General features: G+C 49.6%; 2 protein-coding genes and 1 long non-coding RNA gene across 4 annotated transcripts; 1 reads left to right on the forward strand and 2 right to left on the reverse strand.

Annotated features, from left to right (window-relative positions):
- Window positions 1-8,884: 8,884 nt before the first annotated feature.
- Window positions 8,885-62,673, reverse strand: MPO (myeloperoxidase). The gene is made up of 13 exons (XM_067537658.1): window positions 62,598-62,673; window positions 58,362-58,455; window positions 55,102-55,277; window positions 54,245-54,368; window positions 53,251-53,380; window positions 45,542-45,748; window positions 38,748-39,063; window positions 34,859-35,019; window positions 27,120-27,366; window positions 25,143-25,313; window positions 20,787-21,024; window positions 12,542-12,753; window positions 8,885-10,883 (listed from the first exon to the last, which is right to left on the reverse strand). The coding sequence occupies exons 1-13, from the start codon at window positions 62,671-62,673 to the stop codon at window positions 10,858-10,860; spliced, it is 2,178 nt and encodes a 725-aa protein (XP_067393759.1). The 3' UTR covers window positions 8,885-10,857.
- Window positions 62,674-87,151: 24,478 nt separating this feature from the next.
- On the reverse strand, window positions 87,152-242,476 carry TSPOAP1 (TSPO associated protein 1). 2 transcript variants are annotated; one of them, XM_067537720.1, is made up of 30 exons: window positions 242,120-242,476; window positions 225,881-225,988; window positions 223,087-223,215; window positions 216,301-216,477; window positions 202,622-202,891; window positions 181,684-181,791; window positions 180,524-180,607; window positions 176,730-176,819; window positions 173,947-174,069; window positions 172,960-173,064; window positions 172,533-172,583; window positions 161,063-161,255; window positions 156,460-156,698; window positions 144,425-144,534; window positions 143,020-143,129; window positions 140,166-140,981; window positions 139,209-139,360; window positions 133,066-133,611; window positions 129,606-129,902; window positions 129,160-129,348; window positions 119,550-120,653; window positions 118,808-118,934; window positions 118,462-118,613; window positions 118,107-118,275; window positions 116,501-116,572; window positions 116,057-116,095; window positions 112,695-112,798; window positions 105,022-105,093; window positions 100,853-100,981; window positions 87,152-88,100 (listed from the first exon to the last, which is right to left on the reverse strand). In XM_067537720.1, exons 1-30 carry the CDS (start codon window positions 242,474-242,476, stop codon window positions 87,885-87,887), a joined length of 6,438 nt encoding a protein of 2,145 aa, XP_067393821.1. In that variant the 3' UTR covers window positions 87,152-87,884. The 2 variants fall into 2 exon arrangements, with proteins under 2 accessions (XP_067393821.1, XP_067393819.1); XM_067537718.1 differs by lacking the exons at window positions 202,622-202,891; window positions 216,301-216,477; window positions 223,087-223,215; window positions 225,881-225,988; window positions 242,120-242,476 and adding an exon at window positions 197,192-197,339 and having other exon boundaries at window positions 116,057-116,092.
- LOC137146402 (uncharacterized) lies at window positions 233,273-234,602 on the forward strand. Its single transcript, XR_010917921.1, has 2 exons — window positions 233,273-233,648; window positions 234,405-234,602. It is a non-coding gene; the product is annotated as an uncharacterized lncRNA (long non-coding RNA).
- Window positions 242,477-254,764: the final 12,288 nt, after the last annotated feature.

Consider the following 254,764-nt stretch of genomic DNA (forward strand, 5'->3'; position numbering starts at 1 on the left):
ACCCACTGCGAGCCACAGCTCAGCTGCACCACAGTCAGCGTCCCTGGGCTCCTTCCTCCCGCCCTATGTCTAAAGTACCTGGGCCTCGTCACCTTCCTCTGGGGTGCTGGGTTCGAGGGCATGCAGGAGTCCCGCGAATCCTTCCCCATCAATCGGCGGCTGCTCCGGAAACTGCGCAGGGTGTGTCCTCTGCGGAGGGCAGTTCCTCCAAGTCCTCAGGATCCCCGGCAGTGGGTAGCTCCAGCAGGTTCTCCAGGTCCCAGGCAGCCAGCAGCTCAGGCAGGCCTTCCTCCAGGTCCCAGGCAGCTGGCAGCTCTTCTGAGTCGGCAGGGCTCCACGCCATGGGTAGGTCTAGCAGCTTCCCCTCTGAGTGGGCCTCTGGTGCGGCCCTAGGCTCGAGCCCCAAGGCAGAGGCGTCATTCTCACTTGGCCACCGGGGCCTGACTGAGCTCGCAGGCCTGGGTTTTAAAGGCCTGGCCCCACCCACCTGCATCCTGTCAGGTGGTGTCCTTCCGGCTCAAACCCCCAGGGTGAGTTTGGCTCTCCCCTGAGTCAATCTCAGGGGGAGGCCACACCTCCCGGCTACAGGACCATTATGATCATCTAGTCTGACCTCCTGCACAACACAGGACACAGAACTTCACGCACCCACCCACTCCTGTCAGAGACCCCTGACTGAAGACTGAGTTATTGAAGTCTCAACCCTTTTGCTGAGTTACTGACCTTCTCTGAGGAATCTCTCCCCTCTGCAGCCCACCACGATCTACCTGTGTGGGGAACCCGTGGGGCTCAGGACACCAAGCTGAGCCCTCTCAGAGCTCTACTAACCCTTCTTGAGTTAGTCCCCCTCTCCACGGGAGTGTAGCCAGACCTTCTGTGAGACCCTCCGGCTCCCTGTTCCTGAAACATCCTGTCACCATTCCCAGATCTCCCTCCGTGAGAACCCCCTCTCCCACTGTCACCTTGACAACCACCCAGGTGTCACCAGCCACAACACTTCCTTCACAGTCCTGCTGGGAGCAGCTGATGGGGCATGTGAGCAACAAGCCCAGGGTCTCACAGCAAATAGGCAGTATCAGGTGCTGCAAATAGGTCAAGGTTTCACTCTTATCCCCTCCTCCGTGTCCCCCAGGCAAGATGCCTCCCCTGCACCTGGCAGATGGTTCTCAGAACGACACTCACATTTTCCCATAGCACTGCATTGGGAGGAAGCAATGGGGAGTCGGTTTCTTCTGTGCTAGGGCTTTCCAAAGCAAGAACTCCTGCCTCTCTCTGTTCCTAGTGGGAATGGACTGGTTTGTTTGCTCCTCTCAGCAGCTGACCTGCTAGTGCCCACACAGTGACAAGACCAGACCACTGGGCAGTGACTGGGCCTGGGAAAGTTCAGCAGAAAGTTCTGGGAGTTCCTGCCCCTCAGCTCAGCCCCTGCTGCCCTGGTGCACCAAGGGACAGGGGTTTTATTCACTAACATTGGGAATAAAATCATTAGCTGGAACTTTCTTCATTCCTCAAACTATCCACCCTCTAGCAGTGTTTGAGATTGAATGGCGGTGGGGGAGGGTTACAATCAAAGGTAGAATTATTCTCCACTTCTGCAGCATCTCCAAGACCTTCTTGCCTACCGTAAAGAATCTGCACAGGCAGCTGCAGAACTGTCCAGGAGGTGCTCCAGGCTCTGTGGGGTAAGTGGGGTCAGCAAAGTGACAGTCTCCTATTGAAATGGGAGCTAGAAACATGCAACCCAGATAAGAAACTATCCCAAAGGTGTGTTGCCTAAAACCATTGCTAGCAATTGGCACAAGATATCTGGATTCTGTTCCCAGCTCTCCCATGTGTCTGTGCTGGGACCTTGAGTAAGTCACTTGCCCTCTCTGGGCTCCTTTCCTCATTCTTTTCTTGTTTTGTATACTTAGAGGGGAAGCGTTTCACTGCAGAGGCTGTCTCTTAATGCAGCACCCAGCACATTGGAACCCTGACCTCACCTGGAGCCTCTAGACTTTATTGCCATGTAAGCAATAATAATAATAATAATAATAATAAATCCTCAGGGCCTTCCTATCCCAGAAAACATGATCTCAGCAGAGACTAGACCATAGCAAAACACCACGCAGCTGACAGCACTGAAGGGACTGCATAGCAAATGGACAGCCTGGTGCTGCAGTATTGCTGACACTCAGAAGTCACAAATCATCGCTCAGACCTCAAACAATCACGATATTGAGTTACAAATCATAAGATGAAATAGAAAAATAAATGTAGGTTTTTTTTCTTTGCTTCCTAGTTTATGAACCTTCAGGGTGTTTTTCTCTGTAACCATAAGGTTCGCGAAATTTTACTTAACTTAAAATTTGCAAAAGAAAGAAAGAAAGACAGACAGACAGACAGACAAACAGAAAGCAAGCTGAGATTCCAACTAACAAGGAGCCTCCAGGAGCTACAACGATAAAGACAAAATCTCATGGGACTGACAATCAATGGCAAGACCTGGCAGCACTGTGGAGCCGGTGGGTGAGGAGGCACTATCATCACTGTGTCGGAGAGAGGCCATCCAGCGGGTGGGAGTCCATCACCAGTGGCTGCACTGGGGACCTGGAGAGAAACCAGCGGTGTGAAGCAGAACAACCCCAGCCAGCCCCTTGGAGAGAGTCATGCAGCAAAGTGTCAGGGCAGCAGGAGTGTCTGGATCCCCCCAGCTGACACAGCTTCCCCCACTAGTGGCAGGAATGACAATGAGACCCCCCCAGCTCAGTCTCCGAGAGATGGGAGACGGTGCTTCTCCATTGTACCTGCAGTGGGATTTGGTGGCCCTTTGCACTGAGGCGACATCATTGCTTCCCCGTGAGGTCAGTCCTTTCCCTGTGGTTCTGTGGGGCGCTGTCATAGCAACAGGAGAGAAACGGATGTAAGGCGGAGATGCAACGTCGTGCCTCCTCTCCACGGGTTGACGAGTCCCTTGAAGAGTCTCATCAACAAGACATCTGCTTTCTGCTCTGTGCCTGGAGCAGGTGGTGCGGGGTTGCAGGGTATTTCGGGGGCTAACCTAGTGAAACAATCTCACCAGTGGGAGCTTGTTGCATCTCTTCCTCCCTGCACATCCTGCCGGTAGCTCAGAGCTCGTTGCAGCACCAGCTCCCACCCCACATGGCCTCAGGATGTTCATGAAGAGTTTCTCGTGCCCATGTAATCACACACCACCATAATGAGGTGCTATATGCTCAGCGGTCTGCCAGAATACACCGGCGTCCCCTCCTCTCTCTGTCCTCCCCACTGAAGTGCAAGTGGAAGATGCAATAGGGAGGCGTCTGGCTGACTTTAAAATGGCAGCAGGTACCACGGGGATGAGCCTTGTTGGTGGCAGATGTTGGCTTCATAGACTGGTCTAGTTTAAAGCTGTAGCTGGTGACCTCTCCCCTTCAGCCGTCCTTCTCCCCAAAGAGTCTGCTCCATTTTTGTTCCCTCTATCAAAATGTATTAGCTGCTGAATGGAAATACTGGGCCCCTCAGCTTCCAGAGCCTCACAAAGCTGTCTCGTCTCTCCTCTCCTCAGATCCCCATTTCCTTCAGTTAGGGGTGGAGGCTGGGTCCCTTGGATGATATCCCCATGGATCACTCCCGATGTCTCCTGGGAGGTGGCAAGCATGGATCCTGGCTGTGCTCTGTGAACTCAAAGGCAGTGTCTGCATTCAGACACAACGTCTCCAGCTTTGGCAGGATCCAAATGGTGTATCTCCCGGGCGGGGAGGCGAGGACATGCAGACTGATAGGCAGAAAAAATTAGAAAGAAAAGGAAGGATGGTGAAGAAGCAGAGGAATGAATGGGGGAGGGAGAAAGACTTAATATCTGTGTCAAACCAGAACCCAAAATATCACAGAGGGAAAAAAACTCCCACCTGCCCACTCCTGACAGCTGTGGAGCCCATGAACCCTCTCCCATCTTGACACAACATCTGAGGTAGAGACCTAATCCACTCCCTAACCACCCACAAAGCCACACTGCCAGATTCTACCCGCCCGTACACATGCAACCCCATGCAAACAGGTGATCTCTCCAAAAAACTCTTAACCCCTCAAGAACCCAGCATGTCCAATCCACTAACCCACACACAGTCCCTCAACAAACGCGATCCTCTGAACACTTTCAGATTAGTTTTCAATTTTGCCCATAACGTCTCATTCTCTCCCTTAAGATCTTGATTCTCTCGTTTCAACACTCCCAGTGACACCTGGTCAGTCTCTCTATTCACACCTCTATCTCTAGTTCCTCCATGGCCTCTCCAGCTCTGGCCACAGCCTCAGGTAGAGTAGCCCGGTTCCTCTGGTTTACATTGCTGCAACTGGGTTGGCAATTCATTGACAGGAATCTCTTCCTGTTGCTTTACAGCCATATCAACTTTTTCAATCTATTCAAACCACGGCATCTCTCTCCCTTCAGTCACCCGCCAGGCATTCATGCATTCTGCCACTCCCAGAGGTGGCGCTTGTAACACAAACTGTTTTAAATCTTCCAGATGTATAGTTCCGTCTGTTAATATAACAGATGTTTGTATTCTATCAGCCAGTTTAGCAGGAGCTGCTCCTGACATTCTTGTAATTCCTTTCAAAGCTGCTGAACCACAAGACAACTTGAAATGTTTCTGAGCCACATGTTTAACCAGTTGTACAACTTCATCATCAAAACCAATAGTGTGGTAACTCAGTGGTCCTAGCAAGTTTGCACTAGCATGACCTCCTGTGCCATATTAATCCCTACTGCTTTTAGTGATTGTGTACATTTGTGTAACCATGGTAGACATTCATTGAACGTTTCAGGGAGGGGGACACACACTCCAACCAAAGCAGTTAGTTCATTAATTTTCAAAGCATCGAGTCTGGCTATCTCAATGCGGGTGGGCTGTATAGTGACCCTCCTGTGGGGTAATGTTTTCCCTTCTATTACAGGCACCATGCGCCCATGGTTGTTTCAGATTTTCCTCTCTTTTCTGAGTGGTGCGTTCTATGTCTCTCAGTCGCTTCAATCCACTGTGGGTTATTGCTGGGGTGTTTCAAGGGTGAATCGGGGTGATTTGTAAGGTGCTGTTTTCAATGTCCAATTCTGAGCCCCCCTCCTCTTCTTCACCCACTGCTCCCGTTCTCACAGGAACTGATCCAGGTTTTGGTTTGGGCTTTTCCAAAACCTGGTTCTCATCACAAGGGGGTGGCTGCAATGCGGTGGCCCCTGCCCACAGGTTTTTGGATGATGGCTGACTCAGAGCATTCCACATGGCCCCGGTACAGAGCCCATTCCAATTAGCACATGTTCCAGCTTTCAACTTGGCTAGGGTCACCTATTTCCATTTCTGTCCCCATCCTTCAGGTGCTAAAAAAGCACCCGAAGTCTGCTGTCATGTAACTGAGGACGGCACCTCTTTCTTTTGTAGGTATTCTACAGCTCTTTCCAGGTTCTTATTCTCTTGCTTAATTTGTTCAATCATATCATGTGTCTGGACTGCTGTTGTCCAGCTAAAAGTGTCTGCGCCTTCCAGTGCTTGACAGCCTGAGTTACTTCATCTAGACTCTGAATTAACTCTTCAATTTCCCTGTTTTTTTCTATTACTTGCCTGGCCAATATTGTCACATGTTGTTTGAGCCATCTTAGAGCCATGGCCACTAACTGCAATATTCTACATTTCTTATTCTTATTATTCTTCAAAGATTCAGTTTCTGCTATTGCTTTACATATTCCGGTCCACGTCTCCCCACTTTCTTTTTTAAATTCATATGGGCCTCCTTTGCTGGCTACCCCGTGTGTTCACATCTCATCAAATTCTGTGGGGATTTGCAGGGCAGGGATAAGTGAGTTCCCTAGCTCATGGTTTTCTGCCATGTTAGATTGCAATTCCTACAGAGGACAGCTCGTTTACTTATCAGATCAGTGGTTGGAGACACCAGTGTTGTTATTTGTTAGCTGGGTGTGCGTTGTCCCAGTGTGTATGATGTCCCAGCTCTGTGCAGCTAACCAATTTAGCAAGCCATGAGTGGGTTACCCAATAAAACCAGGGATCCGTTTCAGTAAGATGGCACCGGGCCAGGTTTATTGCCAACAAAGCATGGTAAAAAGTGTCTCATACATGTGACAAGTACACTTAATACATGTATGACCATGACCATAAATGGCTCAATAAACAGCAGGACTTTCCATTCCTCACTCGGCCAGACAAAGATGCTCCCTTTAAGACCCTCTTTTATACACTGATACAAACAAGCTGTGTATTGCCTGTCTGAGGTGGTAGGATACCACCCTTTACCTTGTACCGGGTGGTTCAATCAAAACATCTCTATCCATCATATTGTCATCCTGACTTTATCTTTAAGAGGGGTGAGTGTGTCTTCGTTATCTTTGAGACGCGAGCTTGTGCCATTTCTGTTATTGGGATGTTCTGGTACCATCTTTCTAGAACGTACTTGCTGAGTGTTGTGCCGAGCGCTTCTTTAGGAATGTGTGTTTTTGCAATACCAGCTCTGTTCTTACCAGATTCTGTGAATCTGCGTGCAGGTTCACAGCCTGACTTCTGCTCACTTTGCTTTATAACAGCAGGACTTCACTATTACCATGAGGCTCAAGGCCTCATATCTGGCCTGTTATTCTAGGCCTCAGGTCTCAGGCTGTCAATTGCTATTACATCACCCTACATTAGAACAGTCTAACGTTTGCAGGAACATGTCACTTGGGGTGTGTGGGCCGGTGGTCCTGTCTGGCCTGGGCGGTGCAGTTCTTTCTCGGGCCCAGGCTCTGAGGAAGGCCACAGTGCCTTCCTACAAGGGGAATAAGTTGGTGCCTATGCACCAGTCTTAGCCCCGGCCCTCGGGCAGGGCGAGGCAGGCAAGCAGTCTGTGGTCTCCAACCCCTGGTGGGGTGAGACAGGGAAGCAGCCTGTAGCCTCTGGCCCTTAGGCAGCGCGAGGCAGGTCTCAGTGGATCTGCTGTCTGCAGCGGCAAGGGAGAGCACGTTCTCCTGGGGCGGTTAGGGAAGGGGGAGGGGGATGCAGGCCCACCCGTCTCCACTGTGTCCCAGCCCAGGGCCCCAGCAGCACACCGACGGGGGTCTTGCCCCTGAATAAGCCACTGGCTATGGCTGTCCCTGGGCCATTTCCTTCCCCTGGTCCCCAGGTACCTGTGTCCTCCAGGTCCTCGGGGTCGCTGGGGTATTCAGCACACAGCAGGCTCACCAGTCCCTCTTTGTCAACCAGCAGCAAGTCGAGGAGCTCCTCTGCAGAGGGCAGCTCCTCCAGGTCACAGGGCTCTGGGGCTCAGTGTCAGGCAGCTCCTCCAGGTCAGGGCCGGCCTCAGGGGGTATCTCCCACCCATGGGCCTCGGGGGGCTCGGTCTAGTCACTGGGGTCCAGAGGCCCTACCCAGTCCTTGAGGCTCAGTAGCCCAGTCCAGTCACTGGGGCCTGGAGGCCTTACCCAGTCCCTGTGGCTTGGTAAGTCGGGCAGCTTCAGGTGCCTCGGCTCTGGGAGGCGGTTGCTCGGGACGGCTGCCCAGCTGGGGTCAGGCCTACGCTGCAGCTGGCAGGACAGCACATCTCCCTTCAGCAGCAGCCTGTCTCCTACTGAGCGGCGGGGCCTGCCTTTTATACTTCTTTCCTCTGCGGAAGCTCCACCCCTCTGTTGCCAGGCAGACTGGCCTGCCGGCCCTATCACTGTCCAGCTCCTTGGTTGCCGGGCAGACTGGCTTGCCGGACCTATTCCTGTCCGGCCTGGGCGATGCGGTCCTTCCTCGGGCCCAGGCTCTGAGGAAGGCCAGAGCGCCTTCCTACAGGGTGACATACAACCAGTCAAACCCCAGCTTCTCATTCAAACTCCATGAACAGAATGGAAGTGGGTGGGAGCGTGACATTGCACAACATGCTGCTCAAGACCAAAGCTTCAGGTCAGGGAAAGGCACGTCCCAGCTTCTTCAGAACCATCTAACAGTTGCAGAGATGTGTCACTTGGGTTGACCTGAGGCTTATTTTGTCACGTACAGCCAGTCAAAACCTAGTTCCTTATTCAAACTCCATGTACAAAATGGAACTGGGGGCCTGACATCTCATAGGATATTTCTTGAGACTAAAACTTCAGGTCAGGAAGTGGCATGTCCCAGCTAGAAGATGCATTTTGTCAGCTGCAGCAGACTATGCCCAGTTCCATTCAAGCATCCTTTGCAATATGGAAGTGGTGGTGGGGAGATCTGGCAGCTTTGGGTCAGGGAGGGACTTGTTCCAGCTTCTTCAGAACAATCTGATGGTCATGAGGATGGGGTCACATTTTGTCATGCCCAGCCAGTCAAAACCCAACTCCTTCTTTGATTATTTCATTAATAATTAACTAATTGCTAATTTAAATGTTTATCATATTCAATCACATTTATTTGATGACATTTCTAACAAATAATTGTACATTGTTGTATTTGTAAATAATTTTGCCCTTTGAATAAAGAACTGGGAATAAGGAACCAATTTCAGCCTCGTGGGCATCGGTCCCTCCTTTCCACCATCCTTACTCAGGGCTCAGCTGGTATGTCCTAGCACCTCTCCGGTAGGGTTGCGGGATTTTGTTCTCAGCTTTTAGTCGGAGAGGCTGTTGTTGATTTGGCCCATGCCCGTTGCAGTTCCCCTCCCTGGGGTTTCTTTTGCAGCATCACGTGCCCCACAAAGTAAGAGAGCCTCTGCTGCACAGGGACTCTGCAGAGCAATTTCTTTTCAGCATTCCCTACTTTGGCTAGTGCTGCAAGAGACACATGCCTGCTGAGTCCTTGCACAATACCTGTCCTCCCCCGTGTCTCCTCACTACTTACTGCACTCATTGCGTTGCTCAAGGGAAAGGAAAGTCAGCCTCTGCTCCACAAAGTATTTTATTGGGCGATGCGTTACACAGACAGTGGTTATACTGCAGGCATAGCAATTAAAGGTGCGTTTCAGGAGAGAAGAAGTCGTCAGTGGGATAGGCACGGAATGAGACTATTTGAACTAGATATGCTCTAATTCAAAGAGGAATTAATTCAGGGAAGTTATACAAAAAGTTAGTGTAGAGGATCACTCTAGTCCCTTTTAGCATTATAATTAATGAACCATTTCAGGTATTATTTCATTTCCAGTGAAAGAACGCTGATTTACATAGAAAGGCTCAAAGAAGAGTCACTGCCACCTTTATTGTGCCCAGCTTCCCACATAATTGACCTGGCTGTAATAAACAGGTTTCCTGCCACCCGGGGATGGTATCATGCTTCTGCTGCTTAGACCCAGAATCAGACAATTTTGATGACAGCAGAGTTCCAACAGAGAATGAGTTTCTGCTTCCGCTTTGCATATTCTAGTTCCGGTGAGATGCAGGGGCTATGCAGTAACTGAGAGAGGACATCATGCTCTGAGCAGAAGGGATGAAAGTCTTTAAGATTTAAAAATCAGAAGAGTCCCCTCTTGTGTAATGCTGAAGATCAACACTGAGGCTTGTGCCTATCCCTAACAATTACTGTTCACGTCCCAAGCACTCAGCTTTCACACAGATTCTATGCACTTATGCATGAGTTAATTAAATTAACTGAGGAATAAATGAAAGTGCCAGAGGAACAACACACTGGCTTTCCAAGTTCATATGGCCTATGTACTGGATAGCTAGGCACCAAATCACCTGCACATAGGGCTACTTTGCACAGTTCTAGCCACTTTAACTGGGCAAAGCAGCTCTAAAGCCAGTGGAGCCTGCCCCAGAGAGCTAAACAATTGTCAATTCACCAATTGCTGGGGGATTCCCCCTGCCTAAGAGAATCCTAGGGTGGAATGGAGGCTGTGTAATGTCTCCTATACCTCAGCTGCCAGAATGGGGATGGAGCCAGGCAAAAAGGGAGCATGGTTAAGACATCCTTCATTCCACTGGTCTTCCTCTTCCAGCTTCTCTAATTTTCAACCAGGACCTGTCCCATCACCCAGGTTTAGGGTGCAAAGACTCATGGCAAGTGCTTCTTCCCCAGGCCAGAGAACTGGGGCTATTGTGCCAATTTCCTTTCCTTTATGGTGCTAACACTAAAAGAGTGTTCTTGTTCTTTTGTGACTCCCATGGAATTTTACACAGTCTGTGCAATGACTAGGAATTAATGAGTTAATGTCTTATTTCTTAAATATAGACAATTTGCTGACTCACCATTCCAGGAAAAACAGAATGAGACGCATCTTTATTAGAAAGAAACCAGAGAACAATAATTAAATGGCATCATATGGCTGACAATCACTACTGTCTCATTCAAATGCACTCTTGGAAAATTAGCAAACCTTGTTTGTCTTAAAGGAAAAAATCTAGTGATTTGTTATAATAACTCAGACAGCAAAGCAGATTCTTAATAAATAAGAGATATGTTAAAAGTTCATTTCAGAGAAATTCCAGTGCATCAGTTGGACTGCCTTTGTATGCATGAACTGGAAACTCACAATAGCATCTCCCAGGAGAGACCCACTAGAATTATGGAAAATCTGACCAAAAGAAATGGTTCTGAAGGCAAAGCTGATTTAGGCCCAATTTGTGTGTGTGTTTCATAAGAGAGCAGCTTCCTGTCTGATTGTGAATTCTTTTGGTGTCATCTTAAAAAGACATTTTAGTGCTGTTCTCTGCACTGCAATGTGATGTTTTGAACATTTTCTATGTTGCACTGGAATGTCTTTTAACAATGCTCACTTTAATTTGGTTGCATCTCACTGAAAAGGCCTCATGCAAAAGAAAATCAAGCTAAACGATAGCAGTTATACCCAGGTACTCCAGGCAGCAAAAGTGTTAGACTGAATGTGGTGAAGAATCCTTGCCAGCAACATCCAGAATCCAGACCTCCAGAGAACCCTCAACATCCATCAGAAAGAGTCACCAGATGCTTCTTCTGTGGGGTGAAATGAGCAAGGTGTTAATAAAGCAGCAAAGGACACTGGGAGGCTGGGATTGCTCCCTGGGCAGGAGACGTTGTGTGTTTTATCTCTATGGGTTAAACCGGAACAGAGGGACAAGTGGAGATGCAGTAGGCTAAGGGGAGAGAGGCAATATATCTGCCAGTCGATGCCCTCATGCTCTGTGGAAGGTGCTCACCCTGCCCAGCTGAAGTCCTTCTCCAATTAACCTAGGCCAGTACTACAGAGTAGGACTCCCTCAGACTAAGTACAGGAGCCAACAGGTGGTCAAAGAACCCTTTGGAAGTGTGACTTTTAAGTCCGAGACATCTATCAATGAGAACTTTTGACACATGTACCGTGTCCCTCATTCTCCTGACATTTTAAACAGTAGAACCAAAGCATGCGAATCTACTGGACAGGAAGAGTGACAATTGGTTGGATGTCACAATGGCTCCTTGAGCAAGTACCTGGTTTGGTCTATAATCATAACCATTAGATAAACAGTAATGAATATGCAATCCCTTTGGGGTTTAGAGAGCATGACCCCTTTAAATCTTTGCCCTGAGTGGGGAGATGCTGATGGTTCCAGTAGGAGGAAACGCAGTTTGTGGGGGGGAGCAGAGAGAGAAGGACAGAGCGACAGGGTGTGTGTGTCTGGAGCTCCAGACAGAAGGGCTACAGCCAGCAGGCCCTCACAAAGTGAAGCAGCCAAGAACCTGCCCAAAGCCTGGGAGAGACAGAGCAGCTGATCGAGGACACCCTAGGACAGGAGCCAGGAGGAGCACTATGCCAGGGAGGAATCACCCGAGAAATACTTAGACCATAGAAAGGTCTGACAAGTGCTAAGTTTCTTAGAGGATCCACTTTAACATTAATTGTAACTCAGAATAATCAGCAGATTTACTTGTAAACTCTCAATAAATTTGTTCATGCACTCAGAGTAAGTGCTGAAGTCTGAGGAGGATATGGCAGATTTTCATCCTTGCTTTAAGTGCAGAACGCAGCTCAGTAGTAATAGTTCTACGTTGGCTGTGCAGAGCAGAGCCGGCTGTTAGCACATGGGCTCCAATTAGATACAGCTTAGAAAGAATCCTTTGGTGCCTAGCTCTTTTCAAAGGTCCCTTCTGGCCTTGGAATCAATGAAACTAGGAGAGTCAGGGCCAAATGGGCGCTGGTCAGCTCCTTCTTCCCAGCTTTGGCTGCCAGGCAGTGTGGGTAGTTTGGGGGACAGTGGCTGCCTGGGTGTGGTGCTCAATTTCTCTCCCACTATCCACTCCCCCAAGCAACATCAGCTCTAGCCTGCAGCAGATCTGTCTGGCAGGGAAGGAGACTGTCTGGGGTTTGTGGAGGCTTTTGAAGAAAAGGAGCTATGTAGCTCAGTTGAGAACCTGAGGGAGCTAGGTGCCTAATTTACATTGATTTTCTAGGCAGTTAAAGTATCTTAATCTGTTTAGGCGCTTTTGACATTCCAACTAGCCCTTATTTACATCTTTAAGCACCTAAAGGCCTTTGAAAATATGCCCCATAAGTATTTATCTAGGCTCCTAAATGCAGATGCAGACATGCACCTTTGAGTATCCTACTTGAAAATTGGGTTCCCCATGTTACAGAAGTCATTGAGTGCAAGCCAGCCAATTCTCTCTGTACCTACCTTCCCCATCATCTTTTGATCTCCAAGCTGAGAGGTCCAGCTTCTGTATCTGATTGCAGTTCACAAAGTCTCCAGGGTATCTATTGGCCTGGAAAATGTTCCTGGGGACCTCAGTAATGCGGGTGTTATCACAGATTACACGTGGCAAGCTGGTCCTTCTCAGGGCACCTCGCTGCTGGGGAGTGAAAATCCCAGGATTCTCCCACCAGAATCTGCCCAAAACAGGAAAACAGCAGCAATAGATTGTATCCTGTGGGGCTTTATAAACTCAGGACTATCGGCATGTCATCTCTGATGAAACACTGAGCACAAGCAAACCTTTCTGTTTGTGAGTTTTGTCACGAATAGAGCTTAAATTCCAGTGGCTAACTCGGAATGAGGAATCTACCCACCAGATAACTGGGATAGCTCAGCTTGCCTTGGCCATGCATTAAGAATACCATCAAACCACTGGGTCGACGCAGGTGCCAGCACCCTCCTCTCTGAAGCAGAAGATCAGCATGAGTTCAAGCCCTAGACCAGACTCAGAATTGACCCTATAATGCAGTAATAGGGGGTTTGCAACTGCAGAAGCTGATCCTTAGCCAGACAAAAGTTAAAGATACCATGTCACTTTCCAAAAGAGAGTCTTAGTCTGTGATTCCTCTTTCAATAAGACAGGTTCTTATCTCCCAGGCTCATGACAGCTAGTGCTAAGTGCACGACAGCTTCTGTGTTTGCCTGCAAGCTAATTGGCCAGATTATTGGCCCATCTTAACTCCCCTTTGGGTTGCCAGTGGGACAAAGATGTAGAAGGCAGAAGGAGAGGAGACCCCACAGCATGGGTTTTCACCCTGGGGGTCACAGCCCCCTTTTCCTTCCTATATTGCTAAACAGATAAGGGGCCTCAGTATGAAAATGGTTAAGAATCATGCCCGAGTGAAAGGGAAACCTCAGTTATCATATGGCATATTGATACTGGACGCTTAGTGATCAGTATGGATACCAGTGAGACACTGTATGCCCAATATGCACATCAATAAGGTTTAATGTGCAAGGTTTTTTATAAATATACTAGTTAAAACAAAGCTTAAAATTAACTACAATATATTACACTTACTCAACCTTATTGATCTGCAGATTGGGCGTACTATGTCTCACTGGTATCCACACTGATTACTAAGTAGCCAGTATCAACAATTGGCATCCCTGGGTGGGCTTGATCAGCTGTGAGTGGGACGGTCTTTGAGGTGAACGGTACAAGGGTTTCTCTCACTGCGTGTCAACAGGGTAGCAACCTGCCTGGCACGGTTCTCTGCAAAGCTGTATCTGGCTTCAGGAGGAGGGCATTATGTCCTTTATAGGCATATGTTCTGAATCAGGTGGTCAAGAGGTTGCCATTCCCACCTTCCTTTCACTAGAACCAGTCTCAGATATGGATGCTTTTGTAGATGACCTGGGAAAGAACCCATGGTCTGAAGGAGCATTTAAGGTTAAAACGGCATATACAGAATTAATGCTGCAGTGGGAACAATTTGTAGAGACAAAGCCTGTCCCTAACCATAAAAATAAACATTTGGCTGCTTTGCATGGACTTGAATCATTTTGTAAATCCCTTAATAAGGAGTTGGGGAAGTTGAGCAAAGAAAACAATGATCAGCATGAACAGCTGACGGCATGCCAAGGTCAAATACAGAAAGGGAAGACGCCATATGATTCTGCAGTTTCTTACTGTTTAACCCTGGCCACTTTGCTTTCTACCTCTCAGTGCAATGTAGAAATGTACAAAAAGGAGGTTAGACGGTTAGCTCATATCTGGGAAACGAAATGTAAGGATGCGCAAGCTATGGAACACATTGTCCTGGAGAAGAAAAAGAGGGACATAGTGAGACTGGCGGCCAGTCCCGTGCAGTCTGTTGGTAACAGTTGTCTCAGTGTACACAGCAATTGGCTGCTGCTCAGGGAATTATTGTTGCCATGCAGGCAGACAGAAATCTTGGTGGTGCAGAGAGTGTTGAGACACAGGGCTTTGTTTTGTCTGCCCTCTGTTGTGCAGAGGCTGTATGGAATAAGATCATGTCAGATCAGAGCATAAGACGTCCTTCTCTCTATGCTCCTGTCAGGCAGATAGTAAAACAGCTGGATGAGAATAATGTGCCGCGGACTAGTGCACCCATGGCTCCTGTGATTGTAGAGATAAAAACAAAGACTACTAAAAATAAAAATGAGAAGAAGAAGAAGAAAAGCATCACTCGCATCACCATCGCAGTAAATAAGATACTGAAACCTGAGCAAGTGCAGGCACTAAAAAAAGCCTTAGAGAATATTGCCCCTAACAATATGGTTACCTAGTTTGCACAGCTTATCACAGTGCCTCAGTTAACTTATAGTGATTATCACAGAATCATAAAAGATTAGAGTTGGAAGGGACCTCAGGAGGTATCTAGTCCAACCCCCTGCTCAAAGCAGGACTAACCTCAGCTAAATAATCCTAGCCAGGACTTTGTCAAGCCGCAGCTTAAAAACCTCTAAAGATGGAGATTCCACCATCTCCCTACGTAACCCATTCCAGTGCTTCACCACCCTCCTAGTGCAAAAATTTTTCCTAATATCCAATTACTCCTTGTTCTCTTATCTACTAACATTGAGAACAGCCTAGCTCCATTCTCCCTGGAACTCCCTTTCAGAAAGTTAAAGGCTGCTATCAAATCCCCCCTCATTCTTCTCTTCTGCAGACTAAACAAGCCTAGTTCCCTCAGCCTCTCTTCATAAGTCTTGTGCTCCAGCCCCCTAATCATTTTTGTTGCCCTCCGCTGGGCTCTCTCCAACTTCTCCACATCCTTTCTGTAGTGGGGGGGCCAAAACTGGACACAATACTCCAAATGAGGCCTCACCAATGCCGAATAGAGGGGAATAATCACTTCCCTCGATCTGCTGGCAATGCTCCCACTAATGCAGCCCAATATGCTATTAGCCTTCTTGGCAACCAGGGCACACTGCTGACTCATATCCACCTTCTTATCCACTGTTACCCCCAGGTCCTTTTCTACAGAACTACTGCCTAGCCAGTCAGTCCAAAGTCTGTAGCTGTGCATGGGATTCTTCCGTCCTTAGTGCAGGACTCTGCACTTGTCCTTGTTGAACCCCATCAGATTTATTTTGGCTCACTCATCCAATTTGTCTAGGTCACTCTGTATCCTATCCCTACCTTCCAGGGTATCTACCACTCCCCACAGCTTAGTGTCATCTGCAAACTTGCTGAGGGTGCAATCTACCCCATCCTCCAGATCATTAATGAAGATGTTGAACAAAACTGGCCCCAGGACCGACCCCTGGGGCACTCCGCTTGTGACCGGCTTCCAGCTAGACATGGAGCCATCAATCACTACCCGTTGAGCTGGATGCTCTAGTCAGCTCTCTATCCATTTTATGGTCCATTCATCCAACCCATACTTCTTTAACTTGCTGATAAGAATTCTGTGGGAGACCGTATCAAAAGCTTTACTAAAGTCAAGGCATATCACATCCACCGCTTTGCCCACATCCACAGAGCCAGTCACCTCTTCATAGAAAGCAATCAGGTTGGTCAGGTGTGACTTGCCCTTGGTGAATCCATGTGACTGTTCCTGATCACCTTCCTCTCTTCCAAGTGCCTTAAAATGGATTCCTTGAGGACCTGCTCCATGATTTTTCCAGGGATTGAGGTGAGGCTGGCCGGTCTGTAGTTCCCTGGATCCTCTTTCCTCCCTTTCTTGAAGATGGGCACTATATTTGCCTTTTTCCAATCATCAGGGACCTCCCCCAATTGCCATGAGCTTTCAAAGATAATAGCCAATCAAGCCTTGCTTTTAAAAAAATGTCTCCCATTACACACCTTCTTGGAATGTCCAGTAAATAGACACATACAAAAAATGAAGCAAAAATGGATACCTTTATAAAAATGTTATTGACGTAGTAGACCCTGGTAATCATACTGAGGTGAGCTTTCATCTGGAGTGGCAAGCCCTAGGGGAATACCCTAATGCCTATTTACAGCATAAAAAAATCCTATGGCAAGCTATGAGGTATAAGGCCCTTATGAACACAGCCTTTCATCTCATTTCGTAAAAGGGCTACATCTGCAAGTAAAAGTTGCGTTAGGTACTCTTCATTTACCAGCTATGACATGGAAAGCACTGTTACAAAAGGTCCGGCAAGTTCATTGACTAGTGAGCCAAGCCTTCCCTAATGAGCATCAAAAAAAAGGCTGCTGCTCAGACAGCAGAAAAAGTGGCTGCCAGATCACCTTTCAGAATCAAGGGAGTAAGAAAGATGATTCAGTCCCCAAGGAAGTTAACAGACGGTGCAGCCAAGGGCGAGGCCATGGGAGAATCGATCCCCTGCGCTGGGTACTTTGGAATCGAGCTCTCCAATATGCCCCTAAAGCCCTAATCAATGGCAAATCGAATAAGCATCTGGCTGACCTGATTTGCCAGACAAAAAGGGAGCCTCGTACTCCAAAAACATGTGCTGATGAGGGTCAATGGCTGACCCCACCTCCTGAGGAGAAGCCCTCGGAGGCATAGGGAAGCCAGGCATCCCTGAGTCCCCTGATACATACGTCACCTTTAACATCTAATAAATGGGGATGACCCACTATTTGGGTGGGTTTTGAAGAAGGGAACATGTTAATGATGGGGCCAGGGCACAATGTGTGTTACAGTGATTCTCGCTTGCAGAGCAACCCCTTGAGGTACCTTATCCACTGGTGCAAGTTAGAGAGGCCCCGAGTCTGCTTTAACTTGTGCCAGGATGCAGTTTGGCCCTTGGTAGCTCCAAGAATTGGAGTGGAGGGGAGAGATGGTGAAAAGCCACCTAGAACCCCGTCTGCAGGGCTTAGACATCAAACTAAAGAAGAGGAAGAAGAGAAAATAGACGCAACTGAGTAGACTAGACATCGAAGGAGAAAATATGGAAAGACTTGGAGTGGAAGAGATTACAGTCAGAGCATAAAGGTGTGGGGGGTGGTGCATAGTTCACCTGTAACTCCACCACTCCTGAGTTATGCAAGTCACCCCATCACCACACAAATAAATCCTTTCATGGATACAGTGGGGATGTAAAGATACATCATTATATGCATATATAAACACAGGGGGTAACATTTTCAAAGACGCCAAAGGGCAAAATAGAAGTTGGAGGCCTAACTCACTTTGGCACTTTTGAGAATTGTGCCTATAACCATTGACGGATGCCCCACAAATATTGTGGGGGCCTGCCCACTTGGCTCCAGGGGATGGAGTTAACCCATTCTGGACCTCAGTTTTCGCATCTTTGGAGTTGCTCCAAGAAAATCACCTTTTCTCTTGCTGAGACTCAGGCCACAGATTACAGCAGTTTTTAAAATTTTCCCTGTATTCAGTTGAACTGCTGTTCGAGCACAATCCACTAATGCTTGCATAACCATATAAAAATAGTTCTTTCTGTTGATGTACTCTGTGGCAGGATCAGCTGGTGTCAAAATAAGGATATGCGTATTATCTATCATCCTTCCACAGTTTGGGTACCCCATTGATGCAAACCCATCGACTATGTCCTGCACATTACCAAGAGTCACAGTCCTGTGTAGCTGGAGACGGTTAATGGCTCTTCACGTTTGCATGTCAACAGCCTCCACTGTGGGTTTTCCAAGTCCAAAATGATTTCCCACTGACCAGTAGCAATCTGTCATTGCAAGCTTCCACAGAGCAATCACCACTCGTTTCTCAACTGTCAGTGCAACTCTCATTCTGGTCTCCAATGGCACCAAATCCAGGAATGTGGCCTTTCACATCTGAAAGTTCTGCAGCTGCTGCTCATCATCCCAAACCTGTATTACGATGTAATCCCACCAGTCGGGGCTTGTTTCTTGGGCCCAGAAGCAGCACTCCCCTGTCTGCAGCTGCTCCATGAGCACCATCAACAACGTTGAACTGATTTTCGCTATGTTCCACAGCCATCATTCCTCCATAAATTGTCATGTCCCCACTAATATAGTTCTACCTTTGGCTCTGCCAATACTAGAGGAGCGTTGATGCTCATGACAATGGTGCAGAGCTGTGTGGCCTCCATGCTTCTGGCAAAGACGGTGAACAGTGAGAAGTGCTGTGTTGCTTGTGGGATTTTTTAAAAAGGTGCAAAAATTATGGGATATGGATAGCATTATGGGATGCAGAAAGTTGCATGATAGGAACTTGACCCCTTGCTCCCAGTCACTCCTGCATGACTTGTTTCTGCCCCACCATGCATTGACAAAATTTCCCAAAAGATAGTGCCAGACAATGTTGAGTTGCACACTGGGATACTTACCCATAGTGCATTGACACAAGCACTCCTGGCAAGTACAACAGAGGTGACACAGGAAACCCAAGTATGTACACGCACGAGCAATATGCTAGCTGTGATGCCTTTCTGACACATAACTTGTGTCAACCAAAGTTGTAGTGTAGACATGGTCTTAATTTTTTAACTTTAAACTTTCAGACCAGCCATGGGCCATCAGTGAGGAGAACCACCATAAAAGAAATCTGGTAGAAATCTGATTTGCAAATAAAGTCATAAGCAACTGAACAGACAGAAAATGAAAGAGTTTGCATGGCCCCAGATGGGGAAAGGCAGTTCCAAAAGTGCACAAATGCCAGCTAGCCAAATGCCTTCAATAGTGGCTATTGATTTGGGGAGCCCAACCTCAGACCCTCACAGGCCTGTTTTTCAAAGGTGCTGAGAATTCAAAACTCCAGTTAACGTCAATGGGAGGTGAGAAAGCCCAGGCCAAAGGTGTCTCAAATTGGGATCAGTTGGGATTATTGGACCTAAACATTAACCATAAACTCAACTGTGAAAAGCATGTGAAAGTTCATAGGATGCCACAATAACCTATGATTTGTTGCCTGTCAGAAAATTAACCATGAAAAACAGTTCAAGTTGTTTCCAATAAATGAATGTTATGGACAGGTGCAAGAAACCCAGACAGAAAAATTGAATTAGTCCAAACATAAATGACCTACTGATGTAAGTCAAAGACTGTGGGGAGATCATACTTAGTAAACAAAGAAATGTGGGAACAAAGTTATCTATGCTAAGTTTGGCCTTGTGAATGTAGAGTTAATTGGTGGACCCAATAATGAGGATAAAATATGCCACCTACTTTTACTTCTTTTTCGGGTTCTTAAAAAGAAACTTTGAAAAAAAGGAATCATCTTCCACCAGCTCATGTCCTGACTGGCCAGCATCGCAACCCGTCTAGACTCATCTCATGGCAGCTTCCTTGACGGCTAAGGGACTTTCTTCCCAAGAGAAAACCTGGCTGGCCAGTGGCCTCACTCTGGTTAAAGGAACTTTGTTTTCCCCATCAGTGCTCAGAGTCACCACGTTGTCATGCTGAGTTGCCTTCTTCCTCCCTTCCCCATCTTTCTTCCTATTCTATCTTTCATTCTCTTGGCTTTTCATTGAATCCTGAAATCTGCAATACTGCATTCATCCAAGCCTGCCTTGGCTAAGGAGGAAAAATCCAAGCAGAAAGTGAACCAGGGTCCAACCAGCACGTGTCATGGTTGACTTGCCAGCCAAAGCATCCACTGTTCCAAAAACATCAACAAAAGCCATATGTCACCCATCTTTTCTATCCTGTCTCTCCTCCACCTTGGTCTGTCAGCAACAGGATAAGTGAGTGTCCTTCACATGTCAGGACTGACAGTAAAATTAACCCTTACCTTTTCATCAAGGAAAGGTTATTAATGAAAAAAGAGACTCAATTTTGAGTCCAAAAGGAGAGAGACTTTGATAGGGTCTGACTGAGTTTGTTTTGCATAATCACTCAACCACAGTTTCAATATAAATGCTTGTTTTAATTCCTTGGTTTTTCATGAGGGTGGGGAGGGTTGGGGGATGTAAGATAGAGAAAGTATCAATAAACTTTCAGCTTGAATGAATGCTTTGGGGCATTTTCCAAGTAACCAAGTAAAACCAAGGCCTCTGTGAAAATTGAATGTTGAACAGTGAAAGAATTTATAGACACCTTTAACGCTTTAGGCCTTTGAGAGCAATATCAATACAACAGATCCCCAAAATGGAGGTACCAGAATCCTTTTTAAAATGCTGTCCTAAGTGAATATGTACATTCCCAGGAAGGAAGAAAACTTTTGGAAAGTGATGAACCAAACCACAGCTGGAGCTCACATTCAGCCTCCCCCAAAACCAGCCTTCTGCCCTTAATCACTGGGAGTCCTGTCTTTGTATGATCTCTTACCTGTCCCCATCTCGCAGGTTCCTGAACTGAGATCCAATGATGCAAGCCAGGAGAGGCCCCACTCTGCCATTGGGAACAAATGGCTCCGCGAGGGCCCCGATCCAGATGTCGATATTCTCTGGGGTCCCGTACAGGTCTATGAACTTCCCGGCCAGCTCAGAATTCCTCAGCACTGCAGAGAGCTCAGCTAAGTTGCTAGGTTGTGAGAGCCCACAAAACCGTCTCCAGGCGTTATACCCTGCAGAACCAGAGCAGAGCAGTCAATACCTCCATCTGCCTCCCATCTGTGCTAGCAAGTTACTCTTCTCTTGCCGGGGTGACCCAGTCACATGTTGTTTCTTGTTTCTAGTGTATTTGAAGACTTTTCTAAATCTCTCCACTTAATGTCCCTGTTCTTTGTGTCAACTCTTTGCCACTTTAGTTCCAGTTTGTACCTTACCTGGCATGGTCTGTATAGTTCAGGCAGGACGTCCATTCTTTAGATAACGCTGTTTTAGCCATAATCCTTTCTTACCGGGCACCTTTTACTCTTTGTTTGTTTTTCTGAATAATTGTGTCTCTCTATGGATGCTTCAGTTACTTCAGGCTCCCTTTACAATTTAAAATTCTAATATATTCTTCTACCCGCCATTAACCAGAACAATCTTTGGATGTACAGACAGGGGAATATTGAGCGTGACTAGTGAGGTGCTGCCATCTCTGAATACATCACTGCTGAAACACTGTATCCAACGCTAGTCTCCACACTTCAAAAAGGATATTGAAAAATTGGGCAGGGTTCAGAGAAGAGCTACCAGAATCATCTGAAGTCTGGAAAGCACAGTTTACACAAAGAGATTTAAGGACCTCAATGTATTTTACTTATCAAAACAAAGATTAAAAGACTCTGTAATCTTGGTCTATAATTTCCTATTTAGAGAACATACCTGACATTCGGGAGCTTTTTGTTCTAGTGGATAAAGGCAAGACAAGATCCAGTGACTGGAAGTTGAAGTTAGACAAATTCAGATTAGGAATAAGTTGCAGTTTTTAACAGTGAGAATGAGTAATGGACCATAGCTACAGATTAGCCAGGGAGGGAGTATATCATCATCAGTGAGAGGGTTTAAATTGGGTGTCTTTCCAAATGTTCTGTTTTAGTTCAGCGACCTGTTACTGAGTCCAAGAGTGTTTCCTTACATAGCAGGGAAGAATTATTCCCTCAGTTGCAGGAATGACAGGGTGATGTTATATGGACTGTGTTATGTTGGTCAGATTAGATCCGAGAGGTTCCTTCTCAACTTGAAAACTATGAATTTATCTTCACTTTCCTCATAATTTTGAAGTCTGTCCTAACAAAATGCTACCCTAGCAAAGTCACTTACACTGACAATGTCAGCCTCCTTGGCCAGTGATCACTGTTAGCCCAGGAAGGTCCTACACTCCATTGTAATGTTATTAACTCCTGTCTGTTACTGAAGACTAAGGGCTCATCTGCACTTAAAACACTGCAGCTCTGCCCCGGTGGCACTTCAGTGAAGATGCTAGCTACACCGACAGGAGGGCATCTCCTGTCAGCATAGGTGTTCCACTTCCCCAAGAGGAGGTAGCTAGGTCTACACCAGGGGTTAGGTTGGTTTAACTATGCCGCTCAGAGGTGTGAATTATTCACTTTCCTTTGTGACATCATTATACTGACCTAATTTCCTGGTGTAGAACAAGTCTGAATGAGAATTGCTTCTTTTGTAGGCACCTAAACAGGCTGATCTAAAAAGGTATGAAATTGCTTCTCCAAATCATTCATAGATTCACAGAGTGTAACACCAGAAGAGACTATTAACTCATCTAGTCTGACTCCTCCGTAACACAGGACAGAAATTTTAATCCAGTTTCTCGTGTGTTGAGCCCCACAATTTGTGTCTGACTAAAGCATCACAGCCAGAAAGGCATCTGGTCTTGATTGGAAGACTTCAAGAGGTGGAGAATCGACTACTTTCATTGGCAGCTTGTTCCAATGGTTAATCAACCTCTATTAAAAACTTGCGCCTTATTTCCTATTTGATTTATCTGGCCTCAGCTTCCAGCCATAGGTTCTTGTTCTGCCTTTCTCCACTACATTAAAGAGCCCGTTGGCACTCAGTGTTTTCTCTCCATGAAGATACTTATAGAATCATAGAATCATAGAATCTTAGAGTTGGAAGGGACCTCAGGAGGTCATCTAGTCCAACCCCCTGCTCAAAGCAGGACTAACCTCAGCTATATCATCCCAACCAGGGCTTTGTCAAGCCTCAGCTTAAAAACCTGTAAGGATGGAGATTCCACCACCTCCCTAGGTAACCCATTCCAATGCTTCACCACCCTCCTAGTAAAAAACTTTTTCCTAATGTCCAACCTAGACCTCCCCCCTGCAACTTGAGACCATTGCTCCTTGTTCTGTCATCTGCCACCACCGAGAACAGCCTAGCCCCATCCTCCCTAGAACCCCCTTTCAGGTAGTTAAAAGCCGCTATCAAATCCCCCTCACTCTTCTCTTTTGCAGACTAAACAAGCCCAGTTCCCTCAGCCTCTCCTCATAAGTCCTGTGCTCCAGCCCCTAATCATTTTGGTTGCCCTCCGCTGCACTCTCTCCAAATTGTCCACATCTTTTTTGTAGTGGGGGGCCCAAAACTGGACACAGTATTCTAAATGCGGCCTCACCAATGCCGAATAGTAGTGTAATCCAGCCACCTCTATGGCATCGTTCTGATCAGCTATACAGATTGAGCTTTTAAGTCTTCACTGTAAGCAGGAGTGCTGGAATAATTTGTATGGTGGGGGCGGTGGCTGAGAGTCATTGAATCAAACTGTAAACCCTGTATTTGATGGAAACCACTTCAAGCTGGGGGTGTCTCCACACCCCCAGCACCACTAGTTCCATTTTTGTGGCACTTCTCTGTACCATCTACAATTTTTCATCATTCTTTTTTCAGTGGGGACACTGGAACTGAACGCAGCATTCCAATATCGGTCCTGTCAGTGCCATATGCAGAGGTAGAACCACCTCTTTACTCCCACTCACCAGGATCTAGTGAAGGGTAGGGGAGTTAAAGGCATCCACTCTCATTTTTGTACCTGCTTCTTTACTTTATGAGTCCTCTACTTCTGCGCTCTTAGCTGGGAGGTAAAATGCAAAAGAATAAATGGACACAAATCAGACATCAAGAATGATAACATTCAAAAACCAGTAGGAGAGCACTTCAATCTCCCTGGACGCTCAGTAACAGACTTGAAAGTTGCCAGACTTCAACAAAAAAACTTCAAAAACAAACTCCAGCGCAAAACTGCAGAGCTGGAACTTAAATGCAAATTTGACACTATCAGACTAGGTCTGAATAGAGACTGGGAGTGGCTAGCCCACTACAAAAAATAATGTTCCCACTTTTGGCATTCACACCTTCTCATCAACTGTTGTGAATGGGTCTCATCCACCCTGATTGAATTAATCTCATTAACACTTGCCCTCCTCACTGTGATGTAACTCACCCATCCTTGCATGTCTGTATATACCTACCTAAGTGAAGTTTCCACTTCATGCATCTGACAAAGAGGGTTTCTGCCCACGAAAGCTTATGCCCAAATAAATTTGTTAGTCTTTAAGGTGCCACAGAACTCTCGTTGTTAGCTGTGAGGTGTTCCTATTAGTCCCTTAGGGCACTGACCTGCTCACATCAAGGCATATATACCCCCAAAAAGGAGGAACACACAGGACATGTGAGAAGACAAACTGGGATTCCCGTCATGAGTGATTTGTTGCTTCAACCAGACAGCATGGTTCAGGGCCAGGGCACAGAATTAGAATGCTGCACCACCTGAATTCTAGTCGTCGCTCTGCAATGACACTTGCAAAGAAGTCATTAGCTTCCATGCAAGTGTCACCATTTATCAATTGAAGATAATATGATTGACAGAGAAGAGTTAATTGCTGAATGTTTGCACATTCTGTGCAATGTGAAATGAATGCAAAGGAATAACTGATGGACATCTAACTCCAGTCAGCTCCTAGCTGCACCCAGGTCGCTAACTCAGTGGGTAATTTTCTACCTACTGGTTTATTGTGGTGTAGTAAAGCAGGTAGGACCAAGAACAGATCCCTGAGAGAGCCCAGGCAACAATGGGCTGTTAATATTTACTCTCTCTGTCAGACTTTTTTGACCCAGGCTATGTGGATGACTTAAGGTCGACTATATTTCTCTCTATTCCATCATGGCACTGTCTGGTTTTCTCCCTTCATTTCTAGAGTATACCATAATTTACATTTTTTCCTGTGATATTTAGCATTTTGGTTTTTCCATTTCCCCTGAAATTTTGTTTCTGAGCTGGTGCCAGCTGTATCCTCACCTGCGAGACCTTTATCTCTGCCACGCTGCATGTTAAGTGCCGCTAAATCCAGTCCAATCCTCATGACCTGTTCAAACAGCCGATCCCGGATTTCATCCACCATCATTTGGCTCTGTGTCATCAGTTTCGCCTGAGTAGCCATCAAGCCACGGAGAATAGGGTCAATGCCACCTGCAGTAATTAAACAGCTACTAGTAAACTGTCTTCCACATCCAACTCCTTCAGGGATGGACATGCATTTGAAACAGAGGCCCCAGCTGGGATGAACTCAGCTTTTGTTCACACATCTATGGGTGCAGTAGGTGACTTGGGACCTTAGCTTTTGAATTTCCGGATGTCTGGGAAAGGGTTCCTTCTAAATAGAAGGGTGGTCCAACATTCACATGCTGAGCTGGGACTCACGAGATCTGGGTTTTATTCCCTGTACCACCACAGACTTCCTGTGAGGCCTTGGGCAAATCACTCAGGCCTCAATCTGAAAAAGGTACATGGCCATTGTAAAGATTCCCTTTTCAATGCCTGGAAAACTAGTGGGACCCACAAAGCCTGAGGTAGACACCAGTGTGTGGGGAGAGAGAGGCACCTGGGAAAGCTCCATGAAAGCTAGGCGGGGAGCCCCCTGACCTAGTCAACTGGGGGTGCAGATCAGAGGGGTGTGCTCCAAGCCCCACCCCAGCCCCAGAGTTCAGCACCCAAGTCCAGGCTGCAGGAAGGAGCAATCCACAGCCAGGAACCCTCTGCTGGAACAACGAGGAATCAGCCTCCCTTAGAACCTTCAGCGCACTGGTTAGGGCACTTGCCAGGACATGGGAGGCCAGGTTCAATTCCCCCTCTGCCTGCTGAGGAGAAGGGATCTGAACAAGGCTCTTCCACTGCTCAGCTGAACACTCTGACCACGGGACCCTGTTATATTCGGATCACAGGTGCTTGCAGTCTCTCTTGTTGAAGCCGTTCCACTCTAATTCAATATTGATTGGGCCAGAGAAAGCATGGGAATCTCTCTGTAGTCCAGTGGTCTAGGCATTCAGCTGGAGGTGGGAAAGCCCTCTTCAAACCCCTTCTCCTCATCAGGAAGAGGAGGAAATTAAACTGGGGTCTCCCCCATCCTGGGTAAATGCCCTGACCACTGGGTTAAAGTCTATAAGACAGGCCACCGCTGCCTCCTTCTCCCTCCCTGCCGGGCTGTTCTGTGCAGTCAGGCATGCTCTGAGCACGCCCACTGCTCGGGGCCCGCAGGAAGATAGGTAGGAGAACATGGTCAGGGCAGAAACATAGACCTCGAGGAGTATTTACAGCAACAATGTAGACACTGAGTGAGTTTAGGCACCTGTATGGTTAAGTGGCCACTGAGTGGGGGTTTTGTGGCCCGCAGTGCAACCTAAACAGGGATTTAGTGCCCTAAATCTGGTGTTCAGGCACCTAAACCCCTTTGTGGATCTCTCCCTCATTCTCTCTGGGCCACTGCAACTGGGGACAGTCAGAACATACGAACGGCCATCCTGGGTCATCCAGGTCCATCCAGCCCAGTCTCCAGTCTCTGACTGTGGCCAGTGCCAGATGTCTGCCCTATCTCACAGGGGTGTTGTGAGGATAAATACCTTACAGATTGTGAGGCAGTGATGGGGGTCACCTAAGTACCTCAGATAGAGTCAAACTTCCTGCATTAAGGTCTTTTTTTCCCTTTTCAATTCTAGGGTAATTTTATCTTCAGTGATGTTATCAGCAGTTATAAACATTTAACCAACCAGCCGTGAGTTCCCCGAAGAGGCCAGTTTCCACATTGAGCACGCAGAGGAGCTGTGTGGGACAGCAAGCTGCTTTGGCCACTGCTGAATGGCAGGATCTCACTGGTGGGTTTGAGACAATGATCCATGTTTGGATTAAATCTGTTAAGTCTGGCCACAGTGGAAGGCGGGAAGGATGGTGAATGGAACGGGTGGTGGGGCAGGAGAGCTTAGGACTGCAGGAAGGTTTCACCTTGTGTCACAATTTTCCACGAAGCAAAGAATTCTTTGCTGAGCGGGCTTTTAGGGCCTACGGGCTGGTACTGACGATCTAACCGGAACACAAAAGGCTGAATTGAAGCATGAGCAAAGCGGAAAGCAATGGTGAAGATGTTGGATATTCGGGGATCCATGGAGTCATTGTACCCCCGGTAGGAAGGAATTGCTCTCCAGATTTTACTTCCCAGCAGAAGAGGCAAGTACTCTCTGTAGGTTGTTATCTGGGGGAAAACAAAGAGAGGGTGAGCCATTCATTGCACCAACCCTCAACTCCCTGGGAGCTAGGTGAGGACTCTGCTCTTCTCCCCACCTCGAAAGAGTCATTATATTTAACTGTTTCAAAAACTCACAATAAAAGGGCAAGTGCTTTCCCAAAATGGGGGCCCAGAGCATGCGCAGCACAGGGGCTAATTGACAATCATCTCTTTGCTGACTCGGCCAGACACTCTTTTCATCCAGACACACTTTAGTCCCTGGTACCTGGTTTTAACTTACTTCCTAGCTTTCTGGCACTGATTCATGTTTTTTTCAACACCTGGCCATTTTATCACGTGGTCAGTAATGCATCCTTGGACAGGTCAGACTTGGGTGTCAGCACAGTAGTCCCCTGCCTATGACTGCAGCTTTCCAGCCATGTGATGGTTTCAGAATCTCAGCTTTCATGAAAAATAACAATGTTTCTACCCCTCCAAGCATAATCGCTGCACCAACATCTGCCTGAGCCTGCAGGCAGCCTCCAGCAAGCTACTGTGAGCATGTCACACCCGTCCTCCACTCCCTATACTGGCTTACCATAGAATTGCAAATTCAGGTCCAGGTCTCAGCCCTTGTCTTCCAAGCACTCCACTGCCTGGTCCCAGGGTAGCTAACAGACTACCTAACACCAGCTCTGCTCCCCTGGCACAACAGAACTCTCAGCAGTAAGAGTGAAGCTCATCGGTGTGGGAGACAGGACTTTTTGCTGTCCAAGACGTGCACTGAAATCCCCCAAGAACTAAGGACCATCCCAAACCTCCTCAACTTCCACTCCAGTTGAAGGCACATTTCTTTGTTCTTGCCAGTCGAAGTTATACTAAAGGCTCCACATCAAGGTATTCTGATGCAGAGGAAAGATAAGAAGTGCCCCAGGAAGCCAAGGTGGCTGCACAAGAAGCTTTTTAGTTATCTCAGAACCAAAGGGGGACATCCAGGGAACGGAAGGAGCGGCATGTCACCAAGGAAGTGGGCATGGGAATAGCGCGGGACAGTAGTGTAGGCACAAAATCAGGAAAGCCAAGGCAGAGTGAGTTACAGCTGGCAAGAAATGGTACAGACAAGAAGAATGTTCTTCAAATACCTCAGACAAAAAACAAAGACCAGGGACAGTGTGGGTCAGCTGCTCAGTGGAGGTGGTGAGCTGGGGATGGAAGATGACAGGAAGGCAGAGCTGCTCAATGCCTACTTTGCTTCAGTCCTCCCACAAAGAATAGCATGTGACTGGCCGACTAGCGACGTTACCATAGACAATAAAGGGGAAGGGAGGCAGATCGGGATAAGTACAGAACACGTCAGATCTTCTGACCAGTTTGAATGAATTCAAATCAGGGGGCTGGATGCTATTCACCCGAGGGTACTGATGGAATCAGCTGAAGAAATCTCAGAGCCACTGGCAATAATATTTGCAAACTCATGGATGACAGAAGAGGTCCCCGAAGACTAGAGAAGGGCTAACATAATGCCCTTCTTTAACCAGGGGGTAAAGGAGGAGCAGGGAACTATAAACTAGTCCACCTCACCTCTATACCTGGGAAGCTACTAGAGCAATGTATAAAACATTCCATTTGCGAATACCTGGAGGGGCAGATCACTAGCCGCCAGCATGGCTGCATTTACCAAGAACAAATCATGTCAAGCCAGCTTGATTTCCTTCTTTGACAAGGTAGCTGGTTTGGTGGATGGGGAAACATGGTGGACATAATGTACCTGGACTTCAGCAAGGATTTTGACACTATCCCACATGACATTCAGAAAAGTAAGCTGGAGAAATGGGGCTTGGCAGAACTACCATTAAGTGGATACCTAATAGGTTGAAAAATCACAAAAAAAAGAGTAACTGTTAATGGAACAATGTCAGTTTGGAGGGAGGTCTCAAGGGGGGTTCCACAGGGATCTGTTCTGGGTCTGAGGCTGTTTAACGTTTTTATTAATGACCTGGATGTAGGTGTAGAGAGCAGACTGATCAACTCTGCAGATGACACAAAGCTGAGGGAGGGGTTTGCAAACACTCTGGGAGAGAGAGCTAAAATTCAGCAGGATCTTGATGAATTGGAGAACTGGGCCCCAGACAACAAAATGAAATTCAACAAAGACAAATGTAAGGTGCTGCACTTAGGGAAGAAAAACCAAATGCACAAATACAGAACGGGGATAACTGGCTTGGCAGCAGCACTGCTGAGAAGGATCTGGGAGTTGTGGTGGATCACAGCCTCAACAGGAGCCAGCAATGCGATGCTGCTGTAAAACAAGCAAATGCAATTTTAGGTTGCATTAACAGAGGCATAGCATGCAAGTCCTGGGAGGGGATAGCATAGGCATAGTTCGACTGCTATATTTGGGGGAGAGCAAAGCACAGCACGCACGCGCACGCACACACACACACACAACATGTGCACACTGAAGGCAGTTAGCTTGGCTCACTGGCTCTCTCCTCTCACCTGGAGTGGTACCTGGGCTGCCGGTGCAGGGGGTGGGATGGTCCGGCTTAATGGGGGAGCCCCAGCTGCTTTGCCATGCCGCTGTTTGGGGAGGCAATGGACCCCTCCCCCCCCCCACACCAACCCAAATGACGCCCATGGGCGATAGCACCACTCGACTCGAGGCTGGTTAGGCCTTCGCTGGAGCACTGTGCCCAGTTTTGGTCCCCACTGTGCAGAAAGGATGTGGATGTAGCCCCCAGGAGATGCCCTGGATCCCTGGGGCTCTGTGTGCCCGTAGCTCAGGGAGGGGGAATCGAGGCAGACTCAGAGTCAGCCTGGCACCCAATAGGGATGAAGATGCCCCTCCCAGGGAGCTCAGGAGAGGCCATTTTGGGAGCAGTCTGTCTGGAGCCGGGGGGGGGAGAGGGGCAGGACTGGCTGTGTGGGGAGCTGGTGAGCCCAAGCCTGCATCTAGGGGTCCCCCTGAGAACTGGCCTCTGGGGACCAGAAAGCCAGATCCCTCTGCTTGAGCCCTTCCCACTCCAAGGTGTCTCCCAGCTTCTAGTGCGTTGGTGGGAAAAGCTTCCCCCCCCCGAGGCTGAGTTAGCCCCCGGCTCCCTAGGAGGGAGAGGCAGGGCATGGCAAGCTCTGCTCGGGCTGCTAGGCTAGGGCCGTGGCCTGCTGTGAGTGTGCCGGGCGCTGGGTGGGAGACTGGCTGATTTGTGGTGTCGTTTGTAATCTGCAGCTGGAGCCCTGCACCCCTTGGTGTCGAGGGGAAATCCTGGGGCCAGAAGCAGCCTGACGCCTGCATGAAGAGGATCCCTGCCAGCAGAGACCAGCCCCTCTGCAGGGACTGAGGAGTCCGGAGACGTCTCTGACCCTGAGGATCATTCCCGGGGCGTGTGAGTGCACCGTCTGTTCGTTAGTTAGTCAGGGACAGTGTTTGGGGAACCCCTACGCCCTGCACGGCGTCCTCAAGCCAGGGAGTGAGGATTTGGGGATTTTGATCATCTGCTGCCTATTGAACCTGCAGAGGGACTGGCCACCTTATCCCAGTTGTGAGCCTTTTGAGCTGTGCTGAACCCAGTCAGCCACGTGCTAAACCGCTGCCCAGAAGAGATTGTGGCCACAGGTCATCAAGGGTCCCATCAACGTCCGTACCAACGGGACAGTAATTTTACAATTGTTACTTCAGGTCATGTGACTGGTGAGCCTAAGAATAGCGTTTTACCCTGTTATGTGATATTTCTCTCCTGTCTAATACGATGGCTGTGTGGAATATATTGGATGTGTTTGCATTACTTCTTGGGAGTCTCCAGCTATCTGGCAAGTAAGTAGGAGTTATCCTGTGTTAGCATTTTCTTCCCAAGCTGCTCTGGTGACCCTGCCAGGAAGGAGCGAGGGGGGTGGAGGCACCAACAATTAAATACATAGGGGGAAAAAATAAAGCAGATACACCCTGCTGAGCGGGGTGAACATAAGGACCCAGGCCTGTCCATCAAAACCTAAACACAGATTGTCAGTAAAGAAGGTAACAGGGTGGAGAGGGGCGTTACATGAAGAAACTGGAAAGGATCCAGAGGTGAGCGACAAAGATGATCCAAGGGAGGAATGCAAACCACATGAGCAAAGACTGAGAAACTGGGTATGTTTAGTGTGGAAAAGAGGAGATTAAGGGGAACATGATAGCGATCTTCAGACACTTGAAAGGCTGCCGTAAAAAAATGGAGGAAATTTGTTCTCTCTTGACCCAGAGGGCAGGACAAGAGGCAATGGGTTCAAACTACAGCAGATTTAGATGAAACCTCAGGAAAAACCTGCTAACTGTGAGAACAGTCGGACAACGGAAGAGATTGCCTCAGGAGGTTTTCAAAAGGAGGCTGGGTAGCCATCTGTCCTGGATGGTTTAGACACAGCAAATCCTGCCCCTTGGCAGAGGGCTAGACTAGATGAACCTTGCAGTTCCTTCTAACCCTGTGATTCACTAACATCCACACACAGTAACAGATAGATTTATAAAAAAGGAAAAAGCCTACAAACCAAGGAACTCCACGGCACCTGGAGAGAAGAGGAGAGACCGAAGCGCAGGTATCAGGCATGTTGACGCATTGCCCAGTGTATGACAGGACGGTGCTCCCAGGCAGTGCTGGTGAGCAGTGTAAACCCGACAGACTAGGACAGACAGCAGGAGGAAAAACAGCCACTACAACCAGGGCCCTGACTCGTCTCTGCCGCTCCGGGTTGGAAGCTGGCTGACTGGGGACTCTGATGCCTCACTAGCCTCCCCTTTGGTGGGGCTCAAATGCCCCTGAGCTCTGCTTTGGGGTCCACAGGTCAGAGGAGGGCAGAAAGTGGTGGTGTCTTCCAAACACCATCCACTTGTGGCTCCAATGGGAGATGCTTCTCCCAGCCACTTGTGCAGATCTGCGCCATCCCATCCCCTCTTTCTTACACACTGTAACCCCTGCAGGCTGTTGACATTTTTTACCATCATTGAGCATCTGCATTTGCGACCTGAAAGCAATGAATGGGGCAGTTCACACATCTCAGAGCTATTGTTTCACACTCTCTGCAGATTCCGGCAGGCATCACACTCATTTCACATTTGCAAGGTTTTCTCTTCAACTATAAAAGCTAGAGACAGAGCTTGTTAAAATCCAGGAATTTCCTTCTTGTGGGAAATTCCAATATTTCAACATTTCCGTCCAACCCTAATCAGAACGAAAAGTTGAAATATCAGCAATGTTTGCAGAACAAAACAGTACCAAAAAATTTGATTCGGAAATGCCAAAATCACAGAATCATAGAAATGTAGGGCTGGAAGGGACCTTCAGAGGGCATCTAGTCCAGCCCCTTGCACCAAGGCAGGACTAAGTAAACCTAGACAGGTGTTTCTCCAACCTGTTCTTAAAAACCTTCAGTGATGGGGATTCCACAGCCTCCTTGGGTAACCTGTTCCAGTACTTAACTAACCTTTTTTAGAAAGTGTTTCCTAATATCTAAATTACATTTTCCTTGCTGCAGATTAAACCCTTATTTCTTGTCCTATATTCAGTAGACGCAGAGAACACCTGACCATCATCCTCTTTATAACAGCCCTACACGTATTTGAAGACTATCAGGCCGCCCCTCAGTCTTTTTTTCTCCAGACTAAACATGCCCCATTTATATCCTCATAGGTCAGGTTTTCTAAACCTTTTACCATTTTTGTAGTTATCCTCTGGACTCTTTCCAATTTGTCCACATCTTTCCTGAAGTGTGCCACCCAGAACTGGACACAGTACTGCTGCTGAGGCCTCACTTGTTCTGATGAGCACGAAACAATTACCTCTAGTGTCTTATATATGACACTCCTGTTAATACACCCCAGAATGATATTAACCTTTCTCACAGCTGTGTCACACTGCTGACTCAGATTCAATCTGTGACCCATGGTAATCCCAGATCCTGTTCAGCAGTGCTATCACCTAGCCGTGATTCCCCGTTTTGTAGTGGTGCATTTGATTTTTCCTTCCTAAGTGTAGTACTTTGCACTTGTCTTTATTGAATTTCATCTTGATGAAATCAGACCAATTCTCCAATTGGCCTCCTGAATTCTATTCCTGCCCTCCAAAGTGCATGCATCCCATCCTGTTGCCATCTCCAAATTTTATAAGCATATTCTCCACTCCATTATCCAAGTCGTTAATGAAAATAGCCAATAGTACCAGACCCAGGACAAACCCTCATGAGACACCACTAGATACAGCCTCCCAGTTTGAGAGCAAACCACTGATAACTACTACTTGAGTGCTGTCTTTCAACCAGTTAGACACCCACCTTATATTAATTTAATCTAGGCCCTATTTCTCTAGCTTGCTTACAAGAACGTCATATGGAACTGTGTCAAAAGACTTAGTAAATGCAAATGCTGAAACTTTATTTTCCATCGGAAAATCATTCCAAAAGTGAGAATCTGAAGAAGCAGAGCATAAGAAAAGTGCTGGTTCACCAGCACAGTGTTTCCTGGTCTAATAAAGCCCAGCAGATAGTGGAGTTGGCTGGATGTGCCGTTGGTGCAGGGTGAAGGAGTGGGGAATATGCTGTGCACCGATAAGAGTTGTAGGAGCTTTTCTTCCCCATCACAACAGGGGACCATCAGAGTAATGGTGACCCCTTGTGTGCCTCCCCAGTGTGAACTACCACTGAGCAAGCCCTCATTCAGGGCATAGTCTAGCAGCCAGAGCAAGTGTAACCCAATGCCCATCCAGTATTTGTACATTTAAACCTATAACAGTTACAGAATGTTACTCAGGCATATTTTCCTCCTATTTTCTGTCCCCATATTCCTCAGGGCAGCCTAGGCAGAAAGTCTGAAAAGACAGCCACAGCTGCCCCACTCCCCACAGTGAAAAGTGACTCCCCCACCTGCAGCACTCAGAAGTGGCCATTATGCTCTTGTGTTCGCTGTGGGGCTGGCACCACTCATCTGAGTGCTCAGCCAAACGGGAACATTTTCAGAAAGTTCTAAGCCACTGACAAGAGGGTGTTGAAGAAGAACGCCCTTCTCAGCATCACTCAGCTACTGCCACGGCCTACATGCATATGACGCCTTTCATCCCAAATGCTTCAAACCAGATCTACCATATCATTTCACCCACCATCTCTTGCATGGAACATACAGCTACTTAAGACCTATTATATCCAGGGGAATGTAGGTATGTCAGGTGTAATTACCCAATTGGAATTTGGCCAAGCCTAACACCTACTCCCCTCTGAAAAGTGCCAAGGACTATCTATTGACCTGATGAGGTCGTAGCCTTGGTTTCAGACAGAATCTCCAGGAGCACAGTTCCCCCGGCACCACACTGGGGCATTGGGTCAGTACAGACCCAGAAGGAAGAGCACCACCCCCCTGAGCCCTTTTACCTCTTCCTGTGAGAACATAGATTTCCCTTGAAGGTCCCATTTTCAAGTATTGAACCCTGGCCATACATCACTTGTAAGATCACAGCCCAAGGCAGAATGGCTGCGGGCAACCAGTCATTACAATTGGTACCTGAATCACAGCTCCTATGATCTTCCGGGCCTCCTGATAGAGCCTCTCTCCGTCCCAGTGTGGATTTAATCTCCGCAGCTCTGTGGCCAAGCGATTGTGCTCCCGCACAAAGAGCGTGTGCAGGGCTGTCAGCTCTGGCATTTCATTGGCTCGAGTGTCACCTGTGGAAATCAAAACCATTTGTTTCAGTGCCCAGCCACTGTTCTATACATGGACCAGACTGCACGAGGCTATTTCATATTCATTTAATTACAGCAAAAGTTCACATCTCCTTCCCCTCTACTTCCTACCACTCCTTCCACTCAGCAGGTCCAGGTTCCCTCTCCAGAACCCCAGAATACCCCAGGCTCCCATGCACCACCCAACTTACCCTCACCTTCCCCATTAGCCACACCCTTTCAGGAATTGGTGAATGATTTCATGTTTTACCAGCGCATTGATAAAAACGTTAAATAGCGCAGGGCCAAGAACTGGTCCCAGTGGAACCGCTCGAGAAACTGACCTGCTCAGTGACGATTCCTCATTTACTCTTACATCTGAGAGCTGTCAGTTAGCCAGCTTTTCACCCATTGAATGGCACGTTTTATTATCTGTCTAGTTTTTTAAACAAAATGTCACCTGGCACCAAGTCAAACGCCGTACAGAAGTCTAAGTATATTACATCACCAATATGATCTTTATCAACCAAACTTTATCACCAAAGAAAAAAGAGATCAGATCAATTTGACAGGACCTATTTTCCATAAATGCTTGATGATTGGCATTCATTATATTAGCTTCCTTTAATTCTTTATTAATTGGGTCTCACAGGCGCTCTTACAATATTTTTCCTGGGATTGATGCCAGACTGACAGGAAAGAGACCTAATAGGATATTGTTTTCTGCCTCTCTGAACGCCATGGTCATCAGACTAAGCGTACTTTGCTCTCACTGGCCTGGTTAGATCCCATCAGGTTTGGCCACCCTGTCTGCAGAAAGATATATAATCTGGTGAGATGGCAATGGAACAAAAAGCCTGAGATATGAAAGGCGGAGAAATAAGGGTCATTAAGTGAGCGAGGGCAGGTATGTGGTGAGAAGAGTGAAATATTTAAACCAGTGGCATGTCCACACTAAAAACTTAAATCCACCTATGTTATGTCAACTTACAGCCACCCCAGTAATTACCCTCCTTCTGTCAGTGGTGTGCATACTGACCAAGAGTGCTTCCACCAACATAAGAGGGGCAGTGTGGAGAGCTGAGAACCCAGGCTCTCCAACCAGGAGCCTGGCTGTCCCCCGGGCTTTCAGCTGCCTGCCCCCTGCCAGGAGCACGGCAGCTACTGGGGGCAGCCAGGTGCTAGCTGGAGCCCCCCACCCACCTGGCTTTCTTGTCAATTTCAGGGCTCCATGACAGCCAATGTAAGTAACAGCAGTGTCTATATGGACACTGAGTCGCTCTAACTACACCAGCATAAGCCCTACACCTCCCATGAAGGTGGAGTTATGATGGATATCAGTGTGGTAGGGCACGTACATCAGCGGGAGCAAGGCTGCAGTGAAGACACAGACATAATTAGGGCGACGTAAGCTCCCGTACGTCAATCTAACATCGTGGGGTAGACCAGGCCCAGCTCAGCGTAATTGGAATGGAAGCTTTATGATCCACACTAAGGTTTTGCACGTCCCCGATGCAAGATCCCAATCCCAAAGTCCACTGGGGTCAAAGGAACAGACCACAGAGGGGCCGCTAGGCAGGAGAGGGTACAGCTGAGCGTGATCTGATCCTTTGCACTTCCCTGCAGGTGTGCCTGACAGACATGGTTTCGGAGCTCTAGTCCAGAAGGACCCCAGGATGGGAGGCTTGTGGGAGCCCCAAACAGGCTCTTTGCCCTGCTTTCTTTTTCCTCCTTTGGTGGGCAGTCTGAAACCTAGCTGGATCAGACACCCCAAGCAGAGAAGAGAAGGTGTAACATCCTCCCACCCCCAAAATAAGCAGTTAAACCAACTGCTTGCCTTCTATGTTATTTGACTGTAGGCGTAAACCGGGTAAGATCTATTATGAAAGGTTGCAGGGCACTGAATTTAGTGGCAATGAGGAGCGATGGATACAGCTTATGGTTCTGAATGGACGTATGTGTATATAGAGGAAATTGTCATTGTAACTGCGATGCGACTTCGGCATCCCCGCCCAAGGCGGATGGGGAAGACATCGAGTAGGGAGGCGCTGCCTTCCCAGCCAGCCAAGCCCAGCCCCTGTCCAGCTCAGGAAAAAACATGGGGAACCATCAAAGCAGATGGGAACAGCATGAAACTGAAAAGAAAATCCCAGTCTTTGGAAACTAAGAAAAGAGGGAATTTTCCCCATTTTGAGTATTTTTGTAAATGGAAGGGGTTTGCCTGAAGTTCACCCAGAACTTGGGAGACCAGCTCACGTTGGTAGCTGCCCATGAATGCAGGATCCCTCCTATGGCAAGAGAAATGCTGGGAACCTGTTTGAAGGCGATCGGTAACTCTTACTAGAAAAGGGATTGTATCTCATATGAAAGTGTAAAGCCTGAGCTTGTGTCTCTATGTTTATTTTCTGTGTAACTCCTGTCTGTTTGCCATCCACTCACTAATCCAGCTTGGAATCTGTGGGTTCTCTACAAAATAAACTTTCTGTTTATTTTTATCCCAAGCAGGTCTCTGGTGTACGGACAGGGCGGAGTGTGTTTGCCAAAGTGAGTCAATAACAGGGGAGCCAGTTTCACAGCTATGGGGGGAGGAAAACATAAAGAAACAGTCCGAGCGTCTGACAGTTACAAACCCAGGCAGACGTCTTTGAGGGGACTGTGACTGGAAGGGCTATTGCTTGGTGTCACCCTGCAGAGAGTCACTCAGCTGGTAAGAGCCAGGGAGTGGCCTGTGCTTGTGGGCTGGCTCCTGTGCCAGGGAACAGAGCCAGAGCCGCACAGAACAAATGCCCCCAAAGCTGCAGGGCAGGCAGTGACAGAACCCCGCCCTGTCTGGGTGGACCCCAAAACCTCGCACCCGCTCAGTATTATATCAGCACTGAAGCAACCTTGTGCCAACAGTGGAAACAGCTTCATTGCAGCCTGCAAAGAACAAGCCAGAGTAAGCCAGGCAGCTGCACTCCCAGCCTACAGATGTGGAGAGCGTGTGCCAGGGCTGAACGCAACTTGAGGAAATATTCAAAGAGTCAGAGAAAAGACCCTCCCGCTCCCATCCTCCCTTGCTCCTGGGGGCCTTTATTTAAGGGAATCCAGCTGCCCTGGCTGTGTCTCGTTTACGGCCCTTTCTGCGGTCATCCTCCATGTCGTGGTGCAGGCAGGAGGACGTGTGGCAGCGACAGAGGTGAGCTTTTCATTAGTGGTGAAGCAGGCTGACATGGGCGAGTCTGTACCAGCTCCACCAGCAGTGACATGTTCAATATCACCACTGAGGTGCATTCAAGCCCCACGGCTTTGGATTGAACCTGCTGCACTAACCTGGCTGTGCTTTCTTCCAGAAGCCTGGCCCTTGGCACGACAGGCCCACTCCACGCCCTCACACCCTCAGTATCGTAGAGCATCTGCTGGGCCCTGCTTGAGCTTTTGTGAGCAGAGCTCTGCAGCCTGAAGCCAGTGCTAGTTTGGGGTTGTTGGGCAGGAGATACTACATCAAAGGAAAGCTAGAGAAAGAGAGAGATTGCTCCTTCTCACCTCTAGAGAGAGAGTTCCTTCCCATCTCTTACCCCTTGTCTATTACAGCCTGATCTGATCTTTGGAGATTTCTGCTCTGCCGTTTTCTCCACTGATTTAATTGTTTGGAATTTTTAAAAAACCAAGAAATAGACTAGAACCAATGGAATCCTTCCCTGTATGCCTCACTATCAGAGAATGAACTGGGCTGCAGACACATGACTTACCTGTAAGAAAACATCGGATTTGAGCTGCTGGATTGGTGAGAAGACAGGGGTCTTTCTCCAAGTTACCGAACGGCAGGAATGCCAATCCCTCATCAGTAAATTGCTGGTTAACAGCCATCAAGCCCAACTGATCGGTGTGATTCCTTAGTTTGCTAGCCAAAGGTACTTCACTACTATACACCATGCTGCCATCGAGGAAGGCTGTGAGTGCGTTGAGCTGGTTTCGAATGGCTCTGCCTGAGGTGCATGCGGGGGCTGAGCGGGTGAATGGAATGCAGTCACTTTGGTTTTTAATTCGTGGATCATTGGGTGGAATCTGCAGCAAGAGATGAGTGGGATTAATTACCACCACAGGAGCGTAGAAGCCCTTCTCCCTCGGGGAGCAGCATTTCCTGCCCTGCCCTATATGGGAACCCCCTCAGTTTCCAGTAAGATTTAAGCTGTGGATGCACATAGGGGACTTTGCTAATCCAGCCGCAAGGTACAGAGGCCTGGGTCACTGTGACAAAGAGAGAAATGGTCACAATCATACAGGGAGGTGCAGAGAGGGAAACATCTTCCTGGTCACTGCTCCTGTGTGACCATTCAACAGCCAGACAGGGAGAATAATGAAGACTTCCATCGAGTATGGCCGTTCCTATGTTCTTACAGAGACCTATCAATTTCTCCCAATCAAATCATGTGTCCCTGTGACAACAGAATAGACAGAGAAGCAATACACCTCCTCCCACAATGCACTGAGGGAGAGTACGCAGACCCCCTCTCTCTGTTATACCCCTGGGTCTTCAACTCGGAATCCTCCACTGACCACCGTTATGCAGTGTGTCAAGGGGAGAGGGGTTTCTGATACAACCTGATGCCAGGTGTTGTTGGCAGCAACAAGGGTTGGGCACAATTTCTAGGGGTTCCTTTCACGTTATGAGAAGGAGTAAATAACACTTCCTTATTTACTTTCTCCACATCGGTCAGGATTCTATAGACCTCCGTCATATCCCCCCATATTCCCCCCAAATATCAACCCTGCGTTGCATTAAAGAAAACGAAGTCTTTCTCAATCAAAGACATGATTTGCTACTGCAGGCACAGTGTGAGGAAGATTCAGAGAAGGCAGTGCAGGGGAAACTGAAGAACGGGGAAGAAAATTGGCATCATGTGACCTCCTGAAGAAAAAGAACCTACATGCCCAGCATGCAGATAGAGGTAAGGAATCGTTTTCAGGCTCTCTGCACAGATACTACGGCGGAGAACCATTTGGAAGACTCATCTGAGGGAATGGATCAGAAGGAGACCCTGTTGATCAGAAGGCAAGGGATGCCTTGTCCTAGGGATGGGGGTTCCACGACCACCACTCCCAAGAGGAAGAGAAGGGTGGTGGTGGTGGTCAGGGACTCCCTCCTAAGGGGGACGGAGTCATCCATCTGCCGTCCGGACCAGGAAACTAGAGAAGTGTGCTGCTTGCCTGGAGCTAGGATTACGGATGTGACGGAGAGACTGCCGAGACTTATCAAGTTCTCAGATCACAACCCCTTCCTACTTCTCCATGTGGGCACCAATGACACTGCCAAGAACGACCTTGAGCGGATCACTGCAGACTATGTGGCTGTGGGAAGAAGGATAAAGGAGTTTGAAGCACAAGAGGTGTTCTCATCCATCCTCCCTGTTGAACGAAAAGGCCCAGGTAGGAACCGATGCATTGCGGAAGTAAATGCATGGTTACGCAGGTGGTGTCGGAGACAGGACTTTGGATTCTTCGATCATGGGATGTTGTTCCAGGAAGAAGGATTAGTAGGAAGAGACGGGATTCACCTAATGAAGAGAGGGAGGAGTATCTTCGCTGACAGGCTGGCTAACGTAGTGAGGAGAGCTTTAAACTAGGTTCAATGGGGGACAGAGACCTAAGCCCGGAGGTAAGTGGGATACCAAGAGGAAGCAGAAGGAGGAGGGTGCAACAGGGGAGGCCTCCCGATTCATACTGTGAAAGTAGGGCAATCGGCTAGTTATCTTAAGTGCCTGTACACAAACGCAAGAAGCCTGGGAAAGAAGCAGGAGGAATTGGAAGTCCTGGCAGAGTCAAGAAACTATGACATGATTGGAACAACAGACTTGGTGGAGTAACTCACACAACAGGAGCACTGTCATAGATCGGTATAAACTGTTCAGGAAGGACAGGCAGGGGCGAAAGGGGGGAGGAGTTGCACTGTATGTAAGAGAGCACTATGATTGCTCTGAGCTCCAGTACGAAATTGGAGATAAGTCAGTTGAGTGTCTCTGGGTTAAGCTTAGAAGCAAGAACAATAAGGATGATGTCGTGGTGGGTGTCTGTTATAGACCACCAGACCAGGAGGACGAGATAGATAAGGCTTTCTTCAGTCAACTAGGGAAAGTTTCCAGTTCACAGGACCTGATTCTCATGGGGGACTTCAATCACCCTGACATCTGCTGGAAGAGCAATACAGCAGAGCACAAACAATCCAGGAAGTTTTTGGAGAGTGTCGCTGACAATTTCCTGGTGCAAGTGCTGGAGCAATCAACTAGGGGCCGTGCTTCTCTTGACCGCTGCTCACAAAAAGGGAAGATTTTGTAGTGGAAGTAGAAGTGGGTGGCAACTTAGGCAGCAGTGACCATGAGATGGTTGAGTTCAGGATCCGGACAAAAGGAAGAAAGGAGAACAGCAGGATACGCACCCTGGACTTCAGAAAAGCAGACTTTGACTCCCTCAGGGAGCTGATGGGCAGGATCCCCTGGGAAGCTAATATGAGGGGGAAAGGAATCCAAGAGAGCTGGCTGTATTTCAAAGAAACCTTATTGAGGGCACAGGAACAAACCATCCCGATGTGCAGAAAGAATAGCAAATATGGTAGGCGTCCAGCATGGCTTAACAAAGAAGTCTTTGGTGAACTTAAACGCAAAAAAGAAGCTTACAAGAAGTGGAAGCTTGGTCAGATAACTAGGGAGGATTATAAAAATACTACTCGAACATGCAGCAATGAAATCAGGAAGGCCAAAGCACAATTGGAGTTGCAGCTAGCAAGGGATGTGAAGGGGAACAAGAAGGGTTTCTACAGGTATGTTACCAACAAGAGGAAGATTAGGGCCCCTTTCAGAATGGGGGAGGCAACCTAGTGACAGAGGACATAGAGAAAGCTGAGGTACTCAATGCCTTTTTTGCCTCTGTCTTCATAGACAAGGTCAGCTCCCAGACTACTGTACTGGACGGCACAGAATGGGAAGGAGATGAACATCCCACAGTGCTGAAGGAACAGGTCCGAGACTATTTAGAAAGATTGGACATACACAAGTCCATGGGGCGAGATGCAATGCACCAGAGGGTGCTGAGGGAATTGGCTGAGGTGATTTCAGAGCCATTGGCTATTATCTTTGAAAGTGCGTGGAAATTGGGGGAGGTCCCTCATGACTGGAAAAAGGCAAATATAGTGCCCATCTTCAAGAAAGGGAGGAAAGAGGATCCAGGGAACTACAGACTGGTCAGCCTCACCTCAATCCCTGGAAAAATCATGGAGCAGGTCCTCAAGGAATCCATTTTAAGGCACTTGGAAGAGAGGAAGGTGATCAGGAACAGTCAACACGGATTCACCAAGGGAAAGTCATGCCTGACCAACCTGATTGCTTTCTATGAAGAGGTGACTGGCTTTGTGGATGTGGGGAAAGCGGTGGATGTGATATATCTTGACTTTAGCAAAGCTTTTGATACGGTCTCTCACAGTATTCTTATCAGCAAGTTAAAGAAGTATGGGTTGGACGAACGGACTATAAAATGGATGGAGAACTGGCTAGAGCATAGGGCTCAGTGAGTAATGATCAATGGCTCCATGTCTAGCTTCCAGCCGGTCACAAGTGGAGTGCCCCAGGGGTTGGTCCTGGGGCCAGTTTTGTTCAACATCTTCATTAATGATCTGGAAGATGGGGTAGATTGCACCCTCAGCAAGTTTGCAGATGACACTAAGCTGGGGGGAGTGGTAGATACCCTGGAAGGAAGGGATAGAATACAGAAGGACATAAACAAACTGGAGGATTGGGCCAAAAGAAATCTGATGAGGTTCAACAAGGACAAGTGCAGAGTCCTCCACTTAGGACGGAAGAATCCCATGCACAGCTACAGACTGGGGACCGATGGGCTAGGCAGCAGTTCTGCAGAAAATCTGGGGGTTACAGTGGAGAAGAAACTGGATATGAGTCAACCGTGTGCCCTTAGTGCCAAGAAAAGTAAAGGCATATTGGGCTGCATTAGTAGGAGCATTGCCAGCAGATCGCGGAAAGTGATTATTCCCCTCTATTCGGCATTGGTGAGGCCACATTTGGAGTATTGTGTCCAGTTTTGGGCCCCCCACTACAAAAAGGATGTGGAGAAGTTAGAGAGAGTCCAGTGGAGGGCAACAAAAATGATTAGGAGGCTGGAGCACAAGACTTATGAGGAGAGGCTGAGGGAACTAGGTTTGTTTAGTCTACAGAAGAGAAGAATGAGGGGGGATTTGATAGCAGCCTTTAACTACCTGAAAGAGAGTTCTAGGGAGGATGGAGCTAGGCTGTTCTCAGTGGTGGCAGATGACAGAACAAGGAGCAACGGTCTCAAGTTGCAGGGCGGGAGGTCTAGGTTGGACAGTAGGAAAAAGTTTTTTACTAGGAGAGTGGTGAAGCACTGGAATGGGTAACCTAGGGAGGTGGTGGAATCTCCATCTTTAGAGGTTTTTAAGCTGCGGCTTGACAAAACCCTCGCTAGGATTATTTAGCTGAGGTTAGTCCTGCTTTGAGCAGGGGGTTGGACTAGATGACCTCCTGAGGTCCCTTCCAACTCTAATAGTCTATGATTCTATGATTGTTTACCCCTTTTTCTTTGCTTAAAAGCCTTTGGTGAGGGATCTTCTTCAAAGACTTTCTGAAAATTTAAGTGCACTATATACATTGGATCACCCTTGTCCGTGTGCTTGTTGACCCCCCCTCAGAGAATTCTAGTAGATTGGTAAGGCATGATTTCCTTTTCCAAAAAATCATGTTGACTCTTCCCCAATCAACTGGTTTCAATTATGTGTCTGATAATTCTATTCTTTACTATAGTTTCAACTAGTTTGCCTGGTACTGCAGTTAGGCTTACCTATATTTGCAAGGATTGCCTCTGGAGCCTTTTTAAAAAATTGGTGTCACATTAGCTATCCTCTAGTCATCTGGTGCAGAGGCTGATTTAAGTGATAGGTTACATACCACAGTTAGTAGTTCTGCAATTTCATATCTGATTTCTTTCAGCATTCTTGGGTGGATACTGATACCATCTGTCCTGGTGACTTACTACTATTTAATTTGTTGATTTGTTCCAAAACCTCCTCTACTGACTCAGTGTGGGACAATTCCTCAGATTTGTCACCTAAAAAGAATGGCTCAGGGTTGAGAATCTCCCTCACATCCTCTGCAGTGAAAACCAATGCAAGGTATTAATTTAGCTTCTCCATAATAGCCTTATCTTCCTTGAGTGCTCCTTTAGCAAGTCAATCTTTCAGTAGCCCCACTGTTTGTTTGGCAGACTTCCTGCTTCTCATACACTTTAAAAAAAATTGCTGTTAATTTCTGAGTCTTGTGTTAGTTGCTCTTCACATTCTTTTTTGGCCTGCCTCATTATACTTTGACACTTGATTTGCCAGAGTTTATGCTCCTTTCTATTTTCCTCAGTGGGATTTGATTTCCAATTTTTAAACGATGCCTTTTTGCCTTTAACTGCCTCTTTTATTTTGTTGTTTAGACTTTTTGGTCTTTGGATTATGTTTTTGAATTTGGGGAATACATTTAATTTGAGCCTCTATTGCGGTGTTTTTTTAACAGGTTATTTTTAAAGACAGTCAAGTACTCCCAGAGCATTAGACCAGTGCTCATTTTTGTAGTTGGGAAAACATCCAAATAATTAAATATATTGTATGAATCATCACAAGGCTACCAGGGGACTATGACATTCCAGACCAAATATTAAGATAAAATTAATATTGCAAAATAAGTCACTCAAAAGTTGGGAAATTCCAAATTTAAGGTAGATTCTGCCCAATTTGAATGTATCTGACACAGTCTTTACCTATGTGATCATAAATTATTATTACCCTAATGCCAGGTCACACATCTAGGAACAGAGTGTGTAGGGTATAATTGCAAGGTGAGGCTGTGTTCTGGAAATAAATGATAATGGACAGGAGTTAGGGTTCCTGGTGGAAACCAGCTGAACATGAGCTCCCAGTGCAATGCTGTGGCTGAGATGGCTAATGCAACATTTGCATTAGTGAGACCATTACTGAATACTGACTTCAGTTTGGGTGTCCACCTATTAAAAAAGGAAATTGACAGATTGGAAAGGGTTCAGAGAAGAGCTAAAAGAATGATTTGATCTCTGGGAAACTTGCCTCCTGGGAAGAGATTTAAGGAGAGAAGAGAAAGCTAAGAGGTGAGTTGATCACAGTCTATAAGAACCAATATGAGGAGAAGATTTCTGAGAGCAGGGGGCTCTTTAATCTAGCAGACAAAGCAAAATGAGATCCATTGGCTGGAAGCTGGAGTTCTCTGGCCCGTGTTATTCAGAATGGCAGGCTAGGGAATCACAATGTTCCCTTCTGGCCTTAAAATCTAAGAAACAACATCTCTTTCCTCCTCTTAGTCATCCCATCATGCCCCTTGGGAGGAAGACCCACGTGGAGGTACCTGCCCATGGACTCTGACAAACCCAGCCCTAGGGGTATCGATCCAGGGGAAGGTGAGGTGCTTCCTCACGCTTCTGTTCCCTCCAGGAGAAATCCTGACAGTACCTTGATGGGGAAGCAAGGCTCTTCTTTGGCACAGCTGGTCTCACAGTCCACAGCACTGCTGAAGGTGGCTATTGTTGGAGTCTGAGGGCCAAAGTCCATGTCATGGTCAACAAACTGTCCCCACTGCATGAAGATGAGCGCCCTCTGCTGATCCAAGGTGAGTTGCTCAGTGGGAAAGCGAGTAATCTGGTTTGACACATCTCGGACCTGAAGGGATTAGAGCAGAGAGGGTGTATGTGTGTGAGTAATATGATGGGCCTAGGAACACATATCTTGCACCAGATGGAGGAGAGGGGGTTAATTCCCAGGGCCATCCCCAGAGGTCTAAGTGAGATAGCAGCTGCTCAGATCTCCTTTTTGAAAATACCAGCATTGAAAATGTGAATTCTTTGTTTGCTTTCCACACAGGCACCATCCTAGCCTGCTTTACTAGAGAACTCTATCTCTTCATTTGCCATCTCTAGTCAAGTCTGTTAAGCACTGAACACACACTTTACAATACCCCACACATAGTGCTCCTTCGTTCATGAACTCAAAGAGCCTCACCAGTGCTTAACTGGTAATGAAAAGGGTGTCGGGGATCAAGCAATTTTTGTACTTTCATATCTGATGTGCCAAGTCCAGAGGTGCTGGAGCTTAGCTCTGGCAAGCCCTGGCACAAATGAAGCCCGAAGACTCCCAAAGGTGGACATGCATTATCAACCCTTCACGGATTGGAAATTGAAGAACACAAAGATTAAAGCCCCTGCTCTGAAATGGGAGTGTCATAAATGAGTTAGCTGCTGAACGCCTTTGAGAATCAGGTGCCTCACTTCAGGCACAAACATTTGAAAACACTGACCTTCACCCCTCTCGCCTCTGTTATCATTTCTGTGAAAAGCAGGGTATGTTATTCCTTCCCACATGGACGGTGGAGTCAGGCCTACCTGCCTACATAAGTCTGCGCAAAGGAAGAGAGTATTAAGGCCAGGCAGCTGAAACACTGGCCTCTTCGTTTTTAATGGAATTTCTTAGATTTTATTTTAAAAGGAAAAAAACGGAACTATCCTGTCCTGCAGAGCACACATTGAATGAGACAAGGACTTCAATAAACCCCTTCCCTTATTTAATGTGCACTTTGGAAGATCCACATGTTCACTACACAGCTAAATTAGCTGAAGGCCTTGTCTAGACTAAGATTTAAAGTGTGATGTTAGCACCTTTTAGCTATTATGCAAATTATTATGCAAATTAAAACCCTAATGTAGACAAGGCTCAGACAGCCTTTACCACTAAGGGGAAGCCAGTTTAACACATTTTTAATTATAAATTAGACTTTGAGAACATGTTAGAACATGTAACTTTCATCCCTAAAAGCCTTGCTTTTAGTAACTGTTTAGCTAGGAAGGATCAGAAATCTTACAACTCATTACCAAGCAAGCACCAAAAATGCAATATTTACAAATACAAAAGTGTGCATGTTTTTGCTCAGAGAGAAATGAACCATTGAGCAGGGTATCGGCATAGCAGACGGTGAGCCTCCTTATTCCAGCCAGACCCGTGCAGCATGTGTCTGGCTGGAATTACCTCAACAGTAATGCAAAAGTAATATTAGCAAAATAGCAGTTTCTTCTTTGGGTTTTTATAAACTTATTTGCACCTTTATTAAATATTGAAATATAGTTATAAGAATGTTATAGCAAAAATGGTAAAATGTATAACAATATATACTATGTCTGGTTATCTTGCAAAAATGTTAAAGCTAACCAAACAATTTCAACAGGTTTCCACCTTTGTTTCCCCAAATACAACTAAGCATTATAAAAGATTAATACCCTCAAAGTATTTGCATAAACCTGTATTTAAAATGGATTTTGATTTCATTTTGATTTAATTTAATTTAATTTTAATTTAACTTTTCTCTTATGATAGGTTAAAGGGAAGTCGTGCTGCTAACCAGTTAAAAGTCAAATTCTGTTACGAACTCTTTTGCACGCACAGAGTACTCAGTAGGAAAAAGCAGTACACCTTGTCATGGAAGATTGTGCGTATCTATTTTAGCAAGTAAGCATTATATTTAGTACAAAATATTAGCAATGCACACACCTCAAGTAAAAATGAATGTCTGTACAACAATTGCAAAAGTATAGCTTGTGTTATAAAAGCCTTGGTCTCTATTGCATTGTAAACAAACTAACAATCTGTGTATTTAAGTTTTGGTTACTGAAAACAAAAGAAATGTAAAACAAACATGCAAAAATATTATATTAACTAATTTAAGGTTGCATTCCACAGACCAAAGACACTAGAAGATATCACACCCCGAACAGTGTAAAGATATCAGTGCACAGTGACAAAAACCCCAGGCATCAAGAAAACAATAATGAAGTACTTTATAAATAACAGACTGGTCTGGTATACACCTCAGTATACCACATATGGACAATTAAGTTGGCAATCAACTAGAAAACCACCACCAGGTTAATCGGTCGTTTAATTTGAATTTGGCTACTGTGTAAAAGCAAGTATATTATTCTTGTATTATTTTGCTGCATTGCTGTATTATTGCTGTACACCATTTACAATGTGCATGGCATTGTTCAATTGTTTCACCAACACACAGGTAAAAATTAATAAACCAATGGCAGCAAACAACATAAAGGCAAGGAAAAAACTAACAAACAAACACCATTAAGTTACATAGTAACTACAAATTGTGTAAACAAACCCCGTTAGTACTAGTCACAATTTGGGGTCAGTGACACTGCATCTTAACTGAGGCACATGTTACTCAAAACAATCTTGTTCAGGATCTGGATACCAATATTAAATCCTGACCCTGCAATTTAATAAACTGCTTACTGTCCGTTCAGTTGGCTATGTGGAAGACAGCATCTATAAGAAACAACTGGATCTATGTCAACCACTGGGGTCGCACAAAGCAATACAACCAATGAAACAGAGAAGCTAGCTGTTCCTGTTTCTGCCCACCAAAGCTTATCATGGTGATAGCCATGATAACATGGATGGCCAGTACAGTGTAGTAACTAATCATAAGGAATTCATTGTAATGTCACTACTCCAAATTTCTGTTTTACTTCTTATGTACATAGCACTGTAGTACACACTGTAATAATGCCTATCCCAGAACTTCAAAAACACTGAGCCTACTACGAATAATAATACAGATAGCAACTGTAATTGCCCTAGTAGACGTATGTTGCTATCCATGGTACCAAAGTGGAAGAGCCAAACTATAACACCAGATTGAAAAAGGAAATATAAGGTGGTGTTATATGTAACATATATGCCCATATATACTACACACACATACATATCTACACACCAGATCCAAATTATCACATACATTCATTATTTGAAAGGGCTCAGTCATGAACTACATTCCATAGTCCAAGTCCTGGACCCGACCATTCCGAGGCCCACCATAAAGGACCAAAAATAAGTGGGAAATAAATAAAATCTGTCCATCAGTTGTATGAGGGAATGTGCAGACTAAGGGACAGATGGGACATGAGTGTATGGATGTCAATACAAGGTGGCCATATAACAGTGTTTGCCCACTGGGTCACCTTCAGTCCATGCATTATGCTTTTCTGGGACAACGGGTCAACATCCTCCCCTTAAAAAGACAAAAAGAGGGGGACTGTAGTAGAAAGTAAGAGTCCGAGACATGAGGCCTAGCATAACAGTCCAGATATGAGACCTGAGCTGAAGTCAGGTATAAAGCAAAGTTAGCAGGTGTTCTGCTGTGAACATCGGCAGGCTCACGGTAACTGGTAAGAACAGAGCTGGTAGAACAAACACACATCCCAAAGAAGTGATAGGCACAAGCACATTCCAGAAAGGTACCAGGACATCCCAATACCCCAGAAATAACGAGGGCTCGCTGACCTCCTCAGACAACACTAGAATGGGTAGAAATGTCTTGTTAATGTGATGAATAGAGATGTTTTGACCAAACCATGCAGCACAAGGTAGAGGGTGGTACCTTAGCACATCAGGAGATGGCAACTACACATGTCAGAGGGGTAATACGAAACTTGTTTGTGTCAATGTACAAAAGAGGGTCTTCAGGGAAAACGTATTTGGCCAGCCAAGGGGGAAATGGAAAGTCCTGCTGTTTACTGTTCTGGTCCATTGGACTCATGACAATCACCTCCTTGTCTGTCATTGTGGGCACCACTACGGAGGTTCTGCCCGTGTACCTCAGGGCTCCCACTGGCAGCTCAGACATCTCCTTCTTAGTGCTCTCAATTCTCCTATAGGCTTTATGGACCGACAGGGTGTTTGGCTATTAGTCCCCAGCTTGCTGTCCACAGTAATCAGTGAGTACCTTGAAGAGGCTGGAGTTGGTCCCTATCCACAGAGACACGTCAGAGATACCTTTAGGATCGGGGCACATTGAGGAAGCGGTGTCCGCCTCTTCTCTTACCCCGGCAACCTCCTCTGGAAACTCCAGGTGCACCATGACATACCCTTGATAGGGGGATTCCTCCATGCTGAGACCACCAGGCCAAGCCCTGGCAGGGGCTGTATAGGCAGGTGTTTAAGCATCTGGTGGTAAAAAGACTGAAATACGAGCGTCATTTGAGATCCCGTGTCAAGCACTGCTCTGCATTCTGTCCCTTCAATCCTCACAGGGACCTCTGCTCAAGGCCCTATCAGTCCTGGTAGATCCCCGCTGGACAGTGTTTTCCAGGGGAGCCTTCAAGTCCTGTGGGCCTGGGTAGCTCCCTTCCCAAGGTCCTTTGGCAGTTCCTCGACCCCTCCCAACTGCTCCTTAGCTTTCCATACACTACAGAGGGATTTTCTTCATTTCAACACTTGGCAGCACTGCGTCCATCCTGGCCGCACCAGTAGCAGAAGGATTGTCCCTTCCCCCTCCACGCGGGTGGGAGGGTGGCTCTAAATGCTGATTTCTGCATCATCACAGCCAGAGGCTCCTTATGGTGGGTGTCTTAGCTTGGTCCATGGTACTACGTAGCTCAGTTATCTGCTGTCAGGACCTGCACTTGTTGGGCAAGTTTTTCTCTGCTGCTCCCCATCAGTACGCTGGCCGTTCGCAGGAGCGCTGTGCTGGCTGGCTCAGATGGTTGGGCTTCCCACAGCTCACTGGGGGCCTGCCTTTCTTCCTCCTCTCTCATTTCATCAGCTGGGAGTAACGCGGGAGACTCTCCTGTCGTCCCCTGAACCGGAGATGAAGTAGAACCGGGTTCTGATATGAGTGCCTCCTAAAATTTGAGTCAGTCTGATCTGACCCATTTGCTCAGCAGTCACAGCTCCCCTCTTGCCAGATTTCTGAAGCAGTTTCTCCAGTCTCTGTATATAAGCTGAAACTTTCTCGCCCCTTTGCTGACGGGAATTAAGGAACTCACAATAAATGTCCTTCGAGCCCTCTGCGCTCCCAAAGGTGTGACTAAGGGCCTCCAGGCAGCCCTTCACACTGATCCCAGGTTAGTCAACTTCAAGGTGCGAATCACGTCTAATGCTGGGCCCCTGAGGCTCCCTCCTCGACGTCTTCGCTCTCCTGCATCTGGTGCTGCCCACGCCTGCAGCATTTCAGTGGTGTGTTCCAACCCGGCTTTAAACTCCCCTTCTGCAGGGACTGGGCTGGGATCCCCCGCAAACAACCTTCACTCATGATGGGAGCTTGGCGTAGAATGGGACAGCACCGCCTTTTCCAACACTTGCCCCAGGGCCTTGGCCCACTCATCCACTGGCAGGCTTCGGGCTGCTGAGTCCAGACCCAACAAACCCGGCATATCAGCCAGCATCCAAACGGCGATTTCCTCAAAATATAACAACACGCCTTTCCCAACCCAATGGCTCACTCAAGAGGTGCTTGCGACGGGCACTGACCAAGGGATCCTGGACGAGCCCCAAAAGTGTAACCCTTCCGCCGGTCACAGGTGGCAGCAACAAGGTTCAATTCAATATCTAGGGGTTCCTTCAACAGTACAATGCCAAACCGACTCAAGCCTTCACCCAGTCACCTGGGACAATCACACATCATGCCTTGGCTGCCTCTTGAGGCAACGCAAGCACAGAGGCTGAGTGTATAAAAGAAACATTTAACGAAAGGGGGAAAGTAACCCAGCATTGACTTGGGAAAACACCGCAAGCAGGATTCACAAGCATAAAATCATGAGTAAAACACCCACCCCCCGAGAACATTGGACTCTGAGGCAGAGGCAAGCCTCAAGGAAGGAATACCTGTCCCCGACCCCTTTCTCTTCCACAAGTGTTTGGCATCCGATCCCTCTGCTTATTGAGTTCAGTTCAGCTGACGGTGGCCCGCTCAGACAGGACAGACTGAGCACACTTCTGCTGCCCTTTGCTCATACAAATGGTAACTTTTCATTACCCCTGTATTCCAGTGAAATGAATTTGTAAAGTGTCCTTGTGTAATTCCAGACACTCAAGTTCACTGTGACACTCTGTACCTCAAAGTAGCGCCCTGGAAGCCCATAGTCACCGCTGTGATAGGGTTATGATATGTTTTGTACTAAGGGTACCTCGTGAGGTATCATTTTAAAAGTCTGTTGAACATTAATATCCTCTTGGATTGTCTGTGTTATCACTGTATGTGAAGTGATGAAGTATCCCAGACTGCATGTAGGGCCCATGAAGAAAGAACCCACTATCCCAGAGATACGGGCTGGGCTACACTGGAGAGTTTTGTCTGCAGAAGTCAGTCTGGGGTGCAGACTGAGATGCTCCTCCCACTGAGGTAACTCCCCTGCTATGGCAACACAATAAAACCACCTGAATGAGACGCGTAGGGCTCATGGCGATTTAGTTAGGACAAGGCACGGTCAATGTAGACATTGTGTCCCTTACATCCACTGTGGGGCTCTCGTTCTTGTCAATTTCCCCACCCCCAGGATAGCTGAGCAGCTGGTCTCCCCTCCCAGCTGCCGTTCTGGGTGCGGCTGTCATTACGTCCCACTTAGCAGCGACAGACGCCCAGCCACACACACTCTCCTTGCTGGGTATTTTTAAATATTTTTCTTGGGGTTCTTCATCCTCTGGAACTTTGCACTCTGGTTTTTGGCAGGGTTAAGAGTTCTCATACCCAAGAGTCCAAAAATGATGTGCCAAACCCCCACAACTCGTGAGACTGGCTGTACAACCAGGAGAACTTTGAAAATAGTAATTTGGGTCTTTTTTGCCCTCCGGGGTTCAGACCATTAGGGCTCAGGTTTCTTAGCTCTTCCTGCCCCCATGAGAGCTAGAAACTCTTTGTTAAACAATGAAAGCCGAGAGACCCATGGAATCGCATGACTTCAGGAAGGGGGGATTTCAGACAAACACCCAGTACGACGACTCTCCTGCTAGGATCATGTGAGTTGGCCCCGCTGGCTGAGATGCTAGGCATGTACTCGTGGCAGCTACTTCCTCCCTCCACTTGCACCATGGGGGCGACAGTTCTCTTTTTAGCCTGCTTGCTCGCTCAGACCTAGCCCAGGTACATCTCCTCATGCTGGGAATTACTCCCCCAGCTGGCAGCACAGACCTACTGGCCTGCCGTTTCTTTCATTTCTCTCGTTGATCAGTATGTGACCAGGCAAGAGCTGGTACAGGGGCTACTGATGGTGGAGGATGTGTGCCATGGGGCCTTGACCCATCCACCCTCCAGCAAAACTCTGAGCTCCCTGTCTACTATTTTAATTGAAATAATGTATTTTAAATGAATTGACGATCCTTACCAATGGGAGAGGAAATCCAGAATAAAGCTTTCCTTCTGTCCAGCCACGAGGGAGTGAAACGCCATCCTCGTACTCTGGAGGCAGCCATTGGACATAGGGTCTGTTTGCAGCCCCTAACGTAGGGTTTCTCCTGGGAGATGGAACAAAAGAATCTGATTTACAGTACAGCAAATTATATCATCATCATCATCATCATCCTAGATCCTAGGAACCCCAGTCACGGGCCAGAGCATTGTGTGAGGCACTGCACAAGCAGAACAAAAAGACAGGCCCTACCCAAGGAGATGACAATCCAAGACAAGAGACACCCCGTGGACACAGACCGACCAACAGGGGAGCACGAGAAAACAAAGTCGGTCAACATGACAAGTCGTGGCCTCAGCACACCAGCTGCCTAACCGGGGTGTCAAGGAGGAATTGGGAGGAGGGAAATGCAGTGGCATTGCCAATGCTTTTGGGAGCTCCTGCCCGGGGTGACGGGCAGAAGCGCCCGGGAGCTGGTTGGAGAACGTAACGGGAGGGCAATGAAGGATGAGCTAGCTGCCAGATGAAGGCAGGAGTCGAGAGTGTGCAAACCACCGAGCAAAACCATTGCCAATGTTTCAATGACACCCTGACACAGCCTGCCTGAGAACAGACTCTAACAGGAGCTGAAATCTGCCCTCTGCTTTGGCTGGGGTCGTGCCTTTCACTCGAGGGATTTCACAGAAACCAGCCCGAGAGCGAGGCCTGAGCCAGCCAGCCAGGAGCAGAAGAGGAGGAGCTTCCTGCCACTGAGCCAAAGCCGGCACAGAGCCAGCGGTGTAAAGGGCTCTTCAGTGAGCTGAACTACCAGGAGTGTGCAGACTCCAGTGTATGGCCAGGATCTCCTCTCCTGGCAGGAATGTTCCCCTGTGTGCCCTGGGAGATTACACTGGGACAGTCCTGGCGAGTGAATTGGGAAGTTACTCGAATATGGGAGGACCTGCTATCCTCCCTTGACAGCTAGCATCACCTGTTGTTGCATTCCCCTGTGATCGTTCGGTACGGGCTTTCTTCATCACATTCTATTTCCATATTTTGTTGGGCACATCCAGTAGCCTTGGAAATCAAGGTCAGCTGCGCTGGGGTCAGCACGTCTGCAAGAGAACGCAAAGGAGGTAAAGCAGCTCGGCTGTGCTGGGACGGGTGCACCGGAAATGGGGTGAGGACAAAGAAGTCCTGGAGGCCCCCTCTGACCTGTGTCAAACCACTTCCCCAGCTCACTTCTGCACTCAACAGGAAAGGCACAAACGGGCCTGGGGCTTTAGAACCGTCCTGGCAGCCTGCACTGCTCAGAGTCTGCCTGGACTCCCAGGAAACCAGAGATTGACGCAGCTGGGCACCTGCAGCAGGAGGAGGGAGGCGGGTGGCACCAGGGAAGAGTCCCAGCCAACAGCTGGGCAGTGGTCGTGCTTGACCCACATTCCAGAAGAAAGCGGAGGAGGAGGGGGGAAGGTGGGCTTTGCCCTCGCACACCGAGGAGCCAAAGGAGCTGAGTTCCTGACAGAATCTTGAATACAACCCCTCCTCCGACGTCTAGTCTCACCCGGGGCTTGTCCCCCAGGCGTAGCTGTCCCAGTGCTGGATGGGGAGCTGTTAGCTCTGCAGGGCGCTGCCTGAGAGAGAGAGAGAGAGTGTGTGTGTGTGTGTGTGTGTGTGTTCATCCTGCCGCCGTGTTTCATGGCCTGCCACTGCCTGGCAACAGACACTTGCAGCCACTCAGCCTCGGTAGGGGCTCCGTCCTGCTAGACTGACGTCCGTGCGAGTACAGCTCAGCCCCACGACACTGCGCAGGGACGGGCTCGAGGAGGGAAAGCTCCGCTGACGTACCTGTGACATTAAACTTCTCCTTCACAGTCCGCTGCAACTTCTCCTTCAGAAGCCTCAGGGTGGTTTCCATGTAATCGGCAGCTCGGATCGCGGACCTGGCTCCGGCCACTGGCTGCTTGAAATAGCCCAGGAAGTCGGCAGGGGTGAAGGTGTTACGCCTCAGTTTCTCTTTTATACTGAAAGAAAAAAAGTCTGGCTGCAGCTCTGGAGCAGAAACAATCCTAAAAGCTGCCCAGGGGCCTCTCTGCCGTCTGTCCCTCAGCTCACGGCACGGGTGCAGCAGTGACTATCCTGGCTCCCGTGTGCGGAGCAGGGCTACCACAACAGGTGTGCAGGCCAGAGCTGAGCAGCAGGTTATTGCAGACTGTATGCTACCAGCGGGTCTCCAGAATCTAGGCTTCCGTTTACAAACCAGATACGTTTCTACCAGCCGGGCTTGCAGACAGGGAAAACGACACCCTGGATGAAATTGTGTTTGGTGCCCCAGACCCCCACTGATGCCCTGGGCATGCCTCATTGCCCCCCAACTCCCACAGCCCCCCCAAGTCCCCAACCCTTCATGGTCCCCAGCCCTGCTGCCTCCCCCAGTGCTGAATTTGTAATGGAAGAGGGGCCAGGGCACAAAGGAAGCATGGGCCGGGTGGCCGGAGAGCAGCCGCCACCCTCACTTCTCTGCTGCTGCTGGTGGCGATGCTGCCATCAGAGCTGGGCGCCCAGCCCGCAGCCGCTGCTCTCCGACTGCCCGGGCCAAGCTGCACGGGGAGGAGTTTCTGATCCAGGGCCTCCCCCGCCATACACCCCCGACCACCATACCCACAGGAAGGGGGGACCCGGGGGCTGGTCTACTGCCCCAGGCTGGCAGCTCCAGGTGGCATCGCCCACTCCCCGCCTGCCGGCCAGGGGCTCCAGCCCCAGGCTCGCCCGCACTCACCCCCGCTGCGGCAGCCCAGGCCCGCCAGCTTGCGGCACTCGGACAGTCCTCCCAACCATGGCACCGCCCACACGGCCCACACCTAAAGCCGGCCCTGGCTATGGACATAACCTTCCCAAAGTGCCTGAAGGGGAACCGAGGCAGCGATGCCTGCCCAAGCCTGCACAGAGCCTGACGGTGCGGCTGCGAGAGATGCTCGCCCTGTTCCTCTCACTGAGCTGTAAGTGCCAGCGATGAGATGGCCACGTCAGCCATAACTGCTTTGCTACGGACCATTGCAGTGGTTGGATGGGAAGCAGGGGGAGGGAGTGACGGGGCGCGGGAGGGCAGCAATTGGCTGTGGCTGGAGGGAAGGTAACGCAGAGCAAACACAGAAGAATCACAGGTTGGCGAGGGAGAGAAACAGAGGAAGCCGGGAGGGAAAGGAAGAGAAGCAAAGGGCAGGAACAGCAGAGGCCTAAAGAAGCAGATTCTCTCAGTGCCTGGTGGAGATGAACAAATACAGACACCACCACCAAGTGGCCGTTTTGGGCCAGCTTGTTACAGGTATCGAGGTGCTGCACTCGTGTTGATTTCAATGTGTATAAATAACTCGACCCTCACTGGGCCAGGGAGAGGCACAGAGCAGAAGGGAGCATTGGATTATCCAGGCTGCCCCCTGCATACTACAGGCCACCCCCACCTGGTACCTGCACACTAACCCCACCAATGGCCTGCACAAGACTGACTCCGCAGCCCAGTGAGGCGGCCTGTCCTGAGGAGGGGGGGCAGACAGGGCCCTGTCAGTATTTAATTAGTTACACAAAGTGGAAACGTTACAGCATGAGAGACAAAGCACCTGTCCCACAATACCCTGCTGGCTAAGGCACTCTCCTGGGCAACAGGAAACTCAAAGTAAGCCCTGAGGCAGAGGAGGAATTGAATTGAATTGAACCTCACTTCCCTACATCCTGGGCTAGTGTAATAACCACTGCGCCAAAGGGACCCCACACCCCTCAGCCCTGCCCATCTGGCGTTGGTGCGATATGTTCAGCGTGCATCTCGCACATAGGCAAGGGAATCCCTCATTTGTGAACCCCCCTGAGTGTGAGGCGTCAGTTGGGCGCGGAGCAGCTGCACAGTGTGAGGAGGTGCCTAGCTGCCAAAACGTTGTACCTTGTGGACTTTATTGGCAGAAACTTGGTGGCCTATGGACTAAGGCACTGACATTAGGTTTTTAAGGTGCGGCTTGACAAAGCCCTGGCTGGCATAATTTAGTTGGGGTTGGTCCTGCTTTGAGCAAGGGGTTGGACTAGATACCTCCTGAGGTCCCTTCCAACCCTCATCTGCTGTGATTCTCTGATAACCCAGAGACTATAATTGTATGGCTAGTGCCCATCACTACTGGCCACTCCCAAAACCTTGTCACGTTTGGATTTCTTTTAAGCACAACTTTAGTTCTGAATTTCTTGGCCCGGGAATGCTGGAGATAGACTCCCATCAGCCCTGCAATGTTTTTTCCCCTGGACTACTGGTACATATTCTCAATCTCTGCTATATTTGAACAATGCTGCTAGTAACTTTGCATTATGACCTAATTTTTCCAGATGTGCCTTTTCCCAGAGTTTTCAGTATGTGTTAAACATGTGGAAAGTTTGAAGGCTTGGCATAAGTTGTTTGGCAGCTAAAGGGGCTCAGGATGACCTGTGACTCAAAAAAAGTGTTTTATTAAATGCTTGTTTTAATTAATTTGCCTAATTAACTAATTAACATTTAGCTGCAAATCCTGAAGAGATTCAGTCTTTGCTCCCAGATTAAGTGTTGTAAATTGGGAAGATGCATTGAATTCATAGGTGAAAAACTGAACCCAACCTTAACTACAGAGTAGCTGCTCACAGTTCCATAACTCTTATGTCAGAGCACAGGTAGCCATGAGGCTCCTGGGCAGGTCTTGTATATACGGCAGGCCCATGGGAACAGACTGTCTCTGTCCCTCCATCTCTTTTACTTGTCATTTTCGACCAAGGACTGCGTTGAATGCCACCTTAGTGACACCTCTTCTGTGGCCCTGCTAGAGAACATCATCATGCACAGCATAGGGCTCAGACATTGTCCTACGTGCAGCTTGGAGTAGGAGAGAGCCTCTGACGAGGGTAAGATATTGGATTTCAGCATATTACACACACAGAATTACCGTGGGCCAGATTTTTGGCACGGGTACTCAAGATGAGTTGCAGTTTATGCTGCAGGTAGTGACACTAAAAACAATGGAGCTACCTACGCACGGAGCAGGATGCTATTCACCATGGTAAGGGTATCAGAGGCTGCCCCCTGTAAATAGGGAACTCACCGGTCCCGGGTGTACTTGTATGCTGCATCCACCAGCTGTTTTGCTTCATCAACACTACTCAGAAGGGACGGAGCTGACAGCATCGCTGAGATATCTAGCCAAAGAGAAGAAGGGGCAGGACATGAGGACAATTCCTTCTCACCAGCTCACTGCACAGATCAGGGTTTGCTGTGTAACATAGACACATCCTTACAACTATTCAATACCCACAGAGGTTGGAAATTCAAAGGTCAGGTTCCCTTTGTACTATTCTCTATCCCACATAGTATATATTGCATCAAATTCTACCCTAAATGACTGACGTGCTCTGAAATTTGATTCCAGTTTAATGTAGTTTTTGTCCAAGAATTGCCTTGTTCCTTTCACGCTATTATCTACAGTACCTATTGGGGCAGGTTCTGCTTAGTTTTTGCTCTATGCCCTAGTCAAACTGAAGAAGAGCTCTGTGTAGCTCGAAAGCTTGTCTCTTTCACCAACAGATGTTGCTCCAGTAAAAGACATTATCCCACCCATCTTGTCTCTCTAGCTGAAATTGGCATTTCTAGGCCTGAATGTGTTTGGATTTCTTTTAAGTTTAATCTTTACTCTGAATTTCCTGGGTTCATAACAATTGTTTACGGGATTGTTACAACATCCCTGTAACGTTTGTTGTCCTAAATTATTGAGACATGCTCTGAAACTTGATTCCAGTTTAATGTGGTTTTTGTCTGAGAATTGCCACGTTTTTTTAAAAAAAAGAATTTCATACATGAACAGTAAATAAGAAACCCAACAAGACTGCCACTATGTGATATTACTAGCCATTTGAAGAAGCAGTATCAATCTTTTATTTTCATTTGCTTTTAATTTGTATGGCCAGATCTACTGGTACACGCTGCTTTTTGCCCCTCTGTAGCAGCGCAAAGCAGCCAGAGGGTACTGGCCATGGAAGCTGGGTTTACAGCTGTTTTGCAACGCCACAGGATAGCAAAGCAGTGGGTATACACCTCAGCTTCCCGCTCTTTCCTGTGCACATTCCCCTGCATACACATTCTGGTTTCCTCTCCTTCCTGCCATACCCTGTGTACCATTACACACCCTCCCTTCTCCCGCCGAATAAGACTGGAGCACTGGGTAGTTTCTGAAATGTAAGATGCAGAGCTAATAGTCTCTTTCCCATCATTCTTCATAGCAGAAAGTCTGGAAGAATAAGGAGAGAAGACAGACCTTTTGGAAAAGGGCAATTCACAGTGAGTTTCTCTGAAGGAAATTATTATTCTTCAGCCTCTGCCAAAGAAGAAACTTTCAGTTATGAAGAAAAATGAAGAAATCATAATTTATGCTAAAAATTATTGTACAAAGCTATTTAGCGAGATCTATTCCAAATTTACCTCTCTGTCAATTATTGTGTAAACTGACAATGCCTGAGCTGAGATCATTTCAGAAAAAAAGGTCTGAGACTAGGTGCTAAATCACTTAAAAGACTCATTTAAAATTAATTTTCACTTATAAGCTAATTAGCAGATTTACTTGTAAAGCCTCATGATATTCGTTCCATGCTCAAAGAGTAAGTGCTATAACTTAGGGGGAACAAGCTGCATTTTTCATCCCTGTGGCAGGATGGCTGGTCCCTTTAAGGACAGTGGGCACAGCTATCATGTGACCAAAGAGGTGCCCCCTTTCTCCCCCCCAGCTGGACTGATTATGAAGGTCAGGTGGCATTTGGGGCCAATAAAGGAAGAAGGAAATTAGGACTAGAGAGAAAAGCAAAAGCCTGGGGGTTGGAAAAGGCTGGAGGCAGGGGAGACTTGCCTGCTGCCCTCTGGATGGCAAGAAAGCCAGGGGCAGAAGAAGGCTGAGGGCCAGGGGAGCAGCAAGGGGATTGCCTGCTGACTTGTCCAAGGCTGAGGACAGACGGCATGAGAGAGTGTTGGAGCCTCTCCTGTGGGCGAAAGGACTCCAGGGAGGAAGAGTCGGGAAGGCTTCCCGCTAGAAAGGCCTGTGGGGGGAGGGGGTCCTGGATAAAACGCAGACTAGGACTGGAGAAGAGCCCGGGGCTGGTGGAAGGTGTTGGAGCTGAACAGGTGCTGTGCGCCTGGGATGTAGTTAGGGACTTTGAGACCTGTGTGAATTGTTGTCATTAATAAACCAGCCCCGAGCAGGGATATTTTCAGGGCCAGATTTAGGGGCAGGCGACCCAGGAGACCGCCTGGGGCACGGGGCTTGGGGGGGTGCCAGGCTCAGGGGCTGTTTTTGTTGTTAGTGACAAAGGGGAAAAGGAAATGTTTGAAGTTAAACGTTTCAGGTATTCCACAGGTGGACTCGTTTTACACGAGCCTCCCCGGATGTTCTGGACCTTTGTAGAATCTCATGGAACCTTCCAGACTTTCTGAGAACAACATTTTCCTCCAACCTCCTCGAATGCTGTGAGCCCGGCCCTCGGGGTATGTGCCACTCAGTCAGTGAGAGAGAAGAACCAACGGACGTGACGTAAGAGCCCAGCTGCGATATTGTGAACCTTGTGTTCCTGTGCGAGTGCACTTGTGTTTTCAGACTTCACGGCTGCAAGTAGAGACTAAGAAGGGACGTTTTCAATGAGACGCCAGAGATCTCTGTCAAACCCCTAGCGATGCAACAGTATAAAAGAAACACCGTTACTTCTTCAGCCATGCTTCACACGGAATGTGTGATGGCTTCCTAAGAGAGCGGAACAGAGACTTTTGCTCTCCCTCATCCTGTCTGTTTTCCAACACAGAAAATAAAAGAGGCCCCTGAAGAAGCCTTCAGGAGCTCAGAATTGGGAGCGAAAAGCTCAGTTGCAATCTAGTTTGCAGCAAGCGGCAAATCTGATGGGACAATGTCTGAAACAGAACAACATAGCAATCATCCCAGTGCAGAAGAAACTGAGGAGCGAAGCGTCAATGATGGAATCCCTATTACTAAGGACTTAGCAGATTTACCTGAAGATAAGGAATGGACACGTGAGGAAAGTGATGAAGAATCCTGGCAGCGTAAAGGCGAGTGATGATAAAGAAGAATGTGGCTCACATGAAAAGGAGAGTAATGCCAAAGAAAACGCTGGTTACATGGAAAGGAAAGAAATGATAAAGAATCAGCATTGCATGATGACAGAAACAGCAATGAGAAAAATTGGACACCACAAATGGATACATCAGATGCTGCTTTATGGCCGGCAATCCTAAATGCTGCCCATATTAACTGTACAATTTTGAACGGGCCGGACAAAATTGGGGATATGATGTTCCCAGTAAATGGGCAGAATAAATACAGATTTACAGATCCTAGCATGTAAATGTATCATCGTATATGACAGGACTAAATCCTGCATGCAGATTGTGCATCGAAGTCATGAAATGGGCTACAAATGCAATAACAAATAAGATATTCAGAAGTTTAACAAATGGGGGGAGAGGGTGCCAAAGACATGCCTTGCCTGGGATGCCATTTGGTCTAAGGCCAGCCCTGGGTATTCTTGCCCACAAGAAAGCCTCTGGCGAAGATCCTGAGGAGAAGAAGCTGAGACAGGGTCCCTGCAAATATCATGCCTTCCACAAGGAAGCAATCCAGGAATAAAGAGAATCCGTCTGAGGAATTGTGGCTCTGCGGCTAAGCCTGAGCTGAGCTCTGCACTTAAACAAAGTGTTCGAATCGCTGCTCTAAGAACAAACCTCAGACCCATCTGACCGGCAGAGCCACAAGTGCTGCCGCCATAAATAAATGCGGAAGAATTCGTGCTAACGCAATGATGGAGCCCTCACCGTCACAGTTCTGTAGGTAAGGCTGAGTTTTCCACTTAAAGCAGGGATTCCGTCTTTGTTAGGTGTGCAGAATGCAGCATCTCCTGCCCGGCATTCACTCTCTGAGTGCTGAATGAATACAAATAAACCCCATAACGTCTCCCTTCAATGTGGGCTGAACATCACCAGGAAACTAACTGTTGGAAACTTGCTGTCCTCTAGAATGCCCAGTGCAGCAGAGGGAAAGGGTCTAAGTGCCGCAGAAAAGGCAAACGATCAGCTACTAGACAGGCTCTCTGCTTTGTTTTCCTGAGCAAGCTGTTGATTTATTTTGGGGGTCAGCGTATCTCTGTGTAGGATGGCTGTGCAGATGAAAGGGTTAATTTCTGGTGCCTTTGTCATTTTGCACTTTTTCCGTCTCAAAATAGAAAACACTTTTTAAAAAATCTGTTACAAACTGATTAGCGCGAGCAGGAGGGGCAGGAGAAGGGGCTGATACCTTTCAAGGAAGATCCAGATCCCTGGCACAGGCTCAGGGTCACCAGGAATCCGAAGAGGAGGAGCCTTGGCTTCATCCCTGGAAAGAGACACAAACACACACAGGTTATTAGCAATAAAGGCTGCAAGGGATTCACAGATTTCATCCACCCAGCCAAAGAGATCACCTCACCCAGCTCTGACTCCCCCTCTCTTCAGCAAGCTGCAAGCCTAGACCTCAGACTCCTCCCTTTGGATATCGAGGGGCACAGAAGTGAGGGGTGATTTTAAACCCAGAAGAGGGCATTGCATTGGCACACTGCAGCCTAGCTGCTCTCATTCATAGCAGTGCCAGTCCAGAGTAATTCCACGGAATCACATTGCTACCCCACCACTGCAGAAAAGGACCTGTGGGTTACAGGGGATAAGAAGCTGGATATGAGTCAGCAGTGTGCTCTGGTTGCCAAGAAGGCTAACAGCATATTGGGCTGCATTAGTAGGAGCATTGCCAACAGATCGCGGGAAGTGATTATTCCCCTCTATTCCGCACTGGTGAGGCTGCATTTAGAGTATTGTGTCCAGTTTTGGGCCCCCACTACAGAAAAGATGTGGACAAGTTGGAGAGAGTCCAGCGGAAGGCAACAAAAATGATTAGGGGGCTGGAGCACATGACTTATGAGGAGAGGCTGAGGGAACTGGGCTTGTTTAGCCTGCAGAAGAGAAGAGTGAGGGGGGATTTGACAACAGCCTTCATCTACCTGAAGGGGAGTTCCAGGGAGGATGGAGCTAGGCTGATCTCAGTGGCAGTAAATGACAGAACAAGGAACAATGGTCTCAAGTTGCAGTGGGGGAGGTCTAGGTTGGTTATTAGGAAAAACCTTTTCACTAGGAGGGTGGTGAAGCACTGGAATGGGTTACCTAGGGAGGTGGTGGAATCTCCATTCTTAGATATTTTTAATGTGCAGCTTGACAAAACCCTGGCTGGGATGATTTAGCTGAGGTTGGTCCTGTTTTGAGCAGGTGGTTGGACTAGATACCTCCTGAGGTCCCTTCCAACTCTAATATTCTATGATTCCAAATTTCTGTCCTGTGGGCAATTCTGACATTTCAACATTTGTTTTCAACCTGAAATGGGACAAGTTGAAATTTCAAAAAATTGGGGGCAACAAATCTACTGAAACATTTTGATTTGGAAATGTTGAAAAGTTTCATTTGGATGTTTCATAGAATCACAGAATCATAGAGTTGGAAGGGATCTCAGGACGTATCTAGTCCAACCCTCTGCTCAAAGCAGGACTAACCTCAGCTAAATCATCTCAGCCAGGGCTTTGTCAAGCCGCAGCTTAAAAACCTCAAAGGATGGAGATTCCATCACCTCTCTAGGTAACCCATTCCAGTGCTTCACCACCCTCTTAGTGAAAAACCTTTTCCTAATATCCAACCTAGACCTCCCCCACCGCAACTTGAGACCATTGCTCCTTGTTCTGTCATCTGCCACCACTGAGAAAAGCCTAGCTCCATCCTCCCTGGATCCGCCTTTCAGGTAGTTAAAGGCTGCTATCAAATCCCCCCTCATTCTTCTCTTTTCCAAACTAAACAAGCCCAGTTCCCTCAGCCTCTCGTCATAAGTCTTGTGCTCCAGCCCCCTAATCATTTTTGTTGCCTTCCGCTGGACTCTCTCCAACTTGTCTACATCCTTTCTGTAGTGGGGGGACCAAAACTGGACACAGTACTCCAAATGCGGCCTCACCAATGCCGAATAGAGGGGAATAATCACTTCCCGTGACCTGCTGGCAATGCCCCTCCTAATGCAGCCCAATATGCTGTTAGCCTTCTTGACAACCAGAGCACACTGCTGACTCATATCCAGCTTCTTATCCACTGTAACCCCCAGGTTCTTTTCTACAGAACTGCTGCCTAGCTCGTCAGTCCCCAGTCTGTAGCTGTGCATGGGATTCTTCCATCCTAAGTGCAGGACTCTGCACTTGTCCTTGTTGAACCTCATCAGATTTCTTTTGGCCCAATTCTCCAATTTGTCTAGGTGTTTGATCCTAATGAAACATTTCAACATTCTTGATATTGAAAAGTTTGATTTTATTTTGTTGAATTGACCTGAAATGCTTCCTTTAGACTCATAGCAGCCTTACGTTGCATTTTCCTAGAGCAGTGCCTCATGGGAGTTGTGGTTGAGGTCCCCCTTGTCTCCTATGCGCTGGGCTCCCTGGAGGACTACACAGTTCAGTGTGAACCCAGCTGACCAACATTTGTGAGTTATGTAGTCCCCAAAGGACTCAGAAGATACAGCTAGGGTCCAAACTGCATCTCCCATAAGCCAGTGCACTAGGGACATGCAGTTTAATGGGGTTTTTAACGGATTTGAAAAAAAACGTTTCAGGTCAATTCAATAAAATGAAATAATCTGATTCGTGTTAAACTGCCCCAAAATGAAAGATTATAGTTTGATTTTCCTAATAAAACATTGAAAGTTTATGGCAAAATTGAACTATTCCCAAGGAAAATTTTAATTTTTGCAGACGCTATTTTCTGTCAGAAGATTGTTCTGCTGCGTACTTCCCAGCCATAGCTCTGGGAACTGTGGTAAGGGCTTTAAAGTGTGCAGAGCTGCTGGCATGGGGAAAGCAGGATTTCCACAGTGGGACTAATTCACAAGTTTTCCTAGAGTAGCTTAAAGCAGAGGCTAGAATTCCCAGAACCCACAAGAGCCCCACAGGCTGCTGATCCAGTACCACCCACCTGGGCCTGGGCTCCTGTCCCTAGCTCAAAGTTACAGCAGCCAGTTCAAGTCAGGAGCACACAGGGGTGGCCACCTCACCCAAAAGGGGCTGCTGGCTACTGGCTAGTGCCACGCTGCGCTGGTTCTGGGGATCAAAGGTCACTGAGCACCACTTTGTGCCTCACAGACTGTGGAGGTGGCTGGGGACCAGGGAGATCAGAGAATCATAGACGATGAGGGTTGGCAGGGACCTCAGGAAGTATCTAGTCCCACCCCCTGCTCAAAGCAGGACCAACCTCAGCTAAATCATCCCAGCCAGGGCTTTGTCGAGCTGCACCTCATAAACCTCTAAGGATGGAGATTCCAGCACCTCCCTACGTAGATCCCCAGTGGTTGCTCTAATTTATGTTGTGCTGCAACTGCTTCCTATGGAGCCATCCAGCAGCAGAGACTAGCTGGAGCAGTGTGCTCTGGTCGTACCTCGTATCACCCCCCAGCAGGCCCTGCGCCAGGAGCTGACCCAGGAGAGGCAAGAGACTGTTCCAGCCTCCTGGCGCCAGGCTACAGCCCAGGTCGGTGGTGCATTTCCTGCAAAGGTGGAGGCCAGATCAGCTCAGTGATGGTGCCACACAAGCAGTGTACGCGCTATGGTTGAAAGCCGTGTGGGACCCGGGGTTGGCACCTTGCATGGTATTTGTGGCTTTTCCTAGCCCGCAGCTCCTGACTCATCTGTTCATTTGAGACTCTCAATGGCCATAGGGGGGAGAAAGAGTGGAAATGACTAGTCTGAGTGTTGCAGAGAAAAGCTTGAAGGCGTGCCAAGAGTGCAGCACAAAGCTCCGGAACCAGAAGGCAAAGGCAAAGCACCCTAAGTGTGTTCTGACTTTAAGCCAATCTCATGATTTCTGCATGTTCTGGCTGGCAGCTCTGGCGCTGATCATTGGAACCAGTCAGGAATTTTTTGATGAAACATTTTTTTCACCCCAAAATGCTGATTTGTTGAAACTGAAACTGTTCGCAAAACAGCTCCAAGTTTGACAAACAGCTGACCAGAAAAAAAAATTGATTAAAAAAAACGTTCTGAGAGTGTCAGAATGTGTCAGTTTTTTGACTCAAAATGACTTTTCATTTTAAAATGTTAGGCAGCGTACACTAAAAACGTTTTTTTTTTAAAAAGGAAAGTGTCCAAATCAAGACAAAATGTTCCCAAATGATGAAGCTAAAAGCTCTCTGTTGACCAAACCCACGGGTTTTTTTCTTATTTATGCTTTTTTAAAATGTCCAAGACTTCGATTTTGGTCACAGATCAGGCCAGGAAAAAAGTTCAAAATATTGAAAATTCTCATGTGGTGAGAAAACCGTTTCCCGCCCAGCCCTAGTCCCACAGCTGCTGCTCCAGATGGCCGAGACAATTCCAGCACACCCCTGTGCTGGGAGACAGGGCTTGGCAGCCTCTCTCGCACAGCAGAGGAGGAAAGGAAACCATAACCAAGCAGCTCAGACCCCTGGATGCTTCTCTTTGTCCATCCCCGGCAATGAAACAGGAGCTCCTTGTCCTTGTGCCTGGTGTAGATGAACCCCCGCTGCCCAGACAGGCACGCATTAATAGCAGGCAGAGCCTGCCGGGCACACAGCAGAGACAGGGCAGATAGCACAGTGGCTGTCACACAGACAATGCTACACACCAGTAGTAGGGATTTAACCCAGCTTGCCACAAGCAGCTCCCTGCACATCCCCCGAACAAGCCGGCTATTGCAGCATCAGCTCTGCTCAAGCACAAAGAAGCATCTCACCTGCCATCTTCTGTTCCTCTTCCCATGGCAGTCAGGACATCTGCGCTTTTATCCCCAGGCCGGGGCAGCTCCTGCTGGGCTGGACCAGGCCAGGCTGGGGAAACGCCCAGTAGACATGAATTGGGCAGGGCCAAGAAAAGGCGACCCCCACTCTTGTCACCTCCCTACTCCTCCTCCTGACAGGCACCAGCCTATGGGCAGTGGGACTGGTGCACCTGGCTGCTCAGGATCGTCAGTCTTGGCTGGATGTATTCCTGGAGGTTTCACCACTTGCATCAAATCAATCTTTGATTAACGATTCATCTTGAATTGCTGGAGACTCCAGGGTTGGCAACCCTGTGCTGCTGGGTGTCACCAGAGAAGGTGGAGCAGCCACAGCAGACCAGTGAGTGGGGCTGTGCAGCCTCCCTCCGCCCCCTGGGCCTGGCTGGAGGGAGCCCAGTGCTAAAGCAGCGATTCTATCAGTTTCTCAGGGAGAAAGGGCCTGTGGCTGGGGCTAGGGGAGGAGCTGAGGGGCTGGAAAGACCCCTCGGGCTGTCTAGCATTTGCTTCCCCATTATCTGTGTTAATCCCTCACCACTCTTCCTGACTCTCTGCAGCAGCTGCCTTGCCACCGTCCCTGGGCATCATGCCATTGTCCAAAGCTTCATCCTGCTACCGGGTACCAAAGACCCGACTGCCCCTGTGACATAGCACAATCCAAGCCAGTGAGTAGCTGGGCCACCCCTGCCCTCTAACCTGGGGTGCCTTTTACAATGCCCTGCTCCTGGAGCCTCCAGCCTGCACTGCTCACAACCAGCCTCCAGCAGTAAGTCACTCCCAGCTGTGTCTGTGTGTGGCACAGCCACCCCTTGGCTCTTCCGGGTTATGCTGCAAGGTGACCCCAACATCTCCCCCCCCAAAATATACGTCCTGTACTGCCCAGCTCTCTCCTGCACAGCACGAGCATGTGAAGTCTGTTACTTCTTTAATATGCACACAGCATGTGACCCCCGAATGGAGTTACCCAGACACTTCAACTTGAACACACGGGATTCGATGAAACAGTAACTCAAGTTGATTAACTCCAAAGAGGGAGATTTGAAGTGAGTGCAGGCAATGGGGCATAGAAGTCAGAAATGGTTACAGAACAATAAGGAGAAAATGCTCACTCGTGCCTATTTTAACAAACGGTACAGCTACAAAGCAACGTTTTCTCACCACATGCTTTCAGCAGTCTTACTGACCAAACTCTTTAGGCCAGGACTTCTTCTGCAGAGACAAGTGGCTGCTTCCTTTGTCTCTTCAGGTGCAGTGAATGCGATGGGCAGGGAGTGAAAAGGGTCCTTGGGGTGTTTGTTCCTCCTTTTTATAGTTTCAATCCCCCCCTTGAAAAACAATTTCCAGCTGAGGCCCAGGCGACAAAGAGTCCATGTGGAAGGATGTTCCCTGCTGGGTTTTTCACCTGGTTGAACTTCCTTTGTTTTCCCTCCCTGTCTGATGACTCTGATTGCTGCTTACATGCAAATTAATGCAAATACACATTCCTTCCTTTGTTTGGACAGACCTGACTTCAGCCTGGGCAGGGCTGTAGGGTTTGGACCATGTTTTAGTAATATTGTACAGGGGAATCCTATCACTTCACATACAGTGTTGCCACACGTATTTTATCAGGCCAATTCTTACCAGAATGTTTCCAAATGATACCTAACATACAGAGGCATAATTTGTGCAAAGATTATTACAAAGTGTGTAGGATGCAAACACAAGAGTGTATTCTGTGACACCCGCCGACACCTGTCCAAGTGTCCCAGCTGCTCAGCGCTCCAGTGCCTGGTCTTATAGCTGCTGCAGATCGGTGACACATTGCCAGTGTAAGGATCTGCCACAAGCCAAAAACGTGTGGGAACGAGGTGCAAAATGAATCCAATTTAAAACCTTCAGGTGCTGGATGCGTTACCCATTTCCAGATGTGTCACTGCCACTTCCCTTGCTGTTCTTACCCAAAGCTGTTGCAGAATTTCCAGCTTGCCTTAGAATTCATCAAAGTGCAGCCAAAGCCGGGGCCTGGCCAAAGACGTTGGGGCTAGTTCCTTTGCTGTGCAGTACATGGGACTTGACCCCCTGAGCCCTCTCCCCTTCCAAGCCGGTTAAGCCATTACAGATAACCACATGTGACAAGCTCATGACCTGCCTCTCCACCCAGAATCCCCAGGCTCCAGGGCAAGCCAGTGATTGCATGCCCTCACCTGCATCCTAGTGCCATGTGTCACGCCTACAGTACCTCTTAGCGCCCAGCTGGCCTTCAATCCTCATTCCCATGAGAAGTTTACAACATGCCTCCCCTCGCAGAAGCCACAGGTACCCTGCACGCTATCCCACAGTGACATCTCTTTGGAGCCTGTACTGGGGCGATATCCACGTTAGCGATGGCAGGACTCTTTTCTTGCCTAGGAAAACAATACGTTTCGATTCTGCCTGTCTTAAAGCTCTGGCATGTCACAAAAGTGCTAATGTTGCAGGCAATGGTACACCATTTCCTGTTAGCATAAGAAGCCCCAGGAACTGGATGGTTCAATGAGCTTGAACAAACGTCCCAGAAAACAGACACTAGATGAATTCTCCCTTTGATGGTTCTTTGTAGTTTATTTAACTGCATACTCTTGCTAAACACACCTCTAATGTTTTAATAGGAGTCCAAATGATGGCCACAGCAATGCTGGGCTCGCTCGCTTCACAGCTTCCAAGGCCAGAATGGACCATTGTGATGATGTAGTCTGACTTCCTCTATAACACAGGCCAGAGAACTCCCCAGAAGAATTCCTAGAGCAGAGTTTTAGAAAAACAACCCGTCTTGACTTAAAAAATTCTCAGTGATGGAGAATCCACCATGACCCTTGGTACACTGCTTCAATGGCTAATTGCCAGTTAAAGATTTTCAGCTTTGTTCTAGTGGCTGGATCTCCTTTGGTTGTTACTTTCCAGGGGTAATTTAGATGAATTTGCATGTTTTTAACACCCTTCTCCATGTTCCAAGAAGTACTGGTGTGACCGTTTCTCTAACGCTGGACAAGTTTCACAGGGGTTCCTTCCTACTAATATAATGTATTATTCCTGTATTAGCCTAAACCATTCTTCATCTTCTCACAGGAGGAGTTAGACCAGGTGGTGTAGCAAAATCCCCAGGACAATCAGGTCATGACAAGATAGAGCCTGAATTTCCCTGTGTGTTACCACAGCTGCTTTGCATAACAATTACCGTTCTTGTGCAACCCAGCAGAGCAGTTATCTGGTCATTTGCTTTGCTGTCTCATGCTACTTGCCCTTGGTAATTAAGCTTTAAGACATGCCACTGGAAAGTGTCATTGCACCGTTGTGCAGAGATGTGTGTGTTACATAACGAAGAACTTCTTCTTTTGCTGGCATTTGAAAAGCAACAGGATGGAACAATAACTAATGTGTGAGAGTCAAAACCCATTCTAATGCCTCTGGTCTAGCTAGGGGGAGCCGCCCTGTGCCACCACTGTAAGCATGAATGGCTTATTAAAGGCCTCTAAAAACCAGTGTAACTGGATCTTTAAGTGTGACTTATTAAACCCCACTATAAATCAGTGTAACTGGATCTTCTGGGGGAGATTTTGTCTCTTGAAAGCTGATGTCCAGGTGCATTGTGGGCTTCTCCAGAATAACACTGCAGGCACAGGCATCTGAGACCCACTTCGTGCTTCGGGGCACCTATTTGCCAAGCATCACTGTAAGCCCCAGAGCCCTCGCTGCTGCCATTTCCACCAGTGTGGAATAGCAACATGCAGGACTGATGCAGGCTGAGACGACACCAGGGATGTGGCTATGAAGGAGCAATGCTCCCACAGCAGAGACTTCTTGCCTAGCACTCAGGGGACTGCCTGCTCTCATGAGCTGAAGTGATGCCCATAGGAACAACAGGTTTTAAACGTTGGAGTTGGATACCCCGACAGAGCCTCAAAGCAGTTGGGAAAACACAATGGTCTTGCTATTTGGGGTCTCAGTGTTTCCCTTGGTGACTGAGGTTAGCCAGGCTGCAAGATCCTCCAGGATGGGAGGAGGCGGAGGAGGAGGAGAGCACTGATGGACTGGCCTGTGCCTCTGCTTCATCATCCTTTCTGTGCCCAGCCATGCACTAAAACACAGAACAAGCTCATCACGGCAAGGGGCCTGCAACTGCTCTTTGCTGACCAACACCACACAACAACCATCTGTCACCCGTGCTCTGTGGTGCTGAGTCCCACACTGCACCTGTCCTGCACCCAGCTGCTCTCGAGTGAGCGCTGAAGGCTCTGGAGACCATCCCTGTTGAAGAGACGTGAGCACTGTCAAATATGCCAAGAGACAAGTTTCTAAGCATTAAAAGGTGATTTCAGAACCCACGGGTGGGGTGGGGAGCAGAGAAGCCCTCGGTGTGGGAGTGTGTCATAGATGTAAAGGCTGGACAGGACCATTCCAATCATCCAATCGCAGCTCCTGCATTGCACCAAGCACGGCCTGTCAGCCGGGGACCCTGCAGTGTGTGGGGGACTGAGAGCAGACCTAACGCTCGGGATGACAGATTTCGCCCAAGTACAATTATTTATTATTGCTTCTTCAGCACCCACAGTGCACAAGGCCCAGTAGAAACTGGCAAGACGACATGGTCCCTGCCCCAAGGAGCTTACAGTCTACGCAAGCTCCAGACAGACACAGAGCCACCAAGCTTCGTGCAGCACCGTGCCGGACATCTGGTGCAATTTTTTCAATCTAATTTGTATATTTCCAAATAATTTGCATAACACATTAAACTTCAGCTTCAAAGGACGTGGGGGTTTAGTGTTGGTGAAAAGTGCAGCCCTGGTGAACCAAGTCTTCTGTTTACCTACCGGGCACCAGCAGAGCAATGTCAGCTGCTTTCCCTTGATGCTTCAAGAGTCCCAGAGGTCGGCTGGCTCTCAGCTGAGGCTGCTACATATGGTCCAGCTGCTGGTGAGTTTGTGCGTTTCACCCAGTGCTGCTTGTTCTGGCCTTGCTGCCACACCCTGCAGGGTCTGCACAGCAAAGAAACACCCGCGGCCGGCCCATGCCAGCCAACTCAGGCTGAGGGGCTGTTTTGTTGCTGTGGAGACTTCCAGGATGGGAGGATCCCACAGCTTGGGCGGAAGCCATGCAGCCGAAGCCCCATGAGCCCTAGACGGCTGGCACGGGCCAGCTGCGGGAGTGTCTTTGCTGTGTAGCCAGGCCCTGAGTGGCCTATTTGCCCTGCCCATGCTCTGCCCTGGGGTCTCACGTTAGCAGCCCACGCTGGCTATCGCTGTCTGGAGCGGCTCACAGATGCAAGTGCCGACCACAGGGCAGACCGGCAGACCTGTGCAGACACCCCAGACTGGGGGTGAGTTCCATAATTCGATCTCACAAAGCCAGTGACACAGGTGAACTCTGGGATCACTCTACAGCCCTGCCATGGAGTCACAGTGTGACACTCTGCATCCCCCGTTTCATCCCTCTAGTGTGACTGTGCACTGTTTAATGCAAGGTATGTCGTGTGAGATGTGTCTGGAATGCTCGTGGCACACTGAACATTATTGTTCCAGGGATGTGGTTGTTGCCGTGTCATGTGTATGGTTATGAGGCTTTGCTATGGGCTCTTCCCAAGGATGTGTCTCATGGCTTGAGGCAGATCTCGACAAAACTCTGCACAGCTGGAGGGCTATTCACACCTCACTAAGACTTGTAGAGAACAGCCCAGCTCAGCATTCCAAGAACAAAGGACTAGCCCAGACATCAACAAGCAAATCCACAAAGGACCACAGTGTCTCAGGATGTGAAGAAAAATATGCACAGATACTGACCCTGTCACCTGACCCTGAAAGGGGGAGTGAGGTTCTGGCGGGGGCGAAGGAACATGTTAAAGAGGGAGACATTTTGGCTGCTACATCACTCTTCCACTCCCATCTACAAACAAGATCAAGCAACTGAAGCGTTGACCACAGGGGGAGGGCCTGGCTGGAGGCAGACCAGCCAGCCTGTGGTGAGACTCATCTAAGACTGTAAGCTTGCTGGAAGTGTTAAGCTTAGTTTAAACGGCGGTTAGACTTTTATTTACTTCTAAGCAAATCTGCCCTGCTTTATAATCACTCATGATCTTTCTGTACGTAATAAATGTGTCTGTTTTATCTAAAGCCGTGCATGTGGTAGGAGTGTGTAGAAGCTTCATTTGAAGTAACAAGGCTGGAGCATATCAATGTCTTTGATAAATTGACAAATCAATGAGCTCGCAAGATTCAGTGGGCAGCACTGAACATTGTAAAATGATAGTTCCTAGGGGGATGCATCTGGGATTGGGGATATTCACTGTGGGTCAAACCATTGCATAATCCCAGGAGTGGCTGGCTAGAGGCACTCGCTCACTGAGTCGGGGGGCAACTTCCTTGCTGGTGGCTGTGCGTGAGCTACCCAGGAGTGGGGGTTCACTCAGCAAAGCAGAGTGAGATGCACTCCAGGAGTGGGGGATTGGAGTGACACAGAGATAAACCAGGCCAGATTGCAGAGGGGAACGTCACACACAGACCGGCCCCTGAGCCTTTCCAGTCTATCTTGCCACCCCAACAAACTGGACTTAGTGAAAAATGGTCACAAACACCAAAAATCACATGACATACCGGTTACTTCCAGTCCCATGAGACCAGTAGGATATGGATCTGGCTGGGTGACAGCATTTAACTTGCTGTAATCCACACAACATCTCATGGTTTTGACCTTTTTAGGTACCATGACAACAGGAATTCCCAGGGGCTTTTTGACTTGTAAATTACTTTCATTTCCACCATGGGTTCCATCTCCTCCGGGCTTTGTTTCCACATTTCCTCTTTAGCCCCACGGTTTCAATGGAGTGTACAATCGGGTCAGTTAAACCTGCATGGCTGGAAAATATCTGTTTGTGATGCCTTAAAACGGCCAGCATTTCCTGCTTTTGTACGTAAACCCTCCCCGAATCCGTGCTTTCCAGGGGATTCTAGAACGCAGATTCACTGCCATCTCCCTGCATGGTCAATTTGTAATCTAGTGATATGCACAGTTTGCAGAGCTCCTCTGCCACTGATCTTCCTTGCATTGCCTCAAAAGGTCCTTCCCAATAATCCCGCATTTTGGTTTTCCTCACTGGGAGCAGCACTAGCACTCAAAGCAAATGAGCTCTCTCCAGTGTGCCAGTCAGACCAAAGCTTCTGCGTTCCCTGACTTTTTTGCACGGTTCTGTTGCAGTAAATTCATTATAACCTGTTAATTCTCCTTAAAACAAGTGACCTACGCCCCTACAGGCTGGCCTGTCTCCTCTGCACTGCCCTCCCAAGAGCCTCAAACCAAATCTAGGGATCCCGTAACCTGCCTCTCATGCAGGAGATCAAAGGGGGGGGGGCAAAGCCAGTAGATTCTTGGGAGACACTTCTATACACATACAGCAAATAACGAAGTAACTCGTCCCAGTTATTCTCATGCTGGAGATGCGCACTCTTAGCATAGCTTTTGAAGATCCATTAAATCTTTCCACAAGCCCACGAGTTTCTGGGCGCTAGGGAGCAGCCTTTATATGCTTTACTCCAAAAAAACTCCCATCACTTTTCCAAGATTACAGACAGAGAATTTGCACCATGGTCTGTCAAGATTTCTCTGGCATATGCCTCTTTAATAATGGGCAAAGGCTGCAGTGGTGCTTTGCTGAGTCCTTTTCATCCCTTATGCTTCTGACATAAATCGCAACACTTACAATAATTTCTGCCTGTCTCACACATCTGAAACCAACAGAACTTCTGTCTCAGTCTGTCACAGGGTTTTTCCATTCCTAAATGGCCTGCAAACGGACAGTCATGGACCATGTGGAGCAATTCTCTCCTGTATTTCTCAGGCACAACCACCTGCTTGCAAACCTCACCAATACACCTCCTTTTCCCTGTAGGAGACTTCCTGTACAACAAACCTTCCTGCATAAAACCTCTACCTCTTCCTTCCCCGGCCAGGGCATCATTCTGAGCGGCAACCCGCCCTCGGGCCACAGGAGGGGCAGCTTGCTGGGCCGTCACAAAACCCAGAGCAGATTCTGCCACAACACAAGAATGTCAAATTCCTCCTCAGAAGGCAAGCTACTATGGCAGGCATTTCCCTCCCCTTCACAGCCTTCCCTGCTGGCCACAGACAAAGCTGGTGCATCAGAGCCATACGTTCTCTGGGACCTGGTAATAACATTAATATGCCTAGGCATGGCTCAAATGTTATTACCTATTAAAATATGAGCGGGCAGCAAATTTCTGATGCCTGTGACAACATCACCGTTAAAATCCTCCAGGGGGACTTTAGCCAGGGGCACGGTCTGAGAAAATTCAGCCAAAACTAAAATATTTAGACTTTTGCCAGAAGTCTCCCCTTAGCAAGCGTTCCTTAGCCAAAGTGACTTGGGATGCAATGTCTCTCCACTGTCCAGTCCATGCCCGTCACTCCAGCACGCTTCCGAAACTCTTGCCCACTTTGCCAAGACTCATTTGATGAGGCCATGCTCCTCCTCTACAATTTCCTCCGGGATCACAGTGGTAATATTACCACGCATGGTGGTGGCTGTGGGTGCAGATTGTGGGGCAACCTTTGGGCAATTTGGTTTGGCGGACAACCTGCCTTCCCTTAGGGTAAGAGGGTTTAAAATCTGGCCTCCCTTGGGGTTTTTTTTTTTTTTAACAAAGTTGGTTTATTTCTAGCCCCCTCATTCCTCTTGACTGGGGGAACAGAAAGGTTACCATTCCCTTGAGCTTTGTGCTGCCCTTGGCTCAATATATTCATCAGAAATTTCTGCTGCCTCCAAAACTGTGGAGGGTTTTGTCCCAGATGGCCACTTTGATCTCATCCGTGACTGGCCACAATAACTGTTCTTGTGCCACTGAATCAAACAGTTTTTCATAGTTACCGTTAGCCCCTGCCCCTACTACTCATTGCTTCATATAATTACACATCTTATGCACATATTCCACAGGAGTTACATTGTCAAACAGGTTCAGATTTCTGTACTTCAACCACTAGGCCTTAGGGGTGATCTTAAATCTTTTCAATACCATTTCTTTAAATTCCTTATGCCTTAGCATCACCCGCCTCCATATTATTAAAAAACTTGTCTGGCTTTCCCAGTCAACCCGCTTAAGAGGATGGCATCCATTTATCCTCTGAGATCTTATGGATCCCACAGTCTATCAAGGGTGGAGAGGGACGCCTCAGGGCAGCCAGTCTCTTGATAAATTGGGCAGGCTTTATCCCACTCCATGCTATTGAGAGGGGATGTACTCCTAATCTGAGGTTGTTGCTTTTGCTGCTCCAGGACTTCGAGTTGCATTACATAAATTCTCTCCTCAGCTTCTGGTTGTTCCATGTGTCTTCAGTGAGCTTCCTCCCCAGTTTCAGCAGTGGCTTTGCACCTCTCTCCCCAGCCTCCTCAGTTTCTTTCCTCTCTTCGATCCACAGTTCCACCAACAATATCTGGTGCTCACGTTCTTTCTGGACTTCCAGGAGCTTCAGCCAAACCCTTTCTGCTGCAACCATCTTTTGCATCTGGGGCACGGGGTGCTCAGACCCTGCTTCTTGGGCAAGCTAGGATCCAAGATCTCAGTTCCTCATCTGAGGCTTTCTTTTTATTTTTACATAATTTTTTTTTACATAATTTTCCAAGATCTGTTGTGCCAAGACCCTCCTGTGACTGTGATTCATGCTTTGTGACTTAAAATTTCTCAATATCAAATGTAAAGGTTTAACAGCTTTGGGTTTTGATCATTAAGCCCAGTTGACCTGGTCATGTGAATCCTGCCAAGACTACACCAATTGTCACACTACCTAGTGTGGCTCACAGCTGTAAGCCCCTACCTCAAGGCAGCCTGTCAGAAACGGGACAGACACCCTGGACACGGGGGGGGGGTCTATAATTAGATTTCACCAAACCAGTAACAAATGGGAACTCCTGCATACCAGTCTTACCGTGGAGTCACAGACAGGCCCTTTAGCCTCCCCAGCCTATCTTGCCACCAGACAAACTGGATCTAGTGAAAAATGGTTACTTACGCCAAAAATTACACCACATTCAAGTTGCTTCAAGTCCCATGAGACCAGTCACTTACCCCAGGTCAGCTGGTACCCTAAATCCTACACCAAAGACAATGCCTGTAGCCAGTCCTGTAAGAAACCATCTAAAGGTGTATTAACTAAGAAAGAGGAATAAGAGACTTAATTACAGGTTAAAGCAAACAAACATATACAAGCAAATGAGCTACCATTTACCAGTTACCATAAACCCTAAGAGTGACAGAGGTGTAGTGATCTGTCTGTTCAATGTATCTTTCAGTGGAGACCCAGGAGGCTGCCCCTGGGAATCTCTAGCTTCAGTTCAGAGTCTCTGGCCCTTCAGAGTTCAAGCAGCCACAAAGATGCAGTTTCTTCTTTTCAGGGATTTTTATCCCTTCCCCCAGAGTTCAAGATGATGGGACGAATTCACATGCCCCTCTCCTATTCATGAGTGTAGGGGAAGCAGTGTCCTCTGATGTAACACATTGGTTTGTCTGGTGTCTATGGGTTTTCTTTTGTTGGGTGGCAAACTAATATTTAACACTTGGTAATGGTTCTCTCCTGACTGGAGGCATTTACAGTTTCAGAGCAATCACAAATGCTACCTTATTAAATGGGTTATAGATACGATAAGTGAGAATAATACATGCAGTAGCAAACACGCATTTCATAGAATCTAAAGCCTACAGACATTCTCATAAGACTAATATCTAGTTAGAGCAAAACTAACACACAGATGACCGGTCTGGTCTCCAGCTACAAAGTTTTCAGTTCTTAGTTAATGCCTGCAGCCGTGGCAAGAGCTGGCATCTGGCCTGCTAGCATTGCACTGGGCCAGGCTGGCTGCAGTGCTAAACATAGCAATGTAGCTATTCCCTGCAAGCTGGGGCTCAGGCTCTGAGCCCACCTGCCCCCTCCAGCGCCCAGGCTCCAGCCCAAGTGGAAACAGTGACACTACAGTGCGTGTCTACCTCACGGCCATGCTGGGGTTATTGGTTGGGGTTGGGGTTACCTCTACACTACCTCACGGCCATGCTGGGGTTATTGGTTGGCTGGTTTTTGGCCATGTAGACCCGGCCATGCTGGGGTTATTGGTCGGCTGGTTTTTGGCAGTGTAGATCTAGTCCCTGCTGCCCGAGCATAACAAAGCAGAACGGACCAGCCCAGTAAGTGCCCTCGCTAGGAAGAAGTTAACGACAATTGCAACATTGGTCAGTTTTTTTCAAAAGACCTTAAACAACCTGCTTGAGAAACAACAGCCTGTATATTCAGTTACAACTGCTACCCAACTTCCTGGAGGGCTGCGGGCGATTGATAAGAATGATTGCACTGCGTGGCAGCAGAGTTTCTGGAGGGTTGCCAGAACTGGAACTGTCCTGCCCAGCTACTGATACGCAGACTACAGGTTTTGAAAAAAAATCCAGCTTCACGCACAAGTTCCCTTGTGCTGCAGCGAGTTTAAATCCATCCATTTCCATTGCCAGCCCATTGGTGAGTTCAGTTCTCAGCTTAACTCGAGACGCTTTGAGAATTGTTTCTTCTCAGCATTCTGGAGTAAACCATCCCCACATGAACTGTGCTGCTCCTGAGCGTTATCATCTTTGCACAACGTGTGCATTTGAAAACATGATTCACGGGGCAAGTATATCATGGTGCAATGTGTGTGGCATCATTCCATGTAACGTCAGTAAACACGGCATTGGCAGGGCAGGTTCAATCTCACATAGCAACACTTAGGCCAAAAATGGGTCAAGCAGATCTTGAGCCAAAGGATGTGTGTCCACCTCAGCTGTCCATATAGCCTGTAACAAAGATCTCAGCCAAGGCAAGGGGGAAGAGGCAAAGGACAATGGAGAGCTGCATTTCAGCAAACCAGGGCGAGACAACACATCATGGGAGAAAACCCAGCTGGCTCTCAGCTGCAAAGAACTTTTACCTACAACTCGCTCTCAAGAGCTTGCATTTCAAAGGGGGAAATGAACTATAAACATGAGGGGCGAACACCCCAAGTGCCTCCCCCATGCCCATCTCTCTCTCTGTGCACCCAAGAAGAGAAAAGAAACAGCTGTCGGATTGGGGAGCAGGGTTCTGATCAAAGAGGTTGGCCAGTAATGCTGATAGGAGCGTGTGGTAAGAATTTTGCACCAGAAAATCTAGCTTTATTTTGCTTGTAACAATTTCTAATGGCAATGCCTGTACTTGGATTAACCAAAAACCCAATATTCTTGTTTCGTTGTTCAATTGAATCCAGTGTGTTTAAGTTAAAGTGCTTGGGTCACTCCAGTGAAGGTGGTTAGCTGTGGTGTGTTGTACCTTTAGAGGGATAATGGGCCTACTACATCTGGGCTGCTCAGAAGAGGGTTGGACAGTGCAGAATGCACATTTTGGGGGGAAAAACTCAGGACTGGGAGTGTGTTAGAGTCACCCTGCAAATAGTAACCCAGGCTCATGAGAGCCAGGGTGGGGCTGGTGTTTGCTGACAGGCTGATGGAGTCAGAGATTCTGCAGCAGGGCGGTGGCTGCACCAGGCACTCAGGGCGTGAATTACATGCTGGAGGCTGTTTGTGAGCAACTCGAGGAAGAGCTACCCCACAGCGTTGTGATTCTGGCCAGGGCTCTGAGCCAGGAGATTTCTGCTCCAAGCCTAAACTGGTTTGACTCTTTCCTCCTGAGCTACGCCTGGCAATGGTAGCCAAGGCTTGCACTGAGATGGTACAGCACCTGGCACCTGTTACGTTTTCTTCTCCAGAATCTCAGCCTTCATTAGAAGAAGTCAGTCTCGAGCTCTTATGGCAGTGAAGAAAAACCGGAAACCCCTGAGCTACGCGTGACCCATGCAGAGATGTCTGTGGGAGACCCAGTGTGCACATTGCTCAGGGGTGTGGAAACGCCGCCCCCTGAGTAGCACAGGGAAGCCAACCTAGCTCCCGGTGTAGACAGCAGAAGAATGCTTCCCTGGGCCTCGCTGCCACTGCTCTAGGAACTGGAGCCCTCCCGTCGGAACAGGCAGTGTCTGCTCTGAAGTGCAGTTGTGCTGCTGTCGCAGTTGAAGTGTAGACAACCCCCGAGCCTGCAGAGTGCCTAGACGTGCTGGAAGAGCAGCTCTGAGAGGTGTGAACTGCCCCAGGTATCTCAGAGAGGAGCTCGCTCACAAGAGCCGTGTCACCATCGTTAACAACAAGATTCCCCAGGCGAGAAAGGGAAAGGCGGGTCCCACATCTGCACAACGCTCCAGGAATGATGGCTTGCTTGGCACTGACGGGGGTGGCTCCGCCACTTACGTTTTCCTGCATTCAAAGGAGGCCAGACGAAGGTGCCCAGCAGGGCCCATGGGCGTACTGACGCCTCGACTGGGAGCCAACCTGAAGGAACCCAGAGAGAGGCAGAATCATATTCTGAACCTCTGCACAGTCTATCCAGGGGGTGGCCAAACTTACTCAGCCTCTGAGCCGCATACAACAATCTTCAGCAGTCCGAGAGCCGGGGCAGGATGGCAGGATGGTGGGGCTAGGGGCTTCTGCCCTACAGGAAAGTGGGGCTCGGGGTTTCAGCCCCATAGGAGGCACTTGCCAGGGCTTGGGGCTTCAACTCCGTGAGGCACGTCTACCGGGGCTTCAGCCCCACTCCTGCTGAAGCCCCGAAGCCCAGCAGAAGCGCCCTGAAGGAAGTTCCGAGACCCCACTGGGCAGAAGCCCCAAGCTCTCCCCCCCCCCGCATCTGGTAGGTGGAGAATGGTAGGTGGGGGCTCCATGCCGCTCGCAAGCCGCAGTTTGGCCACTCCAGTCTATGGTGAGTGGTGACTTATGTGGGCAGAGCTTGGAAGTTCACCACCTGCTGTGATTCCTGATTCAACCTTTGGAACCAGGGAGAAATAAGCTGGGGATGGAAAATGACAGAGGAGGGGAGGGGTAATAGGAACCCCAGGCATTGCACCGGCTCTAGCCACACTCACAGACTGTAAGGTCAGAAGGGACCAATATGACCATCTAGGCTGACCTGCACAAGGCAGGCCACAAAGCCTCACCCACCCATTCCTGTCATAGATCCCCCCTGACCTACGGCTGAGTTATTAAAGTCCTCAACTCATGGTTTAAAGACTTTGAGGTACAGAGAATCCACCAGCCAGTGAGCCGTGCCCCAGGCTACAGAGGAAGGCAAAAAATCCTCTGCCAATCTGCCTGGGGGAAAATTCCTTCCAGACCCCTATTATGGCGATCAGCTAAACCCTGAGCATGTGGGCAAGACTCACCAGCCAGACACCCAAGAAAGAATTCTCTGTAATAAGTCAGAACCCACCACATGTAACATCCCTTCACAGGCCATTGGCGTATCTACCACCAGTAGTCAGTTAATTACCAAACAAGGCTGTCCCATCATACCATCCCCTCCATAAATGCATCAAGCTCAGTTTTGAAGCCAGCCAGGTTTTTTTGCCCCCACTGCTCCCCGTGGAAGGCTATTCCGGAACTTCACTCCTCTGATGGTTGGAAACCTGCGTCTAATTTCAAGTCTAAATTTCCTGATGGCCAGTTTATATCCATTAGTTCTTGTGTCCACATTGGCGTTGAACTTAAATAATTCCTCTCCCTCTCTGGTATTTATCGCTCTGATGTATTTATAGAGAGCAATCATATCTCCCCTCAGCCTTCTTTTGGTTAGGCTAAACAAGCCAAGCTCTTTGAGTCTCCTCTCATAAGGCAGGTTTTCCATTCCTCAGATCATCCTAGTAGCCCTTCTCTGCACCTGTTCCAGTCTGAATTCATCTTTCTTAAACGTGGGAGACCAGAACTGCACACACAGTATTCCAGATGAGGTCTCACCAGTGCCTTGATTAACGGTACTAACACCTCCCTGCCTCTACGGGAAATACCTCGCCTGATGCATCCTAGGACCGCATTCGCTTTTTTCACAGCCACATCACATTGGCGGTGCATAGTCATCCTGTGATCGACCAACTCAGTAGGGAGGTGATGTCATCTGGTCCCTCGCCTTGGCCAGTCTGGTTGGGACATCGGTCAGGCTTAGGGGACCAGAGGTCCAACACTGTGTGACGCGGTGTCCACCCCACACGCTCAGAAAGGGTTCGCGTGGCTCAGAAGGGGCTAAGGACCCTGACAGGCCACACGCAGAGGAGAAGTAGGCTGATCGGAAACCACGGCTTGGATGGAGGCAGCTGGAGAGGAGCAGGCAGGGCTGGTGTGAGGCAGGATGTTTGCGGCAGAAAGGGTCTGCAGTGTGGAGGCCTACAGTCACTTCCTAGGTTTAGCGAGCAAGGAGAGACCTGGGATCCTGGCCCGGAGGGAAGGGCCTGCCCAGAGAGGAGGGGGAAGGAAGCCTGATCGAGGCAAACTAGGAAGCAGAGCAGGGAAGGAGCAGCAGCGTTTGGTCAGTGCAGGCCTGACTGCTGGGTGCAGGGTCTGGAACCCGCAGTAGTGGGCGGCCCAGGTTCCCCTACCAGACACTGCAAGTGCCCGGCCTGGGCACTAGGACAACGACTGCGGAGCCAGCGTGTCGTGAGACGCTGTTAGCCCAGCAGGGGTGGCCAAGCCGCCAAGCCAGAGAGCGCACCTGAGGGCGAAGTCCTGCAAGGTTGGCGGGGAAGAGGGGACTGACTCCATGTGACTGGGACGGGTGGGAGGAGGTGGCGCTATTTCCCAGCTGCACCCGGTGGTGAACAGACTCGGTGACACTGTGATCAGGTCCTGGCTCCCCCTGGGGGTGAGGGTTGCAGTGGCCAGGAAATAGACATAGCTGCGCTGCGGTAATACGGCATTTCTCCTTGCCCCTCTTACACCTTTCCTCTAGCACCCCCGCCTCCTTGTAGCAAACGCTAAGTGATCTCCAGGAAAGCAGTGTGCTGCGGGGTGGGGTCGGTATTCCATGAGTCCTGGGCTCAGCGTGCTAAGGGCTGGATTGCCAGGGTCTGAGGTGCCAAGGGAACTGTGTTCCTGGGCGAGCACCAGCATGGTGGGGAGCAGGGACTTGTGGGCCAGGAATGTGGGGATCTTGGAAGGTGGGGTGCGTGGGGTGGTGCTTGAGTGTGTTTCCAGGGGTTGGGGTGCCAGGTGCTAGAAGGGTGTGTGTGTGTCAGGGTTGTTGAGGGGTGAGCCCCAGAAGAATAGGGGTTCCTTTGAGGTAGTTTGTTTGGGGAGGAAAAGGAGGCAATGGAGGGTCATGTTCCTGGCAGGCACAATGACCTGCTTTAGAGTCACTGATAACTCAGATACGCGGGAGTTTGAATGCATATGGCTCAATGTGCTCAGGAGGGGTTAGTGGTGCAGGTCTGTTACAGACACCAAACCAAAGCAGAAAGCAGGATGAGTGAGCCCCTGGCTGGAATATGTGGGAAGGAAAAAGGGGATTTTTAGGAGACATGCTGGCAGTCTACTGCAGCCAATGGTAACACATCATTAGACCTTCTGAACATGGGAGATGATAATTTTCTAAGGCAAAAGGCAATGCAGCCAGAGTGAGGTAACTCTGTTTTAGACCTCACTCTGCTGGATAAAGATGAACTGATCATTGGCCTGGAAGCTGGTGAGTTCCTAGGGACCAGTGATCATGAATTGTTTACATTCAATCTCAGCAAATAGAGGACAGTCCCGATCAGCAATACATACAGTTGGTGCTTCAAAGGGGATAATTTCTCAAAGATGAGCGAAATTAAGAGCATAATTGATTGGGAGGAAAAATGTAAATAGAAAAACATGAATGAAAATTGGGATTTCTTGAAGAAGAGTTTATTAGATTGCCAAAAAGCTACAATTCCATAATCAAGATAGGGACCAAAGCCCATCCTGGTTCAGTGATGAAATGAAAATAGCAATTAGAAATAAAAAAGCAATACATAACACATGGAAAAGGGGGAAATAGATAAGAAAATTGATATAATTTATTTGGCATGAAGCAGAGAAAATTGATAAGGGAAGCTAAAGGGATCAGGAAAAAATCTATGTCTGGCAGGGCTAAGGACACTAAGAGGGAGGTTTTCTTTTTTAAAGTATTTTAGGAACAAAAGAAATCTCATCAATGGTATAGGCCCATTACTAGATGGGGACGGTAAATTTGTTATTGATGCAAAAAACTCAGAAGAGTTGAGTAAGTATTTCTGTTCTGAAAAAGAAGCAGGGTGAAATACCTGTAGTATCTGAGGATGATGAAATACTTTCCAGTCCATTAGTAACTTAGGAGGCTGTTAGTCAGTACCTGCTAGGGATAAACATTTTTAAATCTGCAGTGCTGGATGTCTTGCACCCATGAGCCTGAAAAGAGTTGGCTGAGGAACTCTCTGTCCTGCTAATGTCAATTTTTAATAACCCTTGGCATAGCAGGGGAAATTGGAAGAGTGCTTAAGTTGTGCTAATGTTAAAAAATGTCAAACAACATAACCTAGGTAATTACAGGCTCATTAGCCTGACATCAGTCCCAGACAAAATAATGGAAAAGCTGAATGCAATTGATACAAAATTCAAGGGTGGGAGTATATTTAATGCCAGTTAACATGGTTTTAAACAAAACAAGTCTTGCCAAACAAACCTGATTTCATTCTTTGAAGAGATTACAAGTTTGGTTGATAAAGGCAATTGCAGGGATGAAATATGCTTAGACTTTTGTAAGGCATTTGACTTAGTATGGTATGACATTCTGAGTTTAAAAAATAGCACTGTACAACATCAATCAGCAACAATCGTTAAATGGATTATGAACTGGCTCACTCACAGATCTCAAAAAGTAATCGTCACTGGGGCCTCACAATCAAATCGGGTGTTTATAGTGCGGTTCTCCGGAGAGCTGTACTAGACCTGATGTTTTTCAACGTTTTCAGACTCATAGAGCCCGAGTTAGATGGGACCACAAGGGTCACCTAATCCAACCCTCTGCAGGGATGCAGGATTTGTTGTTCCATCACTGATTTAGAAGTGAATATAAAATCACTCTGATAAATTTGTGGCTGATACAAAGATTGTAGAAGTGGCAAATAACGATAAGGACAGGGCATTCATACAGCAGGACCTGGACCGCTTGGTTAGCTGGGTTCTTCAAACAATGTGCTTTTTAATACAGCCAAATGCAAGACCATACATCTAGGAACACTGGCCAGACCTACAGAATGGGCATCTATGCTCTGGGTGGCCCTAAACCTCTGACTGCCAGTAGCTGGGAGTGGATGACAGGGGCTGGATCACTCAAAATAGCCCTGCTGTGCTCACTCCCTCTGAAGCACCTGGCATTGGCCACGGTCTGAAAGGCAGGATACTGGGCTAGATGGACCATTGGTCTGACCCAGCATGGCCGTTCCGATGAGTGTATCCTGGAAAGCAGTGCCTCTAAAAAGGATTTAGGGGTATAGTGGAGAAGTAAGTCGACGTGCACAGCCAGTGCGATGCTGTGGCAGAAAGGAGTCGACTGTTATGGCTCTTCGGTAGAGAAGGAACAGAGGGAGTTGGGTCGCACGTGCTGAAAAGGGCACCAATGGGGTTGCAAGACAGGGACGGCGCATGCACAACCCGGATGGGCACTGCTGATAAACTCTCTGATCAAGGTTATGAGGACGCGCTAACACCCGGAGTGGAGCACCCACAGGGACACTACTCAAAGAAGAACCATTGAACCCCGTCTCACCCTTTTCAGAATTCACCTACCCTCTTCCCTAGCACTGAGTTCGATCCTTGCACACCCCCAAAGTGCCCTGGAACCGCCACACGGCGCCCTTGTTTCTTGTCTCTTCACACCTCCACCTGCCAATCCATGACGTCAACCTCAGGTCCCCTGGTCATCTATGCTCACACAAACATCTTCATGCTTTCTCCACAGTGCGCCCCAGCTACAGCTGGGCCACAAGACTCCACCCCGCCTTCATTCAAGTCCCCCTTCAAACCCACTGCTGCTGTGATACCTACATGAACTCGCCAGAAAACTAAAGAACGGCCCCCTCCCCCACGCCAGACACCTGGCCATGCTGAGTGTTGCATGCAGCGACTGATCCCGGGCATCGTTATCCTGCCCCACCTACTGCTGTCTTAGCCCCTTGCAGCATCAGGTCCAACTCAGCATCTCCTCTCCTCAGGGCAGGGCCTGTTGGCCTGGTTTGGGGGTGGCAAGTGCCCCTTCCTCTGAGCAGCCAATGTCTCTTGTTTTGGAAGGCGAAGGTGGGGGGCTGGGTGGAAAAATGAGCAGTAATAAATTTACCCTTTTTTGTAGACACAGTGTATTTTGTGAAAATAGATTTTATTATAATAAAATTTGATTTTAAATACAAACATACTGTACCACCAACACCCGGGGCCACAGCCTGAGCGTCATTCAAATACCAGACATAACTGCCTTGCTCAACACAAATACCCACCTGGAACATGCAAAGGAACCGATGCTGCCATAAACGGACAGAACCATGTCATACAAAACTCTCCTTGGCTTTAGAGGGGAGGCATTCTCAGTGCAAGGAACAGGGCCTGCAAACGCTCTGGCGGGGTTTTGCTCCCAGCTCCGCTCTCCAGACACATGCGCGCACAGTCAGGGTCACACAAACATCGAACCAATCCAGCCAACGTAGTTAAATAAGCAGACAAGCCACATAAGGCGGAAACCCCAGCAACTGTGCTTGCCACGCCTCCACTGCAAATGCCGGGAACGTTACTCCAGCAGACTTCCGCTGAGCCCTGCCAGCTGCCCCGCCGAGATGCAAAGCTACTGAATGCATCCAGCACTGCAGAATGCTTTGGGGGCATTGACTGTTGGAACCAGGGGGATGGGGCATTAGTACCATCACAATGGAAACATGGTGGTGGTGCCACCTGGTGTAAACTTGTGTATGCCGGAGTGGGCGGGGAGATGAGAGTGGGACCCAGAAGGGCTGGAATGGGCCTGGGAGTAGGCAGGAGCCCCCAGGACCTTCCCCTTCCCTGCCAAGTCTCAATACAACCCCTCACTCCCCCTCCTATCACTATTCCCCCCCCCCCCCCGTTTGCCAGAAGCTTCTGCCCGCCCCCCAGTTTACTCCTTCCTTCTCGGTGAACTCTGGCAGTGCAGCGTGACGGAGAGAGGAAGGATGCTCCGAGGCACAGCTGCAGGTTTACAGTACAAGTGTCAAACTCATCGGCCCAGAGGCAGCACAGGGGCTTGCCGGGGAGAGCATCAAGTGCAAACACTCATTTCCGGAAGTGAAGGCGTTGCCAGCAGCCCAATCTGAACAGCACAGAGAAATGCCAGGGCATGCTAGTCAAAGAAGTCCAGGCTTACAACGAAGGAGTGCTTCCAAGGGGCTGGGGCCTTAGTGGGAACAGCCGGTTAGCTAAATTACAGCCAGAATGTCTTCTTTCAAATGACAATATATACAAGAAGTTGGTGCTGTCGAGAGCTGGTTGGGTCTGGGCACAGGACTGCAGAAGTACCTGCATCCTAGCTGCAAGTTCCCTTTCTGAGACACCTGCATCCTGTCGCCTAGCCCCTTTCAGCACTCCCCCAGCTGCTGGAGCATTACCTATGCCCAGATTTTTGCTACACAGAGCATGCAGCCCCAGAGCAGCAGGTCTCTACGTGAAGACAAGGTGAAGGAGGCCTAGGGCTGGAGCCACTGCAAGTCTTTAATAGTCAAAGTTCACTTTTCCTATGACAATACTCTGATGGTCAGTTTGCTGCTGAGGGTGTGGCCCTAAATCTCCCACCTGGGCTCCGCAGACAGGCCTACAGGGCCCAGCAACATCCCTTTCTAGTTCTTCTTACTGGACCCTAGTTTCTTGAAGAGCTTTTTCCCCCTGCAGAAGAAGCTTCCCTTCTTTTTACTCTGCGTGGACACGTCACTTGATTCAAGAGTCTGCAGTGATGTTCGTTCTGGACCTGGGTCACAAACGACCGTGCAGGAAGGTGGCACTTCAGAAACGTTGGGCCGGGGGTCCCTCTGTTCACCAGGTCCGTCTGAATTCAGCTAACGGGAAACGACAGAACAAAAGGCAGAGAAGAGTTTAGACCCCAGCAGTGACACCATCTCCATAGAGCGCCCGTATGAGATGGGACCCTGGCCGCCCATGCCTACAGCTGACTCCCTCTTCTGGCAAAGGCCACCTCTCCAGCAGACTCAGCCTGGCCATTTCGAGTGGCTTTAAAATGCTCCCCAGTCCCGCCCAGCCCAGGCAGGAGATCAGGGCTGGCACAGCCTTGGGAAATACTGGGCTACAAAAGGAGAGGCTGGGGCACTCCTGGGTTCTGCTGCTTGACAGCTAGAGACAATGCAGACCAGTGGCCTACAGGTGACAGGAGCTGGACTGAGGGTGGAGGGGTGGGAAGCAGACCTTCCAGACTGTGCCCTAAAGATCCCGATCGTGGGGTCAGCCTGTAAATACTTCCACAGTGGGCATGCCACTAGGCCTCCTCTTGGGCCGGGGAGTCCCGGCCTGTTAGGAAGGGGTTGTGAGGCCTGCGCAGGGGCAAATTGCTTAGCCAGGCATGCCACAGCTGGAACACTCCTGTAACAGCGGCTGCACGTCTTCCTGCTGGGCCAAACCTGAGCTCTGAGTCTCTGCATGGTCCCTCGGCACCAACCACACCCCAACGATGGCAGATAGAAACGAAGGCAAGCAGCGTGTGACTTGGCGGGTTAATGCTGACGGGCAGGGAGCAGTTAATCATGGACCTGGACATGGAGGGATCTGTGCAGCAAGTGACCGCAAAGCAACTCAATTCGAACCGTAAGGACTGAGCAAGCACAAAGGGGCGCCCAGCTCCATGCAGGCCCGTCGGGAAGTGGCAGCTGTGCGCGTAGCATGCGCCGCAAGGGGCCCAGCTTCTGGGCAGTACTGCGCTGTACTGAACCATAACAAACATTTGGGGCAACCCTGGTTCCTGGAGCCTCTCCCCAAGAGCAAGACCTCTGCAGGCCTGGATTCCCCTCCCTTCGAGCAGGAAGCGAAAGTCCTTCATGCAACGTGAGATCCTGGGGGTAACATTTCAAAAACAGCTCCATGGCTTAGCAACCCAAGTCTCACCGTAAGTCACGGCTTCCAAAACCCCCACAGGGCTTTTGACAATGGGACTTGGGCTCCTAACTCACTTGGGTACAATGTCCCACTGCGAATTACGAAACTCCCATTGACCCTGGATGTGCCTGAACTGTTGGCGCCTATGTCTGAGGTGAAACGTTCCCTCACTGCCTGGCTTCTGCCTCTCGCAGGTGTTCGGTGCCTACGCCGCATGCAGGAGCCGGGGTGTGCGTACAGGCTGCCTACCAGCTCAGCCCCTCCGGAGTCACACAAACCGGGGGTGGGACAAAGGGAGGGCAAGGCTGAGGCCCTCGCCGCTCTTACCCCAGTGGTTCAGCTACTCACCTGGGACATGGAAACTCCTGTTCAAGTCCCTGCCTGCCACCTGATGAGAAGAGATTTGAACGGAAACCTGCCACCTCTCACGAGGGCTTTACCCGCTGGGCGATGGGATGGGGGGCCTCTCTCAGCCTCTCTTGTTCCAGCTGTTTTCTCTTTGGCTCGATAATTAAAGAGCAAGAGAGCAGGGGAACATGCCTGGGTCTCGCCGCTCCTGGGACCGAACTAAGCACGAGGCTGCTCAGCCCTGCTCGCGCCTGCTCTCTCGCTCGCCCAAATGACTCCAGTGATTTAGTCCCCAGTGGAACAGCTTGAAGAGAAGCGGCTGTGGGGCCCCGCCTCAGAAAATCGCCTGGGTTAGTCGCTGGCTCGTTGCCCTCAGTGGGGACGGAGCCCCGTTTAAATCTCTTCCTCTTCTTCTCAGGTGGGAAGGACTCGAACTGGGGTCTCCCAAAGCCCAGGTAGTAACTGAAGCACAGGCATGAACATTACGAGAGGTCGCCCTCCCCTCCCCCCACGCTTCCTGCAAAGATCCTTGCCGGCGCTTAACTCCAAAGAGGGGTCTCAGCTGTGAATCACTAGCAGAGACAGGTTCTGGCTCCATGAGAGGCTGGGCACAGCACACACCACTCTCACAGCCTCTCCTCACACATTGGCTTTTGTGAACCGGTGTCAGTGCACGTCTACACAGCAGTGTCAGCCCAGCATTAAGGGGACTGGACTCAGCGGACTCCAGGGCTCGAGTGGCTGCACTGATTACCAATCCTAGGTTAAGCACCTTTAACCTGGGCTGAACGAAGGGCTCTAGCATCCCCTCTACAAGACGCAGACCTGGGTCCATCCAGCTGCAGCCCAGACTTCCACGTGGCCGCTCTAGACCAGGGTGCAGTGTGGGAAAACGTGACTGTCCACACGTCTGAACAGCCGCCAACACGGCCTGCAGAGCTGTCATCTGGCCTGTGCACTACCAGTAACACGCAGACGGCATCATCTGAAGTTTCTCGCTTGCACTTTCACTTCTGTCTCAGGAAACAGGTGGAGCTTTCAGTGCTGTGTTCTGAGCCATTGGAGGCACTGGACAGAGTTCATGATGGAGGAGGAAGATATGGACAGGGAGGTCTCGAATGAGCAGATGCTGCTCATGACACACAGTACAGGCACTGATGTCCCTTTTATAGACCGGCACTTCTGGAGCAGGGCCACAAGCACCGACTGGTGGCACCACATTGCCTTGCAGACCTAGGAGGCCCAGCAGTGGGCCCAGAATGCTCCCATGAAGGAAACTACTTTTCTGGAGCTCTGTGAGCAGCTTGACCCAACCCTCCAGTGAAAAGATGCACGCATGAGGGCGGCCACCCTCACCCAGAAGCAGGCTGCTATAACCGTCTGGCTACCCCAGCCTGCTCTAGGTCTATTGCAACCAGCGTGGTGTAGGAAAGTCAATTGTGGGTAAAGTGGTGGCAGAGGTGTCTGAGCCAATCAGGAGTGTGCTCTACCCCAAGGTGGCAGGAATTGGAAATATTCCTGAAGTAACTGCTGGCTTTGAGAGACGGGTCCCTCCTCAAGGAGCACATGAGCACATAACCCACCAAGGGCACCACCCCATGGTTATGCAGGCCCTCGTGGACCACAGAGGCTGATTTATGAGTGGCAACATGGGTTGCACTGGGAAAGTTCACGATGCCAGGGTTTTTTTTGCCAATCGGGAGTCTACATTCATGGACAGGCTGGGACACTATTCCCCCCCAAATGACATTGTCATAAACCGAGTGACTGTCCCCATCGGTATTCTGGGGGACCCTGTATATCCCCTTTTGCCTTGGCTTATGAAGCAATACCCTGATTTCAGAGGCCTGGCAAAAGACGGTTTAATTACACTCTCAGCAGGTGTAGAACAGTTGCTAAATGTGCGTACGGCAGACTGAAAGCCCGTTGAGGATGTCTACAGACCCGTTTGGAGTCAAGTGTCATCAGTGCAGTGTGCTTTACAGTAGCTGCTGTGCTCTTCACAACCGTCGTGAAGCCAAAGGTGAGCCATTTCCCCCGAATGGCCTCTGACAGCGACGGGCCGCTGAGATGGTACGCTCAGCCAGAGAGTGCAGCTACCACAGCTGGAGCTGGATGCACCCGGCACCACAAGTTAGGGATGCTGTGTGATCCCACATTATGGACTTGACTGGCCCAACGGAAGAAGAATAAGCACCTCTCTGGATGTTCTTGTGCAGGGGGAAGTTGATTGCTTGGGGGGGAGATTCTGGGGGGTTGATCGCCATGCAATGTACTGATGACTGACCTGAGGATCAAATGGGGGTGGGGGATCTTTGTAAGGTGAATGACATGTGGATCAACATAAGGTGACCGACGTGTGGATCATTGTAAGGTGACTGATGAGTGGATTGATTTAGCTAACTGTATTGAGAAAGTGTTTGCATAAAAATTCCCAATTGTCTCTGATTATGTGTTACTTTTACTATTTGAAATACACATGATGTGGTGTGTTGCATTGAGAGCAATAAACGTTTCTTAATAAAATAAAAAGTTTTATTTATAAACCTGGCCCAGTTGCCATTAGCACACCAAACCACCAGTAACAACAAAAACTTTACAACAATAGAACAAAGTGCATGAACAAATGCAAACAGTGAAACCATGTACAAGACAGAAATCCCTACCATTGCATGTCCCCTGCCCTACAGTACTCCTTTCCCTTCCTTCCACATGTGCTGCACGCTTGGCACTGCGGGTGGAGGTGTCCATGGAGGTCAATATGGAGGACAGCATGTGCCTCAGTTGCCCTGGCCAGCTGCTCATAGGGCCCAATTACATGGATCATCCAGCCACGGCACTGTCCATGCTGACTCTGGACTACAGCTGTGCCTTTCCTCTAGTTGCAGGTCCCTCTGCCCTTGGTTCTGGAGCTGCTGGTTGCTTCTGTCCAGAGCTTCAGCCATCAGTTCATCACAGAAACGCTTCCTCTTGGAACAGTCCGTGGAAGCGCTGGCCCAGGCTCCTGCTGCACTGTGGGTGAGCAGTGGTGGTGCTGCAGGGGCCTGGAACAGGGCAAGACACAGAGGGTTATTGTCTCAAGCAGCTCAGCGCAGGACCACAGGACAAATCCTTGTGGAATCTCAAGGACAGAAAATGTTACTTTTCCAAACTGAACTTCAGAAGCTGCCTGGACACAGCCTGGTTAATCACAGCGAAAGAAGGGCAGAGCCAATAGTAAGTTAAAAATCACATCTGCTTTTTGTTCCTAAAAATTACAGAATGACTCAGGTTGGCAGGGGACGTCAGTGGCCATCTCACAAAAGCTTTTTCTATCATTTTCCACATTTTGGAAGATGTAACAGTTCATGCAGTGCCAATTGGCAGCAAATGGGAATTCTGCCGTGTATGCCACCACAGTATCCAAGTGAACAGTGACAGAAGAGCATGTCTACGGGTGAACTGGGCGGCTCAGCTACTGATGTGGCCCAGGAAAATATGCTGCTTCATGAGGGAATCAACAGGATGCTGCATTAGCTTCCACAAGGTTCAGCCTGTTATGGCTCCAGGCAAACACACCCTCACTCCACTGCCATCCCACTCCCTGGACAAAGTGCAAACCCCAGCACAGCTGGGACAAATGATTTCAGTGCCCCAGGACAGCATGGACTGCCTCAAACTGAAACGGACCAGGCTTGTGGTGGAACACATTCCACACTCCTCGCCCTTCGCTGCTTTCGGGCGGCTCATTACACCGCTGAGTGGTCACAGGGCCGCGCACGGACAGGGCTGGCAATCCAAGCGCTGTTTTCAACAAGCAGGAACGCCCTAGCACAAACGGGCAGAAACTCACGTCTCAGTCTGCACTTTGCGGTTTCCATTCTGAATTCCACATGGTGGAGCACGGCGGGCATTGCTGGGGCAAACAAGCTGACATTAGTGGTACACGCTGCTAGGTGGGGCTGGTAATAATTGTCGCACTAATTGATAGAATGGGAACCCTCCTATTCCCATATTAACAGACATAAAATGGAGCCAGATGCTTACCAAGCTCCAGGGTGGCTCCTGCCTCTTCTGTTTCTGATACAGGGTCCACAGTGGGCGGTTTGCCCAGGGGCATCAAGCAGCTCCTCTGAGCATGCTCAGGATGTGCTACAGCTGCTCTTACTCCAAAGCCTCCTCTGAGACCGGTGTCGCTTTGGTGGGCTCACTTGATGCCTGTCGCTGGCTGCCATCAGTCCCCAGGCTGCAATCTGAGGCCAGCAGCTCGCTATCCTGGCTGAGCAGATCATCATGCACCGCATTGGCTCCATGCTTGGCGCAGCACCCAGCACTCGGTCAAACTTGTCCTAAAATGGGCACGATGTTGGCGAGTTGCTTAATGTGGGTTCTGGTCTCTGGTTTCCCTGTCCTCAATCATGATCTCCTTGCACTGGTCACTAGTGTGGTAAATTTCCAATGCTGCCACCTTCTTCGCTGTTTGCTGGTATTACGTTATTCCTGGTTCTCTTACCAAAATCCACTGGTTTGCTGGCCTTGCACCAGAGATGTACCAAAACCCAGCTGTGCTCCCACAGCCAGGAAGCAGCTTGCTTTGCAAAGGACGCTTCTGCTCAGTGTCCATTTCAAACCCAGCAGGCTCTCCAGAGGTGTTTGCAGCTTGGCGGCCAGAATACAATGGAAGGGTCACACACTGACTTCCCGAGCTGCTGTAATACAACAAGGGGGCTTGCTTCCATTTCCCTGGAGTCGACTGGAAATTCTTGGGAGAGACAGAACAAAGGAAATTGACCCATAGGACTATGGAATACTTTTGGAAGACTCCCAGAACCCGAGTCTAGAGGTGGGGGGGTGAGCTTGAACCCTGGGTCCTGGCTTGACTCAGGCTTGAACTCTCCACCCTCTTGGGGTCCTCGGATCCTGGGTCTGAGCCTGAGTCCAAGACATTGGTGTGTAGATGGAAGGGGAACTTGGGCTCACGTCTGAGTCTGAGCCCGGGGTTGCTGCAGTGTAGACATGACCTAATGCTCCAATCTCTGCCAAGCATCACAGAGGGAGCTTCACTCAGGCTTTGTGACTCTCAGTGTCTGCCAATCATCCCTGCGATGCTGAGTATCATAGCACCCAGGCCCCCTTGTGGAGCTGGGCCTTGGGCCCTTTTGAAAATATTACCGCTGGTCTCTTCCGGCCTCCGCAGGCTCCTGATGCCCACTGTTCCCTGCTTCCCCAGGAGCGCCCCAAACTAGCTTTGGGAACCTAAACATCCCTGCAGGTCTCTGCTCTCCCTCGGCAGCAGCCTGGCTACTAACCTACTCCCCTCCGCAGCGGCCGCAGCTGCTGAGCTCCTTTTCCTTCCAGCTGCTCCAGGCCGGGTTTCAGAGGAGCTAATGAAGCTCAGCTGCCCAGAATTTAGCTCTGGTTTCCCCAGCTGGAGCTGTCTAGCTCACCATGACCTTAGCCATCCTGGGCTGCTAATGCACAGAGGACCCTGGCACACGAAACAGCCTTTTCCCTCCTCTGCCCTTTCTCTGGCTCCTGAATAGGTTTTACACATCGACACGGACTCGCCAGGGCTGAGAACTGTCCTTCCAGCTTCTAGTTACAATCCCCCAAAGAGCAGCTTCCAGGCAGCGGCAGAGAGGTGGATGATCACCAGCAAAATAGTCTGCCCGGGTGGGTCTGAAGGAGCATCACTAGAAGGTCAGGTCAGGTCAGGTCAGGAAAGCACACGCGTCTGAGCTTGGGTCCCCGAGGAGTCAATGGGAGTTGAGCACATGTGTAAGTGGCTTCATGAATCGGGGGCTACAAGTGCCCAGCTAACAGAAAGCTCTGCCTGGGACGAGGACAAGCCAGTGATATAGACAGTGGGATGTTCTGCCTACTGAGGGGTATCAGCAAAGAGCACAGAGGCCGTCTCTGGAGACAAGCAGAGGAAATGCCACTAGAAGGCTGTGTCAGTATCATGCTGCTGTCGCCAGGAGCATGTTACAAAGAAAGGCTGCAGCTGCTGCATAAATCTGGCAGCCTGGAGTGCGTTTCAGTGTCCTGTGCCCAGTAACAGACTGAGCACCGCTGCTGAACTGCTCTGTGCCATCCGGGGCAGTTAACCACAGGAAAGGCAGCTGTCCAGAGACTCTTTTTCCTTAGAGGTAAATTCACCTCCAGCTACTCCAGACACTTCATTCATTTACAGGAAGAACAAAGTATAGGTATACTCTGATCTGAAACACCACGTCCAGGGCTGCACCATCTTGCAGGATGGGGTGCGTCATAGAGGAGGAGCCAGTGTTTAGGAGGAGGTGTAATACAAGTGGAGTCGGTATTCACCAAAGAGCTATAGGAACCTCTCAGAGAGATCTGCTTTGGTATTGATGCAAAAGCATTTCTGCTCCCAAATCCAGTGAGTTACCAGCCAGTGTGGTGACTACAGTGATGCTTTCCAGCATCACAGATCACTTGGGTTTTGTTGATCATAGATTTAATAGATTTTAAGGCCACAAGGGATCATTATTATATGAATTTAGTGTGATCTCCTGTGTAACACAGGCCATAGGATTCTCCCTGTCAAGCCCATCACATCTGGTTGAACTACAGCATATTTTTTAGAAAAACATCCAGGCTTCACTGAAAGACTCCAAATGATGGACAATCCACCTCATCCCTAGGGACCTTGTTCCAGCAGTTCCCTGCTCTCAGTGTAAACAAATGGCATCTTACTCCCAACCTGAATTTGGCTAACTTCAGCTTTCAACCATTAGATCTTATTCTGCCCTTGTCTGTTAAATTAAAGAGCCCTCTGCTGTTGGAAATGCAAGTTCAGGACAGTTCTCCAAGAAAAGAAATGAAGAAAAATTACTTTGGAAAGATCTTGGTAAATAATGTTAGTGTTGCAAAAATGAACAATCATGAGAGTTTTTTCTCTTCTCTGTTACTCATGAGTTTTTCTCTGAAATGATAAATCAAATGTTAAAAAGGAAAAACACAGAAAATCTGCTCCCCCTGCACCCTTCAAATCACAGAGTGCAGGAAGTCACACCCCACAGCCGCCTGGATGCAATCCTTTCTGTGAGTGCTGTCAAACAGAACAATTATCCACCTGGGTTCATTTTAGGGACTGACACCACCCCAGGCCTCTTTAGTCAGCTGTTCGGCTTTGGATTGTTTCCGGTAGGCCCAGGGAGCCCAGTGAGGAGGGATCAAATTGAACAAAGGAAAATGTAAGCTGAATATGGGAAACCATTAGCCTGCAGGCTGAGGGTGGCGCCCCATCGCACGGGACAGCGACACCCGGTCCAGATAAAGCACCATAAACTCCCGTGCAGAGGAGAACCTTGCCCTAGCTGGGGGATGGTCTGAAGGACAAAGCAGGTTTTTCTCTCTCTTATTTCTAAGAAATCTAGCATCATATCACAGTCCCCAAAACCACCAGATAATTGTTCCAAACAATTGCACTTCACAGCATGGCTTTCTTTGGTAATGAGCCTCAGCCAGCCACTCTACCACAGGGGAAGGAGAAAACTCTGGCTGTAGGGCAGTCTAGGGCACTGGGCCAAGCAGGGGATTGAGGAGATCTTCTCCCACACACTTACATGGTTGCTCTCTCTCTATGTATCATTCTTATCTATCACTGGACTCTTCTCTTCCTCATTCTCTGAAGAATATAACCGCCAGGGGTGCATAATATGGGCAGAAATAAATAGATGAAATCAGTTAGAAGGAACACTTTCTACAGGTGCTTTACAAACGTCAGTCTTTGATAGAATCTGAATATTACCAATGCAAAGTACACCCGTTGGAGCAGTTGCTTGATAGCAACAACCATCATTAATGTTACCGTCGGATTTTCACTGTCACATCCTGTTTTCACATGCTCACGACCTCTCGGATCGTTTCCCTTTGAAGTTGAGCTTTTCGGTGCTTAGTCTGTGTCCAGAAGTGACTTTTGTTTGGGCGCTTACGCAAAATCCCTTCATCTTTTTCAGTTAGTGGAGAGTTCAAAATATCCCACTGCTTCCCAGAATTGTCAGAATAGTTTAGTCACCAGTAATTCACATAACTCATCCTCCTTCCTCTACTCTGTAGGAAAATCTGCCTCATTGAGGGCCTGGGCCCCTGCTTGGTGTGTGGGGAAAAGCTTAATCCAAAATGATACAGGCAACTGAAAAATCATTTCTGAGAGAGCGCCTGGTAAGGTCTGAGCAGGGCCTAATGAAGCTCAAAGCTTTGTTGTGATGCACATTGTCCCTTGGCCATGCCCAGGCAGGCAGCAAATCTCAAGGCTGCAGCTAGGAAATTTGGCAGAGGAATCTCATCGCACAATCACCAAAAGATTCGAAGATGCTTCTCTTGCTGCTGCCATCTATCTGTTGCTTTTTCAGCTCTGCTGCTGTTGCTCCGCTAACCCAGCCAAACAGAGGGAGCAGCAAAGGTGAGAACTCCACCCTCCCCAACACCTCTCCCTGGCCAGCTGTGTTTAAGCCATTCCAGCTAACACGTCTTAGCCATCACATTGTTAAACACTAGCCTGTGGAAATGTGCTACCTGGCTGTGCTCAATCCTCAGCTCCCCCAGATATAGCTGGACTGATGTCAATGAAACTATGTCAATTCACACCAGCTGAAGACTGGGCTCACAGGATACGTGCAATGTAGGCAACTCAATGCTACCATGAGAACCTTCACTTCTGCCTTTTGGTGCTTGGTATTTCATTATAATGACGCCGTGCCATGAGGGGAAGGGGCCTGGGGAGGCTGTACGAATGCAGCTCATGGGTCCTGGACTGAGACTTTAATGTTATATTTCTTCTGGTCATTTAGGGGAAAGTGTAAAGACATTCACGGCCAGGAGCTCCCCAGCAGTGCGCTTCCGATACGGCCTCACGCTGCTTTGCTGAGGACAAATTCTGAGTTTAGTGAGAGCTGGGCACTCTGCAGAAACAAGGCGAAGGGAACACGAGGGTAGTGAGACAAATCCCGTCACCTCACACTTCCCAGCCAGCAACGGCTCCAGTGGCATTAATCCATCAGGGTCTGCAGGCACACTCGTGCCAAACGTCCTCTTTCCTCATTGGTGAGCTTTCTAATTAGCTCCTCCTCCAGTGGCATCTCTACCATGCACAGCTGCCTGTCTCAGACATCACTGAACGTGGCAGGGAGCCAACAGCAGCTGCCAGATTCAAGTTCTCAACCACCAAGAGCCAGACTTTTGTTCTACAGGCCTTTGTCTTCATACCCCACGTTGTGTCTCTCCAGGGCCTTTCAATGGAAGAGCTTGGTGCAATTCAAATACATTCATTCCTCAGCCTCATAAGACACTGGGGAGCTCTGGGAGGAAGGTGGTCATTTCTATCTTACCTATCTAGGCATTTACGCCACGATCAGAATTTATACCCACAGATGGGGAAACTGAGGCTTATAGAGGTGAAGGACCAGAACCAGGTCACAGGGAATCAGTAGCAGAGCCAAGAACAGAATTCAGTGTCCTGTTCCTGGTCCCCCTGTGTAAACACTCAGTCAATCTATAAAATGTGTGACAAAAATTCAAATAAGAAACACCAGGAAAACATAAACTCTTCAGGATAGGAGCCTTCTCTTTGTGTATTTACAGACACTGCTTAGCACAAGGGGCTCTGTTCTTGAAAGGGGTCATTGGGTACCACCACAAGAAAAACGTTAATCAACACAGCAGGGAACTGGGGAGGATGTTGGGGTAACTTTCCCAAAACATATGGAGCTTTACATAGAAAGGGAACTGACATCAGCTCTTGTGGGAACAATGGTCAGTATTGGCCCATTTGGGAGACACGTCCCTATATATCAGGGAGGCGGTGGGACGGGTGGACATGGGAGGTACGTCCAGGTACAGCAGGGAGGCGCTCTGACTGACAGGGCAGCCTATTAGCAGTTAAATCTTGCTGAAATGGAATTAACTCAATCACTAACAATGGACAGTCACCAAATACACAGCCTCTACCTACCCCAGCCTTGGAATCATGTGCGAAGCCACACAGACCCAGAGTCATTAGTCGGACCTTAATTGGGATTCAGATTCTTTTACGCACATGGACATCCGTTTAAGGGAGACTGCAGACCCCCTACATTTGGAATGCGGAGACGAAGGGTTCGTCTACACAGGAAACCTGCCGGGTGAATTTAAACGGCTCTCGTTATCTGATGGGACCCCCTTGTGGACACACTTATTCCAGTTTTCAGTTCACTTTTTGTCACTCTGGTAGCGGTTTAAACGAAACTGAAAAAAAAGCCACGATTATTCTGGAAAAAGAGTGTCCACAAAGGGAGTTATAACTATCTCTTTAACTAGGCCTGGGGAACTAAACTGTTATAACTGGTAAAAGTTTCCAAAGTAGACAAGCCCTTCAGATCCGGGTCGAAGGAACCTGACTCTTCCTATTCACCTTACCAGCTCAGGGGACCCAGCTTTCGGCTGGGTTTAGAGGAGCATTCAGAAGACGGGACAATTAGGCTAATTTTATTTGAATGATCTGCAAACCAGGCCCGGCACTGCCCCTGTATCCGGAGGAAATCAAGGCACTGGAGCAGACGTTTCATTGTAGAACATGAAGTCATCAGAAAGGAAGGAGATGGAGCAGTGACTGGGGAGGTGGTGACGACTCACCCACTCCCCGCCCGGGCCTGGCTGTCAGGCATAGGAGCTGAGCAAGCCAGAGACCTCCCTCCCGGCACATGTCCAGCTCGCTTGGCCCCTGCACACAGCAGCTGGGCCTGGGTGGGGTATGCAGGGGGTGGGCTGCCGCCACCTCCCCAGCCAGGCTGTCTCAGGCAGCCACCACGCTGCACAGAGGCAGTGCCCTGGAGCAATCACCCTCAGCTTGCATGAGAAGCGGCTCCATGCCGCAGCCTGGCTGCCGGGGGGAGGCGCAGCGGAAAAGGACAGAGCCGGCCCCATGCCCCACACAGGTAACTCTGGTGCGGCAAGGAAAGCACGGGCTCCCCAGGCTGGGGGCAGGGCAGGGGGTCCCCAGGCTGGGGGCAGGGCAGGGGGTCACTGGGAGGGTGTCGGGAGTAGGTTTCCTGGTATCTGCTCAGCGGGAGGTAGGGGCATTGCCCAGGCCCCACGCTTCCCTTGCTGAGGTGTCCATGAGCTCCGGGAGACAGGGGTGCTGTGTGCCCCCACAGGCCAGGGCTGGGCCCAGAGGCACGTGCTCCCCTCTCCTGTGACCCCAGTTCCCCAGGAGCAGGTGAGATTGGCTGCCCTGGCCCAGAGAGGAGGGGCTGGAAGCTCCTTCCAGAGGTGACATGTGCAGTGCTCACATGCCCCCTTTACATTGTGCCCCCCCCATGAGGAGGCAGGAGTCGCCCATGGTCCTCGGCCCTGATCAGCCCCCATGTCACATTACCTGACTCGCAGCGCTCACAGCACAGGTGTCGTCGTCTTTCCAATGAAGCCCCTCCGTCGCGCCTCCATCCAGAGAGACGGCTGCCAGGAAATTAGACGGGACAAGGCCCCTCCGTCTGTTTAACTCCCCCTGCAAGGCCAATGGAGCAGTTCTTAGCTACGCCAATAAGGAAGAGTGACTGGAGAAATGTAGCAGCCAAGCTCATTGCACAGGGCTGGCCAGGCTGCAGCCTGTGGGCTAAGCCCAGTGAGGGGCCTTGGGAAATGTGGCCTGGCTTGTTCTCAGAGGCAATGGGGTCTAGGTGACAGAGCTCGGATTCTGTTCCCAGCTCCAGCCTGCTCGGTGATCTTAGGCAAGTCACGTCCCCTCCCTGTGCCTCAGCTTTTCCATCTCTACAATGGGGATAATGATCCTGCCCTCCATTGTAAAGTGCTTGGAGAGCTAACTCTGTGGGGCTGGGACTGTCTCTTTGTTCTGGGTTTGTCCTGGGAGTAGGGGGGGCTCCCCGTAATACAAGTGACGGTGATGATGGAAAGCGCTGTGTGAGAGCTAGGGATTACTGTTACTGCCATTGTGCTGGGGTCAGATCTGCCGACACCTGTTCCACTTTCACTACAAGACCAGGTCAGTGTGAGAAGCAGAGTGAAGGGACAAACGATGGAGCCAGATGGACAAATGGACACTGATCACCATGAAACTACAGAGCACATTTACACCAGATGAACTCTAGGTAAATAGCAACTGACTTCAGAGAAACAAAGGGAAATGATTTGCCTGCTTGGCTGACTTTCTAAAGCCTTTTGATTGTATTTGGTATCAAGGGGTTTAACTAAAGCTTCTCTGAACGCTAACAGGTGGAAAGATACTTTAGCCAACAGGATCCCAGAAATACAGAGCCATAGGAAGTGGAGTGCAGAACTAAACGTGAAACCAGAATCTTGTAGGCAAGACAGGGATCTTGGCCCAATGCTGTGTAACATAAATGTCCAATTCCTTGCAAACTCCCTGGAAGATTCCTGAACACCTGCCATAGCCCTGGGAAAGAATCACATTCAGTGTGTCTTTTATGCAGGAACTTTCCTTTCTCACCAACAAGAGAGTTTGCATTTCGTAGAGACACTGCTGCTACAGCGAAACGTCGCCAAAACCAGGATGTCTTTCCGACCCCATCGTAAACCCCCTTCTAGCTCAGTGCTGTGACGTGAGAGCAGATGTGCTGCTACGGCTCTCTGCGCTTGTGGAGAGATTTCCTTTCCCTTGTCACCCCCACTTTAGAATCTGCAATGTTGCCTTCGACATCCAGTTACGCCCAGGCACTCTGCGGCCAGCAGGGAATGTGCTGTCCAAATCCGAGGCAATTCAGACACCCCGTTTCTGAGATGTGGGTCCATATTATACAGGGAAGCTTGGTTAATGTCACTCCTGCTGTGCCCGTGCCCAGGGAGCCGCTGTAAGAAGAAGACCCCAGAAGACAGGATGGTGGAATATAAAGAGTACCAGCTCCTATGGGGGAGGGGAGCAAAGGAAACCGCGTCTTACTGACCCATTTGAGTTCTTTAGATGTGTCAATAAAGTAATTGATAAAAGAAAACCAATGATATCATTTAAAGAGGCTTTCAAAAGGCCTTTGGCAAAGTCTTTCCCAGGTGTCTGGCTGGTGAGTCTTGCCCACATGCTCTGGGTTTAGCTGATTGCCACATTTGGGGTCGGGAAGGAATTTTCCCCCAGGGCAGATTGGCAGAGGCCCTGGGGGGTTTTCACCTTCCTCTGTAGCATGGGGCACAGGTCACTTGCTGATGGATTCGCTGTACCCAACCATGATCTGAGGACATCAGTAACTCGGTCAGAAATTAGGGTCTATTTCAGGAGTGGGTGGGTGAGGTTCTGCGGCCTGCGTTGGGCGGGAGGTCAGACGAGATGGTTATAATGGTCCCTTCTGACCTTGGAGTCTTTGCAAGAAGCTGCTAAAGAAACTAAGCAGACATGGGATGAGAGGGAAAATATTGTCTGGGATCAAAAACAGGCCAAAACCAAAGAGCAGGACTCAATAGTCAGTTTTAGGGTGCGTCTACATCTGGGGGGGGGGGGGGGGGGTAATTCCTAGCTGTGCTGGCTGTGTTCAAGGTAACGCACTAAAAACAGAGTGTGGACATGGCAGGGGGATGGCGGGAGGAGCTACCAGCCCCAATAGCTACCTGGCTGACCCACAGACACATACTTGGGACAGCTAGCCTCTCCTTGAGCTGATAAACCCACCCGCAGCTCCATGTGGGACATAACCTACACCAGGACAAAAGCTGGCATGCCAAGGTTCTGCCCTAGGCCCACATCGGGTAGTATATTTATTGACGAACTGGGGAAGGAGGTCAATAGTGAGGTGGCAAAACATGCAGGTAACACAAAATTATTCATTAGTCAACTCAAGAGAGGACTGTGAGAAACGTCAGGAAGTTTCACTGAGCGAGGTTAGGGGGCAAGACTATAATAAATGCAATTCAAGGGTGGTAAATGCAAAGTAACGCACAGTGAAGGGGGAAAACTGTACTTGTATACATCACACGGCTCTAAATTAACTCAATGATCTCAGAAAAAGGATCTGAGGATCATCGTGGATGGTTCAATGAAGGCCTCAGCAAAATAAGCAGCTGCAGTCAAAATTAAAGAAGGAATGGGCTGGGAATAATGCTGGACAGAATATAATGCTGTTCTATAAATCACTCATTTTCTCTCATCTGGATACTGAGGGGTGCACAGGTCACCACACCTCCAAAACAATGTCGCAGAATTGGAGAGGGTCAGAGAAGGGTGACAAAAGTGACTGGGGGCCTGAGAAACTTTCATCTGAGGAGAGATTAAAAAGACCTTAGAGAGGAGACACGATACAGGCACGAAAAGTAACGAATGGGACAGAGAATGTAGATTGAGAACGTCTATTCTCCCTGACTCATAACACAACAAGAAGGGGCCATTTAATGCCTCGGAAAGGTGACCAATTTAAAAGGACTAATGCCTTCCCACCCAGTGCATAGTTAAACTGTAGACCTGGCTGCTATACGACATGGTTGAGGCCAGTAATTTAGCTAGATTCATGGAAGATTTGAACATTTGTTGGATATCCAGGATACCCAGAGTTATGATTGTAAAAACCAAGAGAGAGCACTGGCAGATACACAGAACTCATGCTTCAGGGCTTAACTATAACGGGTTAGTAAGTGACTTTCTCAGAGCAGCAGGGGAGAATAACCCATAACTGCTAAATGTGGGGTTTCTGGCAGCTTCCTCTGACCACTGAGAGGGACAGGAGCCTCGGGTCTGCTCCAGTCTGGTAATTCCCATGTAAATGGTATCACAGCCAGTAATCTGCTGGCACTTAGTATCCTTAACTGAAATGAATGCTTTGGTTTTGTGCCAAGGACAGACTTGTAACACCCAGAGCTGTCTGCACCACTGAACAGCCGGCTGCTGGGGATGCAACGTCTCTCCTCTGCCTAGAGCAACACACTGGGGCAGCCCCAGCTCAATCTCCTCAGCTTCCTCAACTGCAGGAGCCATCCCTGCCTCCCAGAGGGGAACCTCGCCTCCACAGCACATTCAGTTCTGACTCCCTGTTCAGACCATTAGTGGAAAGGGATGTGCTCTACCTGGGAACTGGACTGAAATAATCAGTTCATTCCACACAGGCCACTAAAGAACCTGCAGATGTTCCCAGCTTTCCATCTCCGCCAACCTAACTGGATCTGAGCCCGGCCCCCACCTCTCTCCCGAGCCCTCCAGTCTCCCTGCAAATGTATCACCTGCAAGTAAACTATGTCGTGAGAGATGTAAAGAAAACAACAACCAGGCAGCGAAAGCTGGCGTCGCTCGCTGAGCACAGGCCGTGTGCACACTGTGCACAGAACATCGGTCCTAGGCTGGCAATGGCTGTGTTCGCGTTATGATGAAAGGAATGAGGACAATGGGGGGAAGGGGCTGGAGAGAGAGAATGGCTTAAAGGGAAAATGCAGGAAAACGACCCCAGCTGCAATAGGTAGAAGTGGGTTTGTTTATTTAAGAAATTCGTTGGGCTTGGGACAGTCCCTGCTGACAACCCTCCACTTTGCTTCCCAGTCTCTTCTCTTTGGCAGTGGATTAGGAGTAACCGTGCAAGCGGCGTGTCCCTGAGGACTTACATAATAGAATCCGTCATCATCCATGGACCCAAACACTGTGATAATGTCCCCAGCGCTAAATGGCAGCTCAGCCTAAAACGAAGCACAGGAAGGACAGGTGGTTAGGAGAGGCGCACAGCTCCGGGAAGGATATGGTTAGTCGCAAACAATGCTCTGTGGCCTACCTCTCACAGGCCTCGGCACCCCTTTTCCATTGCCATTTTAGAAATGATCTGGGAGGTCTAATGGCCCCTAAACCCTGCTGGTGAAGACCCTGCTAGGAACGACCGCCTATGCCAATATCTAAAGGCATCATGAATATTGGCTCCTATACAAACACGGACTGACCTGTGTGTGTCTGGGCCCAGCCTGTGGGCAATGGCCGGGAACGCTCTAGCACAAGCGCTGTCTACCAATAACTATGTTTGACCGGGCCTGCTTCCCACACTGAGTGGCCAAACTCTACTGTGGACTTACTGGAAGGCAGACGGTAGAACGTCGGTAGAAATAAGATGACATCTTAGCTGCTTTTGAGTCGTCGCTGATTTCAGCTCTTCCCATTTACTAATGACCTATTTTCTCTAGTATTTCTCTGACGTATTTATAAAGGGTCCTTCTTACTATAGGTGTGGCAGGTAGCTGGGCAAGGAGACAGGCACTGGGAAACATGTGGCAACTGGGAACCAGTGGGGTGGGAGGAGACTGAGAGTGGGGAAGGACCTGGAGGGAGAGACTGAGACTTGTTGGGCAAGGCCCCTGGGACTGGCAACCAGTGGGACAGGGAGAAGGAGGTGGTGGGACAAGGGAACACAAGTCTGAAGCACAACCAGGGAGCAGGAGAAAAACTACTGACTGGCGGGGCAAAGCTCTGGGACAGGATCAGTCACTGAGACTGAACAAGGAGCCTGAGGAGGCAGCCTGGGACTGGGAGCTGTCAGAACACAGAACGTGGGGCTGGGACGACTGGAGGCCGGGGGAGAGACAGGTCAGCCATGAACTCAGGAGGGGAAACCAGGACAAGGAAACGGGGGGAGATTGGGAATGGCTGGGCAAGCAGACCGGCCAGGAACAGACCGAAGAGTGCAGCTGGGGACGGTTCGGGCAAGGACACTGGAATTGGACGGAGAAGCGTGAAGAGTGGAGAGCGGCACTGGCCAGCAGGCGCGCTGGAACAATGTGTACAGTGGGGGTGCTTAGGGCCATTGAACCAGACTTAAATCCTCCGAGCCGTACTGTTCAAGCACCTATGCCGGCTAGGTTTGAAACATGGAACTGGGAGGAAATGGGCAGGTGTGGAAAAGACAGGTCTGGGACAGGGGCAGGCAGTGGGGGGAGGGGAGTAGGGACAGAAGAGTCAGTCTTGGGAAATAGGCAGAGTGGTCCGTCCCCAGTACAGTTCACTCCCTTCCACAGCATGGAACGGACCCCCAGATCCCCAAATCTCACCATCCCAGGATGTCAACAAGCTTCTATGAAACCCTCTGGCAAAGTGTCTCCTCCCACTCCAGGATTACAAACTGAAACTGCTACCAGTCACTCCATTAGCTCAGTTCTGGGACCGCCTGACAGCTGAGTGCTTGACTCTGCAACCTGACAAATGCTGTTTGAACAGCGTTCTTTTGTGTAACGTTCCAGAGGGGTTGCAGCCCACAAAAGCTAATGCCGCAGAAATGTGTTAGTCTTTAAGGTGCTGCAGGACTCCCGTTTCTTTTGTGGGTAATTATCCTACATGTAAGATATGCTCTAGCTCAACCAGAAGTTATTGAGCTCCCTGCAGAATGATATTTTCTGGCCTGTGTCATGCAGAGGTTAGATTGGATGAGCATAATGGTTGGGCCCTTCTGGCCTTAAAATCTAGGGCTGCATTAACTCATTTTACTATCTTTGCTGTGCTTCTGTCTTCCCTGCATCCTAACTGCCACTGAACACGCTGCCCCGACCCAACACACATTCTTCCCCTAGCGTATCTGAGGGGCTGCCCGAGAACTTTCGGGCGCTGTGCTAGACTGGGACAGCAACATTTAAGCATGTGTTCAAAATATGCTCTAGGAAACGCAGTTTTCCACAAAAACTGAACTTTTCCACGGGAAAATTTTGCAGAAGTGCATAGATTTCAAGGCCAGAAGGGACCATTGTGATCATACAGCTGACCTCCTGTGAACACAGGCCAGAGAATTTCCCCAAAATAATTCCCACAGCAAATCTTTCAGAAATACATTCCAAGTTCATTTGCAAATTGCCAGTGATGGATTCCCCATGACCCTTGGTAAATTGTTCCAATGGTTAATTACTCTCACTGTCAAAAATGTACAAATTATGTCCAGTGTGGATTTGTCTAGCTCCAGCCTCCAGCCATTGCAATGTATTAGACTTTTCTCTGCTAGACTAAAGAACCCACGATCAAAGAATTAATTTCCCATGGAGGTACTTACACTGTAATCAAGTCACCCCTTAACCTAAACAGATCGAGCTCCTGGGGTCTATCATGATAAGGCAGGTTTTCCAGTCCTTTCAACAGGCTCGTGATTCTTTGCTGAACTCTCTCCAATTTATCAACGTTCTTCTTGTATGGTGGGCTCCAAAACTGGACATAGGATTCCAGCAGTGGTCGCACCAGTGCCAAGTACAGAAGTAAAATAACCTCTCTGCTCCTACTCGAGATTCTCCTCTTTATGCACCCCAGGATCGCATTAGTGCTTTTGGCCACAGTGTCACACTGGGAGCTCATGTTCAGCTGATTATCTACCATGGCCCCCAGATCTGTTTCAGAGTCACTGCTTCCCAGGACAGAGTCCCCCGGCCTGTAAATATGGCCGGCATTCTTTGTTCCTAGATGTACATTTACATTTAGCTGTATTAAAACACGTTGTTTGCATCTAGCTTACCAAGTGATCCAGATCACTTTTTATCAGTGACCCGTCCTCTTCATTATTTACCACTCCCCCAATTTTTGGGTCATCTGCACATTTTATCAGTGGAGATTTCATGTTTTCTTCAAGATCACTGATAAAATACTAAATAGCATAAGGCGAAGAACCAACCTTTGCAGGACCTCATTAGAAACACACCCACTCAATGATGATTCTCCATTTACAATTCTATTTTGAGCTGTATCACTTAGCCTGTTTTTAATCTATTTAATGTGTAACTTGTTAATTTTATATCATTTTAGGATTTTAATCAAGATGTCATGTGGTATCAAGTCAAATGCCTTATAGAAATCTAAGTCTATTACACCAGCACTATTACTTTATCAATTAAACTTGTAATTTCATCAAACAAAGATATTAAGTTCATAGAATCATAGATTCCAAGGCCAGGAGGGACCATTGTGACCATCTAGTTCGACCTCCTGTGTAACACAGGCCACAGAGCTTCCCCAAGAGAATTCCTACAGCAGGTCTTTTAGAAAAACATCCAATCTTGCTTTGGAAATTATCAGTGATGGACAAGACACCACGTTCCTAAATTACTCTAAGGGTTAATTTATCTCACTGTTAAAAGTTTATTTAGAATGATCCTTCGGCCCTTAAACATCTATGAAGAACAGGTTCAGTATTGAAGCCAATATGTATAATTTTATATGTGAGCCTCTAATCAGAAAACACTTTGTCCAAGCCTCTATGAGGGTGAAACTTTACATGTGAGCCCTTGTGGCAGAGAAAACACAGTGGGCAAAATTTTCAAACGTGTGGAATTGCGAGCACAACCTAGGGCAGCAGAGAACATGGCGTAGAAAGAAGATTTTTACACTTCGGTTCTTTGGGAACATACAGCTGCATAACTAGCAAACTGCAGGAGAGATGTGGGCAGGATGAATGGGCTATAAGATGGACAGAGAGCTGGCGAGATCATCGGGCTCAACGGGTAGTGATCAATGGCTCCATGTCTAGCTGGCAGCTGGTCACAAGCAGAGTGTCCCAGGGATGGGTGCTGGGCCCAACTTTGTTCAACATCCTCATTAATCTGGAAGATGGGGTGGATTGCACCCTCAGCAAGTTTGCAGATGACACTAAGCTGGGGGGAGTGGTAGATACGATGTAGGGCAGAGATAGGATACAGAGTGACCTAGACAAATTGGAGGATTGGGCCAAAAGAAATCTGATGAGATTCAACAAGGACAAGTGCAGAGTCCTGCACTTAGGAAGGAAGAATCCCATGCACAGCTATGGACTGGGGACCGATGAGCTAGGCAGGAGTTCAGCAGAAAAGGACCTGGGAATAACAGTGGACAAGAAGCTGGATAGGAGTCAGCAGTGTGCCCTGGTTGCCAAGAAGGGGTATGGCATATAGGGCTGCATTAGTGGGAGCATTACCAGCAGATGGAGGGAAGTGATTATTCCCCTCTATTCAGCATTGGTGAGGCTGCATTTGGAGTATTGTGTCCAGTTTTGGGACCTCCACTACAGAAAGGATGTGGACAAATTGGACAGAGCCCAGCGGAGGGCAACAAAAATGGTTAGGGGGCTGGAGCACAAGACTTATGAGGAGAGGCTGAGGGAACTAGGCTTATTTAGTTTGCAGAAGAGAAGAATGAGGGGGGATTTGATAGCAGCCTTTAACTACCGGAAAGGGGGTTCCAGGGAGGATGGAGCTAGGCTGTTCTCAGCGGTGGCAGATGACAGAACAAGGAGCAATGGTCTCAAGTTGCAGTGGGGGAGGTCTAGGTTGGATATTAGGAGAAAGTTTTTCACTAGGAGGTGGTGAAGCACTGGAATGGGTTACCTAGGGAGGTGGTGGAATCTCCATCCTTAGAGGTTTTTAAGGCCTGGCTTGAGAAAGCCCTGGTTGGGATGGTTTTAGTTGGGGTTGGTCCTGCTTTGAGCAGGGGCTTGGACTAGATACCTCCTGAAGTCCCTTCCAACCTTAATCTTCTATGATTCTATGTGAGAAATATTTTTACAATTGGGTCTAAAGCAAATACTTTATAATGTGACTGAGGGGAAGCAAAAGCTGAGCTCAATTTAATTTGCTGAGAGCACAATTGTTGATGCATGCAAAATGCACAAGTAATTTCTCATCAGGACTCTTGACCATTCCCATTGTGCCCAAAGTTGCGTCTCCTATTTATCCCATTTCCTCAGGAAAAGGAAGAGATTTGCCAGGGCAAAAAGATCATTATTCTCTCCCCAGAGGAGAAGTGCATTCTGGTAGGCTGCTGCGCCGTATTATGAATTCCCTTTGAGTGCGATATACCAAATGTCAGAATAATTCAAGTCACCGTAAGGGCCGTCACTTTGTAACATGCTGCCCTGGTGGGTCATTGGCATCAGGGACTGCACCTGGGACCTCTGGATCTAAAAGCAGAAGCCTTTGCTGCCTGGAAGGAGGGAACAGACTCATGGACTAGACACTAGAAGGGGGACAGAGAGCCCCATGCTGTTTATGTAGGTTACGCACAGACATTTATGCACTGAAATTCAGCACTTTATTTTATGCTCCTACACTTTACACAATGAAGGACTGAGTTCATTTATTAAAGATTGTATCAGAGAACCTGCAGGCTATTGAAATCATCATATCACTAAAACTTATTTCTATCCTTTTTAATTTTCTTCTTAAAAGTCTTTTTTGATTTAACCCTTTATATGTCTGACCTGTGTCACTGCTAGTGTTGATCTTTTCCCTTGCTGGTACCTTAACTTTAACTTAACGAAGTTCTTGTCTGGAAACAGGCGTCAGTGTCCTATCACAGCACAATCTACTCTCCTGCCATAGATCTAACCCATGGCATGACCCATTGATAGCACACTCTGTAACAGCACTTGTCTAATAGCACCTTAAAGAAGAAACCACGGACGGCAGAGAGATGCCTTGCAGAGGAGAGAAGGAGAAAGCATCCGTTTTCAGCCACGCTAGTGTCTTACGTCTTTTTATTTCTCTTTTACTTCTGTTCTTCTCTCCTGTGCCCCCACTAACTCCTTCACCCCACACTCAGCATGGTCCCTCCCTCTCGTGGGCACTTTTAGCCTGAGTAGCAGGGAAAGCAGAGATAGTTCATGTGGAGCCAGGGGGAGAGAACTGAACAAGGAAAAGGCAAAAAGCAAAGCGAAGAACGGAGACACGGTGGGAGAGGTGATATCTTTTACTGGACCAATTTCTGTTGGTGAGAGAGAGAAGCTTCCAAGCGCCACTGAGCTCTTCTCCAGAGATCTGAAAGCTTGTCTCTCACCAGCAGAAGTTGGTCCAATAACAGATATTCCCTCCTCCACCTTGTCTCTCTAATAGCCGGGGACCCACATGGCTATACCAACACTGCACACAACCAACAGAAGAAGAAAGGCCCAGCTACAGGCACTAGTCTCGCTCCCAGCAACAGAACAGGGAAAAGCCCTGCTCTGTCCTCTCTAAGACTAAGCTTTTCTTCTTCCTTCTGTTCTCTCTCTCTCCTCTGCAAACCTCACCCTCCAACACTCCCTTCTCAGGCTGTCTCCTGTGAGCTGTGGCTTCTGGCTATTATTCACCTCGAAGAGAGACTCAAGGTCTGTCTCCTTTGCATTGTTAGCGCAAGATGTGACTCGAGTTTTGCTTCTAACCCAACTCCCATCCACACACAAATCTCTAGCTCAGGTTAAGTGGTGCTTTAAACCTGAGCTAACGAGCGAGTCAGGGGAGAGTGGGTTGAATGGGTCGAAGCTCCAGTGTTGTTCCACAAGGTGACTGGTCTCACCTGAGTGCATTAACTTAAGTTCAGCCTGTTTAGCTTCCCAAAGAGAAGGCTAAGAAGTAACTTCACCACGGTCTATCGGTATCTACATAGGGAGAACATTTCTGATAGTAGAGGCTGTTTGATATAACCATAAAAATAATAATCTCTAGCTCTTCTCTAGCATTTTCATCAGTAGATCTCAGGGTAATTTACAGATCGGGAAACTGAGGCACTCAGCCTGAAGTGACTTGCCCACGTCACCCCGTAGGCCACTGTGCAAGATGAGAATAGAATCCAGGTCTCGTAAATCCAAGTCCATTGCTCAGGGCTCGAAGCTGAAGGTAAATGTATTCAGGCTGGAAATAAGACACACGTCTGAATAGTGATGGTAATGAACAATTCTACCTGGGCTGTGCTGGATGCTCTATGTGCTCTAGCTCAACCATAAGGTATAGGGCTTGATACAGAAATTCCTCCTCATACATAGCAGGTCAGACTAGGTGATCATAATGGTCCCTTCTGGCCTTAAAAATCTATGAAGGCTACGGAGCATTTCAGTTTTAAAACCCCATTTCAAATGGCTCCCATGTGAGTAGTGGCTAAAAGTTCCCGTCTGATGGCTCCTCAATGAAGGAAACTGGTGGCATAGTCCAGTGTCTAGTGGCCTAGGGTCCACATTAAAAAAAAAAAAAAAAAAGACTTACTGGACATCTCAGAGGAGAAACCACACACCACAGAGCCCTAGAACTACTAGTGGCAGCAGGGAGGTACCGTCCCCCCGGCCAGCACAGGACTGTTCTTTGTGGTATGTCACTGAACAGCGCAGAGCCTGGACTTGGGCTTCACACCCCACCAGGGTACGGGACGTCTGCATGTCAAGTACCATGCCCCACTTCTGTCTCCAAGGCTATTATTCCAGCACTTCACAAGCATGCAGAGAAAGGATGATGCGGGGTCAGACAGAAGGTGCCCAACGTAAGACGGTAAAACAGAGGGGAGAGACAGAGACGTAAGACTCAGGCAGGAAGTGACTGTTGCTGGTTACCTCCACGTCCACATTGGGCGAGCTCTCCCTGGGGTTGTAGTCAAAAACAGCCACCATGGTCCTAGGCGTGAGCGGTTCAGCCCCGAGGCCCTGCCAGCTGCCCCCTGCGGGACAGAAACGAAACAGACGTTTGTGCGACCGAAGACCCGGGATGAAACCCCGAATCAGAGCAGCGTCTCCGCTGGGCCTGGCACAGACGCAAGCACCAGGCCTCGTGGGTAATTTAAATGGGGGGAGGGCATTTGTAGGGGCAACTCAGCTGAACCTGCTGAGAAGGTGTCACCCTTTCTCTGCCTCCCACCCCCTCGTATATCCAGGGTTTCCTCACCAGCTCTTTCTGGCCGGGTCTCCTGTCAGACCCCGGTGGGACTCTCCCTCTCTCACTGACCTGCTGGCCCTCCCAGGAACCATCCAGGCCAGCACCTGCCTCTTGCAGCCAGCCTTGGGCGCTGCGGAGCCGCAGAGCCATTTGGCGGGTGCGCAGCTCCTGCCCTGCTGCTCTGCCCCTCGTGGCAGGGTCAGTGTGACGCGGCTGCGGGCTAGGGGAACGGGAAGATGGCGCAGGCGGGGAATGTGTTTGCTCCCAGCCAGCTTTGCTGTCTAAGATCAAGGCTTGCTCCTTCCTTTGTTGAAAGTCGGAGGCAAAGCAGTTCAGCCCCGGGCGGGAAGGGAGGCAGTAACAAGGTCCCCCGCCCCCCTTAGGACAGCGTTCCTGCTTGGAGGCGGAGAGCTGACATGTGGCACCCTTGGCAGGCTGGAAAAGGACCTTCCAGAGCCCCCCGGAAATCCCATTTGGCCTGGGCCAAGTCAGAACAGCTTGAAAAGCTCAGAGGACATTTGTAACAGCAAGAGCCCGCCCTGCAGGTGTGCACAGCTGTGGCGAATTTCTCGTGAAGGTGCAGCAGGAGCAGTGAAAGAGGAGCAGTCAGGGCCAGAGGGAGCAGCTTGCTCTGCAGCCTGTCCCAGGCAGAGCGCCAAGTTCTGCTTAAACCTGCAAGTGTGTAAAAGCAGAGCTTGGCGCGCCGGGAGATGTGAACTCTCCCATCGCTGGCTGCTGGCTCCTGGGCCACCCCAGTGCCTCCGGGGTCTAAGCCTTCCTCCAGTCACTGCTCCCCCTGCACGGGTTCAGCACAGGCCAGGGTGCTGGAAAGGGAAGGAGGCAGTGGATGTGAGGAGATCAGCAGCAGCTCATTTAGGAAGGTGCACAGGAAATGCAAGAGGGCTCCGGGGCCTTTCCTAGCCCGTTAGTTAGAGCTGAGACTCCCAGCGTCACTCTCTTGAGACAGATCTTTTCTAATGAACGTTAGACCCTTTGCAAGCACCACAATGGGCAGCACCCAGGCACTAGTACAAAAGCTAAAGCAAATATTGCTAATGGCCAGACAAGATGGCCACAAAAATCGTTCCTCTGCAGACGGAACTGACACAACTCCTGCCTGGCAGTAACAGCAATCGAAGAGATACAATCCCACACTCCTCTTGGGCCAGAAAGACCAATGATAAGCATAATTCCCTGATGCAGGCAGCAGCCCCATCCTTCCTCCAGATGTTTCCCCTGTCCAGCATTTCCTCTGCCTCATCTAAACTGAGATTTTATCCAGGATCTTAGCTTGGCCACGTTGGGAAAGCAAAGAGACGGCTGCTTCCGATATGAAGAGAAGGAAATGGAAATCAGGGCAGGAGGGATGATCTTGTGGTTAAGGCATTCATAGAATCCTAGCAGATGAGGGTTGGAAGGGACCTCAGGAGGTATCTAGTCCAACCCTCTGCTCAAAGCAGGACTAACCTCAGCTAAATCATCTCAGCCAGGGCTTTGACAAGCTGCAGTTTAAAAACCTCTAAGGATGGAGATTCCAGCACCTGCCTAGGTAACCCATTCCAGTGCTTCACCACCTCCTAGTGAAAAAACTTTTTCCTAATATCCAACCTAGACCTCCCCCACTGCAACTTGAGACCGTTGCTCCTTGTTCTGTCATCTGCCACTGCTGAGAACAGCCTAGCTCCATCCTCCCTGGAACCCCCTTTCCGCTAGTTAAAGGCTGCTATCAAATCCCCCCTCATTCTTCTCTTCTGCAGACTAAACAAGCCTAGTTCCCTCAGCCTCTCCTCATAAGTCTTGTGCTCCAGCCCTCTAATCATTTTTGTTGCCCTCCGCTGGACTCTCTCCAGTTTGTCCACATCCTTCCTGTAGTGGGGGGCCCAACACTGGACACAATACTCCAGATGTGGTCTCCCCAGTGCTTGTTTCAAGCAGCCCAGAATCTTGTCCTGTAAATGGAAGTCACTAAGAAGCCTCCATAACAGACTCAAGCTCCTCACACTGATTTCCACTAGTTGCGAGTACCAAGAATCCATCTCCATCCTGAGCTGCCCCCAGCACATCCAAAACCTCTTTCAGGAAATCCAGATCAAATGCTGAGCCCTACCCCTGCAGGTTCAGCCCCTCCCAGGCCAACGTTAGTGCCTGGAACCAGACAGACTGCCATGGATCTAAGCACCCAGCCCGACAGGCGGTTGGAAGTTCCTGCACAGCAAGAAGCCTTCCCTTCCTCTCTAGCTGCGGCACTGTAAGCCCCATGGGGCGGGAACTCTGCACAGGCTCTACCACAAGGGGGTCCTGACCTGTGACGGGGGTTCCTAGGCACTCCGGGAATACAAATACGTCATCATCAGCTCCCCACCCACTGCCAGAGCCCCACTGTGTATCCAGACAATGGGGACACACTCCCGTTCCTGGTACCCACTGCCATCCGAATCCTCCTGTCCCCAGTGCCCTCTCCTGAGCTGGGACATTTCATCTCCGTATGGATGGATATTGCACGTCCCCCTGTCCTCCAAACAGAGATCCTACACTCACTGCAACCCCTCCAGGGTCACAACATGCTTTCCAAACGGCCCAGCGGTAGGAGTGATTCCTCAAACCTCCCCCCTTCCCCTCATTCTTGTCACCCCATTCGGACCATGCACACCTGCATGACAAGCAGCCCAAGCCTGGACTCCTATCGAGTGCGCCCTTCCGCCAGCAGCCAGCCATTCCCTACGCTCGCCTCACCACCATCCATGCCCTCAACAGCCACATCCAATCTGAGCCCCGGGCCACACTGCTCCCTGGTTCAGCTCCCTGCTCCTTCTCAGCCAGACCCTAGCCAGCATTCAGACATCACTAGCAGGGCTCTGCTCCCAAGGGTCACACGGAAAAGGTTCAGCAAGGGGCAGGGAGAGAACGCCGCTCACAGGGCGGGGCACTGAAGGCCTCTCCTGAGGACGTGATGTGGCTGCTCACAGATGTGCTGTTGAAAAGCATCTATCACTTTTATGGGTTCCACCCCATAGTATCTGAGCATGGAAAGAGCAATCCTCACCTGGACGAGCTGCACGGGTTTCCTGTTTATCCAGCTCTGCTGTGGAAGAAAAGATGGCATGAGTCTGTGTTCGGCTTTCAACACTGACAAACCACAGCAAGAAGTTCCTCACGAAGAACAAAGACCAAGGCAAGGACAAGAAACAAAACACGCCACGAGCAAACTGTACATCCTGTTCATGCAGCTCCCAGACAGTGGCAGGGACACTGGGGCATCGCTGGAGGCAGAGGACAAGCTCCAGACAAACAAAGAGCTAACGTCCTTGAGAACACACAACAGCGAGGCCAGGTCCCAGCGTGGCGTGCTTTCAAGTGGTGCCAAACTGGAAGGAAAGGGTGCTCTGTCCACTCGCTATTTCAAGATCCTGAAAGGAGGTAGCCAAAACTCAGGGCAGTTTGCAACCCAAATGCCAAAAGCAAAGTGCAAACAGCAGGTGTGACAGACCTTTCTTGGCGCGTCGCGGTTTCAGAGGAGGGACGGTGAGGCGGCGTGGAGGTGGAGTAAATGTACCGTTTCCTTAATAAAATCCAAGAAAAAAAGCAAACAGACAGACAAGAGAACGGTAAGACAGTGAATGCAAGTGAAAAGCACCTTGGAGTGTGAGCGAGCAGCAGAGCAGCGTGAAGAAACTTCCCCTGAGAAGCGGACGCTGGGGTTTATATACCTAAAGCGAGACTAACTGCTGCGGCAGCCACACAGGGACCCACACACTGCACAACCCACACACAGAGACATCATCAAGAGTACAACACAGCATGCCCTGCACGTCCATGCCTCCCTGCCCGGGGCTGCACGCTACCTTCCAGGAACATCGGCGTCACAACCCCTGCAACGGGACAACCCCGAAGAAGGGAACGTGAGGCTGCACTCCTCACACAAGCATCCAAGCCACACTGAGAAAGGCAGCTCCCTTCTTCCACACACTGCAGGGGGCTGATTGCAAAAGGGCACCAAATGTCAGGATGGGGGAGTGGGAGAGAGCAGAGGCTTTCAGGGGCTGGCAGAGATCAGGGCCCTTCCACCCCTCTCCTGAGGACCAGCCCTGGCCCTTGTGAGGCTTTCCAGGGGAACTGCTCCTTTCCGCTGACAAGGTGCCAGCCGGGCCCGGCTGGGATCCCGTGGCTCACTAAGGCTGTGAGAAGCAAGAGGCATTCTTGCCTTTCTCATGCTCAGCTCTATGCACGTGAGACGCAGGAGCAGAAAGCCATCCGCTGGGCACACACCCGCTGGGCGCACACCCGCTGGGCACACAGCGCTAAGGCCTCGTGCTTCAGGGACTCACTGGCACGGGCCAGGGGCCCCCGCGCCACAGCTGATCGGCATCTCCGTGCTCCAGTGTTGCTACTCGGCATTCATTTGGAAGCCACTCGGCGAGCCCAAGTCAGAGCAGCGTTGCTAATGGCAAAACTCGCCTCTCCTCTCCCCATTCTCGCCTTCCAGATTCTCTTTCCTCCGTTCTTCTCTCTCTCCTTTCCATCAAGCTCGCTCCTCACTGCTCCCCTCTCTGCCCTGCCTCCGTCTCTCTGCCCCCCACCCCCCACCTCCTTCCCCATCCACACACTGTGATCTCCTAAAGGTGGGGCCTCCCCCGCCCGTGGCCAGCCAGCTGCAGAGCCCAGCTAGTGAGGCTCCCGTGATGGCTGAAGCTGGGGCACGACGCTGCTCACTCCTGCTGCTCCCTGCCCCCAGGGACTGCGGCAAGGAGCAGCCTCGAGGGCTTCGTTCAAACCCCCCCGAGCCAGCACCTCCCCGTGTGCTGCTCCCCGGCACGTCCACACACAAGGCAGCCGGGGGAGGTGGCTTGCACCAGTGCCGCAGTTTGGAAGGGCAGGTTTTGAACTGAGACACGAGAGCACTCAGAGTATCAGGCCATGACTCTCAGCTCGCTATGCCAGGGCAGAGGGTCTGGTGCCCGGTACCCAGGCTGCGGTGGGCATGCAGCTGCAGTGCAATACATGACAGCAGCGCTGAGCGTCCTGCATGCCAAGGAAGAAGCACATTGTCCACACGCTAGCAGAACCCAAGTAGGGGCGGGAGGGAGGTACAGTACCTACGCTTTCCACTGGCGGGGCAGCACGCACGTCACCTTGCGTTAACAGCTCCAGCCTCAGTTCTTCGCTCTCCACCTGGACTTCAGACACCATGTTACAGGGAATGTACCCTGCCCTTCCGGCACATTCACCTCTGTAAAAACCATCAGCGTCTTTGTCGCCACACACCTAGCGAGGGGAAACAGCATCTGCATCAGTTCCCATCAGGGAGCGTGAGCCACGCCATGAAAGCAGGGTGCTCTGCAGTCCCAGCAGTGTAAGGCAGGTTCAACTGAGCGCTGCGTCCAAACCTCCCAGCCCCCTGTGGCAAGGACATGGCAGCTTATCAGCAGCCTCACCTAGCAATGTTCTTACCTTCAGAATCTGCCCCTCCTTAAACGGGAGCTCTTCCTCCGCTGCATCGGGGTTAGGTGACATAGAACTGGGGTCATAGTCAAAAAGGGCCACAAAAACCCTTGCTGCCTCGTCTTTAACAGCCGCCTCTGAGGCTGGGCTTTTCGCAGTGCCTGCAAAGAGGGAAATGATGTTAGCACCACGATCCGGGATCTCCCACCACCAAATCTGCATCTTTGCAGTTGGAAGTTCCTAGCTTCTCCGTCAACATTTCAAACCAGATCGGTCTCTCTCTATCCCTCTCTCTCCCCTGTACTACGCTCCTTTTCAGATGGAAAAGAGCCTCAAGAAATGCTGACAAGCTCACCTGAACTGGAGATAGAAGATTTCGAGACTCGGCTTCTTCTCAAGGTCTTGCTTCCTTTCCTGGTTGGAGTCTGCCACGCTGGTGAGCCAGGTAATTCCTGTAACCTCAGATCTTCATTACCAGAAGCCTGCAACAGGACCCACTGGAGAGTTACTAATGGCCATTCCCAGGGACCCAGCTCCACCCCTCACCAGCGACACTAAGCACGCCACAAGAAGCAATGCATTCAAATGCAATATTCCTCTCTTGGGACACTCCAGAGATGAGAATTGTGTGGGGCTGTGGAAAACTGAAACAAGTCAACACGGACAGGCATTTTTCCTGGAGCCCAGTAACAACTCCCTTGCTGATTACGAGGAGGGCTGGAAGGGCACTGCATGTAAAAGCAGAAATGACCTGGGATCGTCATTCATTGATTAGGAATTTTCACTAGGGTCCCAAGGTCTTTGCACTTGTCCTAGGGAGGAGGCCCCAGCGGAGAAAAGGAATACTGCATCCATGATGCTTAGCAGCAGCAACGACTCTTCTGACTTTCAGCGGGACAAGGATAAGCAGCGGATACAAGGAAAACCTCAGAGCAGCCCAGATCTACAAGCTCTTCCAGACATGCCCCTGGAGAGCCCGTTAGTCTTAGTACAGCACTAAACAAAGCAGCACGCAGGCAGGCTGGGGACAGGGGCAGGGGAGGAAACTACGGTCACTACAAGCTGCTTCAAAGCCAGAAGAGGACAAGTCACCGGACCCTTGTGTGCAACGCAGCACTGTCTATCCCCTTCCCAGGGCGCGCCAGCACCCTCCTCCCGCCAGCTAGACTCCAGTCTTGCTCCTCCGAGCTGCCTTCGCTCCTCAGTGTCTCCTCCTCCCGGCAGGGCAACGGTGGCTGGTGGCTTGGAGATCCAGTCCACTCCATGCCCTTCTCCTCCCCACACGCCTGCTTCTTCAGCGGGGTTCTCCCATCACAGTGGGCAGGCTCAGCCTGACTGGAGCAGTCACTCCACCCTTCGCAGTCAGACTGGCATCCCTCCACGCCGCCATCCGCCCATTCCCTGCTCCCAGGGCTGGGTGGGAAAGTCACATCCGGATCTTCCTCAGAGTCATATTCAAGACTGATCTCGAGGTTCCTCGTGCCAAAGCAGTGGCTTGTCGGTGCAGTGGGCTCTGCTAGGCCCAAAGGCATTAACTTTCGGTGGGATTTCCTAAAGGCGCCTGGTCTTGCCTGACCCTGGGTCTCTGACCCACCCCTGCCGCCAGCACTGCGTACTGCATTCAGCTTCTCCTGGAGGCTGTGAGCTCGGTACAAGCCGCCTCCTGGCAGGCTGCAGGTGCTCGGCAGGCGACTACAACGTTCTCTGACGTCGCTCCGTTTCTTCCTGCCCGCCTCAGGCAGATCAAGGGCTCTGTCGTGGGAATTACCCCCGGGCTTTTTGCCCGACTGTGGGCTTGTGCCTGCAGCGGGCTTCGTTCTGCCCTCCTGGTAACCCCAATCACAGCTCCCCCTTTTCTGAGTCCAGCTCAGCTCCAGACGGGCAGCGTCCTCTCTGTTCTCCTGGGGGGTAAGCGCCTCCTGCGGTCGAGTTTGGTAGGTGTCATTGTCAGCGGTTTTCGGAAATGCCTGATGGGCGCTAACGGGAAGGGGCTGGGATGGAAGTCTCTCCAGGAAGCAGTTTTGCGATTCTCTCTTTTCCACGTGAACACATTTTTCTTCCTCCTCCTCCTCCTCCTCTTCATCCTCTTCCTCTGTCACTTCAGGAATGCTAAATAACTTCTTGCTGCAGTTCTTCTGAAGTGGGAGCTCCAAAATCCTCTCTAGCACATCCTCATCGCTATCGGTGTCACAAAGATCCAGCTGCATTCCAGCCCCGAGACAAGGCACAAAGGGGACCAGCGGAGAAAGAAAGAGGAAATAAACATTAACAAAGAAAGAAATCTACAGATGCCCCCTCAGTGTTTGAAACAGGACAATCCATTGCCAGGACTAGGACGGCCCAGTATGGTGGAGAGGGGCTGCAGTCGGCAGAGAAGCAAGGGTAGGAAGTGACAGGCTAAAGAAAACAATGAGATGGCCTCGCAATGCAATAAGACAGCAAGAAGGGCCAATGGGTGCCAGATATGCACAGATGTGGCTGTGTCTGCAGCACCTTTGACCGCATCCTTGGGATGCCACAGAGGCAGTTAGAGCTGCAGGAGGGGAGTGGCTGGGCTTTCTCCAGGACTAGTCTGGGTACGCAAGGATCAGCACTTCACTCCATCCAGAGGGGAAGATCAGCCGGCTTCCTCACCCTGTATGCTGGCCCCTGCTGGGGGCACAAGGCCCCGGCTCCTCCCCACCACCTTTTCTGCACCCTTCCCCCTGCAGAGGACAGAAGGAAGCAATCCCTGTGCCTCCAGAGCAGGAGTTCAAGGGCTGCGGCTGTGAGAAACCCTCTGCCTCTGCAGCTCACAATACCAATAGCAGCTGATGTGTAAATGCAGCCGGCCTGCAAACCCCGGTGAGCGCACGCCACTTCCTGAGCCAGACGAGGCAACCACTTTCCTGACATTACACTGAAATGGAAATGCCAGATCTCACGGAGCTGGTTCCATTCGCAGGCGCATTCAAGGACATTCACCTTTACCTGGCTATGCAAACTGTTGCTAAGGGTGGCTTATGTCGTGCCTTTTACTCATTTAGTAAGAAAATACAACGGTCACACTGAGAACGAAGGGGTCATTTGCAAACAGTTTATAAAGGGCTACTCACTGGTTAACATATCCTATAAGCATGACACAGATAGGAGCAGTCTGTGGTGTAGGCGGGATAAACACCTCAACAGACGCTCCGTGTCAATCTGTTTGTAGCAAAACAGCCAGAGTCTTGCGGCACCTTAAAGACTAACAAATTTATTTGGGCACAAGCTTTCGTGGGCAGACACGACGAAGCATCCGACGAAGAGGGTTTCTGCCCACGAAAGCTTGTGCCCAAATACATTTGTTAGTCTTTAAGGTGTCACAGGACTCTGGCTGTTTTACCTCATTAGAAGGAGTTCTAGATGAGTACAAGCAATCTACTGACCGGCTGGACTCCACACCAACTGAGTCATCATTCATTAAACCATGCATTGATCACGTGCTAATCTCTGTAACCTATTTATAAATGTCCTCAGAAAGCGTGAGCAGGCTGGCCCCACACGGGGTCTTTGACACCAGCTTGACACCAGCTGGCAGCCATGGCTGTGTCAGGGGGAATCCTGCTGCCGCAAGCCACACGTGGCTGATTCGCTAAGAAGAGAGGCCGTGCCTGCACTTCCCCGAGGAACCTCACAGCTACCAGCTGTGTTGTGCAGCACCGGGCCTGGCTGTTGGCTGCCACAGCACATGGCTGCTACCTCACTGTCCCTTGGCTGAGGCTCACAGCTTGAGCCTCCAGCCAAACTCCAAACTCTCCCCCTGCGGCGTAAATAGAAGTCCCCAAATACACAAACCTAAAGTCCACAGTCCCTCCCCCATCCTATCTGCACCTTCACTCCTCAGCTCTTGGGGTATCCGTCCACCACCTGCAGGCAGCACTATCGACTCGCAGAGCTGAAGGCCAGAACAGACGATTAGATCATCTACTCTTCACTTCCTGTATATCACAGGCCAGTACCGCTCACCTGCCTAGCTTATTTCTAATCGGAATTTGTCTTGTATCAGCTTCCAGTAATTGGTTCTTGTTCTGCCTTTCTCCACTGGATTAAAGAGCCCTTTCACATCAGCGATTTTCTCTCCATGAAGGAACTGATACACTGTGACCCAGTCACCTCTCAATCTTCTTTCTGATAAAGTGAACAGACGGAGTTCTTTACATCTCTCACTGTAAGGCATTCCCCCAGCCCTCGAATTATTTTGTGGTTCTTTTCCACACCCACTCCAGGTTCTCAACATCCTTTTTAAAATGCAGACACCAGGACTGCACACACTATTTCAGTGCTGGTCTCAGCAATACCACACACCCCACCCCCCCGCTCCTGCTCACTATTCTCCTCTTTATACATCCTGGGTCCCATTAGCCCATTCCCACAGCATTGCACTGGGTGGTGAAGCACTGGGATGGGTTACCTAGGGAGGTGGTGGAATCTCCATCCATAGAAGTTTTCAAGGTGCGGCTTGACAAAGCCCTGGCTGGGATGGTTTAGCTGGAGTTGGTCCAGCTTTGAGCAGAAGGTTGGACTAGGTGACCTCCTGAGGTCCTTTCCAACTCTCATTTTCTATGATTCTATGATTTGCTTTAGTTACTAACGGTCTGGAAAGTACTTCATCATCATCGTGTGATACAAGCACATCATCTTGCTCCTTTCCAAAACCAGAATGCAAAATGTATTTAACTTCTGCTTTTTCTGCATTATTATTTACAATTTACCATCTCCATCTCATAGCGGACCTATATCATTGCTAGGATTTCTTTTGTGCCTAATATATTTTTAAAACTCCTTTTTATTGTCAGCCCTGTCAACCATGGATTTTTCCCTGATGTCTTTAGATTCCCTTATCAATTTTCTACTCTTCATAACTTCTAATTTATATTGATTTCGATCTCTTTCCTCTTTATTTCTACTGGTTATATGTTGCTTATTTATTTCTAATTGCTGCCTTCACTCTGCTACTGAACCAGGACATGCTTTTAGCCGAAGCTGTCATTTTTCTTGATTATGGAATTGTGGCTTTTTGGCCATCAAATAAACACTTCTTAAACAACTCCCCATTTCATTCATAATTTTCTATCTACATTTGTCCTCTGAATCAATTTCACTCAAAATTTCCCTCAGCTTTGGGAAATTAACTCTTCTGAAGCACCAGGTATGTATATTACTGATTGGGACTGTCCTGTTTACATATTGAATGTAATTAGTTCATGATTAATGGTCCCTAGGCAACCAGCAACTTTCAGTCCAGTGATTAATTTATCTTGATCTGACACAATGCAGTCAAAAACAAAATTATCTTGTGTTGGGTGCAAAACCTTTTGTTAGAAAAATTATCATCTATATGTTTTGAAACTCTGATGATGTTTTGTAACGAGCCTGATGGAGGTGTATTCTGTATTAGAGCACTAATGAGAGACAAGAACAATCTAGAGCTGAAGTTATGTTTTATCTCAATTAGTTGGGGGTAAAGTAGAAATCAGTTAAGTGTGGAATAATCACAAATAAATCAGAGTTAGCTGTTTTAGCAGGAACCACTGCTAAGGCTTACACTGTAAATTACTATATACTAGTACTATTCTCTACTGTATATTACTTACTGTCATCTTAATTCAACTCCCTTTATAGTAACAGTTTACATTTATGAAATAACAGGATTTTGAATTAGCAAATATAATGCATTAGAAATAGAGCTGCCAAGCAAATAAAAAAAATTAATCCCGATTGATCGTGCTATTAAACAATAACAGAATACTATTTATTTAAATATTTTTGGATGTTTTCTACACGTTCAAATATGATGATTTCAATTACAACAAAATACAACATGTACATTGGTAGTCTATTATTGTTTAACAGTGTGATTAAAACTGCGATTAATCGCGATTCATTTTTTTAATCAAGTTAACGCAAAACAAATTAATTGCTTGAGTTAATTGTGACTGACAGCCCTAACTAGACCATAAACCCCAGCATTTTACGTTTCCTTTTCAGTTTCTCAGTTTTTAGACTCTTTAAGCCCAGAATTTGGAGGAAAAGTTCTTAGGATGTTTCATTATAATCCTCTTGTGCAATCTTTGTTTATGGTCTTGAGTTCCAGCCTATATAAAGACGTATTCCTTGATGTGATATGGTGGCTTCTTGATGGAACAATTATCCCTCGGCTCCTTTCTGACTTACAGTCCCTTTGCTGACAATTTCTCTATTCCTGTCATTCCACCTTGTATACCTTAAGATGCTGTCCAGATGTTCTGTTTTACACTCACTATTTTCTTACTTTTGCTACAACTGACTTTCTCCTTATTTCTTAAGTCTGTTTCTTTTTTATTACAGCTTATTTCCTTCACATTTCATTCTTCTTTATTTTTCTCACAGTTTTCTAACCATGTTTTTCTAATAATTTCTTAGATTGCTTAGAGACTCTTTAGCTATTTTTTCTCTTGCTTACCTGTACTGTTCTTCCTTTAATTTCTCCTCTTTTCCCCTTAGACCAGGGTCTTTCCTCTTTCTAGGTGCTGTCCCCCTAGGGTTCCTACTCTCTCTTTCTTTCCTGTCTGTCCTGCATTGGGCTTTCTCCCTTTCAGCTCCATTCCCGGTGCCCCGACAACAACGCAGCTCAGCCACTGGGGTCCCTATCTGCTGGCTCCCCACTTCTTTTCTGATGCCAGTTGCTGTCTTGCTTGCTACTGGCCTGTCTCTCCCAACGCTGGGCAGCCTCCTTCCAGACTCCACCAGCCATTTCCACCACTGCCTGGTTGGCCCGCTCGCAGCAGCGCTCCAGAGGGGAAGCTGCCGCCTGATCTCTCCTGCTGTTCCCCCCCCCCCCACACACACCCCCCCCCCCCCCCCCACACACACACACACACACACACACACACACACACACACACACAAAAAATCCCATGCTCCAGCTCCACTTCGACTACCCCAGAATCCTGGCTCCCCACCCCCCCCCCTCCCGGCACCCCACCCCACCCCAAAGCAGCTGTTTCAGGCTCTCTTTAAAAAACCCGTTCTCAACCCCATGAGGCTGCTTCTGAGCAGCCAACTTGTAGGGCTCCCATTGCTCTTCCAGTACAATGGGGCACTGCAGGGTTTAACTGGAAAGTTTAACATTAACAGCGAACATCCCTTTCCTTCTCTACTGGGGCCCTGAGACCAGCCGCACAGATGTCCCCTGTGCTGCCCCCAGCCAAAGCTTCCAAAGACTGTGCTAAAATCCTTCACCAAAAGGAAGAAAGCTGGGAAAGGTATTTCATAGATCCATAGTTTTTAAGGCCAAAAGGGACCCCTGTGATCATCGGGTCCGACCGCCCGCATGCCGCAGACCACAGCCTTCCCTCCATTAATGGTTGCTCCAAGTCCAATTGCTGTGCTTGCGCTACAGCAAAGCAATTAGAAAAACATGCAGTCGGGATTTAAAACTCTCCAGTGCTGGAGACCCCCCTAACCCACGGGACGTTGTTCCCGGAGTTAATTACTCTCACTAGTCAGAATCTGTGCTGTATTTCCCATCTGAATTTGCTTAGCTTCAGCTTCCAGCCACTGGATCGTTACACCTTTCTCTGCTAGACTGCAGAGTCCTTTACTTCCACAGTTCTGCTCCCCATGTAGGCATGCACAGACTGGGATCCAATCACCCCTTCACCGTCTCTTTGATAAGCTAAATAGATCGAGCTCCTTGCGATCACTACTTCAGTTTTTCAACAACACCTTTATTCACATGTGGACACCAGAACTGGACTCAGGGTTCAGCAGAGGTCACATCAGTGCCAGATACAGAGGTAAAATAACCTGCCTACTTCTAAGAGCTAGTCCCGTTTATACGTCCAAGCGCCGCATTCGCTCTTTTGAGCAGAGCTGCACTGGGAGCTCATGGAGAGCTGACAATGTCCCTGCTTCCCAGTATAGATAGAGTTCCTCACCCTGTACGTATGGCCGACCTTCTGTGTCCTTAGATGTGTGACTTTACAACTGGCCATATTGATACACACACTGAGTGCGTGACCCCAGTTTACCAAGTGACCCAGATCACCTTCGTTATTTACCACTGCCCCATCTTTGTGTCATCTGCAAACTTTACCAGTGATGATTTTATGTTTTCTTCCAGCTCACTGATAAAATGTTACGTAGCACAGGGCCAAGAACCGATCCGTGCAGGACCCCACTACAAACACACCCTGCTATGAGAATTCCCAATTTCGTTACAGTTTGAGACCTGTCAGTTAGCCAGTTTTTAATCCATTGAGTAAGTACCATGTTGATTTTGTATCGTTCTAGTTTCTTAATGAAAATACCAAGCAGAGCTTTCTAAAGACAGCAACACTTCGAGGGCCAGTTCATACATTATGCAGGTTCTGAAAGAGCAGAAATAAATCGCTTTGCTTCACAAATTACCTGGAAGTGGCACAAGCCCTGTTCAGCAGTAGGATCCTTGTTCCCCTGCATGGGGCTGGCAGACTGCTGCGGTGAGCGAAGCCCCAGGAGTACCCTCCTAGGCCAGCCCACTGTCGCCAGCTGCTGTGCCGCTCCTGGTCCCAACCGCTCTGCCCTGCACTTCCCACCTCGCCACCAATATCCCTCCTGAGCAAGAGGAAAAGAGCAGCTGCGGACGTACCAGCAGAAGATTCACCACATTGCCCTCTGCTGAGCTGTTCTGACTCAGCAGCTGCATCACGGCAGCAATGCAAGCTGCCAGTCATATTTCCCCGGATTAGAAACTCAAATGGCTTCAGGCACTGAGGCCAAGGAGCGTTTTCTGCAAGTCGTCCCAACTTGCTTGAAGATCCCGTGTGTGCACAACTCTCATTGTACCCCTGTGTGTCTATTCATTGCAGCAATCACTACGCATGCGGGCAAATCCCATTTTTCAGACACACACAATCCTAACACCGGCCCCTGCTGGGTGCTTTACTTCAGTGCAGTCCTCAATTACAGCGTCACGTGCTGCTTCTCATACCATGTGCGTGAACTTCGCTGGCATAGGAGAGTTTAACCGCACACACTACGCCATCATTTCTCAACCTGTGGTGCGCGCACCCCTGGGGGTACGGAAGAGACAGACAGAGGGTACGCAGCGAAAAACCCAGTGAAGGGAGGCAGGTGGCAGTCGCCACTTCTGGGGAAGCCAGGCGGCAACCGCCCGCTTCCTGCCTGGTCCCAGCTCCCAGCGGGAAGTAGATGACAATCGCCCCAGTCCTGGGAAGCTGGGCGGCAGCCGCCGGCTTGGGTGGCAGCTGCTGGCTTTTCGGAAAGCCGGGCGGCAGGCACCTGTGTCCCACCCAGTCCCAGCTCCCAGCTGGGAACCCAGTGGCAGCCTCCTGCACCCTGTGAGCTGGGCTTGCAGCTGGGTGTCTGCCACCTGAGCCCCAGCTCTGAGCCGAGGGACAGCCTCCCGCGCCTGGGCTTGAAGACAGGCAACAACCGCCTGCCCACAACCCTGGGGCCCAGCCTGTGCAGAAGCCTCCTCCGCCCCAGCTCGGAGCAGGTGGCAGTCGCCCACCTCCTGGATTGGCAGCCAGGCGGCAGCCGTATACAACTTGCCCAGGTGGCAGCTCCCCTCCCTGGCTCAAAGCCCGGTGCCCAGAAAGCCAGGCAGAGAGCCCAGCGGCTTGCCCAGTCCTGGAGCCGAGCTCAACCGGCAGGCTCACTTGTCAATTTCACTGCTCCAGCTGAGAAGTGAAATTGACAACTAGGACAGCCCCAGATTTTACAGTATACAAATCTTAAGAGGGGCCCACACAGTGTGATTTGCCCCAGGCCTGCACCCCCCTAGGGACAGCCATGGGGAGCGCTGATGCCCACTCTGGTGGGCTGCTAGTGCCTGCTCAGACCTCACAAGTTCCCGCCTGTGTGAGGAGAACAGCACGTGACCCCGCCATCAGGCCATAGTGACTGGCTGGCGCTGACCTTTGCTCCTATATGGAGGAAGGGGAGGAGGAAGGAGGGAGAAACAGCCGGGGTTTTGTGATCTGCCACAGCCACACAGCACTGCAGAACTCAGAACTCTCCGGCTGTACGAGAAATAGTCGTCCAGTGGTAAAGGGCAAAAAGACTGTGTTTCTCAGAGTGGAACATTGAGTGCTGGTATTTATGAAAATGTTCAGAAGTTAGGGGGTACTTGCTACGTAAAAGGTTGAGAAACACTGCTCTATGCCCCGCACTGCAGACATCTATTCCTGTGCTTCGCTTTAGGCCCAGAAGAAGTCTAACAGTGTTTGCAGGATCGGAGCCTTAATGCCACCTTCGTATTAGTTTTGTCTGGGCTCTATAAATATGGGAACCTTTTATTTTTACACAAATGTGCGTGGTAATATACTGAGCTCTTATTTATACATTAGGGGTCAAATCCTGGCCCCAATGAAGTCTCTGGGAGTTTTGCCATTGCTTTCAATGGGGACACAATTTCAGCCTATAGTGTTACTTTTGCAATACATTTTGTGCTGCTCCAGCTGAATGAAACGTGTTTGAACTACTTACCCGTTTGACTCCAGAGTTCATTTCTCACACCCCTCCCTTCCCTCCTACACCAAACGTGTATTCCAGCTAGCGGGAGAGGACACATACCTGTAAGACGGGGAGCTGTGAGTGCAGGAGATTAGCAAAGAGCTGCTGAGAGCCTCTGGGCTCAGTGAGATGTAATGTAACGATTCCACTGCAGCTCCCCAGTACGGTGACATTGCTGGAAGTTACCTTTCCCCCGTTTTCTCCACTGCAGTACGCCCTCGGATCCCATGGCTTCTCTCCCTGCATCTCTGCACATAGCTCCTGCTCCTCCTCCTCCTCCTCCTCCTCCAAAATATCGGACAGCTCAGAGCTGCGGCTGTGCTCAGCGAGCAGGTTCAGCTGCCGTTTTCCTGCTTCTGACATTTTCTCTTCCTGCTATTGAAAAGAAAAACCTCTGAGCCAGGCGCCCCAGGTACAGAGCTGCACATCACCGCCCGCCTCACGGTAGCAAGCTTCAGTATGGCAGGAGACAAGAGAGCAGAATGGAGATGGAGAGCAACTCATGTGGGCAAACTAAACCTTTCCGAGGGCTAGTGTGTGTGGGCGAGAACTGCACAGGACTGAACATGCAGCTCTGGGGGGTCAAAGCCAATAGCTCCTTGGGACAGAAATTCTCCCGGGCTCACACAAACCTCTCTTTTGACTTTGGGCCCCATCCCCGAAGCGTCTCCGTAGGAGATTTCTTTCATCGGTTTCTTTGCAGGGGACACTCTTAGGAATTCCTGAGCACAGCTTCCATTCGTGTCTGAGGCTCTGCGACGGTCCACGCCCAGCTCAGCCTGAGGCTCTGGGCTCAAGCACTGCTCCTTTGCCGTCCTCTCTCTGCCAGTGTTTGACTCTTCCGACTGCTCCTCCACAAAGCGTGCGTGGCTGGGCTCCCCGGGCATCGCCATGGTACTGCCCTCGAGCTCGGAGTCTGTGAGCTCCTCCTGGAAAAGGAACTGCTGTGGTCAGGAAGCTGACGCTTCATGGCATTTGCTGCATGATTATTTCTCAGCCCCAGGCCCTGGATCGCACATTTCCTGACTCAGCGTCGTTACAGAACCAGAACCAGTCTCAGGGACAAAGGCCAGTGCAACCATCGGGGGCGGGGGAGAGACTCAGAGACCCCGGCCCGGCCGTAAGGGTGGGTCACCCAAGTGGCAGCCCTGCGGCAGCGCAGAGGTGCACGCTGCTGGCTGGCAGAGGAGCCCCGCAAACTCACAGAGCTGACGCGTGGCGGGAGGGCCAGATCTCTCCCTGCCTCCTGCAGTGATGATGCACAGATGCTTCTTGCCCCCCGGCGTTCCCCCGCACCCCATCAGGGGCTGTGTGCGGGGAGCGAGGAGCAACGCCAGGGCTCCCTGCATCCAGGTCCCTTTCCCCACCTGGGCTGTGCTGCTGCTCTCTGCCCTCCCCTTACGCAGCTGCGGTGGGGAAAGCTGCTGGCGTTGCTCCTGGCTGCCTGCTTACAGCCCCCAATGGGGGCACAGAGGAGCAGTGTTCAACAGGGGCAGCAAGCAGCAACGCCAGCTGCTCCATGCATCCAGGTCAGTTTCCCCGCATGGGCGCAGGAGGGGAGGGCAGAGGTTAGGGGGTGCAGGGGACCCAGTGCAGAGGTTGGGGCAATGGAGGGTGCTGGGGTTAGGAGGTGCAGGGGGGTTCAGGGGTTAGGGTGAAGGGTCACAGTGCAGGGGTTAGGGGCGGAGGGGGTGCAGAGTTAGAAGCCCAGGAGGGGAGTGAAGGGGCTAGGGGAGAAGGGGGTTCGGGGGACTTGGGAAGTAGGTGGTGTGGGGGGCTAGGAGAGAAGAGGCACAGGGGAGCTAGGACAGAAGGGAACATAGGGGTGTTGGGGGAGAAGGGGGCACAGGAAGCTAGAGGAGAAGGGAGCATGGGGGGCTAGAGGAGAAGGGGCGTGTGGGGCTGAGGGAGAAGGGGCGTGTGGGGCTGGGGGATACAGGAGCCCAGGGGGGCTGGGGGAGACGGGGTTATTCATGACTGTCCCGGTCGTGGATTTACAAACCCTTTCCGAGGTGCGGCTCAGGCTGGAAGCCGAATCTCCCGCTCCCTGGGCTTGGTGGCGACCATCTCTCGGCTTCTCTGCACTAGCCCAGGATGGGGCTGCCTGGCTTCTCCGCTCCGACTCTGCCCTTGGAGCAGGCAGAAGGCACGGCAAGGCTGGCACTGCCGCGCCCCGTTCTGCACCGCTGCTGGTGGCACTGCTCACAGCCGGGCGCCCAGCCGCCGCTCTCCGGCCGCCAGACCCTGCTACCTTTGTGCTGAGCTTGCCAGGCCTCAGCCCTGGCACCTTCCAACACAAATTAAGCATCGGGGGGAGGCAGCAGGGTTGGGCTGTCTGCGGGGCCGAGGGTGATGGGGATGGGGAGCTCACAGGGGCCAGGGGAGCCAAAGCATGAATTCACCCAGGGTGCCATTTTCCCTGGGACCGGCCCTGCCGAGACCCTGCGGCTTCCCACGTTTCAGGGGGTTTTGGTGCTGCCGCGCGTCTGGCAGGAATCATGACCCGTCTGTGCCAGCTCCAGCACAGGCAGGGATTTGGGAGGCTTCCCCTGCACAGACCCCACTCTGTCAAGGCAATGCACCCCCATCCTGACCTGCAGCAAAACCTAGGCTCCCCACACAGCTCGGCCCTGCCTGCAGCCCCCACCCACCCCGCTCCCCTCACTTCCAATCCTCTCGCGCAAACCAGAGGGCGACTAACGCCGGGCTGGATCGGTGGGTGTGAAACGTCCATTCAGGGCTGGGATGAAGCAAGCCCGGATAAACCCCCGAGCGCTGGTGGCATGTCAGCGCAGGAGCGCCCTGCTCGGTGCGGCCCCTTTCTGCCTGGCCCGGGAAATGCCCCCTGCTGCAGGTGGGTCTGCGGCACGTTCCCTCTACCTGTCTGCTGCTGGGGCAGGCGTTCTGCTGGAGGTGACCTCGCCAGCGCGAGTGACTGGCGGTGCCTGCTGCCGGAGGAAGGCCAACGAAGGCAGAAAGCAGACTGGGCGCAGGGCAGAGAAGAAACTGGGACCTGTAAGGAGGCTAGTATTTCCTCGGGCCCCACTGGGGAAGCTGCTAGCGACACCTCAGCCAGAGGAGCGCAGCCTGCACTAACGCTGCCGTCAGTCTCAAGGAGAAGCCTGAAGAGTTGTCTGAAGGGTCAAGGCCACATGAGGCCAGGCTTCTCCTCCACAGCTGGGACGGGCACAACACAGGCCAACTGGCCTCATCTGCCCCAAGCCTGCTGCCTGAATTCCTCCCCGACCAGCAGCCCCCTCCCGCCGAGTGTCTGCACCCCGGAGCAGCTGATTATCATGCCTTGATCAGACCTGGCCCCCGTGGCCTGTCTACACTGGGACTGCGGCATGTGGCGCCATCCCTGAGCTTTGATCTGGTTAGCTCGAGTCACAACGGCCGTGACGCCGCGGCAGCGCGGGCAGCAGCGAGGGCTGTAGAAGCCCGCCAGGACCTTGGCATGTGGACTCAAGCAGCCAGCCCATGTGTCTGCACCTTCACTGCTCCTGTGACTGGATCTAGCTAGAGCGAAGCTGTGCTGCACTCACCCCTCTGACTGCAGCGTAGACAGCCCCCAGCCCAGACTTCAGACTGCCTAGTGCCTTGGGAACCCATTGCATCGGTTCCTCCTGCTCGGCTACCTCCCCTGCAGATGTTTCGCTGGCTGCCTCTGTCCCCTCTCCTGCCCGCCCAGCGCCCAGCACCGCTGGGTGCAGAAGAAGCGACGGCTGGACGGTGAATATCGTACAAACACCATCAGCACCTACAATAACGATAATGATCCCGCCGCCTTTTCCCTCGTCCACATATTCCTGCCTCTTGCCTCCTTGGGCAGCTCCCTGATCTGCTAGTGCTGAGCAGTGAGGGTCACCTGTCCTCTCACCAAAGCAGGGCCTGTCCTCTCCTATTCTTCTGCCAGCGGGTGTTGACCCCACACTTTCAAAGACAGGGCGTCACTGGACCAGGAGAACCTGCACCATGCCATTTCCCTGCCAATTCTTTCAGCTCCCCATAAAGGGCTCAGTTTCCTTCCCTTCCCTTCCCAGTGTCTTGGAATTCATGACACTTTTCACACCAGGATTCCCAGGCACTCACCGTCCCCTGCGCCTGGATCTCTTCAGCAGGACCCCTCAACGCTGCTGCCCTCAAAGGAGCGGGTTCTCCGCCCACTCCTGCAGGCTGCGGAGGGACAGTCACACGGTGCTCGTCTCTTGCGGTGTCTGAAACGGGTGATGAGCTGCCCACCACTTGCACCGAGGAAGCACCGGGAGAGGACAGGCGCAGGCGTGGGGAGATGGGCCCTGAGCCGTCGGATCTGGGGGTGGTGCGGACAGTGGATTTGGCAGCTGAACTGTCAGTGGAGTAGTTCTGAGCAGGGAAGAGCGGAGCTGTGCACTGTGTGACGGGCGTTCGCTTGGGAAGAGAGCCCCTGGCTTCCCCACAGAGCGGTTCGGCCTGTGTCAGTGAAGCATGTCTAGACGCTTTCAGCAAGGCTGAAGGAATTTGGGCGGGCACTGAATCCGCTGATTCGCCGTACAGAGACATAGTTCTCACAGAGACCTCCCGACACACGCGGAGCACCTGCAGCTGGGCCAGCTCCACCAGGACGCTCCCAGCCGTTGGAGACGTAACTTCCATCACCTGCAACAGAGAACGAGGAAGAGTCTCTTGCTTGTGCACAGGTAACAGCTTCCAGTAGCATCACCAGCCTCCAACCCTACTGTCCTTTTCCGATTTGTCACAACTCCTGGCATTTGGGGGTAGCAAGAAACTGCAGCTCTCCAGCCCTTCTGCAGACGGAGCTGAGGTAAGCCACAGCAGAGAGAGAACAGAGAATAAACCACCCCAGCCAGGACCCAACTCTCCAATTGTGACTGCAGCCCCCAAAGGACTCCTTGGGCTGCCCCCAGGACAAAGGGCAAGTTCCAAAGACGGGGGAAGGAGGTAAATGGCTGTGGGAAGCCCTTGCTGGCAAAACCAGAACTGGAAATATACTCTGTTAAAAGCAGCAATGAGGGTCAATGAGCCCTCTCCAATTAGAGCACCTCCATGTGGCGTTGGCTGTTGAGGTTTTCTCTTGTGCCCAGATTTGGCTGCAGGAGAAATGCGGATGTTTCACGAGCTATAACCGTATCTTCCCTTTCTCCAGCCCCTCCCTCCGGCTGCCTCCTTAGAACCAAATGTTCACTCTGCTTGTTCCCAGATGCTGGCATCATTCCCAACCAAGCCAGACGCCTCCCTCCCCTCAAGCCCTGACACCGTCCTCCAGGCTCCTTGCTTTAGCCTGCGGAAAGGAAGAGATTTTCCACTGCAAACAGCATGGCTTCTTTCCTGTCCCGGTTTGTGCTGTGCCATTGCACGCTCGCTGTTTCACACCCAGTCTACACCTACACCGCAAAGGAAGACTCGGGGGGTGCATGCTGCGGGGCTGGAATAGCAGCGTGGTCCTTTGGGCTCTGGCTGGAGCCTGGGCTCTGAAACCTAGCGAGGGGAGAGCCTGGGCTCCGGCCCGATCTGAATGCCTACACGGCTGGTTTTTGCCCTTTACAGCGAGCCAGGTAAGCAGGGCTCTGAGATGCGCTGTCTCAGCGTGAATGATGTGGGGTGGCTGCGTTTTCCTGAGCCCAGGGCTACAGTAGGCTGTGGGTCAGGTTCAGCTTGTCACATTCCAAGGGATCCCTTGCAAGTGCCAGCAGTGCCGTGTGCAGCATTCAGTCCCCACTCTGCTGCCTGCTCCTTCACCAGGGCTGGAAACACGCGTCTCACACCTACTAGCCCAAGAACTTTCCCAAGTGCCTAAGTGACCTGGGTGCTGGAGGGCCAGGGTTCCAAAGGGACTTAGGCGCCTAACGATGCAGCCAAGCGCTTAGTGGAATTTTCAGAAGAGTTTACATGGGTTTGGCGCCTAACTTGCAATCAATGGGAATTAGGAGCCTAACCTGCTTAAGTGCTTTGCCTAGGTGCCGAACTGCATCTTTAGATGCCTAAACCTCTTTGGAAATCCAGCCCTGAGCCGTCTCTGGAAACGCCACTTCTCCATGACAGTCAATTTTCACAAGTGACTTGGGCGATGAAGTTACCTGGAGCCAGATCCCCAAGGAATGCAGACACCTCTCTGCCTCTTTAGGCACCTGACTCCACCCATCAGCTGTCTCTGACATCCTCAAAAGCGCTGCTCAGCTGCTCCCTATCCCTGTGGGCACCTACGTACCCTCGGCGGCTCCATTCGCCGGTCGGCATGCACAAAGCTGCCGAAGCGCTGACGCCCCTCAGCCAGTGAGCTCCTTGCAGTCCTTGCTCAAGCTGAAGCCCCAGTAGACCCTAAGCGGGATTTTCAAACTACACCACCCCGCCCATGTCACTGGAGGGGTCTCATTGAGGAGTCTTGCTCAGAGCATGCATTGGACTTCAGCCAACAGACAACCTGGGTCGAGCAGGCCGAGAATTGTTCATGCGTGTGAGTGTGTGAGTCTCAGCTGAGTGGCTAGGGCACTTACCACAATGAGGGACAACTTCTACAGGAGAAAGCAAGAGACCCACCCAGAATAAGCAGGTGGTCGGGGCACCCGCCAGCTATGTGGAGAACTCAGTTCTGGTCCTCGTTCCAGTGAATACTTATTTATACAAACTGGAGCAACTTCAACAAGTGAAACGGAGAGCTCCTTGCCCTCGAAGGCCCACCAGCCCCCGTAACATACGAGCCCTGGATTAAAGTCTGTGCTCCACATCAGGCAGAGCAGCAATTTAAAACCAAGTTTCTCAAGTCTCAGGTGAGTGTCCGGGCAATTGGCTACTAAGTGGTAAGCTTCTCTCTGGCTTGTAATGAAAAGGGTCTGGGTTTGTTTGACTCCCTCAGGGAACTGCTGGGCAGGATCCCCTGGGAGGTTAATCTGAGGGGAAGGAGTCCAGGAGAGCTGGCTGTGTTTTAAAGAAACCTTACGGAGGGCACAGGAACGAACTTCAGTGAGCTTAAACACAAAAAGGAAGCTTACAAGAAGTGGAAGCTTGGTCAGATGACCAGGGAGGATTGTGAAGATACTGCTCGAGCATGCAGGGGTGAAATCAGGAAGGTCAAAGTACAACTGGCACTGCAGATAGCAAGGGACGTGACACATGTTAGCAACAAGAAGAAGGTCAGGGAAAGTGTGGGCCCCTCACTGAATGGGAGAGGCAACCTAGTGACAGGTGATGTGGAAAAAGATGAAGTACTCAATGCTTTTTTTTGCCTCTGTCTTTATAGACAGGGTGAGCTCCCAGACCACTGCACTGGGCAGCACAGAATGGGGAGGAGGTGAGCAGCCCTCAGTGCTGAAAGAACAGGTTCAGGACTATTTAGAAAGGCTGGACATGCACAAGTCCATGGGGCCGGATGCAATGCACCCGAGGGTGCTGAGGGAGTTGGCTGATGTGACTGCAGAGCCATTGGCCATTAACTTTGAGAACTTGTGGCAATTGGGGGAGGTCCCTGATGATTGGAAAAACGCAAATCTAGCGCCCATCTTCAAAAAAGGGAAGGAGGATCTGGGGAGCTACAGATCAGTCAGCCTCACCTCAGTCCCCGGAAAAATCATGGAGCAAGTCTTCAAGGAATCTATTTTAAGGCACTTGGAGGAGAGGAAGGTGATCGGGAACAGTCACATGGATTCATGCCTGACCAACCTGATTGCCTTCTGTGAAGAGGTGACTGGCTCTGTGGATGTGGGGAAAGCGATGGACGTGATATACCTTGACTTTAGCAAAGCTTTCGATACAGTCTCCCACAGTATTCTTATCAGCAAGTTAAAGAAGTATGGGTTGGATGAATGGGCTATAAAATGGATAGAGAACTGGCAAGATCATCAGGCTCAACGGGTAGTGATCAATGGCTCCATGTCTAGCTGGCAACCGGTCACAAGCGGAGTGCCCCAGGATCAGTGCTGGGTCCGGTTTTGTTCGACATCTTCATTAATGATCTGGAGGATGGGGTGGATTGCCCCTCAGCAAATCCACAGATGACACTAAGCTGGGGGGAATGGTAGATACCCTGGAGGGCAGGGATAGGATACAGAGTGACCTAGACAAATTGGAGGATTGGGCCAAAAGAAATCTGATGAGGTTCAACAAGGACAAGTGCAGAGTCCTGCACTTAGAACAGAAGAATCCCATGCACAGCTACAGACTGGGGACCAATGGGCTAGGCAGCAGTTCTGCAGAAAAGGACCTGGGACTTATAGTGGATAAAAAGCTGGATAAGAGTTAACCGTGTGCCCTGGTTGCCAAGAAGGCTAATAGCATATTGGCCTGCATTAGTAGGAGCATTGCCAGCAGATGGAGGGAAGTGATTATTCCCCTCTATTCAGCATTGGTGAGGCCACATCTGGAGTATTGTGTCCAGTTTTGGGGCCCCCACTACAAAAAGGATGTGGGCAAACTGGAGAGAGTCCAGTGGAGGGCAACAAAAATGATTAGGGGGCTGGAGCACAGGACTTATGAGGAGAGGCTGAGGGAACTAGGCTTGTTTAGTCTGCAGAAGAGAAGAATGAGGGGGGATTTGATAGCAGCCTTTAACTACCTGAAAGGGGGTTCCAGGGAGGATGGAGCTAGGCTGGTGTCAATGGTAGTAGATGACAGAACAAGGAGCAATGGTCTCAAGTTGCAGTGGGGGAGGTCTAGGTTGGATATTAGGAAAACCTTTTTCCCTAGGAGGGTGGTGAAGCACTGGAATGGGTTACCTAGGGAGGTGGTGGAATCTCCATCCTTAGCGGTTTTTAAGGCCTGGCTTGACATAGCCCTGGCTGGGATGGTTTAGTTGGGGCTGGTCCTGCTTTGAACAGGGGGTTGGACTAGATACCTCCTGAGGTCCCTTCCTACCCTAATCTGCTATGATTCTTCTGCAAGAGTATGGGCGGACCAGCCGAGGTGCCTAACTCCAGGATAAGATTCACTGCTGAGAATCCTGAGTGGAGAGATTCATCTCTCTCTAGCCCAACAGCCAGATGCCTACAGGCCCTCATCAACGGTAGTTAGCGTAGGCTTTGCTGGAGCCACAGGCTTAACTAGCAGTGTGAACCAAAGGCTGCAAACCAGAGCAGGCCTGGCCTTGGCAGAATAGCGACATACTGAGTGTCCGCTAACCAATAAGCGCATTGCTGACCAGAGAGGATGGTACAAAAACAAGTAACCATGTGAATGCACTTCTAAGAGATGGTACAAGAACACATCAGCCCCTCGTAAGATAAGGAGGGATGACAGGATAATGGATGAGGATGTCCCGGTCCCAGCAAAAAGGGGGAAAAGGTGATCCCGTAGGGAGATCTATCTTCTAAACTACTATCTAATATTAACTACTAACTTAAAACGATAACTATTTACAGGTAAAGCATGGAAGACCACTAAGAGGGGAACATTTGCAAAGCAAGAGTAACCAGCGTTCCGGCAACCGTCATGGGCGGTAAGAAGGAACTGAAGGGGCAGTGGGTTGGCAGGGCCCTATATAGGGTGCCATGGAGGTGCAACTCCAGGGAGCTCCAGAGCCGACCCTACGGATACTACTAGGAGAAAACCTTCCAGCAACCGTGCATGCGGCACACGCACACCTGATTGGAATGGACATGAGCAAGCACTCAAAGAAGAACTCCATTTCCCAGCACCGCACTCCCTCAGTCCACGCTGTCTGGAGTAGCTACTTGCGTCTCTGCACAGTTCTAAGCTATTTTTGAGCTCTAGGAGAGCTAACAGTGCATGAATCATGCACGTTCTTATATCTGTTGGTCCTAATATTCAAAATGAGCTCAGCTGACATGATCCCATTTCTCCAGGAGAGATCCTATTTACCCAGGACACCACATGTTGAGCGCCAAGCCAAAGTTATCAGTCTGTTGCCATGGATGTGTCAGAAAAGGCCAGATGTGTAACCAGGAACTTTCGGCTCGCTGTCTAGCCACTGCATGCACTGTGCCGGCCAATGTGCTAATGGAATAGGGTTCTTTGAAGCTGAGGTTTCAGTCCTAAATTCTCTGGAGCCAGGACCTTGTCCTCCTTTGTGTTTGCACATGGCTAACACGATGGGGACCCCCTCACTCCCACACCACTGCAACAGAAATTAATGGTCATCATCCATCTGCCTTCCAGAGCCCTACACAGCCTCTACAATAAGAGTTACCCAGTCTCCACCTAGATATCCCCATCCCTCCGCATCCCAGCGTCCAGCCTGTCACCTCCCACCTGTGGCTGCGTGAATTTCAGTCTCCGTACATTACCTTCTGTCCATCGGCATACACAGCATAGCCAGTGACTCGGACCCCATTTGATGATCCTTCTGCGTCAATGGTGACAGGTAGCCAGCTGATAACCAGAATGCCTGCTGAGGGGCCAGGCTCCGCTTGGACATCAAGTGGTGCATCAGGAGTTCCTAGGTGAGATCAGTGAGATTTGCCCTTTTATTTGGAATGACAGTGACCTAATTGCCAAACTAAATCCAATCAGCAGTGGACATGGGGCTCTCACCCACGAGCTGCAGGAACAGAAATGCAATGGAGCCGTTCATCTCTGGACCTGGGAGACAACAGACCAAATCAGAGCAGGGAAAATGCAATGCTTTTGCTTTGTGTGCGTCCCCATGTGGAAATGAGGGTTTTGCAAATGTAGATGTGGGTGAAGTGAAGTGATTCCTGCAGCACAGTGCATGTGTTTAATGGTGATACCTGTCACCTCTCCCGCAGGAAGGCCCACTGCACACTTCAGTGAAGGTGGACATTTACTATTTTCACTCAGCGACTTGCAACAAAAAGAGTGTAACTTGTAAAAACAATTAAACAAGGAAAACGTTACAACAAAATGACAAACCAGCTTAGGGCTGTCGACACGTGGAGCTGGGGGTCTGAGTCTCCGCTCAAAGAAACATACCCGGGCTAGCTCTCACCAAGCCAGCGTGCCAAAAATAAAAGCAGATGAGCTGTGGGAAGGTCTAGCCACCCTGTGTATGTAGCTAGTGTCTCTGACGGGCAACCACTCGGGGTGGCTACCCCGCCCACTGCTCCCACCACCATGGCTACGTTCTGGTTTTAGCCGGGTAGCTCAGTGAGACCTAGTGCGGGTTACGTCTTCTCAACCCGGGAATCACACCCCCAGCTCCAGGTGCGAACACACCCTTACTCTTTGGAAATCAGTGAAACCACTTAGTAAACTGCACTGCTGGTCCCCTTCTGCCCCAATACCTGCTAAGGGAGTAGTGAAATGTATCACTGCTGATTTCTGCTCATGCCTCTCCTGGGGCAGCTCCCAGAGCGCACCGGGGGGCCGGGCCTCCACCTTGGCAACATACTGAGTGCTAGGCCGCAGGTTGCGGAAAGTGTACCAGTAGACACCTGGCTTCGTCGTATCGCACTCTTCCTCGTCCAGGTACACTGCGTGAGTGTAGTTGCTGCTGCCTGGTAGCCAGGTGACCTCTGCTGAGGTCGCTGTGATGCTGCCGACTGTCAGCAGCGTCGGTGCGACGCAGAGATCTTTCCCTACACAGAGGGTGCACCGCAGCTTATCGGAGCGGCCTCTCGCGCTCACACTTTGCACGGAGACGCGATAGGTTTTCAGCTTCAAGTCCAGATTCTCGATCACAGCTTTGGTCTGAGAGCCGCTCTTCACGTTCTGGCATAAGTCGGCATCCACGTAGACGTCATAGCTCTCGATGTCTGTGCAGCCAGCCGGCAAGAGTGGCGGCTCCCAGCCTACCACGATGCTTCGGGCAAGCTGTGTGATCAGAGCCAGCTTGCGGGGGTAAGGCACTGCTGTGTGACGGACGGGCTCCTCCTGCTCGCCGTCTCTACTCGACAATGGACTGACACTGGCCTCTTCAGCAGAGCCATCGCTTTTCTCTCCACTGCTGCTGGCGCTTGCCCCGACAAAGCTCCTCTCGTGGTACGAGCTCTGGGTGAGATCATTTACCTCTGGAGGCAGACAGGTCACGAGGTCATCATCTGAAACGCGTTCCACAAAATTGGAGGGAACCAGCCCTCTCCTGCCATCCATCAGCTCCCCTAGATGAGAAACAGGAAAATAGGAGCAGCTGAAAGGGAGTTGAGAGGAGGAGCGGCGCAGTGCGGCTACAGAATTTGGAGCAATTGCTGTTGCTACCACGAGACCAGGTATGGGAGTTAGGGAGAAGCCCGTCCGGGCAGGGCCAAGGGTCATAGGCACAGAGGCCTGAAGGAGGACCCGGCTGCCCAGACAACTGAGTAACGGAGTTGAGGAGGGGTGACCTCACCCAAACATGGGAGGATCACAGCGACAGAGAGACCCACGGCGGGAGGGGGGACCCTCGCCCCGGTTCCAGGAAGCGGACCATGAACAGTGGGGCCAAGGACAGGCGTCCCAGGGAAGGTAGTAGCTCTCACAGACTAAGCAGTTTGAGGCTACTCCTCACAGAGTCCCTGGGTCGGGGCCCAGGGTATAGGGCGGGACCGGACCCCACCCCTGCTCCCAGCCAGCCATACCACCAGCGTAGCCGAAGAGGGCGCAGGACCAGCAGAGGGGCAGAACAGGCCTCTCTCGCCCCAGTGCCCAGACATTAACGAATCAAATTACTGGTGAGTCATTATTGCTCCTATTTTACTGTTTCAAATTCAAATGATAAAAGTTGGAAAGCAGAAAAAGAGCGGAAAGAAAAGGTGAGAGTAGATGCTAAAGAAAATATCAAAAGCAGAAGGAAATTCAGGCCCACACAAAGCAAGAAGCCACAGTGTTAAATGGCATTGAGTTAAATTATCTTTTCCAAAAGCATTATGTGATTTAGGCACAGAGTCCAAGTCTCATCAAATGGGACTCAGGTTCACAAGTCATGTAGGCACTTTAAAGAACATTACCATTATAATTCATGTTATGCTATAACGTTATATTTAGTCCAGATTTCCTCATTTAGTACTGATCTGTATCAGTAAGTTAGAAATCTGACCAGCAAGACCAGTGTAAATGCAACTCACAGGGCTATAAAAGAGCTTGTTTTTAACCATGGCTTCATTAAACATTTTCAAAAACAGGGAAAACTGACTTGGGTTCTGGTGACAGAACTCAAGCCAGAGCCATTTATGCCTGTTGCCTTCTCCGCTCTATTTTATTTTATGCTTTTTTTTTAATTTACTCTAAATGAAGAAATGTTTCACTGAGTCCCTATTGTTTCTGTTATGGATTAGGAAAAACAGCTCTCTCAGTTGGGGCCTGAGGTGGAATCTATGCATAAGGGGACTTGTAGAAGTATCTAAAGTGGCCTGTGGCAGTGCGGAAGGAGAATGAATTGAATCACTTATGCCGGCAAAAGTTTTGTCACTCAAGGATGTGAAAAAATCCCACAAATAAGGATAAAAACCACCTAAAAGGGACAAATTGAAACAAAAAACTGGAAATAAAGTTTGTTTCGAGTTGACTGAAAGTGTTTTGGTCAACTTGAAACTAATTTAAAAAATTGAAAAATAATAATTTCTAGTCGACTCAAAACAATTATTTTGAGTTTTCAATTCAATAAAAAAAAAGGTCAATGTTTTTGGTTCAAATCAAACCGGCTTTTTTTGGATGTTTTGATTCAGCCCCTGGCCTGAAAAATCCTCGGCTCAGGGCTATTCCTGAGTGCGTCAGGAAGGCCAGCTACCAGAGCGGTAACTAGTGTGCTGCGAGCTACTTTCCAAGGATCCGTGCAAGGCAATGTCTTAAACACTTGGCACCAGTGGTTGCATCACAGCGTTACCAGCTGTCGACTCTTTGAGAGGGAAGTGGGACGCCTACAGCTGAGGAGCCAGAAGAGCTCAGATAAAACACTACGCGTGAAGGACAGACTCTACTGAAATTAATGACAAAACTCCAATTAACTTCAGTGGGGCCCAGATTTCACCCTTTATTCAACCCTGGCATAAGTAAAAGGATCCCCCATTGAGTCATGAGAGCTGCGCTCACTGATGCTGGGTCTCACTTTGGCCTTATGATCTTTTGCTTCCTTGCAGCTATAAGAATCATTGAGTTCCTCTCTGTTCTTTAACGATGCCAGGTTCTACACTTCGTAGTCACGTCTCGTTCCATCAAACACACCTTCAAAGAAGCCGTCCTCGTCCATGTCGCCATAGATGTAAATATACTCTCCGGCGGTCAGTGGGAGCTCAGCCTCAGGGGTCTCATTAGGACCATCAAAAGGATTATAGCTGAAACAGAGGCGACAATAAAATGTACTTTGCCCAGCAACTCCCAGGTGGTCCCCCTAGATCAGCTCACTGGTCACCACGGCTGGGAGCAACCAGTACGTCCGAGTAAGGCCAAAGCCGAGCTACCCTTCGCAGGCGGCGCCTGCCTCTTGAATTCGGGGAAGCTGGCTCCACCCTGAGACCCCACCCCTGCTCTACCTCCTCCCCGCCATGGCCCCGCCCACTCTCTAGCCCTACTCTGCTCCAGGCCCCGCCCCCTCAACACCCACATTGCTCACACCTCTCAGCCCTCCCCTTCCCCGCTCTCGCTTTGCTTCTTCCTGTCACCACTCTGCCTCCTCCCACAAGCCCCCCATCACCCACCGCTTGCTCCTGCAGGGACCAGGAACGAGGGAGAGGAGGCAGAGCAGGGACAGGAAGAGGCAGAGCAAGGACAGGGCCTCGGGGGCATAGGCCGAGCAGGAGCTTCTGGCAGCTGTCTGGGGAGGTTTAGCCCGCCGCCCATGCTACCCTCTTGGATCCTTGGACCCAAACTTTGAGAGTCCAGGGCTCCTTCCTGGCCCGGGGCTCAGATCCCCTGGTACATGCTGGATCCAGTCATGGTGAGCAAGTAACTGTCCCAGGTACTTTCTAGGTCAGAGTATTTTCTGCCTTTAAAACTGCACTTGCATATCTTGAACAGGAAAGGGGTACGCATGTTTGCCCACAACTGCCTTGTGTGTCAGAACTGAGGTCTCACAATCGTTATCCGAGCTGGCTAGAAAACAGGGATTTGTTCTGTGGGAAATTTGGAAATTTTGCTGAGAAAATTTAAAACTAAAACTTTTCAGCCAAAACCAGAATGTTTTTGGTCAAAAACCAGAAGTTTTTGTTTTTCAGCTGCAAACTTTTCAGTTTTCAGGTGGTATGTTTCTTTGATGAAGACACGACATCTCCCCCAGAAAGCGGACACGTTCACACACAAAACATGCATAATCAAATCCCCAGTTTTCCATAAACAAAACAGTTTCAAAGGAAAATTTTCAGCCACCCCTACTGGTTACGTATCTTGTGAGTTTGCTATGTTTTGTCGTATGGGGCCATTATTTTTGTTTGTATAGATCCTTGGCAGCAGGGGTATTCCCCAGCTGTATCAGAGGCATGGTCCATCTACTCTGGTATCTCGTCTCCAACGGTGGATAGTGCCAGATGCTCACAGAAAGGAGCAAGAAACCCCAGAGTAGACAGGGTCAACCCTGCAGCCAAAAATCCCCTTAATTCTACCTCCTTTTACACAAAGGTGTGTAGTTCAGTACCTGTACCGAGCTAGGAAGACCTGGAGCTTCACAGGGCCTTGGCTCTCTGGCTCGGGAATCAGAGGGATGCTATCAACATCCAGTTCTTCCATTTCACTTGCAGTGTCCACCTAAGAACACATAAAAACAAGGAGAGAGAGGCTACAACTCTGAGTAAAGGAACAGTGTCCAAAAGATCACAACAGCAATGTAGCAACAGAAATCCTATTTCTGAGCTGGTGTAGACCAGTCTGATTACACAAGTACTATACTGCACATGTAGGAACTGCTCTGGGAAGGTAGAATTGGTAACAGATGCACGTTCTTGGCTCTATGACATAAAAATTTACCAGACACCTAGCATCCAGAGGACTAAATCTACTAGTCCAAGGCAGATAGGAAAGAAGAGGTGAGAGGCACGTCTAGAGAAGTCAAGGCGCGAGGCTCTGGTAAGAAGCCTGAACCCTCTGTGATCCCCATCATCTGGGAAAGTGCCATCAATGGACCCTGCTCCATCTTCTGTGTCCATCTCTGTATATAAAGGTGAAATCCTGGCCCTGTTGAAGTGAATAGGAGTTTTGCCGTTGTCTTCAATGAAGCCAACATTTCACCCTCAGGCCTGCCTCCACTGACAATGCAGGTCGAGGTAATGCGGCTTACATCGCCCGCATAAAGTCTGCGTCTCCACTGGCAGGTCAGTCCCGCCGACCTAGAGTGCGGTAAAATTCGACTTAATAAAACCACCTCCGCAAGTGACGCCGTGCTGAAGTCGAATTCTGTGAGTCGAATGAGTGTCAGTGTAGACAGAGCGCAACGTAAATCGACGTCATTGGCCTCCGGGAGGTATCCCAGAATGCTCTGTTGTGACCACTCTGCTGCACTGCGGCCATGTAAAGAGGAAACAGCTCCTCCCCGCAATCCCAGGACATTTTGAATTCCCATTTCCTGTTAGGTCAGCGTGGAGAGAGCTTGCCAGCACAACTGATCATGGTGACTGCACGCCCCAAACGCACTCCAGCCTGGAGTCGACCTGAGGTCTTGGATCTCACCGGTATGTGGGGCGAAGAGTCTGTTCTGGCTGTTCCAAGCAAGCACAAGAAATTTGGATATCTATGAGAAGATATCTCACGGCATGGTGGAGAAGGGGCACAACAGGGACACGCAGTAGTGACGCGTTAAGATCAAAGAGCTGAGGCAGGTTTATCAGAAAACTAGGGAAGCTAACAGCCGTTCTGGCTTCTCACCCAAAACATGCCGCTTTTACGAGGAGCTGCATGCGATTCTTGGCAGAGACCCCACCACTATGTCACCACGCAGCATTGATACCTCGGGGGAATCTGAGGCCAGGACGAATGAGGACGAGTCTGTGGACGAGGAGGATGATGATGAGGAGAACAGGGGGCAAGTGAGTGGGGTATCCCTTCTCCCTGAAAGCCAGGAGCTGTTTGCAACACAGGAGCAGCCCACCCAGACACGGGAAACCGTGATTGACCGGGATGCCGGGGAAGGCACATATGGTGAGTATGTACAGCAAATTGCATGTCTTTGGTTATATCCCCTGTCCAGAATCGTGTACCAGTGGGAAAAAGTGGTGTGTGTGGTGGTGGGGCTGTGCTTCCTCATACCAGGGATGCTCCGAGAATCCTCCATGCATATCTCCAGGAAGCTTTCATGCAGGTACTCTGCAATCCTTTGCCGGAGGTTCCTTGGGAGGGCAGCCTTATTTCTTCCACCACGATAGGACACTTTCCCACGCCACTCTATTATTAATTGTGCAGGCATCATCGCAGAACACAGCATAGCATCATAAGGGCCAGGCCTGTAGCCAGATGCTTGAAGCAAATCCTCCCTGTCTGCCTGTGTGATCCTCAGCAGGCTGAAATCACTCATGGTTACTCAGAGAAGATGGTGCACATTTATAGTACCCGACCAAGAAAGTTTTTTAAAGTGTGTGTTACTGCACAGCCAGGGATGGTTTCTCGGTTCAGCACACCACCAGCCCCTCAGCAGGACGTTGTTGCTGTGCGCCTTTGGCATCCGCAAACAGGTTCCCATTTTATTCCTCCAGAGACAGTTAACCCACACCCACCCCTCACCTTTCTACCGCCTCTTAAAAGCCTGATCAATTGGGAGCCCCGACATCCATGCTCTAGGGAGCATGGACTAGTGCAGCATGGGCCCCGGGGATTTCCCTAACATAGATGCCCTCACCCCTTACTTACCATGGCTGGAACGGCACTCCAACCCCTGCAATAGTCAGACAATGGTATGTGCTTGTAGCCTTCCCTTGGGAATGTTCAAGGAACTTATTTTTACATTGTAACATTACTTTTTGTCCATGGGATGAGTTAACAGTGGGTACACCTTGTGCTTTGCTTCCCTCACAGTGGACAACGTGGCCTTCAACACACCACCGTCTCATAGTCCTGCAGAGCGCTTGTCACAGATAAGAAGGTGGGGAAAAAAACTTCCATTATGTCCTCCACGTTTCCCAAAATCACTGCCCTTCTTGGCAGAAGTCTATTAATGGCCTGGCACACTTGTATCACAGCTACTCCCACGGTGGATTTACTGACTCCAAATTGATTCCCAACTGACCGGTAGCAATCTGGCGTTGCTAGCTTCCACAGAGCCATGGCCACTCTCTTCTCCACCGTCAGAGCTGGTCTCAAGCGAGTATTCATGCATTTCAGGGCTGGGGAGAGCTCCCGGCAAAGTTAAAAGAAAGTGGCCTTTCACATTTGAAAGTTCTGCAGCCACTGCTCATCATCTCGCACCTTCAGAACGATGCGATCCCACCAGTCACTGCTTGTTTCCCGGCGCTCCACCAACTGCAGGTGGTGCGTGACAGCCTGCAGCAAACGGGAATTGTTTCATTCCATGGCTTGTCGAAAGGTGGCCTCTGTAACATCACAATGTTTAGCAGTGCGGCTCCTGTCTCGCCCCTGAACATACGCAGAATAAGTCGTGAGGTGTTTGGGGTGCAGAGCTGAGCAGGCTCCGTTCCTCTCAGGCAATGGCATCCGCACAGCAGAGAGTGAAGGGTGTGAAAAAAATGGCGTGAAAAGGAGATCGTCAGTTTGTTTGGACTGGGACAAGAGGGGGCGGGGGGAGCACGTTGCATCATGGGAGGACGACAACCTTTCCAAAAGCCTCTGCGGCTAGTTGCACTGTGGAATAGCTACTCTTGGTGCACTGCTTTGATTGTCGACCCAGACACGGCGAGTGGGGACACAATCCCCCGCTGCAATGAGCGTAGTGTGATCACGCTCCTCCGACTTCTAAAATTCGGCAGTTGAAAGTCAATTTAAAATAAATCAACTTCACTCCGCAGTGCAGACATACCCGAAGTGTCTTATACCTGTGTTGGCTTTTTCTTCTCTCCTCTTGAGAATCTCCTGGATGTTGCAAGTGGGGCAGGTCCTGCCTATTCTACTCTCCCGTGGCCTCCTAGTAGCAGTGAGGAGTGTGGGGAAGAGGTCTCTAACACTCTACCCCTGCCCAAGCGCCATTTTTAATGTCTGTCTGTCTAGGTGTTTATACCACACCGATCACCATAGTGTCTAGGTCTTTCTGTGCCTACAACTGCAGCTGCTCAGAGAATTCCCAGATGGCAGGAGAAGGAAGTTGACATGAATCAGTTTCATGGCTGCCCACAGTATTTGAATTGTAGCAATGAAACTCACCAGAACTGCAGCTGTCTACCTGCAGGCTCAGTAAGACAACTGTGTAGTAGCTGCATTCACTACATATTTGGCAGTAAAATGAATGTAATTGTGTTGCCTAAAATATTTTTGTAATAAAAGCTTGAATTCTGCAGAAATTGGTGCCATCAGCTGCTGTGCTCCCCAGTGAAAATTCACCACTCGCCACCAAGCAGGAGACTTTTCAAGCCCTTCCCCATATGAGCTCTCCATTCCTAATGTTTCCCCCCAAATGCTGCATAAATATAATGCTGAAATAAAAGGGCTGCAGTTCTTGTAGAAGACGCAATAATGTACTGTACTAACGTAGTGTAGTAACCCCAGTAGGTAGCAGTTGAGGCATGTACATATTTCCAACATGAATGGTTGTATTAAATTTATATCTCAATAAGCAAATTCAATAATTGCTTAATGTATACAACTGCACAGTAAAATTTCCCAGATTAGAAGAAACCCTAATTAATACTAATTAAATAACAAATCGATATAATATTGTTTTCAGCAATTACCACCATCTCTGAAATGAACATTCTGGTGCTTTTTCAGTCCTTTCGGTGAAGCACTTTAGTCTTTGTAAGTGATGGAAATGTCCAGCCATCAGATAACAGATTCAGGCACAAATCTCTGCAAACACTCTGCACGTGCTTAACTTTACACACACACAGAAACTCCTTTGAACTCAGGAGTTAGGCGTTTGCAGACTGGGGCCTAAACTGGGCTTTAGGAAAAAAGAAGCCTAAAAGCCCCTACTACTGGGAGCCTCTTCTCTTGCACTTTCATTTGAAATCAGCTTCCCTCTCCCCAGAAAACACTTCCTCCACCACCCTTCTCTATTCGTACACTCTGAGAATTTCCTGCCCGACCCCCTCTGGCCTTTGCGGATGGCAGCAGATGTCAAACACAAAGTGCAGTATTTCTCCTCCTCTGCTCCTACAGACAGCATACAGTAAATCGATCCCTGGGAGCAATGATTCGTCCCTGTACTAGGGGTACACATCTAACTCCCCATGGGGCCAAGAAAAAGTTAACAGCCTCCAGATGGGAAGAGGGGAAGGCTGGGCTCTGCTCTGTCTGAGATGCACACGGTGGAGGGAGAGCCCTGCAGATGGGCTTGCCGACACGGCTGTGACCTACTGCCTCGGTGAGCCACGGTGCTGGGCGAAGTTTACAGGCTGGACCTCTCTGTGTCTGGCATTGGCTGATGAGAAATCCAGCCTTGTGGTTTTTTCTCTGAGCCTTGAATGCCCCATACTCCCCCCTCCTCGTGGGACCTGACATTAGGACAGATATTTGGGGTGCCTGTGAACCTTTTGGGCTGTGGCCGAGGGAAAACCCTGTGGTGGCGTGAGCCTTAAAGGGGCAGGATGTTTTTCTTTGTTCTCTTTGCCTACTAGCCTTTACTGGGGACATCTTGCCCTTTGCCTGGCTCCTGCCTGCTATTTGGCCATCTGCGACTGTGATGAGCCCCAGAGGAGAGCAGGCAGGCTGGCACCTGGTCATGGTCCTACCACCTCTGCTTTCAGAAGGGGTTGAGAATCACCTGAGCAAATCTCTGAAAGTTGAAGTAAAATCAGCTCAGTTATTCTCAAACACCAGGAAAATGAAACACTTGAACACAAGTGAAGAGGCTACACTGCTCCCATTACAAAAAACTACTGCTGACTGGCTTTGAACAGCCAAAGCCTGAGAGCTACAACGAGGCAGGGAAGCAGCCCTCATGCATGAGCAATGCGCAGTCTATCACGAACTCTCCCACTGCAATCTCTATCAATCTGGAATTTCTTTGAAGCCAAGGGCTTTCAAGCCCTGCAGACTGAAGGTCCTTCTCATCTTTCTTTTGAAAGCCAACTTCCAATGTTTATGATTAATTATTCATAAGTCAGGAAATGCCAAAGGACATATTCAACGGGGGTCCTTAACTCTGCACTTCTGTGCATATGCAACATTATGATGCAGTCTGGAATTAAAGTCACTGATTATTTTTCCAATGATACATGTCGTGCAACTCATTTCTACAGCCTTAGATACACATGTGCAACATTCTCCGGTCTGCACACATCAGGCAGATAGAATGCATCCAAATCACTTGCCGTGCTGTCAGCCCTTGCAGTTTTAGCACCAAGTCTCACAATATTTCATTTTTTTCTTGAAGTTCCAGCTCCTGGAGTCAGTCAGGCGTCGGTCCGGGGGCCAGTTGTGTTCAACATCTTCATTAATGATTTGGAGGATGGGGTGGATTGCACCCTCAGCAAATTTGCAGATGACACTAAGCTGGGGGGACTGTTAGATACCCTGGAGGGTAGGGATAGGATACAGAGTGACCTAGACAAATTGGAGGATTGGGCCAAAAGAAATCTGATGAGGTTCAACATGGACAAGTGCAGAGTCCTGCACTTAGGATGGAAGAATCCCATGCACAGCTATAGACTGGGGACCGACGGGCTAGGCAGCAGTTCTGCAGGGGTTACAGTGGATAAGAAGCTGGATACAATTCAGCAGGGAGTGGTACTTGGCCCTATGCTAGTCAACATTTTTATTAATGACCTGAAAGAAAACATAAAATTACCACCATAAAGTAACGATAAAATTTGCAGATGACACAAACCATGGGGGAGTGGTAAATAATGAAGAGGACGGGTCCACAGACACGGAGCAATCCAGATTGCTTGGTAAGATGGATGCAAGCAAACAATATGAGTTCTAATGTGTGCTTAGAAAACATGCCTTAAAGTGATAAAATTCAAAGAGCTCGATCAATTTAGCTTAAAGAGAAGGTTAAGAAATGACTCCAGCACAATCTATCAGTACCTACATGGGGAACAAATATTTAATCATGGGCTCTTCAATCTAGCAGAGAAAGGTGTAACATGATCCAATGGCTGGAAGCTGAGAGCAGACAAATTCAGACTGGAAATAAGGTACCAATTTTTAAGTGAGGGTAATTAAACATTGGAACAATTGACCAAGAATCACAGTGGATTCTCCATCACTGGAATTTTTAAATCAAGACTGAATGTTTTTCTAAAGGACATGCTGTAGTTCAACCAGAAATTCATAGATTCCAAGGCCAGAAGGGACTTTTGTGATCAACTAGTCTGACCTCCTGTGTAACACAGGCCATAGAGCTTCCCCAGAAGAATTCCTACAGCAGGTCTGCTACAAAAGCATCTATTCTTAATTTAAACATGGTTAGGGATTGTTCCCCATGTAGGTACTTTTAGACAGTAATCAAGTCACCCCCTAACCTAACCTTCTCTTTGTTACACTAGATCAGTGGAGCTCATGTAGTCTGTCACTGTAACGAAGCTTTTCCAATCCTTTAATTAGTTTTGTGGCTCCTCTCTGGACCCTCTCCAATTTATCAACACGTTTATTGAATTGTGGGCACCAGAGCTGGACACAGGATTCCAGCAGCGCTTACACCAGTGGCAGATACAGAGGTAAAATAATCTCTCTGCTCCTACTTGAGATTCCCCTGTTTATGCATCAAAGAATCTCATGAGCCATTTTGGCCACAGTGTCACACGGAGCTCATGTTCAGTCACTTATCCACTAGGATCCCTAAATCTTATTTAGAGTAACTACTTCCCAGGATAGAGTACATGAGTTCCACTGCCAGATTCCCACTGGGTCAGATCAAGGATGACTACACCAGACCGGAGAAGATGCTCAAAGTGGAGGCGCAGGTGATCTTCCTTGGAATTTTTCTGTTCCCTAGAAGGGATTGGTCAGCAAAGAAAGTTACAGCTTGAAGGGAGAAAGTCAGACTTGCCAAAAGTCAAACTGAGTTAGACCTTGCAAAAGAAACAAAACAGGAAACGGTTCTTTAACCATATAAATAAAAAGAGAACAAGAAAAGAAGCCAGGGGGGTCCACTATGCGACAAGAATGGGGTAAGGGTTAAGGATACGGTAGGTCTGGCCCAGAACTAACTATACTTTGCCTCAGTCTTCAGTGAGAGGGGTATTATAGAAAATGGGGGCAAAGGCAGGGTGGCTAATGGGAATGAGTGTACAGAGTGATCTGGATCGCTTGGTAAACTGGACTCAAGCAAACAATGGGTTTCTACTGTAAAGTCAGACATCTGGGAACAAAGAATGTCAGCCATATTTACAGGATGGGGGGTTTTATCTTGGGAAGCAGCGCTCTGAAAACAACTTAGTGGTCATGGGGGATAAAGAGTTGAACACGAGTTCTCAGTACGATGCTGTGATGTTGTAATAGTTGGGCCTACAAATTCACCCCAACTGTAAGCTCAACTGTAAAAAGGGAGTGAAAGTTCGTAAGACACCACAACAACCTCTAACAATAAATGTTGATGGGAAATGGTGCAGAAGCGAGACAGATGGAATTATTCCAAATAAAAGGCCTCCTGATGCTGAAAAGGACTGTGTTAAGGTCATACCTGATAAACAAGAACAGTGTGAGACCAAAAATGAATGAACCAAAATTGATGTGTCAGAAACTAGGCCTAATTGGTGGACAAAATAATGAGGAGATAGGCTATCCTGCCAATCACTCCCTTCTGGGGTCCTTAAAGGAAGAGACTTTATGGAGACAAACTGGATACCATAGCAAGCTTCGCCACAATGCTGCTCTCTCAGCATCTCCTGGCACACTCGACTTTCTTCATCCTAAGAAATGTCCTGACCAAACCGGGCCAGAGAGGGACCCAGAAGACATCATCACCTCCACTTGACTGTCGACCAACACCTGGGATGAGGGACTTTGGGTATGTCTACATGGGGATAAAAGCCCTGGCTGCGGCTGGCCCAGGTCAGCTGACTCACAGGGCTCGGGCTTCCGGGCTAAAAATTGCTGTGTATATGTTCAGGCTCGTTCTGTGTTCTTGAACCTTCCCCCTCACACAGACCGGACTTCAACAACAACAGCAACAACAAAAGCACCAGCTCATCTTCACCAACTCCTTCACTTCCCTCCCAAAAGGACAGTTGTTAGAGAACTGGCTAGAGCATAGGGCTCAACGAGTAGTGATCAATGACTCCATGTCTAGCTGGCAACCGGTCACAAGCGGAGTTCCCCAGGGGTCGGTCCTGGGGCCGGTTTTGTTCAACATCTTCATTAATGATCTGGAGGATGGGGTAGATTGCACCCTCAGCAAGTTTGCGGACGACACTAAGCTGGGGGGAGTGGTAGATACCCTGCAAGGTAGGGATAGGATACAGAGTGACCTAAACAAACTGGAGGATTGGGCCAAAAGAAATCTAATGAGGTTCAACAAAGATAAGTGCAGATTCCTCCACTTAGGAAGGAAGAATCCCATGCACAGCTATAGACTGGGGACCGACGAGCTGGGCAGCATCTCTGCAGAAAAGGACCTGGGGGTAACAGTAGATAAAAAGCTGGATATGAGTCAGCAGTGTGCCCTGGTTGTCAAGAAGGCTAATAGCATATTGGGCTGCATTAGGAGGGGCATTGCCAGCAGATCGAGGGAAGTGATTATTCCCCTCTATTCGGCATTGGTGAGGCCGCATTTAGAATATTGTGTCCAGTTTTGGGCCCCCCACTACAAAAAGGATGTGGACAAGTTGGAGAGAGTGCAGCGGAGGGCAACAAAAATGATTAGGGGGCTGGAGCACAGGACTTATGAGGAGAGGCTGAGGGAACTGGGCTTGTTTAGTCTGCAAAAGAGAAGAGTGAGGGCGGATAAAATAGCAGCCTTTAACTACCTGAAAGGGGGTTCCAGGGAGGATGGGGCTAGGCTGTTCTCGGTGGTGGCAGATGACAGAACAAGGAGCAACGGTCTCAAGTTGCAGGGCGGGAGGTCTAGGCTGGACATTAGGAAAAAGTTTTTTACTAGGAGGGTGGTGAAGCACTGGAATGGGTTACCTAGGGAGGTGGTGGAATCTCCATCCTTAGAGGTTTTTAAGCTGAGGCTTGACAAAGCCCTGGTTGGGATGATATAGCTGAGGTTAGTCCTGCTTTGAGCAGGGGGTTGGACTAGATGACCTCCTGAGGTCCCTTCCAACTCTAATATTCTATGATTCTATGATTCTTTGAATCCATCTCAAAGACTGTCAAACACGGCAGGTTCCAGCTCAAAAGTCTCTCCAGCTAAAGGAAACAATGGATGTTCTTCAAATGAACGCTTTACTTAATACTTTACATTTCAAAGGCTGCAACTGGATTTCTCTGTCTTTAATAAAAGGCTAGGAAGGATTTCTATGGTGTGTTTGTCACAATACTAAGCAGGCTGAGGTCTCTGTATATCAAACCGAAACCTTGTTTAATGCTGTTTAATGCTTCATAGTGACAGAGTCTTGTTAACGCCTTTGATTCTTTGGGTCCATGTATGCCATCTAAATTAGCACAACAGCGGCCAAAGAGGCAAACGTGAACCTGGGATGCATAAACTAGGGAATCTCAAGTCGAAGCAGAGAGATGATTTTACCTGTGTACTGAGCCCTCACTGACAATTGCTGTGATGGAGCCGCCTATGACACAAATGCTCTTTGAATGGAATTCACCCAGGGAACGCCTCTGGCCTGTGTGACACAGGGGACAGCTCAGATGATCACAGTTCTCCCTTCTGGCCTTGGAATCCACAAACATGGAAATTACCACATCCAAGGTGGAAAGAAAATTCAAAGCCCCAAAATGCTCAGATCGGGGGGACTGGATAATCTCCATCCCAGAACACTATAAGAACTGGCATATGAGACTGGAGGTCTGGTTGCAAGGGTTTTTAATATATTTATCAAATCGGGTGTGGTATCATATGCCTGGAGAGTGGCTAATGTTGTACCTTTATTGAAGAAAAAAGAAACATCTTGTGGGGTCCCAGAGCCTGGGCTCCAGCCTGAGCCTGAACGTTTACACCACAATTTTACAGTCCTGAAGCCTGAGCCCCATGAGCCTGAGTCAGCTGCCATGGGTCAGCCACAGGTGTGGACATATTGTATAAATGCAATGCAGACAGAGAAGAGCTACTGAAACTAAAGGACAATGTCAGCACAAAAACAAACGGGGATAAACTGGCCATGAATAAACTGAGTCTGGAAATGAGGAGTAGGAGTGAGCTTCTAGAACAGCCTCCCACTAGGAGTACTGGGAGGCAAACATCCTAGCTAGTTTTAAGGTGGATCTTGAGAAGTGAATGAATAGGATGGTGCGGGTTGCCAGCGATAGCAGGGCCTGGACTCGATGACCTAGGAGGTCCCTTCCTATGTTCCTCTGTATGTACAAGGAGTCAGAGTAAAGATGCACATGCATCCCTGGCTTTGATATTTCCTGACTTCAGAGTTTTCATTATGATATCTCAAGGTCCCCTCAGTGTAGATTTCCACGTTTAACATAGCACTTTATACAAAGAGCTGTATTACTGATTACTAACGAACCCGCAAAGGCAGCGTATGAGGTAGGGATAAGAATTAATACCCCAGATAGGGAAATAAAGGTTAACGGCCAGGGTTGAGATTTCCGAAGCAGGACAGGAATTTAGCCACATCTCTTTATTAATTATAATGGCAAAAATGTGGCTAAATTCAACCATCATTTTAAAACCTGAGTGTCTAAAAGTTAGCCATTGAGGGTTGTACTCAAGTACTCAAGCAAGCTACAGAAGTGCATTGGAGAGTGGCATAGCATCGGAAGAAAGACACACTGTCTTACCAGGCCTAGATTTTCATGAGCTCCCCTAGTGATCCAATGGAAACATGAAACAAGGGAGGGGACAGAACCAAGCTCCACAAGAATCCACACACAGACCTGCTGGGGAGAGAGAGCAGCTGCCCATCACCTCTCTGAGAGCTGAGGGCAGGAGAGAGCAAAGTCAATGTGACCTGCCCACATCTGCCGTCACCAGCTCAGCAGCCTTTCCTGATCTCCTGCGCTGACAGATCTAACAGTATCAGCAGGGATGCTTGCACCAGCACATGCCCCTCTTCCATTGCTCTGTGCCAAGAACAGCAGGGAGCACATGCCTTCATGCTGCTAAACCACTGCTCTAAGCTGCAGTACCCAGTATTGCGTGGCAACCCAGCAAAGTCACAACAAAGACTATCCAGAACTAAATACAAATTGAAAACATTCAGAAACTTGCTCTAAATATCCCAGGGTTTTTCTCGGGTTGTCTGCATTCCTTTCAGGCTGCAATGATCTGTACAAATGGCCAGCACAGGGTGTTGCCAAGCGAAGAGGGAGCAAATCCCTTCAACACTTTTCTGCAAGTTTTCTCCTATTTTCCCACAGGGTTCCCTGCTTCCTGGACACAGGTTTGGGGAGGCAGGTGCAAGGGGAGGAAAGCAGTGCTAGTAAATGCACTGATCCATGGTGTGTTTATCCCCACTTGGCTAATGACAAGGGACACCAGAAACACCAACCAGCACTGACCTCTGGAGTGGGGCAGGACTTGGGGCTGCTCTGCATGGATTCTGACTTCGAAGAGTTTGACTGGGACTCCAGTCTCTTGACTTGCTTCGGAGACGTGGCGGCAGCACCTGAGACTGGAATCTTGGTGCCACTAGACCTGGGATCAGGGATCTGAGGTGAAGGTTCCCGCTCTTCACTCCCTTCATCATGAATCTTCTTCGTGCACTGAAGAGCAGGACGTGCTGGGGCAGCATCTGGACCTGAAACCAACCATTCCACGTGTTACTCCAAGCAGCCGGCAGAGCAGAACGAGCTGCTGCGAGCGCTATGGCATTTGCACGGCAGACACACTCTCTCTGGCAAGGATCTACCCGAGCGAGGCTTAACTTCGAGCTGTGGAAACGCTCTCAGCCCTGATTCTCCTTGCACTCACACCAGGAGCAAGAACACTGCAGTTACTAGCTGAAACCGATATAAGGAAGCGGACCAGGCTCCTGACATGAAATCTCAGCCCTGCACACTGCTGTGCACCCACCCACCCCTCTCCTGGCCTGAGGTGCACTCTGCACGGGAGGCAGGGGAGCTGTTAGGGAGCTGGTTAGGGCTCAGGAGCCGGCTCTCCTGGCTTTCCAGCAGCTGAGAGCTCCCCTCCCGCCTTGCTAGGGAAATGTTCTGCTTGCCAGTGACAGCCACATTCTCACTCATTTGAGCCACCTAAGAGGAACCAAGGAGTTGGGCTGGGGAAAGAATCTGCCCCGTGCTGCTAATACAGCAATCGGCACAGCCTAACCACTGGCTGTTCAGACTGTCCAAGTCAAAGCTGAATGCACCATCTTAACCTACCTCTTTGTGCAATGAAACCAGCTTTCAAAGAACACAACAGAATGCTTTTGTGCAGCTGCTGCTCCACTTGTGCACATCTTGCAGTCCTTTTCACTGCGTCAAATTACGCTATTTTCATTGTCCCAATACTCTTGTCTCTGTGAAGTAGTTAGAGGATTTATCCTGCACACATTCCAATGGACGTATTTTAATTACAAAGGGACTGATCCAAAGCTCACTGAAGTCAATGGAAAGATTCCCATTTACTCGAGTGGGCTTTAGATCAAGCCTTTCTCCCCGACACAGCGGCCACCTCTCACAGACGTGGATTTATTATGCCGATGGGAGCTCCCGGCTGCTGGCATAGAACGTCTTCACCAGACTCGATTGCACTGGTGGGCAGCTGCGCCGCTGTAGCACTTCTGGTGTGGAGTAGCCCTAAGTGAAGTTTACTGAGTATTTACTGTCACGCGGGCTGGCTTGAGTGGGGGGGCATTTAGTATATTGTGTGACATCAGCATGGCAGAGTCATGATAATGCGTGTGAGGTGTATCATGTCAGGCACTGTTAGAAAGAATATATCATGCTGAGTAAGATGATAACACTTATGTTTATGTATTATATGTGAAATGAAAGTTATGAATGTATTTGATATTTCTGTATGTCAACGTGGGCTGGCTGGGACACACCCCAGACAGAGGCAGTAAGACAATAGCCTGCTTAATGGCCCATTGAGACACTCACAGATGGGAGGGGCCCAAGCACACCTGAAGTGTCATCAGGATCAGCCCACATGACTAGGGACCCCAGGCACATCTGAAGAGTTACCAGGATTGGCCCACGTGACTCTGGACTCCAACTTGGTTCTTGTGACTGCCCACAGGCCGCATGGCCAGGGGAGGGGGTTTATAAGATCAAACCACAGGATCCATTTTGTCTTTGCTCCTGTCCAGCTGCAGACACACACCTACCTCTGGATCCATTCATCTTGCAGCTGAACCGAAGGACCTAGACCCATCCAGGTACTGGATGTGAACCAGAGGGGACTATACAAGTCTGCAACTCCACATTTCTTCCAGAAACCTGATGTATATGGACTTTTAATCATTTGTATATCTGTGATTGCTCTAATCTTTTAACATTTCTCTCATGGTTTATTTCTTTCTTTTTACAATAAACCTTTAGTTTTAGTTACTAAAGGATTGGCTGGCAGCGTGGTATTTTAGGTAAGATCCAAACTTACATTGATCTGGTGCTGTGGCTCACCCCTTGGGGTCAGGAGAAACCTTTTTAGTAAAGAGCAGAGAGTTTAAATAACTGGTCTCTTTACTGGACCTAGTGCTGATTTGGGAGCCAGGAGCTGAAATGCAGCAAAGGGGGCTGTGTGCATTTGTGTACTGGCTTCTGTGGGGATTCAGAAGTGCAGTTTGTGGCTGGTTGGGAAGCCTGGCTATTGTGCCACCCACCAGTGCAGGGAGAATCTGCTCTCCTTTTACAGCCTGCCCTGACCTTGGCATTATCAGTTGGCTACCCTGGGCCCAGGACAGGTCACATTTACCATATACATAAATGATTCTCAGGGACTCTATGGCTTATTACAACAACCTGTAACCCACTAACCCCCCTTTTGTCCTATAACTAGAGCGATGTTTTACTGGCCATTTCACAATATGTGCTAACTACGTATGCTAAACTATCTGTTCAATCTTGTATTTAGATGTGACACCTTCCCAGACCTGAGGAAGAGCTCTGTGTAGCTTGAAAGCTTGTCTCTCTCACCAGCAGAAGGTGGTCCAATAAAAGATATCACCTCACCCACCTTCTCTCTCTAGGGACTCTACCTGGCATACACAAATCACTGTGCAGCACTGGACGATGCTACACATGTATCTAAAAAGTCTGGTTGACAAATGGGAAAAAAATTGTGAAATTTCCACAAAGAAGTTTCTCAAACAACATTTTTAATTTCAAAAAATTTTTAGCAGATTTAAGGGCTGATTTTTTGTGAAAATGTTTGCAAAATATTGTATTTTTTGATGAAATGTCAACATTTGGAAAATGCTGTCCAACTTTAGAATCTAAGTTTGTAGAAAAACTTACGAGAAAAAGTATGTGACCATCTTATTAACTGTATAATAACAACACATCGGCAACAGGGGAGCAGAGCTAAGGTTTTTTGGCAACTTGATAGCCGGCATTTCTTGACTTTTGAGGTCTTTGTCATCCAACTTCACACCAAGATGCTACTCTGAAAGGGTGCTGGGGGAGTCCCATGTTTATAGTCTCCCAGGGACTCCAGATAACTCTGCTTTCAGGCTCTTCAAGTAAAAAGAGTCAGTTTTTAACTGCCAATCCCACAAACTCACCCTGAGCTCTGAGAGCCAAGCTAGCTTCCTTTGAACCAGTAATGCAAGCAACATTATGCTGTCAGTGACACCGGTTTGCATGAGTGTAACAGACTGGAACTCAGTAGGCGATTGTGCTAGGGTGAATTTGCCCCCCGGCACAGAGGCAACACAAGGACGTATTCTAAGTAAAGCTGGGCAATTCTTTTTTGGCAAATAGTATATTGGCAGAAAAACGCACTTGCAGTCAACCCCAACCCATGTGTGACTTTGTGCAGACTTTGCTAAACAGCTTCTCGCCAACCAAAAAGCTGAAATGTTTCAGTAACAGTGAAACAATCCTGGCTACGACCTGCCAGGGAGCACCATCACCTCCTCCCACCCGCTCAGGAAATGGAGAAATCGAAACAAAACCTTTCAAGATGGAGCAAACAAAACATGTCGTTAGACCTGACTCCAAATGATTTCTGCCTTTTCAATTCACTAAAAACTTTGAAAAAGTTCAGTTTTTGTTTGACCCCAAACAAATCTTTTCTTCGATGTTTTCAGATTGCCAGCGACTGAAAAATCCATTTTTTGTCCAGCTTTAATTATGAAGGTCCTTAAGTGGGACTTAAGTGATGCACAGGCACTGTGAAGACCCTTTATACAGGGGTGAATTTCATCCTTTGAGAGATGCATGGAGAGTCCACAAGATGCACAGCTGAGAAAAACGCTTTGCTGAGTGCCTAAAGTGCACACATGTATCGATTTTTAAGGCCAGAAAGGACCATTGCGATCCTCTGATTTGCCCTCCTGCATGACTTCGGCCAGAAAGCGTCACGCAGTGAGTCCATCCCTTCTCAAGGCGCTGGAGTATCTTTTGGAAAGAGACCCAAGCTCCATTTAATGCTCCAAGGGATGGAGAATGCACCTCATCCTTTGCTAAGTTGTTCCAGTGGATGTGGACAGCATCTGATCAGGACCTGCATCCGCACTCCTTACAAAGCGCCTAGATGCTCTCACTCAGTCCTCTTACATGTTACCTTGTATTTATGTCTGCAGGCATCATTAGTGGCTGCGCTGAAATTTCCATTTACAGAGGGTGACACAATGCCATTGTCAACTATTGTACCCGGTGTCCTCCCCAAATGAACATCACTTACTGCTGGGCACAGATTTCATTATCTAGGGAATTATTCCAAGGAAATGTTTAGTAGTTTGGGGGCTAGGGGCTAAAGACTCCTGTTGTAAATCTAAAGCGTCAGTGTAACATTTCCCGCTATCAAAGGGGTTGGTTGTAGCAAAGGAAATGTTAAATATCTGTAGCTCTGAATCAGTCTCAGATATACGCTAGTGGGGTTTAAAAAGGAAGTAAAAAGATGAGAGAATTATTCCCATTATTTATCCTAATCGGTTCTATTTACACTCAGGTAAGCCAACAGACAATGCATTAATCTGCCTCGTGCAGCAATTACCTTTTTCCCACTGGCCACACTGGGGCTGTGGGATGGAAAAGCAGGGCATGAGGGGGAGCTCAGAAGTCACCAACGTTGAGGTCAGGGGATCAGTCTTTCCTGTTTGTAGCTGGAATCGTTTGAGTTCCCGAGACAGGAGGCTGAACTGTTCGATGTGGCTGCGGCATTGCTCCTCCAACTCTCTCACCCGGGCCTGGTGGCGGAAGCAAAGCAAAGTGAGGCACAAACACAGGCCTGAACTGGCGCAAGGCTCTGAACAGCAGCTGCCTTTGCTGTGTCCTTCCATGTAACGGGGCTGGGCTTTCACAGGGAATGAAAGGAAGGAGGTGCCCATATCCCAGAGATGATCAGCAGGAGGCGTCAGCCTCCTGTCCATAGGCCCTTTGAAAATCCCAGCCCCGACAGACAAGTTTAGGAAAGGTTCCACCCTAACCCCCATCTGACCCATCACTGGACAGCTGCTTTGGGCCTGCAATTTCCCCTGCTTACCCCCAAACAGGAGAACACGTGGGGGGGGGGGGGCTAGAAGCGAGTCAGACAAGGCCCTTTGAGATGGGGGGTGGGGGAGATGGGAAGGCTTTTCACATCGAAGTCATAGCTCCAAAAGGGACTCCACCAGGCCTAGCTGACCCAGGGAGCCTCCCTGGGACATGAGGCCTCCAGCAGCTTCCCCACCAGAACCACTAGGGCAGGAGCCCTAATATTCCCCTCCTGACCCAACTTCCTCCACAAGTGAGAGACTCCAGAAAGCAGCAGAGCACCAAGCCAAACACAGGGGCCCCTGGACTGTACAAGAAGCCTGTCTGGAATCTCCTGTCTAAATGCTTTTTCAATGGAAAATGGAGATTTCACAGGAAAATTTCCAATTCCCCCCAAATTTTTAATTTTTCAGGTCAGTGCAATACTAATCTGTGTCTGCAGGAGATGTGGCGGTGCCTCATGGGAGGAGTTCTGTTTTGGGTGCTTCACACCTATTTTTCTCTGTGGGCTGGGCTCTCCAGTGGGACTACATCTACCATGATGCATTGCAGTCTCCCCTCTGAACATTTAGTTTAAATCAGAAATGTCAAAATGAAACATTTTGAATGCACAATTTTCAAAGCTTTCCATTCTGTGAAAAATGTCGAGACGTCAAACTTTCGTCTCACTTTGGAATGCAAACTATTGGAATTTTCTGCCGAAAAGAAATTCTGATTTTTGACTAATTTTAAAAACGACACATTTGAATCTCCTCTCCTTTTCCAGATGAGCACAAGCCATTTCCGTTCAGTTTCTTAACAACTCCAGACAACGTTTGCATTTTACTTTAGGGAAATTAACTGTTTGCAGCATTTGAGTCAATTCCATTACCTGCCTCCTATCACTGGATCAACAGCTTCCACACTTAATACAGTACTTCTGGGAGACCATCCCCTAGGCCATTCAACAATGTTAAGACTGACAAATCAGAGCTAGCCAGCTTTCTGCTGAGCCTGGTGACCTGATGCCCTGCCCACCTTACAGAAGTCTTTCAATCCTAGCAAACCAAGGACTGCTAACAATTCATAATTCCACCTCTTCTCTGCTTTTCCATATCCACTGACGGCTGATTCCACCTATTGCCAAATCCCTACCTGTAAACATGCTATCCCACCTAGTGCCCTTCTCCTCTAGGGTGTGGTCTGTACTTAAATCTTAGGTCAACATAGGTACAGCACTCAGGGATGTGAAAAATCCATACCCTGAGTGCAACAGCTATGCTGACCTAATCCCCCAGTGTAGACATGGCTAGGTCAACGCAAGCCTTCTTCCACTGACCTAGCTACCATAACCTGGAGAGGTGGGGTTACTACAGTGACAAAAGAACCCCTTTTGTCGCTGTGGCGTGCATGTGTATTATGGGGTTATGGTGGTACTGCTGTGGCTCTGTAGTTGTACTGCTGTAACCTCACAGTGCAGACAGGCCCTAAGATTTTAGATCGTTTATAACTTTTGTATCGTAGACTTAGCAGGCATAACAGGAACCTTGACAGTCTCAGTGTGGCCAACCCTAAATGTCGACAAATCATATCTCAAGTCCCTAGAAATCACGAGACTGGCTTAAAAATCATGGAAATTTCTGAAAATAATATGGAGGGGTTTTATTTGCCTTCTGGTTTTTGAGGATTTAGGGTGTACTGCCAGTCATGTTTTCAAGTTCTTTGCAACCCTCATTGAATCATAGAATCATAGAAGATTAGGGTTGGAAGGGATCGTCAGGAGGTATCTAGTCCAACCCCCTGCTCAAAGCAGAACTAATCCAACTAAACCGTCACAGCCAGGGCTTTGCCAAGCCAGGCCTTAAAAACCGCTAAGGATGCAGATTCCACCACCTCCCTAGGTAACCCATTCCAGTGCTTCCCCACCCTCCTAAGGAAAACGGTTTTCCTAACATCCAACCTAGATCTCCCCCACTGCAACTTGAGACCATTGCTCCTTGTTCTATCATCTGCCACCGCTGAGAATAGCCTAGCCCCATCCTCCCTGAAACTCCCTTTCAGGAAGTTAAAGGTTGCTATCAAATCCCCCCTCATTCTTCTCTTCTGCAGAATAAACAAGCCTAGTTCCCTCAGCCTCTTCTCATAAGTCTTGTGCTCCAGCCCCCTAACCATTTTTGTTGCCTACACTGGACTCTCTCCAATTTGTCCATATCCTTCCTGTAGTGGGAGGTCCAAATCTGGACACAATACTTCAAATGCAGCCTCACCAGTGCTGAATAGAGGGGAATAATCACTGCCCTCCATCTGCTGGCAATGCTCCTACTAATGCAGCCCAATATGCTATTAGCCTTCTTGGCAACCAGGGCACACTGCTGATTCATCTCCAGCTTCTTATCCACTGTCACCCCCAGGTCCTTTTCTGCAGAACTGCTGCCTAGCCTGTCAGTCCCCAGTCTGTAGCAGTGCATGGGATCCTTCTCTCCTAAGTGCAGGACTCTGCACTTGTCCTTCTTAACCCCGGAGGGTTAGAAGTTTACTTTACTTTTATTTTATTTTTAAAAAGCTGAGATTTTTCACAGCAACACTTTTCCCTAAGAGCTGAGGCCTTGGGGAAAACATTCAATAAAATCACGAGTTTTGGCAACACTATTAATGTCAGCACTTCCTCTCTAACTTTACTGAATGAACTTTTCATCCCAGCTAAAGGGAACAGCCTCAATTACCCTTCAAATGTATATTATCCTCCTGAACCCATTCAGACAGACAAAGAAGCTGAAAAAATAGAAAACTTGGAAACGCTCATCAATATTTAAAAACCAAGAAACCCTCTGTGCTGGATTGTTTGCTGAGAAAGAAACGGTGTTAGCAGTAAGCACTGTGCTCTGCAAAGCAGCAGTGGTAGCGCCCTTGTAATTATTTTAGCTCTACGCTGTAGAGATGACAGCATAGGAATATGACAGGAATCCACTCCTCACACACACATCACACAATAATCAGAGTTAGGCAGCAGGAGGAAAATGCCCTGCTCAAGGATCTCAGTACCTGCATGCAATCCAAGGAATTCTGTCAGCAAGGAAAAGAGCAAACAGAGTTTTAAAACCACACATCAGCATTTTCATTAACCAAAAATCAAGACAATGCGTAACAAAATCCTCAGTTCAGGCAACATTTTCCTCCCAATTAGTACATACTATGTGCTGGGTTCCTCTGAGAAACCCCTCCCCCGCCGGCTGCTATTCAGAAAGGAAATCTCACAGATGAAAGCACTAATGAGATCGCTGCTACCTTAGAAACAGTCACACTCTCCATCATGAAGTGCCTTTTAATCATGGATACCAAACCCGGCCACATTAGTGGTCCACAGGCCCCTGAACTAGATTAGCTCCGGCCCCGGAGCTCCACTCAGCGCTGGATAGACGGAGGGAGGAGCCAGTTACAATTCCCTTGTTCTTGGAGCTGATCCAGCCCCGACACAATTCGAACAGCTCCCCCTCTGCTCTAAGAGTCTGTCTACACTGCAGCTGCAAGGTACAATTCCCAAGTGGGGCAAACATCCCCCTGCTAGCTCTGCTAGAAGTCGTACACTACAAACTGCGGTGTGGCCACAGTGGAAGCAGCGGCGGCTTGGGCTAGCCTCAGGAACACAACCACAACTGAGGTAGATCAGCTAGCCCAGGCCACCAAGGAAACACTGCAGAGCTAGCACATATGTCTACCCACACTAGGAATTCCACCTCCCAGCTGCCGTGAGTAGACATCCCCTACAATTCAGCACGGGCCCTTGTCCAGAGAAGGTCAGCACAGCAGCGCCTGCTCTACCAGGCCCTCGGCCAGCAGACTGCTGTGCTCGGCACTCGCAGGCAGATTATAGCTCCTTTGCACTGTGGAAGTGGCGCAAAGGGGCAGTCGTGAACCTGGCCTTCCATTTTTATCTTTACTTTGGTTTCACCACTAAGTCTAGATAAAACAACGTACCAAAAAGGCAAAGCACATCTCCTAACCCTGCCTACCGTATCTCAAAGTACTGCTGTTGAAATAGGTCTGAGAGCAGCAGGGCTTAACTAAACTCAGAACCAGAGTCTAAGGGCAGGTAGCAACTGAACCGTGCTCAAGCTTAGTAAGACCTAGTAACCAAAGTTTTAGGCTGAGACACCTGTGCTGAACCTGGACATCAGGAGCTCAGAGAGCTAAACTCACAGCATGGCCCCATTTTAAATAGCTCCTCACCAACACTCCCAGCAGAAGAAATGGTTACTCATCCTGTGCAGAAACTGTGGTTCTTCAAGACGTGTGCACCTACAGGTGCTCCACTGTACATGTGTGAGCGCCCTCGCGCCTTCGATCGGCTATTTCTCACAGCAGTGTCCATTCGTGTCAATCAGTCTCAGGCCCATAGCACTGCACGGGCGAGCTGCCCTCAGTTCCTTCTCTACCACAAAGCTCTACACAGAGGGGAAGGAGGGCATGTAGGAGAGCACCCGCAGGGACACACATCTCGAAGAATCACAGCTACTGCATGGGGTGAGTAACTGTTTCTCCTTCTCTGAGCAGTGTCCCTGAGGGTGCATTATTCTAGGTGACAACCGAGCAGTTCCCTCTAAGGCGGAGGGGCTTCAGAGCAGAGTCCAGTACGGAGGACAGTACAGTCAGGCCGAACACAGTCCAAAAGCTGAGCTGTGAGTTATAGCACAGTGTTCAGTGATCGTACTTACAGATGCCCAAGTCGTGGCTTTACAAACCTCAATACTGGGCATGTCCTCCGGGAAGGCCGTAGAAGTGGCAATGGGCCTTGTAAAATGAGTGCCTATATTTGAAGGCGGTTGACTATTGTGAGATTTGTAACAAGAGTCAATGCAATAGATATCCACTTGGAGAGCCTCTGTTTAGAGACTGCAGACCCTTCTACTCTACCTGCTAGCCAGACGAACAGCCTGTGGGTCTTTCTGAAGGACTTCTTCCTATCCAGACACAAGGCCAGTGCTCTCCTGACGTCAAGGGTGTGCAACAGTGCCTCCGGGTTACCTAGATGCGGGTTGGGTGGAAGACAGGCAGGTGAACGGGCTGATGGATATGAAACTCAGAAGAAACCTTGGCTAAGTATTTGGGGTGGGGCTGCAGTATGACCTTGTCCCTAAAAAAATACTGTGAAAAGGGAGAATGTCACCAGGGCCCCTATTTCTCTAACCTGTCACGCCGGCATGAGGGCTATCAGGAATGCCATTTTCATTGACAAATGGAGCCGCGAGCAGGTAGCTATTGGTTCAAATGGTGGTCGTGTGAGGCATTTAAGGACCAGACTGAGGTCCTATACCATAGGACGGTGTTGGACTAGAGGAGAGAGGTTTCCAAGCCCTCTGAGGAATCTCGCTGTAGTTGGGTGGGCAAAGACAGAAGAGCCCTCTCTTGGGGGGGTGGAAAGCTGTGATGGACTCTTATGCAACAAATCGATAGTCCCAAGGTTTTCAGAATTAGAAGGTAGCCCGATACATCCAGAAGCGATGAGGTGATCGGTGAAACATGCCTGAGGTCACAACTGGCAAACCTCATTCATTTCTGTGACTATGTGCACTGAGTAGATTGTTTCCTGCTGTGTGATCGTACTCTTTTTACATCGTCTGAACAGATTGCCTTTAGTCCTGTGAGCCACTGACCAGCCATGCTTTGAGACGTAGCACTGAGATTGGGGTGAAGAATATTCCTGCCTTCCTGGGCTAGGAGAAGAGGAGCAGCATGGAGAGTGATTGGAGAGCAAACGGCCAGCTGTATCAGGTAAGGAAACCATGCTTGCTTGGGCCAGGCTGGAACTGGCCTTGTCTTTCTGTCTTTTGAGCACAACTTTGGCTACTGGGGGAGTCAGTGGGAATGCGTACAAAAGAGTTGACGACCACTGAAGGTGAAAAGCACACTCCAGGATTGGTGACCCAGTCCGCCCATCAAGCAGAAGTGAATACATTCCTTGTTTAACTCTGTGGCAAACAAATCTATGTGAGGGGTTTCCCACTGACAGAATATGTAATTTTCTTGGATCTATTTGCACTCATGGTCTTGGAAAAAGCACTTGCTGAGTGCATTTGCGATCACATTCTGAACCGCTGGGAGATAGGCTGCTGTGATGACGATCCGGTCGCATATACACCAATTTCAAAGCTTGACAACCTTGGGGCAGAGGGAGGGGGGTCTTGCCCCTCCTTGGTGACTGATGTAAAACATGCATGACATACTGTCCATCATGATCTTCATGTGTTTGCCCCGATTAATGGCAGGAAACGAAGACAGGCGTATCTTACCTCTCAAAGTTCTAGGAGGTTGATGTGCAGCATCACGTCTTGCAATGTATCTCACACGGGTCTCCTTCACTCTGGTTTGGTACCCAGAAGTACCTAGAATAAAACCTCTTCCCTCTGTGCTGCATGGGGACCGGATTCATAGTTCCCAAGCCTAAGAGAGTGTCTATTTCTTAAAGCAACAAGCTCTCATGAGGGGTCCCTGAAGAGGGATGGGGAAGGTGGGTTTAGTGGTGGAAGTGTAGTAAAGTAAATGGAGTATCCTGTGTAGATGTTCTCCAAGACCCACTTGTCCATAGTGATCAACTTCCAAGCCCACCTGAAGTGATGAAGGCTGGTGAATCAGTGCAGCTGAAGAGGATGAGGATGGCAATTCAAGCCCTCAACCAACCCATCAAAATTGTTGCTTGAAGGTGGACGGGTGCGAGGCTGAGAAGTGGACAGTTTCCTTCTCTGGAATCTCTGCCTCTTTTGGTGCCATTCATACATCCACTGGGAAGTAAAGAATTGGGCAGGGTGGGATCTCTGAGGCATCTGGGACTTGCTAAGCTTTCTCTTGTAGGTGGGTGTGTAAATACCAAGAGAACGTAAAGTAGCTCAAGAGCCCTTTAATGTTTGCAGAGACTTGTCTGTGATACCTGCGAACAACTCAGACCCATCAAAAGGAAGGTTCTCTACTCTATTCTGGACCTCTTTTGGGAATCCAGAGAGATGGAGTCAGAAAGCTTTGGCATAACTATCACTGTATCCTGATCAAACAGGAGACAGTATCAGCGGCCTCATGGGAGGCTTGTAGGGCTGTTCTGGCAAGTAGTTGGCCCTCTGCAATAATTGTCTGGAACTGCTCCCTCTGCTCAGTCAATAAGTGATCCACAATAGAGTTCAGCTTGGTATAATTCACATGATTGTACTTTGCCTTTAATGCCTGAAAACTGGGGATTCTAAATTAGAAGGAAGCCGAGGAATAAGATTTCCTCCCCAGTAGTCTAGACATTTATGGTCTTTTTCCTGAGGCGTGGTTTTAACACGGTGCTGTCTTCCACATTCACTAACTGCATCAACTACCAAGGAGTTAAGTGAGGAATGGAAAAAGAAAAATTCTGAGTCCTTTACTGGAACATAATACATCTTATCCACACTCTAGCACGTAGGCAGAATAGAAGCTGGGGTGTGCCAGATGATCTTTGCTGGCTCCAGAAGAGCTTCATTAATAGGCAAAGCTATGCGGGCCAATGAGGGTGAGTGGAGAATATCGAACGGCTTATGATGAGGCTCTTTCACCTCCTCAAGAGGAATCTGCAAGGAGTCTCAACTCTCTTGAACAGATCCTGGTAGTGCTTAAAATCATCCACTAGGAATGAGCGGAAGGCATGACTTCTTCATCCAGAGATGAGGAGGAGATGCTGGCCATAGGAGAAACCTCTTCATCAGCTCTAGCTTCCTGCTCCTGAAAGGATTCCTCTTGATTGGCAGGTCTCCTGGAGGGATCAGGTGAGGCAAGCTGCCCCCCTCTATAGTGGGTGGTGCTCGATGCTCTGGAAAATTGTTGGCAGTAAGCCACGCAAAGGTCCCAATATGGCCAGAGAGGCATAGGAGGAGGCACCCAAGGGTGCTCAGAACAGCGAGGCATTGGTGGCAATCATGGGCCTCAAGTAGTTACAGCTTCAGCAGAGGCTTCTGGAAAAGAGCCTCTAGGAGTGAGAGGGTGAGAACCCTGAACTGACACTTGAGACACTGAGGAAAGGTCTCCATCAGAATCCTCTTCCTCAGGCTCACTCTGGAATGGTGGAGAGCCTGGAGAGACCTGAGGTGAAACCGTCAGTACCGGGCAGACGTCCGGAGATCTCAATGTTCTCCATAGCAGCAGCACATCGGAGCCGACATCAGAGAATCGAGCATCTCAGACGCTGCCAGGTCCCAGAGAAAACAGAACTCCTGCAGTACCAAAGAGCGTTATTGGTACCGAGCCTGCACCGCGATGGTCGTGGCCAAGGGTGCTGATAGCACCGCAGGTCTTGGGCGCTTGGAGGTAAACGCGGCTGACGACAACACCAAAGGTCTTGTGCAGTCGGAGCCCAAGCGGGCTTCTTCGGTACCGAGGAAGCAGAGGAATAGTTTTTGCCGCTCGATCCATTAACGATACGATGATCTCTCTGGGCCCGAGGCTTTGTCGTCTGTCGGTCTAGCCGTGCCCTGGGTAGCTGAAGAACCAGCAGCCACATGGGTACCCAACAGGCGAGCCGGTGGCACCGAGGTAGCTAAGGAGACTGACAACCTCGGCATTTAGAGGTAGATTCGCTACCTGGTGAGCCAGGGGCACGTCCCTTTGAAGGCTTATGAGAGGAGTCCTGTGTCTTCCCCTTAAAAGCCCTGGAGGTGTGGGGCTTCGATGTCATGGATGCAACAGATTTGTTCCGAGACCAGCATACAGGAGTGGTCTCTTGGACTGAGTTAGAAGCTGAGCGGACAGAGCTCTCCATCACCAGAAAACGAAGCTTTAGCTCTTGTTTTTTCTGGCTCTTAATTTCAGTGCCAGACAAAGCTGCACTTCTGGGCCAGATGCAATTTCCCAAAACAACAGATGCTGCGCGAGTGCCCGTCGCTGACTGGGATTGCCTCCAAGCACAACAGACAACATCTGAAGCCAGGAGAATGGTGAATAACCTCCCAGTAAAGAAGACCTACTAACTAACTAGTGTCTATCTACATACAATGTGAGAAAAAAGAAAAGAAAAAAAATCTTTAAAAAAAAAAAGGAAGTTATACTACTAGTACTTACTAACTATCGAACCGAACACTAACACTACAACTAACTATTCATGAGAAAAGAGGATAGAACTGAGGAAATCTCAACGGGAGAACTGCCAGAGCGCCACCTCCGGCCAAGGCGGTCGAGAATGAACTGTTCGCGTTTCGCCCGCACCGTGCTATATAACAACATAACATGAGATTGGCTAACACACATGCGCGGGCCAAACGGACACTGCTATGAAAAAATCTCCAAATAAAGGCGCATGGGGCACGGGCGCACCTAGAGCGGAGCACACGTAGGGACACTACTCAAAGAATTACTAATTCAAGATCTCAGGTTCAACTGAGGGAATAGACAGTGAACTGAATTGTCATTAGCAGGCACAGAAAGACTAAAGACAGGCAATAATCCCCACAGTGGAGTCATCTCCTAAATATCATGTTACTCTTGAGAACAAGCTTCCAGCAGAGAAGTGAGGACAAATCTCTGTTCAGAGTTAAGGTTACACTGAAAAGCCACCCACACCTTATAATTTGGGAATGCACAATTAAGGGACCCAAGCAGCTTTAACTCTGCCCGGCAGTGACACCAGGCAATGACTATAATTATGCTTACGGCATTTTAATGTTTGTGGCCCTGTCAGTCACGAGATATTGCTGTCCCATCTGAGCAAGGCGGCAGGGGCCATGGAAAGGAACTAAAACAGTCTGAGCATTTCCTGGAGGAAGACACCCAAAGTGTAATGATGGGAACCTGCACCTCACTCCACAACCATCTATTCAACATCAAAACGCAGCCGCTAACAGAACTGGCGAGACATCACAAGGTCAAATGCCAACGAGCTGCAGATGAGACATAGCTCTACCTATGTGCCAGTGTCGCCAGGCTAGCCTGGAGGACCCAGCCCATAGATGAAGATGAAGAAGATTTGGTTAAAGTTGCTGGTTGGCAGAGAGGGGTAGTCATGGTGTGGTCTCCCCCAGTCGAAGAAAAAGACCCACACCTGCTTAGCTGGCTTCCCAGTGTCCTATGGACTCCTCACTGGCAAGTCAGCTCCCACAGAGCAGAGGTCACAAGAGATGCGCTCTGGCATTTCTGATTGTGCTCCATCGCTAGAGAGGAAGAGCTGCTCTCGGAAGCACACGCCTTCATTGCCCTCCAGCCGCACTACAAGAAAACAGCTACAAGGGCTTGGAAGCTTTAGCGCTGAGAAAATTACAACTGATGGAGAATGCAGCAGCTCACTCCCTGGGCATCAAACCTGATCCCCACTCACTGCACTGGATCATCATGAAGTATCCCATCAGTGGTCCTTTGTCATCATGCTTCTAACTGGTTTGGGTCCAGGGCATGTAACAGAGCATCGCATGCTTGGGATGAAAACTATGGCCATCACTTCTCTCCACTGGCATAATGGAGCTGGCTACCGCAAGGCGTAGCTTGTTTGTACAGGGGGCAGAGCATTTGGGGGAACTGGTCCAAGACTGTGGCATTCATTCCTGCTGGATCTAAGAACTACCTGGAACTCACCACTCTCCGTTCCGAGGGCTAAGCCGCACCTTCGCCCTGTCTCCAGTAATAACAGCACAGAGCCCACAACGTAACCAACCAATCAAAAACCCATAGGCAGAAAATCATGGCGACGACACCAGACATGACAGGTGTGTTGCTTAATGCATCACTGGATGATGCACAGACACCAGAGATGTGCTCATGGTCTGAAAACCTGAAGAGAGCAAACAGTCTTAGGGCAGGTTTTCCAGGAGGATCAGCCTGCCAGGCGTCGAGCTCTGGAAAATTCTGGCCTTACGGCCACTCGGCCTGACTGACAGCTAAGTGTGCACGGGTCTCCCACTTGCAGCGTTTGCTAGGGAACATCCTGACCCAGCAACATGCAGCACACCCAGCAAGGAAACGTTAAAGCTATTGGAGACCAAGTCTGCAAACACCTGCCTAATTCTGCCTTTCCAGCTTACCTCTAGTAGCTGCACGGCTCCTTCATGTTCCCTTTTTGCCTCTGCCTGGGCCTGAAGTCAAACAAGAGACAAAGAGTCAAAGATCAAGCACGCTCCAGAAAGCTCACGTCTGCTAATGTGGTCAGCATCTCAGCAGGCAGCAAGATAGATTAAAAAGCCTGACTAGAACAACAGGACCAGAGACATCGATGGAGAGAAGCTTTGCGGATTAGAATCATCATGCACGTGAACAGCCCCTTGCAGTGCCCAGGTATCAGAGCTGCCCCTGGCACAGACACACATCCCTGGATTCGTTTATCTGGTAAATTCACACATACCTCCTCCCTGCACAGTCCCTCTAAGGAGACAATGCAGGAGTCCCATCTCTTCCCAGGGATTCAGAGAGTGAACGTGTCCATTCTCTCATTGTCTCGCACTCGATGCATACCTGCTGCAACCACCTGACTTCCTCTTGCTTCTCCTGCACTGCTAGCCGCGCCTCCTCATGTTCAACGTCCAGCTGCTGCCTTCGCTCTGCCACATCTCTCATATGCTGGAGAAGAAAGCGCACACAAGTTAGGGGAGGCATTATCGAAGCACTGCCTCTTGGAGCTCTGCTGAGGGCTTTTCTGATGGGAATTAACAGACCCTGTGTTTTCACAGACTAATACAAAGTGGGGAGGTTACTTTCAGGGGCGGAGTTCCAGACCCAGAACACATTGGGCAGATCCCTGGCACTCCACTCCAGCAATTCAAAGGGGGCTCAGAGCTGCCTCATTCAGCTCTACACCACAGGCTTCCCCGTCAGACACTGAGGACATGGAGAAGAGTGGCATGCTAGGTCAAAGGGGCAGGGCCATCACACACGGCACTCTGGCCAGTCCTCAGCTGGCGAAGCAGTCCCCGGGGGACCACAGCAGCCAGCACAATCTAGTCACTCTCGCCAGACAAGGCACTTGTCCAAAACCAGACTTGTGGAATGAGAACCTTCTTGAAGCCAGAGGAGCCCAGTCTGAGGAACCCCCAAGCAGGGAAAGCACCAACAGTGAAACTATACATAAGTGACCCAAACAAATCATACCAACACCAGCCCTCCAGCCTGATTGCCTTACACTACATCGCAGCCCAGGCCATTTTCGGTGGTGAGCAAGGAGCACCAGGGAATCACAGTGCACTCACTGTACCTCTCCAGCTACTAACAATCACTGATTTCCCATCTTACCCACAGCCGCGGAGACACATTCGCAGGTTTCTCTTCTTGCTGCTTATGGCAGAGCTTAGACGTTGCTCTAAATGACATTTGATTAGCTAGATCACCAGGTCAGACAGACCAAACACTGACAGACGGGGGAACTCCGTCTCCTTTCCTGATCAAACATTCAAACCAGTGCTTAGCATCTCAACACCCTTTTCAAAGGCTATGGATCCAACTAACCTTCAGCACCTGCTCTAGATTCTCCAGCTTGGTTTGGAGCCCTTGGCTCTTCTGAATAGCCGAATCCCGCTCCTCAGTAACTAAAACAACCTGCAACTTCAGGTCATTGTTTTCAGATTCAGCCTGCGGAGAGGATTGTTGATTAGTACAAACAGCCGCAGGCACATGTTGTATCTCTGTTCAGTTTGAACACCACCTTAGAATGTTTTGCAGACACACCTTCCATTGGCAGTGACCCTCCCGATGGCAACCACATGACCCCCACATCTGCTCCCATCCCACTGGCAGTCATGTGACCCCACCTCCCCACCCATTTGTGGTCAAACATAACACTGGGAAATAGTCATTTATTTTTTTCTTTCTTAAACATGACTAATGGTCATTTTGCTTTTGCTACTGAAGTCATCTCCCACCCCATATGTGGGGCTTTCCGAACATGATCTATGCTGGAGAGACTGTGGAAAGTCAGGCTCTGTGACCTGGACATGATGGAACTAAAGACAGAGATTTGTGCTTCGGGTTGAACGGCACTGTCACCTGATAACGCTATTGTGTTCTCCCCTGCATTCACCACAGAAGGTGCTGATGACCAGTCTTCAGATCTAATCAGAATGAACTACGACTTGGTTATGATGAGCAACGAAGATCCCCAGTGTAAGGCTAATGTTCCCTTGCTGCACAAATTCTAGGAAGTCCTAGCCAGTCTTCAGAGTGAGAGCCCAGCACAGATTTTGGCTTTTTGGCTCACTTATGTCGAGAGAAGGAGCTGAGTTAAGAAACCACATCTTTGAGGAATTCGTCACCCCCCACACAAATCCTTTACCAATTCCCACCCAGTCACGCACATTTAAAACCCTTCCCTTTACACGTCAGTCTGCACCTTATGGTTGCCTTAGTGGCTGCAGCCGATACGGCAAATTATCTTCTTTGTTTTTCCTTGCTGCTGTGTGCTTGTTCACGACCACAGTGCAGTTATTTACTGGGGCAATGCCAGGGAGCAGTCACGGCCTAAAAAACCACTCCACGAACTTGGCACCCCAGAAGCAGCTGCCTCTTGCCCTGCTTCAGGGCTTCCATCAGGCAAGGGCAGCTGTAAATTGCACTTGGGTCTCTCCCATGCTCCCCTGGGTACACCCTGCCCTCAGGCAGCGCTACCCATTTAAAGGGCAGCACTCACCCCCTCTTATGCCCCAACCAGGGAGAAAAGTTTATGGCCCCTTTCCTCCACTGTAACCACCCCATGGTGGACTCCACCAGCCCTGCACAAGGCCCTTCACCAAGCTCTACAACAGCAGAAACCACTGTGGGGAATCACAGAATCATAGAAAGGTAGGGCTGGAAGGGACCTCGAGAGACCATCAAATCCAGGCCCTGTGGCAGGGCCAAGTGAACCTAGATCACCCCTGACAGGTGTTTGTTCAACCTCTTTTTAACAGGATTCCACAACCTCCCTTGAAAGTCTGTTCCAGATCTTAACAATCCTAAGAGTTAGAAAGCTTTTCCTAATATCTAACCTAAATCTCCCCTGCTGCAGATTAAGCCCTTTACTTAATGCCTACGGAGGATGGAGCTAGGCTGTTCTCAGTGGTGGCAGATGTCAGAACAGGGAGCAACGGTCTCAAGTTGCAGGGGGGGAGGTCTACATTGGATATGAGGAAAAACGTTTTTCACTAGGAGGGTGGTGAAGCACTGGAATGGGTTACCTAGGGAGGTGGTGGAATCTCCATCCTTAGAGGTTTTTAAGTTGCAGCTTGACAAAGCCCTGGCTGGGATGATTTAGTTGGAGTTGGTCCTGCTTTGAGCAGGGGGTTGGACTAGACACCTCCTGAGGTCCCTTCCAACCCTCATCTTCTATGATTCTATGATTACTTCTTATCATATCTTCAGTGGACATGGAGAACAATTGATCACCGTCCTCTTTATAACAGCCCTTAATATATTTGGAAGCTGTTATCAGGTCCCCCTAGTCTTCTTTTCTCAAGACTAAACATGCCCAGTTTTTTTAACCTTTCCTCATAGGTCAGGGTTTCTAAACCTTTGATCATTTTTGCTTCTGTCCTCGGGACCTTCTCCATTTTGTCCACAACTTTCCTGAAGTGCGATGCCCAGAATTGGACACAGCACTCCAACTGAGGGCACACCAGTGCCAAGTAGAACGGGAAAATTACCTCCTGTATCCTACATACGATGCTCCTGTAAATACACCCCAGAATTACACTAGCTTTTTTCACAGCTGCAACACATTGTTGACTCATATTTAATTGGTGATCCACTATAACCCCGAGATCCTTTTCAGCAGCACTACAACCTAGTCAGTTATTCCCCATTTTGTAGTTGTGCAGTTGATTTTTCCTTCCTATGTGTAGTACTTTGCACTTGTCTACTGAATTTCGTCTTTCTGAATTCAGATCAATTCTACAATTTGACACAGTCATTTTGAATTCTAATCCTGTCCTCCAAAGTGCTTGCAACCTCTCCCAGCCTAGTGTCATCTGCAAATTTTATAAGCATATTCTCCACTCCATTATCCAAGTCATTAATGAAAATATTGAATAGTACCAGACCCAGGATTGACACCTATGGGACCCACTAGATACACCCTCCCAGTTTCACAGCCAGCCACTGATAACTACACTCTGAATCTGGGCCATTGCTTTGTCTTAGTCCAGTAATAAGCTCTGCTTGGTAGTGGAGTTTTGCAATGCAACATAAACATAATATAGAAAATACAAATAAAAGAGAAGCTAATGTTCCATTGAGGGAACAAGAGCATCCCAGGTTACCTGTCGTGCCCATTCAGCCTTCCCATTCAGGTAAGTGTTCTCCTCAGCCAGTCGTGCATTTTCACCCTGCACCACCTGAAGCTGGATTTCCTGTCCAGAGCGAATGAGCTTGTTACTACACCTGATTAACTGCTTTCCCCAGGCAAGAGGGGAGTAGGGGGTTTAGCTGCACCTGGCCGACTGCAGGAGAAAGTTATGGTTCTGTGCTTTGATACCCACTGCTGCAGACGAAGGAGATGCAGCTCACATAATTTTGAGCAGTGATATGGGGAGACAAAGATTTTCCCAGGCCTGGTGATCACCACAAATGATGAGTGGTCTCTATAGCAACAGAGGAACTTTACAGAATTTCACTCCCGCCGCCCCACAAACACATATTGTGGTAGGCGTCAAAGACTCAGAGAAGGGGAACAGGCTGTTACTGACCATCACACATCTCTGGACACCAGCTCAGCACTAACCCCTCTGAAGAGAGACTCACAAGCCAATTACTCTGTGCTCACGGCTGACTTCAGTGACATGGTGCTGGCCAGCATGAGTCAGGGCACCAGAACCTGGCCTGAACTGGGTAAATCAATGTATGGTCAAGACACTGTTCAAAGCAGACCCCGTGAGGACCCCATAGCCTCTGCATCCCTGTTCCTACAGGGCCCTTTTCTTCACATCCCCAGAGATGACACCATCAGCAGTGCACTAGCCAAGGCTCTTGGGAGCTGGGAGATGTGTCAGGGGCTCCTGGCCCCGTACTGAAAGGTTCTGGCCATGGGTTGGCCCTCTCCCAATTCCAGGAGAAAAGGGAAGGGCCGAAGAGGAGTCAGGATCCTGTACTGACAGGTCCCCAGGGTCAGTGGGGAGAGGCCAGCACTCGAAGTCAGCCAGACTGACAGGCCAGGCAGGCCAGTGGCAGAGTCAAGAGCCCAGGGCCCATGCTCCATGTGAGCTGGGGCTGCCGGGGCAGAGCAAGGCAGAGCTGGGGACAGTGCAGCAGCCCAGAGCAGATCCAGGGAGAAAAATCCACACCCTTGAGCGACATAATTATACCTACATGACCCCCGTGTAGACAGCGCTATGGCAACGGGGCAGCTTCTCCCACCGACATAGCTACCATCTCTCGCGGTGGTGGATTAACTACGCTGACAGGAGAAGCTCTTCATCATTCACTAAAGCACTGCACCGGAGCAGCTGTGCCACTGTAGCGCTGTACGTGAAGCTAAGCCCTGAGTATATAACATCAACACCATTACCTTATCAACCAAAATAGCAACCTCATCACAAAAGGACACCAAATACCTTTATTAAACACGTCAGCCCCAAAAGTGTTTGTGGCAGTAGAGCCATACAGTCTGCATATCGTAAGATACAGGGTGATTCATAATTTTAGGGGGAAAATGCTAAAACCACATCATTAATATAAAAGATAAAAAGAAAAGGGGCTACTAGAACCCCCCCCCATCAAACCTCCTTTGTAACTGGGATGGAATCAATCAGTCCCCCATCCAGGTTTATCCACTGTTTGTCAGTGAAGAACTCTTAAAAGAAAAAGTAATCAGGGATCTATTCCAATGATCTCCAATTTGCCCCATTGACGGTCCTTAAAAATCAATTCAAAGGCGGATTTTAGATCAACAAAAGTTGCGTACAATTTTTCCCCCTTAGGCGGTGCATATTTGTAGATTAAATAAAAATGAGTTGGTTTGTACTGTCCACAAGGGGGCCTTTCGATAGATTACTCCAAAACTACATGAGTGCCTTTCATCAGAGACTGAGGTGCATGAATGGAGGATTGATGGGCAATATACTAAACAAGTTAACTTTTTTACCCTACCTGGGTATCTGGTTCTCACAAAATAGTATTCAACATATGCAAATTCAGGTAACAAAAAAGAAGGCCTCAGATTCAATGCAAGTGGTGTTACATTTTACCTGGACTCATGGGCGTAACTTAGCTGCACCAGCCCTTAGAGTGTTTGAGACTAAAGTACGTGCTCAAATTTTATATGGAGCAAAAATGCCGTGATCGTATGATCCCAGAGACTGGCAGTGATTCAAACCACATGTTTTAGAAAGATCCTTGGTGTCCCAAATAATATTCCAGCAACTCTTCTTTACAGCTGAGACCGGTCTGAATTCTATTCTGTCCAAATGGCAACATTTATTTTTGGCTTCATATTCATAGTTTTCACTCACAGCATTTGCCAAGGTTATACTTAGAGGAACAACTCAGCAAGCCTTTTTCACATAACTTGCCTTTGTAAAAGTATATTCAAAACTCTTTGCACACCTAGGATTTTCAGGATCAGAAATTAGATTTAAGTTTAAAAATGTGAAATCCCTAATCAAGTGGAGAAGAGAGGCTGTTAATAAGCAATTGGATATGGCCTGGTCAGCCACTGATCTAAGGAAAAGGCAAGCAGCACAGGGATAATATACAGATTAATGGCATGTCTCCTTTTTAATCTTTATAAATATTGTAACATTTTATAATCTTGGATTTATCTTTACATTTTATTGTAATACCTTTTGCTTTTTGTGTACTGGCCAAGGCTAATTTTCTGTTAAAACACCATAACATACTAAAAAAGATATCGAGTTAGTTTGACAGGTTCTGTTTTCCATAAAATTATGTTGATTGGCATCAATGATATTACACTTCTTTAATTCTATATTATTAATTGAGTCCCAAAGCAGCTGCTCCATTATCTTGCCTGGGATCTATGTCAGATTGACAGGTCTATAATTACACAGGTCATCCCATTTACCCTTTTTAAATACTGGCATGTTAGCTTTCTTCCAGTCCTCTGGAACTTCTCCCATGTTCCAAGACTTGCTGAAAATCAACATTAATGGTCCAGCAAGGTCCTCAGCCAGCTCTTTTAAAACACTTGGATGCAAGTTATCTGGACCTGCTGATTTAAAAAGGACTAAATTTAGTAGCTGCTGTGTAACATTCTCCTGAGATACTAATGGAATGGAAAAAGTGTCATCACATGATATGATCATTTTTTCCCAAATATAGAACAGAAATATGTATTGAACACTTCTGCCTTTTCTGTATTAGTACTGATAATTCTACCATTTCCACCTTGTAATGGACCAATACCACTATTAGGATTCTTTTTGTTCCTAATATATGTTTTTAAAAACCCTTCTTATTGTCCTTAACTCTGCTGCCCATAGATTTCTCCTTGTGTCCTTTTGCTTCCGTCATCAATTTACTACAATTCTTTGCTTCTGATTTATATTCATTGCTATCAAGGTCCCCTTTCTTCCATATATGTATTTATAGTGGCATTCACTTCCCCTCTGAACCAGGTCACATTTTTAACCAATATGGCCTTTGTCCTTGACTGTGGCTTTTTAGGATCCTCTTAAAGTGTTCTTAAACAATTCCAATAATCATTCATATTTTTCTGATTAAATTTTTTCTCACAGCTGATTTTTAAGGCCTGAAGGGACCTTTATGATCTTCCAACCTAACTCCCTGCACAACCTGGGGAATTTCACCCAGAAATCCCAGAAGTGGAGGGAATTATTTTTCCCTACTACATACATTAATATTAATTTAATGCAGAAGAAGCTACACACTGGGTCTGCAACCAGCTGAAAGACTAAATGAACTAATCTTTGGACTATAAGGGTTGGAATCCAGAATTTGTGACTTTGTTGAAATGAGGAGACAGAGCTGGAAAAGAAATTACTTTCGTTAAATGAGGAAAAAGTCCCATGTAAGAATGCAGCAATCTAACCGTTCATCTCACATCAAACTCACAGCTGGAGAGAGAGATAATGCTTACCAATTCTTTGCATCTTTTGTGCTTTTTTCTCACTTCGTGTTCAAGGTTTTCACATTTTTTACGCTTTTTCCTGAGCTCACATTCCTACACAAGAAAAGCAAAGGAAGTCAGGAAGAAACCCTGGGCCAAACACAGACCAGCATCCCAGATTTCTCATGGTGCCTGTGAAATTCAAAATAGCTTCCCTGTTCTAACACCACAAAAGCTTTTTCTCTCCCACGTAAAAACTCTTTGTGAAAATGATTTGAAAAAAGTTAAGAACAGTTCTGAAGAAGGCAACAAGAAAAGCCCAAACAAAACTCATTAGGCTAACTAGCTTTTGTTACAGGCCCCTTTTCAGCTCTGGACACCGCTCTCCGCTTTCCCACATACATCATGCTGATGACAAGCAGTGCATGGCATGGCCTCCAGCACAAGGGGGAGCGCTGTCATGTGAAACGGACCCTGAGAGCTGGGCTGGAGCTACTCAAAAGGGTCAGCCTGAGCTGCAAACCTGCCTGTGCTAACTCAGCCACACTTCAAATCCGGGCTGTGTCTAGCAGCCAGCACAAATGTGCTCAATATGTGTTGGCATCTCTAGCTACTTGCTACTTTTTGGCTCCATTGCATAACTGTGAACATTACCAGACTGTTAAACTGGGATTACACTCTGAACAAGCCTGGCTTGTTGGGACAGCTCATGAGGGACATATGAGTTTCATGTATTTCTCCTGTGTCCCTGCTAGGATGCACCTGTTCCATTTGACCAAAGTATAAGCCCAGAAAAGCAAAACTTTTTTCACTTTCACTTAGTACTGAGGTGCTTGATGCTTCAGTAGTGCATCGGATACGCATCATTCAGCATGCAGTGACCAAAACACCTCGGAGCTGGGTACGTCCAGGGCACCAGTAAATGAGGGAGATCACGAGTGCCTACACCCTTGAGCATTTGTTTCTCAGCAGATTCTTGGCACAGGCCAGCTCCCCAGCACCTCCCATCTCTGACATCAGCAGCACCTGGAAGACTTTACCCCAAATCCCATATATGAAATTAGAGATGAAGAAACTGACACAGAACAGTCATAGCATTTCATCCCAAAAAAGCCTTGCTTTCACTCTGTGGGAGAAAAGCACATAGGTGGAGTCCCCTCTTGAGCATATGGGACGGGGCCGCAACTCACCAACTTCTGTATTTGCTGACTGCTCTCTGGGTCTGCTACCGCACTTTTTGGAGGAAAGTTTTCATACTCCTCAGAGCCATGTGCTAAAGGTAGCACTCCTGGATGCACCTGGAAGGTAAGAGAGTGATCCCAGAGGGGTTTGAGACAGAATCAGAGTAACAGAGCAATTTGTTTGTCAAGGGGCAGGCAGCTCTGCTTCCAGCACAATTTAACCTACAGCCCAGAATGCTAACAGCCCATGAGAACATTTTCTCTCCAAAATCAGCCAGCAGAATGAGTCATGCTAGAGATGTCAATGAGGGGAAACAAGTGTTTCTATTACATCGCATTGCACACCTGCCTGGAGCTTAGTGAGATTTTTCATGGATGAGAGTTCTGAGGAAAACCCAGACTGTGCTGCCGGTGATTTATTATTCCTTCTGAATCAGCCGACCCCAATGCCCCAGTAAGGTGTTAGTGGATGCTGTGATGGCTGAGGAGGTCTCTCTCGTGATGGCATTTCTCACCAGAAGATAAGTATTGGGGTCCTCAACAGATTCCAGTGTGGGGCAGGAAAGGGGCCTGGTATTTTGCTGCTCTCAGCAAAGTTCAGTGCTCTCCTTCCATCCATCCATTCTGACCCAGCCAAGGCTTGGCCATTTTTCATTGAGTTACTCTCACAGAAAAATCCCATATAATTTAATAAGGATAAAACGAATAGAGTGCTATGGAAAGTACTCTAACTACCTATAGCATTTCATACAGAATATGATCTCCTTTTCCTTTCCACTGCATCACATGGCTGTGTCTAAGGGGTGAGTTGTGCTTTCTCCCCTCCTGACCAGCTAAAGCACAAGAAGCCTTGGGGAATTATTCCCTGTGTGTTCCAGTTGATTTGCTTTTTGTGATGGTTTGGTGACTAATAAACAAGCCCTGAGGAAAGAGCCTCGAAAGAACTCAGGCTAGGAGCTTCAAGTCTATTCCCTCGATGGTGGAACCGCCCACCAGCTTGCACCACTCAACCAAGTATAAATGCTAATTAGGGAAGCACTGAATAGCCACTCCATAGTTAAGGCTGCATTTCAAAATGGGACATTATGATCATCTCTAAGCAGACATCCTGTGTAACCCAGGCAAGCGACCATGTGATTCCTGCATCAAGCCCATAATTACTGTCTGAACTACAGCAAATCCTTTAGTAAGACATCCAATCTTGATTTAAAGGCTCTAAAACATGGCGACTCCACCACATTCCTTTGTTATCTGTTCCAGCAGTTAATCCTCCTTAATTCTAGTTTGAATTTGTCTACTTCAACTTCCAAGCACTGGATCTCATTCTGCCTTTGTCTTCCAGTCTAAAGAGCCATCTGCTCTCAGAAATCTCCTCCCCAATCATAGAATCATAGAATATTAGAGTTGGAAGGGACCTCAGGAGGTCATCTAGTCCAACCCCCTGCTCAAAGCAGGACTAACTTCAGCTAGGTCCTTATAACGCTGTTACCCAGTCACCCCTTAACGTTCCCCTGGAAAAATTAAACGGATTGAATTTCTTTACTGTGCGACAGGTTTTCTAGAAATTGACTCAATCTTGCATGCAAGAACACAAGATTGGCCATACTGAGTCAGTTCAGTGGTACAACTAGCCCAGTATACTGACTCTTACAGTGGCCAGCACACGATGCTTCAGAGGGAATGAACGGAACAGTTCATTTTGAGTGATCCATCCCCCTGCCATCTAGTCCCAGCTTCTGGCAGACAGAGTTTTAGGGACATTGGAGCATGAGGTTGCGTCTCTGGCCATTCTGGCTAATAGCCATTGATGGCCCTATCCTCCATGAACTGATCTATTTATTTTTTGAACCCTGTTATACTTTTTCTTCACAACATCCCCTGACAACAAGTTCCACAGGTTGACTGTGCATTGTGTGAAGACTGTGATTTTGTTTGTTTTAAACTCACTGCCAAATAAGTTCATCCAGTGACCCCTCTAGTTCTTGTGTATATGAAGGGGTAAATAACACTTCCCTATTGCTTCTTCCACACCATTCATGATTTTATACACTCTAACATATCCCGACTTAGTCATCTCTTTTCTAAGATGAAGAGTCCCAGTCTTTTTAAGCTCTCTTTGCATGGAAGTTGTTTCAAATCACTAATCATTTTGCAATTCTAATATATTTGTTTGAGACGAGGGAACCAGAAATGAGGGCAGTATTCCAGGTGTGGGCATACCATAGATTTATATAGGGACATAATATTTTCTGTATTATTATCTATCCTTTTCCTAATGGTTCCTAACATTCTGTTAGCTTTTTTGACCACTGCTGCACATTGAGGAAATGTTTTCAGGGAACAATCCATGACGACTCCAAGATCTTTCTTGAGTGGCAGTAGCTAATTTAAACCCCCTCGTTTTGCATGTACAGTTGGGATTATGTTTTCCTATGTGCATTGCTTTGCATTTATCAACGCTGAATTTCATCTGCCATTTTGTCACCCAGTTTTGTGAGATCCTTTTGTAACTCTTCACAGTCTATGTTAGATTTAACTATCTTGAGTAATTTTGTATCATCTGCAAATTTTGCCACCTCACTGTTCACCGTTCACTGTTCATTGTCCAGATCATTTATGAATATGCTTAACAGCACATGTCCCAGTACAGATCCTTGGGGGACCCCACTATTTACCGCTCTCTATCATGAAAAATGACCATTTATTTCTACTCTTTGTTTCCTGTCTTTTAACCAGTTACCAATCCACGAGAGGACCTTCCCTCTTACCCCATGTGTGATGCTGTCTGAGGTATAAGGGATCATTTATAATATTATTTAATATCAATATTGCAAAATTACAATAATTTGTATGAGATATGCCATGCCAGGTACTGTTGGAAAGGGTATAATTCACCAAAATTGATAAGCACATTTATAGACATGTAGCAGTGTTAGAAGTTCTCAATGTGCGTGATACATTGGTATTTCATCTTGTGCTGTGTTTCTGGGTGACACCCCAGACAGGATGGCTGCAGCACTAAGCCTGATTAATGGCCCATCAAGGGAACTCGCAGGTACTGTATGAATCCAGTGAAAGAACCCAGGGGCTGCACCTTATGAGTCACCACGACATGTTAAAACATGCCCAGCAACAGGGGACTCAGGGGCTTTTCCATGCCATGTGCTATGCAGCTGTGTTGGGAAAAGCCACATGGCAAAGGGACATGAAAGGCAGCTGCACCATCCCCATCTTGTCTTCATTCCTGCTTCCTACCCCTGGATCAACTCATCTGCAACTGAGGCTGTGAAAGAAAGGTCTGAGACCCATCCAGGTACCGGATGTACACCAGAGGGACTGAACAAGCCTGAAAACGCCACAATTTTACTGAGAATCTGATACATATGGACTTTACAGTCTTTGGTATGTATCTGATTGCTTTGACCATTTAACATTTCTCTTAGTATTTGTTTCTTTCCTTTTATAATAAACCTTTAGTTCAGTTACTAAAGGATTGGCTGGCAGCGTGGTGCTTTGGGTAAGCAGGGCCCAAGCGTAATTTTTTCAGGCCCAGCACAAACTTGTAACACGGGCCCCCTCCCCCACACCTCCCCCAATGCCTCACCCCACGCATACAATCACATGAGCCATGGAAAAACCTTGAATTGTGAAATTACTGTTACATATTCCACATTTCTGAAAAATGCCCCCTCCCCCCCTTTGCTAGTTTGGTTTAGCAGAACACCCAGCCTGAGTCCTACACGTTTGCTGACTATTTTGTAACTTTTGGGTCATTATAAAGGTGTTATAGCCTGTCAGTGTCCTGATTTTGTTCGTCTGCTTCCCTAGTTCGTATATTGCCTGACTGCAGAAAGGCCTTGTCTGATTTGAAAAACCGGAGGAGAGATTGGTGTCCTTTAGCTTCTTTTAGTTCCCTTTCTTTCACCTCCTTGCGTTTCTGGCTGCCTGGTTTGTATTTATAGCCACCACCAGACATGGCAGTATGGGGGGGTGTGACTGTGAGTGAATTAGACACTTACTCACTTATATTTGGCCCTGCAAATCCTGCCAGAAACAGCAGCAGCCTGGCTCCCACTGTCTGATGGTGCTTTGCTTTGCCCCTCCCGCCAGCTGTCCCCCCCTCCTGCCTGTGCACAAGGAACTCTGGGCCTGGCAGTTCTTGATCTGGAGATGCTAGACCATGTCACAGAGAGGAGCACGAATCTCCCTGTCTCTCAGACCCCGTCCATACTTACCTCCCGGATTCGGCGGCAGTCGACAGTTACACAAGCTGCACAAAAAACGTGTGTAACTCCCACTGACTTCTCTGCTCCTCTTCTGTGCGCCGTCTTCACTGCACTGTGCCGACGGGAACCGCGTTCCCGTCGACGCAGCACTACGCCACTTCTGAAGGTGGTCTTAGTACATCGATTTCTGGATCGACTGAGCGGGTCTTCACTGTCTCAAACGACAAGTCCTAGTTTAACTGCACAGTCACACACTGTCTATTCTACAGACGGGCCTGGGCCAGGCCAGCAGCTCCCTGTTCACAACGCTGCGTGAGACTGCGCTAACACGGCTTCTGACTGCCTCCAGCGAATTGCACCAGATCTGGACAATAGATACCTAGATACAGGGAAATACGTTTCTATAAATATCCTCAGGCAGGATCTACAATTTAGCCTCAATTTTTTCTTCATGGTAAGGGGGGTTGCAGCCTGGGCTGGGCCCCCCAGGGCCTCCAGGCCCCGGTAAAGTGTACCCTCCTCCCCCATGTGGCAGCGCTGTGGGTAAGATCCAAACTTATACTGGTCTGGTACCATGGCTGACTCTTTGGAGATCAGGAGAACATTTAGGTAAAGGGAGTAGATTTTAAATAACTGGTCTCTTTACTGGACCTAGGGGCTGACTGGGATCCAGAGACTGAAATGCAGTAAAGGGGGGGCTGTGTGTATTTGTATACAGGCTTCTTGATAACCAGTGTGGGGAAACAGAAGCACTGTTTGTGACTGGTTGGTGAATCTAACTGCAGTGTTAGCCACCAGTTTGGGAGAATCTGCTCTCCTTCTTGCAGCCTGCCCGGACCTTGACATTTCCAGGTGGGGTACCCTAGGCACGGACGGGTCACACTATGACTGCTTACTTTGCTTAAGAGCATTTTGTGAGGGAACTTGTCAAAGGCTTTCTGAAAGTCCAAGGGCATTACATCCACTGCATCAGCCTTGTCCATATCCGTGTTGACTCCCCCAAAGAATTCTAATAAATTGTTGAGGCACGATCTCCCTTTACAAAAGCTGTGCGAACTCTTCCCCAACATATCGTATGTATCTATGTGTCTGGTAACTTCGTTCTTTATTATAGTTTCATCCAGTTTGCCTGGTACGGAAGTTAGGCTTACCGGTCTGTAATTGGCAGGATCATCACTGGAACCCTTTTTTAAATTATACATTACATTAGCTACCCTCCAGTCATCTTGTACAGAGGCTTATTTAAGAGATAGGTTACAGTAATTCTGCAGTTTTCTAGTTGAGTTCCTTCAGAACTCTTCGGTGGATACCATCTGATCCTGGTGACTTATTACTGCTTAATTCATCAATCTGTTACAAAACCTCTTATATTGACACCTCAGTCTGGGACAGTTCCTCAGATTTGTCACCAAAAAAAAATGTCTTGGGTGGGGGAATCTTCCCCCATATCCCATGCCATGAAGACCAACGCAAAGAATTAATGTAGCTTCTCTGCAACAGCCTTGTCATCCTTGAGTGCTCCTTTAGCACCTTGGTCATCCAGTGCCCCACTGACTGTTTGGCAGGCTTCCTGCTTGATATACTAAAAAAAATTTGCTGTTACTTTTTGTGTCCTTTCCTAGTAGCTCTTCATATTCATTCTTGGCCTGCCTTATTATATGTTTACATTGGACTCACCAGCGTTTATGCTCCTTTTTATTTTCCCCACTAGGATTTAACTTCCAATTTTTAAAGGATGCTTTTTGGCTCTAAACGCCTCTTTTATTCTGCTGTTTAGCCATAGTGGCACTGCTTTAATCCTCCTACTGTGTTTTTTTTATTTTGGATACACATTCAGTTTGAGCCTCTATTATGGTGTTTTTAAACAGTCTCTATGCAGCTTGCAGGCATTTCACCACTGTGACTGTTCCTTTTAATTTCCTTGTAACTAGCTTCTTCATTTTTGTGTACTTCCTCTTTTTGAAGTTAAATGCTACTGTGGTGGGTTTCTTTGGTATTTTCACTCTCCCCAGGATGTAAAATTTAACAACAGTATGGTTACTATTACCAAGTGGTTCAGTTATATTCGTCTTTTGGACCAGATCCTGTGCTCCACTTTGGATTAAATCAAGAATTGCCTTTCCCCTTGTGCGTTCTAAGATAAGTTGCTCAAGAAGCAGTCATTTGATATGTCTAGAAATTTTATCTCTGCTTCTCTTGCTGAAGTGACATACATCCAGTCAATATGGGGATAGTTAAAACCCCCATTTTCTGCCTTTGTAGCCTCTCTAATCTCCCTGAGCATTTCACAACCATCCTGGTCAGGTGGTTGGCGGTATAGTCCTACTGCTATGCTCATTATTCAAGCATGGAATTTCTATCCATAGAGATTCTATGTCCTGTTTGATTCATTTCAGATTTTTACCTTACCTGACTGTATGCTTTCTTTCACATATAGTGCCACGCCCCCAACAATATGACCTACTCTCCCATTCCTATAGATTTTGTATTCCGTTATTACCATGTTCCATTGATTATCCTCATTCCACCAAGTTGCCGTGGTGCCTATTATATCAATATCCGCATTTAATGCCAGGCAGTCTTGTTCACCCATGTTAGTATTTAGATTTCTAGAACACTTGCACATTTTGTCCATAGTCAATTAACTGCCTTCATATGTTACATTGAAAGGGGACTCTGATGTTTAATGTTCCTCGGTAGCTCCTATGCATACTTTACAATGTCTATCCTATCCTCTTTACTATGATATAGGATTCCCTCTTCAATAAATTCATTCCTAAGGAATGTATCTGCCCACACAGTGTGCTCCTCTGCACCTGTCAGCTTTCCCAAGCCCTCCATTTATAAATCCCCCACAACCTTTTTAATTTTACATGCCAGTCATCTGGTTCCACTTTGGTTTAGGTGGAGCTCATCGTTCCTATACAGGCTCCTCCCTTCCCAAAGAAATCCCAATTCTTAATAAATCTAAACCCCTCCTCTTCTTTAACCTTCTTCAATTTGTCAACATGACGTTAGCCTTCATTCACATTATACCTGACAGACTATGCACTGTGCACATAAACCTGTCTGAAGGAAGCCAAGCGCATGAGCCCTCTCTGTTGGGTGTTGCATTTTTCTGACAGATTTTATCCTTCAGTAAAGAAGAATTTATAGGCAAAGAGGGGGGCCTGACAAGAGCTGGTGCGATATGAAGGTAGGTCTTTTAAAAGACTGGATTTAGAGACACTTTTAACTGTTATTCACATTACACCTGCAAGTTCATACATTCTAAGGCCAGAAGGAACTATCATCATCATCTAGTCTGACCTCTTGTATAACACGGGTCACAGAACTTCCCCCACAATAATCCCCCCAGTAGATCTTTTAGAAAAACATCCAATGTTCATTTTCAAATTGCCAGTAACAAGAATCCACCATGACCCGTGGTAAAATGTTCCAATGATTCATTACTCTCACTATTAAAAGGTGCACCTTCTTTCCAGTCTGAATGTGTCTAGCTTCAGCTCCTAGCCAGTGCATCCTGTTATACTTTTCTCTGCTAGACAGAAGAGCCCATTATTAAATATTTGATCCCCATGGAAGTACGTACAGATTGTAATCAAGTTACCCCTTGACTCCCTTTGATAAGCTTTGTTATTGCACTCCTGGAGTCTCTCACTAGAAGGCAGGTTTTCTAACCCTTTAACCATACTCAGCGCTGTTCTCGGAAGCCTCTTCAATTTATCAACATGTTTCTTGAACTGTGGGCACCAAAGCTGGACGCAGGATTCCAGCAGTGGTCGCACCAGTGCCAAACAGAGGTAAAATAACCTCTCTGCTCCTACTCGAGAGTCTCCTATTTATGCACCCCAGGATGGCATTAGCTCTTTTGGCCATGGCATCACACTAGGAGCTCATGTTCAGCTGATTATCCATCATGATCCTCAAATCTTTTTCAGAGTCACTGATTTTCAGGTATGACATTATGCACCCCTACGTTCACCCCTTTCACAAAACTATGTTAAATTTTATATAACGCATACTGTGTAAGGCATCATTTGAAAACTCATGCTTTGCTGATCATTATTGTCCTTGTAAAATATGTGTGGCAGCATTGTGTGTAAAGATATAAGACTCCATTGTATAATATTACCAAGACATGTTCCAACTAGGGCTCTCAATTAATCGCATTTAACTCAAGCGATTAACACAAAACAAATTGACTAGATTTTTAAAAATTCATCGCAGTTTTAATCACACTCTTAAACAATAAAAAAATACCAATTAAAGTTATAAATATTTTGAATTTTTTTTTTACATTTTCAAATATATTGATTTAAATTACAACACAGAATACAAAGTGTACAGTGCTCACTTTATATTATTTTTTACTACAAATATTTGCACTGTAAAAAAGCTAAAAGAAGTAGTATTTTTCAACTCACCTCATACAAGTACTGTAGTGCAATTGATTTATTGTGAAAGTGCAACTTACAAACGTGGAATTCTTTTTTACATAACTGCACTCAAAAACAAACAATATAAAACTTTAAAGCCTACAAGTCCACTCTGTCCTACCTCTTGTTCAGCCAATCGCTAAGACAAACAAGTTTGTTTGCATTTAAGGGAGAGAATGCTGCCGACTTCGTATTTACAATGTCATCTGAAAGTGAGAACAGGCATTCGCAGGCACTGGTGTAGCTGGCGTTGCAAGATATTTATGAGCCAGATACGCTAAACGTTTATGTGCCTCTTCATGCCTCAACTTGTAGATTGCACTATCTTTTTATCTTTTATACAGTGCAAATGTTTTGAACAAAAAATAATAATTAGGGCTCTCACTTAATCACAGTTAACACGTGCAATTAACTCAAAAGAAATGAATGCTTTTTTTTTAAAAAAAAATAAGCATTAATCACATGCCAGGGGGCTGTGCTCGGGGGGCACAGCTGTGTGCCTATAGGGCAGGGTGCCCTTCCTCCCGCTGCCCTGCTTCACTGCTGCTCCTGCCTCCTCCCCGTGGACCTGCCCCAACCAAGCTGCTCCAAACCAGGAGCCTGCCTCCTGTCTGTTGCACACAGTGGAGGGCAGGAGGGCCCCTTCCCCCCCAACCCATGTACTGCTTGCCGCTGGGCTGGGGTCGGAGAACAGGGGGCACCTGGCTGCTGCTGCCGGCTCAGGAGTGCGTGCCACCGACAGCAGCTGCTGCAGGCTGAAAAAGCATTCAGGATCCTGAGCGCTCCACCAACACACACACTCTTCCCCCCAAGACCGAACATATTTATATCAATGGTATTCTGTTATTGCTTCCCAATGCGATTAGAACTGCGATGAAATGCAACGGTATTTGTAATCTCATAATTACATTTTTTTATCGTTTGATAGTTCCAGCATGTTCTGGAGGGCAGTCACACACAAGTTCCCCAGAGACCAAAGCTAGCCAACTCCTCAGCCAGGTGTCAGCGAGATCAATGAACCAGTACCTTATTAAGTGGCCACTCTTCTGCAGGAAAGAGGGTGTGGGCAAAAAAAAATCTACATTTTGACAAAGAAGCAGCTTAAGGTTCCTGGCCACACAGACTTTCTGTCTCTTGAACATGAGCTGGAGATGATTCTTGCACAAGAGAAAGGGCTATAAAAGGAGAGGGCAACCACCGCAAATCATCTCTGCCTTGTTCGCTTCCTGTGGCATCATCAACAGCTGAAGAACAAAGGAAACAGCACTGGGTTGGAGAGGAGATCCTGACTGAAAGAGGTTCAGCCAGTAAGACTGCAGGAACACGTAGTGAGAGAGACCTTTGCTTTGTATTCACTTTGCTCGTTAAGTTAGGTGTTAGTTTGCGTTTTACCTTTTATTTCCTTGTAACCAATTCTGACTTATAAGCCTCATTACTTGTAGTCACTTAAAATCTATCTTTCTGTTTATACATATATAGTTAATACATTTGTTTTGTTGTTTTATCTAAACCAGTGTGTTTGGATTGAAGTGTTTTGGAAAGCCCAGTTGGGATAACAAGATTGGTGCCTATCATTTTCTATTAATAAATGATGGACTTTATATGAGCTTGTATTGTCCAGAAGGCTGCTGGGCAGTACAAGACACACATTTCTGGGGGAAAGTCTTGCACTGGGAATTTGCTGGTGTTGCTCTGCAGTGTAATTCATGAATGGCTGGCTATAGCACTCATACAGTATAGCTGGGAGTGATTAACATGCTAGAGGCTGTGTGCGAACAGACCAAGTGTGGCTGCTCTCACAGCAAAGCAGTGTAAAAGGCACCCCAGGTTGGAGAACTGAGGGGACACAGCTGTCCATCAATGCAGATTGTACCCTAGGTAATGTCACACCAGGTTAGAGACCCCATCCTGTAAGTATGGCCCACATTCTTTGTTCCTACATGTGTACATTTACACATTTAGTCATAGTACAACACATATTGTTTGCTTGTGCCCTGTTTACAATCTAGATCATTCTGTATCGGTGATCTGCCCTCTTCATCATTTACAACTGCCCCATCTGTGTGTCATCTGCAAACAATTTTATAAGCCAAATCACCTCGGAAGAAGAATTTATATTTTGTTGTGAAGTGGTTAGGGCTGTCACACGTATGCGCGCACACACACACCACATCTGACCCAACCACAGAGGACCAAGGAAATGAGAAGCAAATCCATGAAACAGCATGTACTTTCTATTCCTCCCCGCACATTCACACACTTACCACTCCCACCATACAGTACAGACCATATATTACAACCTTACCTCTACCCACTGCAGTGCATCCTGGGAGATGTAGTCTGGCCAGGGAACCCAGCCCAGCTCCCAAATTACAAAAAACATGAGTGATAATTGGAAATTGTTTAAGTACGCTTTACTAGATGACCAAAAAGCCACAATCCCACAATTGAGGAAGAAGGCTGGTTTAGAGAGGAAGTGAAGGCAGCTATAAAGAATCTATATAACAAATAGAAGAAAGGGAAAGTTGGTAATAACTAATATAAATAAAAAATTAGGAATTGTAAAAAATGGATATGGGAAGCAAAGGGACACAAAGAGAAACATACGGCAAACAGAAATAAGGACAATAAAAAGTTGTTTAAGCACATAAGGAACAAAATGAATCCTAACAATGGTACTGGTCCATTGCTAGATGGAAGTGGTACAACTATCAATAATAAAGCAGAAATATTTGTTTTGTATTTGGGGAAAAAACAGATGATGCAGTATCATAGAATGATAGAAGATTAGAGTTGGAAGGGATCTCAGGAGGTATCTAGTCCAACCCCCTGGCTCAAAGCAGGACCAACCTCAGCTAAATCATCCCAGCCAGGGTTTTGTCAAGCCACAGCTTAAAAACCAGCATATCATATGATAACATACTTTTCATTCCACCAGTATCTCAGGAGGATGTTAAATAGAAGCTACTAAAGTCAGACATTTTAAAATCATCAGGTCCAGAAAACTTGCATCCAAGAGTTTTAAAAGAGGAGCTGAGGGACTCACTGGACCGTTAATGTTGATTTTCAGTAAGTCTTGGTGCACTGGGTAAGTTCCAAAAGAGTGGGGAAAAAGCTAATATTGTGGCAATATTTAAAAAGAGTAAATGGGACAATCTGGGCAGTTATATGCCTGTCAGTCTGACATCGATCCCGGTCAAGGTAATGGAGTGGCTGATATGGAACTAGATTAATAAAGAATTAATATAATATAATTAACGCCAATCAACATAGGTTTATGGAAAATAGCTCCTGTCAAACTAACTTGATACCCTTTTTTTTTTTTTTGAGATTCCAACCTTTTTTGACACAGGTAATGACACTGATACATCACACTCACACTTCTGTAAGGCATATGACATATTGCTTAAAAAACTAGAAAGATATAAAATTAACATAGCAAACATTAAATGGATTAAAATCTGGCTAACTGATAGGTATCAAAATGTAACTGCAAATGGGGAATCATTATCTACACGGGTGTTTTTCTAGTGGGGTCTGATGGAAATTGGTTCTTGGCCCTATGCTATTTAATATTTTTATCAATGACCCAGAAAAAACATAAAATCGACACTGATAAAGTTTGCAGATGACAAAAATCAGGGCAGTGGTAAATAATGAAAAGGACAGGTCACTGAGACAGAATGATCTGGATCACTTGGTAAGCTGGGCTGAAGCAAACAATATGTGTTTTAATACCTTACAATCATAAAAGATTAGGGTTGGAAGGGATCTCAAGAGATCATCTAGTACAACCCCCTGCTCAAAGCAGGACCAACCCCACCTAAATCATCCCAGCCAGGGCTTTGTCAAGCCAGGCCTTAAAAAAAGATGGAGATTCCACCAGCTCCCTAGGTAACCCATTCCAGTACCTAGTGAAAATTTTTCTCCTAATATCCAACCTAGACCTCCCCCACTGCAACTTGAGACCATTGCTCCTAATTCTGTCATATACTGTCACTGAGAACAGCTTAGCTCCATCCTCTCGGGAACACCCTTCAGGTAGTTAAAGGCCTCAATCAAATCCCCCCTCATTCTTCTCTTCTGCAGAATAAACAAGCCTAGTTCCCTCAGCCTCTCCTCATAATCATTTTTGTTGCCCTACACTGGACTCGCTCCAATTTGTCCACCATTCTTCCTGTAGTGGGGGGCCCAAAACTGGACACAATACTTCAAATGTGGCCTCAAGAGTGCTTAATAGAGGGGAATAATCACTTCCCCCAATTTGCTGGCAATGCTCCTACTTATGCAGCCCAATATGCTGTTAGCCTTCTTGGCAACCAGGGCACACTGCTGACTCATATCCAGCTTCTTATCCACTGTTACCCCCAGGTCCTTTTCTGCAGAACTGCTGCCTAGCCAGACGGTCCCCAGTCTGTAGCTGTGTATGGGATTCTTCCCTCCTAAGTGCAGGACTCTGCACTTGTCCTTGTTGAACCTCATCAGATTTCTTTTGGCCCAATCCTCCAATTTGTCTAGGTCACTCTGGATCCTATCCCTGCCCTCCACCGTCTCTACCACTCCCCCCAGCTTAGTGTCATCTGCAAACTTGCTGAGGGTGCAATCTACCCCATCCTCCAGATCATTAATGAAGATGTTGAACAAAACCGGCCCCAGCACCAACCCCTGGGGCACTCCGCTTGTGACCGGCTGCCAACTAGACATTGAGCCGTAGATCACTATCCATTGAGCCCAATGATCTAGCCAGTTCTCTATCCATTTTATAGCCCATTCATCCAACCCATACTTCTTTAACTTGCTGATAAAAATACTGTGGGAAACTGTATCTAAAGCTTTGCTGTAGTCAAGGTATATCACGTCCATCGCTTTCCCCACATCCACAGAGCCAGTCATCTCAGCATAGAAGGCAATCAAGTTGGTCAGGCATGACTTGCCCTTGATGAATCCATGCTGACTGTTCCTGATCACCTTCCTCTCCTCCAAGTGCCTCAAAATAGATTCCTTGAAGACCCTGCTCCATGATTTTTCCGGGGACTGAGGTGAGGCTGACTGATCTGTAGTTCCCCAGATCCTCCTCTTTCCCTCTTTTGAAGATGGGCACTAGATTTGCATTTTCCCAATCATCCGGGACCTCCCCCGATCGCCACAAGTTTTCAAAGGTAATGGCCAATGGCTCTGCAGTCACATCAGCCAACTCCCTCAGCACCCTTGGATGCATTGCATCCAGCCCCATGGACTTGTGCATGTCCAGACTTTCTAAATAGTCCTGAACCTGTTCTTTCAGCGCTGAGGGCTGCTCACTTCCTCCCCATTCTGTGCTGCCCAGTGCAGTGGTCTGGGAGCTGACCTCCTCTGTGAAGACAGAGGCAAAAAAAGCACTGAGTACTTCAGCTTTTTCCAGATCATCTGTCACTAGGTTGCCTCCCCCATTCAGTGAGGGGCCCACACTTTCCCTGACCTTCTTCTTGTTGCTAACATACCTATAGAAACCCTTCTTCTTCCCCTTCACATCCCTTGCTAGCTGCAACTCCAATTGTGCTTTAGCCTTCCTGATTTCACTCCTGCATGCTCGAGCAGCATTTTTATACTCCTCCCTAGTCATCTGACCAGGTTTCCACTTATTGTAAGCTTCCTTTTTGTGTTTAAGCTCATCAAAACTTCTTTTTTTAAGCCAAACTGGTCGCCTGGCCATATTTGCTATTCTTTCCACACATCGGGATGGTTTGTTCCTGTGCCCTCAACAAGGTTCCTTTAAAATACAGCCAGCTCTCCTGAACTCCTTTCCCCCTCATGTTAGCCAACATGGCTAAATGTAAGCATACACACCTAGGAACACAGAATGCAGGCCACACTCACACAACGAGGGGGATATCATCTTGGGGAGCAGTGAGTCTTAAAAAGATTCAGGGGTCCCAGTGGCTAATCAGCTGAACTTGAGCTCCCAGCGCTACTCTACAACCAGTAGGGCTACTGCCACCCTTGGGTGCATAAACAGGGGAGTCTCGAGTAGGAGCAGAGAGGTGATGTTACCTCTTTATTTGGCACTGGTGTGACCACTGCTGGAATACTGTGTCCAGTTCTGGAGCCCCCCATTCAAGTAGGATGTTGATAAATTGGAGAGAGTAGAGCACGGGAATGATTAAAGGCCTGGAAAACCTGCCTCATCGTAAAGGGCTCCAGGCACGCAATCTATTTATTGTAACAAAGAGATGGTTAAGGGGTGACTTGATCAGAGGGTAAGTACCTCCATGAGCAGCAATTATTCCATGATGGGCTCCTCAGTCTAGCAGAGAAAAGTCTGATACTCTGCAATGGCTGGAGCTGGACACATCCACACTGGACAGAAGATGTACGTGTGTCACAGTGAGCGTCAGGGACCATTGGACCAGGCTACCACGGGGCATGGTGCCGAACTGCGGGCTGGGTCCCTGGACGCTGGGCTGACGCTGTGTGCGCTGCTCCGGGGATTATTTGGGGCAGGTCTCCGGCCTGCGCCGTGCAGGAGCTCGGCCCCTGCTCACCATGGCCGGGAACCGGGGCACGGCCCAGCAGTGTCCAGGGAAACGTCCATTGCTGCGGGAAGCGGCAGGTGCTTTGAAAGCCTGACAGCAAATTCCCAGCAGCTGGAAAGCCGCGAGCTGAGCTGAGCTGAGCGGCTCCTGCCCGCCGCCGGCTACCCCCGCCCGGCCACCCCCGGCCCGGCTAACGCGGCTCCCCGTGACACACCACCCACACACACACCGTGCGCCCCGGCCCGGCCCGGCCCCGCCGGGGGAGAACCGCCCGCTCCAGGGCCCAGGCTGGCGGCGGCTGCAATGAGCCCCCGGGCCGGGAGCCGGGACACGCACCTACCTGGAGCTGCGGCTGGGCGGGCCGGGAGCCGCGTCCTGCCCGGCGGCCGAGCGCTGGCGGACTGCGCCCCCAGCCCGGCCCCGGCCGTACCACTCGCCCGGCCGGCCGCAGGGGAGGCGCTGGCTGGGCCCCGCCCGAGGCTGGTCCAGGGCCGGACCCCGCCCCGCCCGGCTCCCGGCCAGCAGCGGCCTCGGTGCGGCGGGGATGGGGCCGCAGAGCGCCCGGCCCTGCTGCAGGGCCCGCCTCGCCGCCGGCGCTCAGCCGAACCGAGCCGGGCCGGGCCGCGAGAGGGAGACGCTGGAGCAGCTGGGCCGTTGCGCGGCCTTGCCACGGGGCTGAGCCGAACCGAGCCCAGGCCTGGCTGGGGCTGAGCCCCGCAGCGCCCTGCTCAGCCCGGCCCCAGCCCGCCCGCCGCCGGGGACCAGGCCAGGCCTAGCCGGGGAGCGGTGTCCAGCCAGCCGGGGAAGCCGTGCACGGGGCGCTGCCTGGGACATGGGCCTGGGCCTGGCGCCCCCCAGATGAGAAGTTGTGCCCCAAACCCTAGACGAGCCCAGGGCCGCGGTGCCACCCGGCTGTGGCAGGAAGCGAGATCCGGTCCCTCCCGGCCTGTCTGGTGCTGGAAGAACCCCGGCCTCGGTTCGGATCCTGGTCCACACCCAGCAGCTCGCCCAGCTCTGGCTGCACGCTGGCTGGGTACAGTACAAGAACAAGGGCTTGCAAACGATTTCCAGCCCCTCCCGCTGCTTCCAGACTCTCCCAGTACCCACACTAGCTGCCCCCCAAGGACCATGTCCCACCCACACACAAAACAAAGGGAACTTCTCAAGTGGTTGGGGGCATGCCCCACCTGCCAGCCCTGCTGCAGAAATGCTGTCTGCGGTGGAGTCCGCACTTTCACCCCTCCCAGCAATGCCTGCTCCCCTTGGCTGCCCCTCTCTGCACCGCCACTCACCTCAGCAACCTCAGACAGTCCTGTTCAACCTGTCTTCGCTTGCCACCATGAACTCATGCATTTGCTGTCTCACAGCACAACCCACACTCACACTTTGGCTGCACCCTGCTACGTTCCCTAGAGAGCATAACGTATGGTATGGTTGGTTTGTGGCTGGGACACTCTGCATCTGGAGTTCACACTGGGAGGAATTGAGTTGGGTGAAGTGGAAAGGGAGTTTGCTGTGGAGCTGAGTGTGTTTGTGTCCGATGATGTCTGGAAGGGGAGCTGTGCTAGGAGGGGCAGAGGAATAAGGTGACTGGCAATCTTCTCTGATTTTAGGGGTTGTGGTGATAAGAAACCCAGTTCAGTAACTTGAACCCTAAGTTACCCAATTTCTTTGTGTGGGAATTTCCTTCGTTTTTTATAATGCGTTTGGGGGAAGAGGGCAGTGCTGGGCAGGGGAGAGAGGTAGAAGAGGTGTTTGACCCAGGAAATGCACCAGAGGAAATGGAAGCAGCAGAAAAGACATGCTGGGCTGGAGAGGAAATGAGCCCTTCTTGGGGGCACTACGGGAGCCTGTCCAAGAAGAGAAGCTGCCTCCTTAGCAGAGCTGCAAACTCCAGTTCCCAGGCAAATTTGGATGCAATTCTCCCCCTCTCACCATCGCCTGGCCGCTCATCCCAAATGGGGTCACAAAAGAAGCAAGGTAGAGAATCTGATGGCGGGTGGTAATATGCAAATGTAAACAGACAGACAGGTTAGCCAGACGGGGAATGAAGGAGGGGACAGGCCCCAGGGAGCCCCGGTGTGAGATAATCAGCCAGGCACATCACGGGAAGCTGACAGACACACGTGGGGGGGCTGCTGCGACAGATCAAGATGGATGTGTCAAGCTGAGGAGGGTGGGCTGGGCACAGAGGAGAGCAGAAATCTAAGCAGTGACTTCCTGGTGCCGAGCCAAGGGGCAGCCCACAGCTTCACTCTTGCTGAGCATCAGACTAGGGCACCATGTCCACCGCTTCCTTTGCGTCAGTCTGAGTCTTTCTCTTTCTCCTACATATTAGGGCTGGTCAGGCCCACTGACAGCAGCTCCAGGCCCCAGGGCAGACCAGTCGATGGCCCCCTAAAAAGGCATGGCTGAGGTTTAACCATGAGCGGTGGGTTAAACTTCTCCTCGGGGAGTCTAGCTGCCCCTCTCGCCTCTTTTGCCCACTGCCCCACCCCACCTCCACTCCGCCCCAGGCCCCATCCCACTCCACCCAAGCCCCGCCCCTTCTGCTCGGCTCTGCCCCTCCTCCCCCCTCTCTGCTTGGCCCCCCTCCTCTCTTCCACACCCCTAGTTCCCCCAAGTCAGCAAGCAAGGGGGGGGGCCTGAGAGAGGAATGGGGGTGTGGAAGAGAGGAGGGGGACGGCAAGCAGCGAGCGGCAGGGCTGAGCGGGGCGGGGCCTGGACAGAGCAGGGGTGGCGTGTTAGTGGGGCTGTGGGTGGAAGAGACGGGATGGGGAGCTAGCCTCCCCAAGGGGACACTTCACCTGCCCCCATGGTACCTATCTCATCCGCCTGGGCCCTTTTAAATCACTGGGCCCTGGGCAATTCCCACCTTTCCTTCCCCCTCCCTGCCCCCCGCCATCAGCAGGCCTGGGTCTGGTCAACACCTAAAGCTTAGCTTGACTTCGCTTCATTGCTCAGAGCTATGAAAAAAGTCATGCCCTGTGTGATGTAGTTTGGTCGACCTAACCCCCACTAAAGCAAGAATTCTTCCACTGGCCTATTTACTGCCTCTCGGCAAGATGGATTTACTACAATCCCTTCCAGCACTGTAATGTGTCTACACTGTAGCACTACAGCAGTGTCACCGGTAGTGTAGACCTAGCACAAATGGAGAGCTAGGATGAGTTGAAGTTCCTGCACTGCACCCGTGAAGGGAAGGTGACCTAAGCCTCTTGTGATAGGCATTTGGGGTGAAAACTGAACTTGTTCTGGAGCACTTGGTTGAGGAAACTCCCTTAGCCTGCCTTCTGGGCACCGGCTACCATGACTAAGGGAGTGGGGAAATGGAGTATCCGAGTGGCAAGACTAGGGGTGTAACATTCACTGGGCTGAGGAGCTGCCCAGGGGTGCTGGTGAGGCAAGGAAGCAGCCTGGGAGAACAGATGCAGCTGGAGGAGCTGGGCAGTTCCACTGGCTTTTCTTTATTGAGCTAAATTGTCCGGACATTGCACCCCATTTGATAGAGATGAGTCGTGTGAGCAGGTATCCATCACTGGCACAGAGGGTCCCAGCACATAACACCAAGTGACAAAGAGCCTGTATTTGAAAAGCAGCCTGTCTGAGATATTAAGAGAGTACATGTGTGTGCGTACGTATGTGTCATGCATGGACATTTTGGGGACTGTGGGTCTACAGGGAGGTAAAAATATATTTAGATTTGCAGTCTTAATGTGTGTTCTGCAAAAGTTTAGTCAATAGTTTATTGACTAGTATGAAACATTCAGTTGTTTTCTGCAGAGTGGCCAAAAGAGGAAGGGGAGAGACGCACTCCATGTCAAACATGGCAGTACCTGTTTCCGAGTCACTGACAACTTGGAAACAAATGGTCTTGGATTCTTATGGATCAAAGTCCTAACAGGTAAAGAACAAGATGGAACAGTAGTTGACATCTGCTACAGACCACCGAAACATACTAGGGAACAGGACAAAAGCTCCTTAAGCACCTATCTATGACTGTGTTATCCAGGGGGACTTCAGTCTCAGTGACGTGCTATAGTGCGGGAGGTCGCTTGCTTCTAGTCCTTGGAATGACTAGAAATTATAGATGACAATTTCCTAACTTAACAAGTGTTGCATCCAAGATGAGGGGGTTCTATATTAGACCTCATCTTGACAGACAGAGGAACTGCTCACAGAATTAAAAATTAGTAGATGCTTAATTGCAAGTGATAAATCATAACTTGATTACTTAGTTATGTGCAAACAGAATAAAGTCCAAACTAGTAATATATTTTCTTGGTCCTTTAAAGGGCCAGTTTCACAAAGCTGAAAACAATTATGACCAAATCCGTTGGGGAAAATAATTTAAACAGAAAAATGTGAATGATAATTGACAATTGTTTAAAGAACATTTTACTAGATGCCCAAAAAGCCACAATCCCACAATTGAGAAATTCGGCTGCACTGGCTAAAAAAAAAAAAAACAGCCTAATTTAGAGAGGAAGTAAAGGCCACTATAAAAAATAAAATAAAACACAATATATAACAAGTAGAAGAAAGGGGAAGTTGCTATTAACAAATATAAATCAGAAGCTGGGAAATGAAGAAAATTAATAAAGGAAGCAAAAAGTCACAAGGAGAAATCCATACTAGCAGTGTTAAAGAAAATAAGAAGGTGTTTTTAAAGTGTATTAGGATCAAAAGGAATTCCAAATGTGGTATTGGTCCATTATTAGATGGAAATAGTAGAATTTTCAATAATAATGTAAAAAAGGCAGAATGTTCAATAAATATTTCCGTTCTGTATAAGGGATAAACCAGATGATATATTTACATCATATGATGATGAAATACTTTCCATTTCAACAGTTACTAAGGAGGATGTCAAACAGCAGCTACTAAAGTTAGCCATTTTTAAATCAGCAGATCCAGAAAACTTGCATCCAAGAGTTTTATAAGAGCTGGCCAAGGAGCTCGCTGGATAGTTAATGATGATTTCCAATAAGTCTTAGAAGACCGTGGAAGTTCCAAAGAATTGGAAGAAAGCTAATATTTTGCCAATACTTAAACAGGATAACCTGGGTAATTATAGACCTTTCAGCTACACATTAATCCTAATCAAAATAATGGAACAGTTGATATAGGACTCAATTAATAAAGAATTAAAAGAAGGTAATATCATTAATGCCTGTCAACATGGTTTTATGGAAGATAGGTCCTGTCAGACTAACCTGTTTGTTGTATACTGGGTTTTAGCATATGCACATGTACATGCATGCACACACATGCGCGCGCACAGAGCCACCCTATTTCACACACCTTCAATACAGTTTCAGAGGCTTCCAGAACATGGGAAATATTTTTTGCCCAACTTCACAAATGGAAAAACGTTGCATACGTGCTACCTTTTAATGGAAGTTTTGCAAAATCAAAGAGACACAAAAAGAACAGGGGCAGGCCATACATGTTCATCTGTTTCTATCTACACCCCTGTCACTTTGCAGGGCCAGATGCTATAGGGTTCACTCGGGGATATGCTTTTTGGGCTTTCTATAGCAACTGGACTTATTCTTTCTGTTCATTATATGACACATTATCATATACTCAGAGATGACTTTGAATACCTAAAAGGTCATTTTAAAAACCTATAATATCTATTTCTGGCAGAGAGGATAATAACTGTAATAATCTTAGCAATTACATCATGGTAAAAGTTCTGTAAGAACATTCATTAATTGACTGCTTAATTAGCAAAAACTTCAGATCAGTGACCCAGATCTCTCACCTTCCTATGTGCTTCCATTGCTAGTGTTGGCTCTCCTAATTGCACCCCCTTTGATAGAGATGAGTCATTTATGCTGGTATCTAGAGTTGGCACAGATGGTCCCAAGCACATGGCAGCAATTGACGAAGAGCTTTTTGAACCAGTTTTAGAGGAAGAAAGAGATTCCTTGAAGTTCTTCAGTGCAATCTGTCTCTGTAACCGTAACACTTCCTTCTGAGATTCCCGCAACAGGTGATCAAAGTCTATGAGGTTCAGGCAATGAGGTCCCTCCTAAGGAAATGCAAACACAATATGATGTAGCCCCTGTGGTTGAAAGGATGGAAGATAGAGGATGCTGGTTTTGAGCATGAATTGCCAAAGTGTTGTTCAATAGACAACAGAGTGGCACAAACACACCTGCACTGTCATAGCTTGGCACACAGAGCTCTGTTTGCAGCGTCTCCTGGAGCAAACCACTATGACTAATGTGATGAAAGGAGGCCAGGTCCTGTGTATCCCCAAAGCACTGAAGAAAATGGTTGTGGTGTAGATTCACAAAGGGACTTAGATGTCATGATGCTCATCATCACATCTAATTTTGGGGTGCCTAGGAAATCACAAGAACACGCTGTGATTCACAAAGCTTGCGTTAGGTGCCCAGGTTCCCTGCACAATGCATGGGGAGATATAGGCGCCTAAGGATACGATCCACAAAAGCCAGCACACTGGGCGGGAAGCTGCCTAAATTAGCCAATGGGAAATGATGACTAAGGCCCAATCCCTGATGGAGATAAATGCCTAAATCCAGGCTGCAGGGAGGTGCCAATCTCTGCTACTGATTCGCAGCCAGGAATCCTCTCTTGGAGTCGCATGGCTCAGGGGCCTAAGGTAATTCCTGTTGGAATTGCTTAGGCAGGTGCCCAACTACACAACGCAGCCAGAGGAGGCGATGCAGCCACTATTCCGGAGGGAATTCTGTGCCAACAAAAGTACAAATTTGGCACCAAAAAATAAAAATTCTGTGCACGTTTCAAAATTCTGCAAATTTTATTTGGCAATAAATAAATGTGGTGGCTCCAGCATGGCAGGGGGAGCAGAGGCCACTGGCTGCATGGCAGTGGGAGCTCACCCTGCAGCCCACACCCCAGGACACGGACTCGGGTGCGGCTGTACCTGACCCTGACACAGCACAAAAGGCTGGGTTTGCCCTAGAAAAAACTTGGGACCCTGCCCCCTGGTGCCAGGTGTGGTCAGGCTGGCTCAGCTCAGTAGGATCCAAGTGTGGCAAGGCTCAGTGTGGGGGGATCCAGGTGTGGGGTAAGAGGGTTCTGTGTGGGGCAGTCTGGGTTCGGGCAGCTCAGTGGGAGATCTGGATGCCCAGGGCCTCGTTGGGTGGTTCTGGGTGCAGGGGCAATGGGACTCTGCAGGGGTCCAGGTGAAGGTGATTCAGACTCAGTGGGGTAGGGGTCCAGGTGTGGGGGTCTCGTCAGAGCAGTCCAGGGGCAGAGTGGGGCTTGTTGGGGGGGAGGGGGAGTTCAATGGGTCTGCTTAAGAGAGGTGTGCCAGCTGCTGCTGCCGTCGGGACGTCACATGCTGGGCTCCCACTTCCTCCCCACTTCTCTTATCCCCTTCTCTTCCTCATCCCCTGCCCCAGCCCTTCCCCTTCACTGTCCCCTGCCCCATCCACTCCCCCTTCCTCTCCCCACTGTACCCTGCCCCTATCCCCCTCACCTCATTCCCACAGCCCCCTCCCCCTGCCCTCTTCCACCCTCATTCCTTCCACACTGCCTCTTCCCCCCACACCAACCTCCTACCCCCATTTCCCCCTCCCCCCTCGCCCTGCCCCACCACAGGCACTCACTGTTGTACAGAAAACAGGATGGCTCCAAGCACACAGAAGGAGGGAACGACCGGCACTAGGACCCAGGAAGCCATGTCCAGAGCCAAGTGGCACCCTCCTTCAGCCAGGCAGCTCTGTGCTCATAGAAAGTGCCATCCACACACCTCACCTCTCTTGGGGGGGGCAATGCCCCTCCCCAAAACTATGCCCATGGGCGTCCCCAGTGCCCTTCGTGGTTTCCCTCTGTTTCCCCATCATTTTCTGCAGGGAAGCAAAGAAATCTGCGGGGCCCATGAATTCTGTGCATGTGCAGTGGCACAGAATTCCCTCAGGAGCAAGCCACCCACCTTATAACTAGTAGCCCAGTGGCTAAAGCACTCCTCTGGGCTGTGGGAAGCCAAGGTACAATTCCCCCCTCTGCCTGAGGGGGATAAAGGACTTGAACAGGGATCTTCTACCTCTCAGTAGAGAGTAACCACTGAGCTATGGGATATTCTGATGTGTGCCTCCCTACATTTCTCCTGCTGAAGCTGTTCCATTGTGGATAAATAATTAGAATCACTGGAGGAGGGGGCTGGACCCTGAGTCTCCCACTGCCTGGAGAGGGGGAAAAGTTTGCCTTAACCACCAGCGTCATTCTCTCTCTCACTTTCTCTCTGACCCAGTGACTCACTTTTGATTTCTTTTGTGAGTGCTTCTCCACTTGGGATCAACACTTAAAGAGGTGCTGGGCCAGAGAGAGAGAGAGACACTGTAGCCTGGTGGTTAAAGTAGCCAGCTGAGATACCCATGGTCCAGTTCCCCTGCTGCAAGGACTAATTATTTATCCCCAGTGGAACAGCGTCAATGGAAGAGATTGAGGGACTCTCCCATGCACATCAGCATACCCCATAGCCCAGTGATTAAAGCACATGCCTGAGTGGTAGCGGACCCCTGCTGGAATCCTTTCTCTGCCTTGGGAGGAACTGAACCTGGGTCTCCCACATCCCAGCTGAGGGGGTCTAACCACTGAGCAGATTTGGAAGGGAACCTGATCCAGGCGGCAACCTCTGAGCACATGACCAGATGGGCCCCACATGTGACACAGGCAGATGAACTATCTACCCCCCAGGTTGCAGATCGTTCTGGGACGTAGGCAGGAGCTAGGTGTTTCAACACCTAGAGCGAGGCGGCAGTGTGCGTGTCCAGACGCTGACACATGGGCACCACGGGAACTTTCTCCCTGAAAACGTAGGTGCTGAGTGAATTTAGGCGCCTGCAGGGATTGGCAGAGTTTTGTGGATCACTGTGGAGGCTAAACCTGGGACTTAGGTACCTAGGTACGTTTGTGAATCTAGGCTTGTGCCTCTTAGAGTCACCTGTGTCAATGTGTGACCGCAGCTCCCCATAGGCAGAACACGGCCACGCGAAGCCACGCAGCCACCGCACTGCTGATGTGAACTTAAGAGAGTTTCTGTACCCTGCACCTATGGGAGCCCCTGCACGCCCGGTAATGCCCAGCAGATGGCGTCTCAGGGTGACATTAATTAGCCTCCTTCTCCCTTCAAAGCCAGGGTCTGGGGCTGACTTGCTCAGTGTGAATGTTAGAACACAAGAACGGCCATACTGGGTCAGAGCAATGGTCCATCTAGCCCAGTGTCCTGTCTGCCGACAGTGCCAATGCCAGGTGCTTCAGAGGGAATGAACAGAACAGGCAAACATTGAACGATCCAGCCCATTGCCCACTCCCAGCTTCTGGCAATCAGAGGCTAGGGACACCCAGAACATCGGGTTGCATCCCTGACCATCGTGGCTAACAGCCATTGATGGACCTGTCCTCCATGAACTTCTCTAGTTTGTTTTTTTTAACCCCATTATAGTCTTGGCCTTCGCAACATCCCCTGGCAATGAGTTCCACAGGTTAACTATGCATTGTGTGAAAAGTGCTTCCTTTTGTTTATTTCAAACCTGCTGCCTATAAATTTCATTGTGTGACCCCTGGGTCTTGTGTTATGTGAAAGAGTAAATCACACTTCCTTGTTCTTTTTATCCACACTAGTCACAATTTCACAGACCTCTATCAGACCCCCTCTTAGCTGTCTAAGTTCCTTTTCCAATTCTAATGTATCTTTTCTGTGATGGGGTGACCAGACCTGCACGCAGTATTCAAGATATGGGTGTCCCATGAATTTATCTAGTGACATTATGATATTTTCTATGTTAATATCTATCCCTTTGCGACTGATTCCTAATGTTCTGTTTGCTTTTTTGACTGCCGCTGCACATTGAGTGGATGTTTCCAGAGAACTATCCACAATGATCTTTCTTGAGTGGTTCAGCTAATTTAGACCCCATCATTTTGTATGTACAGTTGGGATTAAGTTTTCCAGTGTACATTACTTTGCATTTATCAACATTGAGTTTCATCTGCCATTTTATTGCCCAGTCTCCCGGCTTTGTGAGATCCATTTGTAACTCTTTGCAGTCTGCTAACAGTCTTGAGCGATTTTGTATCATCTGCAAATTTTGCCACCTCGCTATTTACCACTTTTTGTTAGGAAGTAGTTTGGGCTCTTGGTAGCTCTCTAAACCTGGATTTTAAATGCTGGGGTATCTGGAAAGTATCTGGAAAAAAAACTTTTTAAAATTCTGTCCCAAGAAGGTTGGTTTGTTTGTTCATTCATGTTTTGAGAAAGTTAGAAGCTGATCAATCCTGAAACTCAGAAAGTGAGTTTGGGCAACAGTTGTGGTGCTGGCTGGTCACCCATCCCTACACTCCTGCTGAAAACTCTGCAGCTTTCACAGATAAATGAAGGGAAACCAGGGAGACCCTTTCTCACAAAAATTCATGGGAGATTGTTCACCAGTTTGTTCACTTACTATTGCATCCATCAAAATTTGGGTTTCATGAAATTTCAGGAGACCAAAAATTGTTTTTACAGGTTAAAAACCACAAAAGGCCCATTCTGTACAAAGCTGCACTTATGGATTTTGGAAGAGTTGCTGAAGGGGGCATTGTACATTCCTTCCAAAAGCCCATAACCCACTGGATTAAGGAAAAAGCTGGGAGCCAGGAAATCATGATCTATCCCCACGATTGGATCTGCCGCTGTAGGGCCCTAGCAATACTCTGCACCCTATAAACATGACTGAATTACAGAGCAGGTAAATATCATTATCCCCATGTGCGATGGAATGTGAACCCTGTCAGGCACCGGAATGGTTACAGGAGCCCGGCAGTGCTATAACCTCACTGATTGCATCTGGGGAGAGCGCGGTTGGGTGAGGGGATGGGCTTAAGGAAAGGAGAAAGATGGTGATGGGGTGGAGACTGATCCGGGGGGCTGGGTCTCTAGGAAGCAGCCTGTGAGAAGGCTGAGAAGAGCAGGTGAGCTGGAGGTAAGCACCCTGCCTGAACCCCTGAGTGAGGGGGAGAGCGAGCCAGCCCCTGGACAGTGGAGTTGTTGGAGGCACAGGCGCCTGGGACAAGATGCCCCATGCTTCAGAGCCCAGCCTCCAGCCCAAGCCCCAATGTCTACACAGCTATTTGCAGTGCACTAGCGTGAACTTCACTGGCAAAAGTCTGTGGAGCTGGCTCGCTCCCAGAAGCAATATAGACATCCCCTACAAAGTGGGGCTAGGTCACTCCGGATGGAGTAGGCCAGAAGACAGTGGGGGACCTGGAGGCAGAGTTGCAGTTGTACTACATCTTGCCACAAGAGGGTGCAGTGGAGTGGAACTTTGCTATACCATGTAACAGAGGGGGAAACTGAGGCATGGAGTGATACGGACTGACTTGAAGTCACACAAGTCAGGATTAGATCTCCTCCTGGCTGCTAGACCTATGTCTAGTCCATTATGGCAGTGGTTCTTAGCTGTCAGCTGCTTTATGCAAAATCTCTCTCCTCCCCACCCAAAATCTCCAGCAGACGGGTGGTAGGGCCTGGGGGAGCATGAGATCAGGAAGGAAGAGCTTTGTCCAGGAGCTTTTCTGTCTGGCCCAGCTAGGCTGCTGCTCCTGCCATTACACCCCACTCCCACTGCAGCTGCTCCCTGCCCACAACACACAGAGCTCCACTACTGGGAGATGCCACGACAAAAGCTGTCTGGGCTGCATGTCACACCATTGCTCTCAGTGCTTAGCTATCTCCAGAGCAGCAGCAATTCCCCAGTGCTGTGTGTGATGCCAGTGGAGAAATAAGGAGCTGAAGGAGCACCTGCACCTCTACCACCCCTCACCAGGTCCTGTCCAGTGGCCCATCCACCAGCTTGCATAGAGTCATAGAAATGTAGCATTAAAAGGGACCTTGCCAGGTCATCGAGTCCTGTGTCCCACGCTGAGACAGGACTAAGTATTATCTGGCAGGTGTTTGTCTAACCTGTGCTTAAAATCTCCAGTTATGGAGATTCCACGGCCTCCCCAGGTGATTTGTTCCAGTGCTTAACCACCCTGACAGGCAGGAAGATTTTCTTCATGTCCAACCTACATCTCCCTTGCTGCAGTTTAAGCCCATTGCTTCTTGCCCTGGTCTCAGAGGTTAAGGAGAACAATTTATCACCCGCCTCTTTATAACAAACTTTTATGGACTTGAGACTGCTGTGGTGTTTCCCCGTCAGTCTCCTCTTCTCCAGACTAAACACACGCAATGTTTTCAATCTTGACTCGTATTTAGTTTGTAGCCTCAAGATCCTTTTCTATCGTACTCATTCCTAGGCAGTCATTTCCCATTTTGTATATGTGCAATTGATTCTTCCTTCCAAAGTGGAGTGCTTTGCATTTGTCCTTATTGAGTGTAATCTCATTTATTTCATTCCATTTCTCCAGTCTGTCAAGATCATTTTAAATTCTAACCCTGTCCTCCTAAGCACTTGCAACCCCGCCCAGTTTGGCATTGTCCACAAACTTTATAAGTCTTCTCTCAATGCCATTATCCAAATCAGTGATGAAGATATTGAACAGACAATATCGAATAAAACCGGACCCAGGACAGATCCCTGCACAACCCCACTCGATATGCTCTTCCAGCTCAATCGTGAACCATTAATAACTCTCTGAGTGTGGTTTTCCAACCAGTTGTTCCCCCACCTTACAGTACATTCTCTAATTTGTTTATGAGACGATCGTGTCAGACAGTATCAAACGTCTTACTAAAGTGGAGATATAGCACAACTACTGCTTCCCCCCACCCACAAGGCTTGTTACCTTGTCAAAGAAGGATATTAGGTTGATTTGACACGATTTGTTCTTGACAAATCCATGTTGATGGTTACTTATCACCTTATTATCTTCTAGGTGCTTACAAATTGATTGTTTGATTATTTGCTCCATTATCTTTCCGGGTACCAAAGCTAAGATGATTGGTCTCTAATTCCTGGGTTGTCCTTATTCCCCTTTTCATAGATGGGTACTATATTTACCCTTTCCCAGTCCTCGAGCATCTCTCCTGCCCTGCACCCAAATCTAGCCATGGCTTCTTGCTGGGACCTCAATCCCACAATCCTGTGTTACCACAATGATTGTTGGATTTGGGTCATGGCAAGAAACTGCAACTTGCTTTTAATTGCGGATGAAGAATGATGGAGAGCCATTGCCCTAGAGCAGAATGTCTCAGGGAAATCACTTCCCTCAGAGCCCAACGCTCTGCAACACTGCAAAATGGGGCAATTGCACTGACATCTGTACCACAGCAGACTCACAGTGTCTCCAGCCATCAGTAAATAATGCTTATTAGCCCCATTTCCCAGATTTGGAAACCAAGGTTGTATATAATAGAAAACTTGCACTGATGCAGCCAAATCCATTTAAAATCTATCTAGTTACATTGTGCAAACCCCTAGCAGGGATGTTATGGAAGCACTTAAACTGTAGTTAACAGACTTAGCTTAGTGCAAACGAAGAAGGTGAATTTTTAGATTGTAATGAATTGTTTTCCTGCCAGGCAAGTGGGGAAAACAAGAACAGAGGGTAAGTTTTCACCTTTATTTCTTCACTGTGGACTCATCAGAGCAGGCACAGCCAATATAAATTGCTGTAGCTCTTGGAAAGATGACTGTTTTCACCAGCTGATGATCTGCACTAGCACTCTTAGCCAGATGAGGTCTCCCTCTCCCCAGCTATGCAGTGCTTGTCACAACACGCTGTAGCATTCATCAGTACTAAACCTCAATCTGCCGCTGGGGGAAAGGAGTTTTTCTCTCATCATACTTTGCAAGTCCATAAAATGGACAGAATTAAGTTTGTTCCAGATATCATTCACCTGGCTGGAATCAGGTGTGGAGTAAGCTATGTACTACTTACTCCAGTAATAGAGTGGTACTACCAGAGTAGAGTGGTACTATCATCTTCCATGACTTGCATGCTATGCCTCTGTTAATGCAACCTAAAGTTGCTGACTCACGTTGAGGTTGTGATCCACCACAACTCCCAGATCCTTCTCAGAGATGCCAAGCCAGTTATCCCCCATTCTGTATTTGTGCATTTGGCTTTTCTTCCCTAAGAGCAGCACCTTACATTTGTCTTTGTTAAATTGCCTTTTGTTGTCTAGAGCCCAGTTCTCCAATTCATCAAGGAACCTCTGAATTTTAGCTCTTTTCTCCAAAGTGCTGGCAACTACCTTTAGCTTTGTGTCATCTGCACACTTGATCAGTCTGCTCTCTACACCTACATCCAGGTCATTGATAAAGATGTTAAACAACACCAGCCCCAGAACAGATCCCTGTGGAACCCCCCTTGAGATCTCCCTCCAATCCGACATCATTCCATTAATAGTTACTTTTTGTTTGCGGGTGTTTAACCAATTATGTATCCACTTCATGGTAGCTCCGCCAAGCCCACATTTCTCCTGCTTACTCATCAGAGTGTCATATGGGACTGTGTCAAAAGCCTTGCTGAAGTCCAGATATACCATGTCCACCACATTCCTCCATCCACCAAACCAGCTACCCTGTTAAAGAAGGAAATCAAGCTGGCTTGGCATGATTTGTTCTCGGTCAGTCCATGCTGGCGGCTAGTGATCAGCCCTTCCAGGTATTCAAATGGGATGTTTTATACGTTGCTCTAGTAGCTTCCCAGGTACCCAAGTCAGGCTGCCTGGGCTACAGTTCCCGGCTCCTCCTTTCCCCCTTTTTAAAGATGGGCACCACAATAGCCCTTCTCCAGGCGTCGGGGACCTCTTCTGTCATCCATGAGTTTGCAAATATTATTGCCAGTGGTTCCCCAGTTCCTTCAGTACCCTCAGGTGAATAGCATCCAGCCCCTGATTTGAATTCATTCAAACTGGTTAGAAGATCTGACGTGTTCTGTACTTATCCCGATCTGCCTCCCTTCCCCTTTATTGTCTATGGTAACGTCGCTAGTCGGCCAGTCACATGCTATTCTTTGTGGAGGGACTGAAGCAAAGTAGGCATTGAGCAGCTCTGCCTTCCTGTCATCTTCCATCCCCAGCTCACCACCTCCACTGAGCAGCCGACCCACATCCATGAGCACCTCACATTTGTCCTTGGTGAGTTTCATGTTGTGTCTCTAGCCCAGTGTTCCCATTCATCTAGCTAGCACAATAAGAACAGAAGGATCGCCATGGCAACCCGTGCAGCAGGAGGCGCTAGCCACCCTGTGTACAGACATTTGGTCTTGGATGGGATGGGATGGGATGGCGGCATCTATCCACTCGCACAACTTGTGGGGTGCCCCTGTGGCTCCACTTCTGCTTTTAGCATTGCTAAGTCATTCAGAGCTAGCATGGGACGTGTCTCCCCAACCCGGAAATACACTTCCCAGTTCCAGCAGAGACACCTCTGGAGCTTAGCAGTGTGTGTGAGGAGTCCAGATTATCCCTTCCAATGTACACAGACGTCAATCTGCCAAACACCTCGCTTTGCTGACTTCCTCTGCAGTGCCTCAGAAGCCTGCCACCACTCTGTTTATGTCGCCTGACACTTTCCCTTATGAAAATTCCTCTGACAGGTTTTTGAAAGGTCTGGTACCTCTGTGGTTTACAGAATGAACTTGACATTTGCCAAGGGGATAGTCCTAGGTTCAGGGAATTGCCTATAGCTGGCACCAGGAAAATTCATACAGATGTGGGCAAGTTATTCATGGATTTTTTTTTTTTTAAGGCTGGAAGGGACTATTACCTCATGCAGTCTGACCTGCAGTGTACTGCAGGCCAGAGGATGTTACCAGTGATTCCTGCATCAAGCCCATCACTTCTGGATCAGAGCAGATCAGTGACAGAGATCTAATTTTGATCTAAAGACTTCAAATGACAGAAGACCCCCCCCCCCCATTTTCCTTCCTAAGTTGTTGCAATGGCTAACTCACCTCACTGTTGAACATGTGCAACTTATTTCCAATTTGAATTTGTCTAGCTTCAACTTCCAGCTGTCAGATCTCATTCTGCCTTTTTCTGCCTGACTAAATTCCATGTAGATAAATGCAAGTAACATGCCCTGGAAGGAATCATTTGAATTACTCATCCACTTCGCTGGTTTCCAGATCAGTGCTAATCACTCTGGAATTAAAGGCAGAGGTGTCCTTCCGGCCAGCTCAAAATGACCCCACCTTTAGTTGTGGCCTTCTTGAACTGTGGCGGGGTTGCTGTCGCAACCCTAAGTGTGGTCCTTTCATTACAAACAATGATAGACCAGGGGATTTAGCATGGCATGATGCGGGCTCAGTGCTGAAAGGAGCTCAGCGCTCTGGCCCTGCTCCACCGCAGTGTTTCAGCAGGTGGGAGCACAGCTGAAGTCACTGAGAGGAAGTGCAGGCCACAGGCTCGAGTAGCAACCTGGGGCTTGAGTCAATTCCCTGCTCTGCCAAGACTTCCTGTTTAACCCCAGATGAGTCACCTCGGGCTAGATTCCCTAAGATGCCTAAACACCAGGTTTACGTGTCTAAATCTAGGGTGAGGCATCTAAGGACCTATTTTAGGCTCCCTTGTGACTCTCAAAACTCCCACTGAAACCTGCAGGCGTCTAAACTCACATGACACCGACATTTTCGGAGTGAAAGTTCCCTCGGCAGTACACTTCTGCCTCTGGACACACGCACGGCTGCCTCCCTCTAGGTGTCCAGACACCTGTCGGGATCCCCCCTAAGCCCGAAACGATCCATGGGCCAGGGAAAACAGGCATTTCTCTGCTTCTCTTGTGTGCAGAGGCCCCCTCCTGGATCAGATTCCATTCAAATAGGGCAGAGATGGCAATGCCCACCTTATATCTCTAAGTCCAGGGGCCAGAGCACTGGCCTGGAATGTGGGAGACCCAGATTCAATTCCCCCCCTGCCCGAGCGGGGGAGAGGGTTTGAACAGGTGCAGGGTGGCACCTCTGGCTGTCTTGTGTGGAGTTAGGCACCTGCCTAAGTCACTCTCCCAAGAAACGCCTGCGGGATCCCTGCCTGTGAATCACTAGCATAAAGAGGCACCTCCCTGCAGCCTGGATTTCAGCATCTGCCTCTGTGAGGGGGCGGAGCTTAGTCACCATCTCCCATTGGCTAGATTAGGCAGCTCCGCCCCCAGCTTGCTGGCTTTTGTGGATCATATCCTTAGGCACCTGTTGCTCCCCAGGCGCTGACCAAGGAAGCCGGGTGCCAAACTCAGGCCCTGTGGAGGACAGCGTGTTCCAGCGATTTTCTAAGCACCGAAAAGTTTGGCGTTGTGATGATGGCTATCCCGATGCCTAAGTCCTTCGTGAATCTAGGTCAATTCCCTGTCTGTAAAATGAGGAAAACAGCCCTGCCTGGCCTCACAATGGGGTTGTGAAAAGACTGTGAGGTGTGAACATGGGCCAGAGAAGTAACTAGGAGTATTGTGAGAATACTAGTAAAGACTGGCAATGCTGCAATGTTATCATATGTACAAAACGAAGCATTTGCAATAATTAACGTGCTCTACTGCTAAAACTGAGCCATGAATATTTTGCTTGTGGAAGGAATTCACTTTGGGGCAAGCTTTCCAAAATACTGAAATACATTCAGTGGCAGCAGCATTCGATAAAACATCACATTTTAAGTACTATTAAACAGTTATGCAGAATATTCATGGAAACCCAATTCCGATTCTGCAGCTGTGAGTATGCACTCTGCACACCCCATTCGAGAGCTCCTGTCACTCGGGCAGGCAGGGAACACAAGCTGTGATCTATGCGTCCAAACAAAACAGCTTGAATTTTGAAGGGAAAATATTTACAACAAATTGTTTTTTAATTGCAAAATTAGAGCAGGTTCAGAGAAGGGCAACAAGAATGATCAAAGGCCTGGAAAAAATTCATCTGAAGAGAGACTGAGAAGTCTGGGGCTGTTTACCTTAGATAAATAAGAGGGGATGAAATAAAACGGCACTCTAGTAGTTCTCCCTGTCTCAGAACACAAGAGCTAGGGAACATCAGTGAAATTAAAAGGTGGGAAATTCAAAACCAACAAAAGGCAATACTATTTCACTGGACATGTAATTAGATATGTAACTCACTGCCACCAGATGTTGCTGAAGCTAACAAATTAGTGAAATTCAAAGAGTATGCACGGATACATCTCGAACCCGAAGAGTTAATGCTGATAAACATTTTGGAAGGGAAATAAACCCTCCTGCTTCAAGACTTAAGCCAATCTCTAAGTATTAGAGACCAGGATAAGACCTTTAGAGGGGCAGGTTATCCCACGTCTGCCCCCTGTAGGGTTCTTGCACCTTCTTCTGACGCATTTGGGGCTGGTCGCTGTCAGAGATAGAACACTGGGCTAACTGGACCATGAGTCTGAGCCAGGCTTGTAATTCCCACGTTCCTCTCTAACAAGCTACACACCAAAAATGATACTAAATACACGTGAAATATTCACCATCTATTCAGGGACTATTCAGGGACACAAAAGGAAGCAAAATTCATCAAATAAAGTGGTTGTTACACACTGTTCACCCAGTTCTCCTTAGGCTGAGACCACATTGCCTAGCACTCTGTCTCATATCTGGGTAAGGAAAGAGACAATCCTGGGGGTGTTCTCAGATTAGTAAACTTCTTCTTGTGCTTTGTTACATGATGATGTTATGCGATCATGTAACAACAGACCATATTGTAATACACATCAAACACATCAGGGCAGAGTTAAGGTGACTATGGCCACCTTATCTCTGCATCTCCAAATTTGTGTGTTCACAGCCTTAATGTTGCAGTGATGTAGCTTTATGCATTTAATTATCATCACACTTGTAATGGCTGCGCGCATGCACTGAGCTGCATCTCAGGAAGTGGAAAGATGGGAAGGAAGGCAGAGAGAGGGTGACGTTCCAGTGAGCTGTCCCTGGCTTTGGATAAGAATGGATATAGCAGCAAATGCAGCAGCTCAGACGTATGCACTCAGTCACAGCACAGGTCTCTTGCACAAATTCTGCCTTCGGAACATCTACACTGGGAAAAACCCCACAGCAGCGAGTCTGAGATCTCTGGTCAACTGACTCAGGCTCAAGTGGCTCGTGCTCTGGGGCTAAAAATAGCAGTGTAGACATCAGCCCAGGCTCCGAGACCCTCCCCTCTTGCTGTGTTTCAGAGCCCAGGCTCCAGCCCAAGCCTGAACATCTACACTGCTATTTTTAGCCCTGCCGCGCAAGAGCCCTAATCAGTGGACCTGGGCTCTGAGACTCAGTGCTGCAGGTCTTTCCTTGTAGGGTAGATGTACCCCGTGAGGCCCAGACACTTTCTCTGCCACCAGCTTTCCCAGTGGACTCACTCGGGCTTATAGTTCCCAAGCTCTCGGACCACATGACGTCAGCTTCCAGGTGGGTGTAACTTGTCTCACACCAGCTACTGGAGCTTCATTTTCCGTTACTGCCTAATCGCACCATTGAAAGCGTTGGATTGCCCATGCCAGCAAGGAAACCCCAGAAAGACTCTCACCTTCCCAGCTGTGAGCTTCGCCTGCAGCTCCCGACACTCCTGCTGCAAAGCTTCAATCTGTTTGTCTTTTGCCAGGAGGGCACTGGCCTGTTCTGTCAGGTCCTTTTCACGCTGGCGGGCACACACTTTTTTACACAGCTCCCGGCTGGAGCCCTTCACCCTCACTGGAGCGTTTACCTGCACCGGGGAGAGAACAGCAAGGGAGAAAGCCACACGCGTGTTGGTGTTGTTAACAATGCACAGGTAACGGCAGGCTCAGAGCACCAGAACCAGAGCTGGGGGGTCACTGGTTTTTTTGGTTTGCCGGCAGCTCCGAAAAACTGAAAGAAAAAAAAAATCAGCTGAACCTGAAACTTTGGAGAAATGCTGGTGCATCCAAAAAGTGGACAAACCCTTGTCTTGGAGCAGTGGAAATGTTGTGCTAGGTCTCCAGGCACGCCTACAAAGCAAAGCAAAGCAAAGCCAACGAAGGGCTAGTTTCACAACGCAGGTGGTGCTGCCCTACAGCCTGCCATGAGATGAGAGGCCCAGGCTCGAGCCCCCTCTGCCTCTTGTTTTGAACTTGGCTCTCCCACGCTGCGTCCCGCGGGCTACGGGTAAGTCTGGCCCAGGTCGCTCTCAGTTGCTCCTGCGGACGTTGTTTTACCCTCTACTCGCTGTCAGTGGGCCATGGTGAGCTCGTCACAATGACCCTAGTCAGGGGCTAGACCGCTCACGGGGGAGACCGGGTTCAAGTCCCTGTTCTGCAGCAGCGGGGCCCAAGCATAATTTTTTCGGGCCCAGCACAAACTTGTAACACGGGCCCCCTCCCCCACACCTCCCACAAGCCCTCACCTCCCCGCATAAAATCATATGCGCCATGGAAAAACCTTGAATTTTAAAATTACTGTTACATATTCGACATTTCTGAAAAATGGCCCCCCCCCCCCCCCTTTGCTAGTTTGGTTTAACAGAACACCCAGCCTGAGTCCTACACGTTTGCTGACTATTTCGTAACTCTTGGGTCATTATAAAGGTATTATAGCCTGTCAGTGTCCTGATTTTGTTCGTCTGCTTCCCTAGTTCGTATATTGCCTGACTGCAGAAAGGCCTTGTCTGATTTGAAAAACTGGAGGAGAGATTGGTGTCCTTTAGCTTCTTTTAGTTCCCTTTCTTTTACCTCTTTGCATTTCTGGCTGCCAGATTTGTATTTATAGCCACCACCAGACATGGCAGTATGGGGGGGGGGGGGGGGTGTGACTGTGAGTGAATTAGACACTTACTCACCTATATTTGGCCCTGCAAATCCTGCCAGAAGCAGCAGCAGCCTGGCTCCCACTGTCTGATGGTGCTTTGCTCTGCCCCTCCCGCCAGCTGTCCCCCCCTCCTGCCTGTGCACAAGGAACTCTGGGCCTGGCAGTTCTTGATCTGGAGATGCTGGACCATGTCACAGAGAGGAGCACGAATCTCCCTGTCTCTCAGTCTCAAACGACAAGTCCTAGTTTAACTGCACAGTCACACACTGTCTATTCTACACACAGGCCTGGGCCGGGCCAGCAGCTCCCTGTTCACAATGCTGCGTGAGACTGCGCTAACACGGCTTCTGACTGCCTCCAGCGAATCGCACCAGATCTGGACAATAGATACCTAGATACAGGGAAATAAGTTTCTATAAATAGCCTCAGGCGGGATCTACAATTTAGCCTCAATGTTTTCCTCATGGTAAGGGGGGGTTACAGCCTGGGCCGGGCCCCCAGGGGCTGCAGGCCCCGGTAAAGTGTACCCTACCCCCCTCATGTGGGGGGCCCTGCGCAGCACACAGAGGGGGAATTGAACCTGCGTCTCCCACGTGAGTGCCATAACCACGGGGCTAGAGGTTATATGGGAGGCAGGCGCCTCTTCCTCTGTCATCTTGTGACTGGGGGGAGAAGACTGGCGAGCTGAGCTGGAGGTGGCTGCTGGGAGTCCCAGAGGAGACACCAGGAGGCAGCTGGACAGAGGGAGATTTGCATCCCCAGCTCTAGATGGAGGTTAATTCGCTCTCTTGCTAAGAGGCCAAGTGCCAAGGTCCTTCGGTGCGGGCAGCACAGAGAGAGGCAGGCCTGGCACCCTGTGCACCAGACAGCAGCTCTGCCTACCCTAGGAAATGCAGCAGGTGCCAGCAGCGGGGTGGGACCGAGCACAGCACAGCTGTAAGTGAAGACAGGACCAGGCGCTGCCCAGCACCGGTGCAGGAGCCTGGCAGAGCCAGTGCTGGGCACTGTCTGTCTCCGGCTGCACGAGCATCCCCCTTCCAGCTGCATCCACCACCACAGCCCGTTCTCAGCAGTGGTGATACGCCGAGTGTAGCCTTAGCCACCGAAAGCCCAGTGAGAACAAAGCAGCCGTCAGTGCCGGCCAGGCTCCCTTGCTCCTCTCTGGACTCTCGACGCAAGGGGCAGCCTTGTCAGAACAAAAACCCTTGTTACAAGCGTCTGTATTTAACAGAGACCTGCTCACCAGGACAACCATCCCCCAGCCGTGCCCCTGCCCCACAAAGCCCAGCTGCTTGGGCAGGTGTGAATTTCTTCCTCAGTCAATAACCATCAATGCAAAGGGGCCAGATAACTCAGGACAGGCTCCGGCTTTCTGTCTCCTTGTTTAGATGTGACTCGTTCAGCTGCAGGATGGCTGCACTCCGGGGACCTCGCCTCACTAGACAGGCCCAGTGTGCGATGGCACATCCAGGCTTTGGGCCACCTCTGGCAACCGAATGCTAACTCCTCAGCACCTCTCCCTTTAACTATACGCCTGCCCCAGCCACGGTGGCCAGACCCCTCCACACTCCCTTATCGCACAAGGGAGGCTCTTGTGTTGTAACTAGACCAGCTAGAAATCAAGTTGTCCATGGTGCGTTTTGTTTCTCTGAGGTTAGCAGCTCGGCCGCTCATGGTCCGGCACTCTGAAATCAGGCGTGTGTGTTCCTGGCGCGCATGCAATTGACTTTCATTGAAAGCCACGGAGCCTTTCCCGTTCTGGAGAAATGCAGAAGATATTGGGTGCAGTTTTAGGAAGAAAAGGAGGAGTGTTGCTGGTCTGTGTTATTCCTGCATCTCAGATCCTCCGCCCTGTCCACAGGCTCAGGCAGAGAGCCCAGGCAATGCTGTGGATCTCTTTGCACAATGCCCAGGTGCTCGGTGCTACACAGACAACTTGCAAAGAAAGCTCCCAGGGGAGACATCTCAGGAGTGATCCCGTGACACAGGGCAAGGGCTGTCACACAGCAACCCCAGTCATGCCCCGTACCTGCACTTCATGGGAGGTCAACGAGGGGCTTTCAAACTGTGCAGATAGTAACAATCAGAAGTCTCACCTCTCGTGGGCACCAAACCCAGTAGCACCCAACTCCAGTCTCCAGACAACGCCTGTCTTGCCATCTCCCCCCAAACCATGCCCCTTTCTGGGTCCTCAGGGGACTGACCCCAGGGGGAATAACCATCCTCCAGTTGCATATTGCAAATGGCTGGAGATGCCCTGACTGAGCAGCTGGGTCTCTAAGCAGTGACGGCTGTTCTGCCTGGCCTTCTCCTCCTGCCTTTCAGTCTCGGGACAGTCTGCACCTAAAATGCTGCATCGGCACGGCTACACTGATGCAGCGGCGCCACTGTAGCACTTAAGTGCAGGAAAGAGCTCTTCTGTCAGCGTAGTTAATCCCCCTCCCCAGGAGGCAGTAGCTATGCTGGTGGGAAAAGCCCTCCCGTCGACATAGCACCATCCACGGGGGGGTAAGGTTGGTGTAACTACGTTGCTCAGGGGGTGGATCTTTCACACACCAGAGCCATGTAGTTATGCTGATCTAAGTCTGCAGTGTAGACATGGCTGCAGGGTACGTCTACATACAGCTGCCCCACTGTAGCGCTTCCCTGGGCACACTGCCTGTGCCGACAGGAGGGGCTCTCCCCTCGGCGAAGGGAAGCAGGAAGCAGTAGCGAGGTGGCCGGAAGAATTCCCTCGCTGTCCACACCAGGCGTTCGCTCAGGGTAGCTGTGTCTCGCAAGGGGGGGTTTCACACCGCGGAGAGACGCAGCCACACCGAGGTAAGTTCCTCGTGTAGACCAGGCCTGACGCTTCATCCTCATGAGAAGCTGTAGCCTGGCAGGGGATTGTCTTAGTGTTGCTTCAGGTCAGGGTTAGCTCTGAGCTTGTGTCCAACGCCTTCCACGGCACCCATTTCCCAGGTGAAGACACTGGGGCCCTAAGAGGGAGCCGGGGCCTGTCTGAATTCGCACTCAGTGCTTCCTGGCCCAGTCCCTAGCCTGGCCCACCAGACTGGGCTGCCTTTGGCCTTTGCTGGTGGCAGCCGAGCAGCAGGAGCTTCTGCCTATGTCTTTGGCTCTGAAAGGCCATGGCCAGGAGAGAGGGGACGGGGAAGCCCAGTGCCGAGTGGCGGAGAAGCTTGTAGTAATACCCCTTGTGCCCCCGCCCCGGCAATGGGGCAGAGCTGCAGTGCAGCCCTCAGCAAAGGACTGAGTCGCTAAGCTCACCGCTGCGTATACAGAGAAAGGCTTTTATTCCCACCCCACCCAGCCCCCAGCTGGCTGGCCAGCGGGCTGGCAGACCCTGAGCAAGCTGGTCCCACTTGGCTAGGCCATGGGGGAGCACACAGCTTGCCTTTGAATGCTTGGCAGAGAAGCACCAAAGCAGGGGGGAGCTCCCCCGGCCACTGTCATCACGTCCTCTCCCTGGCCTGCAGGGGACATCGTTTCCCATTCCGATTCCTGCAGCCCTTCACTCTCTGCAGCGCCCCATTCCCCGGCACACTGCAGACCTGCCACACGGCCAGCGCGAGACTCGGCCCCTGGCCTCCCGTCCTTCTCCTCCGCTCTGCATCCAGCCGCTCTCTCCTCCGGCCCCAGTCGGGCTCCAGGCCCTGCCTTTCCATCCTCTCCCTCTTCCCAGTGCAGGGAAAGACGTGCAGGCATCACACCTGCCTACCTCATGCCTTTTGGTCAGAGACTCCCACTTCCTGGCCTCCCCTTGATACAACAAGCCCAGCGTGAACCGCTCTGGATCAGCGCTAAGGTCTTCCCAGTGAAAGGCCCTGGACTGTAGAACGCCCTGATCTGGGGGCTGAAGATGCTGTAGCCTGACCATGGTCACAGCTTGGGGCCAAAGACGCCAAAAGTCTCAGCAACTCAGAGAAGGAGCAAAGAGCAGGAAGGGAGGAAGGAATTGCCAGAGCCGGTCAGGCCTGTGGCCTGGTAGCCCAATGTCCTGTCTCCAACAGACAGGAGCCACAGCTGCTCCGGCAGAAGGTTCAGGAAGCCCTGCAGTGGGTGGTTCTGGAATAACCTGCCCCCGGGGAGGGTGATGGTGTGGAGGTCACCCCGGCAAACCCCTTGTGGTCACGTGCAGCATAGTACGGGAGCCCCTTCCTCAGTTTCCCTTGCCCAGGGCACAAACAAGTCCAAGCAGGCTTCCCAGTATTAAAGAGCATCCTCTTCAGAGGGGCGTGCTTCTTAACTGGAAAGAGCAACGCAAAAGCTTCCAGCAGCTGCTCCACCAGAAACTCTCCTCCCCTGGGATAATCAGGTTTGTGTTTTCCCCTTTGGCCCCAAACCCAGCTTCCCAGGCTGGTGGTCTGGGCCTCTGCAGAGCATTCAGCTAGATCCCAGCCTTCCCCTCACCGGCGCGTTCCCCTTTACTAAACCAGCCCCCAGGGGAGCCCCAGGAGGTCCCACGCCCCTTCACTCCTCTGGAGCTGCTGCAGTCTCTGTCTGGGAGACCTGTTCCTCTCCCTCTGAGCCGCTGCTCTCCGGGCAGACACCACTGGACGCAGCTCGCAGCCCAGGTCTCCCAACCTTCCTGACTGAGCCCTATAGGTCTTTATTAGGCCCAGGTCCCCCTTCCCCAATGAACTGCCACCCAGCTACCTAGGCACTTAACTAGCCACAGGTGGGTCTGGGTTGGCTCACGTTCCTTAGCACAGCCTGCCACAGCAAGGCTGGGTGCCTGGTCCCCGCAGGGACCTGTCCCCGTGAGGCCCTGAAGCCGGAGGGCTGGTCTCGCTCTGACTTCTCTCCTCCCCCCCACATCTTCTGATACGCACAGAAATGGCCAGTCCGGCCTTTGAATCCTACTAAGGAAGGAGGGAACAAATCCCAGTTACAGCAGCACTGAGCCTGCGAACGGCGAGGGCTCCCCTCATTTCGAACCATCTTCTCCTAACACCGCCTCTGGCACTCACATCGCATGGCGACTGGTGCCCGGAGTGACTGACCAGGCAGGTAGTTCTGGCATGCGTATGGGAATGACAGGCAATGGCCACGCACCATGGGGATCTCCCCCACCTGCATCCGCCATGACCTCCCTTCCCCTCTCTTAGCCCTGCATGGGACTTCATTTCCCACTCGGCACCTGCGCCCTCTCCTGCAGCACGGGCTGCTTTTCCCTGGCACGCTGAGGACATGCACTCCGCAGGCAAACCACTGCCACCTCCAGTCCCGGTAGATGAGATCAGCCAGACTGGTTCCAAGGAGCAGGTTTACCACCAGTCCCATGCCTGCCCTGCCGGTAGCAGCCATGCTCTAGAGAAGCAGAGGGAGATCCTGCGGTGTCTCAGACTCTCTAGCACGCTAACTGATGGTGGATGCTGACATGTATAGGTGCAGCAGGGCAGCCCGAGGGGACAATCTGCTCCAGATTTGCGTTCTCCTCCAATTACCCCGTCATTGCTAGGAATAGGGAGTGGCCCTGAAGGCCTGGGGGGGGGGAGGGTTGGACAGGCAGTGCCATGCCACACACTGCTGCAAAGGGGTAAACACTTACTACTTTGAGGTTTGCTTCCTGCAGTTTTCTTGCTCTTTCCTCGAGGCGCTTGGCGATCACAGCCAGCTCCGCGTTCTTTCTCTTCAAGTGCTTCACCTTCTCCTCGGCCTCAGGAAAGCAGCTCTTCCGCTAAATAACGAGCGCAGCGGTTAATGGCCTGGATGGCCCTTTTGCTCCCCGCCAGCTCACAGCCCCCTAACCCCCCAAACCTCCAACTTCAGCCTCACCCTGTCCGTTATAACTACGCAGTCGAGAACTAGAGAGGGCAAAGGTCGCTGGCAGTAGAGGCTCCAGTCCATTCCCCTGGGCTAATGCAAATGCAAATTCGACATTTTCTAGTACTTTGTCCGCTCTAGTTTTACACTTCCCAGGTATTGGGGCTTCTTCCCCATTTCTCTGAGGCTCTTCCACAGCTTCCTATGTCTCACTGTCAGTTCGTTTTTCCTGATATTCATCCTAATATTGCCCCTTTCTTCATTTCCTCCCATTGACTTCCAGTTAAACCCCCTGATGCCACCCTACACACGTCTCCTTCCTCTGGGCTTACATCCCTTAGCCATTTGCAGGCTGTTACTCCGGCCCCCAAATCCTCACTTAGCCAAGCCGAGATGTAGTGCTTTCAGCTCGCCTCAAATAGCCTCAGCCATTGGGCTTTTCTCCTCTGAAACCCTGCAGTCTATCTGCAACTTCCCGCCAATGTGCTGCCAGGACCGAGTGCTAGCTTCCAACGCACTTGGCTCTTTTGCTGCCGTGGCACATGGATCTCGCGTGCATCTCCCTCTGCCTTCAGTCTCTCTAGAGATCCCTGCTTTCCCAGCATTCCTTCCACAACACTCCCAGGCCAGCCCAGCCAGTCTCTGGCTTTCAAAGGATTTTTCTCCACATGTTAATTACATTTTTTTTCAAGTTGTATCTCATGTTATTTTCTTCCCATGTTTTTATTCTCTCTAACTCCCTTTTTATTATTTATCTACCCCACTGATAAACTGCAGCTGCTCCCAATTTGCTGTCGTCTGGCAATGTGTTTCCCAGGCTGCTTTCTCCTCTTTTAGATAATCATTGACAGTGTTAAGGAAGATGAGCCCTAAAACCAATTGCTGTCATTGCCCCACTGGATGCTACCCTGCATATTTATTACTGTCATTTCCCTTTCTTTACAGTCCGTCAGCAGTGACTGTGGAGCTAATGTGGAGAGTCCGATGTTGTGGGACCTGGTGTGACAAATGCTCTGCTAAAGTGCAGGTGCAGGACATTACGGGGAGCAGTGGTGACACCGGAGTTCGGGTGTGGCTGGACTCTTTATTTGTGTGGGGGGATAAAGCTGTCTAGAAGCTGTGCATTTTGAAACATGTGATTCATTTAAAACCCTTAATGGAGACTGTAAAGTGATTGACTTTTTAAGGTCATTTTGAAGGAAATAAAACCTGGGCTTAGTTATCATTGTCCTAAAAAGCACCATTGTGGACTGTGGGCGCTTTCTTCCGAAGGGATGAAATTCATGGGAGCACATTTTCAGTACGGGTTGTTTGGACAAATATAAACCTCCCAGCTCGTTGTGAAGATTGAAAACGTTTGATGTGACTGGCGCTGCAGGCTGGGACAGCTCTCGCCAGAGAAGCACTGCAGTCATGAGCTCGGAAGCTGACACTGACACTAAGGGCACAGCTACACTATGAGCTAAGTGTGATTCCCCTACTCACGTACACACGCTGTGCTAGTGAGGAGAGCCCACTGGTACGCCCACACTGCGGCTGGGAGCGTGCTCTCTCACTCGGGTAGCTCAGCGGGCGACGTGTACAATGAACGCAGCCCCAGGGGTTGGTACTCAGGCAGCTAGCCCGCGCTGCTCCCCACGCCAACCTGGTGTGTTTAGCACGCTTACTGGGCAGAGCTAGGGCCCGTACGGCCACCTGTGCTGGGACGCACACGCCCCCGACGCTCAGCAGAGACAATTGTAACCCACAGTGGCTCTTTGGCTCCGTCTTGTGGCTGGACCACTTATAAAGGTTTATGAGTCTCCCGTTGTCTGAGGTGTAATGGAGCAGCCCTTCAACTCACGCATTAGCGGCTACTGCTGCTCTCAGAGCCTCTGAGGTCTTAGGTTCAATGCTTGCAGGCGACCTGAGTCTTATTATGAGCGGTGCCCACAGAGGGATTTGAACTGCTGAGGTCTCTGAAGCTTTGGGACGAGTTTCCCCCTCGCCAGGGGCGACGGGGAGCTCACACTGCCACGGAGCGGCCCTTTGTCCTGCTCTGCACTTGAAAACCTCCCTTCGGCAACGTCTCCTGCCAGTGAGCAGCGAGCGCTGGGTGGGTGAAGGCGGATTCAAATGGCGGCACTGGAGCGCCGTGGCTCTCACACAGCCCCGCGTGCTGGCTTTGAGGCGGTTGGAGGATCTGAGTGGGGAGCCTGGCTCCGGGAGCAGCTCCATGCTGTTACTCTGAGGCTGTGTGAACAAACAAAGCCATGTGTCCTCTGCCGCCTTGTACTGGCTGCTGGGAAGATTCACACGTGGCCTGGCCCAGAGATGCTGGGATGGCAGAGGGGTCTGCAGGCTCCCCGATCCCAGCTGTCAGCTGCACAGTGCAATTGGCCAGGGTGGGATTCCTGAACAGCCCAGCTCCGCCGGCTGCTCCCACTCAAGGCCAAGCCCCATCCAAACAGCCCAGCAGCTTCCCTCTCTCCGCAGGCAGGCAAGCTTCTAGACCGGGCATCCCGAGGCCCTGCACAATGGCCTTGGCTCATGCTCATTAGCGATCCTGACTCTAACCAAGACCCCGCTTCCCTACTCACCAACCGGCAGTTTTCCTCCTTCAGGCTGGCGCAACGGTGCTGTAACTCCTCCAGCGCACTCAGGAGCTTCGCGTTCTGCTTCAGCAGGCTGCTGGAATCAGCACAACGCTACAAAGCAATGGGAGGGAGAGACAAGCTAGGACATCACGGCCACTCTGCAACGAGATCACACGGGCACCTCCTGCCCGCCCCGCCCGACTGTCCTGCACTGGCCTCACATAGTAGGAATTGCTCCTCAAGGCTGGAGGAGAATAGCATGGTGGGCATGAGCAGGGAGGCTGCAGGGGGAGCTGGGATGAGGACGAGGAGGGAGCCTGAGAGGAATAAATAAGCTGAGGAGTACGCTGGAGAAATGCTGGCTCTGCAAAACTACCAAGTGGACACGTCATTGGTTACACAACCACACACAAAGAGTAACTATTCATGGAACGATGTCGGATTGGAGGGAGGTCTCAAGGGGGTTCCACAGGGATCTGTTCTGGGGCCGGTCTTGTTTAGTATCTTTATCAATGACCTGGATGTATGTGTAGAGAGCAGACTGATCAAGTGTGCAGATGACACAAAGCTGGCAGGTGCTGCCAACACTCTGGGGGCTAGAGCTAAAATTCAGCAGGATCTTGATGAATTGGAGAACTGGGCCCCAGACAACAAAATGAAATTCAACAAAGACAAATGTAAGGTGCTGCACTCAGGGAAGAAAAGCCAAATGCACAAATACAGAACGGGGATAACTGGCTTGGCAGCAGCACTGCTGAGAAGGATCTGGGAGTTGTGGTGGATCACAGCCTCAACATCAGCCAGCAATGCGATGCTGCTGCCAAAAAAGCAAATGCAATTTTAGGTTGCATTATCAGAGGCAGAGCATGCAAGCCCCTGGAGGGGATAGCACCGCTCTGCTCAGCTGGAGTACTGCGTCCAATATGGGTCACCACTGTACAGAAAAGATGTGGAGAAACTGGAAAGCATGCAGAGACTAGCAACAAAGATGATCGAAGGGATGGAATGCAAACCATGTGAGCAAAGGCTGAGGAACTGGGTATGTTAGTGTGGAAAAGAGGAGATTAAGGGGGAACATGATAGCGATCCTCAGATACTTGAAAGGCTGCCGTAAAAAAGATAGCAAAAAGTTGTTTTCTCTTGCCATAGCAAGCCATTGCAAGAGGCAACGGGTTCAAACTACAGCATAGTTTGAACCATCCTTAGAGGTTTTTAAGGAGCAACTTGACAAAGCCCTGGCTGGGATGGTTTAGTTGGGGTAGGTCCTCCTTTGAGCCGGGGCTGGACTAGCTACCTCCTGAGGTCCCTTCTAGCCCTCATATTCTATGATTCTATCACAGCAGATTTAGATTAAATCTCAGGAAAAATGGCTTAGCTGTGAGAACAGTCGGACAATGGCACAGACGGCCCAGGGAAGCCGCGGAAGCTCCTTCACTGGAGGTTTTCGAAAGGAGGCTGGGTAGCCACCTGTCCTGGATGGGTGAGACACAACAAATCCTGCCTCTTGGCAGGGGGCTAGACCAGCTGACCCCTGTGGTCCCGTCTAACCCTATGGCTCTATGACTCTCGGAGATGGGGGATGTGGTGGCAGATTTAAGGAGTAGCAGAGATTCAATAAGTCACGGAGCTCCAAGGTCCTCCTGGGGACCAAGCTCAGCAGCAGCAATAGCTGCCAGCCCTTGACAGCTTCTGGCCCAGTTTTAAAACCTGCATCAGACCCACTGTGCCACGGGGCAGGAAGTGCCCTGGCCTGCAAGTCTCACAGATCCATCCCCGCAGCTTGGCTGCAGTCAGAAGACACCTAGCAAGCAGCAGGCTGCCATCCTTGTGAAGCTTCTCTGGAACGCTGGACACGCTTGCCTTTCACTACAAGCACAGCTAGTAATAACGGGCACTGCTAGAGATTGCATAGACGTTACGACCAGAAGGGACCGTTGTGATCTGCTAGTGTGTCCTCCTGTATAACACAGGCCAGAGACCCTCACCCGGAATCCCTGCATCAAACTCAGCACTTGTGTTAGAGCTCTGGCTTATCTTTTAGAGAGACACCAGTCCTGATTTAAAGACTTCTCGTGATGAAGAATCCCTAGGTAAGCTGAGAGCTGCGGAGAAGAGACCTCAGGAGGATTCACATGTGACTTGAAACCAGAGCCGGTCAAACCTGAGCACATTCTGGGCAGCATCTGTAGCTCTCCATTGACCTCAGAGCACCCCAGGAGAGTCAGCAGCTCCTCTCCCTTCCTCCACGTAACCACCCCACATAGCCCGCTTCCCGCCCCTGAATTCTAGCCCAGCAGGCAGCTCAGATCCACCCCAGGAGCAGCGTGAAGGCAATCCATCCCGTGTGATTTGTGAGGGCACGGACTCTGGTGGGAGATACATGACTCCTGCGGAGCGACACTCTGGTGATGGGACCGTGCGGTAGAGGATCTCTGGTAGGATAAGGACATGGGCGAGTGGAGATCCAGGGGAGTGGAGGGCATGTCCTCCTGACTCCCATGGCATCTCAATGCCCCCCCACCACACACACCCCCGCGCCAGGTTAGGCTAAGCAGAGATTCCTGTGTGGCTAACAGGAAACCAGTACAGGCAGCTCCTCAGCTGTGTCAATCAGCACAGCTCCTTCGACTTCAGTGGAACGGCTTGACGCCAGCTGCCAATGTGAGCTTTAAATGCTGCACTCCCACAGGAGCCGGGCCTGGCCGGGGCCTAGTGCAGTTGTGGGGTTAGCAGATGGGGAGCAGAGCAGCAGATGCTGTTGTGTTGGGGTGGGTGGGAATGAAAAGGGCATGAGAGGCTGTGTCTCAGGGCCAGCAGGCTGAGGGGTTCTAAAGCCCCTGTGTTTGGGCCTGTAATTCCCTTCAGCCTCTGGCTTCAGCAGTGGCCTACTGGGGGGGGCAGGAAGTGGCCATGCCCCCGGGTGCCAGCCATGGGGGGGCACCGGCCAGGCCCTCCTCTTCGGAGTCATTCCCTTCCGCTGCAGGCAGCCAGCAGCCACCGTGCTTTGAGATCCCCGGCAGCTGCGCCAGCCTCAGCTCAGGCCTGCCAGTGGCCGAGGGCTCCCGCTGCAGGGGGAGCAAGTGTCCCCCTGGCCCCTTCGCCCCCACGCTGGGCACAGCCAGGAAGCCGCAGAGACCAGATCCCATCACACACACAAATGCACACACACACACACACCGCTGGGGGCCATCTGCCCCTGTCACTCCCGCTCCCAGCCGCCTCCGCCACCCCCACAGCAGGGGTGGGGAGGGACAGCGGGAAACGGGCCCGCAGACCCCCCCATGGGGCACTGCCACTGCCACCGCCGGGGGGCGCAATGCAGGTATTGGCCTCCGGGAGCCGGAGACCCACGGTTCGCCACGGGGCTTCAGAGTCTGTCTTGGTGTAAGGGTCTGTTCGCCCCACGCTGAGACTGAGCCGGGCCCTTGGGTCGGCATCTCTCGGGGAAGCAGGACCCTGAGACAGACACAGCCCCAGGGCCCGTGGGGAGAGGCCAACTCAGGTCAGCCTGATTGACAGGGCGGCAGGCCAATGAGGGAGCCAGGAGGGTGGGGTGGGGGGTCTGTCCTCCTCCTTCCAAGCTTGAGCTGCCCCGGGGCCTGGCCAGAGAGCGGGGCCGAGCTAAGGACGGAGCAGCCGGCGGCTGGAGGCCAGAGACGCAGCCCAGGGAGCCGAGCCGAGCCGAGCCGAGCCGAGCCGAGCACAGCTGCACTGAGCAGAGCGGGGCAGGGGCAGGGGTTGGGGCCGTCCGGAGCAGAGAGACGCCACCAGCCCAGAGGCCGCACAGGCCAGACTCAGAGGGGGATCGTGACCCCGACGTGCTGATGCTGGGCAGAAGGGCCCTGCCCCTAGCGCCTGGGGCATGTGGCCACTGCCAGAGCGAGTGTCTGACTCTGCATCCCTGCAGCGCAGCCAGGCCTGGGCAGGGCCTGCGACGTGTGACACAGACGGTGAGCGTCCCTCACACCCCACAGACGCTGTGTGTGGGGCCCCAGGCCAGGGGGCGGTGTTGGGTGTTTGCCTTTCTCCTCTTTTCTATTTTTTATTTGATGTTTGGTTGCTGTTTGTGTAATAAATTGTCCTGCTTTGCACGGTGTGCTCTGATCAGTGGGGCAGGGAAGCGCCCGGTGCAGAGTTAGTGCCCAGAGCGGGGACACCCAACCCCTGCCCTAAGGGACCACGGCAAGATTGGGGGTTGAGCCCGAGGAATCCTGGGCCCAGCCGTGTCGGGGTTACAGGGACCCACCACACAGGAGAGTGAAGGGGAGCCCTCGAGGCAGGCCGGCCTCTGGGTAAAGGGAGTGGGAGCAGTGACTCAGCTCCTCTACTCGATATTGGTGAGACCGCATTTGAAGTATTGTGTCCAGTTTTGGGCACCCCACTACAAAAAAGATGTGGAGAAGTTGGAGAGAGTCCAACGGAGGGCAACAAAAATGATTAGGGGGCTGGAGCACAAGACTTATGAGGAGAGGCTGAGGGAACTAGGTTTGTTTAGTCAGCAGAAGAGAAGAATGAGGGGGGATTTGATAGCAGCCTTTAACTACCTGAAGGGGGTTCCAGGGAGGATAGAGCTAGGCTGTTCTCGGTGGTGGCAGATGACAGAACAAGGAGCAACGGTCTCAAGTTGCAGTGGGGGAGGTCTAGGTTGGATGTTAGGAAAAGCTTTTTCCCCTAGAAGGGTGGTGAAGCACTGGAATGGGTTACCTAGGGAGGTGGTGGAATCTCCATCTTTAGAGGTTTTTAAGCTGCGGCTTGACAAAGCCCTGGCTGGGATGATTTAGTCAGGGTTGGTTCTGCTTTGAGCAGGGGGTTGGACTAGATACCTCCTGAGGTCCCTGCCAACGCTAATATTCTATGATCCTTTTGCTAGCCAACTCCACTGGGGTAGTGTATGAGCCAGGAACATTCCCCACAATAGCGGGCCCATTCCCCCGCTTACACTAGGGAATAATCCCCTGCTGGGCAGTCTCTGAGATGTCACGGAAGAGTGTGTTAACTTTCATTGCTGGGAAACAGGGACAGTTGGGTTAGGTTGTCTTGAGACGCTGTGGCCCTTTAAACCGAAACAAGACTAAATTCACACAAAATGGGGAAGGGGAGAAAATGATAGGCAGAAAAATGCATCTTCTGTCTTTCTGATACTCTTCTGTTTGCAGCAAACAACAGACCCAGTTCATGGTCTCATTGAGAGACCAGGCAAAGGTTTTACTTCGGTGTGTCTTCCTGGCCTCAGCCCCACAGTCATGGTGCAGAAGACGCATGTGTCTGTGCTGTGCAGTGGGGTGAGCCCCCTTGTCCAGTGTGCATCTGGGAGGATTCTTGAAGAAGAGACAGAACAGGCAGGAATTATTTGCAAAACAACTTGTCTCTTGGCGTGTCGAAAACGACAGCAGATCTGTGCGTAGATATGGATTGTGGTTATGGCTTCCTGCTAGTAAGCAGCCAGCCACAGACAACTGTGTCCTGAAAACTACTTATGAGCATGCAAGCTGTTACCACGGCAGCATCAAGCCTATGACTGGCTACTCAGCAGCAGCAAGCCACAAGCCACAGGCCCCGTGAAAACCTGCCCGAAGGCCTTTCCCAGCAGCGACTAGGAACTTGGAGGCTGAGAGGCTTTTCTGTTTGTTGCTTGGAATACTGTGTTGCTATTGTTAAAAAGCTAGAGTGCTGCCAGTCCATATCTGTGCTTTGTAGGTCATAAAGAGGGTGCAGGAATTGATAATGGACTGTCCCTCAGTGACTAGAGAATCATTTAAAAAACATTCCCAGATGGCCAGAGTTCCCAATGTTCAAAAACCCTGAGACAGCCCCTACAACAAACAGAGCTTAAAATAGAATACATTTGTGGGTTTTATTTGCTCCAAGAGAGAAGTGGAGGCAAGGCTGCCGTGCTTTGCCAGCAGCTGGTGGCCAGCCAGCTCTGCTCTATATGGCCACACTGCCTGTATTGTCAAGGAAGGTTGAGGGTAGCTCAGAACTAGCTGTCTCCACATGTTGCACTGGCAAGGCACATGTAGGTGGCTGGAAAGGGAGACAAGTGTCTGAGGGTGGCTGTAGGAGGTGGCAGGGCTCAGCAGAAATCAGGCCTTCTTCCAGATGAGCTAGAAAGGTGTGTGTGGACTGAAATGTTACAAACCCCCACCATCACCAACTCTCATAGACTCTAAGGTCAGCAGGGACCAATCTGATCATCTAATCCGACCTCCTGCACAACGCAGGCCAACAGCACCTCACCCACCCACTCCAGACATAGGCCCCCTAACCTATGACTGAGATATTAAAGGCCTCAGATCATGGCTTAAAGACTTTAAGGTACAGAGAATCCACCAGCAAGTGTCTCCTGGCACGCACACGAACACCTCCCCCCCGTGGGTGTTACCAGCCGTATTCTCGTGCAGCACCTCTCTGGGAGCAGACCCCTTGATCCATGTCTTTTTGACCAAGGTGGGAGTTTAGGTTCCAGGAGCCCTTTACCTTTGAGTACCTTATTTAGAGACTGCCAAGTGTTCTTCCTCCGCAGAGACAGACTGAGGGAAAATCCCACACAACAGTAGATCTCTTATTAAAACAGAATGTATTAAAAACAGAGGAAAAGGAATTAAAACCAAAGATGTGATGGATTCAACATGTCCACTTTACGTGAGCTAAATGGGGGCAGCACTGCTGCAGCAAGGGAAAGACAAAACTCGGCATCTCTAGAAGGCAAGACTAGTCTCTAGCCCATCCTGTCTAGTCTCTGCATCCTGTTGCCATGTCTGGGGAGAGAGAAATGATTCATCCCTCTCCACAAGCTTATCAAAGCCTCTGCCTGGGGATTTATTACTGTGCTCTGCTTGGGGCACCTTCCCCATGACCAACGTAAAAACACACCAGGAGAAGGCAACCCTCCCGTACAGAACATCTCCCCCACACCAGGAGCAATAGCTATTGGGTCACTCCATGTCTTGGCCCAATCATCAGGACACTTGTTTCCTGACGGCTTCCCCATCTGGCTGCAGAGGTGTTGGTTTGTATCTCTGGCCTGACCAGCTGGATTTTTTCCTAAATATGAAACCCATCTCCCTGGTTATAAAACAGAAATGCTGAGTGAGGCCCTATCCCATGAAGCAAGAGCTGGACATTCATTGCTGGTCTTGGGATGGCTGGAGTGTTCTGCTACTGCCTAGCTAATAGCCGAATATGACAAAATGGCTTCATTTCTTCATTTTTCCTGTGATGGGGTGTCTGCCCCACACTGGCACTGAAGGGGTTAAAAGCAGCCTAGGGAGGCTGCACAGGGAGCAGCCAATCCGAGAGAGGCTGTGAGAAGCAGCCAATCAGGGCCCAACAGGCCATATAAACAGAGGTACAGAGGCAGAGGTGGTCAGTTGCTGCAGAGAGCCCCAGGGAAAGGCCACCCTTGCCTAGTGTCTGAAGTGGATGGGATAGGTCACTACTTTCAGCCTGTTGCCTGGGTCTCCTTGTCTGTAGGACTAAGCCTGGCCTGTTGTTTTTCCCTACAGTGCCAGGGCACTGGGAGCTGCTGTTGTGAAAGCCAGTCCTTCTCCCTGGTGTTCTTCACTGCTCCCTGGGCCTCTTCCCCCTCTGTCTCTCTTCAGAGTGACTCTGTAGATCCAGGCGTGGACACCATCCTACTCACCCTCCCTGTTGGGACTGGGAGCAATTTCAAATGCCTCAGAGAAGTGGCTGAGGGGAGAGAGGAAGAGAAGACCGCACACAGCAAGTTACTGGAAGAGGGAAAGCTCAGGAAAGAGATCGGACACACAAGGTAGCAAGAGAGACACTTCAGGTCACCCCATTTTCCTTGATCATCCCTTCCTACCTGGTGCTCTGAATCCAAGTGCAAAGAGTGTCAGTCAGGGGCTGTTGCGGGGCTGGAGGCAGATGGCCCAGATGCAATTTGTGATAAATCAAGTTTTCTCTGAGGCTAGGGCCGTGTGTTTTGTTGGAGCTGGTGCTGAATCACTTGGCAAACACTGCCAGCAGCTCCTCAAAGGAGGAATATAGATTCTGGATCAAGGCTGGGCAACTCCCATGATCTGAGGCTTGCTGAGACTTTCCCACAGCTGATCGTAGTATATTAGGGTTGGAAGGGATCTCAGGAGGTCATCTAGCCCAAGGCCAACCGCCTGCTCAAAGGGAGAGCCTTGTACCACCAGGGATGCTCACAAAACTCCTGTGACAGGTGTAAACAGGAATCCTTGTGAAAGGTCAATAGAAGTGAGTCATGGTCACAGCTTTGCATTTCTGATACCTGCTATCAGCTGGGTGCGTGAACCCTCCTGGAAGCTGTCAGGTGTAATGCCACCCTTCGTTCAACATAGTAGGAACGGTTAAGCTGGTGAGAGGCAGGAGGTGAGCTGTCAGTGACAGCTGAGGAGGAAAATGTCCTCTCCAATAAGCAAACATAAGAAGAGTTGTTCCAAGCGCCTTTTCTGAAAGCTCCTTTCCAGGGCATCAGGGTAACTCCAGCCACTGGCCTTCCCACGCAGAGCTTAAACAAACATTCACCATCTCTTTGCAGCGCACTGGATGGGGCTCCCTCCCGCCATGGAGCTACAGGGCTGAGAGGCTTCAGACACGTTGTGGCCTGGCCTCTTCTCCAGAGGATGTGTGCTCCCAGCCAAGATAGGAAGAACTGCCTAGGCTTCAGGCTACACTTATTAAATATTCATTACCAGAATGAAATGGCTTTTAATTGATTTCAAGACTCCGTTGTTTACCACAACCACTAATGCAGCCTCGTTCCAGACCATGCTGATATTCCTCGATGGCACAAAACGCTCTCCAAGCTAAGCTTTTCAAAGGAACCAAAGAGACTTAGGCATGCAGAACCTCTCTGAGGCTCCTTTGAAGATCCCTGCCCCGTACAGGAATTAGGCTGGCAGTTCAGAGCATAAATCTCAAGGTCATCCTTTGTCTCAGAATTGGACAGTGAAATAAGCAGGTCAGTGGGGCAGAGGAAAGAAGCAGTGTGAAAGTGCGTGAGGTAGCTGCATGTGTTCTAGGGGAAATTCTAGGGCAATCTCCAGTAGTACAGGAACACAGCCTATGCTAGCAAGATAGTGTAAAATACTAAACATGATACAAAAGTGACAAACTCTCCACAGCCCTCTACGATCAGTCTGCAAGGAACAAAAATGAAAACTTCTATTAGCCACTCACTTCGCCCCAAAAAGGAGCACAGGCCTTTTCCACACATCACAAAAGCAAGGATGCAGTTACCTTGCCACCTCTGTAGCAAACACAACCCAAAATAAAATCTCTGCTTTAGGCAATAAAAAAAAACCACCCTCAAGTAAAGAAGCATTTGCAAGATGTTGCCCAGCAAAAGTTGAAAAGATCAGCAAAAATATATGAAGCCTGTTATAGCAAGAAATGCTTCAATTAGAACTACCAAATGGGTCATAAAATATAGTTTAACCCGCAGCCCAAAATGAAAAAGCCCCCAACTTCCAATGTCATTTTAAAAATCTTAACAAAATAATTTTAAAAAGCCATTTCTGCAGTTTTAGGCCAAAATCTACAAAGGATCCAAGCACCCCATCTTAGTCCCGGCTCCCGCAATGTGAAACAGGTGGGCAGAGTCCTACAACCATATTGAGTCCCAGTGACCTCAGCCACACTCTGGGTGGGCACCAGTCTCTGCTCACTTGGTATTTCTGTGTCAGCTCAAAGGGTTGGTCCATTATATACTGATACAGGCCAAGCTGACAAATAGAAAGATGACAGTGGAATAAAAGATCGTCGTAACTGTGTGTAAAGCCCCACAAATTTCAATCGTGTTTCAAATAATACAATAAACAGATCAAAACAGCTAAATAATATACACATGAATCTGGCATGTTGTGAAGCTTTCCAGGACACCGTATGCTGTCTTAACACACTCATTGTGAAAACTGGTTGAAAAATGGGAGTTTTTTTTCTCCAGAAAATGTGTATTTTTCATCAGAAACTGACAAATTTAGACTGAACCCCCCACTATTTTGGTTCAGGGCTCCAGCGCCGTGGGTGATGAGAGCTATGGCTGGGGGTGGTTAATCCTGCCATTCTCTGATTGTAATGTTGCTCATGTAACCCAAGTTCAGACCCTTTGTGCATACGGAGTCCTAGCACATAGCTAGAAGGTGCTTGTGACAGGTGCTAACTGGCCAGCCCACTCTCGCCACAGAAGCTAGGCAGGTCCAGTTCTGTTCAGCTGAATCAACGGGGAATTTCAGTAAAACCTACACTGACATTTAGCTAAGACACTGGGGTTTACGTTCCTGCTTCTGCAAAAAGCATTATGAACTCTTCTCATTCACACGTGGTCCAGGTGCAGTGTTCCTTTTTAGCCAGGACACATCACCTCTGGCAGCCTCCTTACACGTGTGCTTTGCTGGCACTGTAATGTTGCAAAGACCCCTTGGGGAGCCGATGGGGGCAGACTGCTTTGCCCTCTTCTACAGCTCAATGGGCCCTTTCCCGAGAGAGACAGCAAAGCAACCTGATAGCCCCTTCCACACCGACTTTGCCAGCTTCAGGATCAGCCAGGCTGGGTCAGAGTCCAAGTAAAGGGCTAAGGAGTTAACATGCCCCTAAAACTGAGTGGGGGGGTTAAATCGGTGAACTAAGAAGACAGGGACCTCTCGCCCAGAAGCACGATCAGTTCCAATTCACTGACACGGGAGCAATTCCTCTCCATCCAGACACTTGAACAGCAATCCAAAAGAAAACGTCTTAGCAGTCAGGCAAAAAGACACTGACACAGAAATGTCTCAAGGTTGCTGTCAAAGTCAGATCAGAACTGCACACGCTGTTCCCTAAGGTGCCATCTGATGCGCATCTTCATCTCTTACAAAGTGACCCAGATAGAACAATTTCAAGAGGTGACCTGAGAATCCAAAGCAGTTTCCTTTCTCCACGGGGTGAGCCTGCCCTCCTCCAAGGCTGAGACAGAGAGCACTTTGAACATACGCTCTTTCCAACTGCCGATTACCGGCCAAAAGCATACAAGTGTCACAAGTTTTCCCTAACCCGTGAACGTGAGCAGGTCTCTCTGCCTGCGTGAGCTCCTCATGGGACTTTACACAGGATATTATGCTGCTTCTGACAGGAAGCAAGATGCCTAGACTGCTTAAATCTAGCTCCAGCGCTAGATCTTACTCAGTAAGAAACCACTGACAGTGACCATTACAATCTGATACCTTCCTATTTAGCTATTTGATTGGTTTTGTTTGTTTGCCAGTTTTAATACAAAAGCACTAGAAAATGCCATTGCAAAGCCAAACACTCAAAAGTTAGGAAATGCCAGAATTAACATTGCCTGTGCAATCTGAATTTCACTCCTTTGTGTGCGTCTGCTAGGAGAAAGTTTGTACATGATCACTGACATTTTCCCAACAGTTCCTCTGTCTCATTCAGTGCAGAGCTGGATGGTGCATAACGAGTAAGGCTGAAGGCTGATTTAAGAGCAAGTTTTAGGATTAAGGCAGTGGACTGGGATCCAGGAAAATTGGATTGTCCCCTGCCTCTGCCACAGATTTCCTATGTGCTCTTGGGGAAGTCACTTAGGTATGAGGAGAAGCGAACACAACTGAGATGATTTAGTTTGGAGAAGGGAAGATTAAGAGGTGATGAGAGGAGTAGAGCATATCAATGACTCAGGATTATTACAGCAAACACGAAGGTTAAGGTTGCCAAACAATTCCCCTTACAACCGCCACTTTTCACATGCTTAGACTGTCTCCGAGACTCCTTCTGAACTGAAGTTTTACATGCTTGGTTTCTGTCACAAGGGATTTTTTTTTTTTGGTAAAATTTGAGCAAAATATATCCAGTTTTTGAGTAATGAGAGAGCGAAAAAAATAGTTTTCCATTTTAAAACATGGTTGCAATAGGTTTTTCCAGGACCCTGGGGCAGAAAGAGCTGCGTCTTTAAATCTGAGATTAGTCCTGGACGTATTGGTGAATATCGAGTATGTGTTTTACAGCACTGCCAAGCGCTCGTTGTACTGTGTTCGGTTATGAATGTCTGAAAATCCAGTTGGACAAACATACATGGGTGTGATTTCCTAAAGCACTCAGCTTTGGCCCAACGCTGAATGCTAGTGCAAATGCTACCAGATGTTGGTATGTTATTCCACCTCAGACCTTGACGTGAGATCTGGTAACTAGGGAACAGGTCTGGCATTGTTAGGTCAGTTAAAACAGGGGTATTCGTCTTCACAGCAATTTCTGAGGGGAACCTCCACTTTGCAAATTAATTCGAGAGCCTTGCTGGCCAGGTGCATAGGATTATCACCTCAGACTGGACCTGGTCATAGATGCTCAAAAACTAACTACGGTGCTGCAGGCCCGTGAGACAGACATGTGGAATAGAAGTGTGTATTTCACAATATAAAACAGGAGGTTATCTCTCAAGAGAACAATTTTATGTTCTTTATCATGCCCTATATCTCTAGAGCATCTCTGATGGCTATTGCAAGTAGTTAAAGAGAAAGAGGCGACAAAGAATGTCCTTCCCTTGAGCTGCTCCTTAGAGATAAAGGCTCTGACTCAAAGTTCAACTAAAGGGCTGCATGTTGAGAACTGCAGAAGGGTTATAAAATGGTGTCCAGAATTATTTCTCCTGTGCTATAAAAGACAGTCCCAAAGAACCTTATGAAATGTCTCATCAGGGTGGATAAATAGTGACAGGGCTAGAGAGAGAGCTTTGCTAAGTCTTTTGCTGATAGCTTATTCCTAGATTAATGATATTGCTCCCAATGGTGTAAAATCTTCTGGCTTCTTATCTTTTGTCAGGAGTGTGGCTATACTGGTATTCTCATCTGAACTGGGCCATTTTCCCACTTTAAGGAAGTTATAGAACTTTTAAGTGCTTGAGACACTAAAAACTTCTGAACAAATGTATTTAACTCACTGCCAAAGCCATCTGGAAGGGCTTTTGCAGCATTTGCAAATTCCTCTGTTGGTATGTCTGTTTCACATGGTACCTTTTCTCTTTTGAGATTCAGTAATTGCAGGATTGTAAGAGACCTTAAGTGTGAACAGAGTTTGCTATAGACTTTTGAAATGCCCAGTGATGTGGGGTTCCAGACCAAGAGATTTCTGATTTTACAGCTCTGCTGAGCTCCCGCAGCTCCACTGATCTCCGCTGAAGTTGGGAGTGCTCAGCACTTCAGGGAGTCCGGTCTGAGGTGTTTCAGGGACTAGAAAACACGCACCAGTGGCCATCCCACCACACCAGGCACCGCCAGCCACAGCTGGTACCTGAACCACAAGGTTTTTCAGAACAGAATCAACTTCTGCACTCCCCCAGCACAGAGCACCCGGGGGTGCATTACTAGGCCATAAGGCCAGCGCTCTGGTGGTAGACACCCTACCCTGCTGGAGCACACCTTCTGTTTGCAGAGGGTTAGTGCTGGTGACAGCAGCCCTGGTAGAGAACAACTCCTATTCCCAGAACAAGAGCAGCCCACACCACAGCGTTACAAGCGTCACCACCCACGCCCACCCACATGCCCAGCCCTGATCTGGAAGAACCAGCCCGCAGACAAGAGGGCAGCATCCTGGCTCTGCCCATTCACCCCCAGGCCTCCGCTCATAGGTGCTGGAACTCACCGTGCAGGGGGAGCTGACGCAACCATCATATAGAGGGTTTACATTTTGGATCAGTGGCTCTCGGCGTCCCCTCCCGTACACACTGTTCCAGCACCCTGCCCTGCTAGCATTACTCTCTGGTGCAAGCACTTGCCTGCTAGGAACTGGACTGAGAGAACACGTTTCACACAGGCCAGTCAAGTGTCAGTACCTGTTATCCCTTGATAGGGAATTACGCTCCTGTGACCTAGGATGTTAAGTTGTAGCTGCCATCAGAGGCACGATCCAGGGACCCCCGGATAAGTTGTAACCATCTTGTGTTTGCTCCAGTAATGCTGTCTGGCACCGGGATGAAGCTTTTAACTCTTTCCCAGTGGGAGACGCGTTAACTCTGCTGGAACTCTGACGTGTCCCACAGCACCCACTGCCACTGACAAGCCGGCACTGGAGCGGCAGCTCCCAGAGTGAGAGGTGTGTGCGCGAGGAGGGAATGAATGCTGGGCATCACAGGGGCACCCATCCAAGTGTCTGCAGGATCCCTAGGGGGTACCCAGGCAAGCAGCCTGCAGAAATGCACAGGTCAGGATTGTGTATGTGCAATGGCTGCTGTCGCTGATGACTGAACCTCCTCCACAGCCAAGAGCATAGCCCTCTGCAGCTTGAACTCCTGCTAGGAGCCATGGCAGAGTCAGAGACGGTGTGTGACACATTGAACTACACACGTGTGACACACTGAACTACACACGTGTGACACCCAGCTACAGCAGAACTAGTCATCTCCTCCACACCTCCCTCACTGCCCCTCTCTGCACCCAGCCTTCCTCCCTGCGAGCTGGGAGGGGCGCAGAGCTCAGGCTCCAGCCTGGAAGTCTCCACAGCAATGGAACGGCTCCGCAGGCCCAGGTCGGCTGGCACTGGCCAGCCCTGGGTTTTTCTTTGCTGTGTAGACAGACCCTTCGTTTTCCTGCAGGTAAGTTCACCGTGCTCAGCCCACCTCGGTGATCTTACCTCACAGGAAACGGAAGCTCCTGCTCTTCTGTATGTTTTCAGCTCGGCAGCTCGCACGCGCTAGTTTTAGTTGTGCAGACAGGGTCTCCAGCACCTCATCAGGGCAGTCAGGCAATCGGCGTTTGCCAGATCAGGGGCTAAAGAGGGAGCACAGCACACCAGAGGTGCTGAACTCCGGGGAGCACAGCAACGAGACTTCCGGTGGCAGCTTCCAAATGCCCTTTCTCCCCTCCTGAGAGTGCGTCTACACTGAAGGCTGGGATTGTGACCCCCAGCTGTGTTGTCACACTCACACTAGAGCGAGTGCGCCAAATCCAGTAGTGTAGCCGGGTACCATGGGCAACAGCAAGCAGGAGCACAGGCGAGCTCTGATGAGTACAAGCCCGCCCGGCCCCTGGGTAGCATGCTGCCCAGTTACACTACAGTTTTTAGTGTGCTGGCTCTGGGAGAACTAGCATGAGTCTGTCTGCATGGGCTGGGAATCACAGTCCAGCTCCACGTGTAGACCCAGGCTGAGCTCAGGGACCTATCTTTGGGGCTGACTGAACACTTGCCAGTTTCTCCTGAAAAAGAAGAAACAAATGGGTCTCTTTAGGTTTCTGTGGTGGATGAAGAGGGCAGGAAGCGGAGAGGCATTTTAAAGAGGAGTTGCTGTTGTGCTTGTTTTTTACATTAGAAAAAGCAAGAATTTCCAGGCTTATCTTCCCCGATTTTGCCGGGTGTCTCGCTGGATGACCTGCAGCTGTGGATTAGAAGATCTCTCAGCCCTGAATCGGTGGGGCGGAGTCTGCGTTAAGCAGGCGTTCAAAAAACAAACAAGAGTTTAAAGGGTCTGAACTAAAGCCATGTCCCCTCGCACGTCATTAGATTTCACTTACAATTTCTCTAATGTGCCAAACCTGCCATTTGTCCATAGAGTTTTTCAGGAATATGGTGGAGACATGTCCTGAACATCTGTTGTAAAAAAACCAACCCCTTTTCAGGCCTTCTCTCTCTCTCGCTAAGAAGTAATAATGGGCCCAGACTGTTTTACAAACTGTGTCTAGTCAGGTACTGTACTGCCTGAAGGATCCCTGGGTTATCTGCAAACCACGGTCCACGTGCCTGGAAGCAGCAGACCCACACAGCATCACCTCAGCAGATAAAGGGTACCACGGAAGAAGCTGCCAATTAATCCCATCACATTCTCCAGTCTGAAAGCCAGGAGATCCCTCCATAGTGACAAAAAGATCTACCTTCCCCTTTGCACTGCACAGTGCATCTGCTGAGAACCAGCACAGCCCCACACTCAGCAGCCCCATCCAAGCTCCACAAACCATCCTCCAGCACAAGCCAAAGCACAACCAATTGGAGAGCCCTGCAAAAGAGCAACTAGCTAGACAGGTGCCTTCACTTCCAGTCCACCGAGCAACGCAGCCAGTCATTCCTTGGGACTGGCCTCAAGCCCAGAGCAAAGCTTTCCAGGGCCGTGGATGTGCGGGTTCAGCCATGAAGAGACAGCTACTGCCTGTGCCTCTCTCCACACCAAGTCAGTGTTGGTGTCTCCTCTCACAAGCACCCACAAGCACTCCCCAGCTGAAACACCCACATGAATCTCTATCTAATGGAAACACGCACGGCAGTTCTCCACCTGAAAGCAAATTGCCTTACCTTGGAGGATCCATCCATCTGGTAGTGTCTGAGCCCCTCCACTGAGATCTCCAGGGGGTGCACTGACACCTCCCATTGGCCTGGGGTCCACAGGGCGCTCTCCTGGGACTGCGCCAGGGCTGACTGGCTTCTGACTTCCAGTAGACCAGGCACTGGCACCCCGGGCGTCAGTTCAAGAACTACCCCGCTGCCAGTATCCCCCACAGGGGCTGCATCTTCTAGCATATCTGTCACCACGGCTGTGTCCTGACATACAAGAGCTTCAGGGACTACTCTGCTGTGCCATGCCGGACAACCTTGCCATGGTGACACCTGGATTAAGTCAGCATGTGGCTTCATTTCTTCCTGCTTCTCCATGTCTTTCTGTGGGGCAATGTGCTTCTCTCAAATACTGATTCCACCCCGGCTATAGCTAGGAATTCTCTGCAGCCACAAAGCTCCAGAGACCAGGATAAAAACCCTGAAGGCATCACAGCCTGAGCACAGGAGAGAATCCCGGGAACATCCTGGGCTGCATTTCTTCACGGCTGGGCTAAAAGGAAATGGAAGCGTCTCTCTGCTAGGAAAGGCTCGCCTCGCATCATCCTCATTTTGACCTGTCAAAGGTTTTGCAGACTGAAAATCCACAGTGTGAGCTCCCCCTCCTTCCCATCATACAAAGGCTGCAAAATGAACTGCAGAATATCAGGCTCTGTGTTCTTCCCAGCTATAGATCCTCTGTCATCACTCAGCAGGGTCTCCGGTCCTCGTTCCCAGAGCAAACAGCATCCAGCAGGCCTGCTTATTTATTCAAGGGCTGATGCTCATCTGCAGCTCTGTGCTACGGAGGCCTTGTCCGATCGGGTGCTTGCCTCATAGTCACACACACTGAAGCGATGACGTAAGTGGAGGGGCTGGTAAAGTTGTCAGCCCTTAACAGCTCCAAGGAATCATTCCGTGCTGCTTGCTAGATTTTTCCAGTGCAAGCTCCATTGCCAGCTATGGAATCACCACAATCCCCAGTACAAATAGTGCAAAGTCATCAATATTAAAACGGGACTTGCACCTAGCAGGACTGTGTCACTCCTGTGAGCCCTCCAATAGGAAGAGACTTCTGGTTTCCATGGAAATTGTGCTGGAATGGTGTGTTTGCTGCCTATTGATTAGAGGTTAGGATACTGCAATACAGAGCTGTCAGATACGGAACATGCATTTCTAATCCATAGCTACCTCTGCGGAACCGAAACTGACAGTATCCACCCAGAATCCCTGCTCGACTCAGAACCAAAGACCCGCACCCACCAGTCATCTCAGTCTTTAATCACTCCTCAAAACCCTTTTGCGGAAGCAGCTTTGCATTTTGACAGCTGAGTGTATGTGCCTGGGTATAGGTGCAGGTAACCGCAATAATCCAGAGACCTCAGCGGGACCAGCAGTCAGAGAGCCACGGCCCAGTCTGGTAGCCTGCACAGCATGCACAGAGTCCTTAAAGAGCTCGCCGAGCCAGGAGTGCAGGGCATGGGAGCAGGAGTTACTCTGCTGTCAGTAAGATGCATTCCCAGATCAGCTCCCACATGAATGGTCAGCTCTGCCTGCAGCTGCCTCTCCTGATAAATCAGTGAAACTGACAGGTCTAATCCTCTAGTCGGAGGGAAGATTCAGATGCGTCTCATCTTCGCCTCTGGCAAGCTAAAACTCCTGCCCACGCCATGTACTAATTATGGCCACCATAGAGCCACACTAACCAACCTACCCGGAACCATTGTCTTCTAGGCTACCTATACAATTCAACCCCACTGAACAGAGGGTGGGGTCTGCCTGAAATCCCACCAATTTAGGAAATTCAGAGGGTGAAACCTGGAAAGCAGGGTTCTGAGGGGCTGCTGGGCTTCAGATTAGAGAAGAACTAGCAGTATAAGACAGACGTAAAATAGGTCACTGCACTTATTCAGAGACATCACATAGCGGAGCAGACAGACCCAGCTAGCTAGCTATGTCCACCTCGGCATCCCAGCTGCAATTCAATTCCATTCAGCTTTTTGGGCAGGACAAAGCTATACACGTATTGCCAGAGTGTAAGAAAAAAGCCAGAGCCTTCGGGTTTCTGTCAGTCCCACGTACTCACTGAGGATGGGCTCATAGTCTGAGTTTAGTGCTGATTCCTGGGTCCAGCTGTGGGGACGGCTCAATCCTGACCCAGTGGTAAGTTACTCCGGAGTGGGTTCAGTCCTGGCCATCTCTCTCTCCAGCTCCCAGGGTCAGGCATGGTCCTTGCCCCTCAGTCCTTAACAAGATCATGTCTTTTCTGGTGCCTGATAGTGCGGGGAAATCTCTCCCCAGCCCTCTATTGTACCTGGGACCGTGGCGCCAGGGGTCTCTCCTCTGGCACGTTCCACTCCTCATCTGGATAAGACTTTGTGTCCCCACTCGCCACCTCTATTTTGTGGTCACTCTTCCACATGGGGGGAGAGCCAGCCTGAGCTCTGCACAGCACTGGGTGGGTATCACTAGGGTGATTGCTCTGGGCACAGCTCCGCAGCCCTCATTCACTGAGGTTTTGGATTTGTTCTTTCCAATGTCTTGGCATTTGACATGCTGGCCTAGCATCTTGAGCCCCCTTCTCTTTCGATTGCTTGCTTCTCTGGTCGGTTGCGGAGCCCAGCAGGCAGTGATGCTATATAGGAATGAGTTCCCAGCCCCACGGGACACCATGCCAGACACCTATGCTAGTGTCCAGGCTGTAGGACTGTGACAACACACCTGGAATATTGCGTTCCCATCTGAACACCTCCATTCTGAACGATAGCAGTAACCTGGTGTATCATAGAATCACAGCACATGAGGGTTGGCCGGGACCTCGGGAGGTATCTAGTCCCACCCCGTGCTCAAAGCAGGACCAACCCCAACTAAATCATCCCAGCCCGGGCTCTGTCAAGCTGGGCCTTAAAAACCTTTAAGGATGGAGATTCCACCACCTCCCTAGGTAACCCATCCCAGTGCTTCACCACCCTCCTAGTGAAAAGGTTTTTTTCTAATATCCAACCTAGATCTCCCCCACTGCAACTTGAGACCATTGCTCCTTGTTCTGTCAACTGCCACCACTGAGAACAGCCTAGCCCCATCCTCCCTGGAACCCGTCTTCAGGTAATTGAAGGCTGCTATCAAATCCCCCCTCATTCTTCTCTTCTGCAGGCTAAAGAAGCCCAGTTCCTTCAATCTCTCCTCATAAGGCTTGTGCTCCAGCCCCCTAATCATTTTTGTTGCCCTCCGCTGGACTCTTTTCAATTTGTCCACATTCTTTCTGTAATGTGGGGCCCAAAACTGGACACAATACTCCAAATGCAGCCTCACCAATGCTGAATAGAGGGGAATAATCACTTCCCTCAATCTGCTGGCAACGCTCCTACTAATGCAGCCCAATATGCTGTTAGCTTTCTTGGCAACCAGGGCACACTGCTGACTCATATCCAGCTTCTTATCCACTGTAACCCCCAGGTCCCTTTCTGCAGAACTGCTTCCTAGCCAGTCAGTCCCCCAGTGTGTAGCTGTGCATGGGATTCTTCCCTCCTAAGTGCAGGACTCTGCACTTGTCCTTGTTGAATCTCATCGGACTTTTTTGGCCCATTCCTCCAATTTATCTAGGTCACTCTGTATCCTGTCCCTGCCTTCCAGTGTATCTACCAATCCCTTCAGTTTAGTGTCATCTGCAAACCTGCTGAGGGTGCAATCTACCCCATCCTCCAGATCATTAATGAAGATGTTGAACAAAACCAGCCCCAGCACCGACCCCTGGGGCACTCCGCTTGTTACTGACTGCCAACTAGACATCGAGCAGTTGATCACTACCCATTGAGCCGAGTTATCTAGCCAGCTTTCTATCCACCTTTTGTGTGTTACTCCCAGATTTCCATTTATCAAGGGGAATTGTCAGAATTTCAGTGAGTTTATTAATCAATAGCAGAGCTGGTTAGAAAATGGTTTTCCCATCCTGTGAAAATTTTCAAGATTTAGAAGATGTTTCTTTCCTCAAAGGGACAAAAAGTCAAAATCTCAAAATTTTCACAAACCAAAATTTTTTTAAAAAAATTTCTCGGTTCATGTCAAGCTAAATATTTGTTTCAATAATTCAGAAATGTTTCATTTCAGTTGGGACCATTTTTAATTTAATTTTTGAAATTATAATTAGCTTAAATTTCTAAATGAAATGTCATGCTGAATTGAAAAAAAACAAATTTGTTTGTTTTGAAAACGTCAAAATGAAACATTTCCAAAATTTTGAACTTTTTTTCAAACATTTTTCAAGTCAAGACATTTGTCAGAAAATATGCTTTTCTCTCAAGTTTTGGTTTTGACTACATGGTTTTTCCTAATTAAAAAAAAATTCCCAACCAGTTTGGAATGAGTCTGTCAGTAAAATACCTTGCTCCCAATGGCAGCGGTGTGAACCAGCCCATTAAATCCCATGGTTTGTCCCCATAGGGACACTACCTGCTAGTATTATCATTATTGTAAGGGGGCTTGATGGGCCACCATATCTCTAAGGACAGCTAATCAACAGGGGCCCTTACCTGGTGCCCTCTGCTTTGGCCGCAGTGGGTTTCAGCAGCCTGGGTTATTAGCTGCTGTCTGGTGGTGCCTCCTCCTGACCGTTTAAGGGAGTCAAGAACCCACCTTGCCTCCTTATGTGGTTATCCCCAAGCCAGTACTTAGCCTGTGACTAGCCTGATACCTCCTACATGTTTTCTTCTGACACCTCCCCAGTGGATGAACCAACAATCAACGTATACTTTACTTACAAGGGGAAATACAGAGGAAGCCTATAAAAGGGAAGGAGAAGTTGCGTGTGGAGTGGGTGCATCAGTAACACCACACAACCCGCAACTAACACAAGCCCCAGAGTGGATTTCCCTGGAGTCACGAGTCCAGCTTACTCCACACTAGTGGGCTCCATGATGTGGAGAAACCCGAGTACCTTGATGAAGCGTTGCAGGCCTGAAGGTGCTGGGGTGTGGTGAGGCAATGAGGGGGCCGAGTCACCCAGGGGGTTAAATTCTCGGCAGCAGCAATACGTGTTACCCAGTGGGAAAAGTCCCCACGGCATAGGGGGCCTCCTCAGTGTTTCCAAGACAAGTTACTCTCTCCCAAGGTAGTTTGGCAAACCCCTTTCAGGGTGAGCTAGGCAATGCCTCAGGCAGGGGAGACAGTCCGGGAATTGCCCGCATTCCCTCAGGCAGGGGAGACAGGCAATGCCTCAGGCAGGGGAGACAGTCCGGGAATTGCCCGCATTCCCTCAGGCAGGGGAGACAGTCCAGGAATTGCCCGCATTCCCTCAGGCAGGGGAGACAGTCCAGGAATTGCCCGCACGCCCTCAGGCAGAGCTGTCCTCCTCTCCTCCCCCATCCAAGTGGCTCAGTCAGCCTTCCACCCCCAGCCTTCGCCCAGGCCCAAGGCTCAGCCCCTTGCTGAGGTGACGGCACTGCAGTCTGCCCCTTCTCTCAGCGACCCAGCAACAAGCTCAGCTCCCTTTTTCGGCTGACCCATTAACCCGGGTTACACTGTTGTTGTAGTGCCTGGGCATCTCAGCAAGGGACCACTGCCCCATTGTGCTAGGCGCTGTACAACCACAGAGCTCTTAGCTCTACAGCGGTTACAGTCTACGTAGACGAGACAAGGATGGGCTCAGATGGCCGGGAGAACACAAGTAACAACAAAATAACACTGCTCAGCATGAGGAGCAGTGCTCTCAGCACAGCAGCAGCCCCACAGTTGTCAGGTTTTTATTATTTTTATTCCACAGACCCTGAGCAGATCAGGGGCCCTTGGGCCAGGCACTGCCCAGCCGCAGTGTAAGGCACACTGCCCAGGCAGCGACAAACTCACTTTGCGACAAGACGCACTACGCGGGTTTAACAAACAGCAGCGAGCGACGGGCGGGGCTGGGAAGCGTAAGGCCGATAAGATCAGGTGGTTGCAGAGAGAGCGCGTGGCTAGAAAGCCCCTGCCTGCTCTTGCATCTTTCGCGTGTCGGTGACATTGCCTCGTGCTGCTATTTTTCTCTTTGCCTGATTTGTTTTTACTTTTATTTCTTCAGCAGAAGCCGAGCCCAGCTGCCCATTGTTATTGCCTGTTCTGCTGGCATCTGCCTCCCGACCGCCCCACACCCAGGCGCAGGCTCCTGCCAGAGGGGGCCCTGCTGGCTCCTTGGGACCTGCTGCCCTGATGGTCGGGAAGGGGGGGGAGGGGTAGCGTCACTGGGTGGGCGGAGCCTTGCAGAATACCTGGTCCAATCAGACAGCGGATTCTAAAAGTTCAACTTCCAAACTCAGGCTCCACCTCTGACTTCCCTGGGGCCCAGGGCATGTGGGGGTCAGGGGTGCAGGGAGCAGCTGGGACATGCAGCCCACTCCCACTCCTGGGAGTCTGGGACGCTTCTCTCCCGGCCTGCAGGGAGCATTTAGAGTGGGGCCCACCCGGCTGGAGTTTGGAGCTGGGCGAGCCCGGGGAGGTTCTCCCCACTTGGCTCTGCTGCAGCATCTTCCACACTTACAGAGGAGCTGTCACCTGTGACTGCTGTTGGCTTGTCTGGGAAAACAAGGGTTACTTTGACCTGCATATCTGGAAGGGGGGGGGGAGTTATCAGACCACATAGCAAGGGGCTGGAAGGGGGCCTATTGGCAGGAATGTAAGAGGGGCTGGCTGCCTAGTGCACAGACCCATCCCCCAAAACAGAGCTCACTACCCCGTGGGGAGACCCCTGCGCCAGCGACAACGTCTGCGCGGCGCTGGGTGATTCTGCAACACGTTGCCACACCACCTGCGCGGCCTGTAACCACGCCTCAGCCAGCACGTGGCGCTCTGGGGAAATGCGAGCCCGGGCCAGAGGAACTCCAGCCATGAACACACTGGCCCAGGAGGTGTGCGGGGCTGGGCTGGCTGCATTCTTTAATGAAACACAGAGCTGCGCTTTGTGATAATCAGGCTGTCTCCTGGATGTTGCAGGGGCCGTCTTGACCCCAAACATACACCCCAGCAAGCTGCTATTGAGTCTGGCGCAGGGCACAGCCTCCATGTCCCTCCCTCACCTCCTGCCAGGTCCCTGACAGCATTTGGCACCACCACATAAAATCCCACCTCCTCCCTCCTTCCCCCGTTCCTCCATCCATTCGTGTGCTCCTACAACAGCACCACCCGCTGAGCTGCGGGGATGAGCCTGTCACCTGCTATCCCAGGTCACCCATCTCACGTCGGTGCCCTTCCAGGAGTTCCCACCCCTCCGATCTCTGGGCCCCAGCACCCCTCCATTGCGCCTTCAGCATGTCAGGGTGTGTCCACGCGGGGACTAGAGACATACTCGCAGTAGCTCTGCTCTAAGTAGCATGCTGAAAATATCAGCATGGCCACGGTACCACAACCAGCTCGCTGCCCCAGTACGCGGCTATGCAACACGACAGGCACAGCTCGGCATGGCCAGCCACTCCCACCACCCTTCTATTTTTAGCATGCCAGCTCGAGCAGAGCTAGCGTGGGTCTGGCTCCTCCAGCTGGAAATTACACGTCCAGGGCAGGACTCTGGGCAGTAGCTGGGCAAGTGAGCTAAGGCAGTAAGTATGTCAGAGAAGCCCCCCCGCACAGGGCCTATCGCCTTCGCACACAGGCAGGTGCCAGCCACTGCTGCTTTTCCTGGCTCTAGTTGCTGTCAAACAATCCACACCCCCTGCATGACCCCCATGTCCCGGTGAGAGGCTGCCACATCCCCCCCTGCAGGGACTGCTCGATGCACTCCACAGACTCCTCGGGTCGCTCGTTCACCGCTAGGCTGCTGCTGCATGTTCTGTTGCCCTCATGGAGATGAAAGTTCGTTGCCCTTCCCTCAGGCGCTGTGTGTGTAACCTGCCAAAACGCCCTGCCACCTGTAGCACCCCAGCTGCAGTTCCTGCTCCTGGGACCGCCGGTTGAGGGCCCTGCTGGGGACTGCAGTTTCCCCTCCCGGCCGGCCTGCTCCTTTCTCTTTGCGCCGATCCATGCTTGTGCGACAGCCCCATGTTAGCCAGCCCTGAACTAGGGCCCTTCACACCTGCAAGCAGGAGCTGCTGCGGCGTGAGCTAGAGAGGCCGGGCGGAGGGGCAGAGGGGGTGTGGTAACACTCACATCCTCTGTGAACCCTGCCAGTGCTTCCCCCGCATGCTCCGGAAGTCAGGCCTTTTCTTCCCCATTCACCCCTCCGCTGCCGCTGCCCCTGCCCCAGCGACACTGGGTGCCCCAGTGCGGGCAGGCCTTCAGGGGGCTGGCTGGGTCTTTGACACCGTGGGCTAGAGCTACAAAGGGACTTTGGCACCTAAGGCTGGGGTGGAAGGAGAGGGATCCTTCCGCTCCAGAGTCACAGCCGCTAACACACTCCCGGAGCTCAGCCCTCAGCCAGCCCAGCCCGTTCTCAGGGCCTAGAACTCCGTGGGTTAAACCCTTCACTGGGAAGCAGGAAATGTTCGAATGTCTGCCCTGCCTGAGATGGAGCAGTGGGGTTTTGACCCCAGATCTCCCAGGTGCTGTCCTACCCCCCCGGGCTAGGGGTCTTTGGGGATGGGAAGCCCACCTGGCGAGGCCATTCCACTTTCTATACGAGTCATTAGAGCAGGGACTGGACTTTCAGTCTCCCTGGTGAGCTCCCTAACTCCGGGCTACAGAGTGGTTCTGGCCCAATGAATTTTGTACATGCCCAGCGGAAGGTTAGGGCATTTTACTGCTGGAAATGCCAGGAACTACGCTGTAGTTCTCCCTCTTTCTCTCCACTGTTTTCCAAAATAGCCTGTGGAGAACATGCATTTCGTGCTCTCACCACTGAGGGGCCCATGATCCAATTCACTTCAAATTTGGTTAAAAATAAAATTCTGTCCCAGACGTAAGCCAGTAATGCTGAGCCCAGAATCCTTTCCCTGAGGACTTATGGAAAGGGGCTAAAATCAGACTTTTAATGGAGACTGAATTGCAACTTTAACTCTAGAGTGGCTGCCCACACTCTATAATAGGCAAGGAACCAGCAGACACTTTACAGTGCAGGCTGGGGCACGGTGCCGACCTGCCTGGTAGCGTCCCACACGTTTGTGTCTGAACTGAGGATGAGAGGTAGCTTACCGTGGCCTTGTGTTTTATACAAATACAGCAAAAAGTCTACACAAATAATAAAACATTTTATTGATTAACCCCCTTCGGCCCCAGCGCCATACAGCATAACAAAACAATTCAAAAGACACATCAAACCGGACCTTAACAGGAGCCAATCAGTTTAAAAACTGCAGAGGAGTCTACAGCGTCCCACCTGAGCAGTTACACTAACGTTGCTGGCTACAGAGCAGAGGAAACACGTTGCTCTGCTCTCTGCACTTGGCAGGACATTGTGTGTTGCCCGTGCCCACCATTGCAGCCCGGCACTTGCCCCAGTTATTTATGTGGGGCTGTCACACTCTAACAGGGACAAGGAAAACATTTTTCAAAGCAGGAGGATGTGGCTCTGGGCGCACAAAAGCCTGCCTGGGCTCTCCGGGAGCTGCAGCACCTATGGTCACTTCTAAACGCAGCAGCCGCACTTCAGCCTGGAACCTGGTATATACAGGGTGCGCCTCACTTCACCCCCGCCCCCGGGGACCTGAATCCCCGTCCTCTCGCACTGCCCGTGCACTAGGACACTCCCCTTTCTGCCAGGAGCAGTGCTTGTAGCTGATCAGACTCTCTGTATTTGAGGAGTGGGAGAAAAAGAGACTTTGCTCCCATGGAGCCTCTGAGTGTGGAGAGATCCCGGAGCTGAGCAGGGACTCTCCGCACTGTTAACACAGGCTCCAGGCAGCGGCAGAGCTCGGCCCACACACAGCTCAGCCCAGCAGCCCAAGGGTTCGCAGGGGTCCCAGTCCATGGCAGCTGTGGTGTAGCAATCCATGTCAGCGAAGGTGCAGGCGGCAGGTGTCCTGGGGACTGTGGTGCTCTCTTCTCCGTAGCCCACAGTACACTCATCCATAAAGTAGGAAACACTACACCCTGCAGTGCTGTTTAGTAGTGCTTTCTACTTTATGGGTGACTGCACTGTCTCTCAATCGCCGCGCGGCTCCTCTTCACCCCATCGCAGCTCTCGTCCTCCAGCAGGTCCTTAGGCAGGCCCCAAGTGGCAGCCCAGGCCCCATCTCCCCCTCAGACAGAAAACAGACCCTGTGGCCGATATACAGCTGTTTCCAGCTGGCAGCTAGGCTTTATAATGGAGCAACAGGTCTATCAGGCGGCTGGCCCCAGGCCTGATTATCCTCGCATAGGATCAAGATATTCTTGGCCAGCGGAGACCGCCCTGCCCCCAATCCTGGCCGCTCACGCTCTCAGTCCCGGCCCTGCGCCCCATCCCAGCTCCTCCGGGCAGTGGCTGCCATAGCCATTTTCGTGGGACGGGGGCTGGGAGCCCCAGTGTGACCTGGCCACCAGCCTCTTAGCCAAGCTGTCGTCCACTCCGCACACAGCAGCTGCCCGCTCATGGCGGGGTGAACGAGGGGCCTACACAGCGGCCTGGCCTGGCCCCGCATTCAGCTGCCCCCATTGCTCCAGCCGGTGTCAGCATGGGTGTGAGGAAAGGCCCCAGGAAAGCTAGCGTGGCTGAGGCTTTGGTGGTTGGTTTATGGCCTTTTCCCCAGGCAGCTCCGGGCAAGCCCCTCGGCAGCCGTTGCCCTAGGAGCAGCAAGGTGAAGTTCCCCTGATTAGCAAATGGCTTGTCGTGGAGACCAGCCTCTGGGTTTGGTGCAACAGGGCCCAAGCCAGCAAAGCAGAGCCAGTGTCCTCTTGGAGCAGGCGCTTTGGAAGCAAGCACTGGGACAGCCAGCCAGCCTCCCTCGCCCCAGGCGCCTACCGACGTGGGACAGAGCTGAAGTCCTTACAGCGTCTGCCCGGGCAGCTAGGGGAAGTGCCCTGCCTCGAATGGCTTGTCACCAGTCCCCGGAGAACGCCCCGGCTGAGCCTCGCTCCCGGACTCACCTGCATTGAGAGTCCTTGGCAGGGAGACGGGCAGGGGGCTCCCACTACCTCGCCCCAGCTGCCTGCCGCGGTCTGGCTCTAGGCTCCCCGTCTCCAACAGCCACCAAAAACTGCGCACTTCTGCTTTTGACACTTCCTCCCTGGCTGTCTGCTCCCGGGGCCCCTCCTTCCTCCCCAGAGTCTAACCCAGACCAAAGACGGCACAGAGGCTCCGTGCAGCCGGAGCCCCTGAGCCCCAGCACCCGCCGGGCACACAGCTACCCAGGCAGCCCCAGTTCCTGGCACCCACATGGCCACCCAGGCAGCTCCTGGCAGAGACGTGGCTACCCAGGCAGGCCCAGCTCCTGGCAGACACCCAGGCAGGCCCCTTTCCACCTGCTTCACAGACACCATTAGCTGAAATCAAGCCTGTGGGAGCTTCGGCAGAGAGCTCTGCCTCTGGGAGGGTCTTTCTTACCTGGCCGGGTGCTGTCCAGCTGCCGCACATCTGGGTCTCAGAAACTGGGCACTGAAGTGGCCTCTTTCAGAGGGAACAATTGACAGTTAAAGGGTAAGTGAGCGGACAAAAGCCAGCCACTGACCCGGATTGCTGGGCCAAACAGCCACGCTCCCCGTCCCCATTCTCCGCACACGCTCAGCCACGGACACGCATGCACACACAGCCATGCACTCACACACGGGACCCGGGGAGTTTTCTCGTGGACGGAGCCATGAGGAGAGGTCGAAATACGTTACCAAACACCGCCTCTTGCATGATGAGCTGTAGAGGCTAAAAACAATAACCTACAGTCAATTGCCTACCCCGCTGCCGCTCAGGGGGCAGCGTGCCGCACGCCTGCTGTCTCCGGAGGAATGGACCCCCCACCAAAGAGTGAGCCTGCTTTTAACCCCATCCTGCCCACGTGGGTTCAACCACAGGAAGAGCCTGAGCTGCTGGAGAGATAACGTGTGTAGCTGTCCCACCCAGTGACACTGCAGCAGGCTGACCGCAAAGCGCTCTCAAACGACTACGCGGAACTGCGCCCGGGGCAGCAGAAAGACTCACAGGAAGCAAGAAACTCTGTTGCAGTTACAGCCATTTCAGCTCTTCGGAGCGTTACCTTTCAGAGCAGCAAACCCGCTGGTTCCCAACGCCCGTTTTCCACCAGCCATTAGTACCTGACTCCCCCGCAGTCTGGGTGTGCTCCACCTAGTCATGCCCCTCTCTTGACCTACAAAGTCCCACCAGACTGACCAGCGGGATGGCTCGCCAGAGCAGATGGCACGGAGGGGTGAGCAGTGGGGCATGCAGCTACATGCCCCAGGGATGAAGACAGCAGCACAGCCAGCTGGAGAGAGGGTCAAGAGCAGCCTATTTCCACTGGTGCCTCCGGTTCTCATGCTGAGCAGGGAGCTCGAGTTAACTTTAGATCCGCTTGAAGCAGCGGTTCAAGCACATGTTGCACCTGGCAGAGAGGCTGAAGGAGCTGTGCAATGCCAGCAAGAGAACCAGAGCGCCCACCTCCCAGAACAAGGACTAGCAGCCTCAAAGGGCATGTTGCACCACTGCCCATGGTCAGAATTACTTAGGGGTAGGAGGAAGATGGGGCAGGTAGATTGCAATGGCATGTCACTCACGGAAGTCCCGGTCTATCACTCTCACCCCGGCTCCATTCCTTACACCAC

The sequence above is a fragment of the Emydura macquarii genome, unplaced genomic scaffold (assembly GCF_026122565.2).
Source record: "Emydura macquarii macquarii isolate MOO-44397 ecotype Brisbane River unplaced genomic scaffold, CSIRO-AGI_Emac_v2 contig_450, whole genome shotgun sequence".
In the NCBI taxonomy this organism is placed as follows: domain Eukaryota; kingdom Metazoa; phylum Chordata; order Testudines; family Chelidae; genus Emydura; species Emydura macquarii.

Excerpts from the sequence above, each read along its gene's own strand:
- MPO (XM_067537658.1), bottom strand. The coding sequence starts at position 62,673 with ATGAAGCCAAGGCTCCTCCTCTTCGGATTCCTGGTGACCCTGAGCCTG. Across the intron at positions 27,367-34,858 it reads TCATAGGAGCTGTGATTCAG|ATAACAACCTACAGAGAGTA; the intron begins GTACCAATTGTA and ends GTTTTCCCCCAG. Across the intron at positions 21,025-25,142 it reads CAGAGATAAAGGTCTCGCAG|GGTATAACGCCTGGAGACGG; the intron begins GTGAGGATACAG and ends CTGGTTCTGCAG.
- TSPOAP1 (XM_067537720.1), bottom strand. The coding sequence starts at position 242,476 with ATGGAGAAGCAGGAAGAAATGAAGCCACATGCTGACTTAATCCAGGTG. Across the intron at positions 176,820-180,523 it reads ACAAAAGATGCAAAGAATTG|GAAATCCAGCTTCAGGTGGT; the intron begins GTAAGCATTATC and ends CGCTCTGGACAG. Across the intron at positions 116,573-118,106 it reads CCCGCCAGTGGAAAGCGTAG|GAAACGGTACATTTACTCCA; the intron begins GTACTGTACCTC and ends GATTTTATTAAG.